Source organism: Gavia stellata, chromosome 2, assembly GCF_030936135.1.
Source record: "Gavia stellata isolate bGavSte3 chromosome 2, bGavSte3.hap2, whole genome shotgun sequence".
Taxonomy (NCBI): domain Eukaryota; kingdom Metazoa; phylum Chordata; class Aves; order Gaviiformes; family Gaviidae; genus Gavia; species Gavia stellata.
This window is the reverse complement of record NC_082595.1, coordinates 43503508-43757300: the sequence shown is the minus strand read 5'-3', so window position 1 is coordinate 43757300 and position 253793 is coordinate 43503508. Positions and strand designations below refer to the sequence as shown.

Sequence of the window (253793 nt, the reverse complement as noted above, 5' to 3'; positions counted from 1 at the left end):
TTCTGGTGTTCTGATTTTGCACTTCTTACAGCCTCCCACTGCGCACACATCCACATCCACATCACCTTTTGTGCCATAGCAATACTGTTCATATACACACTGTCCAACAAATTCCTTTTGCCCTACCAAACTATGCACCATTTAAATCTGCCATTTCTGCAGTGATGGTGGCTGTGCATCCATAAGCTAATATGTTCTGAGTGTTAATATGTTAAGGAGACTCCAGAAATTTTTGCACTCAGCAAATGGATCCCCTGAGACAGGCAACTGAAACTGTGGAAAAAAGTTTCAGGTGTCCTTTAAATGTCACATAGCTTCACAGGCACTGAAGAACAGGCTTTAAAAGATACAGAATCACAGACACAAGACAGAGTGACTGAGGTGGGAAAGCACCCCTGGAGATGACCTACTCCAAACCCCCTGATCAGAGCTGATTCTCTGAAGACAGGAGCAACATTTGCATTCTTCCAGTCCTCAGGAACTGCCTCCCATTGCCATGACCATTCAAAGGTAATGAAGAAAGCCCAGCTCCCTCAGCACTTTGTGGGTGCATCCCACCAGTTCCCATAGACGTGTTTAAAAGCTCCCTAACCTGATCCTCCTTCACTGAGGGTAAGTCTGAATTGCTTCAGATTTTCCCACTTGCCTCAGGAGCCTGGAATCTCTGAAGGTCAGCCTTACCTGTAAAGACTGAGGTGAAAAAGGTATTGAGTACCTCTATCTTCTCTACGGCGTTGGGCACCAAGTCCCCCACCCCATTCAGCAGCGGATCAACATTTTACTAGTCGTCCTTTTGCTATTCATGCATAGCAGCCCTTCTTCTTGCCCTTCAATTCTCTCACCAGATTGAATTCCCAATGGGCTTTGGGTTCCCTAATCCCATCCCTGCACACTCAGTGTCTCTATATTCCTCCCACACCACCTGTCCCTTCTTCCACCTCTTGTACGACTCCTTTTGTGCTTGAGTTTTGTCAGGAGGGATTTGTTCATACATGCCTACCACCTTTGCTTGACTTACTCCACAGTAAGAGGGATCATTTTTCAACTTGGAGGAGGCAATTCTTGAAAATCATCCAGTTCTCCTGGACCCCTCTTCCCTCTAGGACCATATTGCATGGGATCCTTCCAAGCATGGAATTCCTCCTACGTCCTCCCGATGCCACGTGTTAGTGTACACTTCAGAGAGGCATCCAGTCATGTGGGTTTTCCAGAAGAGGTGCTAGACTGGCTCGTCACAGACTGGACAGCCTTTATCCCACTTCAGTGGACCCCATCTCTCCCTAACAGTCCTCGATCCTCAGAGTGGGTCTCATGGTTGTAGAAGTCAGATCCCTGTTGTCAATACCAGCTGCACAACCAGTTCTTGACTTGCAGGATCCATGCCCACCAAGTTTTCCATCATACAAAAAAGCCTTTTGGTTGGTTGGTTGTTCAATAATCCCTGCCAGTGCGAGAGGAACTGTGTTTGCCTGCCATTTTGTCGTATGCCAAGCTGACAGCCTCAAAGAATGGTGTATGGGTGTAAAATGCACCCATACATGTATCACTGCTTAGCATTCTTAACAAAGCCTAATTCATATCTGTATTTCTTGTTTTTAAATCTGCCTTGTAACTGATCCAGCCTTTCCTCCTGGGTCACAGACTATGTTACTCAGACTATTTATCTGTTCTCTGCTATACTCACATAGCACTGAGAGGTAGGTACAAAACAGTAAGCCATCTTTTCAGCTCTGCAAACCTTCTCAGGCAGCTGCTGGGAGTCCTGAAATACAACTGAGGCCAGCTGCAGAGCTGCTGGAAACGCTGTTGTCCGACAACTGTGTTTCAAACAACCCATCGAGGGCCCATGGAGTGTTCCCTGGAGCCACATCTTCTGACATGCTGGGACTAACATAAAGCTATACATCCCATCTGTACAATCGCTGATGCTTTCTCCAAGGGAGGACTGTCTCCAGCTGGTTAGGTCAGCCAGCCTTGCAGCACCTTGTATATCAAAGCAATGAAACAATGGCCTTTATCCAACCCAAATCTTCCCTCATCTTCTCGTACCTCTCACTGGCACTAGAGCTGCCATAGCTATAGGTCCTATCCCCTAAAGCAGTCCTTCCCTCACAGCTTTGTATTGCACACCTTTGACGTCTGAGTATACCATTGCCATCTTCCTAGCCCTGATGCTGTCTTCCACCTTCAAGTATTATTTGTACTTATCTTTGTGACTTTAGCACTGTTAAGCACGTGGAGCACAGGATAATTCCAGAATGAGGGAGAAACAAAATAAAAAAACATGAGAATGTTCTAACACTCACATATGCTAGAAAAGTGAGAAAAATATTTCTCTATTCCCCAGCACAGAACATTAAAGAAAAACTATATTTGAGTTGGACTGAGGCATAACAGAGTTCACTAGGATCACGCAACGCATTTACCCAGCCACACAATAAAAATGGGAGGTAGAAAACATCCTGTGTATGTCAGCACTCGAGTAAGATAAATGACAACATTATATATGTATGCTTATACACACACACAAAAATGCCCACTAGAGGGGACATAACTGCATAGACAAAAGAAACAGAATAATAAAAATTATGTCAGAGAAGACTCCAATATTATTTTATACCTCTTCTATTAGGGGATACAGTATGTGTGAACTGAGATTGTTCTACAAGATACAGTTGTATTATTATTAAGTTTAGGGCAATGCATCTTTGTTTTAAAATTGTTCAAGTTTTTTTAAACGCCTGCCTATGTGAAATGATTAATGCGGTGCATACTGTGTAGCAGTAGAGTGAGTGGAGAATTAGAGCCTCTGCCTGTTCACCTAGAGGCATTTATCTTTTATTTTTTTCCCTGGTGCCCGTGCTGAGCCTCAGGGTAAGCTGACACATTTTTTAATATAAATTAAGCTTCTTTTTTTTATGTGTGTTGAAAATCTTGAAGGAAATGAGAAATGTGTGTAGGCACCAATACCAGCTGCCATTGCATGAAAGAAAGAGGTGACAATTTCCTGCAGATTCTGAGTGATTGTTTTAATGGGGTTGGATCGGAGGTAACAAGCACAAAGATAATGTGCTGCCAGAAAAACAGGATCTGTTCTCCCCCTAGCCTCCTGCAACAAGATGTAACATTTAGCTTCTGGCTCAACATGGCATCTCTTCACTGCTTTGATTTATTCCCACTTTTGCAAATCACTGTGGTATGCTACAGGAGATGCATTTAAAGCCCTTGTTATAGTTCATTGAGTAGCACTGCTGTTATCACCACCAGAGGAGAATTTCACTTGTATCAGGACTGAGTGACCTAGAATAAAGGAAAAATAATAATAATAAAAAAAAAAGAAGTGGGGAGGTTTGTTGGACTAGGATGAAACTGCATTTAGGTTGAATGAAAATCCCTTTATTACAAATACAATTTAAATCAAAATGGGAACTAGGAAGATTTGGCTTCCTGCCTTGTTTTGAATAATACTGAGCACACAGCAGCTATGATAATGTGAGTGCATATGTAATGACTCTATTATTATGTTTATATATGGAAACATCATTCACTGTCAGGGAAAATGAAAGATATCTTCATGGATTTGTCCATTCAGCTTCTTCAGCAGGAAGTGTTCAGCACTGTGTAGGAAAATATTAGTAAATAAAATATAGTCATAACAGCACAGACTCACCACATCCTGTGACAGAAAACTAATCATAGACAAGGATCATAAATATACGGGTTAATTACTTTGGCTCTTACAATAAAGAAAGTGGTATTATAACGATTGAAGTTCTGTTACGATAATTTAAGTTTATTCACTAGTAAGTGCACATTGAAATACACGGATTTATATGTACTGTGCTTCCTCCCTCTCCCCCTCCCCCCAAGTTATGCATGTAGTAGAAATCAGTTAAGTAAGTTTGCTCCTTAATTTACACTGAAAGATTAAAAAGGAACTACCACTCTTAACACAATGTCCATCATACAGTGCGTGTACCATATCACCATTATTATAAGGACTTTCCTGCTTCCTTCCTGGTTTTAGATATAATAAAATGGTTAAGAGGAAATACTGCAAAAAAGTGAGAAACTTTTCAAATGTTTGAGTACTCCTAATTAACAGCAGATTTTATAAGAACTGCCTTAAAGGCAGCTCAGCCACTATGGAAAAGTAATAAACTAAATGACACGGGAGGTTTATAATCTCAACTGGTCAACAATTTCAGTGATTTTTTTTTTTTTTTTTTTTTTTTTTTTTGAGGGAAAATCACCTGAATTTCTTCAGGAAGAGAGAAAAGGAAAAGAAAAATGTGACAATGCTTCCACCCAGCTTGCCCTATGAAAACCAAAAGCTAAAATGAAACATGAATAGTCAGTAAAGTAATGAGGAATGCAAACCCATGATGGTCAAAGCAGCATAGCAGGTGATGGACTGGAAGGTGCAGTACTGTGTGCAGCAGAGGAGAAGTGTCCCTAGGCCTTCATCTCTTCTCCTGACACTTCTCAGGCAATCAAACACCAGGCGTGAAGTCACCTTGGTGACCACTTACAAGGTGGACAGTGCTCTACCAAGGACTGGCTGACCTAAACCTTCTGAGTGCTGGAAAACAGCTGGGCTGAGGCTTTCTCACCTCAGTCAGGTGCAACAGCAACTCCAACTCCTCATGTGGGATCACTTAGTTGTCTGAGAAATTCTGCATTTCTGTGGAATAAAATCAGGTGTCCATTTCATTAAAACTGCAGCCACAAAAAGAATAATTTTCCAGGAATGTCTACTTGCATGTTACTGAACATGTCTGAACGAAAGTGGACTGATGATTTGCATTTGAAAACTCTAGCCAGTTAAGTCTATTCAACAGGAGTCTTCTTGACCTTCAACAAATCATGTCTTACAGTGAAAAAAAATCTCATTTACACAATGGTCTTAATATATGGACATGGAAACACACTTTTTTCCCTTTCAAAAGCAAAAAAAGATGAAAAGGCTTAAACTCTTTAAAAGATATATTAATATCCTTTCAGAATACATAGAAACAAACAAAAGTTGTATAGTATAAGGAACCACTCAAACCAGCATATTTCAAAGGCTATCTGCTTCAAATATTTGCAACTATTATTTCTAAACAATAATGACTTCTAACGTGTTAAGACATTTGTATTCATTGAGGATAAAAGCCCTGAGCCTGCCAATACTTACACATGTGCTTTACTAACTTCAAACAATCTTTTTACTGTCCTAGAGGACTAAATATGGTTTCCTTTGAAGCTTATGCACAGAAGACTGATGTCAGGCTCAAGGTTGGGTCCTGAAGGCTGATCTGTATTATTCAGCTATTAAACTACTGGACTGTCTTGATTCTTGTCTAGAGACCGTTTCTCTGGTACAGTAACTCTGAATATGAAAGAAAATTTACAGTCACGCTCGCCTTAAGGTACACAGATAAGATCGCACTTATGCACTTTAATAAAAGGCCTGGTTTTCAGTGGTCTTACAGCTACTGTTAAGCAAAAAATGTGGGTTTGGGAAGAGCTTTGCTCTTTTTTTATTTTTGCCAAATGTTGAATACGCAGATCTGAACATTTTATTCCATGGATATATGCAAATAAGCAGGAGAGAAGGCAGATATGAGCCTGTCCTCTGAGACAGAAGTCCTGGTCTCCAGCCTACTGCTGATCATTCCCCAGCATCGCTGCCTTAAACGTTAAATCTCCTGTCCCATGCAATAGCCTGTGCCCTTGCTTGAGAGAAGGGTTCTCTGCACAGAAGCAATATCGTTCATCCTGCTGCTGTCCAAGGCTGCAAAAACCCTCACAGAAATCATCACTGTCAAAAATCTGAACTAAGTGGGACTTTGTGAACAAAGACAAGGAAGCACGCACAAGCCCAAACTAACACACGGTAGTTGTGGCATGGATGCACACAGGAAATTTGCAGAAACCTATCTGCTTTAGATCTCACAGAAGCTGGTGTCCACAATTCCCTCTTACTGTAACAAGCACAATGCATTTATTCTCATGTTTCCAAGAATTGGTCAAGGTTAAAAAAATGAAAGACAAACTTTGAATTCAAAAGGTCACGGGCACCTAATCAACCTGCAACACATCACACTCATTAATCATACATTACTATACAATTACATTTAGATAAAAATATTTAGATTGAAGAATGCCCACCATTTGCTCATTAATATTAGTAGAATATCCATGTAGTTTTCTGAGTTTGCATGGTCCTAAGGAAATTCAGAGGGCTACGCAGAACGCATACCAACGCAGAGCTAGCCATTTAAGATCACTCTTTTTTAGATTCCTTACCATGCTGGCAAGAGGAAGATAGTTAAGAGGCACAGTTGGACAACTTTGAATGTAGTATCAAAGGTGCGAGGATGAAACAAACAAATGTATGCTGTGATACTGGTCAATACAGAAGTTACTTTAAATATAAATCGTTTGGAGAACAGCTAGATTTGACTGAACTGGACCTTGTGTAATACAAACATGCCCAACTACAATTTTTCTGACAGGAATGTACATCAACTATTTTATTATTTAATGGAAACTGTGGTCATCATTACAAAGAGGTATCTATATTACAAGACATCAAGCAGAATGCAAATGCTGGCCATCCTAAGTATATTACAGCAAGTACCTCATCCTTCTACAACATTGTGCATTCAAAAAGGAGCCTGAAACACTTTAAAAAAGGCCTGATGCTGGAAGGTGCTGAGTTGAAGGAGCTTTTAGTGAAACCAAAAGAAACTATCTGCTTGGCATTCTGCAGAACCAGACCTTTGGAGTCCAGACAACAGAATTAACTGGAGTTTTGCCAAAATGAGGACAGTAGAATTTGGCTCAGTTAGTCAATGTCAGTGCAGAATGATATATTGCAAATATCGAACACTGAACTTTAAAGGAAAAAAATTAATTCACTTCAGATTGTCTGACTTGTTTATAATGAAATAGCCAGTGCTTTACTACATGCTGATTGTCTTATTGCTGTATATGTAGATAGCCATCAATAATGAAGTCTGTAAGTGGGGAGACACCTTTTTGGGGATGGATGCAATTATATCCATATATATTATATACATATATTATATTATTAATGTTGCTACATCAGGCTCCAGTTCAGCAGAGCATTTGTGCTTATGCTTAGTTGAAAGCATATAAGATGGGGGTTTTGTTTCAACGGGGTTAGACACACGCTCAAGGTCAGTCCGTATCTTGAAAGCTTTGTTCAAGCGAGACACCAAATGCCTACACAAGGAATTTTTTCCTAAATTAGAAGAGACTTTTCTCACAGGGTTAGTGAAGAAACTGGGAATCTCCTTCGCTTTGCTCTCCAAATAAATCTTGTCTTACATAGGGATATCAAATTGGTTGTCCTTTTTTCTGGGGAGCCAAGTAAGACCAATCTCAATTCTTAGATTTGCATTTGCCATAATAACTGGTTGTAACGTGGTTTCCTAAAGAAATAAGACTTATGCAATTATGACATCTATCTGTCTGCTGGTTTCTCTTTTCTGCCCCTCTACTTCTCAGCAAATCTTGCTTAATTTGCCAACCAATTTTAACTAACATATGAGGTAGATAATCTTATTCTAAACTCTTATATAGCCCTTATCACCAAAAAAAGGTCTGAATACTTCAAAAGCTTTAACAAGTGGGCAATGTCACAGAGCAGTCACTCAAACAAAAACTGTCTGAACACACGCAGCTGAGAAGCTGCACATGCTCAGGGTATCGAAGGCATGCCAAACTCAGAGCATACTGCTGCACCTTGGAAATTAGTGACGCTGAAGAAGACACTGAGGCTTTACTAGACAAATATCTCATCACACGCACTCAGTAAAATAATGCAGGAAAAGAGATAATTGTTCCTTTGTACATGGGAGGGATGAGACTAATACAGGTATATTGCAAATTGTTCTGTTGTACATCTTAGGATGTTAAGAAATTAGAGTAGAGAAAAGAGCCACAAACGTATTCAAGAAAATACCTTGCAATTAAAGGGCTCAATCAGCTTAGCATATCAAAAATTAGATTAAAAGATGACTCTATAATAGCATACAAGTACCTTCATGCGGAGAAAATCTAGGTACTAGCAGGCTCTTTAATCTAGCATATTAAAAGATAACAAGAACAATTTCAAATAGGAAATAAGGCTCCCACTTTTAACAGAGGAGGTGATTAACTACTGGAAGGCCGCATCGGAAATGGTAAAACCTGTACCTCTTGCTGTCATCCAGTCAAGCCTGGGTGCTACTCTGGAAGATCCATGCTAGCCAGACACAAGTTTGGCCCAGTTCAGTGGAAGTTACTGGTGCAGCTGGGTAACTGGGTTCAAATTATTGGCTGCCGCCACTTAAACATTAAGGGTGGTCTCTTTGGGTTCAAAATGCTTTGAATGTATGTTTTCTCATAATATCCTTGTCAGGTGGAAAATTTATTACTTCCAGTTTTAGATGGGGAACTGAGACATATAAATGCTAAGTGGTTTGCCTCAAGCTCTCAAAGGAATGGCAGAACAAGGATTAAACCATAGCCTTTCAGGACCAAGACTACTGCTTGAACTGCTACAGCAATCTTCCTCTCTCATAAACTGTATTACGTATATTTGACATGGCCCTTAAAAATATCTGTGAGCTGTCTGAATGAACATAAAGCTGAACTGAATTATTTTCTGTTTAGTGGCAATAGTTAACATTGTTATTAGGCAGCATGGTTTGAAAGGCAAGTACTTTGATTCCCAGAACCAGCATGATACGTGTTTGCTCAGTCTTAGAATTATATGCATCATATAAAGCATTTACATGAAAAGTAGGTCCTCTGGCATACAATGAGTGATTTCTGTGATAAAATAGGAGGTTTAAAACAGAAAAATAATACGCATCAGAAAAGAAACAAGATTTGGGGTTTTCTACTAAGTGATATTATTCAAATATCTGAGTACAGATTTTGATGCTGGACTCAAGCCCGATCCTACTCTGAGCAAAGAGCACAGGAAAATGCTTGCTGCCTCACGTAGTAACAGGATCCAGCTAAACACCACATAACACAGCAATGTGCTGTCAGGAGAGCAAAGATTTCATTTTCATGTAGGACAGATCAGAAAATTTTCAAGTGTATTAAAGCTCCTCTTTAAATATTTCATGTAAAGAATATAGAATAACAAATAATAAATCTAGGTAAATAAATAACATTCTGCTTCAGTTTCCTGGGATGCACTTATCCCCTTTATGACCATTTGAGGCTACACTGCATTTGTTTGCTTTCTGATTTCTGACACCTTGCTTGTACTTAGAGAATTTTCTAAGATTGCAAAGGTGGACTCAGTTATTTCTTATGTCTAGCCTCCATTAACAGCTTAAAATAAATTCTAAGAGAACCAGATATGAAGTCTTCATCCCGACTCTTTATCACCTCTGTTATTGGCTCCATAGTAATCCAGACTAATGGTATTTGTTTATTGCCCTGCTTAAAGGTACATTAAAGCTGTGTCTGCAATACTATTTACAAGAGTAAATTCATTCCTTCTCATTCCATTCACTAATATTTTCTATTAAATAATGCTAGGGGAGGAAGGATTTAGTACACTTCACTTCCTGCAGAAGTAATCAGAAAACATTTATGAACATTGCAGTTGTGATGGGAGGAACAGAACAGAAGGCATTTTATTACGCTGATTTTGTCTTATTTCTTTTGACTGGTGTTAACTAGTGTACAAAAATCCAAAGCTCATTGGAGAAAATGGATCTATGAATTTTCAAAATTCCCTGTCAATAAAATAAATTTGAGGGGGGAAAAAGTAATTCATACCTTATTGTGTAAAAGTTCAACTCCACTAGCTGCCAACACCACAAAGCACTGGGACATACTGCTAAGCAGAGGAATGAAAACTACTCTAAAAGACAGTATCAATCTAGAAATTCAGTCATTGAGAGCCTGCTTCATGAACTGAAGCTAATTAATGGTCTCATGTAGGGTTGAACCCAAACCATCAGAATGATAGCAGCTCCACAGCTGAATTACTTTTGTAGCATGCTGCCACTTAAAATTCCACCCAGCCACTTTAAAAGGATGGAGCACACGATTAAATTGTGCTACGGGAAGGGAAAAGATGAACAATTAAAGTGAAAATCTCCTAAAAACCAAAGATGACCTAAGACATTTAAATACAGAACGACTTTATATTGCAAAAAAGCTTTCTGAAAAAAAGCGTCATTTAATTATCTGCACAGAGTTATTCCTTGCACAGCTCTGTTCGGAAGCTCTAGAAAAGTTACCTTTGTCAGCTCTGTCTTACATAGCTGCTTCAGTAAAGGAGTTGAATATCCTAGTATCAAAGCACAACAATGACGTTAACAGTGTGAACTATGCAATTTTCAACCAGAACAATTTGTCCATGGACATGTCTGGAAGAATATGAAAATAAAAACCAAGGGTAGATTGAGCAGATCCCTTTACCTTAGAAATGGGAAACAGCACAGAGCATTCATACAAAGATTATGAATCTGGAATATTTGCAAGTTACTTTCACATTTTGCAAAATGACTTTAACTCGGGACATTGTCCATGACGATGCTTTCAAGCGCTTCCAGTTTATTTGCATTCCTAGCTGCTCTTGTCTGGATGCTTTGCTTTCTGAAATAGGCAAGAATGAGATTTCAATGTGTGTTTAGGCTGGGAGAGAATGATCAGATGTATATGGCTATAAAACCACATCTGCTAATGTCTCTAAATGATGCTACAGCTGCTGAAAATCATAACATTTACTTGCCTAGGTTATCAACTAAATCAAAATTATTTACAACTGGATTCTTCATCAAATACATGAGATTATCAAAGGTAACATTTCAAAAGGAATTGAGTTAGGTGACTAAATCACATTGACTTTCAGTACAATGCAGGCATCTATGTGACATAAATATGTGACATATATAGATTAGCGTTTTCAATACTAACTCATGTCAAAGGTATGAGGCCTTTCGCTGAGTTGGGAAACAGCACATTGTAATTGGGAAGAAGCCAAAGGCCTTCAGGAAAGGGAGGGGCAGAGGAAGCGGAACAAGGAGCACAGCATTTGTAGTGACCGTTGTTCAGTGAAACACGGTTTTGCCCTCAACCAGGAATAGCTGGAAGGCGTGCTCATGCTGCTCTGAAGTAGCAGTAGTGTCATCTTCTGTCTGGTGTTTGGATTTGTTGTGATTTACGCAAACTAAGCCAGCTTGTGAGATTCAAACCAACATGGCTTTGGCAATCCCTTGTCATGCTCAGAAGATAAGAAGACCAGTCCTATAGTGGGGCAAACATGGACAATGAGGCCACGGTCAGTGGCAGAATGGATGGTAGGGCAGCAGGAGCTGCAGGAGGCCGTAAAGCTTGTGGAGGCCCAGCAACTACTCTTATTCTAGCTGTTGGACTGGGCTCAGATATGCCACACAAGGTAGTGTCACACAAGGAGAGGGAATGCTACTACGGCAGCGGCTCCTTTAAAGATGTTTCAGAGTGATCTGTGAGGCCCAAAAATGCCCCAAGCGTGTATGGGTTGTCTTTGTGTGACTGACATGGTACGTGGCGCAGGGCATAGAGCTGCCATCCCTGACTGTAGCAATGTGAGCGAAGATGTCTACTGATGATGATTTAGGCAGGAAATGTTCTTTTCAGACTCATATCCAGGACAGCATCACTGCAGCTCAGGAGTTTGTGCAGCTTACCCAGAAGCGTGTTCCCCTGTTGAATCATTGATTTTGCAATAGCTTTCTATCTGGCACCATACAAAGAAAAGTTTTGCTTCCAGCAATGTCTCTAGCCCTGAGGAAATTATATAACGTGCAGAAAACTGATAGGAATTTTGACTTGGACTTTAGACATCCAAAAAAGCCAAAAGCCTGAAGTCTCGCGTTCTTAAGTTTGTCAACTCCTCCCGAACTTCTACGCTGCCCCCTGTTCTGAGCTGGATCTAGTTTTCTCTGTCCACATATACTGGGAATCATGGTAGATAACAGAAGTGATTTAGAAGAGGTGAGCACCTTAGCAGAAAGGAGAGGTCCTTAATTTATTTCACTGTGAACAAGTCACACTCCTAATGTCTATGGTTCCCTCACGTTGAGTACCTGTAGCTGTATCTCAAAGTTTGCTGGAGAGCTTCTAGAACTACAATGGGAAGGACACAGCAGACAGCTCTGATCTCCCAAAGCTGAGTAACAGGCCCAAAGCATGTTTATGGGATGCAGCTGTGGACCCTACCATGTGGCCAAAGAGACACTGGTACTGAAGTCAGGTAAGGTGATGATGGCAAATGGCTGTGACCCTGCTGCATATATGTTTAGGCTTGAAACTGGGACCTGGGAGACTGATCTCTGCTATGGATCATAAATCAAGCTCTGTACATTTGTGTAACTGCCTAGAAGAAACCATACTTTCCTCGTATCACTTCAAACCAATGAAAATCATGTCCAGAATGGTGGATCATTGGAGGATAATAGTGTACCCCAGAAAAACAGCCCCTGCAGGTTGACTGGAAAAAACACCTGTGTTTCTGAGGCAGGCAAAATTCCAAGAGAGGTGACCAGGTTGTTCAGTTCACTCTACGGATGACTGGCAAGTGAGATGCCAATTTATCACATACAGGATTCCCAGTACCACAGGTAGATGTCCTAATAAGGATAGCACAGAATGAAGGGATCAGGGCTTCCCAGCCCTAGATCTTGATTCCCTGTAAGACAAGATCATTCAATAGCAACAGCATCCCAGGCTGCATTAGGAAGTGCAGTTCGAGGGAGGTGATCCTTCCCCTCTACTCAGTGCTGATGAGACACATTTGGAGTGCTGGGTCCAGTGCTGGGCTACCCAGTAAAAGAAAGATATGGACTTACTGGAGTGAGTCCAGCAAAGTGCCACAAAAATAATTATGCGACTGGAGCATCTTTCATGAGAGGAGCGGCTGAGAGAGCTGGGACTGTTCAGCTTGGAGAAAAGAAAGCTCAGGGGGATCTTATCAGCTTGTGTAAGAACCTGATGGGAGAAAATGAAGAAAAGACATCCCAAGTCTTAGTGGTTCCTAGTGACAGAACCAGAGGAAATGGGCACAAACTGAAACACAGGACTAGATTATCTTAAGAGCTCCCTTCCAACCTAAACAATTCTGTGATTCTTTAAAGACATTGCTGTATTCCTTGTTTGCAATTTAACAAGTCTTAGAGTAATCTATGGACTTTTCTCCCTTTCCATTATTATACATAACGTAGCACCAGGGAATATTGAACCTGCAGAAAAAAAACAGGGACCAGAAGTAAAAATGTGATCTGACATATCCTCAGTCTGAAGGAGAGGTTGCATGGAGTTGGATCCTTTGCCAAGAACATACATGCCACACAGTATTCTCAGCAGTAATGTAATTCAGTGTTGAGTGTTACTTACCAAAAAGCTGATCAGATTTTGCTTTCTGATGAAAAGCAACACCAAATTGTCACGTCTCATTTGAGATACCAAGGTGAGCTGGGAAGCAGAAAATATCATTTGTTTAGTGGGGAAACGTGGCCGTGACAGTCTACTGCAATTTTGGAAAACAGGGGAGATGTGTTAAATTCAAGGTTGCACTGTCCAAACCAACCTTAACAATTCAAATATGTGTCTTGGCAGAGGACCTAAAGGACTACTCAAAGAAAACCTATCACAGATCTCAAAGAGGAAGCTACATGACTGGTTAAGCAGTTGTCAGATGTGTTTACAACCAGGTCGGCTGAGCACCTTTTTAACTATATGGAATCACTGCCTAAGTGTAAGAAAACACTTTGTGAGGTGGTTATCAAAGACAATCAAGACATAGTTGCAGAAATCAAAGACAATCAAGACATAGTTGCAGAAAATAGTTCATTTAAGCATCTTTGAGAAGTCCCAATTGTTTTAGCTTGTAGTAGCTGCATTTTGTATTGATTTCTAGAAGTGTACTAAAAAATGAAGTGGCTGAATTTGGCCCAATCTGATGCTTTGAAATGATGAAATGCAAGAGACTTGGGGAACGGCCATTGAAAAAACAATCCTGAGTTAATGAACGGATATTGGCAAGCTCTGTTATGCCTGAAAACCAAAAGTTACATTAACTGCCTTTCTAGTCCCTATATCAGCTGTACCTGTTCCACATCCTGCTGCTAGGGTTAGATAGAATGGTTTGATAACTTGTGGATGAGGTACTTTGATACCATGGATATTCAGACATATGTTTTGATACACCACCTTGCGAACTGAGTCCTTGCATAGAAAGCTCCTCAAGTCTCTAAGGACTTTTTCTCTAACAGTGTCACATAACTGACTGCAGATTTTAGTAATATCTAATAAGGTATTTAGACCCTGTGCAGCCTAGTTACTGTGGGTTTAATCGAAGGAAGTCTCCATTTCTCTCACATCAAATATAAGCCACTTATCTTCACCCCAAAGTCCCCCAATGCCCTATTTCCACTCTTCTTATGATCTTTTGTTCAGTAGTGTGACTCTACAAGCCAGTGTGTTACTTATCCAGGTGAAGTCATACCTTGGATTCCTGCTTTAAGGACTTTTATTTAACACAGAAACAAAAGTTTCTGAGGTATTTAGAGCAACAAACCTTCAGAGTCTTGGTTAGGTCTCCTTCTCTAATGCTCAGCTGTCCTTCTGGATCAGAGCCAGATCCAAGCTTTCTTATCCTTCTCATTTACAGCTTCAGTCCTCGTAGACTCCTCCTATCCTTCAAATACTTTCCTAAATTCTTCCTGCTATCAAGTATATGGAGTTTGTCACAAGTGCTTTCTCATCTTGACCTTCTCACTTCACCCTTAGCATGTGCTAAGAGTAGGGGGCAAGAACTAAAGCTTCCAGTGTGTACCTGTGTGCCCAGAATGAGGCCTGGGATGGCACGGTCTGGACAAAAAAACACCATAAAATGTTCTTCCTGCACATTCCTAGCAATACTTTTTCTGATCACTGTCAACAATATTACCACTGTGCTCCCATCTACTCATATAATCAGACTATCATTATCACCTTGGACCTCTAACTGGGCCTCATTCCCAACCTTTGTCTTCCAGATCTTTCTGCACAACTTCTGTAAGATACTTTTCCACTCATGTAGTTAAAATTCTCATCCAATTCTCAACTTTTCATACCTTGCACACTGAAACCACCTCCCCTCTGGCCTTCATAAATGCTTCCTTGTCCCACTTGTCGTATCCAGCAAAAATCACACATCCTTCATCATGTATCTATCTACCTCTCAGTTTGACCAGATCCCTCCTCTCTTTACATCTTCCACTGCTTCCCCTTTTATATTGCAACACATGCCACAAACCCTCACATTCACTTGCCCCTATACAAAGATTTCTGAGTCTGCTTCCTGAAAACGTACCCATTGTTGAGAGGCCAGCTGGTTCATAAGAGCAGCCCATGTTTCAAAGAAGCACCTTGATGTTTTCCCTGTAAACATACACAAAGTTCCCTTATTGTGCCCTTCAGATCCTACTTTTGTGATGCTATAGGAAAAATGCTGCCTTGCTGAGAGCACAGCTTGTCATGCTGACCAGTACTAACTCAGTGCCTCCTTATTCTCTCCATCTGTCAGAGTCTACTTTTCCCTATTCTTTTAGACTCACGTGGCAAGGTTTTCCTGACAGAGGTCGTAACTTCTGCTGTGTTAGTACAATTTCTGGCATGCTGGAGTTCTATTGGGGGCCTCTGGGTGTAACTACAATTAAAAAAAAAAAAATCCATTCTAAGCTTTGAAAACAACATTGAACAGTGTCTATTTAATACACACGGCTAAACAGACACATTCATTACCTGTCTGAGCAGAGCTGTGGCTCCAAATTAACTTCAAACAAGAGTTTCACAAGTGAAGACCCTGAAATGAGTTTATCCCCCATCTACCTCCATTTTCAGATCACAGTATGACAGACTATATCTGGAAGTGAGCAAATCACTGTTGTATTTTCAAAGATGTTAGAATATTTTGGTTTAAAACCAAATCAAACTAACAAGACATAAAAGAATTAAAAAGCATTCCCACCTGTTAGAAATCAGCACAGTTACCACAACTTTAACAGAACTGTAGCAATTTATAGCAGGTAAAGCCTAAGCACAAAATATTAAGAAAAAACTCACACTGCTGATTAGGGGAGCAATTTCTTGCTGATGATTTTTAATTTCAGTTTAGCACTTCCCTTAGTCTGGACAGAGAAGTCATTCCAGTTAGCTTTACATTCCCATACTCATCACTACTGCAGTGGTGGTCGTTTGCCACCTCAGAAATGCATGGGCAGAATGCTGTGGTAGCTCAGCACCCTAACGATATAGATAAGCCAAGGTTCAAACAGAGGCACTACATTTTATTGTACCAGCTGCATTAGACGGAAGAGCTCACTTAAAATCTAACAGTTAATGAAATGCTTTCTTTTCAAAATAGATTTTTGAATCAGTCTTCTTACCCTTTTCTTAGCAAAACACAAATTCTGACCTAGCTCCCAAAAAGCAGAGCAACTATGATTAACAACCTACCCTTTCATGTGTTATATTCAGTAAACCTGAACCTCCAGGTTTTGCGGCTTGGATATTGCTTGCTAAATCTTCCCTTCTTGTTTACTGTAAGCGTCTATCATTGACCTTCTGCTTTTTACTTCTGCTGGGCGGAATATACAGCATTCGTATTCTGGCAGCCTGACTCGACATAAGGACATACAGTAAACTTTTTGTTCCTTGCTAAAGACTGTGCAGCTCACTCGCCGTGGAACAAGAGTGGCACCCAGTGGCCAGAGAGCTTGGTCCAACACTCATGCCCTGAAATTTCTGCCTTCTGCATTTTATAAACCCCCTTCCAGCAGTTTGAAGACAGAAATCCCTCTGTGCTCAAGCTCGCAGACTCCTCTCCCACCTCTGTACTTGAAAGACAGAAGCTAGAGAACTGAAGCTAAAAGGTTTCCTCTCTGCACTCTTTTTGAATATCACTTCTTCTGAGAGCATAAATAACCCACCACAGGTATTAGGCACTTACAACAGCGTGCCGCTTATTTCTGAAGGATCAGGCAGCGACTGTTTTGCCTGACGGAAGCACAGAAGAAGGAGGATTTCAAGGACCTCATCTAACTCTAACACATTGTCCAGTAAGTCCAGATGAGGTAAACATACGTCTTTCAAACTGCCCCGCAGAAAATGTGGCAGCAGGAAAGGAAAACCCAGGGACAGAGCCTGCTTTGTGATCTCCCCCCATGGGGAACACAAAGGCTCTGTGCTGCTCTCCTGTCCGTGGCTGCATTTTACAAGACCATAAATTAGATTGTTGCACAGGAGGCATAGATGGTGACACAGTGTGGTGATGAACACCGTTACCTGTGTGATAGTAAGTCTTTCATATGCTTCTCAGAAGTTCATGCAATTTTGTGTTCATTTTTCATGATACACAATCGAGTATGAAAGTCTGGGTTTCAGTTGATATGGTATGCTATACCTTTAATGAAATTCTTTGTGGGAGCTGTTGCAAGTAGTGAGAAAGCTTTTACTCTCAATTTCTAACTTAGGGATACTTAATGCTTAACACTGGAACATCAATTCTGAAAACACTCTGCCAGAGAGACTAATTAAGATGCAAACAACTGTTACACTCATGGGAACATTCTCCAAGGTGGAGACTTGGGTGTTGGGTGAACAAGACCAAGCTCACTAAAACACCAATGTGTCACAATGCTGTAAAATTCCCAATGATAAATGGGTGATAATGGTGCAGTGACTTGCAGTGCTGAGTCAGGGTTTGTGGTTTTGGGTCGCACTCGCAGCGTGAAAATCCCCGTTTCTACAAAGGCCAGCAGATAACTTAAGTGAGAGTAGTCTCTATTTTCCTAATTCCTGGCAGTCCTAAAATTTTACCCCGAACTTTGCATTAACTGATATTTCTTCTAAATGCCTTAGCACCTAGAATGGTATGATCAACTGGAAATCGAAATTGTCAACTAAAAATAAACTTTCTATTGTGGATGGCTATGACTAGAGCTTGACAATGTGACCCGAATAGATTAAATGGCTCACAAATCAAAAGGCACATCAGAAGAATGAAGCATTAAAAGAAATTCTAATGTTTTAAAATAAATGTAATAATTTTTAGACATCTGCTGTGGCAATACTGAAAGCCATGGATCTTTGTACTTCCTGAGTTATGTTAGTAAAGAACTCAGCAGTCTGGACAGAAATTTCTGCCAGATTTTCTGTTAATGGGAAGTCTTTGTTCCTTGAGTGTTTAGTTTTTGCTACACATTACTGAAGTGGTAACAAGGAAAATACTGTTCTTGATCATAATGTGGCCTGATGAATCCACAGTGGTAGACTGACAAAAGTAGGAAGATTTTCCCCATAACTGTATTGTTTTGCTCTAGGGGAAGAAATGGATGTAGTAATACTCTGTTTTATTTCACACTGAATGTAACCATTGCACTGAGCAGAACATTAGTTCAAAAAAGGTATTCTAAAATGCATTGCCTCCACCATCAAAGACCAAGAAAACATCCTACAGATCCTCTTACAGAGTTAATACTGAAGATGTTTCATGACAATTTTGCTCTTTTCTGCAGCCTGCGACTTCTAAAATTGCTGTGACTGTGTAAATGTACATCTCTCTGCTGTTATCTTACTTAAACTTTTTCCCATTTGCTAATTTATTTTCTTCAGCATTTTATTTGGTCACAGAAGTTTTCCTGAGGGAGGGCAGTCACTGTGTTGTTTGTGCGGTGCCTGGTGCAATGGGCTCCTACAATCTATTTAGGATCCTTATGAGGTAGTGCAATAGAAATAATAAACATTTTATTTTAACAAACAATAGAAAACAGTGTCTTTGAGAACAAGTGAAGAATAGAGGCCTTGTGGTATGAAAATACTTCCAGCAGGGTAGAAAATGAAAAATTTTCTGTATCTAACCTCTTTTGGGGGTTACATTTCCTTATCATTTTCCAAAGCAATCTGGCCATTTACAACTTGTCATCTTATTTACCTGAAGTTGGTGTAAAATAATTGTCACATAGATTTTTCTGTCTCAGAATTTGAGTGGCGTGTGGCATTTCAAAAGCATGGCGTGAACCCTGTTTTTTACAACACGATGCCATAACATAAAACTAGTAACAACAACCCCAAGCAACACAATCATTTTAGGTCAGTGGTATTATACTTCCTTTTAGAAGGGGTTATTTTTAAGATGTAACAACCTGAACATAGAACCAGTAAATAATTAGTATCTATGAATGAGCTCAGCAAGTCTGTAAAATTAAAAACTGAAATTCCCACTGAAATTCCACGATTACTGTAGAAACTTTCCACTGGTGCACATGCTTTTTCAAAATTATGTCCGCAACTTTGGTTTCAACCCTTGCAATGCTGGCAGCTGAACCTGAACCTAAGCTGCAGTCAAGAAAAGAACTCCAAGTGATCCCATAAGGGTGTTTCTGCACAACCGATCTCAGGACCTGAACCTGAGCTGCTTCAGATGCCCTGTTTATCTTTCCCTGGCATCTACCTGATCTGTGGAAAATGTGCTGAACATTTCATTGGTTTCAAAATTAGCAGGCTCTGTCCTTAAGGTCAAGACACAATTGAATGATGAAATAAGTCAGATGGTGGATTCCTGCCGTTCTCAAAATAAAGTACTTCACCAGCATTCCAAAATTCTGTGTTATTTTGTTTATTTTTTGTCAAGTGCTCTCACCCTGGAGGAAGGAAAGAAAATAGGTTAAAAACTTCTTTAATAGATTCCTGGGCCGAGCTCCAGCATCAAAATGTAGTTGCCCAAAATCTAACTTGAGGGGTCATTAAAGTTTTATTATTGCTCTTTATGGTAGTGCTCTCCATATTCCAGCAGCTTCCTACATACTTAAGGACTGTCCTGACCGTGGTGTTCATAACCCTTTGCTGTTACACAAATACCAGAAAGTCAGTCCTGTCACCAAAGACCTTACATTCAAAGCAGGTAAGACAGCTATAAGGCAGTGAATGTACAGAGGCATGCACAGTATCTTCCAACGATCACACAGCAGATCACTGGGACAGCTGGGAACAAAATCTTTATCTCCCCACTTACAGGTCACTGCCTTGTCTGTGGCACGACAATAAATCCTCAAGGTTCTCCTCTGGACACTGAACTCTGGAAACCAAACCTGCCACATATAGCATGTAGGCCATTAGAAGGCCACCTTCTTAACAATGGCAGTGCTTGAGAGATGTCATGATAGCTACAGTAATGCAAAAGATCTTCCAGTAGCTTATTCGTCTTCTTGCAGACCTTAAGTTACATAATCAGAAACATCTTCCAGTGACAATTCCAACATATCAACGGAGAAAACATTTTCCATTAAGAGGCTGGAGAGTCACAGAGTGGGTGTCAGGCATTCACTGGAACGGAAAAATTCCTTCCAGTTTCTTTTTCTCACATTTCTTCTGTGAACTTTGCTAGGACCTTAAGAAGGAAGTCCTCTTCCTGCAGGCCCTACATAACTTGCAGAGGAACAAAAGGGCTGGGATAGGCAGATGAAAGGTGGGAAGGCTCACTTTTCCTCTTGCGGAATATGTAAGACTTAGTTGGAAACACCTTCTAGTAATGACCAGATGATGTGATGAGTTAAGGCTTAACTCATCCATTTTCCCTTCATGAGTTTTAGGGGCCACCTTGACCCTCCAACCCATACACTACTACCCCTATAGCAACTTCAGGAGTCTGGAAAACGTTTCAACTATAAACTGAAATTATTATTTTACCAAGTGATTTTTCTACCAAAATTTTTCTACAAGTAGACCTATTAGCACAGATTGCTGCATTTCTTTCAAGTACTTAAGTATAAAACTATTATATCTTCTTCTTATTACAGTAAGAGTTATGGCCACATGAAATACCTGATAACTTCTGTATGTGCATCTAATCAAGAAAGAGCTTGTACTTTAACTATGACAGAACAATATTTGTATACAAAGACTGAGCAGACTTGAGGTTGCGAGATGAAAAAGCTCAGCCTTGGTGACAATCAAGTATGAAATGCATTATTAAAACAATGCTCTGACATAACATTTTTTTATGTGCTGAGAAAAACTTTTAAACTGGCATCTTTTTTAGCTTTACAGTTAAAATAGCCTGGATGCCTCAGCCGGTCATAAAGCTGATTCATTCGATGCCATTTTAACAATTGCTCCTCCTAAGACCCAGTCCACATTCCTCCAAATTTCTTCAGATTTTAAGTAGAAAAAGCATCATTATATAACTTTCTCATAAAGCCCTTTTGGAATTGGGTGAAGTAACAAAATATAATTTGAAATCCCGCATTTTCACCAACAGGTGGAGCTTGTATTTTATATTTCATTTATCATTACTTAAAATTCAAACTATATATATATTAAGACAATATATATATTAAGACCTCACAAACTCAAAACTCCGGTGTTTCAGATAAGACTAAGACCATGACATTTTATTCCAATATTCCACTGTATGTAAACAATAAACCCTAGGCCAGCTCCCTTTCTTACTGACACCAATTGCAAAGTTCCCTATGTTTTCAATGACTGCATAATTCGATCCATTTTCATTTTTCTTTAAATGTGGCCCCTTCGCATTATATTCTCTCTCCTGTTGACTCCACTAACATTCACACATGTATTATTTATCTCACATGCATAGGTTTCAAGTGTGATAAACTTGATTGATCTCAGAACACGACTGAACCCACATCTGTAAAGAGATATTAATGCAGATATTATGTATTAACCTTCTTCCACATAATTCTTCACAGGACAACACTACAATATATTACAGCATCTGCTGTTATTATTTAACTAGAACAGGCTACTGATAGCAGAAGCTACGTCTAATGCACAAAGCTATTTAGAATTACACCCGTTATTTATCCTGAGTGAGGAATTACTTTTTGCAAATCCTTTAATGTCTTCATTTTCTTTCATCTACTTCACAGTACCCTTGATTATCTGTGGCTTTTTAGCAACTGTTTAGCTTTCTGGAAACATCTTCTTAGCATTCACTTGCACTGTCAAAATAATCATCAAGCACAGAATTATAAAGGCAAAATGGAAAAAGAACCTTAAAATCCAACAGTAGTTCAAAAGTGCTGTGGAGAAGGGAACTTCCTTAATCCACTGTGACAAAAGATACTGCAGAAATACTCTGCCAAAATGGCTTCTGATGCTACCAGTGAATTTTAGGATGAGTAAAACTGGACAATGTTTTAAGAATATATACATAGATATAAATATACATGCACATATATATGAACACATGCACTTATACGTTGGTACAGTATATTGTGGCTAAAATTCTGTTGCAACATGCAATTGCTAAGTTTATATAATGTAATTACTCATAAGAACACTATCATTAAATCGGTTTCTTCAACACTAATTTCCCAGTCAGATCAAGACATATGTGTTGTATGACTCCAGTTGGAAAAGCTTAGATATACAGAAACATAAAAGCATTCATATTTCCAAAGGAAATGAAATACAGGTTCTGATCACACTCTAAAATTCACCTCTAGATACAAAAAAATGAGCAGAACCAGACATTTGTGCAGTATCCAGATTAGCTGAAATATGGCCTAGAAATTGGCTTACATTAAAAAAAAAAAAAACCACCAAACCACATCTCCATTGTAGTCTAATTCAATCCCAGACCGATGTGTGAATCTGTGAACCTGCATTCCCGTTCTACCCCACATGTTTTGAAAACATACCATCAACACCCCCATGCCTGTTCCTGGAGCCTGCAGGTAACAGTTCTACCTATCTGAAAGAGCATCAAACAAATCAGGTTACCACAGGAATAGGTAAACTACACTTTAACCCACAATGATGACTGCCAACAGGTTTTTTTTTTTTTTAATTGCCTATAATCATCTTTGCGTGGTAACACACACCCAGTCACTGCCGCTTCAGACCCGCAACTGCGGCCCATCCCCACCAGCAGCGCCTACAGCTCCACTGGGGCCTTGCTCTGGGGCCTCCCGCGTGGACGCCGCAGGGACCCTCCTTGGCAGCCACGGGAGCAGCAGGCAAGTGAAAACTTTCTGCAAGGTTTATACTGTGTGCGCGGAAAAGCCTCTGAAGCCGACCCGAGCTGGCAGCGCTGCTCCCTTAACCCCTGGAACTGCAAGGAGGCAGAGACCGCGTCAACACCACCCAGAACATCACCCCCACCCTCCGACCGCGCATGCGCACGCGGAACGGCGGTGGGAGCCCTACCCATCCCTTGGCGCATGCGTGGCCCTCCCTCCCTCGGACACTGAGCCAATGAAGGCGCTGAACAAACGCATGCTCCTTTTAGGGGACGCGCCAGGGCAGAGGAGAAGCACTTCCTTTTCCGGGTTAGCTCCCACTCTACACCGTAAGGAACGGCGCCGCTGCTGGGGTGTTACTCGGAGGTTTCCTTTTCGCAAAAGCAGAGGGAGTAGTGTGTGCGGCCGCATGGCGCCTCCGCCACGGCCCCTGCGGCAGCTCCGCGCGGCGCCCGGCTCAGCTCCTCCCCTCCCCTAGACCTTGCGCGTCCCCACTTCTCCAGCCACACTGACAGCTTCTGCGCCTGCGTAGCCGGTCGGCGTCACTGGGAGCATGCGCGCTACGGCGCCGGTCCGGGGGGGGAGGGGCCAATGGGTGGGGCATGGGGCGGGGCCTCCCCGAACCCCAGCCCGGGGCGGGCGAGGCGAGAGCGCTGGCGGGGTCGTGGGCCACCACGGCTGAGGCCGCCGGGCAGGGCGGTGGGGTTCGGCCCCCTGCGAGGGGGGGCGGCCCTCCTGCCGCCAGGGGGATGGCCGGGCCGCCCCTGCTGCCTGAGTGAGAGGCGGGGCTCCTGCTCCGTTCGGTGTGAGCGCCGCTGGTGACACTGCTCCCCGTAGCAGGGGGCCCTGCGCTGCCCCCGGCGCATCAGCCGCTGTCAAATGGCGTGTGCGATAAACGCTGACCCGCGCCTCCTGCCCGCTGGTCTCGCCACTCCACGGCTTTGCCCTCATCGGTCCCTGTCAGTGAGGGCACTAAGACCTAAAGTGCAGAAGGCGGCCTCTCCTCAGACAGTCCGCTGCGGGTCGGGCTGTAGCTCAGAAAGCAGCAGCGCCGTGTGGCGGGCCCCGCTCCCAAACGGTGAGCACGTGGTGCTGAAACGAGTTGGCCCCGAGGTCTGTAACGGTGGGGCTGGGGCTGGCGGGTGCGAGCAGAGAGAGGTGACGTGTGTTGTCCTGTTATGCTGAAAGTTGAAAGAATTGCTTGACCAACCTGATCCTGTATGAGCAGGTGACCCGCCTAGTGGGTGAGGGAGAGGCTGTCGATGTTGTCTGCCTGGACTTCAGCAAAGCCTTCGACACTGTCTCCCACAGTATTCTCCTGGAGGAGCTGGAGGCTCGTGGGTTAGACAGGTGCACTCTTCGCTGGGTAAAAAACTGGCTGGATGGCCAAGCCCAGAGAGTTGTGGTGAATGGAGTGAAATCCAGTTGGCGGCCAGTCACAAGCAGAGTCCCCCAGGGCTCAGTTTTGGGACCGGTCTTGTTTAATATCTTTATCGATGATCTGGATGAGGGGATTGAGTGCACCCTCAGCAAGTTTGCAGACGACACCAAGTTGGGCGGGAGTGTTGATCTGCTCGAGGGTAGGAAGGCTCTGCAGAGGGATCTGGACAGGCTGGATCGATGGGCCGAGGCTGACTGAGGTTCAACAAGGCCAAGTGCCGGGTCCTGTACTTGGGTCACAAGAACCCCATGCAACGCTACAGGCTTGGGGATGAGTGGCTGGAAAGCTGCCCTGCAGAAATGGACCTGGGGGTGTTGATCGACAGCCAGCTGACTATGAGCCAGCAGTGTGCCCAGGTGGCCAAGAAGGCCAACGGCATCCTGGCCTGTATCAGAAATAGTGTGGCCAGCAGGAGTAGGGAGGTGATCGTGCCCCTGTACTCGGCTCTGGTGAGGCCGCACCTCAAATCCTGTGTTCGGTTTTGGGCCCCTCACTACAAGAAGGACATTGAGGTGCTGGAGCGTGTCCAGAGAAGGGCGATGAAGGTGGTGAGGGGTCTGGAGCACAAGTCTTATGAGGAGTGGCTGAGGGAACTGGGGTTGTTCAGTGTGGAGAAGAGGAGGCTGAGGGGAGACCTCATTGCTCTCTACAATTACCTGAAAGGGGGTTGCAGAGAGGTGGGTGTTGGCCTCTTTTCCCAAGTGACGAGGGACAGGACAAGAGGAAATGGCCTCAAGTTGTGCCAGGGGAGGTTTAGACTCGATATTAGGAAAAATTTCTTTACTGAGAGAGTGGTGAGACACTGGAATAAGCTGCCCAGGGAAGTGGTAGAGTCACCATCACTGGAGGTGTTCAAGGAATGTGTGGACGAGGCATTGTGGGACATGGTTTAGTCAGCATGGTGGTGTTAGTTGATGGTTGGACTTGATGATCTTACAGGTCTTTTCCAATCTTAGTGATTCTGTGATTCTGTAATTTTATTTTCTTTTTTAATTAGTTAATGCCATTGTTTACACTTGGGATTCCTATCATTATCTCTGCTTAGAAAAGCAGGTGATGAGTAATAAAGAAATCTTTTAGTTCTTCTTCAGGGACACTTTAATTAGAATATATTCTGTCTTCATGTGATGCCATCAATTCAAGCAGATTATCCTTATTGATTCTTTTCTAAAGTAATTCAGGATTGACATTGAACAACCATTAGAGGGTTTTGTTTTACCTGATGTTTTGGCGAAGCTACAAAACAAGACTTGCCCAAATCCCACAAATACATGCTGAGCATAAGCACTGCATACAACAGTCAAAAAACTGATGTTTCGAATTTAGTACTTGTGTAATGATTTGTAACTCATGTCTTGGTTTGTACACTTAGTAGCATTTTTAATATTAAGTATATTAGAATTTATTGCATGCACTAGAATCATCTTTTCAATGTCTTTCTAGGAGAAAGGAACAAGAGTTTTGTCTTATGGCTGTTCCAGGAAAGGTGGCAGCTTTCCATCTGCCTCCCCTGCCAACTGTTGGAGAGATTATTAAACTCTTTCGCCTGAAAGCACAGAAACAACTTTCCCAGAACTTTCTACTGGATTTGCGATTGACAGGTTAAAGATTTTATTCTAATATTTTTAGCTACTATAAAACATGTATCCTGGTTTTCTTCAGAATCCAGATTCTAGCTAAGGAGATGATGTTTGCATGATGACATCTGTCAAAATAATGGCAGCTCAATGGTAAAAGTTTAAAGACTTCTTTTAAAAGTAGTTTTAGCTTAGACAAATTGGTTTGAATTGCAAATTCCTAGAAAATGTCTTCCTTTATAAATTATAGAGCAATGTTTAGGTAGAAACTATATTCCTATATAAAATATGGGTTATTGATTGAAATAGAAAAATCCAAGCCTTAGTAGTACTTTTACCATCCAAGTACTATTATAGTTTATAAGTTTGATTCAAAAATGAGTATTTTTTTCAGATTATTATCTATCGTAGAAAGTAGGGTAACTCATTGTGCAGTTTAATTTACTATATACTGTGGTTAGGAAGGTCATTTGTCTCAGTTTATCAGAAATGTTTTGGCTTATTTGGACCAGTTACATTGTTCTGAACAATTCTGTTTTCTCCAGCTTCATGTCAGCAATGGGTGACAAAGCTGGCACTCTTCAATCCGTATTGAGTTTCTTTACTGTCCTAGTGGTGTCTGGGTTTTGCAGTAATAAATGCAATGCCAGTTTCATGTAGGTGATGATTTGATTATATTTGAAGATTCAGGTTGATAAAGATTTAGGATGTGAACATGAAACTCAGTTCCGCTTCCTGAGTAACTAGACTCTTACCCTGGAATAAAAATGTCTGCATGCATTTAGTAAAACCTTACAAGTAGACAAGTCTTTAGATATTTCTTACTTTTATTGCCTACTTAAGAAGTTATGCAGTGCGCAGCATAATTTCTCTCAGCATCCTTCTCTCCATGCTTCCTAAGGATCTCTTGGTTTTATTAGCTACATTTTAAATTCTTTTTTCAATCCTTAATCTGTTTTCTTTCCTGGCTGTAATGCCTTCCAGTGTTGTATCCTTCCACTTGTGTACAGGTATTTTTCCTCATCTTTCAACTGCCCCACTTTCTATAACTACAAGTTGCCTGTATTCCAGCCCTTACTTTACTCCAGCTCCTCCCTCATAAAATTGCTCTATCCATATTGTAGTCTTGGTAGAGCTTCACTGTATCTTTTTTCCTTCTTAAATTTCCTTGAAACAGAGGTGCTATAGTGAAATACTTTTATAAGGATAAGTTGTCAGACTTTAGGATGTTGAATACGAGTGCTTACTTGCAGGAGGAGGATAGTACTGCTAGTTTACAGATGAGAAATAATATTGTCTCTTTATTTGATTCTGTAATGAGCAACAACGTATATTAAACTGAAAATAGTGTTTTTTAAACAATTGCTCGTATCTTGTATGAAACAAATCTGAATTCTGTGCAGTCTAGAAGGCGTGTGATCATTTAACTGAGATGTGTCACTGTTTGTGTCTGTTCTGAGATAAGCACACCTGTGCTTTGACAATAAACAATGAGTTTATCTTAGTGGGCTGAATCTTTTGGAGAATAAAGGCTTAGTATGTTCTTTGTGTCTTGCAGACAAGATAGTGAGACAAGCTGGCCAGCTGAAAAATGCCTATGTTTGCGAAGTGGGCCCTGGGCCAGGAGGAATTACCAGATCCATTCTCAGGGCTGGTGTTGAACAACTCCTTTTAGTTGAAAAAGATGCTCGATTTATTCCAGGATTGCAGGTACCATCTGGAGAATAGTTTGTATAAATGTATCCACAATATTGAATAAGAACATTTTAAGAACATAGAAAGGTTCCAAGTGTCTTGTTGAGATCTCAGCACTGAAAATAGGTTTGCTTCTTTGGCTTAAATCAGAGCTATCATTTACTTGAACATGAAAATACACAGTATAGCAATGAATTGGTCCTGCTTTCTCATATGCCTTTTCATTTAAACACCCATTGTCTCTTCAGGACCTGATCCTGCAACTGAATTAAGGATGAGGCCTGCCTGGTTTTTTCAGGTTGAGATGTTTCAGGCACTTTAAAGGTCTGTCCATGCAGGTGAAATAGTAGTTGGAAGGGTGAATGTAACGTCCTTTGGTCTTATTTTTGAATTTAATCCTAATATTTATGCTTTAAAGGTTACAAAATTGTGAACGTATATCTCCAGTTAATATATCTCAAGGTGGATTAACATCCAGATATAGAAGAATAAAGCAAGCATTTATTTTACATTTTAAAAAAAACACTCTTAAACTTTTGTTCCTTTCTTTTGAAGTTGGTATAAGTTCAAAAGTCATTGTGGCATTTTTCAGATATCATCTACTTGTGTTGCTAATAAGTTTCCATGTTTATGGAATTTGGCTGCATAAAACTAGCAAGAAAAACAATCCAAAATCTCTTTAGATTTGCCTGTTGCCTTGTGCCTCTACAACCTCAAATCATAGCAATTCAACGGGCTTTTGTTACATTGCACTGTGTCTTCTGTAGTAAATCAGCAATGAAAATAAATAGATAGTTCACTTGAGAACTAGTACCATCTCTTTGTAGGACAATAGTAATGTAAGATACGAATGAAACTGCGCATGTCCTTAAACTGCATGTAACTATGTCTTTGTAAGGTTAGCCATTGATAATTTACAGTATGCCATCTTTACCTTATGAAGTATGAAACTTAATGTTTTCATTTTTCTTGAGTGGTGGCAAATCTGCATTTTTGTTTTAGATTTTAAGAACTGTTTTGGGATTGGAGAGAATTCGAGATTAAATGATACTTACTTCAGTTAACAGAGTTTTTTAAGTACTTAGGCAATTCTTCTGGTCTTCTAAAACACAGCCACTACAACAGATTTCTCTGAATAAAAGTATACTTTTCAGGGTTTGTTATGAGCTTTTGATATGTAATTATATTTACTATTCAAGTGAATTAATGTTAGTCATTAGTTCTAATTAGCAACCTCCTCACAGTAGAAATAAATATGTCTGAATGAGGTTATTGAATATAAAGGTGCTATAACTCAGTTAACAGTGTATGTGGATGAACAAGAAATATGTTGCATCCATTACTGTTAAGTTTGCTATTGTTTTTTCCCTCCAAGTAAGATGATACATAACAGAATGAGTCTTTTGTGATAATATGGGTTGTAATATCTTTTTTATTTTGGTTTCCCATTAAAAGCTCTATCAAAACCAAATGCTTATAAAAGGGTTGAGATTTGAATAACAGAAAATGTCAGAGATTAAAATAACAATTGGGGACTATTACTTAAAAATGTCTTTTTGGATACTTACAAAATCACTGATGTAAAGTGTACATTTTTCATTAACTTTTTCACGCTGTGGTCTCTATCACAAAAATGAAGTTAGGATCCTCTTTACTGCAAAACTGGAATATAGTGAAGAACCTACATGTACAGAGTAACAGTTTACACAAGCTGAGAGTCTGTCAGTTCTGTCTTGTGCTTAAAGAATCACAGCCTCCTTATGCCATATGCCCTAATAGTTGTTAGGCTGGAAAGATTTATGAGGAGAGAAAGGGCGCTCTCAGCCAGAATGGATTGAATATAGAATTCTTCCAGGAACATAATTTCATTTTTTAAACTATGCCCTTTATGTTTTCTTCATGCCCTTTTCATTGTGTGTGAAGAACAAGAGGATCTGTATGATGGAGAATCGCTTGGCTTGTGTGCTTGGTGCACAAGAGCTCCTGTAGCTGTGTTAGCTGCACACATTGGCGTTAAAATGGAGAAAGTTTCAGTGGGTTTCTGAGTCTTTGTTTCAAATTGGAAATATACAGCTGATTTTCTGTTCACAAATTAAATGCAGTTCTCAATTATGTGAAGTGTGATACTCAAAAACCCCCAAACTCCTCTTGACATGAAAACTATTATTAAAAAACACTATAACATTTGTTAATAATCCATTATTGTGTAGGCAGCTGTCTGCTTCCTCTTAGGCTATTTTCTAACTTGATCATACATTATCTTTCATCCTCTTATAGCATTTGTAACAGCTTCAAAGAAAGATTTGACAAATCATGGCAGATTAGTGAATTTATATGCCATATAATTGCTAGTGTAATGCTGAAAAAGCCATTAAGTGGTTTGGAGTTGGGGTTAGATTTATTTTTTCTATTTGGAAATAATTATACTTAAAACATGTAGGAACACTTAGCTTTTAGTTAAGCTTTTTTTTTGTACTCTACACAAAATTTAGCTGTTTTAATGGTAAAAAAACCTTTTACTCAAAAAAATTTTGTGCAAATATTCTGTGAACAGTGTGAGAAAGCAGCACTTCCCTTTGGCTCAGAGACCTGTAAAAGCTGTTTGTGCCCCTGAGCATATAAACATGATTCAGATTGAAGATGGAACTAACAATGGCGAGCAGTTTATTTCAGCAGTGAAGCCACTAGCACTTAACTGTTTATGGATTTGGATTTCTGTGCAAAAGCAAAATTGTTCTTTAAGCCATTTTTCATTATTCCAACTTAGGAACAATAAATATACCTAAATGTCATCTTTGTAAAATTTGACTTTGCTTTTGAATTGTGCTGTTTGTGCATAGTTTCATACTGTAAGAGAAAAGATTAGTACAATGCTAAAAAGCTTAAGTAATTTTGATTGTGTAAACTGACACCAGAAATGAAAGAATTGGTCATCAAACTACAGCTAGTTCTGAGTTTGCATTTCAGCCTTTATTAAATACTAGATAAGCTGCAGAAGTGGGATAGAGAAGTTGGCAACAGAGTAGATTTTGTAATGTTTAAAAAGATAAAAATTTTTGAGATTTTCTCTACTACTGCTGGTACTCATTCCCTCATTTTGGGAACCCCTTGGTTTCTAATGGTGTGAGTTCAGACTACTACAGTGATTATTAAGAGAATCTTTTCCCCCTTTTTTATGTAAAATTAAAAACGACTGAATACTTCTGCAGCCTTGTATCACATATGGCTAAAATTGGATAATAGACCCTACAGCTGCAGGGGACACAGAATAAACAACATGAGCCTTGTTTCCATAGGTGATGGATCTAAAAACTTTTCAAAACCTGCTGCTTGCATTATTACTTAAATCAGGTGGGGTCCTGTTAGTGGGCCGGGTTGTGTTAATTGTGCTTGTTGAAGAGACTCTTAGCAGTCTTTTCAGGTTTAAATTCCCTATTAAGAATTCTACAGCTGTGAATAGTATGTGTTTACAGAATCACACATTAAACTTTTTTCATTAGTGTTTGCTTTTTGGAAGTAAATAGTCATAGCAGTGCTCAGTTTTAACTGCTATTGTGCTTTTTTGTGTATTGAAGATAAATATATAGCAATGGTTTCATTCCTGCTGTGGCTGAAACTGGAAATCAGTTTGGTTAATACTCACTGGGGATTCTGCTTGCTTGCTTACGAACAGATGTTATCCGAAGCAGCTCCAGGAAAAGTGCGCATTGTTCATGGAGATATTCTGACATATAAGATGGAGAAGGCTTTTCCAAAGCACTTAAAAAAGAACTGGGAGGACGGTTAGTATTTAGATTTGGTTTATTTCATTTTTAAGGCTTCTGAGTTAGTCTTAAGTGTGGTGATGATACAGTTGGAGTTTACTCAGTACAGGTGTTACTCTCTTCTGGTACATTTCGAAGGTAAGAAGAAAGAGACAAGCTAACTTCCTTTCTAGAAGGAAACAGAGAATCATCTTCCTCTTCTAAGACAAAACGGTGGAATTTATGTGACACTCACCTTAGTCAATATTGAGGAGCTTTACAGTTACTAACCTTAGGGTGTCTTGACTGTGCAATAATGACCCTTGGAAAGTATAAAAGCAAATCAAATGGTATACTTTCTTCCCAGCTTCTTCCTCTTTTTGAAGAAGCCAGAAACCACCACTGCTGTCATTCAAAGCAAGTTACAGAAATTTCTTTAGTAGAAACTTTTAGGAAATTTGTCCTCAAAAATTTAGTTTTCTCATTGCTTTGGTTTCAGCTGGATATCTTTGGCAAAAGTAGAATCTAATCAGAGTTTTGGGATTTTTTTCCATATCGGAGGTTCTCATAAGACTCAGATTTCACCTCCCTTTTAAAACATGCAATATTATTAGTTAAATCAGAGATGACCTCCCAGGCCCCTTTTCCAAATTTCTTAATTTAAGGTACAGTCACTGTCTGCAGTGCCTGAAGAACAGTAAACTGCTTTCTGACTTAGGACATAAAGGACTATGCCACATTATGTTCACCTTGAAAAATTCTATGCTGTATTTGCTTCATTGCTAAAGGTAGGGGCTTTACAAAACAAAACTAGAGCAAATGAATGTATGAAGATGTAGTGCAGTTTTTAAAAATTTACCTTTCTTGAACATACATATAAGTCATTGCTGTCTTTGGAGCTAACTCATTAGAGGTAAGATACACTTTTTCTGTATTATTGCTGTATGAAAATCTGAAAGGCTGGTGGGTTTCAGAAAGATACTTGGCCATCTCTGATATATGTGTAATATCACGAATATGCTAGAAATATCACAGCCTTGAAAGTGCATAGTAAGTAAAGTGTGCCAGAAAACCAGGTTGAATTTTTTATTATCATCTCTTATTCATGTTATTAAATGCTGTAGCATCTAAGAAACAACACACTTGTTTTTGTTTTGTCCACTTCTATTGCACTCCTGCTTAGACATAAGGAGCCTCTCTAGTGAAATGCCTGCTTTGTGTTGTACAACACATGTATGCTGATATGATACATAATTGAACAATACATATAACTTCTTACGGCTAAGTCTTGTACTTGCTCTAAGACCTTTTTATTTCAGAGGACTCTATACGAAAGGAGAGCTCTGTCCAGTTTGAGCTAGGTGATTGTTTTGGGGATTATGAAGACTCAGTAAAATGCTTCTGGGAGGAATGTGTTGGACAGAAGGATGAGTGTGGCTATTTACTCTGTACCTAATAGTTATGGTTTAAAGTCATGGAAACACTGTTGTAGTTTTGCTGTTGTTACAGTTTTGCTATTCTGGAGTAGCTCAGCTGAAGTCTACTGATCAGCTGAAAGCTACTGATTTATTCAAATGTAAATGAGAACCAAACCTAACCACTTTTTTTCCAACTAATTACTGAGAGTAGTAACACAGTTTTGTCAGTGTAAGACAAGTATAAATGGAAAGACATAATTTTCGCGTGGCATGATAAAAATTATTTTCATATTTGAAGTCTAAGTTGATACGCGTGTATCTTTCTTACTTACGTGTTCTTTCATGACAAAATCTTACCCAAAACTTTTTGACAGTTGTTTTTCTTCCATCAAATGTTAACAGAGCCACCAGATATACATATCATTGGGAATCTGCCCTTCAGTGTTTCAACTCCTCTAATCATCAAATGGCTTGAAAATGTTTCCAAAAAGGATGGACCTTTTATTTATGGCAGGACACAGATGACGTTGACTTTTCAGAAGGAAGTTGCGGAGGTAAGATGTTAGTGTTTTCCCAAAATTTTACGGATGCTGAGTTGAACAAAAATTTGTTTACATGCGACCTTTTGTTTAAAAGTACAATACCAACCTTAGTTGGCTTTAAAAAGGCAGGAAGGAGTTGGTTCAATTTTTAGTTTGTGTGTCTGTAAAATATGAATTTTAATGTTGAGTTAATCCTCTGCTCTGATCCTTTCACAGCACATACTTTTTTTTTTTTTTTTAATTTCTTATGGAAGGATGTATTTACTTGAGGTACATACCTGTTCTTTTCTAAAGTCTGATTTCTTCAACATGAATAGATTCCACAGAACTCTTCTGTTTTTTAAATATCTTTCTTCTCTCACAGTCATTCATGCAGCATTTCATCAGTCTGTTTTTCCTTACTTTTCAATCATCTCAAGAAATACACTCATAGTTATTTTCTTTGCTCTCTTAATTAAAAATAATTTTTTAAAAATGCACCTTCCTTGAAATAAGTTAAAATGGAAGGTTAGCATTATTTCCAGTTGTGATTAAACACAGGGAGTGTTTGTCAAGACCATGGAGACTGACTGGCTTTTTTGAATGAGACTTGATATCAGAATTATTAATGGACTGCTGCCAGTCTTGTGTGTGTAAAAAGGCATCATTTGAGATCTGTCACAGCAAGTGCAAGAGCAAATTGAGATTTTACTTTGTCTCAATAGTTAGATTCTCAAAGAAGGCCAAACTGATCTGCTATAGATCAGTTTATATTAGGTTGACTTACTGCACAAGGCTTTCAGACCAAACGGTTTATTTCTGTTGCCATTGCATGAAACGTATCATAACATAGAGACTGGAAGACTTTTTGCTTTGTATTTTTGAAAGCGGTATGGCTTCTTACCAACATCTCAGTATGGCTTCTTAGACGCATCGCACTTGCTTTAAAAAAAAAAAAGAAAAAGAAATTGCACATCAGTCTGAAAACTGGATTTCCATCTAATTACTCCAGTGTTTGTAAATATCTGGTTTTCTGTGTGCAACCTAAATGTGTTGCTTTAATTTTAATCTTTCAAAGTAAAAATTCTAATAGGAAAATTTTGCTGTGTTTTTTTTGGTACATAAATTAGTAATAATTATATATGCAAGTGGCATGTCTGCTGTCATTTTTTAGGGTCATAGAAACCCATGTTTTGCTGTCATTACTCCAGCCCTGCAATCGAGGCAAGACAAGTACTGAAGTATTTCCAGTAGGTGGCTCTAGAGAACACCAGGGACAAACACTTAGTATGAAATAAACTAGATTTCTTAATTCATTTCTGAGCTCATGTGGTTTCAGGCGTTAAAAAATCCAGGTCTGTTTTCCAGAAGGACTTCATGTCATTTGAGATTAGACCTTGTTGCAAAATATGGCTAATGGACTATGATGTAAAATGCAAAGTGACGATGGTTAAGATGCAAAGTTTTGTGACAGCAGTGAAAAAATTGGCCTAGCACTGAGTGAGAGCATAAATGCACTCTGTACTTTATATAGCTGTAACCAGCTGCATATGCCATTGGTGACATGCAGATTATAGTGCTTCTGCACCCAGCATAGCTCAATGAGATGCAAAATACCATGCACTCTTAAGTTCCTTGTACTTAGAATGCTGAGAAGTTAGAAACACTAGGATATTGAGTATGTCGTCCAAGGTCATGCAGTGAATCAGTGTTAACAGTTGTTGAGTTTACATTCTGGGATCTCTTGATTCTTGTTCTTACATTTGTTCAAACACAGATCTTCCACTGAAGACAAAATTGTTCATAGTTTGTGGTTTGCATTCCCATAATTGATTTGACATAATGAAAAAGTCGTTTGAGAGAGACTATTTTGTTTTATGATTAGGAGAAAGGATGATAATCAAAATCTGCATCTTTTTTCTGGCCCTCTGGAGTTGCTTAAGTTAACCATTGTAATTTGCATAGACAGGCATATTCAATACCAGGAAAGAGAGAGCAGTGCAATGCAGATAATAACTTGCTACTGATATTTTATGTATCTGTGGATTTATATTCTTGAAAGGAAAATGTCTTATACTCAAAAGTTTGATGACCTCACTGGATGTTTCTAAGCTAAGAGCCTAAACATCAAATAAAGTCTCTGTACATGCCATAAGCTCAGCAGAAGGGTAAGATGCTGTCATAGAATGGAGCCATGTGCTTTATTATCAATTAAGATAACTTGATGTTAACAGTAAGACAATAAAGCAACACACTGTTATTTGTGGTCAAGCTTGTTTTTGCTGGTGTAGAAACTACCTTTGCCTTTCTTGCGGGTGGTAGTTTCCTGCTTTTCTGTTTCCTTGTAGCACAGCTACGTTGGCATGAGTTATGTCAGTATAGACCTACTACTACAGACCACTCTGGTCTGATATGGTTTGATTCATTGATTAAAACTGCTGATAAGAACCAGTAGTTATATTATATACTGAATTCTGAGGCCTATTAAGGAGGATAAAGCCAGATATCCACAGCAGTAAAAATGACACTTTTAAGTGTCGAGCAGATCATTTTGTCTCTCTGTAGTTTAAATTTGTAAAATTGTTACTTACTTTGTGGATAAGAATTTTCAGCTTGCCCCAAATTCCTCAGTGCTTTACCTCAAATCTGCCATCTGGGCTGGGTACTTCCTGGCCCACTTCCATTAAAATGAGTCATATTTCAGTTTTAATAGAAGGCTCTTTGTCAGTCTCTAATTTTGAGAAAACTGGGCAGAGAGAGTAGTTCGCCTGAACTGCTCTGCCAACACGATCTGCAGGCTGGGAGACGAGGTGCTAAACTGTTAGATATCTAGAAGACAGGCATGTTAGAAGAGCAGAATACTTAATCATTTTGTATCTAACACGGCTGTCTATTTGGAACACTAGGCAAAAGGTGCTAATAAAGTGGAAAATAATTTGGATTTTTGAGCAGCGAACAGAAGAAAAATTACCATTATGTTCTCATAACTGATATAGATTAAATATAAATACTGACGTTCTAAAAAAAAAAAAAGTTGTTTTGCAGAAAGTGGCTTGTGTACTAAAATACATTTAATAGTCCTTTATATGGTCAGCTTTGCCAGTCTAATTCTTCATGTAGGTTAATTCCTGTGACAGATTCTGCAGATTCATTGGTAATGGGGTTTTAATACGAGTTTATGAAGAGCACAATTGTATGGTATAGCTTACTGAAGAACAAAACAAACAGTTGTTCCTGAGGTAGTCATTGACGGTGGTTGATAGTGAGCAGCATTAGAGGAGATGTCAAGTACCACCTTGATTGTATTCCAGGTTAGGCTTCAGAGTCTTTGTTTTGCTTCGTGGCTTGCTAAAATTTTAGTAGCGGATCCAAACATTTTACCTAGTTAGCTGAACTCCATCATGGTTTACTTAGTGCAGTTTCAGATACTATCCATACTTTAAAAGTAGGAACAAAGAAAATTTTGAGAACTGAGGGGGAAAAAACCCTACAAAAATAAGTCAGGTTACGGAGGTATGGGAACAAACTTTTTAGCTGGGGACAAACTTTTTAGCAGGGCCTGTTGCGATAAGACAAGGGGTAATGGTTTTAAACTAAAAGAGAGTACATTTAGACTAGATGTAAGGAAGACATTTTTTACAATGAGGGTGGTGAATCACTGGAACAGGTTGCCCAGAGAGGTGGTAGATGCCCCAACCCTGGAAACATTCAAGGTCAGGTTGAACGGGGCTCTGAGCAACCTGATCTAGTTGAAGATGTCCCTGCTCATTGCAGGGGGGTTGGACTAGATGACCTTTAAAGGTCCCTTCCAACCCAAACTATTCTATGATTCTATTCTGTAAGTATATTTTCAGCATTTTTGTGTTCCTTGAGCAGTGCCATACACAGGTATGTTCCTGCTGATGTGGTTGAAGGTGGTTTAAGATGTTACTGCCTAGAGGTGGATGTCGTTAAGTAATCCCTTCTGTAGCTGAGAAGCAGGAACTAACTGCCTGAGACTTGTTAGATTGTTTTTGTGGGAAGTAAAGACTGGCTTGTTTGAATTGGCATTGGAAGGACTACAAGTGTTGTCATTAGGTCTGTTTCATTTCCACTGCAGAGGTTAAGGAAGTGCATATCTGATTGCATTGTTAGACTTTGCAGCCTGGTTTTTTTCGCTGAATTATAATGATGGTGAATAGATTTTTTTTTTTCAATAGGTTTCCTCTGAAACAATAATGAAGGTAGTTTTAAATGCTGATGTAGGCAAAACGAATCACTGAGCTTTCTTTCTGAAAAGTCATTTAAAAGTATTTTATTTGCTCTATGCTGATACTTAAACTGCCTTTCAGGAGAGTTGTTTAAAAAAAGAAAATCAAAAAGTCAGCAATAGGTTTAATTTTATTTTTCTGGGATGGTTTTAATAAGCATGGCAGCATTTTATGAGTAGGCTTCTCATCTGAAGCTACATGATGTACACGTTACCAGATATGCAAATTGTTTTTCATCTTTTATTTTTTGTTAAGGTAGCGCTAAATAAGAACGGGAATCTTCAAAATTATATTTCTGCAGTTAGTGTCATACCTTTTACCATTTAGGACTTGTTTTGCTGGATGCTTTTTTTCGTTTAAATCTTGTTTGTGCTAGCAAAACACACAGAACGTGTTTCTTGCCAGGTCATGAAAGTGTAGAAAACCTCTGTCCAGGCTACTTTTTTTTTTATGATCTTTCTAAGAAATTCTTAGGAAAATCAGAGAATTACTAAATTGAGCTTTAAGTATTAAATGCTCTTACTGTGTGGTATTCTAAATTTATGTAAAGTAGATCCAGTTTCCTTGCATATATTGTAAGTGTAGACCAGTTAATAATGAAGAAATTTTGGTTTCTATCTGATTTTGAGTTTATGGAGCTTTGTTTCATCTTGAAGGAGAAAAAATAGTAATATTTGATACAGAAACAGTGGAAGGAAATTATGTCAGCTGTTGTTCTCTTTGTTTTGAATCCTGCAGTCAGAATAGATTTAGTTTTCTCTTTTGCTCATACAAAATTCTTTTGACGTTCATGAAGTTCTGCAGAAGTTCAAGGAGCTCCTTTTCATGTGCATTTGACTGCAGGATTGAGGTTGTAAATTAGCATGGTATGTTAGTGAAATGCTGCTACATTGGAGAAAAAAATTCTAGATGAACTGGGCATAAACTCTGATAAGAGTTCTTAACAATTGGTTTTTTTAATTTGTCTTTGCCCTTGTTTATACTGAAAATCAAGTTCGTAATGTAACTGACCCCTTGGTCAATTCAGTTTCACTGATGTACATGTTTTGATTCTTCGATAGAGGCTTACAGCTAATCCAGGAGGTAAGCAACGTAGCAGGCTGTCCATCATGTCTCAGCATCTCTGCAGTGTTGAAAACTGTTTCGTAATTCCAGGTCAAGCCTTTGTTCCAAAGCCAGAGGTAAGTTTTGATGTATTTATTTGGGGTTTTTGTTAATTTGTCAGTCAAGCAATATATCTGATTTTGAGTAAGGAACGCAGTTCAATGCTCTAGTTCAACATCTCCATACTACAAAGTGGAGTGATGTGATATTCCTGTAAACAAAGCATACTTGCTTCAAAAAGATGCTTTTCTTTTTGGTTCCTCAGAACTTGGCTTTGACCTTCAAGCCTATCTGCAAAATCAGCGTACTTCTTTGGGTGTTTCTGGAGAGGGAGATTAGGATTTAATGACAGGATAGTCTGCTAGGATTGTAGCATCTTTGGAAAGCCTGCTGCTTTACAGTTTGCATTTATAAACAGTTTGGGAATTGTGCCTAGAAAATTTGATGGGTCTTTTAAAAGACTCTGATAAATAAATGCTTTTCATTTGTCATCTTTGTCAAAGAATTTTACCATGTCCTTAATCTTTACGTTTCACCCTACTCATCTTTAGCATATTTAACTTCCTCCTATTCGCTATAGCACTTTGTCACCTACATCCCACTGCCTGTTTAAAAATAACAATCTTTTCTCCCTCCGATCTGCTCTTGAGTAAGTAGAGGAGAACAGTCTCTCTGCTGTCCTCTTATCTACTGCCTCTGGTTTTGATTAATAGCCATTATGATTACAGCAATCAAGCATTAATAAATTAAACTGCATTTTGGCCAAGAATGTATCTTTTTATAATTTTGTTTTGTTTTGTAAAAATATGTGCCTGACACTAAGTGGGGTCTGTTTCCCCTGAATGTACGTGGAAATCTACTGTTCCGTTTCAGAAATGAACTTGCAGCTTCTGAAAGTTCCTCTTAAACTAGCTGGTTCAGCTCATCAATACATGTCCCTTCCCCCTTATCACAGTCTATCTGTTGGTCTTTTTACTCTTGAGGCTTATTGCTTGAGAACCTTTGGAAGGTAATTCATTCTCTTTTATCACAATTAAGGCCTCTATCTGGGCATATTCTGATGAAGATTTAGAATTCTGTTACTATTTTTTGAGCAAGTAACTGTTCGAACATGTTAAATTATTAGTCGTGACAGCAGTCTGTTGTGAAGAAAAATGACCGCGCTTAAGACATCTTATTTTTTGCTTTGTGTTTTTGGGTGGTTGTTTCTTTTTCCTGTCTCCTAGCTGAATGAAAAATAATTTCAGGATATCATCTCGCTGTTAAATATGTGAAATAGTGTTCAGTAAGGCCAAAATTCCAATTCTGCAGTGGTGGTTTCTTAATGGTGGATACAATTTGAGGGCATAGTAGAGCTAGTATAGTCAAAAGCCTTGTGCAGACTGTTGTCTCAGAATTGGGAAGCTATAACTGATACTCCCATTTTCCTGTACTGAAAAGACCATAGTTGACTGAGAGAGAGGTAACTCAGAGTTGTGACAAATGTCTTAGTGTAAGCAAATCCTACAGTCAGTTGGTGCTCTGTTAAATAAAAAGGGCAGTATGGCTAAAGGCAAGCATATTTTTATTTAATATATTTCTTTGAGTTAAAACAAGTATTGCTTATATTGCAAAAGCAGAAAGTACAATTTTTTCAGACAGACCTGGCACCTGTTTTCACTATATTTTGTTTCCTTCAAACTCCTGTTGTAGACTGATCTTCTGTTTTGTCCCTGTTCTTTTAGCAGTAGACTGGCTTGCGGTTTTAGATACTACCATTTCTGATGATAGAAACTTTGTTTTCTTGGAGAGCTTTTGCAGCATATTGAGAATGAAGTGGCTCAGTGCTTGATTTTTGTTTCATAGGTATACAAAGAAGTTCAGGTACTTCTGTATAAAGTTCTAGGAAGAAAAATTTGCTGCTTATGTAACCGATGAATACTTCATTTTGCTCATAGTATGCAATTACTACCTTTTCCTTATGCCCTCCTGTAAAAATGCCTTTGGTTCTTATTTTACAAATGTTAGTTTTAATTTGCATACCTAGCAATGATCAGAGCTTAGTGTCATGTCAAACCCCTTACTAAAGGTGGAGATGCTGGTTTTGGGGAATGAGTTGTTTACCTCTTTTATTCGATGAATGAATATTATTTCAACAATACCTATGAATGTTGAGATGTAAAAGAACCTTGGTTTATGGGATGGAATGGTGCTGGACAGCATTGTGTCTAAGCAAAGAAAACTTGGCTTTTGGTCATAGTTAAGTCTCTGCGGTACTGAATAACTGCTGATACTAGCATTAGGAATAGTACAAAACAAGCTCCGTGATGAATACATAGGAAACTCAAAACGGCTACGTAACAGTAGTAGTACAAACAAGATGTAATTTCATTCTATGTATTAGAATAAAGACTCTTTACATATTAGACGCATAAATTCTCAAATGCTATAACAGAAGATCTTACTTTTTCCAACAAACTATACATAAAATGTTCAGGCCACTTCATACTGTTTTAGTGAATTTCGGGCTAATAATATGGGAAATGAAAGTTGTATATAAATATGCAAAATAAATAGCAGTTGGTTTTGTCAAAAGACTCATCCAGCATTATCATATTCCTAAATTTAAAGGCCTGTATCATATCCCCTTTTCATTCCCTTAGCTATGCTAGCAAATTAACATCAATTTGATTCTCGTTTAGGGAAGCATTTAGATAGAACATGCTCTGCCAATGACCAATACATAACAAAAACTGTGTGTTCAATGAAAAGGTTAAAGGATCTAAGATTATTAATCAAAATAAGGGGATTAAGAAAATAAATTTAAATGAAGAAGCTGTCTCTTTATCACCATTGTATATTACATTTTACAGTAATGGAATACATGGGATTGGGCCTGAAACAGACCCCACTGGAATAATTAAAAAGACTTATAAAGTTCTTTTAGAAGGTCAGAAGCATAGAAGACAATAAATGGTAGCTGTATTATTTGAGCTGTTAAAAGCTACCTTGAGCAAGTGTAAGCCATAACGCTTCCAGATTTTTCTGGAACATAGATACTTAGTTTGTATCCTGTGTGTTACAGTTTGCAGGTGTTTTCATAGTCATGGTTACATTTCTGTTGTTGCATTGCTCCTCAAATCTAGCATTCATTGTGTAGTGATAGATTAGAAGCAACTGGTGAATGCCCAGTAGACATTTCTTTAACAATAATAAATGAAACCCGCAGCAGGTGTCAGTTTGGGGCGGGAGAGCCATTTTTGGCAAGATCTGAATGGTACTGCTGATTCTTCAGCCTGATATGCAGAATATACAATGCAGCTAAGGTTTGGGGCTATGGGGTTTTGTTGTGGTTTTCTGTTTTGGTTTGTTTTTTGTGTATGTGTGTGGTTTTTGTTTGGCTTTGGGTTTTTTTAAAAAACAAATCTAGTTACCAAGGCAATTTAGAACTGAAAATGAATCACAGAATCACTAAGGTTGGAAAAGACCTGTAAGATCATCAAGTCCAACCATCAACCAACACCACCATGCCCACTAAACCATGTCCCACAATGCCACGTCCACACGTTCCTTGAACAAAGGAAAGGCAGATGTGTCTGTTACTTAAAAAACATTGAATTGGGCTTCCTGGACAGAGAGTGGTGAGGTTTTTTTCCTTGCAGCATAATTAAAATAAAGATAAAAATGTAAAATACACTATAAAACATTATATGTTATTGATAGCCTGATTTGCTAGATAGAAAGCAGTTAGTTTTTAAGCATCTTTGCTGTAACAAGCCATCAGTACATTAATTGTACTGTCAGTTATGTTTTAAAATAGTTCCTTTTTCTTTAATAAATGTTACTTGGTAAGTCAAAAAGAATGGTTTGAAAAATCAACAAAAAAAAAAGTACTCTTGTAGCAGATTTAAGCATTTCCTACTGCATTCTTTTTGTGGATGCTGCTATAAATGAAATACCTTGCTTAAACATAACTGCAACCCAGATGTAAGAAAAGTTAAGTGCTATGTTATACATTCTTTGAAATAATCAAACGACACTTAGCACAAAAAAAGCCTCAATGGATAGAAATAACTGTATTTACACATAGTCCTTCAGGTTGTAACCAGTGTTGCTCTCCCGCTCTGTGGATGGGAAATGGTGCTGCTTTGGAGGGTAAATCCATGCTCCTTGCTGCTTTTTAAAACAGGAAGTGCAGAAGATCAAACCTGCGATAAGCAGAAACCCTGCTGAAACGAATCCTGTATAAACCGCTCCTCCTGGTTCATGTTTACTGCTCTCTGGAATGGTCTGGTCCAGAAAATTTGAAATAATTTCTCTCGTGTACCAGGATGTTGGTACTAATCCAAAGGTTCCTGCAAGAATGAAGCAGACTCCTCCAGCAAAACAAGCATGACTTTTGCTGTCAGTGTCCCCTCCCAACTTTGTGCATTTCATTCCAACTGTAGTGATGCAGATCCCAAAGGCTGATAGGATGCAAGACAGTACCATAGTGGTCCGTGCAGCCTGGATGTAGACAGGGAGAGAGAGAACGGAGTATTTCAGGATACAGCTAAACATCCCAGTGCTGTACCATGTGCAGTCCATCCAAAGTCCTTGCATCTGTGTTATAGCTGTTATGATATTTGAACCAACATCTGCATTTACCTTCCAGTTTGGTAGCAAGGTGGCTGTGATATCTCCCAAAACACCAAACAAAGCCAGAATAAAAGCAAAGAACTGCAGACTTGCTGATGCCATGATGATTATCTGCTGTCACCTTTTGTCTGCCTGTTTCTCCCTCGTAAATGAGTGTAACTGGTTCGTAGCTTCGTAGCCAAGGCTGTAGCCCTCTGTGTAATAGGGAGGAAGGGGGGGGGGGCGAGGAGGAGAAGTGCGAGGACGAAAGAAAAAGAAATCAGCAAACAAAAAAAGCTTGCATTTAAAATTAGAGCTATCTGAATGAATGTCTGAACATGACCCTGCAGCAGATGAGAGCAGCTGAGCAGCTGTACACAAGGTACTTGAACATAGATGATGGCAAATGGACAGTGTTTTAGAATTGCTTGTAAGGAGCTGCTGCCCTTTCATACATGATTTGCAAGCCATCAGGCAAAACTTATTTTACTGAAGTTGGTTTTGGTAATAGTGTACAGATTGCAGGCTTACTAGACAAATATACATTGTAAGTGGAACATTAGAAACTTGCAGATTAGAAGTCATTGAGGAAAAACGCTGTGGTAGAAAATACATTGTATTCTTCAAGTACCTTCTTTAAGTGTGTTGATGGCTGTAGTCAGCTCCTGTTGACTATTTTATAACAACAAACATTAATATTATCTTTTGTTTAAAGTACGGTTAAAGGTTACCCTTTATTTCCATTATTTAAATATTGTCTGTTCTTTTGTTTAATAACTGTTACGAACTTTCATGTTTTTAAAGGAGAATAGGATTGAATTTATTTTTTTGCAGCACTTTCACAATTAAGTCATATGCGACTTTTATAAATAAATATTTTATTTTCAGTCAGTGATTCTCAGTCCTTAACTTGGAGCAGCAGTATTGAGCAAGTCAAAAGAGTGAATATGATCCGCTTTTGTCTGTAAAATAAAATATTGTTTTTAACAGTCATATGGAACAACTCAGTTGTGTAAGTGCATTTTTTTAATCAGTCACTTACCTGTCTGAAATCATTTGCAAATTTGCCACGAAGTGGCAATTTAAAAAATTCATTAGAAAACCTCCCTGCTATTCTTGCATAAAGACTCAAATATCATTTGACAGATGAGAACATTTTAGGCAGTATGATAACTGTGTGCCTGGGAAGACAGAACTGTTGCTGTTACATCAGCTGGACTGTTGGGATAGCAGATGAAGAAAAATCGTTTGAAACGTCTGTAACGAGGATTAGAAATGGTGGTCCTGCCTTTTGAGTGGGGCTGCATAATTGGCAGGTTTTGTCTTTTTATCAGAGTGATAGAGACAGGGCGGTTCTCAGTCTGCATTATGCTTTCTAAGACATTCTATGTCAATATGAACAATAAGATTAAAATAGGTCTTTACCATTAGCACTTTTTTGAAAAGCCATAATAATAGGGGATAACGTTGAAATAAGTGGAACACAAAAAACCTGTAGCATTGTACTCTTATTTCAATTCATTACACATAAGAGAACAAGGTTTTGATCAGTATGTATTTGATCAGTCTTTAGTGGCATTATATAACAAGTAATCCTCTAATTTATATATTGTAATTAGTTCAGGTATTTGTTCAAGGATGTGCTAACTCTGTCCAGCGTATATATATTAAAAATGCTTATAGTTAAGGTGAGACTATTAACAGCTACTAATTTTTAAAATTTTATTTCAAAGACCTGCCTATTTCCAAACCCCTTCAGTTTGTTCAGACTGTGAAGAGTTGCTTTGGCAAATACGTATCATTTGCTGTATCAGGCTCATGGGAAAAATGGCTTAACTTCCTTCTACAGAAGGAACTGACATGTCTGGATAAGCTCAAAACTCATTCAAAAGCGTATTGTGGAACAGCTAATTAGGATCTTGAGTTAGATTTTTTTCATTGTTTCCTTTTTAAAATTTCAGCATATACAAACATCCAAACATAAATCCAAACCACTGCAAATGGTAGTCATGCATTACATTTAATGGGATGAACCAAATTAAAGGCATGATAAATTCAAGTATAAGCACTGCAAGTGTAATAAAAAAATACAGTTCTGTTTCATTCCTGTTTACATAGCACTTACTGCTGGATGTGAGGTCTGAGATGTTTTCTTCACTGTAGATGTCCTGGAAAAATGCAGTTTCTCTTGAATGCAACTATCCCTTCTCATATAAAACTGCATTGGCATGTATTAACAAAATTTCTTGGAATGTTGGGGTGTTTTTCTCTTCTCTACAGCAAGTGTATTACTGCTGTTTGTTCCCTCTCTTAGTTCCATCTACCCGAGAATAAAGGAGTACTTTGTTTAATGAGTTTTGTTTGACAAACACTCAGTAAGGGAAAGCAAAGAGATTATGGAGAAAAACACATGGAGGCCCTTAGTCCTAAATACATAATGATACCCAGTTTCTGTGATGAAAACTGTGAACAGTGATTAAAAGGAGTAAAATCTTGAGAATCCAGAAACTCTGTAGACTTACAGATTGGGGGAGGGAGGGTGTGGGAGGGTAGGATTCATTTAAGTTGGACTGAGAGCCAGAGGATATTGTTGTTTGTGGGTTGTTGGTGGTTTTGTGTTCTTTTTTTTCCATCACAGATAATCTTATTAAGAGTTTAAATTTCCTAGGAAAGAACTATGCAATTTATTTTAATTCGTAACTGGAACAGCAGGACATTTCTATTCAACTACAGGCTTTGCTTCTCTCTTCTTGATAGCCTTAGCCTTCTGTGGGTCATCCTATAACTTGTTACCTTTGTATGAGTCTGTATAAAAGAATGAAGGAATAAAGCTACTAATAAAGCTTATATGGTAACTGCAGCACACAGGAGGAGTGGCCTTAATAATTTGGTGTGTGAAATCAAGAAATTAGGAGAAAAGTCTTGATGATTGCAGCAGTGATATACCCATAGGTTCTGTACCTGACGTTTGGTTTCCTGTGATCCTGTTTGTGAGCCTAGTGCGAATGGAGTTAAGTTATTACAAAGCTGTTCTTACACAGGAATTAGATTATTGCTATTAGTGCAGTGGCACAGTTATTTTCTGCTGTAAGTGAACCAAAACGAAACCCTTGTATCGTGACAAGATTGCTGTGAGATACACGTATCTGGTGTTAGACCTAACATTTGTCTGTAGTAGACAGATAAAATGCTGGTGCTGCACGCTTGGTTGGTGAAAGTGCTGGCTTAGAACTATCTTAGTAGGATCTCAAGCAGTCTGTTTTAATGAAGTTGTAGTATGTTCTGCTTAGGTTTCAGTTCCCTATGAGTAAACTGCAGCTTGAAAAAGGATATGTGGGTTTGCTTTTAGTACAGCCTTTTTGCAAGATACACGTATTGCACGTCATGAGACCTTTACTGTCAACAATTAGAAAAAGTTGTCTCATTTAAGCTTATTCTGATTTAGAGCGTTGATTTCATCAGCAAGGCAGCAGACTTCTCCGAATTAAATTGTATTTTGTCATGTGTTCCTCCTACCCTGCCAGAACATAAACCTTCATTGTACAGATACACTAAAACAGCAAGGGGTGAATAATTCTTGTACTGTTGACAGTTCAGGATGTATCAGTTGAATAATTTTCATATTCATTATTTTGTAAGAATTGAGTATTATTTTGTAAATATTTCTAACATACTTGGGGGGGGAAGAAGTGTTACTAATAAAATTATCACCAAATTAATTTGTGTACTTTAAGTGCTCTTGTGTACTCTATTGGCTTTCATAATTCTACTCTCTATTTTATGCATATTAAAAAGGTTAGGGAAAAATAGCATGTAAAATTTTCAAGGAGTGGCCAATTAAAAGTGAAAAGCTTTCCCCTGTATCTGTTGCTATAGTAACCAGGCAGCTTTCCTGGGGTCCAAAGAAAACAGCATTTATAATGGAACAAATGCTGAGAAGTGCTGTGTTTTGTTTCAGAAGCAGAAATTAATGCCCACTGGCCCTGAGATTGCAAATTGAGCTGTTTTTCTCTTAAACTGTACACTGCATCTAGATTGTGTTCTTTTTTCCTTTTCCCTCCAAAACTTTTCTTAAAGATGCAGCTTCAACTCCCCAAAAGACCTCATATCTCACTTAAAAGCAGTTCTGCAAAATTGAGTCTACTAGGAGATCTCTAATGCTCTCTGGTGGTTTTCTTATCCCTAATGTTGTGGGGGAAATACCTTGTTTTATTTGTTGACAAAAATGTAGGTAAACATATACATGTGTAAATAAGCCCTTAGTATTTCTGTACAAGAAGCTGGTTGGTCATGTGAAGTATGTATTTGCCCTGTTCAAAACCATAAACTTTTCTGATGCTCAGTGTGAACGCAAGTTTTCGCTGTGTTCCTGTGGTCTTCCTGACAGGGAGCAAGCAACCTGTGGCAAAAGCAGACTCTATCAATGTTTGAGAAATTCAGAAACTGCTTTGGAAAATACATTTATGTGCATTTCACTGCAGATTCTATATGTCAAATTTTCTTTGTCACCTCATTTTTAAATAAGTTCTTGTGTCTTTACATTTTAGTAATTTAAATTTTTTTTTTACTTGACTCTAGCTTCCAGAAAAGGTAGGAAAGTAGAGAAGAAACACTATCTGTAACATATACTTGAGATCACCAATGCTACTACTGGAAACTTGCTGCATTTTGGGTTTTTTTTTTTCATCAGCACCATTAATCAGTATTTTCTTTCCTTTGTCTAGCCAGTATTTTTGTTCAGCTTCGTAAGTTCTGTCTACATGAAAAACTTATGTTGTTTGAATTTCATCATTTCTGTTGAAAGCAAATACAGTACCTCTGCTGCTGAAGCAGTAGTACTATATAGATGTACTTGACAGCTGAGCTGTTCCCACTGAAAGTACAACATGGATGGATGGCACCTTTGTGCCAGAAGAATATGTCCGCATCCGAGGTTACTATGATTTAATTGATTTTTAAAGAAACCCACAAGCTTAGAGCAGTTTTGGTTAGAGCAGTAGAAAAAAATCCTCTCTTTTTTGAAGTTTTTTGGGTTTTCTCAAGCAATTGGTACACTGAGAATGTGTTTAGAACAGAAGCTGTCCTTTGGTCTGAGTGTATCTTTTATTTCAGTCAGAACTAGCACGTCTTCAATTTAATGTCACATAGAATCTCTTCTATGAATGCCAGTATTGACTTTCAGACCTTTTAAAAAGATGGGTGATTGTCCATCATATTAGCATATTACATTTATATGTATATATGTGTACATTGAAGGAATGGTGTTACATCATTCTGTTTTCAGACACAGGGAAAGTGACCGTTCTGTGAACGAAGCTGATTTTAGAACTATAAAATAAAAGAATAAAACAAGCTTGAAAGAGATCTTTGTAGAAGCATTCAAATACAACTTTGGATGAACTGTGATACACAGTGTAAATACAGAGTTGTATGGTCACTTAAACTGAATGCAAACTTATTTCTGCCTCCCATTCCTTTAAATAGACTAGAATTTTAAAATCTTAATATGTTGAAAAGTAATTCCTTGGCTTACATTTTAGAAAAGCCCTAGAGCAACAGAAAACATATAGGGAATGAGTCTGATTTCTAATTATAATACCAATTTTCTCCAGCTGCCCTTCAGCCTGTATATTGAATATTGTCTAATTTGTGTATCATGTCAGAATTGTCTTGTGGAAGGATCTGAAGAAAGAAGTGCTAATTACTTTACAGATTACATGGAAGTTGCTCTAGATGGAGGAAGTGCCATGGGGGAAAAAAGTACTAAGTGCTAATGGCATGTGAACTAATTGGAAATATGTAGATAACTAAGACAGACTAAAATTCTATAGGGCCTTGAAAGTTAAGCCAAATCTTTATATTCAAATACTATGACATTAGTCACTGCACAGCTACGTTATCAGTCACAATAATGTCTTCCTGTGTTCTGCCTGTTTCCTGATGTCTGACCAGTTGATTTAGAATTGATGTGTCTCAGAGGAACATATCTACTCAGATTTATCTTTCTTTTCCTTATAGGTGGATGTGGCTGTGGTGCATTTCACTCCATTGGTGCAACCAAAGATACAGCAGCCGTTCGAGCTAGTAGAAAAAGTAGTTCGGAGTGTTTTTCAGTTTAGAAGAAAATACTGCTTCCGCGGAATTGAGTAAGGATCTTTAACGAAAAATTCTCAGACACTGTTTTTGTAAATGCGTCAGCTACTAAATCAGTTGAGAAATGCTTGTAGCTATGAATTTGATTTTACTTCTCCCTTTTTAAATTTGTCATCATAGTTCATCAGATCTTTCCATTTCAGAATGGTTTCTGGAGACAAAACTGAGATGAATCTCTTTCTGCTGTAATTATATAATAATTACTGTGCATTTTTGTTAGAGCAGTTGAAGCTGTTAAAATTACTAGAATAAATCAGTGAGCTTTCCAATAGTTTGTCTGTCTCAGAAACAAAAAGAACCCACCACCAGTCACAAAAACTACAGCATTTGTTGGTTGAGTTAAAAAATGAAAGTCTCAAAATTCAGAACCAAAGATGGCGGGGAGAAGGAGGGAGAGCGTCATCTGTGGGAAATTTTACTTATTTGGGGATAATGTCAAAAGGTTAAATTCTTGTTTCTGTGTTTGCCCTTTTATGGAGTTCTTACTGACTTTAAAAATCCCCATGTCTTACTGAGGGAATTTATAAGGTTCTCTAACTGATGCAAGAAACCTGCAGTCTGTTTGCCAAGGATCCTGTTAAAACTCCAACATAGCCATGTGTCTGACTTGGTGTGGGGGAAACCCAGCATTCAGTATTGTAGAACATGTGACAGAGCTGCTGTTACGACTAGAGGCATGCTGCTGCAGCTTGGGCTAGCTGAATTTTGCTGGACACGGTTTTGGCCCTGATGCACTGTAGAATTAGAGTGGATGCCACCTTACTGAACTGCAAGCCTTGTATGTCACTATTTTAAAGGTGAACATAGAATTTTGCCTCTAGTTTTGTTGTTTTTTCCTTGAGGCAGTGAATGCCATTGATGCAGACATTGGATCTAAAACAAGTACTGATTTGCCTGTGTTAAGGTTTGAGTGTGCATTTGGAGGTGGTTAGAAAATGAGGTATCCAAACTCTAGATCGATTTGTATTTGATTTACAGGGTGGTGGGTGGTTTTTTTGTGAAAGAAGGGTTTCAGATGACAATGTAAGCAGAAGGCATGTGCAGTCAGCATATCTATATTATGTAGAATACTTTTGCCAAAGTTTAAAAAAAAAAAACCCCAAAATCTCAAATTGCTAACAACTGCTCTACGTTCTTTTGAGGCAAGGGGGGGAATCTGAACTTTTGGACGTCACATTTTCCCTAGCAGCTTATCATACTTTAGCCCTAGCGTGCAGCTAAGAAACAGAATCCTCTTATTCTTTAGCTGACCTGAAAAAAATAGCAAATTTTGGTGTATAATAAGGCTATTAAGTTCATTATAAGGTATCTATCTATCTGTCTATTGCATATACTGTATAAAAACAAGGTAATAGAATCAGTTTACATTTGTGTGTAAATTCTGGGATGTGAGAGAGACATGGCATATAAGATTAAGCTATTAAGTCCATGAAGAAAAATATTGTAGTTTGAGTTGCTGTTCATGGACGTTTATAAGATGGTTCATAGTCTGTATAAAAAAGGTGATTAAACATTTTTGGCTCCAGGTACGTCTTTTAACTACCAAATCAAAGGAGAGAATAATTTCAGGAGGGATATCAAAATAAGAATTGATCCATTTTAACCTTGCTGACATAGACGCTGAACTAATGGGGACGTTTTTGACCAAGGCCTGGAGTAGCACTTACTTTAAACCAGGTTGTTCCCAGAAGTTCCATCCTTCTCTTATTTTAAACCCTTTCTTAATTTTGTATTCTGTATGTCCAAGAGCCAACTATCACTTACTTATACAAAGCCTTCTCACTAGCTTGTCCAGCCAACCTGCAAAACACAGCTGGGGGTGTTACTGTATTAGATGCACAGCATTTTTTAGGTCTTACGTATGTGTGACAGAGGCAAATCATTTGAAAATGGAGACATGCGCATCAGCCATGTGCAAATTTTCTGCCTTCCTGACCCATTGTAGACTGAGAACTACTGCTAATAAGAGCTAGTCCTTTCAATAGTTTGCACTTTGTAGTATGCGTTTTTGTGAGACATTAAAAATCACTTGAACCAATACTATTCCTTAAAATGTGGGGAACTTGTGAGAGAGGGGTGCTAATGCATTTGGCCACAGAGTAAATGAACTGATACGACTATCTATAAACAATGATAGAGCTGAAAACAAAATCTAGGACTCCGGGCATATTCTCCATGTTTTAAATATTAAAAAGTGACAGATAATTAAATACTCCTTTCTTCCTTCTTGGCTTTTTTTCTGGCATTAGAATTAATGACAAGTGATAACAATATCTTTCCCATTGGAATGAAACAGCCTGAAAGTCATATGGTTTGGATCTCATCTGTTTTGCACAGTTTAATCTGTTGTTGCTCTCTAAATATGAGGCTAATTCTAAGAAGGCTCTGTGACTGTATCCATACCCAAAGCTCTTCTCACGTTAGCAAACATGAACATACATGTGTGTGTTTAATGTACAATGTATGTATATGCTTTTCTGTGTTGTCATAATTTGCATTTGCAGAAAAAGGGCCCTTATATATATGTTTCCGTTTGCTTAGATAATGAGCTATATTAAAAGGGCCAGAGCTAAAATAATGACATCCTTAATAGTAAACCTATATTAAGTAAATTCCTAAGAGGATCCTGTTACTCTTAAGGGAAATGGAATTGTCTGTCTGAATTTTTTGAATTTGTTTGTCTTCTCCCCACACCTTTTAGGACCTTGTTTCCTGAAAGTGGACGTTTGAAAAGAACAGAACAGCTGATGATGACAGCAAATGTTGATCCAACTCTGCGTCCTTTTCAACTCTCCATGTCACACTTTAGAAATCTCTGCAATACATACAGGAAAATGTGTGATGAAGACCCAAGCCTTTTTGTGTACAATTACAGAGAAGAACTAAGGCAAAAGAAGACGACGAGGAATTTACTTAAAAGTACCAGTCAACCTGAACAGACTGAAGAGGAAAATCAGCTGTAACAGCTGTAATTGCAGCAGACTGATTTTTCTGGTAGTTTTAACTCCTTGATCTAGAGGTGTTGATGCAGTAAAAGGAGGCTTATATATTCCTACATCTGTGCAGGTACAGCACAACTACTTTTGAGAAAGTAGTGGAGAGAGAAGGCTTTCCCATTTTATTTATTCATTCCATTCAGCTGCAGACAAAAGTAAAAAGACAGTTACAAGGTGCCTACAGGTTCTTTGTACTTCAGGGGAATGGCTAGAACACATACCAAGAATAGGGGATGTTGTGAAACATGTAATTAAGTTGGGAAACTTCTGAAGTAATTTGAGTTTTGTATGAATGAAAGTGCATTATTGAAACATAAGAAAAAAGACTTTTCATATTTCAGCATGTAAGATGGTGTTTGGGTTTTTGTGCTCTTTTTATCCTGAAACATATTACTGTGCAGAGTAATTTCAAAACCAAAAGGTAAAACTCTTTATAAATATACTCAAGTGACTGGCTTAAGGGAGGATAAAGTGCACAGATTGCCTCATGGTCTGCTAATATTCTCATTTATGCAAAAGCAAAGACTTTGGGATTTAAAGCTGCAACTAGAGAAAAGCAGCATGATAAAAAGGAGAAAACATGGCTAAGTACAATACTTATTTGTCTTTTACTGTACAGGCTGGTAGAGAAAATAAAAAATACAGTCAAATAAAAGATTACAGGCCAAGCTTTGTTTTTGTATTTACACATATGTATAAAGTATAAACAGCATCTTGAAACTTACAAAAATGAAATTTCTGCACTATTGTGCACTAAAACACAATAAAATAACTTAATTCTGCTTTAAATAAAGCAAAAATGAGAACCAAAGAAATAAAATGCCCAAGGTATTGAAAAATTCATTTTGCAATGCTGCTTTCCATTGTAATCCCCTCTGCCACTCACTAGCACCTTTTCCACATTACTTAACATACTAACAAAGCCATCCTTCCATTCCCTTCCCCTCCCCAAGAACACTACGTCATCTTAATAACTGCTTGAAAGGGATGAACTAATTTACAGACCTTGGCCAACTTAATCTATTTTTGATCCACAATAAATTAAAATAACTTAAGAATCCTTTACAGCTGTTTTTGTGGAAAAAATGTATTAGTGCACAAAATCAGATAGTAGTTTTCCTGCAGCTTCCATGAATTTACTAGTTTTAAAGCAAAATAAGTTTGCTGAATTTTATGTGGACTTCAAATGAATATTTTAAATATAGTGCTTAGAAAGCTAGGATTTTCCATGCCTCTCCACAGCTTCATAAAAACAGTCCTCATTAACTACAGATGTTAAACTCTGGACACTAAATTCTCTCTCTAAAATCGAGTTCAGATCCAGGTTTGCAGCATCAGAGTGACTGTCAAGGGACTGGTGATGTTCTTGCATTGCCATTAAAGTTCCCCTGTTACGCTTTGTGCTGTTTACTTTTCTCTTCACTGGGCAGAAATGGCCACGCACCAGCTTTGGATGCTCTCTTGTCTTGAAGCCATCCCCTTCGTCATTTTCAGCAGCCTGATCCCGTTCAGAGTCAGTACTCGGTTCCTCTGAAATCTTCAGCCGTTGGAACTGTATTTCAATGTCTTTCGTAGGGCTGCCCTTCTTTAGGCTCTGATAGTCATCGTCATCGTCATCATCACTGAGAATATCAGACTCTTTGACAAGAACATTAGAAAATTCAGATGCACAACTCTGTACGTGTTTATCGGGAGATGAATTTTTGGGCTCCTGTATGCTCTCAGCAGTGTGGCAGCTGCTGCTCTGAGTACTGCTGCTCAGGCTGCACTCATCAGAGTCCTGGAAGGTGCCTTTCCCTGGGTCACCATTCCACTCACTACTGGATGAATTCTTCAGTACCTTCAAGGACCTCGTGGAAGCTGTGCAGAGGAAAAAGGCAGTTTTATTTTGTCAGCAAAACATCAGCTGGTTATACTGTCTCAATAGCCCACTTGTAATTACACTGTATGGAGTCTCATTTGATAATCATCCCAGGTCAGATGTGTCAGCATTCTGATACCGACAGTGCAATCCTGTGTCAGAGTTGTCATTCCACCTACCGGATGGCTATATGCTTGCCTTAATGTGTAATATATACAAAACCCTCCAAGAATTGTAGTAATGATTTACACACATCCGCAGGAAAGCAAGACTTCTTATTCAGGCACCTCAAGCACTGGAGGGCCAGGTTGTAGGCAGGAGTTGAACTGTCCCAGTTCCTGTTGATGTTAAGGGGACTTTACAGACAACTGATCAGATGGAGAACTTGAAATAATAGTAGCTACTCATTTAACTAAAATGTCTGAAGCCTGTACTTGATTAGGGTATCTGCTGGGATGTGAACTTAGTGCACTGAAAGAAGCAAGACTCCTGCCTTTTGCAAGTTGTTTTCGCTTTAAATGTTATTAGGGCCGAGTTACTCAAGGGAACCCAGAGGAAAGAACACTAATACTGCAGGCCAAAGGGAGTCTGTTTCTTCCCAGCAAAATTAATTTGGGCCTTATTAAGTCTTCCCTGAAGAGAACTAATGACACATCACAGTGTGGGTGGGATGGCAAGCTTGCTTATCTCCTCTAGCCCTTGTCATGCACTGAGTTGTGGAGAAACTACCACCTCCCCAGCCCAAGAAAGAAATGCGATTTGTGGGTCTGGCACATGACACACCACAGTCATGGTAATAATTGTGAACCTTCTGCCAGCACGGGAGTCCGGGCTCCATTTTTCACTTTGACAGTGTGTTTCTTACCCAGTTTGGCTGTTGCAGGTACACGGTTCTTGAGTGGGACAAGGCGATCTTTACATGTTTTCTCCAGCGGTAGCTCACATTTTATGTGACGTCTGAAATTCTCCCGCAAAATAGAACGGATCACCTTCACGATGTTAGTCTTGTTCTCACAGTCACTGCAAGTTTAAGAAAACAGGTAACATAGTTTTCCCCTCTGAAGTAAGACACTATTGCCTGCCTCCTTTCTGCTGATGTGCTTTAATGCAGTGGGGTTTTTTCAGTAGCTTGCTTTAGGTAGTGGTTTTGCAGCTAACATCTTTATGTGTTGTTAGGCATTTCACACACTTTGTGTTTTGAGATCTTGGTTACTTTCCCTTAGAAAAATGGCCTGAAAGGTGACTTCTGTACCAAGGGATCACCCCTTAAGTAGTCTTTATCCAAAAGTAATTTCTGCTAACGAACTGAAAGTCTGATAAAATCAGTTACTTTGCCCATATCATACTGGAACTTATGAACATATATCTGTGCAGATTTCTAATACTGGATCACTGAGCCAAATTCACTCCGATTTCAAATTGTATACTTTATGCAGTTAAACACTGGCATAGTGCCTGGACTCAAACAATGAGAGCCACGTTAGAAGTGCTGATGCAAAGGTCATGCAGGGGAAAATTTTTTTTTAATTCCATTAATGTGATTTGTCAAATACAACCTCCACGTATAAAGCTTACCTGCTGCACAACTGAAAAATTGTTTCTGGCCTGCCTTCCAATTCTGACTTTGTGTGAATCAGTTCCCAGATACAGCTGTTCTCTGTTCCTGTGCATGGAAGGAAACGTTATTTTTGTATACACTTCACAAAACCTTCGGCATCAGAAAGACCAGTGTAGACCTCCTCCACTCCTGAAAGCAGTGTTAACACAACCACGGGTGGATCTACAGAAGATGTCACCTGAGATGGAACGCAAAGGAAAGTCCCCTGAACTCTCCTCTTGCAGCAGCCTAATGCTGCCTTTGATAACCTCTCTCTTGGAGAGTTGCTTTCCCCCATTCTTCTCACTTCTCGCTGCCTTCCAGCCTTAAAAGGCCTTCTCCCAGGTGTGCAAAGCATTTACTTGCTCTAAACACCTAGTGACACTTTACATTAGATATAGAACTGGATAGGATCATAAAGATCAACTCAAAGGGAAAATGAAAACACAGCCCTCTACTACCACAAATTACGCAGTCAACTTTCCCACATTTGGAAAAACACAAGGGTCAGCACACACACTGCCTAAGGGCGTCACCAGGATGTCAGCCATGGTAAATCACCTTCCTGTTCATAGTGTCTTTTCATTGGGGATTTCCATTCTGTCATTCCTTCACATCATGTTGCAACTTCCTGAACTTGCAGAAGCAGCCAACATACCAAATGAAGAAAGTCTCTTAATGTATCAAGCCTGTACCCCCTGAGTGTACAGACAACAGTAGATACTATATTCTCTACACCTGCCTGTTTCCAGAGGCTCCAGAAAGATGTGGGAGAAGCAGTATTACAGAATCCCAGAAAAGCATTCAATCCTAAAGTATTCAGTTCAAGGGAATTACCTGCTGTGTTCCCCAGTCGAACTTGAAGAGCAGATAAAGGAATCAGCCAACGAAATTTAAATGGATCCAAGTCACCATAATTATGTGCAGCACGAACATTAGTAGGCTGCAAAAAGAAAACCAACAAGGATATTTCTAAGAAGCAAAAGTAAAAAAAGTGGGGTTTTTTTGTGTTACTCTTAAAAGACCTGCCTCTGAAGAGAAACTAAATTCATTAGACTTTTTCCTTCGGTACCCTAATATGTGCTTGTAAATGTAGTTGAAATGGTGATAGACACAACCTTTAGAATTTGTAATTGCTTCAACTTTTAAAAGCACTTCTTTCTAATGGATAAAAATAATACTTTGTACATAAGTACTACTAGGAAACAAGTTTCCCATGAAGGAACCCCACAGACTGTTGATAAGCAGAATACATTAATCATGCAGCTGCTGCTGCTACTTTTAGAGCCCCTCCATCTGTTATGATAAACATGGTGCAGTACTTCACCACTGGTACTCAGGATTTACAACTTGCTACTTGGCTTCAGCATTCCAGTTTTGTAAATGGGGGCAGAGGAGGTTATGTTTATAATGCCCCTTCTCCTTTCCTTCCAGGGTGATCAAGGGCCTATAAACAGAGGTCTTTAACCTACACACTGTGTTAATGTAGGCCATTGTAAATGCCATCTGGAAGAATTAATGATTCCTACATGGCAATGTTTCATACTCTACCTGATGGAATAAACATGGGGCTCACACAGAGAAGATGCTGCTGTTTACTAAATAACAAAAAATATTTACTGCTACACAGATACTGAGCACTTGTTTTAGCTGTGACAGCTAGAATTCCAGCCTAGCGAGGGAAGGTGGCGTTTCACCTCAGTCACTCCCCCTTCAACACCAGTATGGTCCATCTCACACTGCAGTAGGATCCTGTGCATAAATACCCACCACCTCCACTGATACCAGACTTACCATTTTCTTTTTCAGTTTGTAGTTCTCCTTGTACACCAGTATTACAGCCCTCTTAAAAACTAAAAAAGAAAGAAAAAAGGAAAACTGTTAATTACAGGTGTAATATTCAATGAAAATATTATCCTGGAGAAGCTGATGATTGTAGTCACAGGAATGTGAAGATAGGCAAACTGATTGAAAAGCACCTGCCCTGTATTAAGATGACAACTGGGGTTTTTATGCTACACTTGTTCATGCAATGTCAGTATTTTTTCCTCCGATTTTGTTCCGAACGTTTAGGATGAAGCCATTCTGCACCTTTATTCTGAAACTACCAGCAGCCACATCGAACTCAAGGGCAGTACAGCTCTATCCCTGCTCATGCATCCACGTTTCCTTCCAGTGGAAGAGGAGAGAGGGGCAATGGTATGCAGTTGCGTCTCATCCCTACATGAAGCCAGGATAGCATAGCGAGCACAGCATTTACCCCAGAGCTTGGTAGTTTCCCTCAGTTCCACATATTAGGTGCATTTTCTAAGCTACCCACATAGCGTTTCAAGTGAGAATAAAAGTTGGTTTCCCAAGTGGCAAACGAGTAGTTTGCCATCCATTCATACATGTCCTGCTGGGAAGTGTCTGGCATATGTGGATCACTGCAGAGCTCATCCAAGGAACCTGGGAGGTAGCTCCTGTTTGTTCTTTTGTTAGAAGCATCCCTTCCCCTAACCTGTCCTGCTTCCCAGAGAAGGAGTGCATGACAGCCCTGAGAAAGAGAAACTTGTCTCTCGTCAACCTGAGTTGTTCTGTAGGTGTTTATCCAATGACATTTTAAAGAAATAGTTTTTAAAGAAATGGACAAGTGCATAAGATGTTTCACTGGAAGATTTAATTACTTAGGTAATTATTAAATGATTAATTGTATACATACTATTAAATAAAACTCTTGATTGTATTCTCTAATTTCCACATTCATTTCTCAGGTTAAAATAATCCAGATGGGGATTTCGATGCAGTAGCTGTAAAGCAGAGGTTAGCCTCCATTCCCAAGAGTGGAATAAATCACCATTTTCCTACCAGCCTCTTTTGAAAGCTTGGTTTAGCAGACTATTTTAAAGAGACTATTGTCTCTTGAAAATCACTCTTGAAATTCCATAGTTTACATATAGGCAGGAGAGCAGATGAGGTTGGCTCACAGAGCAAACAGCAACAGCAAACAAACGAATGGAAACTTTTCACTTCTCATATTATGAAATATAACTATGTATTTTTTCAGATGTAAGTCTACCCTAGATATCACATGGCTACAGGGAAAGGAGATGGTGGCTTTCACCTTGTGAGAAGATTTAATGTGGCAATCTTTAGATTTGAAAGAGCAGAGAGTCATTAAGGAAGGCACTTACCAAACACTGTAAGTTCAAGGTCTTTTCTTGCTTTGCCCAGTGATGGGAAAGGATTCAGCCAGGAAACTGTAGAGTACATCAGAAGTTCTCCCATTGAAAGCTCTGTCACCTGTATTAAATTATAACAGTAGATAATATAAATAAATAGTATAAATATATACATCAGTGCTGCGATCCACATATGTAAGTAAAACATTAATGAGTACACATCAATAACTTTAAGGATCTATGTATTCTGTATTTACTCTATGTACAGAGAGAAAGGCAGAGAGATGTGCACTACGGCAGGAAAAGCGTGAGTAATCCCCTTTTAAAAATAGGTAACAACTATAAAAAGCAATAGTCCCTAAGTTATGGAAGCTGGATAGAAGTTCTTACTATTAATAGCTTAGAAGAATATTAAGTTGGTCTGATGATCTGTCACTTACATATAGCCAGTTGTGAACTGACCGATTTATTAGCTGTAAGTATCTTTAATTTCTATAGAGTAATTAGTATTAACGACACTGCCAATAGCAGAGTTAATGGAGGTCTTGTACTCTGAGGCTGCTTTCTTCTGTGGGACACTGTGTAGAGTCTCCCAGGCTGTCAAGTTTTGTTTCCCCATAAATGATGGGAAACCAGGCAGCCAATGGGGGTGATTTGGCTTTTACTAGGAGGAAATAAAACAACCGAGCTGGCATTTCTCATATCTGATCTTCACCTTTACCGATTTGATCTGCTTAGTACTCGTTTGATGTAAATAGCTAAGTTGAGACCTTGCTGCCCCAGTTCTGGGAGATGCGTGCACACAGTCTGTTTAACTAATGGTTTTTGCTCTGACAAATACCCGTGGATGCCTCAGCGCTGGAAGTGTAGAGAATGAGAATAACAGACCTTAATGTGAAATCCCTCAAATTGCCATTTTCATTTATATGGGTGAAAAAATATCTTAAGAACTTAAGAACTCTATAGCATAAAATCTGAATGCCTTGGGGCATGGATAATCTCTGCAACATTTGAGAAAAGGAGAATTTTTCCTACTGAGAATTACATCTATTCCTGCTTGCAATTCCTGTCAGTGCAGGAGGCAGCTCTGGCAGCTGTCTGAAAATTTTACCGTAACCTACTGACAAAAAGAAACTTGACAAGCAGATATGAAATGGAAGTCAAAATATTAAAGGAGAATGGAGGAAGCCCAGCACAAATAAGTTCCCAAAAATATCTCAGGAAGACACAAAACACCCAGTGGCAAGCAGGATAATGCTTCAGGAGTGAATAAAACATGTTGTTCCTTCTCTTACCTCCTTCTCTATTCCACTTTGATCTGCAACCAGTTGGTCAAATACAGTGCCATAATCTTCATATATCTTCTGCATCTCATTGATGTGACTTGCTACTTTTTCCATTGCCTTCAGCGCTTCTGTAAGGTTTAAATGTTTCAGAGACAGCTATGTAATTCCACTGTATTTTCTAACCATGATGTTTTTTATTGAATTCCACTTGAGGCAGGAAAAATGACACAGTGTTCCCAAGGTTTGGTGAACAGAATTCTAGCTTTACATCAGTGCTTTCTCATAGCAACGGTAGAAGGCATGCATCCTGATTAGAGTAAGTGAGAAATGCTCATTTGGTGTCTTAAGTGCCTGAAAAGGCTGCAATAAGTACTCCAGTAATAAGCCCCTAGATGTATGAATATTCCTATCAACATGATCGTAGACACGGTTAGGTTTTGCCTCTAGGATCTCTAGAGTACTCTATACCCATACTAGGATAAGTCATCTGATGAGCTTTAACAGAAACAAATTGCATTTGGCTCACCACAGAACAGACAAAGAAATACAGTGCTAGGTTGTACAAGTTCCTCGTGGATTGTATCCATGAAATTAAATGCTGGTGGCCAGGTTTTGTTTACATTTTGTTTTCTAAGCAAGAATGACACTAGATTTCATTAGACTTTTGTGTTGATTCACAAAGGCGTTGGACAAGGGCACTTAGTTTCTCCAGTCCTGCCAGCTCTTAACGGTGCAGCCTTTTAGAAGCCTGGCATCCATCCTGACCTGCAAGTAAGTCACCCCCAGGCTTGGTTGCAAGGGCAAAGGAACAGTATTAGAAGCTCCCTTTGAAGTCAGTAACGGCCTCCTGACATTTTGCTGACAATATATTTTGCCTGAATCCATTTTGTTAAAATGACAATCATTCCATAAAATAAATCTCTAGACTTTCATCCACCAGGTGCTGACAGACCTGAACTGGAATTTGCCAGGGTGAAGTCCTAAGCATCTGAGCCTAGAAAAGCAATCAACTCTAATATATGTTAGACAAGTCTTTCTACGTGGGAAGACCGCTAAGCTTTGACACAGATCTCTTCCACGCAAGCAAGAGTCACAGCCAAACCTCACACAACTACAATTTCCTTCTATGGTGCTCTTACACTTTGACACATTTCAAGAACTGAATAATAACCACAAGATGGAGCTTTGGTCAGTGTTTCCCAAGTGGGGGGAAAAAAAAAGCAACGCTATGACCTGACATGCTCCTGTGCAAGAACTGAGGAGAAAGACCCCAGTCCTATTTGCCATGACAAATCCTGGGTATATCTACTTCTCAAAGGGACTTGGACATACCAAATAGGACTTTTTGCTAAAAGCACAAAAAAGCTACTTACTATTTTTAAGGAGAGGGAGGGAATTCTCTCTAGGTTTTGACAAGTTCTGTGCTATCTACCAGAATGGCTACCTGCATCTTCAGAAATAAAACTTAACCCATATTCATTCCTGAGGAAGAAAGGAAGAAGTTACCTGTCAAATGATAGTGCTCCTCACTCTCGTTGTCTGTCAGAGACACCAGCTCTTTTAAAAGCAGAGGATATTTCAGCACTCTCTGAACAGGCTTTATGAGATACGACTCCAGTGTAGAAGAGTGTTGCTTGGTGGGATTTCGAGCATCCAGAAAGGCCTTAAAGGCACTATCTGTTTTGGCTGGATGCAAATAAAAGAGTTGGTCAATTAAGCATGGAAGTCATAGAAGCTACAATAATTTGAAAGCACAGAATTGCAACTTGTAACCAGCGCCAAAAGCCTCACCCTTTTCAACAGATGGTTTACAAAGTAGTTTACACTATGCATTTCATAATCATTTCCTGCATTAAATAACATACCTAAGGGCTAAGAGAGAAATCCTATCAACGTGAGATTATTCTTTAATGTAATTTTTCCACTGCACTGCAGTGGATCGCAGAGGAAGTTATTCCTAACTTATTCTACCATTTGTTACTGCTTTTTGGAATATGAGCTGGATCTGCAGACAGCACAAACCTGTGGAAGATGCTTCTGTAGCTATTCAGACTACTGCGTGGATGTTACAAAAGGAATCTTATCCCTTCAGTTCTATATCATACTTCAGCAGAAGCACCGACCTTAGCTATTCCTATTGAAAGATATCCACTTAGTCCTTGCTTTGTACCCATATTCTCTGCAAGTCGACAAGATTTGTTACAGTAGTTCACGGCAGTTTAAATAAATGGAAATGAATTACAATAATGAAGACAATAAATTACCTCTCTCAAGAACTTTCTGAACTTTGATGTGGTTTGCACAGAAGCCACTGTACAGTTTAAAGTGGTCAGCATAATACAGAAAGGAGCCTCCAAGGGAAAACAGCAATTTCTGAAATCAACACAATCAAAATATTAATTCATTACTAGACTCCTAAATAAATGTTCAGGCACATAACAGAGGCTCAACAGTGTCATTATCTGCTGTCTTTCTATACATATCCTATATGCTATATACATATAAGAATATGTATATAAAAAACATGAATATACTACTAGTAGTAGCTCTGTGATGTTTCTGTATTTCTCTGGGTATAGAGTTCAGCCTGTTTAGGCAAAGCCTACAATTTTCTTCGTTCTCCCTGCACAGGTAACACCACTGCAGCCATTCTGTCTTACTGTATCTTTGAGGCAGCACAGGAACAAAACCCAACAGACATGTAACAGCGTATGTTGTGCTGGGAAAAAACATGAGCAATACGAAGCAAGGCATAAAAGTGCCAAAGCCAGAAGAGACAGTGTAAAACAAACAGAGAGGATTGCTTTCCAACTGTTTTCCTTCTTTCAGGCAGGTGGTAATTACAGGGCATCTCTGATGTTCTTGGATGAAGGGGCGCTTGGAAAGATGTGGGAGGGACTGAATCATGAGGGAGATGTTTTTAGAAAAATGCTTCCCAAAGCAAAGATAAGAAAGAGGAGTAGTGAGGGAGGAGTAGGGGGAGGAGGAGAGCAGCCCTCTCCTCTGTTTTTAATCAATGTTTGCTCCACAAAAGGCAGCAAGTGTCCGGGATACCTGCCAGCAGTCTTGTCCGGTCCTGTGACAGTGACTCCATTGCCAGGGAACCTACTTCCTCCAGTTAGGGCAGGTACTGCGTGGTGCCACCATGACACAGCCTACAGCCATTTACACTTCGTAGGTCCTCTTCTTGGACCTCGCAACATGAGCAACTCATGCGGCATTTAACAGGAAAAGCTCCCAGTCTGTAGCAGGTGAACTGGGCGCAGTGGGGAGGAGCACAAGGCAGGGCAGAATTCAGCACAGAGATAATAACCTTTCTACAAGAGAGCTCTGCATCATCAGCATTGCTAGTTTATAGTATAGTCAAAGTCTACTCTGCATCTTCCATGTTGCATCTTCTGCCATGGGAAAGAGGAAGATAAAACTATGAAAAATAGCACTTATCTTTCACTACTGAATAGACGTTTGTAATCCAAAGTCAAGCTTCAAACATATGAAACTTAGAGCTCTTAAAGCCAGATTTTCACAAACATTTGCAGGCACACTACAAAGTATTAAAAGACGAAATATTTACCCGGAACTGGGATGGCGTTTCCAGTGTATTAAAATCTGAGGAAGAAGATATTCCATCTTCAAGGGTCTCCAAAAACACCTTCTGGAAATCCAGCATTTCTGGCAGACTGCCGAACAAGGACTCCATCTGTGAAAAACGTCAGGCTATGAAGTACAGCACTCCATGCACCTAACAGTGGTCTTGCAAAAACAATCCATTAAGGAGATGTGACACACAAAGAGGTTGCAAAGGCCAATAGTGTCTTTGGGAATACTTTTCAAACGTGTTTTATTTTAAAAAACCCTTACAAAAAAAGCAAAGATTTCTTAGAGTTAAGTCAGAAGAACAATTACCCTTAAAAAAAAGAAGTGACGCACGCACCAGGCAGAAATCCACTGACTGGTGTAATTCCTATTGCTATGTTCCCTGTTTGCTTTTTTCTGTCGTGTTCTCAGCAATGAAAAACCCAAATGCCAAGGTCTTAACCCGTAAAAGAATGAAAAGCACATCTTTCAGTTATTCCCTCACCTCATCCTGGGTAAGGAAGGTTTCATTTTGAAGGGGCTCCAAGTATAGCTCAAAGAGGCAGCTCAAGTCCTGCAAGAAACAGAACTCATTCACTTTTTATGTAACAGTTTGCAATTGATCTTTATACGACAACTGCAGGATAGGGGTAATTTTCGGGAATGAACTAGAGATACAATTTCTTTTCTGTAACAAACTTACCTGCTAAATTAGATGCAAATTGATTTCAGTGTAATGTTTTTGTTTCACCTTTAAGGCTTTACAGCTTGATTATAACAAATTATATTTTAGTATAGCATGAGGAGAAAATGTTACAAATGACGGCTTTCTGAAGAGTCCATGTAATGAACAGCATCAAATGTTTTAATCATGCATGTTAGATAAACCATAAAAAATAGCCACTCATTTAAACATCAGTAGTAATATTCAGAAGGAAATGTAACATTTTAAAATCCTATTAGGTATTAACATGTCTAGTTATGGTGTTGGGGGGACATGATTAGGGGCTTTTTCAGTCACTTCTTCAAAGAATTGGTGCCACTTTTGAAGACTTACTGTTCCACACCAAAGCATGATGGCAGGGCTGGGGCCCACTGCAGGGCTCTCCGACCCTGAGAAGAGAAATGGCAGGAACTCTTATAGAGAAGGAATAACGAGCATCTCCCTGAGAACGCCGTAACGAGTATGTGCAACGTGCCAGGATTTTGCCTGGTGCATAACTTCGCACATGTCAGGGACCTCCATGGTCACGCCTTTGTTTAAGCGATTCCTCTATAAGAAACATCAGCTGGACATACATGGGGGTCCGTGTTCTGTAAAGCTTCCTCAAGCTTTACAATGTATGGCTGTATTAGTGTATTGATGGAGGTACTAACAACAGACTGAAAGTGTTTTCTCTTCTTTTCCATATACATTATTGCAGCAAGTACTGATATCTGTAAGCATGAGTTTTGAGATCCAGTAAAGTAGATGATTCCTCCTTGCTGAAGGTCAATGAAATCAATGTTTTCATGTTTCTTTTGGCATCCAGTCACATGAATTTGGGGTTTATAAAAAGAAGAGATGTACATCTAACAAATTATGAACTTAACAGTCAGAGAGGAAATAACATATGTGTGATGCTACAACCAACTGGAGCTGTGCCTTTTAGCTTTGCTGATTCAAAAATAATTACGCACTGTTTTCCACAATTAAAACTTTTTTTCTGATTTGTAGGAGACTCTATTCTGTTCTTCTACCAGATTTATTTTCATCTTGAAAACTATGGAAACATACCCTGGAAAACCCCTACGATAACATATTGTGGGTATCTACTCCCCTCAAATTACTTACTCTCCAATATAAATACAAATTGACTAGAACGAAAGCTACTAGGTCAAATCCTACAGCCTCTATTACAGGAGCAAGCCTACTGAAAACAACAGGAACAATTAGATAAGTGGACTTTGTAGGTTATGGCCCTTGTAGAGGGATGGTTATATAAAGGTAAGCATGAAATATGTTAAGACCATCCACAAATCATCGTCAGCCTCAAAAACAAGGCTGTAGCTAGCCAGATGATTTTTTTTTTTTACCTTGACGTAAGATTTCTCAGTGTCCATAAGTTCTTGGATGACTTTCCTCAATCTATCTGCATCAGAAAGGTGGCGAGCTAGTGGCCGTGGAGGTGGATCCTGGTTACCTTCCATACCGCTTGCCTGGACTTCTTGGAAATTTCGGCACAATGCACTGATCTGTTCTGCGCTCTGTTAAATGAGAAGAAAGAGACAAGCGCCGATGTTTTAGAATACAAGCTGTACTACAATTATTTTTAAATTCCTCAAATTTTGCTCTTGTTCCAAATTAGGGGGCCAGAGCATGCCATTGGTTTTTGTCAACAATGTATCCTGATAGCTTCGAACAGCTTCAATTTATAGCAGATCCAGATCACAGCAGTAAAATGAAATGAAAATTTTCTAGTGATTTTTCAGTGCAAATTATTTTTGGTCTTCAGATACAAGCTCATGGGATGCAAAAGATGAGACAGCACTCAGATGTATCATATAATTTGATTCTTATGACACTAGCATCACAATGTTTTCCATCTTTCTTATTTTGCAAGACTCACTGCATCAAAATAGACAGAATTAGTAGATAAAGATCTTTTAAGCATCCAGAATAACTGTTTTACTTGTCACCTTTACCTATACTGTGTTGTGTGGTTTTTTCAAACAATGAAATTAGGAGCTGAGGGTTCAGACAACTACGTATCAAGATTTTTTGCTCTCAGAAACGGTGAATGGAAACCTAAATCTTCAAGATTCTTTAGAAGAATGATAAACATGAAAAAAACCCAGAAAATTTTCAAGCAAGGAAGGAATTGGAGATGGAACAACAACAGTTAATCTTCTAAGGCAAAGATGGAAGAGAGAGATTTTTCTGACACTATGAAATGGTTGTGTAGTTCACTCTTGCATGACCAGCACTAATATCCAAGAACAACTTTCACAGGCAATAATCTTTAATGCTTAATTTGAAAATTATTCCACTGTTGTCTTTCTTATATGACATTTTCCTCTAAGCTACAATATCACTACCATTACCCAGTTCTACCTTAGCAGCTGTCGGTATCCACCTCTTTACACTACATGAAACAATTCTTCTGCAGTGCTTCTGTCTTTCAGACACTCTCTAAGATACTGGACGGTTGCATATGCTGTGCCATATATTATCTTCTATTCAGTGAATGCATTCAAATGAGGACTACATGAATGCTGCCTTATTTCAAGTGGAAGTCTTGTTTCAGTGAAGAAATCAGGACATGAGTGAAATCAGGACATGAGTGCATTTCAGAACTGTCTTAATCTGCACTAATTTATTCCACATGCTGTTTCAAGTGGTCCTTTTTGGATCTCCTGATTCACCACTGATTATCTGTGTAGCACCAGCACACTAGGTCATCAAATCAGCAAATGCAAAAGTTATTCTGAAACCTAACTGAGCTACACAAAGCCTAAGTGCACTAGCCCAAAAGCTAAATGCACTAGCAGTATTAAATCTCAACCATTCATGTGACAAAACAGGTAGATCCCTCACACCTATATGATGGAAATAAATGTTAAAATGTCAAATATTTGCCATGGAGTCTATATTATTCTGTAGCTTCCCAGCCCCCAGTTTTGAACAATGCCACCACTCTACAAAAAAATTGTTACTTTTGTCACTAATATGTGCAACCATCTTCCACAATCCTGTATAATGACAGCTTGCAGGACTACGAAATTTAAATACATTTTATATTTACAACATTTATTAGGACCCAACAAAATGCAATGTAAATTGAATGGTGTTTGTTGGAATTACAGCTGCACACTGATGGAATACATTTTAAAATCACAGTCACTCTGTGCCACTAAAATTAATTAGTGTTTTGGAAATAAATCACAACTTAATTTAGGAAATGGGGGGGAGGGTGTATTTTAAAGCAACTTCTAACTAGCTGAATGCCAAAGTACTTGAGTTTTGTTTTCTTTGTTTCTGATGTCAGAAAGTTTTGTATTTGTATCAGAATGACTCAGATTTTATGCTCTCTACAGCTCAAGGTGCGCGTGGGCAGCTTGATTTACATCAACCTGATGCCTGATCAAGGACACTGGATCAAGGGTATGAGACAGCCTATTGAAAGCGAGTCATAAGCATCATCATCAGGCACAGTTTTACAAGGACGAGTTTGAAGTCCTCTACTCCTCCTCAACCACCTTCACACTCAGGGCAGACAGATATTGGAGAACATGCTATGTTCTCCATACCCTTCAGTTTTGGGGCCAGAGCTGCATCTGCCACCAAGAACCACTGGGTAAGAAAGCATATGGAAATAGATGATACTCCTCAACATAAATACTATTTGAGCACCTAAGCAACATAATTTTGGTGTCAGAAATTGTTCCGCATAACTGGCCCAAGCACAGGGCACAGGATTATCGAAGGTACCTCTCAGCCATACTGCCAACAAATAGTGATTTTTATAAACTTTAGCATGTTCCTCAACATGTAAGCACTTTGCGTTCGCAAGTCTGGCATTAAAAATATTGCCCTTGTCCTGCAGTGCTGCTTGTAGGCTCTGGTCCTTTCCCACACCTTTGCTGCTCTCTGTCTTTCCCTTTATGGGAGACTTTCAGACTGTGCAATATTCAGACCTGATTCTCACTCTTTGTGTCCACTGTGGTATTTACATTTGGGTCAAAGCAAGCATGAAATGCTACTTGACCACAGGACAGAAGGATTTCATATTCACTCCTACACATTGCATGGACCATAGAAGATGTAGGAACACATTTTGCCAGTGAAACCACAAAGTGTACATTAGATTCTGGACCAAGAGCCCAGTATTCATGAGAAACTTCATAATGAATAAATAAAGAGGAATAAAAGCTATTCTTGCTTCATATTTCTTCCCAAAACTGCCTTACCACCTGGATTGGGATCTCCATCTTTTTTCCACACTGCTCTGGATGCTACTTTCTGCCTCCCACACTAAACAATATCCTGCTCTTTATTATTTTTGCTGCTTAAAATAGATCTTTTCTAGAAAGGCTCCAGTGACAACCGCTACGAACATCTCTTTTCTATCTTTTATGTGTGGGCAGGAGGGAGCCAGCCTCTGCCCTGTTACTGATTGCAGATGGGATTTCAAAGCCACCTGGGCACTCTGGATGTCAAAGTAGAGTTTGGCAGTCCAGTGCCCTTAAACCAAGAGGTCTCAAGAGCAGCCCCAAGTTGACACTACATACACGCACCATAACCTTGAATTAAGGTGGGAATTAACCCTCTATTTGCTCTGACAGCGACATTGCAACGACTAACACAGGCAGATTTGACTCTCAGATACATCTGATAAACTCCCTAAGCACACAGCTGCTTTTATTTGCACGAGGCCAAGACTGTCTGTACTTGGCAAATGGTAAAAAAATTATTTATGCCAACCTTTATAGTGTACAGCTCATCAGAATAAAAACATTTAAGTTGGTGAAAAGAAAAGCCCAGATGACTGGCTGTGGACAAGGCTGCAAGGTAGCTGGGTGCAGAGAAAAGCTGAGGAGAGCATACAGTGGAAGCAACAAACTTTCTCCAAAATCCATCACTTGAATTTATGTATGCCACTTTCAGCAACATTTATAGGAGACTGCAAGCAGCTTCAGCTTACCTTTGGCACTGAACAGCAGACAGATGAGGCTGAAAATCCAAAAATTTAGACTAACAGTGCTAGATTTGAATGGCACAGTTGGGAAAGACAACTGGTGCTTACGAAGGGTTTATAGAAAAAACAAATACTTGCATTCCAGGGAGAATGAAGTTAAGCAGCACTGTCCTGTTTTATTGGCCGCTTTCACAGATTTTCCAACAAAGCTGTATAAACCCTTCTACAGACCTAGCAATCAGGGGAAGCAGCCTCCTGCCTCATACTCTCTTGACCTCTAAGAAAACTGAAGGACATGTGGAAACAGCCTTGAGAAACTTTTTTTCATCCCTGTGTGTTTGCAACTCATAGTCAGGCATGGAGTACTCCCTGTGAATGTGGATTGCTCACAGTAACCATAGAAGGGAAAGTTCCGTTCCACGTAATTGTCAGCTTGACCCATAGCAGTCAACCACCACAGTGGTGCTCAGCTTGTCAGATGGAGATGAAGCACATCCCATTTTCAGTAATACTCCTGATAAGAAATAATGGAGATCATTCCTTTAAACTGAACAAAAGGATACTCTTACAAGGAACCTCTTACAGATTTTCTTTGCTCCTTGCAGACAAGCATGTCATCATTTGAGGCTGTGCTATCCCCGCTAGAGTTAAAAATCTCCATAAAATTAATCGATGAGAGAGCAGAAGACATTAATCAGCAGTGGTTAAGCATTAACACAACAATTTCATGGCTACCCTGTGACTTTCTGCTGAATGATACTGATTGAGCATAGATGCTGCTCAAGGTCAATTAGTGTTACGGTGTCTCTGCTCATCACTGTTTATTTTGTTCTCATTTATACACCTCATGTACTCCATCAGTCGGTCAGGGTTTGAAAAAGTGATGGAAAGGAGTATTTTGAGTAGGCTTAGAGAACTCTACAGCCTAAGAAAGACTCCCTGGGAGGGTTAAAACCATGCATGTCCTTTGATGAATTTTCAGATTCCTGTACCCTGGTGCAGGACACTGACCACATCTACGGAGTGATCACCAATCCTTTGAATTCCTTATCCGAAGAGGAAGCATGCTCAGAAAACATCCTGCAGAAACAGATTAGTCTTGTACCCTCTAAAAACAAACAGCTAACAGCTCAGCTCTGCCTGATGTATGCATTTCCAGGAAGACTGAATGCACCAGTCAGCAATAGAAATACAATTACATGGGATTTTGAGAAATGAACAACTGGCCAGAGACCTCTTTATGTCCCTCACTCTGTGAAAAAAGGAAAGCTTTTGGAGATGTCCATCACTTTTCCTTTGTGTTAGAAGATGCTTCTCTCCAGAACGAAGGCAGCCCTCATAGCCGTCGTTTTTTTGTGGGTCCATCAGTTGACAGACACCTCTGTCATCCGCAGGCTGGGAAGTACTTTCTAACCAAGCAATGTAAAATACTAGGAAGTTGCAGGCTTTAGCTTCCTTAAAGACCACTGAAAAAAGTTGCCTGAAGTTACACACCAATACAGTACGTGCACTCCTCTAAATTACGTATTAAGACTGAAAAATGTCAGCAGAATTTTACTGAAAAATACCTTGTGGGATTTTCAGCACAGGTATCTGGGCAAGACTGCCACTCAGCTTTGGGCAACAGAAGCTAAAACAAAGTAATATCCTCAGTCATCACTGATCTTCTGGTCCTTCTCCTTTTTTTCCCCAACTTCAAGGCTACTCAGAACATGAAACTGTTCCTGACTGTCGCTGCTGAAATTTTAGGGGTCTGTTTTGTTTCACTGTGTCTCTTGCATGTCTTTTAATTAAAATGTTTAAAACATTGCTAAAGGAAAGGTATTTTTTTAAAAGTGCCCACTGAGATCCCTCGTAGCAATAAGCCAAGTATAGTTAGAGTTACACTTTAAGAAGGGAGAAGCAACCCCTCTATGCTGCATTCTGAAAAGCTGCCCTACCAGACACTACCAGACCAGAAAACAGGGGAGGAGTTAAGGGTAAACTTCTGTCTCTGAGTCAGAATTTCACAATTTCAGGGACATTTACAATAGCAAAGTCAGCCTGTTCCGTAACACAAGTAGGTGTAACCAGCCTTATTTGGAAATCACAAGTACAGTAAGAAGAGGGGTTGATGACCTAGTAACTCCTTCCTGACAGCACAGGTCAAGACCTGAAAGAAGGCTGAACACACGGCTGTGTGAAACAGCTAAGATGCAACCCACCTGACATGGTGCCTGAGCTGTTAATATGAATTGCATGGTGGCAAATCTTCCACCTCAGCTGCCATGCAGGGAGAGATGCCCATCTTTCTCCCTGGGTGTAGAGGAAGAACTGGTGACGTAGGTACTTGACTGAAATGCCAGTTATAAAGCAAGTAACTGGGATCTGGGCCCAAGAGCCTATGTTGACCAGGTCCCGAGCACCAGCAGCTCCCACTGAGTTCATAGATGCTGTGCTCAGCTTCTCTAAAATCAGTCTCCAAAGTCATCTGACCCAACGCATACCAAAGCCTAAGGCAAAACAGAAGTAACTTCCATTGTGGAATGTTAAATCCCGACATGCAAAATGTAAAGATGAGAGCATCAGGAAACCAAAGAGAGAGGAACCCTGACAGCCCAGGTCACAAAAAGGAGACTCTTGTCAGGTAATACCAAAGCACACAATGCAAATTTTCCCAAACCCTGATCTTGTGAAAATATTGTCATTCTTTCCTTCCCCATGTCCTTATACTGATGTTATCAATTTCTAATGCAGAAGGCTCACGTATTTTTCTACCACCCGTGTAATGTATTTACAGCCTTCTTATATTCCCCCAGCAGTACCTTGACTGTAGCTCTTATTTTTTTCCTCCTTGTTTCCACAATCCTGGATTATTTGTCAAAAAACAGAGAAATAGTTGAAACATTCGTGCTGCAGTTATTTCCAAATTTCCCTGAAGAATCTTGTTTTAACATCCCACTTCTTGTCAAAAATCTGGATCATGACTTAGTCCTTTCTCTGACAGATGCAAGAAATAACTATTTGCTTGAGCTTGGCAGCAAACAGTGCGGGCAACCAACCCACCCTCACCTCCCCCCAAACTTCAAAAAGCCCAAACTTTTTCCCATGCAGCGTACTGGTATAAACTCACCCACTGACTACATGTTACCAGAATCCATTATTTGATTATTAATGCTGGGACAGTCGCTATTTATCAAGCACAGACAGCCTGGCACGCTCAGTCCCGTCACCTACCTTAGCCTAATTAAGCAGCACACCCCCCCAGCTTAACCCATGCCACTGCAGAACTCACCACAGAAAACATCCTGTGCAGGGAGCCGTACGCTGCTGCTGCATGCTGCTGGGTTTTGCGAGCCAACGCTAAACTCCTAGCTCTGGTTTTACTCCTCCTGAAGGCGGGCATTGTGGCTTGTGAATACAAACTTTGCCAAAGGAAAAGGCCCCACGGAAGGAAGCCACGGACGTTGCGATCCCCCACGAACACACCTTCTCTCGAGCTCAGCTGCACAAGTTTCTCTTTTGCGCCGATTAACGAAAATCGGAGACGCCGTCAATGTCCCAGTGCAAGGGGGCTACGCAGCATACGAGAGCACAAACTGACCTACCATGCTTCCCTTTATTACTACAAATGCAGGGAAAATGTGCCAGATGAGAAGACTTTTTTGTAAAGAGCTTGCTGTAGTGAACGCAGGACAAAGTGCAGTTATAGCAAGGGAAGATGTGTTTTATCTCCCCAGAAACGTACCTGCCTCTGTGCCCGTGAAATTTACTGCATAAGCAAAACATCAGGTGCTTTGAGAAAATTAGCCAAATACCTAAAAATATCTAGAGGGTGCTGACTGCCCTGAAGGTCAGCATGAATTATCAAAGGTACTGGTGCTCTGTCAAGGGTATATGTCGCTAAATGGTGTGGCATACAAATGCTCTTACAATGATAAAATGAAAACCAGCAGCTCTCTGGATGATTTCTTTACATAATTGTGCCTGTCCTTTGTTTGAACTTTTTAGTTGTAATTACATCAATAAAAAGAAATTTAAACTGCGCTCAGTAATAAATTCAGGCTTGAAAGTAGAAGTCCCCACGTTAATATATTTACACAAAAACAATCAGGTCTACAGCTAGGTTATTCTAAAAATAATGTAACTTTAAATAAAACATTATAGGACATGACACCACTAAGCGGAAGAGTTACAAAACTGACAAGCAATTCATTAATAAAAGGAGAACTATACCAGTGGCATAATAAAACACAGTAACCCCCATGTTCCCTCTGTCACAGCACTGTGAGCGCAATGATGTTGAGCTATAAGGCTTCATTCAACACTGCCCTTGCCACCATCTATCGCTCTCTAACAAACCCTTTTCTTGAACCCAAATGATACACCAAGCCTTGGTATCTATATCCTTGGTTATGAGTGTGCTGCTTCAGAGGTTTCAAGGATATTCACCTTCATACATGCAAGGGAATAACACAGCCCTCTCCTTTAATTACTGCAATTAAACTTACATCCATCTCTTTCCAAATCATTAGCGCAACTTGACAGCTCAGCATTTGCCAAACCGTGAAACTCAGTTGCCGAGCGGCCGCCTATCAGAGGAACAAGGATGCTGGATCCCTGAAACAACATGCTGCTGATAAGGTTCGCAGAATGCATCACAGCAGTAGGAACCTCTTGATAGCTAACGGACTATGCCCTTTCTTTTGGAGACAGATACCAGATTCACTGGGTGAGAAGACCATATAACAGAAAACAGAGGGAATAGTCTCGAAGGAGCAAGAGATGTTTTGCCTGCTCCCTAACATTTCATTTTTCAATGGGCGCACAGCCTGGTTTAAAAATCCAATTATATGGACTACTGTGTAGCATGTACAAGGCTACTTTTCTTATCCACCATTAGTGGTTGCCTCTGCAGTAGTCCACAGACCCTAGGGATCCACAGATCAAGTTTGAAGAGGAAAAAAAATAAAATTACTAGTCTGTGGAAATGAGATGTTTACAGTACTGCATATGGCATTGAAAAAATAACACAGCTCAGGATCCCCAGATCCACTTTCATTAAGTGTATAACTATACTTTCTGGCAAGGTACTGTTTCTCCATTTTCTATCAGCATGAATCGTGGCAATTTCAAGCTCTGTTTTTGTAATAGATATGTGTTAAACCACAGCTCATCCACTGGGACCAGGAAAAAAAAAAGGCTGCTAAATTTGAGGTCCAAGCAATATCATCCATCTTGATGAAAAACAATGACAAGCCTTTTTAATTCCATATTAGGAAGTTATTCTTCCCCAGATTTGCTAATTAAGCCTGAGTTATTAGCTAGCCATATGCCAGCTAAAAGATGTTACCAATTAACAGATTTTTCTTTAATGTGTATTCATTAGAAAAAAAACAACGATGTTTTAGTAATACTTCCAAATCCTATTGAGGGACTTGAGTAAATCAAAAAACTGAAAAGCACAACCTAAAATAAACCAAATGGATTAAAGCATTTTCTTTAGTCTTTCTTCTCTAGAAGCAGGCAATAGACACTCAAGCCCTCCTCAAGAATATGTCTCCTACGTAAAATTTACATATAAAATAATCAATCGCCTTGAAATACTTTTAAGACGACTGGAAAAATTACATAGCCTTGTTGTTTATTCCTGTGTGCTTTGAGTAACACACATTCCCTTTACAGACATCTGGTTTTCATCTTTCCATTTTAGTGCCACCAGGCTTGATAGTTACCATAACGATGACATCCTTCGTAATACAGGCTTCCCTCTATTGTCCCCATATGTCTAGGTGCGCTTATCTGCATCAAGTTTGTTTCCCATTCTGCTTTTGCCCTTAATGCATGAACATAAAAGGCTAATTTTGCTCTGTCTGTTTGTACTTTGAATGAAAGGAAACGGCGGCTTGCCTCTGGGACAATTCGGAGCACTTGCGGGCTACTTTAAGACATCAGTCTGGACCACCAGTGAAGCAGAAGCATAATTTGTATACATAACGTATTTTTTATATGTAAGTGTGTGTGTGTATATACATGTATGTATATACACACACACACATATATACATAAAAACATTGACTATGTACATACATACCCTGGACTAAAGAGGAGCTCTGTGACATCAGTGGCCTCTAAGCATTACAAGGTCATGCTTAATTCAGCTGGTCTCCAGATCTCTACCGTGATCTAGAAGGGACTCAGTTTTTACTTTTTATAAATGTGGGTGGATTATTTTTCTGACTATTTTTATATTGCGCTTATTATTCTAATAACATGTTTTTTAAATGCCTTCAAAATGTTTTCTCAAAGCATAAATGACCACAGTGAAGACATCTGCTTTAATTCCAGCGCTAAAAAATTTAGTTAACATTCCAAATGTTTAAAATTAATTCTTGTTTAATTTTTCATTTCAAGCATCTTAAATACTCTTTGTAACATTCTCATCCAAAATGTTTTGTGCTGAATGCAAAAACTTTTCTCAAGTGCTGAATTAGAAACTATGGCAACCACCAACAAGATATTATCTTTGCAGTTGCATTCATCTTTCACAATATATTTTTGCACTGTGCTTTCTTTAGAGGCAGAGAGGGTGACCCTTATCTTTTCTTGTTAGTAGCAGGCATACTCCATTTCAAATGTTAAAAGATGCAATAACCCCCTGTAAAGACCCCCTGAACGCCACATCAACTTCTCCCCTGGTTTCGGCAGGGTTTTGTTTAGGCACTACAGAAGGATTCTGCTGTCTCAGAAGGGAATAATCACCATGTGAGTGAAGGTCTATGTCTGCCCACAGTATGTTAACAAGTAGCGACAGAGGCACACAGTGCTATGGACAACAGGTAACAAAACATGAAAATCTGTTGGAACTTTCCTGTGCAACTGATTCAACTGACCCCCTACTTTTTTTAATTCTCCTCTCTCTCCCTTCCTTTCAGGTACCTTTTTGCTATCTTTGATGTTGCAGAATCTGCTGCAGGGAGCAGATTGTTTCAGTTTTGGCATTTCAGGTCTACCTTTGGCCTTACATGTTCCTGACAGGACAAAATAGGAATCAAAGCCTCATTGAAGTGTATGATGGTACCCAGGATGCAGTATTTGTCTGAAATCCTGTACTGCAACTTTGTGCGACTTTGAAGTGACTTTGTGTCCTGTGGGTAACTTCTGGGCACATGACATACCTCGGCATGCGTTAAAATTGTGCTTAAATGCTTCTGCATCACAAAGAAAAAACATGTATATTATTGCAGCACTGTAACTGAACAGTATCTCGGTCTTAAAAAAACCCACCAAATAATCTACTGCTGGCAGAGAGGTTACCCAGTTCCCTGAGTGTGTCAGAAGTGTGATTAGATACCTCTGCCTTTGATTTCAAAGTTAAATGCTGCTGTCATATCCTGCACTGCAGGTGACTCGGGTTGCCTTTGGAGGCCCAGGGTGGTGGACTCCAAGGCAGCTTCCTGCCCTTCAATGGTGAAGTCACAAGCGTCTCCAGAGACACTGCTAACCATATCCTGTTGCAATGAACCAGGACTGTTGTCATACGCTTCTCTTTTCACCTGCAGGTAAGCCTTGTGGACTTTTCTCAGAAGACTACAAAGAAAAGCTGTATTATAAGTCATCTCCCACCGGCTTCTTTCATTTGCAAGCATCAACACAATAAACACAATACAATTTCTTCTCCTGATCAAAACCATCTGCAAATTTAACACCGACAGCTGTCACAGTACTTTTGAGAGGATGCTTCCTTCAGTCAGAGGAAAGACAACAAATACCACCTCCCCCCCAAACCCCACCAACCCAATGTAGTAGCACGAAACAGAGCAACACAAGTTCGCACCTCTGCACGCAAGAACTGCAGTCTCCCTTTGCTCTGCTGTCTTGCCATTCTTGCGACTCCCAATCAGTAACTACGCACACAGGTCTCCATCCAGAGCTTGACCCAATGTCTGGTTGCAGGTTCACTCTAGATATAGCACCTTTCCCACTTTAAGCTTTATGGTTTCCAGGCTCCTCACTATGTTAGCCAAGACAGGCAACTGTTGTATTTGAATTTTGGGCCATCCATAGGGTGGCTCTGCTGCATTTAAAGAACTGCAGGATCAATGCAACAAAGTGAAATCCAGCACTGGGGTCAGTAGCAAGCACTCACTGGTAGGTTTACAGCAAGCCTTCCGTAACCTAGTCCATCAGTTTTGGTGCCTTCTCTGAGGGATGGAATAAAATACTGAAACCTAAATTAATTAGCAAAACTCTTACAGACTTCTAACAGGCTCCAATTTCACTTATATCACTGATACCCTTCTCAAAAGGCACATGATGACAGCAGGGGTCCGGCCGCGGCTCCACACTGCTGGAGCCAGCAACTCTGGTTGGGCTCACCACAGGCTGGGCTGTCTGCAAGGGAAGCACAATAATTAGCAGTGCTCCCCACGGGCTTCTGTCACGCTTTTGATGCAGAATTGTCCCCTCCAGGCACAACTGAATCAAGGAAAACCACTGCTGAGGAACATGCTATTTTCCCATGTTAGCTCTTAGACTCTCTAAATGCATCTCACATCTGGAAGGAAACGACAGTTGGATTGCAAAGGAGTATACATGATTTTGAGAGGACTACATTGTTAATCCCTTTCCTATGAAGAACAGAAAAAAAGGATGTTAATTGCAGACTACTCCCCAAGCTTTTGGATCTCATCAACTGCTAAAGAGAAGTTCTCACGATTAAAATAAAGGAAAGATCCTTAATGTCCTATGGATGCTGAGTAAACCTTCAGGCAGGCAGCTCTCCTGCAATTAATGACATGCTGTGCAAGTGGGAACTGCCTGGGCAATGCAAAATAGAGCTAATGAGAAGCTATCACCATGAACATCACTTAACTGGAATTGCCTCCATGCAAGAAATAGGTTTGGGGCCATATAGGCATACCAGTAGTTTTTTCTTCCTCTTATTTTATTTTTCCCAGAGGGACTTCTATTGAGCTTCTGGTCATTTCTGCTTGGCTTTCTTTCAATGTAGCTCAACAATTGGTGTTTATTTGATTAGTAATAACATTCACATTCCAAGATTTTTAATTTTTACAGTCTTTGCTGAACAAAATTACTCCACACACACCTTTTTTTTTTTTTTTTTTCCCACATTTCCCACAGTTTTATTTCAATGTTAATGTTTCTTCGGGGATGTTCTGGGGATAGGGATCACTGACTGACTAGCAAGAAAGGATGCCACTTATAACAAATGGAGAGAAATATGGCTCTGAAATCTATCAGACACATGTGAACATACATACATACACTGCCACACCATCCTAAATGTAATCAGAACATGATTTGTACTTGTCAGTTTTTATGTTTTATGCACCATATCATTGCAAATCTTCCTTCTAATTCAGTATATTTTGGTAAATCTTTAACTTTCTCACCAAAAAGTCATGCTAGGAAACTGTTTAACTTTGGTGGGGAAGAATGTATATTTCTTGACATTTACCCACTAAAAGACAATCATCCACTGCTTATATCCACACATTCAGACTGATGATCCCTATCTCCTCTCTGAGAATGAATGAGTGTCATCACCAGATCAAAATAAATAAATGAGGCACCACAACTGAATATACAGGATTACATTTACTGACAGTGCCAATAGATGGCTGTTGGGTGTGTTTTGAATAACGGTGCCCTGAACTATCCCACTGCACATATGCTACAGATCACATGCTTGTACAATGTCTTCTAGGCAACAAATAAGAGGAATACATCATTCCTAGCATCCACTTGCCTTCTTCTGGAAGATAAAATACCATTCAAATCATCCATAAACATGGAACAATTGTATTAATTTTCTGCTGGGATTGGACTATATGAGTAATGATTACTAACTGTTTTCACCTCTACTATTCCATGGCAACTGTCACAGTTGCCCCCTTCCTCTCCCCAAAATCAAACCACATGTTCTTCTTTAACAATTGAGCATTCAGACAGACTAGCAACGGAATATGCATTATTTCACTCAGGTTTGAACCCAGAGCTGAATGTATATTGTACCTCAGGATTTTTACCCTTAAAGTACTCTATCTGCATGAGAAGTTGATGGCTTTAGTGCTACTTCTAATGAAGGTGTTTCAAAATCAGTTTTAGACAGTTTGAAGACAAAAATATTAATTTCTTCAGCTTATGAAAACCATCCCTCCAGTACATGGCTATGCTGTATATACAAGAGGCCAAAACCACAAATGCAGCTAACTCTTTACAATACTTGCTGATTTTCGTTACAGAAATAGCCGTGTGAAATCAGCTAATAGGTAACACAAGGATTTCCTTTTTGAAATCATGACACATGTATTTTGCATCTGTTGAAAGTACTGTTTTGGGAAGCTTGTTGTGGTAGTTGGATGACGCAGAAGTGGGAAGATGGGTTTGCTTTCTGACCTAGTCTCAGTCTCTGCATTCACACCGCTCAGGCACCATCCGACATGCAAACCTGCTGCTCAATTGCACAGACGCTTTAGATGGGTTGGAAGCAAAACCTCAACAGTTATCCAAGTTAGGCATGTTTGCACGTTGGCTCCTTGAGCACGAGAAGTGGGACTGTATGCAGGGAGACCAAAAACCAGATTTCTCACCATGGTCCCAAACATGCAGAGTTCATGGAAACACCTACTTCTCACTGCACTTGCAAAAGCTCCTTTCTGGCAAATGGAGGACTCTCCACAATTGGCATCACAATAAACAGAATACGCAAGCTTCAAAAGCACTGGAAGGATGATTTGACATAACATAGGAAACTCGAGCATCCAAAAGCAGACTTCTGAAATGCACAAGTACATATTTTTTCTACTTTCTTTTTTCCCCTGTATCTATAAATACAGACGCTTCAAGCAGGGCCATTATACTGACCTGCACCTCATCCCTATAAAAAGCTGAAAGCATTTGATGACAATGCTCCATCCTACAGGAGATGCAGATTTGCGTTTGCCAAAGGTGCCATGCGCTCTGCTGACCAGACTTGTCGCAAGTTCTTCATTTCCTTACCAGATGGAGGGAAAGTGAACACGGTTGTCAAACAGGAGCGGAGAAGGAGTGAGTTGAGCTAATCTAAAGCAGCCCATGCTAGGGAAAGGTGTTCAGGGATTTTTAACCATAATTTCTGTTCACTGCATTAAGAATGGTATTCCCAAGACAAAAAGTTAGTTTTCTCTCTCTGCAGTGTGTAGTAATTCTTATTTATTTTTTATTAAGAGGTGATGGGGGTGGACTTGTCCTCATATACACATACTGATGTATGATCAATTACTTGTTCTGAAAGTAGATTGACTATTTTAAGAGTCAACAGCAAAGCAAAGGCAATTTCTCTAAGTCTCTATAGCCAGCTTATTCCCAGAATCAATTTTACTTCGTTGTTTGAAAGAAATACAGCACCACTTCAAAAGCATTACAAAATCAAGCCAGTTGGCCATTCTTTAGAAAGCAAATTCTTATTAACATTCAAAGTTACTCATCACAGTAGCTTCCGTTTCTGCATCTGCAATGTTAATTTTTGAAGATGCCAGCATAAAACCATTCTGCATTCGTTGACTATTTTTACTGCGATTACAGAGCATCACACTAGCTATTTTTACTGGGTTTCTTAAGTTTCTTAAAGAACTCTAAGACACAGCTGAGAATATAATGAAGTTATGGGAAATATTTACATGGAGTTTACTTTAAGGTTTTTTCTTATGATCTGTAAAATATTTGAAGTGAAAATACATCTTCCCCCTCTCACACATGCATTTATATGAAGTTCCTTCTTTCAGTCTGTTAAAATTTAGTATGATTTCAGAAATACTTATGTCTGATGATACTCAAAAGATTCAGAGCAACCAAAAGTCAGATCCAGCAGTCTTACAAGAAACCTTAGAATAGTAGCTACTTCTGTGGTAAGATTTCACCTTTTAGCTATGTTCGTCTTTCATAAAAGGGTATTTTTAGTACATTGAAAATACAAAGTAAAGATAACCAAGATAGTAACAGACTACTAAACTTCATCTTAAAAGAAACCATGGGCTAGAGAAAACATTTCGAACCAACACAGTTTGCAATTAGAAATCCCAACTAGCTACAGGAAAAGTTGCCTTTTTTTATTTATTCAGCTTTGTGCTACTTTGATGTACAGAGAGCTCGATTCTTGGCAACTGTCAACATACCAGGATTTAACTGAGCATCAGGAGCACAGACAATTAGTTCTCAAAATGATTAAGCACAACGAAACCTAATTGCACTGACAGGCATACTCAATCCCCATATTTTCTGAGGTCCTCTGTTCTTCTGTCAACGGTACGCCTACATACTCCAGAACCAACAATTGCAAGGACAACATGCCACTGCCACATAAACAGTATTTTAACACAGTTTGAAAACGTACTGCAGCAGAATATGTTAGAAGTATAACATCTATCCTTGTTAAATAAAATAGAAGATAAAGTTAAAGGTATTAAAGGTATAAATGGGGCATCCCAGAGAATACAGAGCTGACAAAAATAATGAGCATCTGGAATGGATGGTTCTTGATGTCCATGTGTTTTTAATAATGTTTTATAACTTAAGGAACAGCTTCCATTTCTGGAATGAAACAATCCTCTATCGCCCTTCTAATTAATTTGTTAGCTCTCAGATGAAAGACAAACATAAAACTATTCTAAATTCATTCATTTCTCAGACTATAAAATGAATGAATGAATGAATGAACGAACGCATGTTTGAATGTACTACACATGCAACAAAAGACTTATTCCTTTGAGATTACAAGGCACTTCTGAAATGCCTCACTGTACTTTCAGTTAAGATGATGCTTAACCTTAGCTTGGTATGAGACGAAGAATATCATGGTGAAAAACAAACAAAAATGCTCCAAACGAGAAACACAAAATCTAGAAATCAGACATGCAGCCATTAAATCCAAAGCTTTAAGACTGTTTCTTATTTACTTACATGTTACTGGACAAAAATCAACCAAACTTCAAAGGAGTCTGCTCCCTCAGAGCCAAGTAATTACATCTACAGTTGCTGTCAACTGGGAAGTGAGCATCTCTAGCTGTCTCTCCCTTGAAATAATCCCAAACTGCCTGTTGTTCCAGGCTGTGCTCAGAACATCTTAGCGCCACCAACGTCTTCTCCACAGAGCTGTGCTTACAGATCTCCTCTCCCCCACACTTCTGCGACATCACCTAATGCTGAGGTGTCTGCACTACTGCTCTCCCACAGGCGTGGGTCAAGTTAGCTCATGTAGGAAACAGAAGGCAAAAGGGAAAAAAACCCAAACCCAAATCCAGATGCTATGCTTTTTCATGCTGCACAATTTCCTCAAACTAGCTTTTATTAGCAATAGCTATTGTTCATCTGGAGAGCAGTCCCAAATCACAGCTATAAAAACAGAAATCATTTTAATTCCTTTTATACCCAATCACAAAAGGACATACAATATACGCTACCTAAATTTACTGTGAGGTTTGGGTTTTTTTAATTCTACATCTATTGGAGAAATCAAAAGGGTCAGACAAAAAGCTCTGACAGTAATAGGCACCCTCCAACAGAAAGACAGCAATCAATTACAAACCATTTGCAGAAATTGTAGAGCTGTCACAGACTCGTTTACAGCTGCAGTTCAAGTCAGACTGCCTCTGATTGCCAAGCCATTTTCCCCCTTGTACCTACAAAACCAGGACAGCTTCAGATAATTTTTAAAATGACACTAGTAGACCTGCACGCCAAACCAAGCAGTGAACTGCAATGTGGCATGGGCAGTTACTTCAGCAAATTGTGCACAAGCCATTAATACTGCTAGACGTGAGAGATTTGAGGCTGGAGAGAGGGCAGGGAGCAGACCTGTCTGTTTTCCCCTCTTTTTTGAGCTTTAATTGCAGCACATAATTTAGAGCATTGGAGCAAATTTAGTGTGTTCACAGCAACAACTAGCATACACGAATTGTTCTCTGTGTATTTAAATCCTCCTAAACGCTTCCTAATTTTCTGTCATCTGTCGCATTTCACACATACAATCAGGATTGGCTTTGGTTTTGTGCTAAAGCAAAGCTGATGCCCCAGAATCTCCTCCCCTCCAGCAGGACAGGAGCTCAGTCGTGTATGTCCACACAGTGCATGGGGGGCAGCGTGTACCCCGGGCGCACAGGGCACCCCGGGGCACGCGGGGAAACCTGGCCAAGCACCAGCCTGCTGGTGCAGGCAGCCACCGAGGCATCCTAAGTCTTGGGATCACGTCAGCTGTGCTCTCACAAAGATCCCTGCCCCTAAAACAGGGCAGTAGAGAAATCCACATTACCCCTTCCAAAGGAACAGTGTGGGGAGAAAAATCCAGTTTATTCTTGTCTGGTTGCAAAGACTTTTTGGGAGCTTACGCAATGTGTTACACACAGAATCACAGAATCAGTACGGTTGGAAAAGACCTGTAAGATCATCGAGTCCAACCTGGGGGGGGGGGGAACAAAAAAAAAAAAAAAAAACAAAAAAAAAACCACAACATCAAAAAACCCACCAAAAAAAAAAAAAAAAAAAAACCACCACAAAACCCACGCCACACAACAACAATAACAAGCCACAACCCACCCAACACCACACAGCACCATGTCCATCAAGCTACATCCCACAATGCCACATCCACACGCTCCTTGAATACCTCCAGGGAGGGTGACTCTACCACCTCCCTGGGCAGCCTATTCCAGTGTTTCACCACTCTCTCAGTGAAGAACTTTTTCCTAATGTCTAGCCTGAACCTCCCCTGTCGCAACTTGAGGCCATTTCCTCTAGTCCTGTCACTAGTCACTTGGGAGAAGAGACCAACACCCACCTCTCTGCAACCCCCTTTCAGGTAGTTGTAGAGAGCGATAAGGTCTCCCCTCAGCCTCCTCTTCTCCAGGCTAAACAACCCCAGCTCCCTCAGCCGCTCCTCATAAGACTTGTGTTCCAGACCCCTCACCAGCTTCGTCGCCCTTCTCTGGACACGCTCCAGCACCTCAATGTCCTTCTTGTAGTGAGGGGCCCAAAACTGAACACAGTATTCGAGGTGCGGCCTCACCAGAGCCGAGTACAGGGGCACGATCACCTCCCTGCTCCTGCTGGCCACACCATTTCTGATGCAAGCCAGGATGCCGTTGGCCTTCTTGGCCACCTGGGCACACTGCTGGCTCATATTCAGCCGGGTGTCGATCAACACCCCCAGGTCCTTTTCTGCAGGGGAACTTTCCAGCCACTCATCCCCAAGCCTGTAGTTTTGCCTGGGGTTGTTGTGGCCGAAGTGTAGAACCCGGCACTTGGCCTTATTGAACTTCATCCGGTTGGCCTCAGCCCATCGATCCAGCCTGTCCAGATCCCTCTGCAGAGCCTTCCTACCCTCAAGCAGATCAACACTCCCTCCCAACTTGGAGAATATAGATTATCTCTGTGGGAATCCCCTGTGCAGCAGGAGATGGGCTAAAGACCCACAATCACTGGGCTTCTCCTTACTCTCTAGGGAAACTGCATAAAGTCACCTATATTAGACTGAAGTAGATTGCAAAGTAATTCCAAAAGTCAGAGGGGATGAGCTCCTCTTGGTAGGTATGGCTACAGGCAGAATGTATCTTCCCTGTTCTGGTCTTCTGAGTTTTTACTTTCTGCCTTATCTCTACTGATTTTTCATACAACCTAGTACAAGACAGTAATATATTCCAGAACCATAAAAACTCTTAACTTCATTTCTGTTATGCAAGAGTATAACGCAAGTGTTGTCACAAATTTGCTTGGAGATGCAACCAACTCACAAACAGAAGTAGCAAAAACACTTCTGTTGTCAGAATGGCAATGCCTAGTAAAATCATGGCCACCAACACGAAAACACTACCCGTGCTAGCAGCTGGGGGATTCCAAATAATATGCACTTGAGTTGGACACAGGTTGCAATTTGACTGACTCAGACCAAAATGGACGAAAAATTGCTCTTCGAAGACCAATGCATTCGAAGGTGCACAGTAATTCTGGGGGTCCCCGCCTCAGCCTCCAAAGTCCTGACTGAGAGATGGTCTGAGCATCCATTATTCCAGCTGAAGTCAAACAGTAACTGCAGACACATAAAGGTTGTCCACATTAGAAAGTCGGAATCACTGGCTCTCAAACACTGCACCTCTCCAAGTCTGCGGTCCAGTCTATAACTATTGACGTTAAGTGAGTGTTGCTATGGTCACTGCCATCTTAACAACAAGCCCTAGAAGTATCAGCAAAAAGAAAACATGAACCAAACTGAATCAGTTAGAAAGCTGTAGCAGCTTTACTGTTCTCTGCAGAACTGGGTTCAAGCAACACAGAAAGATGAATTTGGCAAGTCTCCACCTGTTTGCCATTTGCCCCCATCACACTGCTTTTGGAGATGCAGCAGCTGTGCCACAGATGCTGACCTGTCAGGGTGATCTCAAGATAATAAAACACTAAGTACAGCTAATATGCATAAAGAATTTTCAAATTAGTGCCATACGTTAAATTCTATCCCACAAAATGCAGAGCGTTAGCACTACAACACTGCCCTTTTGTTCATAAGGATTGTTATGTCACGCATGTTCTTACCCTGAAAGGTGGATCAGTCTTCTCCCTGTATGGCACTTGGTCCAGACTGCCATCAGTACTGCTCCTTTTCAAGCTGGATGTGACATCAGGCACATTACTAAAATCTGCATTCAAAAGAAAACAAATACACACATTAGAGGATTATAGGACAGGAACAGGAAAAGTATTTGCTTTTATCTGCAAATACTTTCAGTGTCTAGTAGAAGTAATACAGGGGGAGAGAAGGAATACAAAATTTGCAATCCTCCCCACCCCCAGAGAATTACACAAGAGGTCAAAGAAAGAAGCAACTATGCCTGGAAACTCTGCTTTCAAAACAGCAGCTGGACATCTAAGACCATCTGAAGCAACGTGTATATTTGATCTACCAAAATAAAACTAATGCTCTTGCTAACAGCGTGCTTCCGAAGGTAGCATTATCTATAATCAGCACACTCTGTGCTGAGACAACCAGTGAGGATAATTAAATGCACTCAGTAGTTCTTGTCAGATGAGCACACTGTTGTTCGACATGACTTAGTCCTGAATCCCTTCAAGATTTAAGGGGAAAAAGAGAATTTTGCCTTGGAACAACCACCACCATTGTAATTTGCACAAAATCCCTTCTTATTACTAATAGTTTACTGCTTTTACTAAGCTTGGAGTCCATGTACATAGTAGCTGGCACAGTGTAAAAACCAGAGGAGGCACTGCCCTGCTCTACTTACTGACAGACTGTAGCTTTCAATAACATTTATGTGTAACCTCAAGATCTATCCAACAATGTGAACATTCATATGAAAATGATAGTTTTTCTCTTTACATTTCCTCAATTGGCTGCTTAAAATCTCCAGAGATGTTTACAGGGATATTCTAATTAAAACTCTTAGAAGTGAAGAGGTGATTTTTGATCTGCAGTATTATCAATCCAAGTAGCTGAAAATCATAAAGCAGCCACCAAAAAAAAAAAAATTAGGATTTTTAGCAACCTCAGATGATAAAATAGTAAGAAAATGTAATAAATAGTAATAAAATTTAATTTGCTGCTTTGTTTCCTAGCCTTTAAGCCTCTAGGGTATAATTCACACCACATAACCACATTTTCAAACTCTTTCTCAACACCTACAAATGCTGGAGATTTATTTTTAAGTGAAAGCTGAGATTCTCATTTAATCACTGACTCCAGCAACTGAGGTGGTAATTAAAACAAATGTCTCATCTTGCAGTAAAATCATGAGAGCTAGCAATAATGCAATTGTGAAGGACAACAGTATCTCTCCACCCGGGTGTTGCTGTTGTCCTGTCCCTGCAGAGCAGGACCAGCTCCTCTCAGCAAGGATTGACAAACATGGACTGAAGCAGTGAGGGAAATAGGAATTTTAGGCCCAAAAGAGCACCTTATAGCCCATGACAAAACATGGCAGACAGACTCCATAGGAAAGCCAGAGAGAAAGATGCAAGTAACTCAGCATGATGTCATCCGGATACTTTATTTTTCCCTATGTTATTAAGGTGCCTATGCCCAAGCTTAGCATTGAGGCTGACACTTTCCACCCAGATGCCAAAGACATGACTACTCTGTCATTTCCCTATGCTTGCAGAACCAAGGTCCCATCGCTTTTCTCCCCTCAAGCTTTTTTACCTTTTCCTCCTGGAGACAGGTGTGGCTCATGATATCTCAGAACCTACATAAATGCAATACCCCAAGAGTTACCATCTTTGCAGAAAAATTATATTTTACACAACTCCACCAAACAGCCACCCATCTTCTTTAAGAACTTAACAAGGAGTCTGCCTTGTCTATTTATTTTATTATGCTTTTACCCCTCTTCCTCCACTGAGCCTGAATAATTTTCTCCTGCCCTCTGGACTTTTAAAGTAATTCTGAGTCTCTCTTCTGTATATGGGTACACATGAATGCCTATTGACTTCCACCATTGTCAATTCCTGGGTATCCAAAAGGTAAGCCAACCCCTAAAACTTGAACTGACTTTTAAATAACATTTTCTTGGGGGTGAGGATATTATTTTCTGTTGCTTCCCAGGTGTGCTCTTTTTACTTGCCTTCTGGTTTTAACGCACTTCTCCCCCATACCTCCAAACAACATGCACCTGAGATAGATGTTGCAGTGGCATAAAGGGTCTAGAGTTTGATCTCAGGTAGCTAGCTAATGAGAAAAAAACCTACATCCTTTCCCTGATTTTACAAAGTGACCATTAAACATATTTATCCTTTACAAAACAGGAAGTAAAACTAACCTACGCAAGCAATGAAGAGAAAGCATAAATGCAGGAAGAGGAAAATAAGGTAAAACAATCAGCAGACAACAGGAACAGAAGAAAGCAGGATAACAACCCCCAAAGTAGGCAAACAGAAAATCGTATCATGTTGTCCATACGACCTATCTTTTCCTCCCTTCACCCTCACCTTTGTTTTTCCTTTGTAGTCCATAGGACTGTAGGAGGTAGGTCTGTATAGTCTTGCCCATTTTTATAGCATTTGCTATTGGCAGAATGTATTGCTGATGGCAGTTACGGTAAGCAACTGTAAGTGTTATTTTCAATAGTAAAAACTAAAAAAAGTTACATGGAAAGGATCCAAGGTGAAAAAGGACATCCTACTGCACGTTGTATGCCAAACTAACAGGGGGAGGGAGGGAAGGAAGGAAGGACGTATGGCTTGTTGATCAGTTTAGCACCCATATCCTGTCTCCCTTTCCTTCTTTTACTGTGGAAGCAGACTTCCTTTGGATCTGCTCCTACAAACCATCAAACTACTCCCAAAGAACATAGAAGCTGCATAGCTAAAAAAAAAAACAAATCAAGGGGCAAAGAAAATGAGTGCTACCTTAGCGAACGGGTAGTTTCAAGTGCAAAGCCTAAGGACATAAACACAGCAGCAAAGTTTAATATTGAAATTCTCCCTACTTCTAAATGGAAGGGGAGTAACAAGCCAAACCATACAAAATGTATTTTCTTTAAACATCCAAATTTGGATTTAGCTCTACAATGGGATTCATATTAACAAAGATGTTCAAAAGTAGTAATGTAAAACTGTTATCTTACAGGCTGGGTAACCACTATCCTTTCAGGCAAAACTAGCAATAAAACTTTAGAGAGCATGCACAGAATTAAGAGAAATGTTACAGCTGTGTGAGCACAAAATCATTCCAGTATATAACGTTCTGGATCTTTGCTGGGAATGAGTACAGAAAAGTATGCAAGGAGATTTACATCCCTAAAAATCATCCAAATGCGAGGTCAAATCAGCACTTCCTGGCAATTTTTTTTTTATTAGTATTGTTACTAATAAACTACCTCTAATGTTACTTACCTTACTACAATTACATTACTGACTAGTTAAAGAAAACATGGACTACTTTGCCGGAAACATCGCTTGAGAGGCTTTCCAGCATAGTAATGGTGAGTATACCATGACTAAGTCTGCCTACACAGTTCCATTACAGTAGTAGCTTTGATTTATTCTATTGACAAACTTGTGATAAACCTGCCTGGGAGAAAAAAGGGACTGATAATATTGGGTTAAACAAAACTTGGTTTAAATCTTTTAACATAATTTTTCTCTACTGCAGCACACCTCTCTGTCCTGTTTACACACACACCCCCCCCCACCCACACATGGTGAGTTGAAATGTGTATCACTTCCATCTGGGAAGGACAGGAACCTCTTAAGCAGATCTCTTCTGATCTAGCTAACAGGAGTGTCTCCAGACACTAAAATACAAAGTTAGTGTGGTGGGATGATCCTGGCTGGATACCAGGTGCCCACCAAAGCCGCTCAGCTGGACTGGGGAAAGAAAATATAATGAAGGTCTCATGGGTCAAGATAAGGACAGGGAGAGATCATTCACAAATTACCATCATGGTCAAAACAGACTCGACTTGGGGAAATTAATTTAATTTATTATCAATCAAATCAGAGTAGGATAATGAGAAATAAAACTAAATCTTAAAAACACCTGCCCCCACCCCTCCCTTCTTCCCAGGCTTAACTTTATTCCTGAATTCTCTACCTCCTCCCCTCCAGCAGCACAGGGGGACAGGGAATGGGGGTTGCGGTCAGTTCATCACACATTTCTGCCGCTCTTTCCTCCTCAGGGGGAGGACTCCTCACACTCTTCCCCTGCTCCAGCGTGGGGTCCCTCCCATGGAAGACAGTCCTCCATGAACTTCTCTAATGTCAGTCCTTCCCACAGGCAACAGTTCTTCACAAACTGCTCCACCATGGGTCCCCCATGGGGTCACAAGTCCTGCCAGTCAGCCTGCTCCAGCGTGGGCTCCTCCCTCCACAGGTCCTGCCAGGAGCCTGCTCCAGCACGGGCTTCCCATGGGGTCACAGGCTCCTTCAGGCATCCACCTGCTCTGGCCTGGGGTCCTCCACAGGCTGCAGGTGGATATCTGCTCCACCGTGGACCTCCATGGGCCTCAGGAGGACAGCCTGCCTCACCATGGTCTTCACCAGGGGCTGTGGGGGAATCTCTGCTCCGGCGCCTGGAGCACCTCCTCCCCCTCCTTCTTCACTGCCCTTGGTGTCTGCAGAGCTGTTTCTCTCAAATATTCTCATTCCTCTCTCCAGCTGCAGTTGTGCAGGTTTTTTTCCCCCTTCTTAAATACGTTATCACAGAGGCACTACCACCGTTGCTGATGGGCTCAGCCTTGGCCAGCAGCGAGTCCATCTTGGAGCCGGCTGGCATTGGCCCTGTTGGACACAGGGGAAGCTTCTAGCAGCTTCTCACAGAAGCCACCCCTGTAGCCCCCCCGATAGCAAAACCCTGCCATGCAAACCCAATACAGTCAGCTTGTTGCAAACAAGAAGGGTAACAACCTCAGATAAATGCTAAAATTCTCAGAAAAGCACAGGGGAAAAATGCCATTATATGAAAAGCTTAACTACATCATATGAAATGCATAACAAACTTTTTGCTTGGTTTCTAGGAATGAATGACCAAGTACTAAGAACCTGCTCAGCACCTTCAGCTACCAACAGCATCACCAAAGAAGAAGGACATTACTCCTGCAATGTTGTGCCTTGCTGGCAGGCAGACACCTGACTCACAGGCATTCTAGAGAAATTATAATGTAACCACTAAAAACTGAAAGAAAGGATACTTCCTAGGTCATGCTCCTCGCTACTCATCATTCAATTAAAAGTAGGCACAGAGCACACAGATGGGACAGTCGGTGAGAAAACCAAACACATACAGCATATCCAAGAGCTCTGTACGCCTACAGGAATGTCTCTTCCCACGTCGATGAGGTGATACACATACAAGTGGTCAATATGGAAGTTATTCACATGTTTGTGAGCGGCGAGGTACAATGGAAACACATCCTCTAGCAGATGTGTGAGACAATAATAATCTGTGCTACAATCCCAGCCAAGAAACCAAAGGAAATCAACTGGAAAACATCAACATCGACCATCCGGCAATTCATTTACCATAAAGAAGCCATCCACAAATGCAAATGTCACTTATCTCTTTCCTTCTGTTTAATTAATGAAGAAGCCTTAATTACTTTCTAGTCAGCGCTGCTCTTACCACTTTAGCTGCTCACTGCAAAGGCAAAATTACCATGAGGAGAAAGTAGGAACTGAGGATCCTGTTTCTTTTAAAATTCTTTTTTTCACAATACTTCAGAATTTGTTCTGTTTTAGAGTTTTCTCACCCATTTCAAAAAATGCCAAATAATCATCACAAGTATGTTAAGTGTTATCAAATGTCAAGCACTACGTAGGTGGTGTAACCACCCCCTTTTTCAAACTACAGCAAGAGGGTGTGTTTCCACCCGCCACTCTACTGACAATGTTAAATTGAACAAAAAACTCCTTCTAGCTCTACACAAGAAGACAACACTGCAAAATCAAATGTACTCAGTCTCTCACTCCAAGACAAATGGAGACCACTGCAGGGCATCCTTTTCAGATCTAGCGGGAGCAGCAGATGTGTGCATCACTTGATAACTATCCTCAGCAAGTAAAGAAGCACTCTAACAGGCACAGGCAGTCCTGACCTCAGTAAAAATGCAGTGACTACACCAATAGGGAAAATCGGCTTTCCATTCTGCAACATTTCTGAGATTGCAAAAATGGTTTGCTTTGTATCAGAATGAAACCATATCCTTTTACACGATGACTTTTTTTTTTTTTTTTTTTTTGCCAAAACTCTGAGAAAGAGACACCACAGAGCACACAGAAGTACCTTGGCACCAGGATATTTCATCCATGGTGTAGGAGAGAGATGAAGTCTCCTGCTCTGTCAGATTCAGGCTAGGAAACTGAACCTGGGTCTGTCTCGGCTAAGGCAAGATGCTTTATTAACAGCCAGTAGCTGTAAGTCTTTCCTCATATACCCAATTCCACCTGATCCACTTACCGTATCACCAAACATTCACTATAGCAAATCCATTCAGACTCTAAAGCTCATGGTAAAGCTAGTCCCGTAGGACATGACTGATCCAGGCTGAAATCTGTCTGTCCTCAGCAGGGAAGAGTGAGGCAGGATAGCAATTAATGACTAGAAAATGACCATGTCTGAGGTAGGTACAAACCAAGTTGCACTCATGCAACTCAGCAGAGGATTAAACTTTCTTTAGCTCTCAACATTTAAAACCTGGCATATGAAATGGAAACTCAAGAGCAAGGGGTTTAATAAATGGTTCAACTGATGATGGGGAAGAGGATGATGCTATGCAGCTGGTGAATAACAGGCAACAGCTACGTTTAAAGAAGGAATGAGAATATTGGGGAAATCTAATGTAGGAAACGACAGGTCTGTGACCTACGTAGTAACCCAAGGCTCTCACAATAAATTCAAGGAAAGAAAAATTAAAAATGTGGAGATAAATGGAAAATTATATACATACAGTATGGGTAAACAGACTGTGTCAAACTAACTTGATATCTGCCTTTGATAAAAGATGTTTTTAAAGACAAGGAACACAGAATAAATCCAATCTTCTGGAAACTTATTTAAAAAACAAAAAAAAGAGAAAAAAAAGAAACCTTTATAATATCCCAAGGGTAATTATTAACTAAAATGAAAAGGATAGGAATTAAAACAAGGCAGAACTGGCTTGCAGGTAAGATAACAATAGATTGGTCTGAATGAACTTCTAGGCCTGGGAAAGGCTAATGGTAGATTTTGTCCAAGGTGCATTTGGGGACCAATTTTACTGCATATTTGCATTATTTGTTTCAGCAAAGAAAGTACAATAGGAAGTACTCTGATTAAATTCTTTGATCATTCCAAGTTAATACACAGCATTAATTAAAAGCATGACTGGAGATGCATAAAGGAGATGCAGGATGACCTTGAAGATGGAGCCACAGTCCCAGAATGAAATCACATAGAACAAAGTTTCAGGGACCAGTAAGAACAATTCCTTCTGTAAGCTGTGGCTCATCAGTTGGAAACATAAAAGGAAAAGTGTGGAAGTGTGGAGAAGGGGTTAACAACATGTAGTTGTGAGCTAGAGCTACTTAAGCAATGGTCAAGGCCAGCAGATACTGATCAGTTGTAACATTGGCCAGGAATACGTCTACGCTGGCAATTAGAAGACTCGCTTTCAACCATCACAGGAACAAATTTCTGGAACAGGCTTACCTGGGAGCAAAGAATGCAAACAGTCTCTCCTGTTTTAAAATGGAATATGATAAATGTGTCAATAGGGTTGTGGAAAGCCTCAACTAGCTCAGGACTGGACTCACTGAGTCCAGAAATTTCTTCCCATCCTAGGTTCCTCCGTCACCAACGTAGCACGGATATTACACAGATGCCTAAATACAGCTGCACAGGCAAACAGATGGCCAGAAGCCTCTGTCTGTTCAGTAGAGCACAAGACTTCAAGTTTCATTAGTGCTGGTGTGTAAAGATCCTGGCAAAGAGTGTTTATGACTAAGAGAATGCTTATATCACAAGTGCACATTGGTGAAGAAGCCCCAGCAGTTGTCCTACACCCCAGTCGCTTGCTGGTTCCAGCTCAGGTGTTCAGTAACTCCAGTGGTTACTCTGCTACAAACTGATCTTTCTCTTGTTTGTAGTTCTCTGGCGTTTGAGAGGGAAAATGGGGCTCTCATTTCTCATCCTCTCCACTGCAGTTTTTAATCTGCAATAGTTAGATGCTTCAGATATGGCAACAGACACACAGAGAACTTCAAGCAATTACGATGAGCTTGGTCTAGTCTGTATAAGACAGATACCCTGATCTCAGATCAGAGCAATTGACAGCATTTTTAAACACAGGTATTGTCCAGTGATTTCTGATAGATGTTGCAAAACAACAATAAAGTGGGCAAACTTACTTCTGAGAATACTAACATGAATTTTAGCTTGAAAAAAATCAGGATCCATAATTATAAGGAATTATAGGAGGTCCAATCTATCCACTAGGAAAGAATGTATTCAATATTTTCACTAATTCCCAAATGCTCTATAAATACACCAATAAAACACAAAGCAGACAATCTTCAGCATGTAGGATATTCTTCCTCTTCCCATTACAGAGAGTCTCCATAACACGGCTGCATGGTTTAGATGGAAATGAGATATTACATCTGGGTAATAAAGTTAAGCCAGGTGTATGGAAAGCTGCATTTTTCATTGTTGTGTGAATTCTCCAGACTGATCAGTTAATTATGATAAGCTTGCAGTTCCCATATTCTTCTAGCCAATGTTACTATCAAGAGGAAAGTAAGCTTCCAAGAGAAGATAACAAATATTTCCAAAATCCCTGGTGCAAATAATACTAATGTCTGAGCCAACTCTCAGAAAGGTACAAAGCCTTGGTGGTCTTAATGCCTTCAGACTTACTGAAAAACAGGGAGTGGTAGGTGAAGCATTCCAGCATTGCCTGGAGAAGAGAAATATCAGTGTGGTGAACTCTAAAAATGCTCCCTTAGAGACCAGTAGTCATAACTTCAGTTTAACGGTTTAGCCTGCCAGGTAGCAGGCATGTGCTTACTTCTTTTGGTTTGATACAACTAAATCTATTTCATGTTTTCAACAATATATTTACTCTTTTGTAATGAAGTTAAAAAATAGGTATGTAAGCATTTCCTTCTGTATCCTTTTCCTTTCTGAAAGACTTCAAGAAATAACTTTCAAAAAGTAACAGTTGATCCAAAGCAATTTACTGAATGGCTTTCAAGAGACATTCTCACAATCTCTGTTAAAGAAGGAATCCAAGTTTCACCAGAGAGATATGAAGGGTTCTGGGTTCACTAGTTCAGTTATGAATAACTTGTATGTGTTGCTTATGTGAGGATCAGACCTTTCAAGTTCTTTGGCTTATGTTCTCCCCAGGGATCAGCACAGAAGGGGCACCCAGAAGCTGGCATCCAGGACAGAGCCCATGCAAACTCTGCAGCCCTTTAAATTTCTGTCTAGGTTGCAAAGAGCACATTAACTGTGGTCAGGAAGGAGAAAAGCAAGAGAGTTCTGGGAGGAGAAGACAAGCTCCCATGGAAGATTCATTAACTGTCCCACAATGGCCATTTGCACAGGAGAAATTGCTAGTAAAAGCAAGGAGGGTCTAGAAGATGAGGTGTGGGGATAAAGCTAGGTAGGCTTAGTAAAGCTGTGATACAAGAGGACACTGGAGTTGCTCCAGGGTTTCCATCATGAAGGCCCAGGTCTGGAAACATCAGGAGGTGTTTGGAGACATACAGTTCTTTAAGGCCTTCATACAAAAGCAGTTTTTTTTCCTCTAAACCCTCTTTGGCCAAAGAAGGATTGGCCAAAGAATTATAAATACGGTGGTAAGTCAGCTGAAAAAAAAATCAGAGCCCGTAACACAAGAATGGTCCAGCTCAAGTGACATGTGGAGAGCTGACTTCCACCTAGGAAAAGTGCACTGAAAGGTTCTACTTTACCTCAAGCTGTTGATATATTTCCTCTGCAAGTCACAGCAGCAAATAAACAAACAAACAAACAAACAAACAAATAAATTTTTGTACTCTTATGTCCTACCAGTACAAGCCTCGACATATGAAAAATGGCTACTACAGACTGAGCTTATTCATGAGGAGCTTTTACAGCCACATTTGATTTCTAGACTAAAAGTTGTCTCCAGGTAGCTTTTGCACTAAGGAAACAGATCTAAGAGAAGGCAGGTAGGTTGCAGCCACAGATGAGAAATATCCATTGTCACACATCATATCCTCCACCACTTCACGCTGAAAGCCAAAGCAGTTCGAGTCACTCTACATCTTCATTGGGGTTCTCTATGAATCTGGGCAAACAACTGAGGTACCATGGACCCTAAGTGCAGATTCTTATTAATCTCCAATTAAGTCTCCCAGAATTACGGGACTGTTCATGTTAGCTCAATTCAGTAATTTTAACTGGAATTTATGTAAGTTTTTAGCTATTGCACAGTGCCAGTTCAGTTGTTTCCCCACAGCTGGTACTCACAGGCAAGTATTACTTCTTAAGCGTTCACACTCCAATGCTGGAGTAAATTCAAAACAATCTGCAGGCAGTAACTGTGGTTATTAACTGTACAGTGGTTTACAGCTTTCATGCTGCTTTAACCAACAGTTAAAAAGACAGTGAAACACTAAATTTATTACCAATTCAAAAACCCCTTCCTCTTTTTGCCTAGGAAATTTTCAAGTCCTTCTGAAAGCCTCTGACCTAACTTCAGATACCAACTAGCTCAAATTCTCATTGCTAAATTAACATGACTTGAGTCTACTAATACAAGTAACTTCAGTTTCTAGAAAACTAAAACTAAACATGTTAAAGAAACACCAATAAAATGCACTGGATTTTAATAATTCAGAAACTTTTTAATCTCTGCAAGCTATTTTGGCTTTTATCGCTTCTTGTTGTCCTAGGCAAATGTAACCTATTTTACGACTGGCTGGAAGGTATGTTCTCAGCTTAGCTTCAAAGCTGTAACAACTGACTCTTTGGCGTAGCTAGAAACTTCATTCAGGAATTCATTCAAGATGTTAAATCTGGAAGGAAAATTAGCATACAGCTGTCATAACATCAGTCGTCCTAGATAGGGTTCTTAAACACAGAATTAATAGATGCCTGTCACTGACAAGACTAATCGTTACCAAATAGGACATGCAATTATGGGCCAGACAAGAAGGTTCCCTTCATGGCCCCTCTCATCCATATGTTTTGGCTTCGGGGAGCAAACTATGAAACATCAGAAGGTGCTCTACATGCTTCCTGAAGGACAATGCAACCAGGCTACTTCTTTTTTCAGGTCTGATACTGCCTAGACAAAGAGAAACTCTCATTTCTAGCCAGGGTCTGAAACGCTTAAGCAGGACAAGTCTCTCTACTTTGTTCTCATCCTTCAGTGAGGAAAGTAACGCTTCTCCTTTAAACACTCCACATTTTAACGTTTAGAAAAAGCTAGTATGTTCATGCAAATATTCTTGTATCGTACAGCTTGCTTCAGACATGTTGGGCCACATGCTGAACAGTGGCTTAGCTCCAGTCAGCCACCTACTTCTGCAAGTATGACTTTCTGTAGGCTGCTTTATGCTTTCCTTTCTTTTTTTCTAAATATCTGCAGAAACATCCATTTTGAAGCTGGAGCAGAGTCCTTTAGATCCCTTGGGAGTTCCTTTGTCAGTTAACTGTTCATCATGAAGCAAAGTAATTTGACTCATTTGCTAATTCAGTAATCAATACGAGATACAAATTAGCAACATAATAGGAAATAGCTGCCTGCACTTCTGTAGCAATGCCGGATTACTCCCTGCACATCAATGGTATGTTTTTATAGGGTTATTTAACTTTCTAAACTTTCTCTGTCCAAGTACCTGCCAGTCAGACAACTGTTCAGGCTTTCCAGTTTTAAGCTTAACACTTCACACTGGCTTCTCAAATTGTTACCTAAATACATTTGTTTCCTAAGTGCATAACAAATGCCTTCTTAGACACAGTCTCGTTGAAGGCTAGTGTTAGTCGTAGCTAGTGCATCACCCTTCTATTCCAGTTCAACAACCAGAGATGTGCGGCTGCGGTATGGAGGAGGAAGACACAGCAGAGCCCATGCTGGGTGGCCACCATCAAGTGGCCACAGGTGTCAGCAAAGGCTGCAGCCCACTGCTGCCATTAGGTCTTCCAGGCTAGGGTGGCTGGACATGCAGGGCTACTGTCAGTGGCTCCTCTCCTGGTTTCTGTTGCTACTGCGGGATTGCTCACATGGGACATCTTTGGCCATTCTCAGAGGTCATTTGCACCGAGGAGAGCTGGAAAGGAAATGGACCTGGCCCTGCCCAAGTACCAAGTGTACCACCTTAGTGGTATATTTTCTTCTCCATCTCAGATTTATAGGCACAAAAGTAACAAAAACAGAAAGGAAAAAGGGGGAAAAAAGAAGTTACTTAATAGTTTAGCAAGAATTTGTGGCTAGCTTAGACAACTAGTTTTTGTAATTACTCAAACAACCTTACCTCTGTGAAACACAGAACATCTGCTGTTTGATGTGTTTTAAATTATGCCTAAGGCACTGGTCTATAAATGGATGTCTCTAACTTTATCATCATTAATCAATCTCCTTGCTGTCCGTATTGTCACTCTACAGAATTCAGTAGGACGGGCAATGTCATGATTTATGCCTACATATTGTCACTGAGCCAGAAGGTGCAGGTCCACAGAGTTTAATGGAGTTTACACCAGGAAAAAACAATTTGGCCCACTGACTTCACAGGGATTCAATCATAGCAGCATTTAGCAAAGCAGAACAGAACGCTCTTTCAGTAGAAAAGCACAATGAAGAGCATTTAAGTCTGTCCCATTTTATAGCATAAACAGCCTTTTAATTTGCAGCATACACACCTAGCAGGAAGCCAATAGGACAGTTTGTCAAGTGCCAGCAAGAGCTCATTAAACCACCAATCTTGGGAAACACTCTGTATTGCAAAACATGCAGTAGGCAATGAGTGCTCCTATGGATCCAGCTTCTGAAGAGGCAAACGCTTTCTTTGATTTAACCTCTACACTGCTACAGTCCCAAATACTGTCACAGGCCAGACCTAGTCTTTTCCCAATGATTCACAATAGTGAAGGACAAAGACACTTGCATTAACGGCACACAAATGGCTGGAACGGAGGAGCCAGCCTTCCACAGTTGTCCAAGACTACTGGAAACACACACCTCACCTCTGAGCTTGCTTTGATGACCAGCCACTGCATGTCCTATCACATCTACGTCGCTTCCTGCTGAAGTAAATTGGGTAATGAGTAAAAAAAAGAAAACCCAGCAGACATCGATCTCCAGGCAGATAAGCAGTCATGCTGCATAGACAGCTACATGTCTACGTTAAAAAGAGGCACTGCTTTTCTAGTGTGTTGCCTCACACCATGCAAAACCACCGGATATCTGGTATTAGATCCACCAGGCAAGAGGGAGCGATGTGTGCAGACCTGCACAACTAACACAGATCAGGGCCCACATCTAACAGGACTGTGGGCGTCCTTGGGACTCAGGAAGCTAAGAAGGAATATTCACCTCTTCTGAGCTCAAAAGAGTTTCCTGTGAAAGAATAAAAATAAGTATCTTTGATTCCTCACACATGCAGTGCAATGAAGGCCATACCCTACAGCACGATGAAAGAGAATTTAAATGTCGAAACAGCAGCTAAGCAAACAAACAGGACCTGATCTGGGAAGAACTAGAAGTTATTTTAGAAGTGTTTTTCAGTTAAGTTTTACTTCTGTTTACAAAATGCTTTGAACATTACATTAAAAGACACTTATGAAATGCTTTAAAACCTATGGGCAAACAGCAACAAGCAGAGCGGTCTGAGCCAGTGCTCCAGGCACAGCCCCCAGCTGCTGGAGGCTACAGACCACCTTAGTTTCACGGCCTCCCTCTTTTCTTAAGAGGGACACATAGGTCTTTCTGATATTCAGGCTGGGCTGAGGCTGGAAAAAGATGCAGGGAGCGCTACCTGGAGAGGCACGCGCAGCGACATGAATACAACCAGCTCACTACAGAGCCAGCCTCTGTCTCTCTTTTCCTCCCTCGGCTGGGTGGCACCTGATGAAGCTGAATGGAGCAAAGTTTTCTGGAGAAGCTGTGAGTTGCAATTACGCTTTACAGAGGCATCTAAACAACCTAGCGAGCGAAGCATATTTGAAACAGGAAGTACCTTGGAATTGAATCCAAACTAATTATTATTTATTACGACCACATTTCTAAAAAGAATTTAGTCACATCAAAATTAAACTTGTTGCGAACTGATGTGCTTTGCTTCTGTGCGTGCTTACTAAGATTAAAATCAGAAGTGGCTTGTGTCTTGGGAAACAGAAGAGCCACTTCCCACGTGAGGGTTCAAACCACTAATCCTCCTTCTGAAGCCGTTACATTTTGCAAAAATATCTCAATGTTTAGCAGATCAGGAGCTGAAATGTCATTGCTCCTCTCCAGCACACATCCCAGCTACTTGTCAAACAGCACAAACCCTGACTGTCTGACTCCAGCCATGCTTTATACAATGTGAAATAGCTTCATCAGGAGCGACTCAAACCTGCATGTCCCAGACTACACTGCTGCCAGGGACCAGCGCGAGAGGTGGGAAAGCAGAGGGCAAAACCCATGCTCCAAAATGGCTAGAGAGGTGCTCTGTGGGAAGGTCGGCTGAAAGGGAGCTTGCTGCCTCTGACAGTAGGTCTCCTTGCAACCAGCTCTCCCCCGGCACCTGCCTGCTCCCCGCTCCTCCTCCTCCTGCTTACCTGGCTCTGGCCCTTGTCAGACCTCTGCACCGGCCGGTTCAACTCACTGAGTTTGCAGGGGAGCGGGGGAAAGAAAGTTTTCTCCTTAATTAGCTTCATCAAGGGCTCCAGCAAGTGCCGCTGCCAGCATAGGGGCGGGACGAGTGCTATGGGGCTTGAAGGGAGGGCTAGGTGGTGCAGAGGAGGAGGAGCAAGCCTCCCCCTTGTCAGCAGCACCCAAGCCTTCTTCATGGTTCCTGGGACCACACCTCTAGAAAGATGGGCCAGACAGGAACCCAGATCCCGCACAGAAGGTAAGTGCCCTAACCCAAAGATGAGGAGTACAATGGGGAGTGAAGGAACAGTATGTCCATCTTTATTTTTTTTTATTTTTTTTTTTTAATGCTTTCTTTCCCATTTAGCTCTCTAACCCTCCCAGATGAAAGTGTTTCTTCATCGAAACTTGTAAAAGCATATCCAAACTGCCATCCCCCACTTTCTTCTTTCTTTCTTCTTTTTTTCTTTTAATCACAGATATCTATTTACAAATCAGGGTTGATTTCAACAGTGTCAGCTAACCAGAAATGACAGGTTTTTTGGCAAAAACCCACTTGCTGGGGAAAAAAGAAATTGCCCAACTCTGACAGCAACTCACATTCTGCAATGGGGTTTCACACCTACTAACGCTTCTACCTCCCGCCTCAGCACTCTATAGATATACCATTAACCCACATGGGGTTGCCCTAAATATACAGTTTTCAATCCTCACACCCTCTCTGCTGTTCATTCCTCAAATATCCATGCCATGTTAAAATGAGGCATTTTTTTCCTCCACGGTTGTAAGAATTCCAGTCCAATTCCCTCATTTTTTAATTCTACACAAACATTTGTTCAATTTCCTTAGCACTGGAGCTTGGAGCAAATTTAGCTGCTCTGTTATTTGGTTTTCCACATTTATGAGTGCATTTATTAAAAGTATTTAATCTCATTTCTTTTCCAGGATAAGCTTATTACTAGCCAAGCAGCTAAGCAGCAAGCACATAGCATTGCCATGTGGGAGATTAAATGATATGACCACAGCAGGTCCAAAATACAGCTAGAAGGGTACAGCAACCTCTTGGAGAAAATGAATCACTCTCACAGAAAATTCACTGGGAAAGATTTTTAGGAGTGGCAGAGTTAGTGGCTTTGGAGAAAGTCAGTCACTTCCCTTCTGTACAGTAAAGGCTGCCAAAGTTTGCCACGAGGTATAATTGGGTATCCTCAACATAGCAGAATACATAGGAAAAAGCATTGATGAGAGTTATGCTGAGCAGTTACAAAACTGTAAACAAACGTGGACAAACTATTACCACCCAGGTTATACGAAGCCAGTGATTTAAAGTGATTTCTGTTTTGCTTTCGCCTCGTGGTTGTCACCAAGCACCAGGCAGGGTATTACCGCGTGACTCAGTGCTGAAAACCTCTATTTTCCAAGCACTTTGTTAATTTTAGCTCATTAATCCTCATAGTACTCTAGAAAGATAAATAGAGTTAGTTAATTTTTAAAACAGGGAGGCAACAGCAGAAACATTAAAGTTTTTAACTCCAAGTATATAACTTGAGCCAAATTGTGCTTGATTTTTGAAAGAGGTCCCCCTCCACTGGCACTAACTGACTTTCAAAGGTGCTGCCTTGGAAGAACAGGCTCAACATGGACAAGCAAATGTCAGAAATTATTCTTGAAAACTGTGGTCTTAAGAGTGACTCACTCAACTCTATGAAAGGAGACAGTATTACACACTGGATGTGAATTTAAGAGTCTCTGGCCTCCAAATCCCTGCTCGGATCATTAAATACCCCCTCTTCTTATCTAAAATCTTACTCAATTCCTGAGTAACAGGACATAGGACAGTTAAACCCTTTACGATTATCTATTAATTCAAAATAATGCCGTTTTCTTCTGTTTCTATTTGAACCCGATCAGGTGATCAGACACTAAGCACTGAATTCAATAAACATGGAAGTCCTTCTCATGAAGCTTAATTTAGAACTATTTGTTCCCTTTCAGAATAAAATAAATCTTCCTTAGCTGCTTTTAAGCAGAAAAGCAAATATATTACGTCCCTTCATCCACTAGTGCTTAGAGTATAATACATACTTCAGTAATTTGCTATTATAATGGAATATTTGCACAGGTTGCAAATTTATCCTGGAGGCATGAGGTATATAGTGAATGGACACATGCATTTATTATACTGAATACTCCAGGTAACGCTGGCCTATGATATCAAGCCAACAAGCTGAATGATAGCCCTGATATAATTATGTAATTAATTAGCTCTATCATAATTTTTGTTTTACGACACTAACTTTTATGTGCCACTCGTCAATTTAATGGCATTTTAAATTGAAATAAGGCCCCTGAGAGAGATGCTACTTACTGTATCACAAGTCTTGTATTCAGATTTCTTTTAATTTCAAAAGATGACCTAATAAAATTGCTTTATAATTAAATCCATTCTAACAACTTCTCCTATGTGTTTCTTTTTCTTCTCCCATTTTTAATTATGAAAAAAATTCCAATCAGAAAACACTTGCCACCGTAATTATATACAAAAATCAGCGATCCCTTTTTGTACCTCTTGCTGCTCTCCTTGTACAGCAGTACGCCCTGGCTAGCTTTCCTCAGAATTTTACTAGCATCCCCCAGAGGTGCTGCAAGGAAACTGCAACTTTTACACTGAAGAAACTAGAGTTAAATTTGCTTCTGTCTTGTCTGAAAAATAGTCAAGGCGTGGGAAGGAAGGGGAGCAAATCCCCACGTACCTTCTATTTCAGACAGGCGTTTACAAGCATTCTGGTATCACAAGATGTATTTCTCACGTGAAGTAGGATCAGCTAAAGAAAGGGAAGGGTGACCACAGCTGTCCTTCACCCCCCATGGCAGTGCCCCTCTACATGCCACCTCCTGTTTCCAGCTGAAAAGCCAACCCAGCAGTGAGCATTGGCACCTTCCTTGGGGCTGGGAGGCCGTGGTGTCATCCAAGAGCAGTCCTTACCACATAGGCTTTTGGCACCTTCCCTGCCTGGTGCTTCTCATATGGAAATCCATCAGGATCTCACCCTGACACAGCACTGTTAGGATATGTCCTCCATTCGATGCTTAATACAGTGGTATTACATTGAGTAAGAAATATGAGCAGGTAGTAGCAAAACAATCCCTATGAAAGCTGATTTCATAGGCTTTCTTGTACACAGTGAGCAGCTATATCCAATGGGAACACAATAATGTCATTGGGTGGGAGCAGAGCTAAATGACTTCTTTCTGAGGTAATGATGATTATTCCATTTAAGGTACCCTTAATGTATGCGGTACTTTACCATATGTAAAGCATGGTAAACACAGAACAATACTTCTGCCTCTGAAAGCCATCACATCATTTCAACGACCGATGCCTGGGAAATGGATGTATTGGAGGTATCCGAGATGACACAGAACAGTTAAGAGAGCACTTGATAATTCTGGATGGTGCAGCCAAACAGATTAAAAGAACATAATTTCCCTGCAGAAATGATCATATTCTGTTCCATTTCTACTTTCTAGAAAGTAACAAAATAACAGACAGATATGGAGCATAAATGGAACTTAAACAATTCGTACTTGGGTTTCTCACTGAGGCAAGCACAGAACTGTAAACATAATTGAGTTTTTAAAAAACAGCGATATTGGAAGTCAGATGAAAGTAATGGAATTATTGTCAAGCTCTTACCATTTGCTGTGTTCTTTTTGAAGTTATCTAGAAACTCTTCCAGGAGCTGTGACTGGTTTGGAGGGGGCAACAAACTCTTTGGGTCCCTGGAAATGTCACCATCTGACCAGGACGCACATAAGGGTTGCTGGGTCCCGTAATGGTTCATTCTCAGAGTAAGCATTACGCTTCTCTCTGAAAACAGTAACTCCATCTGCCTGAGGTTAAGGTCAGACACAGCCTCTCCATTTATGCTCAGGATTTCATTGCCCACTCGGAGCCCTGGGAGCATGTGAAAGGAAAGAAGAAGAAAAAAAAAAAGAGAAAAAAAAAGAGGGAAAGAGGGAATATAAAACGTAAAGGGTCACAAACCAAACCTTATGCTGATTCACCTTTTATTTTTCTGCTTTTAATTCAAATAGCCTAATCCTACCACAAGTCCATTAGAATCGATGGGAGCTTTATTTGTGCTACAATTACACAGACAGACCTCATGCTTACTTTGATAGGTGTTACACATAGTACAGCAATTGAGTTGTTTCTTTCTAAAGATGCTACAGAATTTGGTGGGTGGGTGGGCAGCACAACTTTCAAGAATATTAGAATAGAGGCACCTCTCATGATTCAGATACCACCAGTGTACAGCACCATAACACATATTTCATTATCTGGGAAGAACAAGGCACTAGTCACGCAGATCAAATCATTCATGCAAAACTGGAACAGCAGCGGAGGGAGTCTTTATCAGCTTTTGTATAAATCTAAACAGTGGCAACCGCTGCCTTTCAAGGTCAGCAACAACCAAGTGATCATTACCCTCAGGTAGCAAATGAAACTCTCTGCCTCCATTTTTCTGGGTTTGTCTCTCTGTTTTTCAGAGAGCAGATCTCATGTGATCCTTCTGTGGCGATGAAGAGAAGCACTGTTTCTGAGCAGCGCAGTAGAGAAGGCGCTCACAGAAACATATGCAGAAAACTATTTTGGGGAGGGAGGCTATTTTTCATTGCCAGCAAAAGTGGAAGTGATGGGTCTTGGAGACTGACCAAGCCCATGAGGTTCCCCCAGTGTGAGATGAACTCTTTCTCCAGCCTGGTCCTCTGTGCAAAAGCACTTTGTCAGATGGCTGAACGCAGACTTTGTCTCCAACGGTGAACAAGAACTCTCCCCACTATATTGAAAGGGTAATTCAGTTACTCTGTGCACCTTATCTTTCCTAATATCACATACTTTCCATGGTCTTCAGGAAAGAAAACTATGAATAGTCAAAGCCAAGAACCATTTCAGACAGCAGTACTAAAGCTCCTTCATGTTTTGAGACTTTAAAAAGACAATGAAGTACAGTATTAAACCTAAATATGATACAATACCTTCCTTGTATGCCAGTCCATCAGGGAGAACATCACTTACAAAGATACGGGTGAGATGCTGATTTTCATCAACTTGTGCTGTGACAGCAAAGCCTGAAGTAAAAGAGGTTTAAATCAAATAAACTTTCTCAGAAACATTTCGCTTTTATTTTGTGTATTTAGTAGACTCTAGACAACCAGAGGGAGGATACTTGTGAGAACACACCCACGGAATACAGAGAAATTATCACATTGTTTCTCAGTCATTGTAAGGCCTGTTAAAGTTAATAGGACTTTTCAACTTGCAGGAAATGTCATGCTGTGCTGTAAAAAAATTACATTTCAAAAAAAGTATTTTCTACCTCAGCGCCACATAACATTTCAGTAACACAGCTCATCGTTATGGTGAGAGTTCTGCAGCGTGTCCATCAGACACAGAGGTGTCTTAAACAGATCCAAAACTGGAAACCCAAACTATAAAGCAGCAAATCCATACAGACCAGTGAGTGAGACAGCCCAGAAAGGAATAATTTATACCAACAGACTTGCAGCTAAAGAACAGCACAGAGATGCCTTACAAAGGTATCTTTGCAAGGTATATAATTATTCCTAGGCATAACCGCCTCCCACAGATAAAAAGCCTGTCAGAATTTGTACCAAAGGACACTCTGTTGATGATAGTCTGCCAACAGAGGATCCCACTACCAAAAAAGAAAAGGGCAGACCTTGACCATGGCCTGACTGAGACCAATGGTATTAATCCTGGCAAAGGGCGTTTGTCTTCTGACAATTCCACGCTTGAATTATTCGGCCAGCACAACAGAATTAGAACATGGACCCTTTCCAAACATAAGAAACACGCTTGCCAGTGTAAAACAACCAGTTTGGGTCTTTGTTATAATGCCTCTAGTCCTTTGCAGACTCGGACTTTGAGCTATCAAAGATGGCTCTACCTGCTCTCAGAGACAGAAAAGTCCTGAAGAGAGAAAGTAAGCAATGAAAAGAATAAAAAGAAAAATTCCTGAGAGCTTACCAAAATCACTTATGTTTTCAGTCTTTGTAAGATGAACGTGATAAACATTTAATGGACAAATTTCTATTTCATCATACACCTGTTGGACAGAAACAGTAACAGAAGTCATCAAATTATGAAACTGCAAGTATCAAAACCCAGAGGTACAGCACAAGAAATAAGCACAATATTCTTTGCATCAACGAAGAGCCAAAACTTGCTGTCTTTACACAGAGAACTGTGTTACTGTGCAAGCGTCACTGCTGTCACTGGGACTAAATGCAGAGTAAGCTAAAGATAGAAAACCCAGTCTGCAGTAGAGACTGACACTTTGCTTTTGTACCAGAAGCCCCCTTAAATCTTCAAATGGTTCTTGAAAGGAGTGTTTGCAGTGCCTAGCCACCCAAACGGCTGCATAGGCACGGACTGTGTGAATGAGGATGGCAGAATGTAATCGAGAAACAGCTTTAAAACCTTATTTTAGATCTAAATCACACATATTCATAGGTGATAATTCAACTGTAGCTACAGACATCATGGATCTTTATCTAAAAGGAGTCACACTTTCCTGGTCTACTATGTATTCATATGGTTCGGGAGCACAATACTCAGTATTTTCATCAACCAGTCTTCTGAGTTGTAGGCCGTAGTGTCTTGGCTCCAGCTGTTTCATCTAAGGAATAAAGAGAAAAGGGTTTGCAATTTGTTATTTATTTCCAGAATCCCAGAAGACGAAGAAATGACACACACACACAAAAAGCTCTTTAGAAATCACGCAAAAGCAATCCTCAACAAGTCATTTTCTAACTATTTTAGTGGTATAAACAAAACTAGCTGCATTGCTTGGAAGATAAGGTTCAACTGCAATTTCCATTTTCCCTTACAATCCTCCCAAATCCTTTCATAAACACTATGTCTTGGCTATTGGATTAACTGAGCACTGCTATATGTTTCCAAAGATATCACAACTGTTTTCTGTCCTTTTGAACTTACACTTACAACCATCTTTTTCTGTGACTATTTTTAATGATTCAGTTCTGCTCAGCAACTTTTTCTTCCAATGTAGAAAATGTATATGCATATATGGGCTGTTAGGAGAGGGGATGGGATGGGAAGCAGGTTCCCTAAGGGTTTGCCTTTATTGGATTTCATTTTTATTGCTGGGTTTCATCTACAATCAGAGAGTTTCACCTATTTTTTTTTCACCATGTGAGGTCAAAGCAAAAATCCTGTCTCAACAGGAAGTCAAAGGGAAATAGGAATATTCCCAAAGGATGTTAGCCCGAAAGTGTCGAGCCCCTGATGGGAGTCTCTCTGAAAATCAGGATGCTGGTGACACCACCGCACAAAACATTTCATTTTAGCATCTTAACAGAGCAACATTTCTAAAACAGGAGGAAGCAACATTTCTAAAAGAGGAGGAATGACTGCATCCCTGAGGGTTATTTAACCTCTTTAACGCATCTCTGCAGCTTACAAAATCTAAATCTACTGAGTAACTAGTAATTACCTTAACATTTTATTATGTGTAAGGGTTTACAAGTTGCATGTGTTCTGTATCCTGAACAATTGTATTCAAATGCACATTTTTTTCTATACATGCTATCCAAAAGCCTCAAATGGAAAACAGAAATGAGAAAAGTATAAAAACCCATAAAGCATGAACAAAGGGGAAAAAAACAACCACCCCTTTGAACTTTATCCTTAAACACATAACATTCAAACATGTTCTGTTAAGAAGAAAGATTCCTTACACTCACCAGAGCAGAATGAAAATGAAACAAGGAAAAGAACCAGGATAGATGAGCAGAAAGTATTCAGCATTAGAGAATGCTTATGAAAAGCTTTACGCACAGAATAGAAAGAAAAAAATAAAACAGAAAAATGTTTAAGAAAAAAATCAAATAATTTAAAACCAAATTTTCATGCGATACAGACAATGAAAATTAAAAGTCAGCTTTACAATTACAAACATTTTGGAATGATGGAGTAAGAGAGGTAAGGAATTTCCTTTTCAACTTAATTTTACGTTTATAAATTTTATTTCCTCTTTCAGGGGTCTTGCATGTCACTGTAACTACTTCCAAATGTTTCAGCTCTACCGTGCCATCTGGTGGTCACATAATGTCTCAGACAATCCCTTTAGCCTAACTAGGTACACCGTGATTTTTTAAAAAGTAAAGCCAGGCGTTAAACTGTTTCTCCAGGATTCAGTCTCCACCAGTAAAAGCAATGAGAAAACAATTTCTTCTCAGTGATGCCATGGAGACACGTTGTGACTTGGCTAAATCAGTGTGCTTATTTTGATTTTAAAACTATAGTTCACCCTGGACTTTTAAAAACTTGTATAATTTAATGATTTTTTTTTGTTTACAACATTACCCGGTGCAAAAAGCCATTAAATTGGGTCCTTTCCTCCACTAGAAGCCTCAAAATTCATTAAATTCAAGCCAGTTGAATGAGCTCACCTGAAAGTTCACAGTAACTTATGCCAAAAGCTACAGCTGGATTTTGTACAGAGCAGGGCTCCTTTTTTTCCTATTTTTCCCTTTTCCTTGTGAAATAAACAGACTATATTTACCAGTTGTCAGAAAACAGAACTTGGGAGTAAAAAGTTAGTTTTTCCAAAAAGCTTGTTTGCATAATTTAAATGACTTGAATCATGAAGTTACAGCTAAATTCAAGCACTGACACATGTGGAGACAAAGGTGCTAGGTACGTTGCAATGTTCTAGAGGTGCTGGTCTTTTGTCTGTAGTCAAAATTGGTATTTCTACTTCACCTTCAACCTGTGACTCAGTTTTCTGTCCCAAGATCTATAGCAATCCCTCTCAAATTGCTGGCACTGACTTTCAGAAGGGAATGCACTCTTTGAAATTCACAAGTAGAGCTGGTATTTAATTAAAAGCTTTAAAGGGTCCTTTAAGAACCAAACATATATGATAGCTTTTGTCACAGCAGCCTTAAATGTCTTAATCTCCTGACAATAACTCAACCAGTCCCTATTACTCCTATGTGATTAATTTGCACAGAACAACTGTGTTCGCTGCAAGTGACAATGTAGAGTGGACACGTGCTGAAATTTCTCAGGGGCTGACTACCCAGCAAACTGTCACCACTCTTTAAGTATTCACTATGCGCTGTCTCAAGCAATGCTTCTTGAAAACCTTTCCACAACCCTGCTACCTTGGCTACAATACATAAATAACACAACTAAAGGAAACAGAGCAACGTGCCTTAATACAGTGACAGGGAGATGCTGGTATTATGCTCTCACTATTTAGGCATCCTCTGACATATTACGTTCCTTCTCAAGCCCACAGCTATTAACAAGGTGCAATCATACACGAAAAATTAGTACCTTGCATGCCAAAGACAAAACATCTTCCACCCTGTGCTCTGGCTTGAGACTCAGTGCCACTCCTTGGCCGTCACAGAAGTGAACATATGTTTGTGTTTCCCATGCACCTTCCTTCTGGATGCTCTCTGGCACTGAGCAGTAGACATTCAAAAAGTCATCAACTTGCTGCTGGAAACAAGGGAGAAACGTACAACATATGTGGATGTTGCAAAAAAATCCCCAAAGTACAATTATATTGGCAGTTTGCAATCTATATGTATTTAGACACAGTACTGTGTATTTCCCCATGGCACAACAAGGACAAAGTTCTGTTACCTGCTCTCATTCACTATCAAAGACTTGTTTTTCTTGAGAACGGATGGCACTTCTGCTGCATTCCCATTATGGGCTTTTATGCCTTTATCTCATATTAATTGTTGATTTAACTCGAAGTGAAAATACGTAGCTACCTGATACTTTATTGTAGTGGGAATAAACTCTTAAGAAGAACTGACTACTACAATTTTACCTAATTAACAAATGCAAAAAAACCCCAGAATTACTGCAATTTTGACAAAAAATTATAATACAGCAAAATTCCAGCAGAGAGCACTGTGGAGCAAGGCTTGCCATAACATAATAAAGGACTAACGCAGGAATAAAGTGTTCCTGTTCTCTTTACACTTTAAGAACATACTGTTTCATAGGTAGCACGGGGTATTTGCCTGTTTACCATTTTGGTTCAAATTCACCCTAGTTCCAAAGCCACTCCACTCGATCAAATAACAACATTCACCCTGAATAAATTCCCTGTCTCTTTCTCACCATTCATTCTCACACTTTGTTCTGTGCTGCACTTCAAGCTACGTGTTTCAAAGGAAGCCACACAAGGAGAAGAAAAACACTGAGAGCTGCTCAGAATTTGGAGTTTACCTATATATTTGGGTCCGCCTATTCAGGACATCACTTAAATACCCACATCAAGGCATTTAAGTTTACACAGATAGGGTCCCTCAATTCCTCTTCCAGTCAACAGAAAGGGACAATAACCCCCTGAAGAGGCAGAACTGCCACCCAAGACAGAGCTTAAGATACCCTGAGCTGTTCTCAGGAGTGCCTACCTCCCTAATGCTTTTTCTTTGTATTTTTGTTTGATTGTTTGTTTGGGTTGTGGGGTTTTGTTGTCTACATAAAGCCCCTTGATGATGCAATTCTTCCTCCTGGCTCTGCAGGGACACAAGCCCACGGGTGCACTGCAATTAAAAGCTGCAGTAAAATCACTGCACAGGGACTGCTTCCCTCGCTGCAGGCCGCAAAGTTATTGACAACAATCAACCAGTAGCAACAGAGAGACCAATATTATTTTGTTTTTCCAAATAACAACTGTGGCTGTGAAAATGATGTAGTAAGCAATCCTATTCAGGTAATTACCAAACAATGCAGAAATTCAGGTTGTAGCCGACCCAGAGTACGGCACAGTAATAATTTGATGCCAGAGTAACACTGGTTTGGGCGGAATAATATTAATGAACTAATGGCGTTTATGAATCTTATGTCTCTTGCTCAACTGTCCCTTTTAATTAGTTGAAAATGGAATTTCAATTAACACAGGTCCATGGAAATCCTACTAAAAACCAGCAACTACTATACCTAACAGGAATCCTGTTATGCTACTGCAATTAATGGAGCGATGAAATCTACAGCAGGTGAAGTTTCATCTTGGTGGCTGTGGTTCCAGACTGTTCATAACACTGGTGGTGTTGAAGAAGATAATTCCTGTAGAAGCACAGTCCTCTCCAAAAGCACTATATCAAGTGCCGAGGAATAAATGCTGACCTCCTCCCATGGTGTAAATAACAGAATGGAGAAAGGGCAAGGCAGGCAGGCTGCAAGAGTTGAGCAGGAATGAATCAGACTGAACTCTCCAGCGGCTTCCTCCATGGAAAACCGAAGCTACACTGCCTCAGCTAGGGAGATGCTCCCAGCAGCTCAGAGGTTTGTAACTACCACAATGGTTTATTGCACTGCAACAGTAGTTCTTCAAATCTGTCCAACAGAAATAAATCTCACTATTGCCAGAGATAAAAACAAATCCAACCCAAAACAGAGGATGAAGGTGACGAGAAATAGGTTTAAGGCCACCTTCTTCCAGAAGCTTTTAAGTCAGGACATAAAGTTCTGCAGCCAGTGTAAGATGCTTTCCTTTCCTTGCCACGTACACTGGTGCTCAAGCATATGCCTTGAGATAAACTCGCCTCTGTTATTAAACACAACTATGTTCCTTAACAGCAGTCAAGGTACTGTTGCTTCATCCACATTTTCCATCTCAGAAAATCTGACATGAAAAGAGATTTTTTTTTCCTGTTATGCCTGCAGTGACTAATTCTACAATAGTTCATTCATTCATTGCCACATAAAGTTATAACAACCCATCCAATTTTCCAGCAATAGGCGCCAGGATTTGCAGACTGTCACACGTTGTGCCACAGGGCTGCTGCAGGACCAATAGGTTACTTCATAATTTCCCCCCACTATTTGCCTCCGGTTTTATCATCCTTTTCAGAGAAAATACAGCCTCCCTGGCAGACTTCACTATTTGTCATTCGCTGCACTAGTCAGGTAGCATGTTATAAAATTTTTGATGCTGTTTTTGTTTTTCATTTGAAATCAGCCCACAAAATTGGGCTGATGCCAAAGTAACGGTTTTCAGAGTTACAATGAATCATTTCTGAGTTGTCGCATGATTCATCAAATGTCAGGCTCTTAAAAATGCCCACGCTACACTTAATTCCCATTAAAAAAAAAGTTTGAGAAATAAGGTTGAAATAGTAATAATAATAATAATAATAATGCTTTTCTAGAAATAAGGTTGCGCTCCAGAGCTCTGCTTCAGCATCGAAATTGGGGTGTATTTTTCAGTCTTCAAACAAAACTCTGCTAAACTTTGTAAAAGCTTGGCCCAAAATCTGCAGTGACATTGCCCCCATGCTGGTCCCCTCTGCCTGGGGAGTGGGGCTGCGAGCCCCTGCCTGAGTTTGGAGCAGGCTGCTTTTATCCAGCAGCTACTGAGAACGCATAAACCCTCTTGCGAGAGCTGGGTCAGGAAGGCAGACCTTGTCCTGTCCCTTACAGAGCACCAAAGGGAGAGGACTTCGTTCTGCCTGCTCCCTGGCACCTTCAAAACCTTTCTCTGTCTCCTCAGAAGGGTTCAGGAAAAGCAAATGCACTTACTACGCCAGAGGACAGGAGACCCACAGAAGACCCCACTGCACAAGGCAGCACCATCGACCTCCCAACTCGGAGTGGGTCGGCGCTAAACTGAGGGACTGGCGTCACAGCCCTTCGGGAGAAACCTTCGGGGGGTGCACCCAAGAGATTTCGCCTCTTCTCAGGTTTGGGAGGGACCAAACCTTTCCACGTTTTAACAGGACCGGACAGGAATGAATTGTGTATGCTGCCTCTGAGGCGGGAAATGGATGCCATATCACACCACACCCATTGTACATTCTGGAGGAATTTATAAGTGTTCTCTACAAGAGATCATTTCACCCAGACATCCCTCGTTACTGCAATTTATTTTTAAAAAAGAGGAGTGATTTGTAAAAACACTTTTCCACCCCAGGAAATAACAGGCAAGTGGTCAAGTAACTAGGGGAATTCAGGTGTTTCATTCAATACACTGCTTCAAAGAACAGTCAAAATGTAAAGATACTTTCAGGAGGCAAAACAGCATTACAGGATTAGCTGCTGTCAGTGGGAGATGCTTCTCTCAGTGGTATAACTTCTGCATAATTATATATTTCTTTATTACCTAGCCATTAAATGAATGCACTTGATGAGAAAATAAACCATGTAGCACATAATGATACAAAAAAACAACATAAAAACCTATGAGAAATGATGAACTTTGTCCAAACCTTCCTCATGAGATTCATTACAGCTCTTCATTATAGTTAATCATTTTCAAGAGCAATATTTCGTTTTAAATGCAGATTTTGACTTTTTGTTTCATACCTGGTACACAAACTCGGCTAAAAGGGAATAGTACTGTGGTATGATTTTTTAAAGTCTTCTTTCAAGTTTTAAACTGCATCGGGGGAATATCTGGTTCAGGGAACAAAGGAGGAAAAGGGACAGAGGGTAGGTGGGAAGACAAATACCCTTTTTAGTCTGGCACATGTTGCCATTAAAGAAATCCAGCTATAGCATACAGAAAACAAAGTCCAGAAACCCTGTGCCTAAGACTTAATTTGAATCTTTTATTTGGAGCCTATGGGCACAAGCCTACCGAGGGAGAAGGACTCTGTCTGTGTAAGCCCTGCAGGACACAGACAACACTCAGTGGTCCTACATTTATGCAGTTATGGATTTTGGAGCGTCCTGCTTTGCTTCCAGACCGGCTGACGGCGACGTTATCCCCAGGGAGGCTGCGGGAGCTGAGAGGGACCGTGACTCATGCCAGGCAGGGGCGAGCAGCAGCTCTCCTCCTCCTGGGCACTGGAGAACATCAGCCGCAGCTATTTACTGGGTAATGCCATTGGGGGGATGCCGCTTCCTCTTCCTTTACTTGGGCAATCTCCAGCTATATATTAACTCACACTTCTCTGCTGGTATGCTCCACAGACTTTAATTAGACTTTATTTGCTTTTATACTCAAAATATACAGGTTCTGTTGAAGTAGGCAAAGGGGAAAAATACACCTTGGGTTTTGCCACACTGTGAAGGATGCTTTCACACAAGCTCGGTTCCAAATCTCTCTCAGACACAAACTTACAGACAATGTATACACTGTAAGGATTAGCGATGCGAAGAAGCTTCTAGGGATTTTTATTAATTTTTTTTTAAAAAAAAGGCTACCATGCATGTTCAGAAACTTATGTTAAAATGGTTTCATTAGCAGAGTTACCGTTCAGCCATCTAACACTAACTGCACTTTTATGAACATCTGTAGGGTTTCTGAACGAGCCTCATCGTACACTTAGTGAAATATATTCAGGAATTTAAAAAGAAGATGGTGCAGAATGAGGACAGGCATATCCTACCTCAGCAGAGTTGGCTGAATTCTGGACACCAGCAAATCCATTTCCTCCCGCTGAATCAAAAATCTATTAAAAATGTTACAGATAAACAAACAGTTAAACAAATAAAACCCTTTATTTCTTATCTGTGTTAGGTAAATTCTTTTAAAAAAAAAAGAAAACTAAATGAATAAATATATCTCAACTTGCTAAACCCCAAGGATCTTTTTGTACTTTTTATTGCTTTCTTCTGACTAGAAGAAGTATTAAAGACATACAAATCTCCCTCTATAAAGAAAATTTAAGCAAGTTTTCTCTTTCAGGCTACATCCACACTCACAGTCAAATATTTATAAAGGCATTCATGTCCTTGTTTTTTCCTATCTTCTGTTTAGCAATAAGATTAAAGTCATTTACCTTCAAACCATGCACTACGCTAGAAGTTATAGTTTCACCCTTGGGATACTGCTACAAATCTCATGACTTAAAGAAACTATTTCAAATAATTGTTGCTGTTTCCTAAAACTTCTTACCCTATAGTTTTTCATCTCTTCTAACCAAGCAGTTAGCTTGACAATATTGATGGAAACTTTTAGCTTAGCTTTAAAGGCATACGTGACCCAAAACCCCCACTATTAAGTAATGAAAATAGCTGACTACTGTGTCTGCTTTGGAAGTGATAAAAGCAGAAACTGAGACTGAGGTTCCCCATCTGTTTTGAAAGCTTAGCTACTAGTATCTCACCAAGGTGTTAGGCTTACTAATGAAATTTTTAAATATCCAATAAATGGCTATGGATACAATCAGATATTTTGGTGCTAAGAGTTGTATGAACACATGGATAGATCTATACAGTTTATACATGATATTAAGATTTGCAGGTAACAACATTACCCCCCTGAACTTCAAATATAAATAGCGTTTTTTTAACTCCTTGTGCAGTCAACAAATCAGGACAATATGAAACTTACATCTGAGCTTTTTTTGTTCAGGTTTTTCTTTTCTTTTTGAATTTTTTTTTGTACTAGCAAAAGCCTTTTGGATAATCCAAGATAACAACAATCTCTCTCTTAAAATTTCATATGAAATCCAGTTTCTGCCAATGCAAATAAAGGGCACCACTTCTGAACTTCCTCTTCCTTGTCTCACCCACAGATGTAATCAAAGTATTTTATTGTTTATGATTTCTCAAAACAGTTTATCATTTAGACACAAGAAAGCAGATAAGCATTTAAGAAACTAAGGATAATGTGAGCCTAGACATCCCCCATCTGCTACAGTGCAGTTTTATTAACTGATTTGTAAAAGACTGAGCCACTTCATTAATGTTTACGAAAGCCTCCCAGCATAGAAACTCTGAACCTTTTTTTTATTAATACCATAAAATTAAACTTAAGATAAAATTAAAAACTTCTCTAACACAACAATGTTCAAGAATATACCATCTAATTTTGAAGCTAGGGTAGGGCAGATTAAAACATACCAGCTCCAGTTAAAGGAACTTTAATTAAATCCAAGCAAGCAAGACATTTTTAACCTATTGTTTGACACAGACATAGCAGCACAATGAGCAGAGAAGTGAGCTCCACTTCTCTGCTTACCCCAGTTTCCCAGTGGGCTGAAAGAGATGACAAGAAAGGCAGCCTCAGGCCTATTATGATTTTGATATACAATTATGTGCATACACACAAGACTGAGCAAGGATGTGGCTCCCTTTTCAGCCACCTTCTAGGTTCATGGGTCAGTTTTCAAGCCATGCCCTTAAAAATTTCTCACTTTTATGGGTATGAGTCATAGCCCGGTGTTATTTATATGCAACACTCAGCATTTACATTTCCTTAATTTTATTGTAGGATGTTTAATTAAAAAAAAAAAAATCAAGAACCTCAGCTGGTGGATGAAAATGAACACTTTTTTAGGCCAGCTGGTTGTGAGGTTTGGAGTAAGAAGGGTGAGGACACGCCGGGGGCACCTCCGCCTGCGCCAGGGCTCCCTCCTCCGTGCTCAGAAAAGCGCTGGGAAAGCAGCAGGAGCCTCCCCTCCTTGCCACGGAAATAAGATACCCTGTCCCCAAGCCCCGCAGAATCCCCTTCATGCACTATAAAGCATACAGGAGGACTTACTACCCAGTTAAGACAGTGCGAGGTATCAGCTCCATTGGGAACGGAGCTAAGGAGCATAACATCCCTTCCCTCAGAGCTCTTATTAATAAAGAAATAGAGGTGCAGGACTTGCAGACCGTCCTCACCTGCTGGGGAACACAGGGAACATTATGTGAAAAGGACAACCTGGAGAAAATTTCTTCTTCGGTTCCCTCTCTCGTAAGACAGACTTGAGTTTTATTCTTATTCAAATTTCACGATGTAAACACATCTCGATCAATATGCTAAAATGCGTAACAGTCACCCAAAGAAGCTTAATCCCAGTGTAACACATAGATAAATATTTACCTATTAAAAATACAAACCACTAGACCCAGAAAATCCTGACGTATTATTTTGCCACATTAAATCTGTTGCATCAGCTCTGGGACTATTGCAGTATGCGTACAGACAGGCTTGTTTAAATACTCCACAAACAGATTACCAGACATGCAAGAACAGCCGATTTTCAAGTGCTGATCATAGACTTTTGACTAATAAAATCAAAATATAAGGGCCAGAGAACAGCAGGAGCAAAGTCACCTAATGAACAATGCACAAAACACTGCCTTGCAGGAGAAACAGCAGATGTGGCAAAGGCTAGTGAAAACAGTAATGTTCTGAGCGTGGATGCACCTCTACCCCTTCTGCCTCACCATCAAGGAAGTGTCTCTGCTGTTATTTACCTTTTTGTCAGGAAGAAGGCAGCGAACTTTTGTTTCATGTTTAATTGTGTTTTTATTGAGAAAATACAGACTCCTGAAGTGTGGAGTTTACGCTAAATGCGTGCATGGAACATTAGTTTCACAAAGAGAAATGACCCTGTAGCTTCATTAGCAGTAACGCAGCCCTTCAGCGGGGGCATGCACAAGCACAGCCCCTCTCCCTGGGGCCAGCCTGCCCCAGCACATCAAACCTGCGCCAAGCCTTCAGCTGGTGTAAACTGGGACGGCTTTATTAGTCAGCTGTCTGCACCTGCAGCTGGCCTCCTGCGTAACAGCAGTCTTCTCCTGTTGGCTAAAATGTACTTCCAAGCAGGGTGTGTTGCTTTGAGAGACCACGCCAAAGATGGCTGTTTTTGCAGCAATCTCTCCTCCTTTTCCCTTGAAGACTCACCTGTGTTACTCTACAATAAATTGCAGTAGTACTTCCCAGTCCCAGTCATAAGCCAGCACAACACTGTGTTAAGGACAGCGCATACAGGCTATCTCCAAAGAAACCCTACTTCCAAACAGTTTGCAATGTGCCAGAAGGCAAGTTTTGTTACAAATTCAAACCTGATGGTCTCGTGCTGCTGATAACAAACTAACCCACTGGATCAAAACCTCTCATTCACCAATCTTATTTATCGCAAAGAAACCCAAAATTAGATACATACTCTTCACAAGTCATGCTCCCATTGCAAGTCTGCCGTGACTTGCAAGTCATGCAAGAAACAAGCCCTTCTATGCCATCCCCAGCAAATAAGATCTACCTGAGTTATGGAAGGTCGCTTTTCTTTTCCTTTTCTTGCCAATGTGTCCAGTCCTTTTAGTGAAGAAAATAAACCCTTCTTATTTCGGACTCTTTGTGACAGAGATAGGGTACGTTTCCTGAGAGCAGCTTCATCCCTGGAGCAGATCTGTTTAAACACAGAGACAGGTCTTCCTATATCACTTTCATAAAAGCAAAATATTGACAGTTATTTCAACCTCAGGCATCAAATGAGAGTTACTTCAGTTCACCTCAATGCCAAGGTGCAAGGACAGTGTTTTAAACATTCAGCAGTGATGCTTGTTTTGGTATTCCAGTGGCGTGATAGTGTAATTCTTTTGTCGTGGGGCAAAATTAGAAGGTCATAGGAAGGAAGGAACTGAGAAAATAATTCTCTGTACAACAAAAGAGGTTAATGAAAAGACTCCAAAGAAATGATAACCTATCATTCAGATATGAAATTGCTAGAGGAAGAAAGACTCTCAAAATTGCCAAACATAGGAGATAAACATGCTATGGCATTGAGTTATTAACAAGCAATGACATAAACCACACAGATAAAAACAGTGGCAGAGAGAAACACATTCCCTGACAGGACTTTCAGGACTACTATTCAGACTGACTTCTCATGCAGCAAATGTGGTCCACGCCTCTCTGCCAAGATCAGACTCGCAGCCCTGCCAAGGTTAAAGAGCAGAGGCGAACCTGCTACTGCCATACTTCATTTAAAGCCGACAGGGTGACAACAGCTTACAGCAGCTGAGGTTCTTCCTCATTCTTCTTCGCAGATACAGCTCACAGTTCTTAAAAAGTGAGTTATAATTTTGGATTGTCTCTAGTTTTAGCCTATTCTAAAAGTACTTCCTCTTCAGTAGGGTATCAAACTGTTTCTGAAAAATGGAGCCATCTGGGACCTCCAAAAAAGATCAGCTCAGCCCAGAGGGACCTGAACCACTTTTGGAAATTTCAGTGTTAGGCTCTTTTCATTCTAAGTGACTTAGCTCCTATACACTTTAAACTCTTAACTCAGTGGAGGTGAAATCGCAGTGACAAAATTTCAACACAGTGACTCATTTACATCTGGAGAATATTTTGGTTTCTTTCTTTTTTTAGGTATAGGTCAGAAGTATGTAATTCTGGAGTCCTCGGGGGCCAAAAACCAGCATGGCCATATCCTCATGTTTTCAAAGTCTGTCTCTGTAGAGAAAATTTATTTGCCATCAAGGAACAGGCAGAAAGGGTGAAAAAGGAACAGGGCTGCCTGAGCAATGCATGTGGGTGCAGCCATGTATTATCCCAGCACAATTCCACATCTAAGTACAATATTAATGATGGCTTTGCGTAACGCACCCATGAAAAGTGCATTCGGACTTACCAGTGCATGGAAGGATGAGACAGAGAAAATGCCGAGCCGCCCCAGCGCCAATTTTGAAGGACGACTGGCAGCAGCCAAAAGGCTCTTTGGGTTTGGGAGCTCCCCACCTTGCAAACTGGCTAGGTAACATCGCATTCGGAAAAGGTCCATGTTAAATTTTTCCAGGTTCTGTTCCCATTGCTGGATCTGTTTAGATATAAAAAGGGACAATTAAAAGGGGAAAAATGTCTTTGTGGTCTGCACTGAAAATTCGAGCTCTTCCCCAAACCCATAGTAAATTACTTTCATCTGGTAGTATATGGATTAGATTAGTTATTCCCTGCCAAAACACATTCAGTCATATTGTGTTACATCAACCCAAAAGATGGCTTGAAATAAAACAAAGCTGGTGGTCTTAAATGCATACTGACAAGAGGAACATAACATGAACTTCGAGTAGTTTGATAGCCACAAAAGCAGTTACATAAAAACACAACCCTGTGGTTCACGAAGGCTTTTTTTTTCCCTCCTTCTCTCTCTCCTTTTTGGAGATTAGTTTTGTTTCCTTCATTTTTACGAGCTTAGATTGTATAGCTGGCTGGCTGAAAGCAAAGCGGCATAGCTACGCTAATGCACTGCACAAAGCAAAGTAGCTACACTGATAGGTACTGCTCATTCTTTTCTATCATCCTATGGCCTCTATCTGTAAACAGAAGACAATATTGGCAAGACAAGTGTGTGCGGTTCTTTGCCTGACTAATAGGTTAAGACATGCTTAGCTCAGACAAACTGCAAAAATGAGCTATCTATGCCCAATACAAACCACTGGACCAAAAGCAAGAATACACATACCCTTCATGCAATTTTTAAACATATCTAACACAGGTACATGCAGTTGTAACAGAAAGCTTAATCCAGTTTCAATGTAAAATTAGGAAAGTGAAGAGACTTAAACATTTGGTAGACTAATAAAGCTCTGAATTAAGGCTCAGATGACAGATTTCAAGTATTTGTGTAGATACAAACTCATCTACACAAACACATATTCTTATGCACTGCACAGAAAAAAGTCAAATTTTGCTTTTCATTTTCCCAACTTACAGATTGGTAGTTGCAGCTAAAATCTGCCCCACAGTGTACAATATACATTAATACCAATAAATAGCACAAATAAAAAGGCAGCTGTGTTTAATAGAGTAGGCACATTCACACATGGGAAGGCAGAAAAGGCACATCCATTGGGTTAATGTACACCAAGTTTGTGGACTGAAGACTGTTAAAACCCCCTGACAATGCTGATCTTCCAATGTCAGCTCCAATCACGGCATGTTGGTTGTTCAACAGGTGGTTTAGGGCTGCGGAGAAAGTTCATCACATTTTCTCTAACGTGCATTGACTTCATACCTTTCACTGGCATGCCCTGTCTGTCCCTGCGCGCACAGGACATTATCACCTTACACTGAGATTAGCCAAGGTTGGGACAAGCACCTTTGTGACTTAGAAAACAAGCTGATAAATATAATAAAAATCTCAGGTGAACTATGACCTGCAGGCTCGTCTAGAAGCAAAATCAGTTCAGTTTCCTTATAATGCTGCCAAGTATCACAAGAACTAAACAAGTATCTTGCCTCTTACTTTCAAAAATGAAGAAGTGAGCAATGAAAGGGCAAAAAAGGCCCTGTTAACAAAACGGCGCTAAGGCTTGTACTACAACTGACAGAGACCTTACCTAGTCTTCCTTACCCACGTGCTCACAAATTGTGGCATCAGTTATGTCTATACTTTTGGCAGTAAGAGGTAATCTTATTTGGCAGGTAGGGTGAAGAAAGGGAAAACAATACACTATTATGTACATCTGCGAATGCAAAATTATCATTTACAGTACACTAAAAAAAAAATCTTTCAAGGAACGACTATTAAAAGCAAAAGATAGAATTTACAAAAGCTTATCATGAGAGCAATTTCCAAATGTCCAGAGAAAAAGGACAGAGACGTGCACATAATGAAGACGCCTCATCTAATCTCTCACCACAGACATTCAAAATATGTATCCTTTGTGCCCCAGAAAGAATAATCATTTCTTCTTGGGTTTATTTGATCATTGCCCTTTATTTTGCTTTCTTTGTGCTCTCAGACACTCCTCAGAGAGCATTTTTCTGCTTGCCAGTACTTTACGCATGGGACGACTCCAATAGAAGGTTTTGTGTTGAGCTCTTTCTCCATGTCGACACCCAAATAGAATGAAAACATGGTTGTCAGCTTTTCACAAAGCCAAAAGCTACAAGCTCAGGTGAAAACTTTCTCTTTGGGATGACACCTCCTTGGGTACAGAGCCAAGCCAACTTTGAATAGCTCGGGAACAGAGCAAGACTTGTTCTGGGCACTGCTGGAGTGGAGCATCCTGTCCCCATTGAGCACAAGCTGACCACAGGCATCCCTGTGTTTCTGAGGCCTTCTTCAAAATCCCCATTAAACATTTCTACTAAGTTGTATTTTAGAATAATGAGAATCTAAGAAGGGGGAGTGGGGTACAAGATGAGGACATTCCGAAGAAATAATTAAATTACGGTGTTTATCAGTCACGCAGGATGCTAGCTAATCAGCTCCAAACGCATCGGTAATCATGATGTTACATTTAATGGCATTAGCAAAAGCTGTAGGCAGGGAATTTCTGGGATCGTCTTGTAGTCTTATCAAAACCAGGGATGTCTGGAACCAATTGGAGACCACGAACCAATACCAGCTGCTATTTGTCTAAGCCTTTTAAACTATGATAATTCTTCCTAAAGATTTATATTCTTGAAGACTAAACGGGGGAAGCACACAAATAAAAAAGAAACAACTTCAAAGCGCAGTGTGACCTGGTCCATGAAGTTAATTTACAGCCTGCAGACTAGCTGCTGCAATCCTTATTCTGCTATTGTGTGAGGCAAATCTTTGCTCCACGTGGGAGGACTGCCCAAAAGACAGCTCAAGGACTTAACTTCATCACGCACAGACAAAACGTCCCTTTTGAAATCTGCTCAAAAGCAAACGGGGAAAAAGTGAGAGCAAGAATGGGTGACAAAGGCTAACAGCAGCACAGCACGAAGCGAGTCTGCAAAGAGATAAGAGATAATGGCCCGAAGTGAGGCACGCCAAAACAAGCAAGCACACGTGAAACGCTCCCCGAGCGTTGTGCTTGCCTGCACCGCCAGCTACAGTGCCCAGGGCATCCAAAACCATCCTCTCTCAGTCACTGTTTCAAAACCTCCATGTGAATTTTTAGGGAAAGCATTAAAGGCTTTTCCTAGAGGAAAGGGAAGTTGTCATTCTCAGCACAGGCAAATGTTAGGCAAGGATTTCTGGGTTTAGTGGCAGCATGAGAGAGCCTGGAAGAAAGGCAAGGAGGGGCCGCCCAAATAAGTGTATTCAGCCTAATAGGAACCCTGTAAGGTAGAGAGAAAAAGGAGGCTGTGGCAGACACATAGAAAGGAGTAAAATGTGGTAAACCTTAAGGATCAGGGCCATGAATTATTTAGCCTGGGCCACCAGGAGAACTCATGCAAGGACACCTGGTGCAGGGACAAGACAGTAATTACATGGGGAGTGCTAAGTGAAGGGAGGAGCTTTTGCATCAGAGACTTAGCTCAGGAATTAGTTTTTAAGAGTTAACATACAAAGGAACATCAGCATGGTACTTTTGGCAGTGCTTCAACAGTAATGATCATTTTCAGAACATAAATAGTCAATTCTCTTCCAGGTTAGTGAAAAATCTATTCAGACACTAAGAAACAATGGGAAATTAATTACATTTTAAATCACATAAACAGATGACCTAAAGGAAGATGCTTGAAAGCAGGTCTCTGTTAATTCAGTAACCCTGCTAGGTTTTCTATAGGTAAACTCTAAAGTGGGAGCTTGGCAAAGGCAAGGGGTAAATACATTCAGACCAAACAATACAGACCAGTGGTTTCCAGCAGGTGACATGGGGATCCATAGCTCCTACGTGCTATGCAGTTCTCTCTGCAGGTGACATTTCCAGCAGCACCCCCACCTCCACTCGAACATGCTCAGGGTTTGCAGACTGTAAAAGGGAGGGCCCTGACAGTCCCAGCAAAGGCAGTGCCGACAGTGTGGCTCAGGGATGGTCCCTGGCTCCTCGCCCTCCGTATACTACAGTGCAAACAGCGTCTTTTGGAGGGCTGAGGAAGGACTGTCTCATTTTCAGATACCTGTTCTGTACAAAGTAAGAAGAGCTCAGTGTAATAAAACTCAAACCAGTATGTGAATGAATGGTGGAAAGCAGTGCCAGATGACAACGTATCAACTCGAGGCAGCAATACTTCAAGGACCTAGAGGAAGGATGGAAGAAACTTTCTGGACAGCTCACCTGATAACAAAATCCCAGTTTTCCACTTGGCATTTATTTAAGGCAGCACAAAAGAAAAGATGCACAGGGAGGAGGACCTTCTCTCAGTGCTTAAGCCTTTAAAACCGATTGGATTTAGTAATAGCTCTTATACCATATAAGAAACATGAGCTCCACGCTGACACAATTCACTATCTATAGCAGTAAAAAATTCAGAATTTTCCCCTACGCAACATCTTCTTCCCAGATGGAAAGTGTCTCTGCAAGCTGATGTAGGGAACTCTATGGATTTAAAATAAACTTCTGCTGCTGTTTTATATGAACAGCTTTTCAACCACATTACAAACAACACCAAACTCTTTGCATTCCAGTCCCTGGTTCTCAGACACAATTCATATTGTACCCATCTGGATAAATGAGTCACTTGGTTTCTGGGGACAAGGAAAAGATTTTTATTGTCATTACTTCCTAAAGAGAACTTGAAGAAGCAAAAACATCACTCTCCCAGAAATTCCATTACTTTAAAGGACACTACAGAGATAGCATCATAACTTTTAGCTCAAAGAAATAAAAAAGGGAACATAATAGAATACAACAACAATGATGTGCAATTAGCAATACCCTTTATTCTTCATTCTGCCTAGTGACTTAAAAAACGGTTAAAAAAACTTTCTGAAATAACAAGACAACAGCTTTTTTTACAATAAATGCCATCTTTCTGCTTGTTTTGGAAGGACAGAATTTTCATCATTTCTAACCAAAACAGACAGAGGAAATCTTATTCCCCATATCTCTGATAGTGCAGAAGTGCGCCTACATGTACCCAATTTACATTCTTGTCAATAATCTGATTGAAATTGGCAGTACCACATGCAGGGATAGCTAGGGTTGTAATTAAGAAAGCCACTGAATCTTGTAACCCAGCTGCCCCTCCCCAAAATCCAGAAGACCAGCCCTTCCTGCACAGGCTCCCCCACCAGCTTCATCGTATGAGATAACACTATGCAACTCCACATTCAGTAATAGTGTATTAATTTTTCATTATTTTATACTAAATTTTTGCAAAACAAAGATGGAAATTCACCCATCTGCAAAACAGTAATTGCAGTGGTGAGGAGAATGGAGATGACCCTCCCTAACTTTCTGGCTGCTTACTCACTTTGTTCCTTACTGATGGTCTACTACCAAAGGAGAAGGATTTTGCTAATGATGTAGGGAGGGCCTATCCTACACTGAAGAGTGACACCTGAAAAGAAATAGTACTGAACCTCTCAGAAAGCAGAGCTCTGCTCTAGCCAGTTCAGAGACCACCCACACTGAAGATATGTTCTAACAAGTTTAGATAATGTTTTTTAGTTTAGGAGGGTACGGAAGAAAGAAAAGTAACTGTGTATTGCGATTAAAGTTGAATTTGTATGTGGCAAAACTGGCAAGTGCTAGCAAAGTTCCCTGAAAAGATTCTCTTTGAGTGTTGTTATTGTCAGTTTTCATCTGAATGTCAGACAATATTTCATCAAATGCTTTCTAGAAAATTACAACATGAAATTTGGGCTTTGAGGAGCCTGAGTAATAAAATTCCAAAAACTATTCCAATTATCTTCCTATAAATGTGAGAGAAAAGAGAAAGAGTCAGGTACATTTTAAACAAACAAAAAAAGAATATGTAATGAAGTTATGCTCTGTGTAAAAAGCCAAAGACCACTACAGGGAAGGGAAGAAAAGTACTAATGGATTTAATAACTACCCTGAGTAAACAGACCACCATCTTACTGATCCCCTTATTTTTTTATGGCAACAGATAAACTACTTTTAGTTGGAGGACACATACGAAAACTTCCATAAAAATATCTCCAAGCATGTGCCTGTTCTTCTCATTAATGCCTCGTCATTTCAATGCCTGCAAGTAAATACCTATGTTCATAACCCATCTGATAAATAAGTTAAGTATCATGTGCACAGAAAATATGAATCACACCAGAAAGCTCTGAACAGCCTGGAAAACATGATTATACCAACATATTAAAATTTGAAGAGAAAACCCCTGAATGCTTTCAAGCAACTATTATTCATATTATTGTTCTGAAGTGAGACAACAGAATAGATTTGTGTACCAAGTACATAAAGAAGTACACCCAGAGCTGTGGTGCCCTCACTGTGAGGTAGACTTTCCATCCCATTAAAACCAGTTCTACAGGCACAGACAGCCCCACTTTTGACTTGATGTGCAAAATGTTGTTAAAAGAGCTCCGAATAAATGCTAGTAATCCCTTTCTCTAACTTCAGCAGCAGTTAGACAGGGCTCCATATTCACAGCAAACACTGGGATTTCTCTAGCAGGCTGAACAGGTAGGAAAACTAGAATTTTTTTAAAGATGGGCTTTGAAATTCGTCTTGGTGCCAGGGGATTTTCAAACTTGCTACCTTCTGTCCTAATTTTCAGTTTAGGGGAGAAGTTACACCCTGGGGGAATACCACCACCCACAACATATTTATTGCATATAGTAATATAAATGCATGTGGCTGTAGGTAGTATGTGCAGACTTGGGATTTCCAGCCATGCCACCAGTGGCTTACTGGGACTGGCTGCTGTATGTACACTGCCCTCGCAGATGCTTCATTGATCTCTTCTAAACTGCCCAACAATACCAAAAGCTATGTGAGGGGCTGCCATTTTCTCTTAAACAGTTACTAAGACTATTATTATTATTGGACCAGTAAACCCAGATAGAGAGAATCCCTGATCTAGGCGGCAAGGCTGAAGACATTTCTCAACCAGTTCGATAGCATCAAGTCTCTAAAACAATCATTTCTCTAGAAAACCAACACTTCCCTTGCCATTTTTTTGTCTGCACTTCTGTTTAGCGCTAGCTTTATCAATTTCTAGCCTTCAAATCCACTAAATCTAAAAGATAGTGTCACATGAGCTTCTCCAGTCCATTTGCTGGACACCAGAAAGAAACATGTATGTACATTAAAATACCTTTAGCAATTTTAGAAGCCCAGGTTTCCTTACTGCAACTGCCTTTCAGAAAAGGTTTTGCTCACTTTTAAAGCCCTGTGAATTACTAAGTCTTCAGCAGAGTATTGGTTTTAAATCAATACAGATATGAAAGAAAATAGAAAGCTGAGGTTGGGTGGTTGTTTTTCTGAGGAAGAGGAAGGAAAAGGAGAAAGGATTTAGAAATCACAGTTTCCAAGATAATTCCCCAGTGGAAAGAAATTAAGACTGTGCTTCGTCCTTCTACATAAAAATCCACCGTGATCCCTCTGAAGTCAATCGCACTGTTCCCAATGACTTCCCAAAATATATCAGCAGTGAAGTTTTTCAGCACAGGATGTAAAGCATGCTTGTAAACTACAGTATTGGCAATACAATATACTTCAGCATGGAGGAATCATAACTGCCACATGATTGAAAACACCACCAAATTTACACAAAACCAAACCCAGAATTTATATTCCTCTTGTTACTCAAAGTGCGCAAAAGACAACTGAACAACTACAGTTACTCAACAACTGAGCTACATACATGCAAACTTCTCCCTCAGGAGTAATGTTTTTTCAAAATTCTCAGTTTACTAAACATATTAAGAATTCTTGGTTACTAATTACATCAAGACTTTTTTTTCCTTTGCAAAAGCCCATCTCCGAGACATTAAATCAAAAGATTAGGAAACCCAATTATCTATTGACTTTCCTCTGAAGTGACTTTGCCAATAAACCTTCAGCAGTTGTAAGGAGAGATTTTATAGAGATCAAAGAGATCAAGACTGGAGAAAAGGCTCATTATAAATTTATTGTTTGCTAACTAGCGGATGTTTGCACATGATCCATCTCACTATTTGTCTCACTGTTTTGCCCTCATTCAATGTTTTGAGATATTCACAGACAGAAGATTAACAGGAATAAATCTTCTGCAGCCCTAGTGACGGATTTCAGTTCTAGCAGAACCCAGCCAACTTCTTCCAGAGACTTGAGCTGGAAAACAACGGCAGTTGTTCAAGGACAGAACATCTAATTAGCAGATATTAAGACAGGATCATTAATACTCTTCAGTTGACTCTAGATAAACTACTAGCATCAGTATCTAATGGGGGGAGGGGTAAATTAAGTTAATATACATCAGGATTTTTCCTCAGTGCATCACATGTTACAAGCACTAGACATCTCTAGAAATCTGTATATTCTTCTAGGTCTCAAAATCTACTGCAGTAAAAGGATGCTTAACGTTTTTCCTTCTCCATTCACCTCACTAGGCTCTGGACCATGAAATAAAGTGACCTGGAAATAAATTATGAACATCTGAGCACTCAAAGGGCTTATGAACATCTGCACCACAAAACCCTACGCAAACCTGCATACTTATTGAACTCTACTTCTATAGCTTCAGACTGAAGTGTGCTACAGGAGCTTAACAATGAAGTCAGTACCAGTCAGTCCGACCCTCATCAAGCTGAAACCAGTATAGTAAGAATTTTAATATTATAAACATCAAATTAATGAAACTGAAAGTGTTCCACTAATCAAAGAAAGATAATTATGCTGTATTGGATCAAAGGAAATAAACTTTGGTTGCTGCTCAAGAGGCCATAATGTGCAGCGTAAAGTAATGACAGAGAAATAGCTACTCTGACTGGAAAGGCAGGTAGGGACGGGCTTTCAAATACCAGTCTGTGAATTCAAATTATCAGATGTCTTCTGTTAATGGCCTAATAAAATAAAAGATACAGCAACCTCCGTCCACAGACCTATTAGGCTAAAGTACTAGACAAGTTTAGTACACAAGAGGCCCTGGGTAGTGAGGTCTTTGCCTGAACACTAAGCATGTCTAATTAAAGCATCTTTTGCCAGTTGCTGTCTGCAAAACTGGGGATATGGGGAACATGTCAACACCTCAAGATGCCCTTCCATAAGGTATCACTGGAGTGATTCCTGGTTCACGTGCTGAAAGTGAGAGCAGAGTAAGGCTTGATGTCTATGCATCACCGTACAGACAATAAGGTGACCATTTTCACTGAGGAACAGTTCTAGCTGCTCATCAATCTGTCCTGACCTTTTGTCTTAGGCATGGCTTGGCTAAAATCCCAAGGTACATACACACCATGAACACTACATTTTGAGGGGGTCATTCCAGTTTTTGTTTTAAAAACAAATCTTAGTGGTGAATCTTCCTCAGCACTGAGCTGCTGCTTCAGCCAAGATTCAGGCACTCCTACCACCATAATTTGAAAACGTGATCAGAGCAACACATGAGGCATTCAGAAGCCATACTCAGATTTGCAGGGCAAGGCAACTGATGACTCAGCTCATTTCTTGCTGCAACGAAACAAAATTAGCCTAGATGCAAGTTTGGATGCAAACATTTTGTCTGCTCCAGCCATGAGCAAAGATTTTGCCTGTAAGTATGTCAGCTCTCCCAAGCTAAGCAGTGATGAGCCTGGGCTTATACTGAGATAAAAAATTCCAGGTATACAACCAGAGAGTGTTACAGGAAGTGCTGTTAGTGACTAAGTGTCCCCCTTTTCTTTGAACTGATACTGGTATAATGCTCCAGGGCTGCCAGCGGTACTCATGGCAGTGCTTTTCCACCTGGGATGGAAAACTCTGATGTTTACTTCTTGTTTTCATTTAGACTCCTACAGGACTTCTTATGAAGCCTAATGGATCCTGGCCTTCTAGTCATGGCTAAATTTCAACTGAAGGACATGGTTTTGTCTGCCTTAGTCCTTCCTCCAATTTTGTTTGTTAAAGTACTCTTCATGTCCTGTCTTAAGGTGCAGAACAGTATTGGTAACTACCTATTCTTAAATCTCTACTGCAATTCACTAATAAATTAACTTAATTCACAGAACGTACTGTATATTCTGTGGTATGCTACGTAACAGATAGATACTATTAACAGCTAAGTATATCATAAACCAGTGAAAATTAATTACATTCTTCCAAAAGAGAAAAGAAAAAGCTTTGTGCTCATAAAACAGATTGGTCTGATCCTCAGCTTTGAGGAGCCTACCTCCTGCGCTGCTCTGGATTGCTGTAGAAACCTGGCAATAATTATGACTACCGTGCCAGCTATCCCCGAGACAATTACTCTCAGGCCTAGAAAGCACTGACAGTTAGAGCCCAAAGCAAGACATAATGATAAATATGCTCCTGTAAAAATATTGTTTCCAGTACCTGATTCTCTATGGCCTTCCTGTTTTTTGGATCACTAACAATTGAGAGCTGCAACTCTGCCATCTTTTTCATCTTGCTATCCATGTCAATCTTCTGGAAGAGACTCTTGGTTTGATTTTTCAGCAGCCTAACAGTGTCCTCTTTCCCAAGCTTCTTCGCAAAGAGGGAAGCACAGGCTGAATGTATGGCAGTAACCCAGTTTTCCAGATCCGTCTGGCTTGTCGCCTGTGAAACAAATCAACAACGCAACATTATGAGCAGAAAAGAGGAAAAAAAAATCAGCAGCTCTAGGACATGAAGTGCTTGATGGGTTCACTGTGATCTTAGGCACTTTATCTTAAAATGAATGAAGTAAGGCTTTATCTTTAAAACTGTGCAAATAAAGGAAGCGTGAGCTTTTCCTGCACTCCGTCATGAGTTGCCTCCAACCTTCAGCTTCTACTTCTGGCTTCTACTTCTTAGATCTGCAAGGTCTGAAAGCACCAGGAGCACAACAGAGTCATATGAGCTGTGGGAAAGATGTGACTTGCATCCTTCATCCCTCCAATTAACTAAGGTAAAACCCACCAGGTTTCAAAGATAAACCTCCTCTTCTGCAGGTAACATGGCAACAGAGAAGATTTTACATGTAAGGTCTGAGGAGAGGTGTTTGCTTATTTAAAAAATGCCAAGTTAGTGGAGAGAGGACAAGCCAGGTAAAGAGAATACATCTGCACAAAGCGTCACTGGAGATATTTATAAGTGTGCGTATGAATCAACATGTTTCTATGCAGGCAGTTCCACATAATACTGTTCTTTAATAACATTTCCAGTGGTGCAGTTAAGCAGCCAAGATCTTTAAATTATTTTTAGCCTTCTTTTTTGAACATCTTGCTCAAGCAAACTCTCTTCAAGGCCAGCAGATTCAGGGTTCAGCACAGCATTCTGTAAGGGTGGAATGCTAATAGATGCGAAAAAAATTGAAAATAAAGCTGATTTTCTACAAGCTTGTAACAACCAGGTACCAAAAGTGTCTTGCAGATTTGTGACCTTTGTTCTTTCTATTTCTGAACCATAATTGACTGAGCCAACTGGGGTAATATCACATACCTGAAGTAATATCATACACTGAAATCAATATGATAATAGTATAGTGTAATAGTGTAATTATGCTATTATTTTTAAGTCAAAGGCACAAGCATGATGTGTGTGTGTGCATGTGTATATACAATCATATACATGCATGTGCATACTCACAAACACATCCTAAAATGGAAACAACCACAAAGTTACATATGCATACTCTTACCTGAAATAGATAGACATCTCCAAAAGAATTGCTGAGACAGAACACATTTTCTTTCTTGGGATGTTCTGGAACAGACTGAACTATACTGTCTTCTGCAAACAGGGCATATCGAGGCAAACTGCTCTGCTCCATCGAGTTCTTTCCATAGGTCTCGTAAAACAGCAGAGTGCAACCTTTGTAGTTCAGAGGGACAAAAAAATGTAAGGAGAATGTAAGTTCTGGATCTCCCATTTGAGTTATCTTACATTAATGCTTTTGTGAATTAAGACACCGTTCAGTGACAGGAACATCACTTCTGCCCCTCTTCTGAAACAGAGAAAAAAGGAAAATCTAAACTGGAAAACAGACAAAGTTAATGATGAATTTGCCAATGAAAAGTTGGAACAGACATCTAATAGAGACACAACAAACACCCATGGACTTAAAAAACAGAACAGGATACCTCAATATGGAAGCGTTCAAGGTCAGGTTGGATGGGTTTTGAGTAACCTGATCTAGTGAAAGATGTCCCTGCCCATGGCAGGGGTGTTGGACTAGATATCTTTAAAGGTCCCTTCCGACCCAAACCATTCTGTGATTCTATGAATAAACTCAGCCTATTAAAACGTTAAAGCATGTAGAAAAGATTAATTCCTGCTTAGTTAAATCAGCTTTTGTGTTTCTTTATTAAATTGAACCAACTCATAACAGCCACCTAAGAAATCTGTATTTGTTGAAAAGATTTGCAGAAACTTTTGTCTTCAAACAACATGCTTAGTGAATAAACTTCTCAAATTTAAAATGGATTTCCTTGGCTCTATCTGCAAATTGGAGACTAAGACAATTCCGAATAATTTAAAACAGTTTAAAGGGGCTGAGTTTGAGCATGTTCAGTCTCGTAGATAGTATAACATCTAAGGTATGAAACGTGCACCCAGAAAACAAACTTCATCCTTGACGATGGCAATCCTGAGTGTAACAAGAGGAATTACTTCTGGAGGACAGCAGAGGAGACTCGATCCCAGTCCTCAGAAGTATGACTACATTGCCAGTGAAGCTGGCTCAGGAATGGCCTGTCCCTTTCATCCCTGCCAGTCTTCCATTCCTGCCCCACGTTACAATCCACCATCCTCTGAGATGCACCGATTTGCCTGTTCCAGGGGACACAGATTGAACTGCATTACTAAAATAATTTAGTTATAAACTAGAGTTCTCAAGAATGTCTTAAGCTAGTTGTGCATCCAGAGAAAATAAGTACATAAACCTCACATTCACCCCTGCGAAATGGCAGTTTAATAACAGAGGGTTTGGTGCTTTTTTTTTAATTTGAAAGATAAATTAATACTAATCTATGGCCGAATGTTTAACCTGGAAGAACTAAGACCAGATACTATAAATATATTTTGAAAACTGAGGATAACCTAAGAAGTTAGAAAAATCTGAGGGTGATGTTTGATTCTCCAGCAAGGCAAGCCTTCTCCAAAAGATATGCTCAAATTCATTCAGGAATTAATTTAGAGAAGACCTACGGCTGCATTACATAGCAAGTCAGACTAAATGATCACAGTGGTCCCTTAGGACCTAGTAATTCATTCATATATTACTGCTATAAGCCCTATACATATTCAGTAGAGGACTTAAGTTCAGCCAATACAAGGACTGAGCTTGCTAGGGCTACAGCACTGTCATCTCTCTAGCCTGCTTTTTATTGTTGTTTTTCCTTCAAATCAAAGAGGCATCACAACACAGGGTAGCACCAAAACTGAGATTTTGGGTTGACTTGCTGATTTTCAAGCTGTTGGTGTTTCTCTGTGTGACATACTGTGTGTACATATGCACATGCAAATACGCTCGGAAGTGGATATCAAGGGGACATAGCGAAACCTGCAGACCAGAAATGTTTCCTCTGTGGATGCTTTTAAGATAGTTAGGTAAAAACAGAGTTCAACCTTTATTTTAGTAATTCTCTAATGTTTACACTTAACGCTGTATTAAAAATCCTAGACACATCATCCAAAGCCATGCAAATTCAAGGAGAGCTTCCTCAAATGTCAAATCTGAAATCAGAACCAAAAATCAAGGTTTTTTGGATTCTTCTGTCTGATAAAGGGGACAGCTGGGCATACTAGAGTTTATGGGACACATCTGCTGTGAAAAGTTTTGAGGTGGAATACACTGGTCCTCATACAGTGCAAATCTAAAGTGTATGAAAAGTGAGGTCCATCAGATGGATTTTATCACATTTTCCAGTGCCAATGAATGTACAACAGTTACAAGAAAAAGCGAAATATATATCAGAGGTTACTGACCAAATCATCTGATGACCGAAAAGTGTTCAAAGGAAGGAATACAATAAATAGAAATGCCTCTATACTACTTAAGTGCACCTTCTCCTGTTACTGTCCAGAATGTCTGGCAGAATATTTAGGGTAAGAACAAATCCTATAGACTTGGTCCTATCCTTTCCTCTTAGCAGCCCTCACTTGATCTTCTTTATGACACAGAAACACTTGGAGATCTCTGCAGTTGGAAAAGAAGGATATGGTTTATTACACTCTGCATATCAGGCATGGCACTTCTGTCATCATTCCAACATAACAGGGTAAACTAAACCAACAAAACCAAGTCCCCTCTAGTGTTCAGCAGCAGCAGCAGGACTGTACAACCACTTCCACTTCTGCATTTTAGGAAAGTGCAAATTAAGTTATTTCAAACTCCCATATTTCCCCTATGTGTTATCAAAAAGGTAACTAAAGATACGTTGTTTTTCATCCTGACAGTTTATATGTACATAAATAAAAATTTCTGAAGGGCATGCATGTGTGTTCAGGTGTATGGCAGCCCAGGTATATCATGGGGTTAAACCAAGTGATCCCTGGAAGCAGCTAGGTTCATAAACTGACAGACCCACTTGGACTGATTATCATCAAAGTATTTTAATCAAAACTTGAATTGAAGGGGGGAAGGCAATGGGAAAGCAATTTCCCTCGTTAAAATAAACTAATTAGACACGACAGATGGAAAAGAGAGTTCCTCTTGTTAAAGGGTTACTGTTCAAGCTCAGGTCTTGGTGGTCCTGAAAGTAGAGCAGAGGCCTCAGGACATGTATACTTTGAAGTCTGGCAGGTAACCAGATGGTTATAAGCCTTCTGCGTATTTATAATTAAACACATCTCAACAGAGTGCAAAGAAACATGCTGTTCTCCATTTGCATATGTGGCTATTTTAAGTCATATTTTAAAATATCTTGGCTATTTAAACTTCAAGAACAAATTAAAACCAGATTTATTCAAAGCCCTGTATAAGGAGAACCAAAGCAAGAGCCTTGATCTTGATATAGCATATTATGAAAACAGAATTATGCCTTGATATCCAGACAGGCAAGTTTATTTTGGCATCAGAAGTCTCCACAGGACAATAAAGGTATGAGATCAAGGAAATGAGGAATGTATATTTAAAACAGCTAACAAAGTGGAAGATATTCTGCACCATGAATGCAGCCATACCATCCATCCGAAGTAAAAAATGTTGTATCTAATACTTCTTATAATGTTAGACGTTAATAAAGCTTTTTACAAAGAATTTTATTGCTCCTTTTTTATAGCTGGTGAAATTCAGGTAGCAAGAAGGGACGTGACTTGTTCAAGGTTACCAATAAGCCAATTTTATAGCAAAGAACCGAACACGAAGTACCTAAATTCCTTCCCAGAGCTTCATTATTCCAGAAATGCATGAACTACTAGTATATAATGTACTTCAGTTTAGAGTTTTGATAGGAATGTTTAGAAACTGCTTGAATTTTAGAAGAGGCAGATCAAACTCATATTCACACTCTATAATGCAAACACATACAATAAGAGGGTGGCACATTCAGATATTGTTTTTCCCTTCGTATACACTGCTTGTAAGCATGAATCATGCTATATGATGATCAGGATAAGTGATTTAAACTGTTAAGACTGCCTACATTTTGATCCCTTGATAACAGGTCTCTGAATTATTAGGCAGAATTGCTACATTCTTGTGAGTTTGCTTCTTTTAAATCAGCACTGTCAAGGACAACATTCCCAGCACTTGCTATTTGTTGTTCATTTTTCTCCAGGTCTACTACACCCATGCAGAATTTTGAAAAGGGCAACCTGTGGGAAAGTTGTTATTTTCTCTCCTCGAGTCCCAGATATGCTAGGAAATTATTAAGTTTGATCATTTCCTTACTCATTAACCTAGCATTGTATTTACTGAAAGGCAAATCCTTTGGATGCAATTGAAAAAAAAAAAAGCCTGTGAACTCACCCATTAAATTCCTCTTCCTCCGCACAATGGAAGTTATTTTCCTTCTCACACTTCCTGACACCCGTACACTTCTTGCGGCACACCTACCTGCTCCATTACCCCGAGCCATCGATGTGCACTGCGAGCACAGCGCTGAGCACAGCAATCACACCACAGCCCACTAGCAGCAGCCCCTTTTAAGTGGATTGCCTTCCCACGGGGCTGTTTCACAGCAGGAGCAGCCAGGGGAGATGGGAAGGTGGGCATGCCGAAAGCCAGAAGGGGTTGGTATTGCAGGTAGCAGGCAAGGTGAAAGACCATCCAGGGAAAGGAGGGAGACTGGTGATCCCTGGGAGTGGTCCATGACAGCTAAGCCTCGGGCACTGCAGGGCTTTCCCTGCTGCTGCTGCTGCTTCAGCCTCTTCTATCCTGAATCGCACACTTTTCTGTGTAAATGCTCTAGCATGCGGAGTTCACCTCTTCGTTATGTTGCCACCTGAAGCACTGGAAATGAACTGAACATTTTTACATTAACTTACCCCAACTTCAAGTAAACCTCATAGCAGAGCCCAAGAAACCATGTGCCTGTGACAGGGACCAGGGACTCCTCCTGATCCTTAAATTTTGACTCCCCTCGAGACAGAGATGTAACTTCTGTATTTTTCTCAGTTTGGGTTCAATTTGGTCTTTGACCTCCAAACATCCAAAAGCATCTTCTAAACCCCCAATTCTGCATGCGTACAGAACTGGGAAGTCAGACAAAACAACTCCCGCTACAATATGAAACGCAAGGCTACACGTGCAATACCAAAGACATGAGCACCACCTCGATTCAGTGGGCTGCTTAGGCACATGCTCCACTTTAAGCATGTGAAGTGAGACATGAATTTCTAATCCCCCTAAACCTGCTAACAGAAACCAGCATGCATGAAAAGTTGCTGAGACACAATGGAAACACTGCTGCTGCCAAGCCGAAGGAGCAATGAAGTGGTTTACCTTTGAGTGTGACCCAGTACTGCTTCCACTTCCGCCGTGTGACCAGCTCCAGCTTCTTCTCCTTCTGCAGGGTCACCAGGGGTTTGAAGAACAGCCACCCTGCCTTGCGTACCACTCCTTGCTCTTTCTCATACAACAAATCCAGCTGCTCCAAGGAGCTGAGGGACTCGCCACTGGAGTCCTCCGTTTCCGATGAGGTCTCAGTGTTCTCCAGGTTCGTCTTGCTCATCTCCAGCTCCCGCATGAAGTTTTCGTAAATGTTCTGCCTCAGAGCATCACTGCTGACTGCGTTGGTGGACTCGCTTCTCTGGGACAGGACGTGGCTGGAGCCGGGTGACCACAGCAGAGCGGAGAGCTGTGACGGTGCCAGCGTGTCCGTGGTGAAGTTGTCCATTCTGCTGTCAAAGTATTCGCTCCCATCTTTACACTTTGGCTCCTGTGCAAAAAAGGAATTTGTCAGCGATCAGTCACCACAGCTACAATGAAAAGACACACCTCATTTGGCATTTAAATTTGTTTCATGTTTAGCCACAGCCAGTTCCTTCATCAAGGGCCACCTCTTTCACCGTTACATCATAGGCTTTGCCTTGGCAGCCACTGACACCATCAGCGTCACCACTCACGGTTTTCTCAGCAGAAACCCACTAAACCCTAACTCCTAAGTCTGCGAGCTTCGGTAACTCAGACACCTGCGAGTAATCTCCAAACTCACTAGGAACTACGGGGGCTTCTACTGGCTGAAATCTGATGGACTCCAAGAGACAACCACATCCTCCAGCTGAAACCCAGGCACCACCACTTACACGCCTGTTTGAGTACAAGCAGGAACAGTGTCACAACAAGTTTCCTTATTATTACAGGGTTTTCAGTACTTTGGTGACACCCCGTTTGTGCGAGGCAGCTACATTTAGCTTCAGCACAGCTAGGCTGATTTTACCTCCTCTTTCTATTTGTCATATAAACTGTGCTTAACCAACACAAAAAAGGTCAAAAGTTGAGAATATTTTAAGCTTGTTAGTATTGACCAATTGACAAAAATTTAATCTAACAGAAGATGTGATTTAAAAAAAAGAAAGACGTGCTTGCCGACTGGCAGGAATCCAGTCTCCAGACTGCAGAGGTGTGTATTTTCTGACTTGCTGGAACCCCCCTGGGAGCTTGACTATCTCATCAAGCACCGATGGGCCTTTCTCCTAATTGCATTGTGCAACTTCATCCCTTGTATTGAGAGAGCTGGCCAATTTTATTTGAAATACTCAGGCCTGATGGTCTGACTTCAACTTTGCCTTGTGATATGAATGCTAATGTAGGCCCATTTCTTGCCACTGCTTGTCGATGTGGGACCCTGTTGGCAGATTGGGGCTTTTCTTTCTTAAGCCTTTCGCAGTAATGTGCTGACTGCTCCCAACTCCCCCAGGCTCCAGTGATGGACAGGGATTTTCGTACTACCCAAGACAGACCTCCTTGGACTAACTTCACTGTAGAGAACCACACATTCATCCTAAGAAGCCATTTATTGTCTTCCCAACTCAAGGGTTGCTGATGCTATTTAATAGCAACCAAGATTTAAGAACATACAACACAAAAAACCTGCTGCCTTTTTCAGTAAAAGTGTGAGGGAAGAGAAAAGAAGAGATGGCTATAAACAATTCAAGAAGTGAAGCTATTACCCTCAGTAATAATAAAGCTATCGTACTTTCAAGTTTAGATTGCCTCTCTAAAAGCATTTATTTGCTCATAGACTTCTGCACGCGAGTACAGTAAATAAACCTTGGTCTCCCCTGAGCTGCTCTCACCAGCAGCTTTGAAAGCAACTACTTTTTTGTTCCTTTGCTTCCTACTTGATGCTCTTCAAAACTGCAGCGGAAAAGCTGTGCCGTGTTTTGATAGCATCAGGACCTCCAGCATGCAGCCAAGAACAACAGTGGGACCACACGCCCTCCCAAGCGTCACCAGACAAGCCACTTCTAAAGCAGCAGGACACTGCCGGTTGCGGCCTCGCAAAAGCCAACCTGAACTGAAACCCACGTTCTCTTAGGTACACTGAAGTTTGAGTCTGGCTTTTCAGATCGCTGTGTCTGGCAACAAGGATCCAACTCTCCTGGTAATGGAGCACCTTCCTCAAATCTTACTGCAGAGTGTTAATCAGCGTTCTCCGAGAGTAACTCCCTAAACATCAACAGTTTTGCTTTTTATACAGTAAAGGGAGGGAAATCGTTTTATGTAGTACCGGGAGGGAAGTTGGGGGGGCCAGGAATAATCATGGATGTAATGTGTTTATGCTCACAATGACCGTATGACATGGATCGTAGAACTGTGCCAGCATCTGCAGTTCGGTGGGAAACTGGAAGCTTTCTCCACCCTCTTTTTAATTACTGTCACTGTACGTGCGTGCCAAAATCCTGTATTTTAATTGTTTGACTATTCTCCACGAACTGCCAGTCTCCTCTAGAAAAAATTAGCACACAGTTTATTAAGAATAGGTATTTCTTTCCGTTCCAAAGCATTAGTAAGAAAAACAACACAGGACACATACATAAGAAGGTGTCTGCTGTGAAGGGCCACTACTGGAACAACAAGCATTAATGAAAAGGGTGGGATACAACCTGTCCATGAACAGCCACTAACCACATCATATGTTTTCTCCACGCACACAGAAAGGGTAGAAATGAGGAAGTACCAGAGTAGAATATATACAGTTCACCATGACAACATCACTTGTATTTTGGTTTTTTTAAAGAACAGAATTGGCAGAGTCACGCAGTCTCTGCCGGTCCTCACAGAGGCTGTCACTGTAGCAGCATCTGGTCACCGCTGAAAAGGTCTGACCCACATTGCTGCTGGTGATGGTTTCCCTGCCAGGAGACTTTCTGCTCATTTTCTTTCCATTGCATCTAGCGATGATAGAAAAGTACCCCTGTTTCTGCTCAGCTGCATTCTAGCAGATCTCTCAATGTCTGAGATATACCATGGAATAGTTATAGGTAATGCAAAAGATAAAGTGGCTAACTAAGATACCAATTAGACAAAGTGACGCATGCAATAATTAGCTGTAAAGAACAGTGCAGGAAACAATGCAGCCTGCTAAATTCATTAGGATGCAAGCTGGAAGTAGAATCTAATACCAGTTTTCAAGCCAAATAAAGAGGTTGTCTCAAGGTACTTTTCTTTTAAATTCTCTTTACACCACACTTCAGAGCTCTGGCTTATAAAGATAGGAAATTTCAGAAATTATTCCTGTAAAGAGGCTATTTACTTCATTGAAGAACCCATCTGCACCAACTGTTTCTGGTGGTTGGATTTTCATTTTACACAGTGTTTGCTCATTTTCTCCATGTTACACAGTTGCACACCGAGTTTACACCACCACATTCAGCAGTGGCTGACTGTGCAACAAGTCTGCCTAAATTCTGTCCACAGGTCTCACATGCATCACATATACCTTGCTGCTCACACATAGTGTATTGAGATACAGCACCTCCCCCAATGACGTTTCAGCAAGGATTAAACTAAATGAGGACATGCCATGCAGTAGAGTACCAGTGGTGCATCGAGGGAACGCAGCAGAATATCCTCGTGCAATAAAAGCTGGGTCATGGCACAGAATGACTGCAAGTCTTGACACGAGACCATTATAAGAAAGGCAAACTCAATTCCAGGATATATCAAATCAAGTATCAGATCAAGTCAGACATAAGGAAACATCCAAGTCACTGGACAGGGCACAGCTGAGGGCTCCTCTGGAATATCCTATATCCAAATCTGTTTATGGATGATTTAAAACAGGTACAGAGGAAGGGTGCCAGAATGAAAAGGAAACAGACTTCCTATCTTAGGACAGGAGACCAAAAAGAGTCTGCATAGCCCCACAAATGCAGGCCGAGAAAAGACACCATTTCTCCCTTTAAATAAACCGTTAACAGATTAAATAATAGGGAAGGATAACTAACGTATCGGACAATACTGGCATCAGAACAAACTGGCCGGGACTACACTTACTCTGCAAATTAGCAAGCATCAGAGTAAGAGGGTTTGGAAACAGTCTTCAAGCTGGGGAAAAGCCCACCCGATTTTAAGCTGCAATTTGTTCATTAATGGGATTAAACTCCGTTGCCTTTCTAGTGGCAAGGGACTGGCCTCCGTATCCCAAGACTGTGCCTCTTGGTCTTGCGCCCCCGTGAAGCAGGAGGCTTGGCTGACTGGTTTCCACTGGGCAGCCAGCAGGACCTATCCAGCCAGCCAGCACCGGTGCTTAGGCCTACTTATAGGGGAACATTCCAGCTTTCACCTACGTTCAGCCCAAGTGACTCACAGTCAGTTATTAGTAATGTACTGAGGAAGGGACACGTTGTTCAGAGGAAAGCACAGAGGCTACAATCACCATGATGAACAGTCCTACAAACAGGGACTAACCATCTGACAGATCATAACCACACATGCTACTTCTGCATTTTTAAGCCAAAGGACCCTGTGAGAGTATAATCGTTACCAAACAACAACACGGCAACCCCCAGAAGAGACGGCAGGTTCCTCAAAGTGTGCAAGGCGGAAGGGAGCTGACCAAGCCTCACAAGGAAGGCAGAATCATAAAGCATTCGCTACCTCTCTTATCCTTCCTGTTGCTGGATACTTGTCTGATAAAAATCAGTGACTAACTATTTCCTATGCCTTTTTCTAAGAAATCACCATTTTTGGAGCTAGGGCCAATTTCCTTCTACCAGAATCAGATTCAAGCTTGATGCAATCTCACCAGCCAAATTTCCTTGCTGTGTCTGAAGTCAGCTCACTGCACAGTGAACTCAAAACAGCTATGAACCGTGCACCACAAATACCATTCTGAAAATGTCATAACTAAGTAATACATGGCAAAGGCATGGGATGCTGAGATTGTATGTAAAGCCCGGCTGTAAAATCCAGAACAGCTACGGATGTTGAAACCGGTGAAGAATCCTGCCACAAGGCACTGAGGCTCTTCACTGATTCCGTTTTTTCAGCCTTCTCTTTCACAGCTGGGTAAGAAGGTGAAAAGACAGCATCTGATAAAATACATGAGCACAAACTCACAAAAGAAATGATCCAAATAAGTGGCTTTCATTTTCATTTTCCCAGTTCTGTAGCCCTTACCTAGGATTTATGCTGGCAAACCTTACGCTGACCTCATTTCTGAGCCTAAGGGTCCGTCAGAGTTTTACATTGCAATGACAGATGCCTGCTAAGCACGATACCTATCTGAATTTCCAAAATAGGAAACAGCATTTGCTCTACATGCCACAGACAGCGTGTGTTATGGGGTTCCCTTCACTCTCCCCTCACTTCTGAAGTGGCCAGCAGCACCCCAATGTTGCTGAAAGGGAGCAGATCCTTCATTTAGAGAAGCACAGTGACTTCTCCTGTATGAGAAACACTAGGGAAGATTTAATTAAAAAAAAATCCAAAGCAAAACCAGTCTCTGCCCTCCATCTCAGCTTGCGAACTCATGCACAGAAGTCCAGGCACAGTCTGTGATTTAAAGAGCCGATTCTGGGGCCTACAGCTAAAGACAAGAATTTCATTCCTGACCACAGGCATCCTAAATTCCTATTAACAGGATTAGCCTTAAATTCTTCTAAAGAAACATCCTTTCCCTCCCTCCCTCTTGCCCTCCTCCCATCTCCTTCTTCACACCACCATCTCCAGGCGAGCCAGATGGCAACTCAAGCTTTTCCATCTGGTGAACTACACTGACACGCAGGAAGGAGGAGGGCACTCCCTGTAATGCCTTCATAGCAGGTGGAGGCAGAACCAGCAGCTCTGGTCGATACTCTACAGTTCTACTCGCCTTGCTAGAGATGGACCCACAGTGAAACCAAAGCGAGTGATGAAGCCAATAATACAGATAGGGAATACCTGCAAAGATATTTATAACATCCGTCTTCCACTGCTCCTTCCACACTCTTTAGATAATGTACGCTGATTCATAGCATGTATATGATATCTAGGTCATATTTTCATGGTTGAAATAAAGAGAAGGCTTAAAAACTCCAAGTCACTTTATAAGTAATGCAAGGATTTCAAAAGCTAACTCACTGAGAGATTAGGCTGCAGAGATTGGAGTTAGTTAAGAAGGTGACAAAACAGGAAGGGAAAATTTGCACACACAAACGTGTATCTTTTTTTGCTGTTGACATTTCAGACAGCTCCAGGGATGCAATACTTCTCTGAATTCCACAAATTACCAAATGAGATTAGCAAGTAGTTATCCTGTGAGAAAGACAAACATAATGCAACCACTACATTTATAAGAGGAATCTACAAACCAACTTTCAGGCCCTTAGGCTGGGGTTTGTACATACCTGCAGCTTCCTTTTCTTCCTTGAGAGACTTCCCGTCCAGTCACTGATGCGTCGCATTCGGTTTTTTAATGTATCCTTCTTGGATGCATCCTCACTGAGGGGCTTGGACTTTCTGCATGGGAGTGTGTAGGAGGAGTAATGTGCAGGACTTCCCTGCTCTACCCTGGAGGGAACATCAATGTCTGAGGCAAATGAGACACGGTTGCTTAGGCTACCATGAGTGTCAATATACTCATCAGACAGCCTGATCCTAGGTGGAGGGGTGCTTTCCAAATTTGTATCCTTATAGAGATCTCGGAGTGAGGAAAGAGATGAACTTTGGTTGAAGGACTTCTTGTTGTCACTTGCTGGGAAACTGGCATGAATGCTTGTATCTGGAGTGCTCCTGGTCAAATATGGACCATCCAACTCATTGATATCCCCAGCATTTCCCCAGAGAGAGTCATACCATGAAGACTCAGAGCTGAGGGAGCTTCCTTTACTAGATCGAAGCCTTGAATCAGTAGGTGACAGACGATGGCTTGAAGAACAGTCTGCGCTGGAGTTCCTCCTGACATCAAGTAGGTTATTCGGCTTAGATTCCAAGGCAGGCGAATACCTCAGCAACTGGACCGGTCCACTGGACTCCTCGGTTGGTAGCTTGCTGTTGCTGCTGTTGTGGAACTCGACCCTCAAGCAACCGTCCAGCTTCCCTAGTGTTTTAATGAGAACTTTTGGACTTCTCCTGTCGTCTGATGGGGAGGTTGATGCAAGACTCTCATTCTTTCCATAGCAATTTAAAATGTGTCCATTGCATTCTTGAGAGGCAGCATGATTACTTCCAGCTTGAAGGCCAATATAGTGGAAACCGTTCTCGGGCAAAAACACTGCATTATTTCCTTGGCAGTAGTCCCCTGAGGCATTTGTCCTGTGTTTGGCATGGGCATTGCTTTTAGAGACCTTCACCACAGTGTCACCGAGTCTAGATGAATAAGGCTGACTACTCTTGAAGTGCGAAAGGCAGCTTCTGGCAAGGGACCTTGATTTGTAGTTTGAGCTGCTACTAGTATGTCCCCATCCATGCATAGAGCAAGACTTTTCGTCTTTAGCATGAATGCTGCGAATTTTCAGAGAGCAAGGCTTCTGCTTGGCACCAGCAGTAACAGCAGCATGATTTTTTGATCCCTGAAGACTGTATTGGCTTTCTGAATTCCCCATTTTCCACTAAATTAAGAAGAGTTTCATTAGAAACAATGGCTAGAAGACAGAGCAAAAAGACCATTTTTACCCTCTACGCAGGGAAGTGCCTTTTTAAAAAAATTATATGAAACAATTGTTTCAAAAAAAGCCATTAAATAGCCATTTACAACATTAAATTCATAACTGAACTTATTTTAGGGGCAGGCTAGGAAAGCCTATTCTCTGTATGGTTCATTACCCCTCTGGTATAAAGCTGGAATCTAGCTCCATTGAAATCATGTCAACACCTTTCTCCACCCACACCCTTGGCAACATCCTTTTCTTATAACTTACAAAATCTCTGGCTCCCAAGAACAATGGCATAATGAAAGAGAGACAGCAAGATAATCACAAGTTAGATGTAAAGTGAACTGTACTTTCAGAGAAATCCCTTCTGCCAGGAGACAAGTCCACTGCAGTTTCAGCTTGACTGGTTTCTGGGCAACCAAGTGTTGCCTCAATAAACTGTTTAGCAAACCCCAACTTTGTGTTTAAATGGAGTCAAACCAGGAGAATGGAAAAAAAAACCCCACACCAAAAAACAAACGAAAAATAACGTGGTTAGCGAATAGCCTCATCTTCCATTACAGCACAAAACTGCATTATGTTCATTCAGCATGGCGCAGTTTGATAGTTCACTTAGTAAAATGCTCTTCAGCTTTTTACTGAATTCACAGCGAATAGCACACACTGGAGCAGTCGAATTGCCCCAGTGAGATGACTGAAGATTTTGGACCTACATAAAGTGTACCCCAAAGTAAAAAAGATCGGTCTGTTCTTTTTGTCGCTTGGAGCAAATCTCCACTGTTTGCAATTTACAGAAACAACATCAAAGCACTTCTTCCATCAGCACTGCGCTTCTTTGCATGTCGGATCTCAGACTATCACTCTTAGGAGAATATACTGCAGCCTCATTAAAATTTTGTCAAAATAAGCCATTGTGAAAACAGAATCTTATCTTCTAGAGTTTGTATATAATTTAACATCTCCACTTCCAGCCCTTAGCACTTTTAGATGAAAAGCATAGTATAAAACAAAGAGCATACCTGTAGGATCACTCTTAAACACGGGTACGGTTAGCAGTTAGCACGCTCAGCATTGTCTTCGCGGCCAGCCGTTACACCTGCCAAAAACAGGATGGAGTTGCACGCAGCCTTCCTAGAAAACACCAAAAAGACAAAAAGGGGCTCTCAGTCAAATAGAACTTACACTTTACTCCAATTGTAAGCAAAATGAATACCAAAAAAAAAATCAGACAGAAGTTACAAATGGAGAAGAGAGGTCTGGTTAAGTGGATTCCTGGACTTTAGACATACATTTTTATAAACACACTTTAACAAGTGACATTGAATTAATACTGTCACTGTTTGGGTAAGCGGCTTATTTTCTAATTCTGTCCTTCTCCCTTCTCATTGACAAGTTAGGGCAAACTTTGAGCCCCCTCCAGTTAGCTTTCTGGAAGACCAATTACAGATGGCAGGATTGTGCAGCAATCCATTACAATTTGGACCAAACCCATCAGAGCAATGTGCCGCAGCATGTTTATCCTTCCCCGTGCCTGGACACCAACTATGACCCTTGCAGTGAAAGGCCACCGCGCAATTCACTTCACCAACCACACAGCAACCTCCCTCTTTAGGTTTGTTCTGATTTTAAGTTAATCTGCCAGTAAAACAAGAACAAGGCAGCACCAAGCACTGCACACACCCAAAGGTAACAAGACCCAAGTTCTTCTGGACCATCTAAACGTATTGGGTCTTCACTTGACACACAAAGGCTGCAACTCAAAACAAAAGGACAGAAGCTGCATCTCACAAAATACACCAGCAGTTTAGGGACTGAAACACTCAGTAGAAGCAGCTGTACAAGATCTTAGGCTCCGTTTTAGAACAAACGTTTTAACTAGAAACCATTCTTAATACACTACCCACAAAAAAATATTCTTTTCTGCATAAATTCAGTGGCTACTGTTCATCATTTTCAATGGAATAACTACCTGATTTGAACACGCAGAGTTTTGCTCTTTTTGACTCATTTTACTGTATAAGAACCTTGAATATATTTAAAGGAATTCACTGGTAACCTAGGTATTTTGCTAACCTTACCAAAAAACAAAGCTAAAGGTTGCAAACTAGAACTAAAAACGGTCTCAACAGCAAGCCTAGAAAAAGGTTAGCAAATAAATGACTTGGAAGAGATATATCCTTTTGGATCACGCTAGAGATCCTACAGACCTACAAACGCAAATTCATGACTGTTACCACAAAGATATTTGATAAAACAGATAAGCCACAGAAATTTCACCTTGTCCTCCAACAAAAAAAAGAAAAAAAAAAACTGTTTAACTTGCTTATTCTCTCTAACAATTTGGAAGGCTGCTATTTAGGACGCCTTTGCCTTGCAGGTTTGATTTGCCTGTGCTGCTAAGTGCACCCATTTGTGTAAACAGTTTTAAAAACGTCATATGCAACATGGGTTGAACAAAAGACTTTCGATTCAAGGTAAACAGAAGACAACACACAAACTTCCTAAGCTCCAAGCTGCTGAACAAATTGCGAACCCCCAGCCAAACTGCCTTCCCCAAACCAGGAGGCGCAGACCACAAACAAGCAATGAGTTTACATTCAGAATTCTTCATCTGGGAGCAGAAACTACATTCAACAAGGGAGCTTTGAAGGGCTTATATCTATTCATAAGGGAACACTGAACGCAATTTGTCTAAAGAAACAGGCAAAAAGACCATCTGGTCTCCATAGTGATTGTGCAATGGTTAGGTAACTCTTTTAACAGAGTGGGTAGCAAGCTGCTGTCATGAACCTCAGAAGACAGACACTCAATTCGTCAAGGCTCGAGCTGCTGCTACCAGGGTCCATTGTACGTGTCTGATCCAATACACAGGTCACATAATGGGTGAACGAATAAATTTATCTCGGGGTACAATGTCTACAAAACAGTGTCTCAGTCTGCGCAGGAATCAGTCAGCAATATAAGAGAACAGTCAATAAATCCCATAGAAATAGTCCCAAGGGATTTTTCTCAGCACCCCGGCCGTCCAGAAAGCCAGGGCAGGCTAAACATTCGCGCACGCTGCGATAACCAATGGGGGCATCGGCGAGCCTGCACAAAGATCGTCACCCTGAAAATCAGCTGTGATGCCTTTCTCTTGCCTCACACTTGTGTGGAGCGATTTTCTTTCTGCTAACTACAACGGAGGGGCGAGCGGAGAGAGTCGGCTTGTACCCAAAGGCAGGGTGACACCGGGGCAGGGGGGCGATTGCTCTGGCTGCACTCGCTCCAGAACACTCACGCATTTTACACTATATGAACTATGGAAGCACTGGAAAATCCAGTGCAGGGGACAGAGTTCAGCTTCCCCTATATTTCTCACAGGAACCTACCACTGCAGAAGACAACGTGCTTTTCTCTCTTCGTATGCAGAGGGATGAATACTTCTTGTGAGCAAAACCAGTTTCTATGAATATTTTCTGCAATTATAATCAGTATATTTAGAAAGCAGCTCACTGCACCTGAAGATGACTATTAAGAGTTTATTTGCTTTCAATTATACCCACATTCCCTAAAAAAGAAGTTTTTAATCTTCACCCCGGTTCCCCTTGACACATTCAAAAAACACAGCTACGCAAACATACTAATCTGGGAACCCCACCATCCCCACCACACCCAATAATTAACGCAAATCATAACCCCAGAGCTAAAAACGTATTTCCCCACCTTGAGGCTTCTCCACATAAAGTTCCCCTAGACTTTTTTGGCTCCAAAAAACAAACACACGAGCTCAGGAGCCGTTTTGGATAAGCGCCTGCCACCTATATTCCCTCATTAATACCACTGCAGCTAGACCGCTTTATAAATGCTAGAGGGGAAAATGCCTTTCTTAAGATTAAGGTGAGTGCACGTACAAGCAGTGCTCTGCAATTGCATGGGTGCTTTCCTCCCCAGTCTTAATCTCTTAAAATAAAGGTTTACAAAGCTTGGCTTACTAACCATTTTGCAAGCAAAACTGAACCATAACAATAATATCCCAATACTAGGGTTTGCTTATGAAACCCAACAAGGAATTATTATATGATGAATTAGAGGGAGATCTGAGTCAAGGAAGACAGGCTCCTGCACTGGTCTCATCTGCCACAGCGGGCAAACATGATTTCGCCTCTGCCAGCCATCTGCTTCCAGTACAGTCACACTAACTAGGCTGATACCCTCTAAAAACTACAGGTCAGAAAACAGCAGGCTCCAGACTGATGGGAGGCAAGCGCAGTAGTAGACTGAATGCTCCACAACCACAGTCAGCATCGGACGGTGGCCATATACCAGTTACAAAAAGGTAAGAGATTGTGGTAGCATCTTCCTAGGGAGGTTCAGCAGGTTTCCCTGACTGGGACTGACATCTTGCCACCCAGGATGTTTTAAGAGCTCAACTAATGTTAGCCCTAGCAACGTTAAGCTTTAGTCTGGATCGAGAAGTTACCCTCACGAGACATGAACACATGCACCAAAGCTATCTCTCTGATGTATTTTAATGCATTTATTCCTCTGGATGGCTGGTGACAACAAACCTTCACTGGTAGATGTCTAATAAGTGACCTACAAACCATTTAATCCCTGCTGAAGCTTCCCTGAAAATCTACTGATGAGGTGCAGGGAAGTTGATTCTCACTTCACTAAACATGGCATCAGTGCAAAAATGGCAAAAACAACGACAAAAAAACAGAACAGTATGGATTGGTCCAGATGAGGATAACATCATCCCATCAAATTAGCACCACTGAGTGAGAACTCATTATGAACACACGAGAGTCTTCAGCGTTACCAGGAACAACAACTCTTTATGCACAGCAGAAGAGCTTAAATTTAAAACCTCCTGCCTCTAACAAGAAAAAGGCTTTTAAAAGAAGAGCTAGATTAAGAGCTAGAAAATAGGTAAGAGCTAGAGCTAGCTGCCTCACCCCTAAAACATAAGAGCCTACAACTTTTCAGTTCTTTACAACAACATACCAGGACACAGTTTAAACTTTTGAAGAAGGCCTCTCCTTGAGGAAAGAACAGAAAATTATTCAAGAAAGAAATAAGCTAACCAAGTATTTTATTCCTACGTGTAGCTTAAGCAGCAACCATGTGTCACAACCTCTTCAGACTTTCTTCATCAACAGGAGGATTGTCACCTGCACCAGTGTGGTACCTTTCAAGAGGGCACAGGACCAATTCTCGAGTCCCTGCCACCGGGCACAGTCCCTCACAGCCATCCACATGGGTAGAAACGTCTGCCAAAGAAAATCAGAGCTTCAACTCACCTTCCGCTGATATATATACCTATACAAAGGGCCTTTATATCCAAACAGAAGAGTATAGCCCATCAACTACTCTCAAGTAATGAAGCAAGAGGAGAGAGTCATGTATGCTTTCTGCTGTGTTTGAAAACCGTATTTCCACAAGGGCAGGTAAGGACTCCCAGCTGCAGAGCGGGATTGCGATGGCCACCTCCGGACTGTGCACGGTGGAGGGGGGAGGCGTGGAGAGGGGAAAAGGCAGGGCCAGGGTCTTCGCACAGGCGGCTGCTCTGAGTGCGTGGTTCGTAAGGGCGTCACAGGGGATTGTCATCAGGACTAGTGGAGCTGGGATAACGGAGAATCTGAAGTATTTTGGAGCAACAAAAAAGGACGCAGAAAGCCCCCTCATTTATATGAAATGACCAATTTTTTTCTTTTAATGGCAGATCTAGTTAGAAATGTTGCAGGCTTTGATCTACAGCAACTATGTTAGTGGGTTTTTACATCAGGAAAAGCTTTTTTGTTTTTTTTAATTGACCGAGCAACTCCTATTTTTTCTTTCAAACTACTTTTACTTTCTCTTTCACCTAATGGTTAAAACACCTTCCATTTTAAATGGCTTATAAACTCTTAGAAATTGTATATAACTATCTTTCAGATAGTAACATGTTCATAATTTTTGCAAAGAATCAATGTGCTTTGTGAATTCTTATAGGGATACAGAATTACAGGTTTGAAGTTTTAATTAACTTTTAATCTACTTTGGTTTTAAATACGAAAGTAATACAGAATGCTAGAATGTGAACCTGCCCTCCCCTTCCTGCATGGCTGTGTATGGACGGATACACGAAATTAATGAGGGAGGCAGGTTAGCACAACACTGTAGCTGGATTAATTGTGGAGTTTCTTACTGGAAACAATTTACTGTATTTTTTAGAACTACGCACTGTGGTCACATGCTTCCACAAATCAGAAGCAGATTTCTTATTCCTGCAATCTCAATCACATTCCTATTACAAAAATATACCATAATAATTATACCGTGATATTCTTGGCAGGATACTTTGCATTATATACCACTTTATTCAAAGAATGAATAACCAAAACACCACAAGTATGTCTTTCTTTAAAAAAAAAAAAAAAAGGACTATTTTGCCTTAAAAATCCAATTTGAAGCCAGAATTCCTCACTCACTCATTAGTCTCTTTAGCGTTATAGCCTCCTGTATTAGGAACTGTTTGGTAGCTCACAGATCAAATTAAAACCAATCATTTTTCTCACTGAACATAAGTAGTCATTATGACCCCAGACACTTCTTTTCGTGCTGTGAATCATACCTACATCGCATATAGACTTCGACTTTCACAGTGTAAGCAAGAATGGGACAATCTCCTTTTCTGGTTCCTTCTCTTAAAATAACATTAATCCCAACAGGTCTACACTGAATCACAGATATATCGCATCAGAATTACACATCCCGTACCTGGGACATGATTCCTTCTTTTACTCAGCCCATTCTTCTGGGTCCAAGACATTGGCAGCTTAATTAAATCATGCTTTATAGCTTTCAGGTTAGTGCAATATGGAAAGTTGAGTCAAGCCTGAAGATCCTTATCATATTACACCAGTGCTGATACAATCTAAATCTCTAGGGACTTATTTTTCTTCAGCAGGAAAAACAAATTTCACCATTTGTAAATGTTATTGAATTTATACACAGTGGCTAAAGTGCACATCCATTTAAATAAAAGCCATTAAGCTTGTTAAAAAAAAAAAAAAACAGGAATGCCAGCTAACTTCTTGGCTTAATGCAGTAGCTGCAGTAGTTAAAGAGTTGATATGTCAAAGGGTCTATTTCCTGCCCTTGAAGGGGAAATGAACTCAGTGATCTGAAGGGTCTTTTCTTCTCCACCTACTCTGGTTGTAAGCACACTGGCAGGTCCTGATGCAGATTAATGCAGTGCTTTCAGGGGATTTCAAGGCCTGGGGCCTCGGGCAGGGAGGATGGCGCACCTGAAAGGAGTCAAGATGCGGCAAGCAGGGGAGCCTTGGCTCCAGCCTCACTGCCCGCCTTGGGCTGTGGAGTAACAACAGTTCAGAGACCGAGCTCAGGTCTGCAGGTTTCCTGCCTGAGCTTAGACAAACTCCTGAAGAGGTCTCTGCCGCATCCCTCCTTACTCATGATAATAACAGGAAGTGAAACTGGGGCTTTCTTGTCAAACTGGGATTCCCAAATCCTCACCAGGAACATCTGCCCTTCTCTTCTCTTGTCTGCTTCAGTAGCAACCAGCTCATGCTATCAAATACAGCTGTAGTCAGCAGGCAGCTACAGGGATATTCTCTCACACGTACCCACCTGGAACTGTAGGTGCCAAAACATCAGCTTTGCGGAGCGCAGGAGAAAGGTTATTTTTGGACAAGGACACAGTTTACAACACTGTACCCCAAGCAGGCCCGTAGACCCAACCAAAAGGAGAAGCAAACGGCAGCAAGGAAGCAAGGATGAGCAATCCCAGGCAGGAGCAATCCCAGGCAGGAACGTTAACCCATTCTGCCCCCAAAGACCCTTTTTGGTGTAACACCTTCCAAGTCTACTGGACCAACTCTTAACCCTCGGCACCAGAGAAAAACTTCCAGTAGCAACTGGTAGGACAGCATGCTTCAGGATGAGGGACAGGGGCTAGGACGGCTGCGGGACTCCCTGCCTGCCACCTATTACACAGCCCGCTCCACAGGTGGGAGGGGGAAACCACGCTGCATTTGGCAGTCTTTACTACTTCTCAGTTTACACATTCATAAACACTTGAGGGTGTCAATTCCAAAGTAAACGCTTTCCCAACTTTGGCCCTGGGACTTCCTGAAGAAGACAGAGAATCTGGGAGTCATACACCAGAAGTAAACTTGAAACACAGTCTCTTTGGAAAATTAAAAGCAGATCTTGATATTTGTATGCCAAGAGCCCTACAGCAGAAACACAGCTTAGGGCTTTCCTGTACCCCTGTAGTACCAGCATGTTACTCACACATTAAAAGAATAAAAAAGTACACTGAAGATTAGGTTTCTCCACTAAAACACTTGCTTTGTAGATTCACAGCTACAGAGTGCCCTATTCAGAGAGTCCTCTCTTCCATGGTATGTGGACACTCCTTTCCTGTTGAAGGTGAGCAGACAAAAAAAAATTGCATCCCTTGCCTCTAACTAGTAATTTGCTAGATTGTATAACGTTATCAAACCATCCACCCTAAAGGGAAAGAAATGCATGATTTTCTGAATGAAGTCTTCAGTGTACAACATTAACTCCCTGACCACATCAGCAGCAAGCATAAACAAAGTAGCAAACTGGGTTGCCTTGAACAAGCAATTAATTACCCCCTCTTAAAAAAAAAAAAAAGGGGGTGGGGAAGGCACTTCTCCATTTCTTGGGCATTTCCCTCTTTTTTATTTTTTCTGTGCCATGGAACATAGCATTTTCACAATTTGTGCACAGTTACGTATTAAAAATCTACGTAGTATTAAAAATCTATGTAGAAAGACCAAAACCTGTGCAGGACCTACTCTGCCAGATGCAGAAGCTCTGGTTTTCCGTACCATCCCAGTTCAGCAGTAGTAGTGTTGACTGAAACTTTTTCCTCTAACACTGCACAAACATATAACCCTTGCTTGGGTACACTGTCTATTTATTGCAAGTTACTTTCAGTATTAGCGAGAAGAGACAGAATAATAAACCAGAAAATATTAGGAGGGATTATCAATCATACTGTATCAGGAGAGTCACTTTAATGTTGCAGAAACTAGTGGTCGCAAACAGACTTTTTCGTACTTCACCTTAAAAAAAAATCCAGCCCCGTCATAGCAGAGCTGTAAAATGATCCTAGCGGTGGTTTATTTAGCAATTCAGGCAATTGAGTTTGAGAGATGACCACCAAGAACTGTTTTCTGGAGGAAAACCATTCATCTTGGGCGCAGCTGGCAATAGCAGAGGCAGCACAGGGGCTGCAAGTCCTGGCACTGCAGAAGCCCGCTCTGCCCTCTGCTTTCAAAGGCCTCCCAAGTCTTTCCCTACTTTTCCTTCAGTTCTCCAGGTCTGGCTGGCAGCCGGCAAGTGGAGGACCACGGTCGCCCAGCAGCTCCCTCCCCAGCTCAAGCCCCCCCTCTCCACCCTGGCTTACCTTCCCCAAGGAGCTGGCTTCGGCCGCTCAGCCCCACAGCCGACCCAGCTCTGCCGCAGGGGTACGGACACGCAGACACAGGGACTCTCCCTGCGCTGGGCACGCCAGGAAACTGTGCCTAACACTTCAAAACGCTCAGCCGTTAGGAACTAAAAACAGACCCTGCGCGAGGCTGGATGTATTTTTGTCTGCAGGCTACACACCCTCCTCCCATTCAATTTTTTCCATTGGTGGAACGGCATGATGCAGATTTAACCAGAGGGTGGTTTTCCACGGGCTGCCTGAAACGATTACGCGGGCCGGCCTGCCACGATGCCGGACAGCCGCCGGGGAATACACCGTGACTGGGCTCTTGTCTGACCCCACATTCCTCAGCCGCCAGGCTGCTTCCACAGGAAAGCTGCTAGGAAGACTGCCGAACGGAGAGGGGTTTGCTTGCCTGAAGGTAGCTCCAGGGTCTCCTCCTCTTTTTTTTCCTTTTTTCTTTTTTTTTTTTTTTTTTTTTTAAAAACTTGCTAGGAGGGAGTAGGTATTCCTAACATCCTTGTGTGGGACGCCCTGGCAAAAACGTAACTCCCCAAACCACAGCGGGAATGTTGTAGTCACAAAAACCCACACTCAAGAGCAGCTCCCAGCAGCGTTGAACGATTCTGCACAACGGCATCGCGTATACAATCACAAACTGACGCTCTCTTCCTTTTGTGATACTTTATGTACTATCCTACGGCAAGAAGTAGTTGATTTTTAGTAACTGATAAAACGGGTCTCTTAAGATGCAAATGACATCTCCAAGTTCCAATATACAGAGCTAGGCTGTTAAATCTGTAGTTAGGCGCATGAACAATTGCTTTATTATCAGAAAAGCTCAACACTTCATTGATCGCAGCAACAGTTGGTGAAGAAACTCCGCCAAAAAACAAGGCATTTATTCAAATATTCTAATAAAATTGCAGGGTCACATTCAAGTGCCAAGCGTGAAAATACAGCCAAGTTACACTGCAGATGACGTATTCAATTGAAAAGAAACACACGAACACTATAATAGAAATCATTAGTAACCCGCAAAAGCCCCAAATCGGTATTTATGTCCACAAAAACAAAATAATGATTTGCATAGTAACATAGGAATTGCCATCTAAAAAGCGGGACCTCTTTTTCACTGTGTCCACTATCCTGTCTCACTACAGAGGAAACTCCAAAACCCAGCAGCTTTGGAATAATTTGGAACAAAATCCTATTTAATCTCCAAAGTGTAGTTACAGTTAACTCCTCCACTGGAAAACAACGACTTGGATCTCTTCTCAAACTTCACAGATTAACCATATTAGCACTGAATATGCTCTCCTCATCATGGCAAAGGTCAAATCCTTCTTTTAATTCCACTGACCTCAATTAAGTTGTCTATAAGTGAGTTCCATAGGTCAGTTTTTGTAAAATGTAATGGAGCAGTACATGACTTATGTCTGTATTCCTATATACATCTGGGGACTTCACATCTGCTTCTTTTGGTGACAACTTTGCTCTCTGTGAAAAGCAGACTATTTTCTTTTTCCTGTTCCCAGTGCAGTTATATTCTCTTCACTTATCGTTGCTGTGGTCCAACTGTTTCACTAACAGGCCAGATCCAAGTCCTGAGACTAACGTGGAAGCAATGACAGCTCATGAGTCAAAGCATCAGGTCTCTCTCAGGAGCAATAGCTGGCCTCTGGTCCCATCCCCCTTCTCACACAGAGTACTGCATTTCCCCTGTAAGTCCACCTCTTAGCTGATTAAATAAACCATGTTCAAATGATTCCTTAGATAAGGTTAGCCTCCAACCAGCCCAGAAGCCTTTCAGCAGCAGCTATTTTGTTGAATTTATCTTTCTTAAAGATGAATGTTCAGAAGTATAAATACTATTCTCAAAGACACCTCCCCAGCACCCTGTTCAATAATAGTAATTTTTCCCTAACTCAATGAAAAATTCCTGGACTGACATAACCTAGGACCCAGCTGAATCGCGTTAATGCCTCACAATCTTCCAGCAACGCATAATAAAGCTGTCCATTCCCTTCCTCTTTCATTTTCAGAGGGTGACTCCCAAATGTCAACAGGCATTCTTGCTATTAGTGCAAAGCACTCAATCCTGTACTTTTTCCTTCAAGTTCACTGCATTTTATCATTCCAGTCCTAGGGATCATTCAGTTATTTACTACATTATTTCTAATGTACCTGTGTACCTACTACATCTCCCACTTTTTATCAGCCAGTTTCATCAATGCATTCCCACTTTTTGTGCCAAGCCAACCAACACTCTAAGTTTGGTCTCAAGACTCCAGTTGATACCCCCCCAGGGTTCTTTTATTTTTGCTTCCACTTCTAACATACTTAACTGATTGCTTTTGGGACACTGACATTACACATTGAAGGAATACTTTTCTGACTTCTGCTTGACTTACATGGAGCTTTAACATCCTCCCTCTCAGGGCTGCTACGAGTGCCTCCCCCTGACCATGAAGGCCTCCTCCTGCCTTGCTCCTTGAGGAGCTCCTTGGGGAGCAGGCAGAACAGGCTGCCAGGGCTTTGGTACAGTTTAGCTCATGGGTTACAGCATGAAGATCCTTCTTTACTACACCCCCCAAAACTGAGTCTCCACATCCACCTCGTCCCCCTTCTCTCACCCGCTGCCTTGCTGTTATCAACTTGGGGTAACCTGATAATGAAATATTCTCTGGAGATCAGCAAGGAGTAGGCAAGCTCCATGCTGACACAATAGATTAATCTCTTATTACTATCTGAAGTACTTATATGCCTCACAATCTTCCAGAAATGTATCATCACAACATTGCTGGGAAGGAGAAGGGTGCCATTATCCTCATTTTCTAGACAACTGCTAGGTCACATAGGAAATTAAAGGGTATTTCAATACAGCAAGAGGAAGCTCCATAGCTTGTGTTAATGCATGTCTCTGCTAGCTTAATGGCTCTTAACACCTCTGTTTTGCAGTAAAAACAAACTGTAGTTTGCACAGAGAAGTCCGTAATGGAATTAAAAATAAAAGTTGCGCCTTGGCTAGCAGGTTGGCTATATAAACACTCTAGATTAAAAAGATGTTACGAAGGTTGTATGTTAAACAACATGTTCTATAGAACGTTTTAAAGCCAAGAACTTATTTTTATAGATGGAGATAAGCAAATCATCAAAATTAAACAGATAGCTCTTTTAACTTACATTTTACACTAACTTTACACTACAAAACGGTTAGCTTTTACTTTGAAAGTGCCAAAACATCCCATTGTCACCACTGTTCTGTTTTCTAAGCAATGGAAATCCACTAAGAAAAACACAGAAACCGCACATATCCCCAACATTCATGCTAAGATGACACACCTCCTTCCCTGAAGTCAGTCCACTTTTATAAATATATGCACCCCTATAAAATACCCTTTCCTAGGCACAGTCCAGTCTGTTTCTGAAAGGCCAGTTCTCTGCTCTGCCTCTTGCCCCCTCCTGCCTGGCTCACCTGACAGCGACACAGCTGAGCTGTGTGAAAATCCCTGGTCCATAAGGTCCCTCGCCCAATACTCAACAGACGGGCGATGGACAGGCACATGTGGAGAGATTTCGGTATCTTGCCGATCGTGGCTTAACCACAGACTGGCAGATGTGTACAGAGACTTCCCATGAAATCCAAAACGTGTTCCCATGTTCTCCAAAACAGAATACGTGTAGCAATGAAATAAGTCTGAAGTAGGAAATCGGGTTTCTCAAATTAGAAACCTCTAATGGAGCTCCCAAGAAGCTGGGAAGTTGTGCTACACTAAGCGTAACTAAGCTGCTAAAAATAGTTACACACTATTGTCAACAAAATAATAACCAGAGATGAGTTTCGAAGCCTTGTTGATTTCATGACTAAAACATTGGAATCACGCAACATCTGCGAGAGAAATATTCTCATTAAACTGTACTCAAGGTCCATCCTTGGTGTCTTCAGCCTTGGAGGGGACCTTGCACCACATGAAATTCCTCTAGAAGACGTCAATTCAATTTCTGAGAACTTCTCACCTTTCTGCAAACCAGTGCTCACCCACTTGGCTTCCTGGTCTCATCTCCAAACGTTTGTCAGATGGAAAAGGACAAAAATAATCCATGTCATTTGTTACTTAATTCTGATTCACAGGAGTTTGGGAAAAGAGTAAACAGGAGCCTATGTGTTAGCACATTCCTTCTCACCACAGCTCACAGATCCCAGCAGGCCATTTCACTTACTGAATGACAGCATCAGCGTAAGTCTAACATAAGTCTAACAGCTCTGGCTATAGGTCAGAATAGATGTTAAGCAATGAAAAATGCTGCAGATCAGCGCAATTTTATACCCTCAGCTATCACAGAGACTTACAATGTCCTCAATGGCTACTACCCTCCTGTCAGAGGCTCCTGTTGTCCCTGTAATACAGGAGATCAAAGGGATGCTCCCCATCCCTACCTCCCTGTGGAGCCAGGATGCCCTTGCCCAGCTCAGCAGAGGAGAGGTGCTGCTGTCCAGGCACTCTCCACACGCACCTCGTGCTCCTCTCAAGTGGCTTTTCCCAGCGTCCAAAACACTGACGTTTAAGGCCTGCAATAAACCACACCTGATGTTTAAAGCAAGATGAAATTTTCCCTTTATTTTTGTATTGAATGGTTCTTTAGCATTGCTGTAGACATGGGCTTACTATTTGTGGTTGTGATCTATTTTCAAGTGAATTACAGAGACTAGTTGGGGAATCAAAGTGCCTCTGGTCCCTGTCTTATTAATTTCAGTATAACTAAATGAAGAAAGATAAAGCATGATCATGTGATGGTGGGCATGTGGCAGAAGCATTACCGAAAAATGGCAAATCAATTAGGAGAGAAAAAGAGATGAACTATGCAGCAATCCCATCTCCTCAATTTAGACGACTGAGCATAGTGGATGCGAGCAGCCTGGCCTGCAATGATCAGAACTGGGTCTGGCTGGGATGGAGTTAATTTTCTGCATAAGATCCCCTATGGTGCTGTGTTTTGGATTTGAGGCCAAAACAGTGTTGATAGCACACCAATGTTTTCGCTATTGCTGAAAAGTGCTGGCACAGCATCAAGGCTTTCTCCATTTCTCACTCTGCCCCGCCAGCGAGCAGGCTGGGGTGGGCAAGAGGCTGGGATGGGACACAGCTCAGACAGCTGACCCGAACGGACCAAAGGGATATCCCACACCATGTAATGTCATGCTCAGCAATAAAAACGGGAGGTTGTTTTGCCAGGGCTGCTGTTGCAACATCTGACACCAACAAGGCCCTCGGAAGAGTTAACCTCTGAGACCAAGGTGGCCCTCAGAAGCTGTGGTAGCTACCGCTACAGGGAGGCTCACCCTGCATGGCCTCAGAGGCTCGCACTTTTCAATTTTCTTTTTTCTTCAGAACTAACAGGAAAAGCTTCACTTTTGAAAAACAAAGTGAGAGAGAAATACTGATGCATCCGATCAAGATGGGAACCCCTTCTGAGCAGTATTTGCTACTTTCTATATCACTAGAGCAGAACTGATGCATCTTTTTTGACAAGCACCCTACTTCAGCAATAGACTTTTTCAATACACAATGGGCAGTAACAAATTTTAGTAGACTAGGTAGCTGTATCTTCCGAGCTATAATTAAAAGTTCTTTTACCGCAACAGATAGGTATAAAAATGCTCTCCATTTAGGACTGTTACTCTGCAGGAACAAAAATCCAAAACTTGGACAAATCTCACAAAAATAGGAGTGGAAAGGTTTTTTGAATGCATTACGTTAAAAAATAAGAACTGAAGCCTTTACACATGCTGCTAAAAAAAAAAAGCACGTCTATTAAACATGTAAAAATATTTGAAGGTGGAGTCCTTTGTCACAAGAATATACTAGGAGATCTTACAACATAAATATTTATAAAGCACAGATGTTATTTCACATTGCATTACTACCATAGCTTGTTCCATTAACTGATCCAACAGACCAGCTAATTGCTTGTGCAAGACTGACTATTTGCTATCACGCATTTAAGACAGAAGCGCAAACAGTTGCTGGGGGATGGGGAAGCTTTAAGGGGTTGTTTTCTAACCAAACATATTGAATGATTTTTCATTATAATACTGATCATTGTTTCATCAATTAAGTTAGAAGACTGCAGACATAAATAAACATTACAGAAGGATATGTATGTAAAATTTCTATGAAAATTATGTCAAATCAGTGTTTGCTTCAACAGCATGCACCAAAAGGCGTATAAAACAGATCTTGTTGCATAATGAATTTTAACTAAAGTAGTCCTGCATATGCATATGATTTTATAGGAAGTTTCAAGACATGAATGTTTCCCCTGCAGTTTCAGATTCTAGGGTTATATGAGTTACAGCAAATTCTGCTAGACAATACCTTTAACCCTTCTGTTTGTAGAGAAACACTTCAAAATGCAAAATAAGGAATTATCACAACAGAATTAATATTAAAGAAGTCATATTTGTGGGGTGGGGTGGAGGGGTGTTTGGGTTTTTTTCCCCAAGCCTTGATTGTGGTTTCTCATTATAGCTGGCTGGCAAACCTACTAAAAGTGGTAAACGGCAATATTAGGAGCTTATTACAGTATCATTCAATTAACTAAAAGAAATACTGGGGTATAAAAGCTAGAAGTAGTCTGGCTCACATGTGTTGATTATACCCGCACGCACCACTTGAATGGAGCGACGCACAAATCCTGTAAGTGGCTGCAAAGCTATTTGCCTGAAGCAGAGCGAACAATGAGAACAAGTTCAACATCTGCCGGGGTGTCCAACTGCTCACAACCCTTTTTCTGGTCAGAGGGGGCATTGTTTAAGTTGACAGGTTCCTAATGGTCTGAATTATTTAGCAATTCTCAGAAGACTCTTTCTACTCATTAGAGGGGAAAATGTGAACCACGGCAGCCAGGGTTCCCTTGCTCCCCAGGAGCCGATCATGCTAATTGAGGACAACATCGCAATGTGTCCCTTTTTAATCACATGAGTTAAGTAGGCAAGAGGCTTCTATTATTCCCACCGTACAATGAAAGACGGAAGGCACTGGCTTCCGCAAGGATACACACCACAGTATAGCATCTCAACATTTTTTAAAAACCTCACTTTAAACAAAGAGGACATATGTTGCTGACAAGCACTGCACCTACCGAACAAAGTAAACAGGTAAATTAGATTAAAGAGAAATTTGAAACACGCTGTTTCAAGCCTGAATGCTAAGTGAGCAACAGTAAGCATCTCAACAGATTGGAAGTTATGGGGAGGGGAGGCAAAATAGCTGTTTAGTGATTTTTCTTCTCATCTGCCATATGACAAACAAACTAATGTAGCAGCACCAGAGGTTACAGACAAATGACACTCAGACTTAAAGAGCCAGATCTTTCAAAGATACTCCCACATCTAATATCTATAGAAATTAAGGGGAACGCTGCTAGTGAGGATGCAGAATAACAGCAGCTTTACTTATGATGGGTTATTTCTCGGTCACTTACCTTAAGAGTAATCAAACATGCTCTGCATCAGGAATTTTCTCATGTAATCTTAGCCTTTCTGAACATGGAAAAAAACGCAACAGTCTTACAATCAACAGGACTGTCTTATTTTCTTCACAGCATCAGGAGACCTCCAAAATTTGGAATCCCTTCAAAATTTTAACACCTGAACAGGGTTCCTCACATAAACTTTATAAGGCATGTTAGTGTAGTCATTATGAATGCCTGCAATAGACCTCTATTACCAAAACACAGACCACGTGTGAGAAGAAAGATTTACAAATGCATTCAAAGGCTATAAAGGAAGACATGTAAATATTTAGTAGATTACCATATGGAACACCACAGATATAGGGAATTGCCAGTTTGATGGAAGGACAAATGGAAGGAGAAGACTTCAAAATTAATATTATTACTTCTGTTCCTAAGCAACCACAATGTGGACAAGAAATAGCAAAAATAAATTACCTTAATGCATATAATAGGAGTTTGGGAAATTCCTTTCCCATTCTTTAAGACGATGCTACAGAGATAAGCCTTTCAATTAACATGAACAAAAAGTAAGCCACCAGTTTACATAGAAAATCTATATTTTGTCATCTGCATATAAACATTTCCAGAAGCAGAAGATTAAGTCAGTGAGCTAAATGGAAACACACAAAATATTTTGCCGGCATGACATTGTGAATAAATAACTAAAAGCCCAAAAAAGCAAAGAGACAACATGATACCAGCCTATTCAGCCATAAAGTTCATTTCCAATAACCACATTTCAGCATGCAGCTTAGATCATACATAGCATTTTCCTGTTTGAGAGCATGCAAGATTGATTATTACGGGCTCAATTGTCCCATACACAGGCAAACAACATGCAAGGAATAATTAAATCAGCAAGATTCCCCCCACTGAGCCTCCTACACATGCTTACACTCAGGCAAGGGAGAGGTGGGGTCCCTCCCAAGAAACAAAAGCATAGGATTATGCGAGAAGCCTAAGACCATCTGCACAAAGTCACGTGGCCAGGGATTTCCTCTTCCCCTTGCTGTGTACAGGGCATCCTTTCCCACTTCCAGTCTGAGCCGAAGGAAGGGCAGCAGAGCTGGGCTTTAGTTCCCAGCTCAGGGACAGAAGGGAATCAGGGACCAGGGGTTTCCGAGGTCCTCTTTGCCCATACTTATGGCCTTCAAAGCTAAGCCACTTAAGGATGTAAACCTTAATACCCCAATGTGCAGAAGTTCATAATGTCTGGGTCATTGTGAAATTCTGCACACCCTGGTCGCAGCCCAGCCCCATTTGCAACCCCTCCCGCGTGCTGCACTCCCCCCGGAGCAGAGCCAGCTAGGTGCGGTCACCCTGCCTCCATCCATCTCCCAGGGACAGAGGCAAGGGGCTCTTCCCTGCAACCGTGAAGACTGCAGGAAAGACACAAGCCTTTCCCCACACGTATCCCAGAGTTTAATGTGAATCAGCAAGCGGAGCACCAGCATTTTCTGTTTCCTATTTTCTCTCAACTAATTTGAGTTTTTTTCTCCTTGCCTGAGGTAGAAAGCTCAGAACAGGGAAGAAAAAAAAATGTTCTTGACCTCAGCAGGGTATCTTGTTAGGGTATGGCAGCCTCAAGGACTCTTTCCTCTTTCCTGGCATCTGAGAAAGGGGTTACAATTAATGTTCCTGTTGGTTCACTTTTGCCGTGGGACCCAGAGGGGAATTCCATACCATTTTTCCATATATAATGAAACATTAACTCTCTTTGCAGTACAGGCAACCCACAAAGCAATGTTTGGATGCTCCTTGACTTCAGTATCCCTAAGCAATTTGCAGAAGCAGATCTGTTTTTCCAAAGTGCTCTAATCTTTCTAAACAATGCTCAAGCCCACGTGAACAGTCTACGCTGAAGCAGTGATTTCTGAGTCCTGCCTGTTCTCTCCCACCTTATCAAGCTGCCTTTCAGCTTCCTGAAATATTATTGCTGACATAATGCCATTACTAAGATAGAGCCCAATCCAAGCCAACCACAGATAGTAGAAAGGCTCCAACTGACTTCTGTGGGCTTTGGATCAGGTCGAAAGCCCTGAAAGTACCCCGAGGATGAAGTCACACAGATCTGCTTTTCATTTCAGTATGGTCCTTAAAAATATGCCTTCCTTTAGATATTGTATTGTATTCGTGACTTTATGCTGGGCTGGCAAGGTACACTGAGCCAACATATTAAAACATATCCCTTGTCTCAGCTTAAATTCAGATTATTACGTCTTTATTTTTCCACAAATTTGAGATAATAAAGTAAAATAAATAAATAAATAAATAAATGGTTACCTTTACATAAAGCAAACTATCATCTTGTTTAACTGTGCTAAATAGAAAAAAGGAACACTCTACTCACCTAACACACTCGCTACATCCTGAGTTTATCAACGCTGACATTAGTTTTGCAACGTATTAGACAGTCTGCAACCTCTTCTTGCAGGCTGTATTTGTGAAAGGCAAGATGACCTCAGGGCCATCCGCAGGAAATCCTTAACTCCTCTCTATTCATCAGAAATGTTAGGCAGTCATTACCTTTCAGGTCCAATCAAACCTTGTTAAATATCCCCCAGTGATACATAAATTGGTCAACCTTCCAATGCAAGATTCATGTCTGGACCTAGATTTTGAACAATATTCAAAAACTGGGAATGTCTGAATCTCAAAGCTTCACTTAATTGTGTCTGGAATAAATCAAACCCACAGTCTAGCTTGCATTTCAGCTCTATGTTTTCAAAGTGGTTCCAATCTAGTATTTTAATTTGGACAGATTGCTACTTTTAGTAATTAGAGGTGCTTGAAACTTTTCAAAAATCATGTGTTTAATACAATGCTTTTCTTGTAATGAGAAATTGTGGAAAAAACCAAGTCCATGTAAAAATCTGCAACATGTTCTGGCAACTTACCATTTTTCAACAACAAACTACTAAGGTTGGTAACTATAAAATTGATAAATGAACACATACGCACACAGATGCACATGCAGAGAACTTCATTTTCAGTGCGGTGGTCTGTATTTGCAATTTTTGGATCAGGCCGAAAGATAAACTGTCAATGCTCAACGTCCCTGACAGGCAGCAAGTCCTCTCTACTGAGGACAGCTGTTAGGCCCACCAGCATCTGAAGAACTGAGTGAAACTACACCGATAGTGTGGCCACAGTACATTGCTTTTTATAAACCAGATTAACCTCAGTTACACGGTTTGTAGCTGTTACAGCAACCAAACTAACACCTCAACATGAACCAAAGTGAAAACTCAGCAGTGATCCTTGCAGACATTGCAAATACTTTTGAGTTTGTTCCTTGTTACTTTGTCAAGCTACACAGAAATAAGCGATTTAAACCATAAGCAATTCCATTACTAGTAAATGAGAATGGTCGACTAACCAAGGGTCATGCCAGATTTCAAAGAAACACAGAATGGTTGAGGTTGGAAGGGACCTCTGGATGCCATCTGCTCCAAGCCCCCTGCTCATGCAGAGCCACCTAGAGCCAGTTGCCCAGGACTGTATCCAGATGAGTTTTGAGTATCTCCAAGGATGGAGATGCTACAAACCTTTTTCGGCAACCTGTGCCAATGCTCGGTCACCCTCACAGTAAAAAAGGGTTTCCTGACGTTCAGAGGGAACCTCTTGTGTTTCAGTTTGTGCCCATTGCCTCTGGTCCTGACCTTGGGGACCACTGGGAAGAGCCTGGCTCTGTCTTCTTTGCACCCTCCCTTCAGGTATTTACGCACATTGATGAGATTCCCCCTGAGCCTTCTCTTTTCCAGTTCCAGCTCCCTCAGTCTTTCCTCACAGGAGAGGTGATCCAGTCCCTTCATCATTATCCTTGTGACCCTTCATCAGACCCTGTCCAGTACGTCTATTTCTCTTTTGTTTTGTACTGGGGAACCCAGAACTGGACATAGTACTCCAGCTGTGGCCTCACCACTGTTTAGGGACAGAAGAGCAGGAGGACTGCTTCTTTGGTGTGTTTTGGGGTTGGGTTTTTTTGTTTGGTGTTTTTTTTTTTTTTTGCTACTATTGCTTAAGAAAACTATTACTGCAGCAGATGTAGGATTCAGAAGTACTGACAGAAAAACATGCAAGAAAAGGAAGAGGACAAGAAATTTGTCAAAGCTCCACACCTATGGCTGCCAGAGTTTCTGGGATGTTTAGTCAAGAGCAGGAACAGAAACACATCTTCACACTTTCTGGCAGCAGAAGCTAAGAAGCTCTTAAGCCAAATGCCTATCACCGTTTGCAAGCCACAGGCTGATGGGAAAATGCAGATGCTGGCCAGCCCCTTGGCAGGAGTCTGACTAGAGCTTTCTGGCCCACAGCTGGGCTGCCAAGCTCCCCGGAAAGCCAAAGCCTCTCTGCCTTGGCATTGCGAGAAGTCCAGCATCATTACAAACCAAAACTAGTAAAAGTAGCTCGCTGATACTTGGTGCCCTTTTTCATGTCTGCTTTCTACAGGTTTCTGTGGTGGACACCTGGTCATTACGGATGGTGAAAGAAAGCAGTTGCTGCATTTGCACATTATTTGGCAGTAACAGGCAAAATGTCTTCCTCTCCTTGACTCATTTTTAAAAACAAGAAGTTATGAATAAACACAAACGCATATGCGTTTCCTAAAGACAGGATTACAACTCAAACTTCATTCCTCTGAAGAACATCCAGCTCCCTTCAAAGTAGTCCCTACAGAAGACTGTCTCTTATTCTGCAAGTGCAGACTGGGCATCAAATTTGACCCATCACAGGACGTAGCACTTTCCTCCTGCTTTGAACCAGCATAAATGAATGCACATGCCAGAAGGTTTTTGAGAGATGTTCCCTGTTTAAATCACTTTCTTGTTCAAGAACAGAGTGGAAACAGCAGATCTGGTCTTGCCTCCTCTCATTTATTTTTATTGGTTAATAAAATAAGAAACAGTTATAATCAAGCTTGTCTCGAGTATGATCGGGTTGGGAGACCACTCTTCAAAATACTGGAAGCTGGGTTAAATAAATACCAGAGTTCAGAGAACAGACTTGGAGGATGACACTTCTGGCAAGTGTACAACATGGACTAAGAAAATCATATCATGTTGTTAATCTGGGAAACAGAATTTCTGGTGACCCCAAAAGTACCATTTACTAACCAGGAAATGCAACTTCTCTGGAGAAAAGCATTATGTGGCTCTTCTGCTATGCACAAATTTATATTTAGAACTATCATCTTCCCCTTTCTTTCTGTATTATTGCATTTATCATACTATGCTGAGCTTTATGTGGGTACTCCTAGGCAGCCCATAAACAGCAACCTTCTTCCTGTGCTTGGCTTGTACTGCTCTGCCATTGTACTGCTTTTTCCTCTCTCCTCCCTGTGGACTAGAAGCACCAGTTCCTTTCACTTTCCCTTATAATACAAGTCTTGCTTGGTATTATTTTTTCTGTTTCCTATTATTATTTTGTACTCTACAAGGTGATGTAGCCATATGGGATCCCAATGAAGTGACAGATGAAACAGTAACTTTATCCTGCAGGCTGCAGGCTCCAGGTTGATAGCAGAACTGGGGGCTAAGGGAGAGAGAAGATGAACCCCTTCTCAGCAAAACTAAGTGAATGAACTCATGAATTCACATTTGGCTGACTCTAAACCATGAGGCCATATGTAAGATTTGTATTTTAAATGGATATTGTTTTTTCTTTAGAAAGAAAAGAAAAAATAATCACACTTTTGTGCTATTTTAAAGCAATTTGGTTGGTAACACCTACAAGACCGCTTACATGACAGACGAAGACCACCAAAACAATGCCCGACCAGCATCTTTACATCATTAATCACGCCAATGAAATCAGTGCAATTATTCTGAAGCAAAGAAAGAAATGCTGAAAAAAAGGACAACCAGGCTGTTTCACCCTGTTTAATTCATCTATTTCACATAGTTTCATCTGCTTCTCTGCTTCCTCTGTATCATCAGCTGAAGGCTAAACTTGTGAGGACTCTGGAAAGTAAGGGAACCAAGAAACCGGCATTTCAAGAGTATGTGGAAGACTTGCGTGACTTAAGTCAGTTAGGGAACAGCAGGTGGGGGGGTGGCTTTTTCCTTCTAAAAAAATGGTCATGCCAGATTTTTCTGAAGACAATGAAAGCTATGTGAAATGATGGACTCTAAGGTTTTTTTTTTTTTTTGCTAGAGCATTCAGTTTTCAAGCTGTCTCTGTCCCTTTAGAAAACACAGTGTAAAGCCGACAAATGAGAAAACAAAACCAAAACATTTCACTTACAGAATATTAATGCAGCAGGAACTTCATGAACTGAACAAATTGAAACTGTGACAACTCCTGCCTCGCCCCAAAAAAACCTCACAACAGATGACTAAAGTATCAAAATTGTCTCATTTTCCCACTAAAAATGCCTGAAACCAGATGGGGTTCCCTAAAGACATATGGTCTGGGCTCCTACTTGTATTAAAGTAAAATACAGACCTGATCATTTTAATCCACCATAGCTAATCCTATTTGCCTAACCAAGAGTTAAAACAACTAGTACAGCTCTCCTTCCTCTGACGGTTCAATAGCTGGCATCTACTCTGCCTTTCCCTGCTTTAAGAATTCAAGATAAGTAGTTCTTAAAAGCCACAAGTCATTACTCTATAGGGTATATAACATATATACTCTTCCTTCTTCAGCTTTTGGGAGTGAAGTCCTCCATTTTGCTTTCTCATCTGAAGCTGTGCCTTAAGAGACCGCATACCTGAGTTTTAGGGTTGGGCTTTTTTTTTTCTTTGCAAGAGCCACATCTGTGGAAGTTTTAGTTACACCACCAGCAGACAGAAGAGGAAACCCACACCTACAGTAACACAGGTCATTAATCAGTCCATAAAACTGTTGTCAAGACCTGGACTGAGTTCACAGAGTGCTCAGTGTTCATAGAATTTTCACTGAACATCTGTAGAGTTTGTGGGGGACTCTAGAGCACATAAGACAATTGATTTTGCCAAGATTAGGTTGGGGGGAAAAAAAAAAAAAAACCAAAACACCGGTGTTCAGACCATGTATCTCAGTATGCCTCCTTTTAACTTACTTTAAAAAACATCTTCCACCTGGCAAATTTTAATATTTTTCCTCAGCTCTGTCCTCAAATACTCATCATTGTCCTACTTGCTCCTTTTGTTTCGCAATAAATTCCATTTTGGCCAACATCACACCGCTTCCAGGTATCATTTAGTTGTCTCTGTACTTATCATCATTCACTCTTTTCATAAGGAGCTGAAGACCAGGACATGTCCAGTGCCTATGGATAAGGGTACAGGAATGTTAGGGGTCTGCTGATTTCTAGCTTCTCTCCCCACTGGCAGCAGCCTGCCCAGCTGGCATGGAAGGGGCTGGGAAGGAGGGCAGCATACCCACACTTCCATGGGTCTTTTGAACTAACTTTTGTTAGTTCAGTTAAATAACTGCATAGTTTGATCAACTTTCTCCATTCTCCTCTTGCTGCCACCACATTTAAGATGTTCTGGTAAACAAACTAAAATAAATATGTTGTTTATCCATTTTAAATACAACTCAAATGTCAAAAAAATAGAACTTGACACAACTAACAGATTAACAAGCCATGAAAATGTCAGGTGTAAATGTACACATAAAAGTGCCAAATTAAGAATTTGATAAAATTAGGTACAATCATACAAATATTTAAATAAAAATGATTCGGTATAACGTGACTTACTGATATGCAAAAAGGCAAGTATGATGACAGCTTCTCAGCTGCAAAACAAAATTTTTAATGGTAAATAACCAAGTAGAATCAACCCAGCTCTAGGAAGACAACTAGTGCCCAGTGCAAAATAAATTTAAGAACTTGGGATTATCTGCTCAATAACTGAAATAGCCACTCAAACCATCAAGTCCTCTCTGATTTTGCCAATTGATTCTATACTAAAAGTCACATTTTTCTTCTTCTACAGAACTTTATATGGACAATTACAGCAATAAATAACTAAAAGAGAAGAAAATGTGATAAAACTGTTATTTCTGAATTAGAATCAAAAAGCAAAAGTCAGAAGAAAATGCTGGTCATCACTGTGTCTCTAACAGCTGAGCAAACACACTCACTACTACCATACATAGGTGACCCTTAGCATGGCAGCACATGCCACTCCAAACCCTCCCATGCCAACGAAGCCCAGTTTCCACACACATACAGGATTTGAACACGGCAAAAGCCTGCAGTCAGAGTCGCCAGACGCTGGTCTGGTTTTCTCCTCCCCCAAATCAGTTCACATTTAAAACTCTGGTTTACCACCAGGGAGGTAAGTGGCTTGGTTCTCTCTGCCCTCCCTTCCCACTTCCCTCCCCAGGCCACACATGAAGGTAATACGATTGCATAATAAGAATCAGATGAAATGCCATTTACTGCTTCATGCTCATACAATAGTTGCACTCAGTCAGGGGCCTCTTCTTACAGGCACTGCATGAGGTGGGAACCCCAAAAACCTCTTTTTCCAAGGCTGTTCCCCTCAGACGGCAGTTAGATGCAACAGCACTTAACTCTGAGGCATCTTATATCAACCTGAAAAGAAGATTAACGCTTGTTGTTGTCATTTTTCCCGAACAGAATAAACCCAATTTTGAAAAGAGGAAGAAAGGTAGCACACAACCCCCCAAGGGCAGGGTACAGTCTCTTTACGTCCATTCATACAGACAGGGAAATGATGAATTCGTGGCACTGCTACTTTCAATTTAACTGCACGAGTCACTTTCCACATGAAAACAAACATGTTCAGTATGCAGCTAAATACTCAACTATACATGAGATACCTCAGCAGCAGAGAAAAGATTATTAAAGGGCTCCATCTTGATACCCTGGGCACCAATTTCACTTAGAGTGAAGCATGTACACCAGCATTTACATGACAGTGATGTCGCCAGAGTCTAAGAAAATTAAATATTGTTATTCCAAGTAAAAATTAACCAAAATTGCTGAACAGAATAGCTGTCCTTCATCCATGTACAGCTTTTGGAGCAAAGGGTCTGAGCAGCAAGGGCTGCAAATAGAGACTGTAAGCAAGGCCAGTCAGTGACCGGGCTCTGCGTTTGCCAGGAAGACAGGCACATCCAGCCCGAAACATCAAACCAGCAGATGGAAGAGGCTGCAGAAATTCAAGGTCATTGGTCCTGGCCCTGAGATAAATCAAGGCAGCGCTGTCTCAGTGAAGTGATAGTTGAAAAGAGGACCGGGACGTTAAGAAAAAGCAGAAGATCAATCCTACTGCCTCGCACTGCTTGAATCCAGCTGCTTGCTGAAGGGGAGGCTTTATATATTCACCGTAAAGGAACAATGCTTCCTCAAAGAAATGCTTAATTCTTTAAGGTTACTCTGCTTCCTAATGTAAACAACCCGGAGAGCAAACCAGCACCAAAAGGCATACCAGTATTTTACACAGGAAATGTTACAGAGATCAACTGCTGACTTTCATTTTAAAAAAAATAGCTTAAGGACTGATACATGTTTGTTGGTCTGGCCTCTTGGGTCCTTGAATCCACTCGATAATGTCCAAAGAAAAGTCTTTTAAGGACACTTTAAAATATGCTGGCACATACTTAATGATGGAAAGCTATTCTTTTGCTCTTCGTCCCTATGACAGACAATCCCTGGAAGCTGCAACTCTTGAGATCTCTTAATCACCATCTCCTTTAATCACAGTCAAGCAGCGAGGTCAAAAAGGAAACAGTAGCTATAAACCAATTTTTAATGATACTTCTAATTTTTAATTTTTTTTTTTGTTGTTATCAAGAGTTACATTGTACGGAAAATGTGTATAGTTTCTCTCAAAAGGGAAGCATTTATCCACTTAGATTTCAAAGTCTGTCCTTTCTTTTTTGCTTTAATGCCTTTTTTCCTTCCAGAGAGCAAGGAGAAGAGACCAAAAAAAAAAAAAAAGTAATAGAAGTGATGTATCGTGATCCCAGCCAGCTTCCTGTCCTGGTTTGCATCAACAGTGTCATGAAATGAAGAATGACATAATATGCAATAGTTCCCCCGGCTTTGAAAAACATATGTTAGGGTGGCGCATACACTCCAGAACCCTGCAGCCAGAGTACACAACTGGAGCACTCAGAGTTTCCATTTGTGAAAAACCTCAGAAAAGCATTTTAAGCACAAGTCTAACTTTTAACACATTTTTATCCTACTGAGGTCCTGTATCCTGAACTAGTGCTTAAGGCTTAACTGATGCTTACTCCCTTTAAAAAACACTCCTTTTCTGATGAATTTTCATTCACATTCTTAAAGGTGAAATCCCAGCTAAACCAAAATTAGCATGAGGTTGCTTACTGCAGAGCCAGGATTTCACTCCCAGCTATGAATTTTCTTCAGATTAGCTTGGGACAAACTGTCTCCCTAGAGTCGTGAGAGTATTAAATAAATGGTACAAAATTGTGCCCTCGCTGCGCACCTCTGTCTGCAGTCCCCACGAGAGGGTTGGGCTGTGCAGGGAGAGCAAAGGCAGCGAGAACTCCAAGGGACATTAGCTAAAGCCTGGAGTTACACAAATGAATGACAAGCATGTTTTTGCCCACTGTCCTTCTAAGCTCCCTCCCCCTTTCTTTTTCCCATAATCAAAAATCATGAGGGAAGTTACAGGCAGGTCCTTGAAGAGAAGAGCGCAGACACTCCCAATATATGAGCTGGTGCCTCTCCTTCCTCCTCCCCAGGTGCTGTCCCAAGAACTTGTTTGGGGACCCAAGTTATGCAGAAATCAGTATGAATCAACAAATTTCACTTTTGACAATTTTTTTTTTTTTTAAATTCTTTTTAACTATTCCAGCTAGCTGGTGCTGCAGCAGCCAGCACACGTGGGTTCTTCTCTTGTTTTCATCCGTGGCAATCTTGATGTGTTTTTCCTTACTGATGTCTGAGGAGGCACAAGAGACAGCAAAGGTGGTCAGATTATCACTTAGCAGTCCTGAACTGCAGAGTCCCTTATTTTGATATGGTTAAAATTATTTTACACGTTATTTCCTGCATTATGCAGCCATAACTGGAACTTGGAGGAGCTGCAGACTGGGCAGGAATCAGGGAGAAGGAAGATGATAAGAGTGCTCCAGATGATGACTTTCACATGGCTGCAAAAGTATCATGAAACTCAGCGCACGTGCACTGTATAGTGAGGGGGTGACTGCGAGACGGCAATAGCTTTAAGTCGCTCTCCATCCTGCCCAATAAATCTGTGTCTGAGAGATCCCCACAGGCGTGTATATCATTTTCCCTTTTTGTAATTAGGAGACCAGCTGCAACTCCTTGGCCAGAGCCCAGCCAAGTTTCCCAGGCTCCTATAAGCTTCTCCAACAAATAGCACTAAGAAGCAAAGAAACTGAACACAAAATTTAGCATGTGACAAACTCTTCCATGTGTGACCTCTGTACCAGGCAACCTGTGAATCTACATCAGACGGACTTTCTCCATAAGGTCATGACAAGAAAAAAAAAATGGATCTGGACAGTTTATGAACTTTGTTTCCCACTCAGCCTTTCCCCTTTTCCCGTCTCTCCACACATCATCTACCGTTTCTGCTCAATTTGAATGAACAAGAAGCACAAATGCCAAAATAAGTATGTGCCACCTATAGCAGGGTAGTTCCTTGTTTAACTCCGATGAAGATGCAGCCAGTTAAATATTTACTGTAGGGAAGCATATTGCCCCAGAAAACATTTTCACAGAGCCTGAGAACTTAATCCTAGAAGCAGGGAGAGGCCGGTGTCAGAACTCACTTCCGTTCTGTATATCCAAGATAATAAAATATAGCTCCCCACAATGCTTCCCTTTCCTCTTTCCTCTGAGAAAAAAGTTACTCTTTCTGGAATTTGCTGGTATCTTGAGACTTGCCAGTGGAAGTAGCAATTGCTTGCCAGAGGCTGGAAATGAAGAGTAAATCTAAACTGTGCATGCCAATCTGCCACCAGTGAGCTTAGGAATAGAGACACTTTAACTGCTGTCCTGTGTATCTTCCATCCGCTGTTCCTCCTATCTCCCCCGGAACAGTCCATTTAAAATAAAAACATAAAAATTAAAAAAAAAAAAATCAGATCAAAACGATTCCACAGCAAGCACTGAATTTCTGTGCTATAGGGGCACCTGAGGTGCTGATTTCATTAAAGTCTGTGAGCTCAAGTTATCCTCGAAGCTTGGCACCCTTTGAATTTTCTTCTTTCAGAGAAAAGGTAAGGAACAAGTGCACTGCCTGGAAACCTCCCCAGCCTTACCACTGCCACTTCCAGTGCTGCTCTGCTGCAGTAGCACAGGAACCAAGACTTACCAAGTCCATGCTCTTTGGAAAGCGACAGCAGGGATGCTCCTAAATCCATTTCAAAGCTTATTTCACAGTAAGTCTGTATCGTTTCCATGAGAAGCAGCATATATCATCATCAACCTAGCTCTGAAAATACCAGACAGTGCTGAAGTAGTTTCTTATCAGCACAGCAAGCCGGCAGTGCAAACACGAGCAGCTGAAACCATCACTCCCTCCTGCTCTCATCCAGAGTCCCACATCCCATTTCCTCACTCTATCTTCAATCATGTCCCCAACATGTTCACCAGGGAGCAGCACTCAATATTAAATCCAGGGCCTCTTCAAACTTAACCAGATGGGTAACAATGGGTCTATTTTAAATAAATCTTGAGAGGACCACTCAAAGGAGATGAAATGACAGTGGAAGAAAAAAAAAAAGTATGTGTAATAAACAATCTTTGATTCACCTTAGCCTTTCAAGATAGGGATCAGACAGCATGTTAGTTTTGTGCAGGATACAATGAGGGAGGATCATCCTCCACACTCCTACAGACTGGCTTGGTGCTCTGCTGTTCTGATGACAGCTTCAGTAGCCAAAATTGAAGAAAAAAATAAAAGAAAGGACTGCTGGGAATGACAAGTCTCTCAAGATGGTAGGGAGCACATTAGGCTGCTACCAAATCAAGTGCACTTAAAACCAGTCCATCCCATGGTGCTTTCTTCTCTCCTGTAACGAGATATGGCAGATCACAGGTTTGCGGTAGACAGAAAATATTGGTAAAGGGTCTTTCTGGGCTTCTTGCCAGATGCTTTAACCTCTCCCCAAATCAGGGCAGGACATTGAAATCGTGTTGCTGTGTTCCTCTGGTAGGTGCAAGCTCTGCACTGGGGCACAGGCAGGCTGGACCCCTGCAGCTCCGGGACCCTGCGAGCACCCGTACGGGTGACAGCCGTGTGGCAAAGCCCATGCCCGTCGGAGCTGCCTCGGAGGTGCTGAGGGGGAAGGCCACCATGGCCAACCAGCAGCGGGGTTGGCTGCCTGGCAGGGGCACGCTGGCGGGGAAGCAGAGGGTGAAGAGGCAGACGGCCGGTGACAGGCGGCTGCCCGGAGCACCGCAGCAACGGCCTGTCACCACCACCCCGGACACACCAGGGGTCCTTGAGAACGACTGTGCTAAGACTCCAGCTCCTGGCCTTTCTTACAAACCCTTAATTCTTCACAGTTTTAGCCCTCTAAAGCTGTGCCCAGGCACGGCAGATAACACAGCAGAAAACATTAACAAGAGCAGGCCCCTGGGGTGAGATGAGGCTCCACCTATGCCTCAGAGGATACCGGGCCCATCCAAAATTGCCCTAAAGAAGTTAGCTGAGGACTTCGCTAATCAATTTGGTTCGCTGCTCGGAGTGTCCTTTGCCCCCAGTTATTCATCACTGCCCTGCCTAATTCACCATAAAGGAATTCCTCAGGAACTGCCCTGCCATCAGGAAGGCTCTGTTTACCCAAAGGAAAGACCAAAAAGCACCAATAACTGAATGATTCCACTTGGCACAAACTGCTTAATTTAAGAAGATTTCTTTAGCAGAGCAACAGCTTTGGGGAGGGAAAAAAAAAAAAAAAGAGACCAAAAAAAGACAAAAAATAAAAGAGAGCACAATTAAGATTTTTTAATTAGCCACCAGAAAACAGGCTCCGAAGCTGAGAGACCACGCGCAGTAGGTGCAGTGTTTTGCTGCGGACCGTCAGCGTTCCTGCAGAAAGCGCACGCTGCAGCAAGAGGAGCCGCCGCGAGTTTGATGCTGCTAGTCCCCTTCGGCTTTACATTTTATAGCATGTTTCTGGAGAGCTGGGGCTAACCGGTGGAGAAACTGGTTCCTGTCCATGTCTTTTCATTAAACTTAAGCTATTTTTTCTTACTTTCAAATTTTAAGGTCCCTCCTGTCACAAAATGTCTGAAATATATTGGCTGATACTGGCAGAATACAATTATTAAAACAGCACATGCATTGGCACTCATGTTGTCTTTTTAATGTATTATAGCAGTATAGTGATACTTCCCTTCCTCAACATTTTCTACCCCATTTTATCTCCACTGCAAGCAACCACTCTGTGCATCAAAAATACCAGCTGCTGCAAGGCAATCAAACTGTTTATGCTTGCAAATGGTGTCGGGATTCAGTATTTGCAGAGCTGTGGTATATAAGATGTTAAATAGAGCTTTCATCGCTCTATTTGGGTAATTTCTGTCCAACCTTTTTATTCCCCCCTCTGAAATTCAGAAAAGGAGAGTGATAGGCCAAATCTATAGCAGAGCCTCAGAAAGTAAGGTGCACATTTAAAGTATTTCAACTCTAACCCAGTGATTACAGTAAAAACCTAGCATTATATTTCCCAAAACATAAAGCAGGACAATATGAGACTAAAACTAAGTAAGAGGACATTTGATAGAAAGCCAGGGAAAAATTGGAAGCATAGCCCACAAGTTTTGCAACATAATGATCTCTCTCTGATAATATCTTCCTCTTTCTTGCAAAGTCACATTAAAACATAGGTTGCATAGACACAAATAGGTATTTCTCTACCACAGCCACTTGGCTTTATTATAGCATCAAGTTTAGCATTTGTCACTAGTCACATCTCTAAAAAAGCATCACTGTAGGAGTCCTTTTCAAGAAAACCTTCCGCAACATGTTGTTCCTGGCCTGTACCATGTACTTAATGTCAGAGACGCAAAATAATCTCTTCCAAATTATTTGTATGAAAGCTTCACACTCTATCAATTAAAGCAGGAAATGGGATGTTATAGAAAAAGCCCACACTCAGATTTTCCATAAAACCTTTGCTATTAATACACCCAGATTCACTCCACGCTGTGTTTGTGATTAGAAGCCTTTGAGGAAACATCAGCTGGTTAATAATCATCTACATCTGTCACAATATCCCATTTATGCCTCAGCCTACATCCTTCCATTGTTTTATTAGCTACCACCAATAAATGATTGTCAGAATTATTTCCTCTTCGTTTGCAGGAATAATCTGAGTATGAAAGAGAAGAAAATAAAAACCTTGTACTACAATAGGGATGACAAATAAAGAAGACTTTTAAAGGTCTTGCATGTTGTTCTGCCAATAAAACAGAGTGTTTATTAACTAGATTTTACAGCCCAGCCCGCCCCCTGAGTTTTTAAGGGTCTGACCTGACTGGCCCTGGGTGGTTTGCCCTTTCTCAGGGTTCATGCCAGGAGCGAAGCCCCGCAACCACAGCGGCGGAGGGCACGGCTGCTTCACCCAGGGACCCGCCAGCGCTGCCAGCCGCTGCCCCGGCAGCTGGCAGGGGCCCAAGGCAGCAGCTCTCGGGCGGCCCCCTAATCAAACCTCCGTCCTGGGAGTATTTATATATAATTCATGATGACACAGCTACCTAGCCTGCAACAGGGACCGAGGCCAGAAACCTCTGTAGATGTTTATCAGGTAAAGGCACAGCTTGGTGCAGTATTTTCACAACCAGTGTCACCAAAATCCCTGTTCTGCTAAATTCTTTAACTGGGCAAAAAAAGCTAGAGATCTCCATTTTTCCACAGATTGCAATGAATTGGTAGGACAAAAATGCAGTCTGTGACTTTGACAAGAAAAAAAGGGAGAGAAAAGAACAACATACATTTTGCAGGCAACAGAGACCTAGGACCACACTTTAGAGCCAGGACAATTTCCAGATTGATTTGCTCCATTGCAATCCTCGTTTTGTTATTTTAAACCATGCACATTACCATTTTCCTACCAGAGGTAACACATCCTCCTCTGATCACCCAGGAGCCTGGGGGCTGTCCTGGTGGGCTGAGGAAAGCCCAGAAGCCTGAAGGGGAGCACGCAGGCACAAGGCTACAAGGCATTTGCTTTGAAGCCCTATCACAGTCTTTGCAAGGACAAAAACCCCTCATGCCTACCCTACAGGGACCCCTGCCCCCTGCCTCAGCGGGCGGGTTTGGTTCCCCTCCTGTCGATGCCCTCGGGAGGGAAGCAACTGGGATGCCCTGCTCTAAGGCAGTTTGGGCTGACGGGTAATGTTACCCATCACAAAATGCTATAAGAGAACAACTACCGCTATTGAAAGTTAATGAATAGCGATGATAACGGAGGTAATGTTACCAGTCTCAGATGTCCTCTTTCAAAAAGCCAGATTGTAGAGTTAACCAGAGGGAAAACACGTTTCCAGGTGAGAAGCAGAGGAAAGGTGGTTCTTACATACACACAACAGGTGTCTAAGGGTGATCCACAATCTGCTGGAAACTTGCTGCTGAAATTACTCAATTGATCTACTAAAAAGTCATTAAGAATGAGCAAACGTTGCTGAAAGCAGCATTTCAGGCTGCTTGTCAGGCTAACTTTTGATGACGCCTGCTGCATATTAAGGCATTTGATGTGCCAAAAAAACACTAGAAGGAAAGAAAGCAATAACAACGTGCAGAGTATTATCCGAGCCTTCATTTGTGAGCAAGATAAACACTGGTTCCACTCAAACTGCCTCATGTTTTGTTTAGCCATTGAAAAAGGCAGGCTCTACTTGAGCTAATTTTCCCGAGTGCTTTAACTAATCAAGTCTTAAACACAAACATTTGACCAAGAGAAAAGAAAGCATGAAAACAAAACAACATTGTTTTGCACGGTGTGGAGCAGGAGACATATTTGTGAAGTGCAAATAATACACGCAAGAAAACAGAACATTCTGTGCTGGGGGGGGAAATCGCTGTTTTCCCCAGCTGGTGTGGGATGCAGCCCACCCATCTAGCCTCATGCTGAGCAGTGAAGGTATTGCCATTTTGTAATCGAAGAGTATTAAGAACAGATAGTTCAACATGACTCAGAGTTTTGCCCCATAGGTTGGGGGTAGAAGAACACACTGCCTGGAGCTGACTTTTGGGTAGGTATGCAGACAGAGCAACAGTACCTTGCTTTTTGCCTGCAAACAAAAGCACTCGCCAAAACAAAAACCTTTGCCGACATACTTGAGAAAGAGAAGAAGGACCAAGGAGTAGCCAGAGGAGACAGAGTAAAAGAAGAGAGAAGAACATGACGTTCTGACCCCAGGACCCAGCAGGGAACGGCAGAAGCAGACAGCCGGCTGCACCTCGAGACCTTAGTGGCACAGACCCTGGCGACTCGCAAAGCGCTCGCCTGCTGCCCGCTCCCGCAGGGACCACATGGTTGCTGTCCTCCTGTTATGTGTTTGCTTCTGGCGACGTATGAGACCACAACGGCATCATCACAAGCTACACCAGTAATAAAAAAAACTGTACTTTTTTCCCTCCCCTTCATCAAGTGCATACAAATGTTCAACTCCAATTTTCATCAAAACTTAGTTGTCTCTAAAACAAGTATGTTTCATGTCGTTCCCCATGCCTCCTGCTCTCTGTTCCTCCGCAGTTTAACTCTGAACAGCCTCACAGCAGAAGCACGGTTCCCAATGTACAGGAGCCAGCCCAGGCCAATCCCAGGCACAGGCAACTGCATAAGCAAGCCACGTGCAGGCAGCAACCTCAGAGCCAAGGCCGGCCACCAGCTGAACACCAGGTACGGCCACGTCCACTTCTCTACAAACGCCCAAACCCAAGAGCCGGCTTTCAGAAAGGAAAGCAGAAGCTGTCGCTGCAGTGCAGACCTTCCCAGGCTGGACCTAAAAGCAACACGGCCACAGCAGCAGATGTTCAATTCCTGACTGTGGCAGAACACAAGGGAGAAGTCTGTAAGACCACTCTGTGGCCAGGACTGCTCCTCTGCACCCCACCACCCTCCCAGCACTTCTGCACCCTGGGGGAGACCCAGTAGCCCACCTTGGCCTCCCTCCAAGCTGCACAAAAATGCCCTGGGAGTTGCCCTGGAAACAAGCTAGTCCATGAAAAACAAGAGCTGGAGTCTCACTGCCCATACCAACCAAATACTGTGCCTCTGAGCACCATAACCACATCATTTAATCCTTCTCTAGGATCTTACCTGCCTCTCTCTCTCCTTACCTTGTATGTCCTATAACACTTAAAGCTATTGCTTTGATCAGTATTTCACAGAAGAAAACTATAAAGCAACAGCGTCTATTCAGACTCATGATGTCCTTCTCAAAGATTCAAAATAATTCAGTAGAAACATCCAGTTCCTGCACACCCGCTCAAGTACACAGCCACAACAGGCAGCTGAGACTGCCTTCCAACACAACCACTTCTGTACAAGCAAATGAGAAAACATTAGGCCTTACAGTGTCCTACAACAACTACCTAAATTCTGGTTTTAGATTAATTTCACTTTAATGAATCATGATTTGAGAAACCACAGTTACAAAAATGGAAAACACACACGAAACGATAATAAAGACTTGCTCAGAAGACTGCCTATGCAGGAAGCAGCTCCCAGCTTCAAATCCCCATTCAATACCACTGGTTTGCACCTTTGATTACATTTAGCTTCTCCAATAGCAAATTGAAAAGAATATTACTTAATCTATCTGGGAGGGGTTGTTAAGACTCTTTGATTAACAAGCAGGTCTAAGAAGGCCAGCCATATAATTGGACAAGACTATTTCCTTGTAAATACAGCAGGCAACCCCATCTCTATGAGCAGCATTAGCTCAATAGAGATAACACATTCTGCAAATGAAAGATAATTCATATTATAATTCACAGCGTGTTCACATTCATATTATAATTCATCACAAATATCTCTAACTACCATTGTTCATGCAGTCTGTCACAAGGCATCTCCACAGAACTGTGATTCACAACTTCACAGGAATGCTGGTGGAAGGTTTTTGCTATCACTGTGAATGCTGATAATTGTATTACTACTGAGAATAACTTGCAGGAAGGCAGCGCGTAGGAATACTAGATGAGTTTTCAGAATCTGAAAAAAGGAGAGATTTCCTCTTCTGAATCCACTGCAAATGTATGAACCTCTCAGATCAGTTCCTAATCATTGGGTTCTCGCCACTCTGTGCAGGCTTATGTTTGCTGCTAACATGCCAACAAGCTTCTGTGGTCTGTAAAAACAACTCACTGGAAAACAACACCTTGGAAATTTTCAAACTTTTCTTACATAAAAAAAAAGAAAAATATATCTGTGTAAACCAAAGGTTTGCATTAAACTCTACTGGTTAAGCCCTGCAAGAAGTACAGAGTGATAGATCACAAAGCAAAAATGTCATAAGAAAATTAAAGTCTGTCTTCTTTTCTTTTTTAAAAAAGTAGTATGTCTTAGCACAAATGTTTGTGTGCCAGCCTTGTGTCAGACAAATGCTCTGCAGCCCTTCACACACCAGAACAATGGCTCCCAAAGTGATGGAAATGGCACCATCCAAGAATCCCAGCAACATTAATACTGCCGCGTTTCCTGAAACCGCTACAAGCCATAAACAACTGCGGAGAAGTCGGCATGAAATGCCATTTTGCCTCCATCTGTGCAGCAACCGAACGGTGCACGAGAGCCGGTATTTGCTCCTACTCAGAGACGACACACGGCTCTGCCACGCAGCCCAAACCTTGCCAAAGCCCTGCCCGGACACCCGCTGACCAGCTCTTCTGCATCGGGCATCTCCAGCAGCGAGGAAAGAGGGGGGCAGGATTCACCTCCTCTGATCTTAGCTAACTTGGTGCATTAACCAGTAATCCAAGTTCCTGCTACAATTAGTGGAATGACACGGGCATTTCAGAGACTAATTCATCCCCTTTTAAATAAATGCCAGAGATAGCTGGGTGCTCGTACTAGCTGTTCTCTTCCGAGTAATCTTGCAGCCCGAACATATGCATGCCTCCTCTCTTGCTATGAAACTACAAGATACAAGCTACTCTGAGGTTGTTTCAGGGTTTTTTTCCCCAATAACATACTCATTGACAATTTCAACTGCTACTTTTCCTGGAAATAAGCCTTTCCTCTTTTGTGACAAGTTGCACATCTTGCAGTAATTGAAAAAAAGGAAAGCACCAGATAAGGGTTTCCTGTCTGCCTTGAAATAACTCTCCTACTTCCTTTTCCAAGAAGATAAGAAACATCTGTACATACGGGCATTACTACACGAAAGCTACCTCTCTTTAAGGAAAAGCCTAATCGAAAATTCAAATAATTTCTACAGCTAGGAGAATCCTCATGGATGTAGCCTGGTGTAGCAATTCAGGTAAGTTACAACCTGAGTAAGGAGGGGGTGCCGTCGAGCTGTCCAAATTACGTGCAAGCTTTGTCTCTCATTCAAAGACTAATCTCATAGTCACCTTTTTGCTCACCAAGTAATTATAAAACACAAACTACACTGTGTATTGATTTTCTTTCCTGTGCTTCCCAGATTCTTTTTCTAGCTATTCTTCTCCATCGCCTCCTCTTCCCATCTTCCCTTACTCCCACATCAGTGCCACAAATTTCATCCGCTGAACAACTATTCTCCATCCCCACTCCCCCTCCTGCAGAAGTCCCCCTTCTTCAACACACGGCTACTCCCTCCGGCCCCTGCCAGCCACCCCACCCACTCCTCTCCTTGCTTCCCGCTTCGACCGCAGCCTGAGAACAAGCCTCCAAACCCCAACCAGTTATTCATGCCAGGCGACGTGGCAGGTCAGGTCGTGCCCGCTTGGTTCACCTCGAGCAGCTTTCCGCTGCGGGCACTGGTTTGAAGCCGGCTGCCTGGGAACGTGGGCAGCGAGGTGGGCCAAGCTCCTGGTGGAGGGGAGCTCCTCTGCTGCATGGCCCCGTCCATCGCAACTGCCTGGCTCTCCCCACGTGTTTATCTCACTGCATCACTTGGCTTTTGCGACCTGGCCTTTAGGATATAGGTAACACTTTCTGCTACAGCTGCGTGCTACAAATCTCTCGTACGAGGAGACTGAGGACGTCTGAGCCAATGCCTGTGAGACGGCCAGATGGCCATGCTGTCATCCTGTGGGTTTATGTGGGCTTCTCCCACTCACATCCTTGGACTTCAAGTTCCTCTGCGCACCCCGACTAGCAGGAGCATCAACTTCTGTTATATTTCTTTATTCAGTCTGTGCCGTGGCATCAAAACTAGCTTTGAACAATCTTTGGACAGCTATCTTTTCTTCCAGTATAACAGCTTATTAAACAAAATGAAGCAGTGAACATGAACTATTTATTACACAGAGAGAGCAGTGATGCTCTGAAAGCAGACAATAAACCAAGACCAGTTTTCCCCTGCAACACAAAGTTACATGTAGCTAGCTGCCTCCCTCCCTCCAGAAAGCCTGCCAGGCTAAATGCACTGTGACACCTGAGTTGATGGTTTTGTGTTGCTCTGAAGATAGAGAGGACAAGCACAAATGTGTCGTAACCACCAGCTGAAAGAAGCAGAAGGACTCCAGAGGTGATGCAAACCATCATGCAATCGCAGCATACAGGTGAGCGGAGCGAGGTGCTGCCTGCCCAGCCCTGCCCACCTCCCTGCCTGCACCCCTCACACCAGCCCTTTCCCAACCGCTTCAAAGTCTTGAACCTGGGAGAGAGCCACCATCAGCCCCTTTTCCAAGAACATTAAGAATGGCTCACCCAAAAGACAACTCTTCATGTATCTTGGCACCCTGCCTTCCGGGGGGGGGTTATCTTCCCACCAGCACAGCCCCTCCAACGGGCTCTCCAGGGGGTGCCAGCATCACATGGGGGGACCCCGGGAGGGCCCCCCTTTCCTGCAAATGCTCTAACGGCTCCTGGCCACTATCTGGTGACCCAGGCAGACCCCAGCACCAGCTGCGGCTGCCAATAGGAACCCCACCCCGGACCACTGCTGCTCCCTGACGTGCCCGATACTGCACAGCCCATCTGCAAATGCTCCGTTATCTCACAGAAAACGTTTGAACGCATTTTCACACAGGAACCCTACAGCAGCACAAGATCTGAGAGCCCAGCTCTCCTTGTCTAAGGTGCAAAGAGGGAGATTTGATTTGTAGAAGTCAGGTATAGAAACGCAAGCCCCATCATCAAATTAAACAGATAAATGCATCATAAAATTTTGCAATTACATCCATCTACCATCTTCTTTTCTTTGGCTAGCAATATCCCAACTATGTATTTGCACATTGCATTGCTGAATTTAGGTGATAAACTCCACTGAACGTGTGACACGTTCTTGATCTTTACCAGCAACACGACTCCATCCTGCATCTTTCACACTGGTGCAACTCAGAACCAAAATGAAGTCTGCATTTTTCCATTTGTGTGAAAAGCATGCCCTACAAAAAAGTCAGAATAAAACATCATGACGACAACAGATAGGAAAAAAAGTGATGAGCTTTGAGAGTAGCTCAAATAATTTCCTTAAATAAATGGAAATTAATTTACATTTCTTCTCCTCATGCAAATCATCAATCTATTTTTTTTTTCTTTTAGCACATTTTTTTTTTCAGGTGTGCCTGAAGGAAATAGGAATGACAGTACGACTAAAAAGATATAGGCACAAAATGAGTCACAAATTTTTTGGGCAAAAATAAAATGTTATTTGATTTATTAAAATGATCAAAGATAACAATTCTATCTTTCATCAATATTGTTGGAACTTTTAGAAAACTACTTTGTTCAGTTATCTGAAAAGAAAGACACAGGCAATTTGAAGAAATGAAAATGGAAGGACAAACCTCTTTAGAAAAAAGAACAAAAAATGGAAAGCAGAATATTCTTTCAGTATATAAAAGGCTGTTATAAAGAGATTTGGAATCAGCTGTTGGCCAGCCTCATCAAGAATAGATGAGAAATAAATCAGCTTGATTTCCAGTGACGAAACCTTTGTACAGATGTCAGGGAAAGCTTTCTAAGTATAAGGACATCTAAGACCAAGGTACTTTAGGAAGGTTACATATACAGACAAATTAGGAAAAAATGGCAACATGGGAGGGAAATTATGTATTATCCCTTAGAACGGTGCTAAAAGCCGCCAGTAACTGACTGTGCCAAAATAAAACAAAAAATGGTTGTTGCAAGTGTCAGCAGGTTGGATCCATTTTTACAGGAAATCAGCAAAAACAATTATTTCCAAATAAATAACACACAGCTTACAACTAATGGCTTTGAAACTTTTAAATACGGTATTTGCTTTAAAATAGCTCTTTCAGATTTAGACTACATTTTGGGAAAAATCATGGTATAAATTTTCCATACACTCCTTCCAGAAATGTCTGGAAAACAACATCCACTAGCTGACAGTACAGTTCTGCACTTATTTTTTTTTCCTAATGAAAATCGATCTTCATGACAAAGGCAGTTTTCTGTACGACATTCTGAATATTTTGTTACTTTTTAGCCAAAAACTAAGCTACCACTTCGCAGTGTAACACTTACTCTTTTCTTCCCACAGTCTAGATAGAAGCAGTGACTCTGTAACTAAGGTTCCCGAATCCTTTCAGTTATAAAACCTCGGGTTTAATATTTCACAACATTTTAACTAATAACATGCTTCTGGCCAGGCCTGTCAATAACCATAACTGTTTGTTGCAGGAGGCAACGCTCAGCACTACCATCAGAATGCCATCTCTGTCCCAGTAGGGCAAATCTTCCTCAGAGTTGCCAAGGGCAGGGGGGAGAAAGAAAAAAACAGCAGTGGATGAATGCTGACCCAGATCTCATTGATGGTAAAATCCCTGCAGTGTTCAATGATGCCAAGACTTTGTCTAGGGAAATTATTACAATTTTCTGCTATCGTAACTAGTTCAAAAATCAGGCTGTTTACTGCTGAATGCCACCTGCCACTGCCTGGCAAAGCATGTTCAAACAATTACACAAGGCATATTATCATAATGAACAGGGCTTTTCATTTACAAATCCAGAAGTGCTGTGCTGAAGTGGTATCCTTATCCCCAGTGGAGGGCAAGGGGAAGAGGGGGAAAGACAGGGAGAAGAGAGATGGGCACACAGACAAGAGGGCTTCTCCAGGCAGCATGGTGGCCAAGGGATGGATGGGGCTCAGCCACCCCAAGCTCTGTGGCTGCATCTCTTCCTACAGGCTGCACACTTAACGCAGCAGGAAAGGATTTCACGTTGTACATTGTCTGTCAAAACACTTGCAGAAAGGCAGCAGCTAGTAAAGCAACATATATTGCTTATTTCATCACATTCTGCAAGAACCTGGAAGGGGACGTGGTGGGTCAGGCTCACAGGTCCACTTAGGAGAACTAGTCGCCAGCAGCAACCAGCACCAGCAGAGGCAAAGCAAGGTTTGGGGGGCATTACAGAAATACAGTAATAATGAAGCAGTCTATCAAGGATTGCAGCCTATTTTCTTTTTTTAAAACAAAAATATGTGAACCAATTTTTTTTTAGAAAGAATAAAAATTCGGTCACACAATCTGTTATTCAGGAAATCAAACGAGATGATCACAGCGATCACTTCTGGCCTTGCAATACATTAATTTTAAGAAACTGTCAAACATCAACTTCATTCTCTGTGTTTTTCCCCATGAAGTCCAAAGAACTTAGGAAACCCACCCTTCATCTCCTGGATTTCACTATAAATCTTCCTCCACTGATTCTACAAAAGCCTTGGAAATCAAATATCTTTTCATTTCCAACTTCTGTGAATAATCACAACTTTGTTCAACACTATGGCTTTTATTCCAACACACATAAATAGCTTCTTGACTTGCACAAAACCTGAAACCACTTTAATCAATTGGCTATATATAGTCTGGATAAATACTGATTTTGAGATTTTGGGTATACAGCCAATCCTGTGCTATTTGCTAATACTTTGATCTAAATTCATATTATTTTAAGAAACAAAATATTCTGGGGAGAACAAAGCCAACAGTAAAGAAATTACAGTCTGCAAAAGCTAGAAGATACGTACATTAGCTAAAAACTCAGCTTGTTCCAAAAGCATTTCAGAAGACAGAAATACATTTAGACTTATCAAAAAATGGTACACAAATTTGTTATTTTGTTACTCTCACAGGAATTCACTCTTGATTTTCCAGAAATCTACCACTATATTAAGTATATTTAATAGCATTAGTAGACAGCACTACAGTCTCGTTGCATGTGTGCACATGTAACATACTGCTCCATTTTCTATGGCAGCATTATAGCGCAGGTGATTTATGTCTGTGTAACAGAAAGGGCTATTTTGTAGAAATATCACAGGAAATGACACACAGGAAATAAACCAACACGGACATCTTACAATCATTTCCTAAGCTCCAATGCAGCAATCTGCTGAGCTCCTGAAACAACCCAGATGCTGCTGACGCAAGGAATGAGCAAGCACCAAAAAGGTTTCCCTCTCCCAGCATGGTTTCTGGGTCCTGAGAGGAGAAAAGGATGAACAAGGCAACAAGCTATGGAATAGTTAGTTATTTGCCACCTGGAAATACGCTTTATTGGGTATTAACTGTTCAGTATCATGTTCAGATGAACTGTTCAGATGAACATCGTTGTTCATCTACAGTGGCTATGAACAGGTGGGGGGAACGTGCAGCAGCTGTGAAAACAAGAAAGCTGAAGATTAATGTGTGGTGAATGCTCAAGTAATGGCTGGGGAAAAGAAGGCCACATGGAGAAAAGTCACAGTAAGCCTCATGCCAGAGCTTTCTTGTCTTCTCTTTGTCTGTCTCCCTCATGATAAGGGGCTTATAAGAAAGATGGGAATAGTCTTTTTAGTAGGACAAGGGGTAATTGTTTTAATCTAAATGGTTTTAAACTAAAGGATGGTAGATTCAGACTAGATAGAAGGAAGAAATTTCTTATGATGAGGGTGGTGAAATACTGGAACAGGTTGCCCAGAGAGACTGTAGAGGCCCCATCCCTGGAAACATTCAAGGTCCGGTTGGACGAGGCTTTGAGCAACCTGATCTAGTTGAAGACGTCCTTGCTCATTGCAGGCGGGTTGGACTAGATGACCTTTAAAGGTCCCTTCCAACCCAAACCATTCTATGATTTTATGAACTACCCCCAGTTCCATTCAGATACCATCCCATTAGCACGTTATTCTGCTCTAACGCTCAAAAGCATCCATTCCCTTCCCACAAGCTCCTACTGCGTCAGGTAGCTGACAGAGTAAAAATTCCGTCCCTGCCCTCAAGATCACTTAATTCCGGTTGCAGCAAGATATCAAGAGATGCGAAGAAATAATCGTGTCTCAGTCGGGTTTGCCAATGTGCAACAGAAGACCATGTCCTGGAAGCCAGATGAACTCAATGACATTTTTAACATGGATTTTATTAAGGAATGCTAGGACATAGCTCATGAGGGTTTAACCAAATGCATAGTATAGAGAACTGCTTTTCATGTAAGTAAATTTTGCCAGTTAAAAATAGCCAGAAAATGAAGAAGTATCTCAGCCTACGATCTTAATATTGCTCAATATTCTACTATTCCCACTCACCCTTCATACAGCCTTTTAATGGAAATTAAAATATATGAAAGCCATATATGTATATAATACATTAAAAACCATGCATCTGACATCAGCATCCTAGGTTAAAAATCAATATAAGACATCTTTATACTATTACTTTCTAGGAAAAAAGAGCAGAAGTATTCTATATAAATTTGAATACACAGAGGTCTACACAAGCAGACTACACTGACACACACTTTAAATGTAATTATTTCTTACAATCTTTTTCCTTACCCACTAGAGCAATTAGCAGTTTCAAGAAAGCAATCAGGAGAACATCCGTGTCGTTCCATGACACTTTTCTTTTTTTGAGACAGAAGTCCTTTCCTCAAAAGATTTCAAGTGCAACTTTACCATTGCACATTGTACACTGAGGTCACATAGCTGGTAAAATACCTAAAGCATGTCAGCTACGCAGCAAAGAAGTATCAGACTAGTTTTACTACTCTACAACTTAAAAGTCAAAAGATATTGTCAATTTCTGTCTTAGTCTGACAGTAAAAACGCCTTTTCCTGTAGACAAAAAAAAAGGAAGTTATGAGAAAATCAGTATAAAATTTGCTGTAACTAAGTGAAACTTCCCACTGTAAAAATAAGTGTAATTTTCTTCAGGTAACTGAAAAAGATACCTAACACCTTCACTATTACATACAAACCCAGGAATCATAAACCACACACATGCTGTATAAACACTCAAACCATCTTAAAACACCGTGGGTGAAATCTCGGTCCCATTAAAGCTGATGGCAAACTTCCCACTAACTTCAATAGCTACAGAATTTCATCCCTTGTGCCAACTCATAAAGCAGAAAAGGGTAAAGAAAAAGCTTTGAAATACAAAACTAAAACAACAAATAAGATTTCTTTAATGACCACTTCTGATGCCTTCGATCTTCCATGCAATTTCTGCCCCTCCCTCTGATATGCCAAGAAGCCGAAGCTTCAGTGCTTAGGTAGTTGATTTATCGGTTCCTGCGATACAGATTTGGACCATGCCCTGCCCCTTCCACTGTTTCGTGCCCAGCAAAACAACACGGCAGCTCTTACACCAGTCGCATTTTAATAGTGTGGGAAAAGATCCGCCACATTAAAACTCAGTTTTGCACAGTGACTCAATCCAGAGCACTGCACTTCCTAAAACGGGGAGGGGTGGGGGGTGGGGGGGTGAGGGGGGGTGGTTTTGGTTTTTCTAAGGTTAGAGGGAAGTTCCTCAGAGATCAGTGTGCAAGATGCCTTATCAGCAGCGCAGGAAAGTGGGTGGCACCATTTGGTTTCCACTCAAATCCCGCTCTGGTCCCAAATGAAAGGGAGTTTTGCAATTATATTGTCACCTCCTCAGATATACTGCAGAGACTTCAAAGGAAGAACATTTCTGGAAATCAAATGGCTTGGTAGGTCCAAAGGGAAAAATATTCCTAAAGGCCAAATGTCTTTCATAACATACTGGACTCTAACAACAGCTGTTACTCATATACAAACTACCCACTTATGGGCAACCTAAACAGCAACTGTATCAGTATATGAAAAGCAGAGCTTTCACACAAGACCTTAATGAATGAGCTGAGGCTACATTTACTGGCTCAGCCACCTGAAAACTAAATTCTGCAGCATCGTAGAAACTTCTACCAGATTAGTGTTGCTACAGGTAAGTGCACTGAACTCCAGACTATTGAATTATTATATACTATGTTTTCTTTTTTTAAAAATTATGTTTATAAAAATCCTGAATTTAGCACACCTGTTTTGTTCAGATCTATCAGTAATTATTTTTTAAATGCCAACAACAGGCCAGACAGAAAAGTAAGAAAAAATTCAAGTCATGCAAATGTATGCAACATTAGGACTGGACTAAGCAAGCACTAAGTTTGCTTGTAACAGCACATATGGAAAGGCACCATTTTCTTAAATGTTGTCTTTTAGGCAGAAAAAAAACCCCACAAATTTCTTTTAAATATTGTTCACAATGCTTTTAAGATATCAAAGGTTGTGCAAGGCATGAGCATGTGAACAAGAAAAACTGATTTTGTTTTGAAGTGAGGATACTCAGTATCCACTATCCATCATTTTCTTTTCTGGATCTTCTATTTCCAAGATCATTTTGCTACCCCATTTAACATTATCCTGTTTTATACAGTCAATGATTTTGAAATATGTCATTCTCCAATATGAAAGTGGAATATGGTTTTTAAGAGATTAGGTCCGTATGCAAATTCAGCTGAAGACTGTAGGGAACATTTCATGTACATAATTTCAAGAAGGAAAAAAAAAAGACCTCTCTGACATATCAGGATAAAAGACTATTTCAGTAGGGAAGGAAGGTTACACTGTAAGGTTTCACAGGACACTGGAAAAAGGGAGCAGAAATGAGAACTCATGCGCAGCAGGACAGTACATCTCCGAGCAGACAAAAAGTAGCAGCTGTCAGAACCTCAAGCAGGGATGCCCGTAGCCTGTTCATCACAGTGGTAAGGCTCAGGTGGGAGAACAATGATCCACCTTGACTGACCGAGCTCAGTTAAAATGCCTCTCGGAGAAATATAAACATAAATACTCCTGCTCCCGTGCTCACGCACAGAGCACCACCATTTGTGCTCAAGGTCTGGCCATACAGACCGGGAAAAACCGGGTGTGATGCCTACCGGGTATCAGCCGGGCTACCTACACACACCAACCCCCTGCCACCTCGCATTACAGCAAAGGAGGATGAGCTCTCTGGCATGAAGGATGAGCTACATCTTGCTGGCCACAGAGCTAGAGCAGGCACACAGGCAGTTATCCTGGTGGGGCCGCAGGTCAGCACCCTGCGCTCCCCCTGGGAAGTTGTATTCCCCTTGCCATGGCACACCCCAACAGCTCCACGGGGGAAAGGTGACACCTTCTCCTTTCATCTCAGTATCTTGCCAGCAGTGCCAGCTTGTAAAAGTGTCAAACTGGTTATACGTAACAGGGAGAGCTGCCCTATGGCTGGAGGGTAGCATCATTAAGCTTTGTCAGGCATGCCTAACTTTTCGGTGTCGTCTTTAGTAAGGCTGATGATCCTTGTCAACAGTGCAGTTGAGCTGTCGGGCAGTGGAGGACGAGGCTGTGACAGAGAACACCGAAGCAACAGGGAAATTCATGTACAGCTAGAAAATAAGGATAGGCAGTAATGACAGCTAGCCAGCTTTGGATATACAAACATTATCTCAACTTGAAGTCTTTGTGGCCTTACATATTCCTTCTAGGGTTACACTGCAAAAAATGCATACACTAGATCAATTATTTAGGAAATCAGTAACTGACTTTACTGAGTTTATCTGCTGTTGCCTGTCAATAAGAAATTGTTTCCTGAATACAGAGCTTAACCAGCAGGCCACAAGGCTTCACTCAGTTTTCTTCCACCTCCTCAACCTATTTTGAACTTTTCCTCCTCTAGACTACACCCGAACATCAGTCACAGGGGTCGCCCAAACAGCCACAAAGCTTCTTTCTGCCATGTCCCTACCTTGTTTCACATTCAGTTCGAATGTACACTGTTGGTACCAACATTATATGTTATTGAAAGTGTTTTTAAGATTGCTCTCTTCCACGGTTTATGTGAAGGCACTGGTGCGTGTCCTTCTCCCCACGTTTGCTTAGTTTCCTGGTCATTCCATCACAAATTTGGTGGGTTTTTTTCGCCTGGGTCTACAGACTTCTGTTTGGCATCTTCTCATCCAATCAACAACATTAGTAAGACTTTCACTTGGAAAGGAGATAAAAGAACCAAGCCTTGTTTTTAATTACTTTAACCTAGGAACAATTTGTTGCAAGAATCTACAGATGGTGTTATGATCATATCTTAATAGAACACCTGAGTCCACAGTCTTACTGTATATGCCAGCAATGCTGGGTCATAATTAAACAGCTATTAAAGTAAGCACACAGTGACCTACTTATCTCAATTATACATCAGCTTTGCTTCAAAAGAGGCTCTTCTGAAAAATCAGGTGTCTTCCTCAGGCTACACCACCACTGAAGATCCAGCGTGAACACATATCAAGAGGTACTTCACTCTCACTACCTTCAGTACATCCATATCTCATGCTAAACAGCTCTCTTCCTAACTCGCGTTTTCTACACCGCGGGCATGCACAACAAATCATTCTCCAGAACAACTTGAGAGTCAATGTGTAGTATGGGCATATGTGCTTGCTCTTCTGAGCGGTGCCCAAAGGCAGAACAACACTTTGAAGCCTACATGCAACGCGCAGCAAGTGGGTTCTTCAGCCCCATGAACCAAGAGCCCTCGGATCTGGGGAGCCAGAGCCCACCACCCTGCAAAGGAAACAATGCACATGCCTCCTTCCATCAAGAACTCCAGCCAGCCAGGAAGGGCTTGATCCTGCAGAGCCCAAGGAAGCGCACCTTGCCAGGTACCTTCTTAGTGTCCAGCATGTGCTGCCCCTTCCAAGCACACTCTAAGCTGGTAAATCAGCACAGGGCCTGCAGGGTATCAATGCCTTCCTCATGAGATTAAGTTTTAAACCACCTCTATCTTCAGAAAATACTTTGCTGGAATACTTAATGAAGTCCAAGCAGTTATTAACACTAACAGAGTCTGCACAACTCTGCTTGTACAGGCCGGCTGCTGTAACAAAATTCAGCTGCACCACAAGTGCAGGAACAATCCAACTTGTTACTGCAATTCGCCGAGTAATTTCAGTTTGTAAAACTGAACAGATGGCACTTATGAGCTTTATTCAAAATCTTGGACTTTTTAATTAGATTCCTGTTCGAGTCAGTCTGCTGGTCTACAGCGGGAGACCCCAGGTTTCAAAGTAACCTTAGGAGTCCCATTGCTCTGTCTGATAGAAACCACTACGTCAGGGAACTGCTGCAGGCACAGCTCCTGCTGCTTCCACCCCAGGAACCGGTCAGCAGGTAATTAACAGAGCAGAATTAAAGGGATAGTCCAAAAATGCAGCTACGCCTTAGCTAAAATGCAAATTAATGCTTTAATGCACCACACTGCTTTATAATTTTAGGATGCTCTTGGTATGTTTATCATTAGGAATCTGTATGCTGTAATTTTCTCTTCCATGACTTCACATGGTTCTCAAATTCACCTTCTGCCACTGACAAACTCACTCTGGGTTTTCACTGCTTTTTGGAAAGCTGCAGGTGATGACAATCAAAAAGAAACAAAATGTACTGATTGTTAAAAAGCTGAAGAACTTGCAAGGCAATAAATAGTGCAACTACCCCACAGCACTGAAACATGTCAAAAACAAGCAGCAGGCTCTGATGGTTGTGGGACCCAATCCCCCAACAGACATTAGTTTTATTAAATATTAGAATCAGGTCCAATACTTCCTTTTACCAATACAGATCACAAAAAAAAAAACACCCAAGCCCCCAACACGTTGACTAAAATGACAAATTAAGACTTTTTATAAGTGTTGCAGTGTATAAAATCTCAGTGACACTTTTAACCTGAGGCAATAGAGCATGGCACAACACACCGGAACAGTAAGTCTAGTTGTATCGATAATAATGGCACAGGATCACGGCTGTCCTTTTATCAAAATCAGTTACAAGCTGACTATTTTGGGGTTGCTTGTTTGTACTACTTTACCTTTTTGAGGAGGAAAAACTCCAAAATTCAAAAGAGCCTCTAGACTGTTGTAATCATGTTCAACATAACACTGATCACTCCTGCAAATCCATTTTCATTTTACAATATAACCTGAACGCATGCATAAGCTAGTATTAAAAATAACCTGTCTGTTTTAGAAAAAAATGGGTCAAATACTCTACTAACCAAAAAACAGCAAATGTAGAGCTCGTGCATATTTACCTCTATGGCATTGGTGCCCTAAGTTCCTTTCAAATGGCAGAACTCTAAAGTCATTACAAAATGTAGCAATGCTCCATTATATACTGATTTTAAAAGAGATGAGTGGGTTACAAAATAAACTGAATATATATATATTTTAATTTTTTTTAACTGTTTGAATATCATATAACAATCAGCTCTAAGAGTCACCTGCCTGGTGTGTGTGAGTGAGAGAAAAATCTGCAACTTGGAGAGTTCCCTTGTTTATTGAGCACAATTTTGCCCTGAAGTTTTTTTTCAGCAAAGAAGAGCAATCCTGTCCTAGCATGGGATGAGACCGAATCCCTCTGAAACTGCAGCCCTGGCCAGCGGATGTGTTTAAGATCGCGTCAGACAAACTCCCGGAGAATGAGGATGAACTGGATGCATTCAGGTCCAACCCTGCTCCCTAGGACTTTGTGATGTGCAGAACTGCCCATAGCCCTGAACTTCCTAAAAAGTGGCTTTGTCAGGGTTGAGCAGTGGATTCCTGCTACAAAGCCCAAACACATCTGGATTTTGTGTTAACTAGTAGCATACATGCTATAGTAGATAGCACAGTATTGACAACAATGTGGGGCTTTTTCAATTAATAACGGCAAACAATGCTGAAGCAATTAAAAATAATGAAAAGTTGAATAAACATCCTCTCATCACCCTTTTATAAAACATCATGATTAAGTCTTTTAAAAATCTCCAAAACAAACCCTTTATTTCACATGACAAAACTAAAGTGGGTGGAGGAAACCTGCCGTCCTGTAAGCTCAGTTGCACCAGGTCTTTCAAACCCTCAACAGAAGCGTGTCTCTCTCTCCCTCATATGCCATGCATAAGATTTGTGACTACAGCAGAAAGACACCTGATGATCACCAGAACTAAACTTTAATGCTGCTCTGTCCTTTGGGCACAGTGAGACATCAGGAGTAGGGCATCTGTTTGCTGGTAATTTTCTGTCTAATTCTGGAACGATGCACCAGAAACTGCTCATCCATTCCTCTCCTTTGATAGACAGACATCTACCACATCATAATACTCTTAATAGCTGGGCAGGAAAAAGCCTAAACCCCTCCCTCTCCCTCCTTAAGTTAAGTATAGAAAACTGCATCTGTGCTATTTACAGATTTGGAGGCTTGTCTGGACTGAAGTTTTGTAAATACAACCTATTTTGAAGTCAGAGGCATTAAGTGTTGGATGAATGCCTCGAGAGAAACAATTCAGATAGCCTACATTCCCCGAGTGCTGGTGTTCACTACTGGTTGACTCTAAAACCTCAAAGGCACCCAGCCAACATGAAACGTTAAGACCCAGGGACTAATGCGAATTTTAAGCTGGTTGTATCTGGACCTTAGCCTATAATTGTTTCATAATCCAATTTATACATTCAGAAATAAACAAACCAACAAAACAAAACCAAACAAACCTTGCATCATTTATTTGCTCTCCGCATGCCTTGTTTCCCTCTGCATCCTGGGGTGAAAGCAGGAAGGGTGGGTGGGGTGTATTCTCAACACTGCCCTTGTCACTTCATGAGCTGAAGACTTTGTTGCTGGAAATCTCTATTTTCGTAGCACTGGCAATCTGAAAAACAAAAACTGTTTTTGTTAACACGTGTATCCCTAGACAGATTAGAAATAAGTTTCGTTCTGAACCACTGCCAACTGAATCATTAACCTCTCCCATGCAAAGACAAAAACTTGCATGCAAAAAAAGCAGCTAGAAACCTCTCTGCTCAATTCATACCTCTCTTACGCATTCTGCGTAGATCGCTCATGCGCAGCAGCTAAAAACATCTCTCTGTATACAAAGGGAAGTTAGAAACCGGTAATGCAACACATTACAAACACGTACTTTAAGAGGAGTTTTTGTTAAGCTGTCCAGGTTTCCATCCAGGAAACACACAACCAGGAGAGGCACCTTGAAATGGGCCAGCACCATCATGGTCCCTTCTCTACAGTGGTGGCACCGACCATGAACAGTGCCTGCACCACAGGACTGTGATCCACGCAAGAGCACCTTCAGGTCTGTTCCCTTATGTTCTTATTTAAAGCTTCTTGCATCCCAGGCCTGGACAGGCTATCAAATTCCAGCCAGGACTTCTGCAGAATAGCCATGCATCAGCTACAAAGATCTCCCATGGAACTTCTCTTGCACCAGATAAGCCAGACTCTGAAAAGCCGGCCAGTGCTTTTGAGCAGACAGATACGGAGTAACCAGCTGCTCTTTTGCCCACACCACCTGAAAATGGTAAGACAGAAGACATAGCCACTCTTCTTGTTCAATGCAAATACACTGAAGATGGTGTCTAACCGAGCTCCCAAAAGCTGGCAAGGAAAACTTCATGCTCTACAAAGTCTGTCATTTTCATGCTGCAAAGTGTCAGACTGTATTACAATATTTTCTGTGATGTTTAAATTGGCACGGCTGATTTTCAACAGCTTCTTCACGGCACACAGCACCTTGTCATAAAAACACCCTTGTTTCTACAACAGTTAAGCTGACATACCACAGAATTAAAACTAACATAAGAATTTTATCGTACTCATGCTTCAAAAGGCAGATCTTACTGAAAAGCCTGGTGATGGAGTCAGTATACAACAGAACAGATTCTCAAATAAAGTGTTACATGTAAATGTGTAAAATAGAAACTAGGGGTTACTCCTCCATCTAAAGCTGTCAAGCATACAAATAGGGCAACATAGTACTATAAGTTTTCTTTTTATAAGACTACTCAGTGGAATTAGAGCAAAGTCCCAAACTGACTTCACTGAAAACAAAGGCTGTCCCATTAAAATAAAATGCAGACAAAATAGCAAATAATACAAGTTGCAAAACCACCATACAAAAGGGACAAATTAACAATGGGCCAGCAAGTAAAGAGCAGTATCAGACTGCAAGTTACACCCAAAAGGAAACATGAGTAATAAGGTGTAAGTAATATTTTTCTTAGTTGTTACCATAAAACCACTTGTAAAGTTCCAAATACAAAATACAAACTTGCTTTGCTGGTGGTGTGTATCTACACAAAACATTTAGAGCACAGACCACCAAAACCCTCCTCATCGTCACTGTAAGAGACAGACAGAGCCAATCGCTGCAGCACAGGGCTGCAAATGCCACGATGATGGTGTTCCGATAACACCGCTGTGACCCACGTGTCACAGATCCCTTCTGTTGCAAAGTTCATAGCGATGCTACTGTGCCTGACGTGTATTTTTTGTTGTACTTACTTTTCCTACACAACGGCACAGCATGGGTCCACCCCTCAAAGAGACACAGTGCTTCCTTCACCATGGTACCCAGTTCCCGAACACCAGCAACTAAGACCCCAAAGACTTGGACAGTAGCTTCCTCTCACCCGCATGACTGCAAAATCCCTGAACTGAAGAAGATCTTCCCATGTTCCAGCTCACTGCAGAGAGCTGCTCAGGCATTTTCTGTTCCCTGCTGGAACCACATTTCCATCTCTTCACAGGCGGGGCTTCTTTACTGATGCTTTGATGGACACAGAGTGAGACCTAGCATGATGCTAAATGCAAGACCTATGTCAGTATATACATGTAATTTCAACAATGTAGGGTTAAACTCTGCCCTCATGGGCAAAACCTGACTCCCCTGGATTTTTGCTGGCCCATAACTATAGGGGAAATGCAGTTGGCTGTTAGCTAATTACAGCCGTGGTGACCTCACGGTACTAACACTCAGTCATCCCAGATTTGTAAATTTATAGCTAAAACATTTCAATCTGGGCAAGAACGGGCAGAAATGAGAACATTTATAGCAGGCGGATGGTGTATTACTTTTGATATAAAAGAACCAATTTATGGCAAAGTAATACAAGAGCTCCCTACCAGTCAGGTCTTACTCGGAGACTTTATTAAGGGCAATATCCTGCTCTGTTTGAAGAAAACTTCCTGGCCAGCGAAGAAGGCCAGATTTTCTGAAGTGCTTCCAGCACTCCCAGCAAGCTACCTCTCAGGGAGGTCACAATGCTCCCCCGCAAACAGTCCATCAAATGTTGGAGGAAGTTTGCCATGGTGAATACAAACTTCCCAGCAATGCTTTGCCAGCTCTGTAATACCAGTTGCCCCATATCTGCACAGTCCTGAATAATAAGGCTTAACGTAAGGAAAATCTATAGGCCTCCAAATAAAGGGTAGGATATTGCTGCATACATACAGAGCTTTACCCATTCAAGTATCTTTTTATAGCAGGCTAGGAGGAAACAGGCATCTTACACTGGTGATCTTACAACATACCTCTTTCCCCTTTCCTAAAACAAGTCTTTTAATACCAAGGATTCTCATCAAACTTCTACCGAGGGCAAAGCACTTCTGAAGGAATCAATCTGAAAACATCTTTCCTGTGTCAAAAAAAGAGAGAAGGGTAGTAGTAGAAGAGAAAGTAGTAATTAAAAGACAAAGAACTGCTATACTAAAGTAAGTCACACAAACCTCACACATCCCAGACTGAGATTCTAGCCTCCTCTATACTAACAATGACAAAATCCAAAGCACTAAACATGGCAAACACAACACCATAGGCTCTGCCATTTAGTTAAGGACAGACAGGTAGGCATAGCTGTGAATGTCTTAACAGAATAGATTAGACAGTAAGTGCAATGGTACCAGAACTTCAGTTTGTCATTGATCTTGTACTCACACTTTCATTTTCTTGCTGAATACAGGGGTACACAAAAATAAACACCAACAAATGGCTAGCTGGTATGGCAGTGAAGTAAAGACATTAATACAAAGATACCGTGGGCCCTTCCAGCTCTATTGTAAAGTAAGAGTCAATTACATTATACACTCAATGGAAACATTCAAGTCACAGATGTAGGTCTTCAGTTGGTATCTGGCAAGGGCTGTACAAACTCAGGGTAGGTGCCACCTGCATGAGCAGGGAGCAAACACCAACTGTTGGGGGTTTTTTTGCTGGGTTGCCAGTACAAACTATAGCCCCTGGCAAAAGCCAGCGTACAACCACCAGGTGCTGAGCAATTCAGGAACACAACTCTACAAACACTTCCATTTGTTTCAGCTGTAGTACATCTCCTATGTCGAAAGGGAGGTATGAGATGCTACCAAACCTTAACAGGTCTGGCAAGAAGGAAGCAGAGAAGTGACACTTGTTCATGTGGTTCCCCTGGAGGGTTAGCTGCTTGTAGCCAAACTAAGGACAGCACAGTGCCCTCCTAGAAAGTGTGCTGCAAACAGCTCTCCAGGATAGTTACGCACAGAATATACATCCAGACCTTGACCCCTCAATCATCAGACGGGAGAGAGGTTTTAACTTCTTCTGTGCTGTCTATGTTCAACCAACAACCAGTGAACAGCTTTTGGCAGCTGTTTTAACTTTCTCCAACAGTCTATCAGTTTGCTGCAGGGGATTTTCTTGGATTTCCGCCCCTCCCCTTTCCCCTGGAGAAACTTGGGAATAGTTTGCAGATCAGATGTAATACCATGCAAAGCTGCTCCTGCTTACAGAAAAAAAAAAAAATCCCACAACTTTTTCAGCCCCAAACAACTCTAAACGTGCCAACGTACTAGACACACACGTTCAGCATATATTCAGTATAAGCAGCAGCACAGCTCCTGGGAGTCCCAGCTGCCCAGTGACACACTGAACATCAGCTCCGTTCATGGGCAGTAAACCCTCAGGTCCGCAGGAAGGGACCATTTACCAAGTGCATCCATTCGGCCTGCCCGCAAAGGCAGGGCTGTGCCACAGTGTGCAGCTCGGCCCAGAAGGCAGAAGCCGTCTGCACAAGGAAAGCAGGACTTCACTTCCCTGTGCCTGGGTGTTTGTTTCAGGAAACTTGACATTCCAGAGCAGAGTTTTGGGATCTACCCTAACTGCTCTCTCAGATGCAGAACTGAGCCAAGCAGGTTTGTATGTCTGGGATGATCCAAGGCATTTCTTTCCCCGCCTTTCTTGCTATTTTCAGAATATATTTCTGGAAGCACTAGAAAGTATTTTATTATTTTTGTTGATGATTTACATTTCAGAGGCAGCACATGAACAAAAGTGCTGACCTTTTTCCTAACCTTTGACCCTACAAGAAAAAGGAACTTCTTGTTAACATTACTTACCTTTAATTCACTGATTCTACACAAAACTAATGATGATCACCTAAAGCCTCTAACTCTCTACTCAGCAGTTTAATTAGAAAGATGATCATTGATTAATCCACTTGAGCTACTCTGGAGAAGGTGTGACTGAACAGAGATCACGCCACCCTAGAGAAATGTGCATTAATTAGTTCTGCATTAAACTCCTTTCCTCTTTATTCAACTTCAAAAAAAAGAGCAAAAACCCACAACACAACAAAAAAGCAAACTTTCAGTCTTAAATTTCTGAAGTATTTTTTATTTTACTTTAGTCTTTAGAAAGTCTGACATTTTCTTGCCTTGGATTTCACAGCCATCTATTTAATTTTTTTGAATTATTGTGTTCTTACAAAATAAACAAACCCAGGCTGGCGGTTCAATATGCATTTGCAAAGCCCTGCCAAAGAACTGCAGTCATGAATTAATTGGCTCGGGCAAGCAATGAAGGATGACACTGATACTTGACAGGAATGTACACAGCGTTACGTACATACCGCAACTGAAAACAGGTATACTCCCATCCAGCGAGTGGTTTCAGTGTCCCACCTAGGAAGACAATCAAAGAGTAAACCTTATTTAAAGGTTTCCTCACTCCTTTTTAAGCTCTCATCAAAATTTCTCCAGCCACAGGCTGGCCTACAGCCTGATCATGAGTCTTTTACCCCTGAAAAATGGTAAGCCTTCCTTGACCGTATCTGTGCACCACAGCTCACGCTGCCCTTAGTATGGTAAAGCTCATGCTTCACCTGCCCTCAGGGTCACAATTCTGTCTGCTGACGCTCTGAACAGCAAGAAGGACTGACTAACTTTTCTCTTTCCATGAAAATCCCTTCCTTGTCTCTACACAGGAATAGACAGCATCCCCACAGCATGACCACCTTCTTGCCCACTGCCCTGTGACCAAGGGGGAGGCCATCTCCTTCCCACAGGTCTAGGGACAGAATGGCTGATCCCCAGGTGATTTCAAGCAAATAACCCTCCTGCTCCATCTCCCTTTGTCCAGGAAGGTCTCCTCGAAGGTGGCAGGTAGAGTTGGTGACTCAGCTCTGTGTACAGGAACAGCCCAATCGTTCTCCTGGTCACCAGAAAGTGACATTAGGAAAGCAGACATGAGGCAGACCGGACAGCCAGGCTAGGCAGGGCAGGGAGGGAGGAGCAGAGCTTTCTCTTCCACATCCTAAATTACATGATTCATATCATCGTCTCCTGTGTATGCGTCTTCCTGTACTTGGCATTATTTATTCACTTTCAAAGCACAAGCCACCATGCAGGACACACCACAGCCCTGCAGAACTCCTGGTACGTGGTTAGAAAGGATTTTTCCATTGGTCTCTGTCAGCTTAATACGTAATCAATATGTGGCATCAGCAGAAGTCAAGCGAGAAAATTGATCCTATATCAGCATGCCATTTTAAGAGTATCCAGAATCAATCCATTGTGAATCCCTTCTCTGTTGCCATTGTGTCTGCTGGTCAAAAGGTTTTTTCTAAAATTGTTTATTTCAGGGTTATTTCATCATCCACAAGAAAACAAGCCTATGTTATTGCAAAGGACTGGGACCGATAACTAAATCTTACCGAGGCTTCTGATAGCCTTGCTAACACCCATAGATCAGTTCAATGACGCAGACTTAAAAGAACATGACCGATGGGGAAGGGACACAGAAATACCAGAACTGGGCCTGATCTGCGTGAGGTCCATCACAAAACCACAGCTTTCTAGTGGTGAAGGGATTAGATTTGCAGAGAGCACAAGCGAGGCCCCATCATCAGCTTGGGACTCTCAATTTCAAAACATTTTTGCAGTGAAGCAACTTAAGAAAATAAACATTCCTAGCCAGGCAGAGATCAGTCATAAACCTTTTCTGAAATGGAGATGAACTCTCTTATTGTGTATTTAAAGCAACACTATAAACCAGGCCATATCTATATAAAGCAACACTGTGGGCTTACAGCAACAGCAGCGTTATTCTCTGTCAGAGCTCAGGCTGAATACCCCAGGAAAGACCCACAAACGGCACTACTGTTCAGGACCGAAAAAAAAGCTCTTCATTTCCTAAGCAAAACTTCAAAAAGAAATGAAAACCTTTTGCAGAAAAAAAGTTAGAGATTATTTCTGTGAAATTCTCCATGAAGCTAACAAAGAAAGCCAAAAAAAGTTGCATGGAGAAAGGTGAGCCTCAGATTTCCATAAAGCTAGCAACATTATCAACAGGTCATTGCTCACATTTGGTGGTAGATACCAAATTTAACACTTAGATATCTACATTTTACAGATAGCGTGCTGTAAGAAATGCTTCAGAATATACTGCATTATCTTATATTTTTTCAAGTACTTTATTTTCTCTTTTCTAGCACATTAATCTTGTATAATTTTTTAGTACCTTATGTCATGCACAAGAAAATAGGCTGGTATTTAAATTCTGTGTTTTCACCAGGACATTCATAATTGATTAAAACAACAGGAATGGTGGGAAAAACTGACCTCAAAATATTAACCTGAAATATAGGCCAAAATTCTGTCTTTTTGCTTAAATACATTTGTGAAAAAATCAGCTCATCAAGATAAACGTCTAAGGGAAACAATGGAGTCCCTCCTTCTTACCTCAGCACCCAAACTCCCTGGGAAGTCACCCACCATTAACTCCAGTTGCCAGGCAGACAAACCTATAATTCGCCACACTGATTAAGTCTTATCTAAGATTTTATAACACAGGGTCTTGAACTGCTTAATTGTTTTAGTTTGCTCTACCATTTTTATGTTTTTTTTCCAAATTAAGAGCATGAAGTTGACACTGATGATAACATTTCCACTCACACAAGTTTTAATTAGTGGCATTTTTACTGGTGGGAGCATGCTCTGAGACAGGCAGTCTTAATGCTAAGGAACAATCCTTACAGAATACCCTAATAGCCTGAATAGGTTGAAAATGCTAAATGGTGTATCACGACTGCTGCAGGTTGCTAGGATATCCATGGTAACATTCACCTTTGGGTGTGAAATGTGAATGCAAATCTGAAGGGCGACAAAACATCAGTCTTCATCATGGTTAGCATGACAGATTAGCAGAAAGATTGTAAAAACAACCTAGTCAGTTATACTCAGCAAGCAATTACCTATTTGTTGCAATCCTGAGCTATTTCTTACCCCACTGACTTGGCCAAGACTAGAGGCTGGCCAAGTACTTCCCTCTCCCTTTCCACCTCACCTGCCCAAATATAAACTCTCCCTTCCAGAAAAGTTCCTGGTGCCTTTCAGGGATCACGACTGAGAAAGCAAAGATGTAAAGCACTTCTCACTAGGAGGAGTATTTTGTGCCTCAGAAGGCAAGCTGAATATTTTAAAAGGGCTTAAGATAGGGAGAAGCAAGAGTTATGGATGCCATTATAAATGTGAAAGAACAAGAGGAACGTGGGAGGAGGGAACCCAAACTACATGAAGCCTTTAGATCCTGACTGCAGCAATGCTGACACAGCAGTAGCAACTTCATTCCCACCCTGCAGAATGACTCAGGCCTGACCTTGCTCTTGCCATCAGCCTCAAGTCATCAACCAGTGTTACCCTGATTTCTTCGATAGCTTAAAGATATCATGCATTAGCTTCTTGTTTTTGTTGTTTTATTTCAACCTTCATAAAACATCCCAGTAGTATTTTCACGCTTAGCTATTTTTAAATAAAATAGATAGATCCATCCCCTCTATGGAAGTCACGATTCCAAGAATTGTGACCTTAAAATAACAAAGAAATATTGGTAAAATCCTAAAACCTGACAGTACTAGAGCCTCCCTGCAATTTGGGAGAAAGAAAGGTAGAAGACAGAAAGTTATTTTTCAAACCTTGCTCCCAAACTTCAGGCATCACACATCTCATCCTAGGCACTCCTGAGAGTGGTAGTATATGGACCAGAGTATAAATTCTACTCCCAGCTTCATCAGAAATTAACTGCATGAATGACGACTAGTAAAACACTAGTGATTTCAACTGCTTTTCAATTACAGTCTCAAGCATGCCTTGGCATAAAGCTTTACTGAATTTGGAAGACCATTAAACGCCCAGATACATTCTTCTCCGACAAAGCAGAGGCAGCGGGAACCATGGAGCTTGGTACCACCCATCATATTCATCAGCCCAGGCACAGACAGAGACTGGTGGGGTTGAAGCATGTTTTATAAAGTGGGAGTATTCAAAGATTTTATCAGCAAGCCTCTAACCTGCTCTTGCGAGCACGTGCAGATAACAATTTTCACCACCCCTGGTAGGTTGGTGAATCTGGGTTAATTTCCACGAGGCTGCAAAAAGCACCCTGACTACCCCCTCTACTCCCTGAAGGTATAACAACTCTTTGAAGGAACGGCTGGCTAAATAAAGTTGACAAACCTCTCCAATTTTCTGCAATGCATTCTTTTAAAAACAGTTGGAGTTCTTCTGTTGAAAATCTTTCCAAGAGGTTTCAGCCTGAAGCAGAAAAAACACTGTGGTAATTTTTTGTATGAATGACTGAAGGCTGGCAAGAACTAAACATAGGCGAAAATATGTTAGAATATGGGAGGCATGCTTAAAGGTGCTCCACCACCTCTATCTACCATATTTTATATATAATATTGTACAATGCAGTTGGAAATGTAAAGGCATATTAAAACAGCTTTAAAACACTAATGGCCTACCCTTTCTGTTGTTGTTGCTTCGATATATTAAACAGGGGAAAGGAAGGATTACTGCAGTTTTAGCAATATAAAATATGAAACATCCAGATTTCTGTGCTGAAAATCCCTCTCTTGGGATCTGAGGCCAGGAAGGGACCACCTGGTTCAGCCAGTCCTGCCACAGGCAGCCAGGCACTGCAGACGTCGGGTCTGAAGGGTCTGTGGATCATATAATCCATCCTTCCACATCATGACTCACAAAACACTTCATGAGATCCAACATGAAACCTGCAGCCTGTGGGAAGGAACCAAAGCCAGAGACACAAAGCGTATGAGAGAGCAAGAGAGACTGGAGACCTCGCAATGGTCCCACCGCAACACGGGATTTTCTGCACTGAAGGACAGAACTCTATCGCCAATCCCCATCATCCATGAACAAAAGAAAGAAAGAAAAAAAATCAACCCCCTAACTCCTAAGAAGGAATTTTGAAACAAATTATGTACACTTATATCACAAATCACAGCAGGTCCTTTGCCTACCATCCACATCCCTCTGTGTTCCTAAATCAGTGCACCCTACACCGCTAATGGGGTGGGTGGGTGGGGGAGTCACAGCCAGAAGAGGACACTGAGCAAAATCCCCTCTGGATATGACCCTCTCCACTGTGCACACTGAGAGGCTGGAAGACCAAGCTCCTAATTTAGGCACCTCAGTAGATTGCTTGCCTGAGGTAAAACAAATCTGAGCCACAGAATATCTTTCCTACCTCTTTTTGAGCAACAACAAAAAAGAAAAAAAAACAAAAGAGGAAGAAAATTTTTTTCCAATGGAAATGTAGTTTAAGAGGCCAATACCCTGGTAAAAACTTAAAGTTATAATGAATTCCAGGATTCGAGCACTCCGTTCTTAAAAAACACAATAATGAAAGGCTTACATATGAAATTTAGTAGTAATAACTTTGGGGTCAAATCCATAGTGATTTCTTTGGCAAAGGTTTCACTGACGACACTTAAATGTGATTTCAGTGGGTGTTCTGCCTGAGAAAGGACTTTGGGATTGGCCTACAAGCTGTATATTTAAGTCACCCCAGTCCCAGTATTATACAGCGCCAACCAGTCACAAAACCTAGCATTATTTAAACCATTTGCATCCCAAAATCTCCAATTGCAGGGTGCAAAAGCCAGCAGGAAGCATTGATCATTCCCTTAGTAGCAAACAAAAATGCAATCTTTTTTACTTGGCTTTCTTATGATATCATTTACCGTCTATAATAGCAATTGCTTTTTTTAAAACGTGGATTTGCACAGTATTCAATTTGCCTGTTTCCCCATATAGACGTAAATTTACTGAAATAGCTGTTCACAAAATCCAAAGCCCAAGGGTGGAGTCCTAAAAATAAATATATGCAGTTTAAGATCTTTTATATCCATACACGATAAGAAATCTGGTTCTTTTCTGGTGAGCCATAAAAGGGGACGACTGGGAAAACCACAAACAAGCAAACAGAAAATAAAAATCCAGATCTTTTGCCCTACCCCCTCAAAATTGCATGGATAATTCAATGCAACCAGTTGGCTAAATGTTTCAAATGTTGGTTTTTCAAAGTATTTAGCCATATAAACTACCCTTTTGTTTCTGTTGGCTTCAAATGTTCCTAGGCTCATGAATTCTTCCTTACTTCTTATTATTCAAAAAAATACAGCCAACATTGCCTTTATGGAGCAAGAAAAACCTGAGTATCATTTTCCAGTTAACTCTTCTGGATCTGCATGAAAGTGAAATCAGCAACTGCAATTTCAGGCCAGGTTTTCTAATCATTGCACCTAATCACTACCATTTTAAAGCACTTTATTTCCCAAGTAGTACATAGAAAAATCTCTACAATCACAATGCAAACTCAAGTCACAAGAGTGGTAGAGCACACGCTCTAAAAATTTATAGTGGTCTACGTACCCCAAAAACAAGACAAGGCAGTAGGAGAGACTTACTGCCCTACTGAATGCCACAATCCCAGAAATATTTCAGACAGAAAGCATTTCTTTTTTTAATTTGAAAGACTTAACTAAGTCAGACCCGATACTGATCTCTCACCTTCCAAATTCAAGTATTTCCATGAAAGTAGCCTTCATTAGCACTTCTATGCTGTACTTTTACACCATCACAAAAGGAAATTTTATAATCGTCACCTTCTTAATCTTTCAAGTATTTTTTCAGTCTTTTGTCCAGCTTCTCTAATCTGAGATATCAGTGACTAAACAAGCAATTAATCTCCACTTCCATGTTTTCCACTTATTTAACCTCACACTCAGATGATGAATTCGTGATGTAGCTATTTCCACAGTAGGTTGATGACTTCACAGCCAACAGCTGTCAGTCACTGTCTAAACAAGTCCATGAAAAGGCTCCTTCAAACACCAGCCACCCTAGCAGGAATAAAGACAATACAAAGCAGTGAGGTCTCCCCTCTTGAATAGCACGGGTACATAATTTGCAGGTCTCTCCCTTTGTTCCCCAAGACGTTCCTTCCTGTTGCGTTCTTCAGGACCAGAAGAGCCAACCAGAAGGAACTCCAGATGACTCCAAACGGAAACATATTTTCCCTTGCAAGCATCTAAGATTCTCCACCCGAGCTGAGAAATGAACTCCGCAACACAACAGTGAAAATTTGCACGAAGCTATTTTTCTGAAGAAGCGCTGCCCATCCCAACAATTCCTGGATGAAAGAACAGTAGTCAAGCTACAAAACCATAAGCTTACGAGTTGACTCTCTAGTCAGAGAAACGTGATTTCTTCCAACTTTAAGGAATGTGACAGTAACAGCAAATCTGACCCTGCTTGATAAGTGGCAGGCAATTCTCCATATAAGGTGAAAAATGTGCTAGGGCAGCTCATGCAACACTGCTAATTCCTTGCCTGTTCTCAATATTCAAGAACATAAATGAACATATAAATCAATTTTATAAGTAAACCTTTTGCACGCTTACGGCTATAAACCACGTAGATCATGCTCAGCGCCCAAGGAATTTCGAACTTAACCATTTAATCCCTTTTAAACACAGTGCATCTACGCTTGGTATGTATCTCGCAGTAGCGCATAAATTAATGCAAATCTGAGAGGTCCCAGCCCCCTTCAGTTCCTAAATTCCCTTTATACTTTACCATTCCCCGGTCATCCTGCGCATTCCAGCCCCTGACTAACAGGCTGGCAGCGCAGCCGGCACGCCAGGAGAGCAGCCGGGAGGAGGACGAGGAGGGGGCTGAGGGCTGGGTGAAGCCCGGCGGCCCGACACGACCACCCGTCACTCCTTCTGCACATCTGCCGGGGCCGATCCCTGGTGGAAGCACCAGGGTGTCAGCACAGGACTGCTGCTACTGCTGTTCAGCATTTTCATCTTAGCTCTGGTCGTCCGACAATCTCTATGTAATAGCAACAGAAAAATAAGCAGCATTTACCTAGTTGTGCGTTACAAGAAGATTGCAGGCATCGCTCACTAAGAGACTGAGGGAAAGACTTCTGTTGATTTTAATGAGCTCTACACCAGGCTGTAACAGCAGAGGAAAACTACTTTCCCACTTCCCTTCCCCACAGAGCAAGTTATAGCAGCTGCAAAAGATGTATCAGACCCGGTAAGGAAATCCACTTTGTTTTGAAGTTAGACCCAAGCTACAGTCTCCCCCATTTCACTGGTTTTTACACAATGCTGTCAACACCATTATGAGTTATCTTAATGGTCTGACAAATTGCCCAATGAACCAGCTGGCACACCCATGGACTTTTTTTTTTTTTTTTTCTTTTCTTTCTTTTTGTTTTAAGGAATGAAGTATCAATGGCCCATAGGGCGTGAAAGAGAGGAGAATCAGAAAAAGTCCGCAGGGGTCTTTTGGAAACCACTCAAAACTGACAGGATTATCAGGGACAGAACACCTCCTAAAATCTCACTGGCAATGGGGAGAAAACCACCGAAAGAATTAATATAATTAATTTAATTAAAAAAAAAAATCCTGAAGTCCATGAACTACTCTGCAGAAGTACTCCAGAAGTCGTTGACTTGTATGAGAGGCACAGAGGGGAATTTTCCACACACACTGCACATACACATATAAAACGTGGGTGGGAACAGTAGGAAAAAAAGTTTGTCATTTTCTCAAACCTTTATGAGAAGACATGGAAGATTTTGATTTGATTAATTTAGCCACAGAAATTTCCTTACATCAAAAAAAGATCAGATGATGGCTTCAGATTGCCAGCCTTCCTAGTTTTATCTACATTCAGCCAGCTTGTAACACTCCCAAGGCAAGAAAATGTGACGTGATGTGCTGAGAAGACATCACAGCTGCTTCATTGCTAGCATAAATGTAGGCTTCTGTTGCATCAAATGCTTAATAGCCAAAAAGTGAACATGGCCAGGAAAGGAGAAACAGAACACATTAAATATCTCAAACAACAGGGATGAAAAGTGCGATCGGCACGTGAGTTACAGTAGTCTTTCACAGCTTTGCTCTCTGAAGGTCCCATGAAGTTCAGGTTACTGGTCTGCAGACAGAGCACAACATGCTGCAATGTCACAGCTATTAAGAAACTCAACAACCAGGGATGATTGGCTACAGTGACTTCTTCAGAGAGGTTTCTCTCCATCTACTAAACAACAACAAACACCTTGCCAAAACTCTTCCACTTTTCCTTCAGAACATTTTTTGTCTTATGCGAAGGACCAGCTTCATGCACCAGGCAGGTCTTCAGCCTCTCCCCATGACAGTGCCCCGACACACACAACTCTAGAACTGAGGGAGTTGAAAATGAAGAAAATAATCAATGTGCATTTACCAGATAATTATCCTGCATTTGGCTAATCACAGTAGTATTAAATCATTTATGTTTGCTGACAGTGCCATGACTAGCTTGTATTTAGCTTTCTGCGTCTCAGCTTGCACATCAGTAAAATGACAGCACTGCCTGGTCTGCAGAGCTCGAGTGAACTGCCACAATCGGTGACCCACCCAGTACTGCTGCTGGGCTACTTCACTTCTGACTTCCCAGAAACATCTTGAAATTTTTGCATCCTGTTACTGACCCTTTATTCCTAGGATGATTTCAACTTTTAATCAATTCTAATTACTAACACACTCATTCTAGTATACCTTGACTGGCAAGCTACTTTTGAAGGGATTACTTTGTTACTTGACAAGTTTAGACTAATTTCGGAAACGTAACTTGTAGTATTCCACTTGAGGAACCGCTAATGAATCCACCAAAACCCCTGAAAAAAACAAAAAAGTCCAACCCCATCGATGTGATCATGCCACGTACACTTCACAACCTGTCTTTATTGACATTTATGAAGCATTAAGAGCATATTTCATAATTCAGAAATTTGCCCCCTCTATGGTTTACCATTTCAGAAAAAGGTAAATATACAGTATAACATAAGCCTGTTAAAAACCTGAAAAAATAATGAGGAGGTTTGTACCAGATCCCATTCCAACCATTTGCAAAATGGACTTTAATACGAAGAGAGCCACTATCTTGGTGGTTTCAAAGAACCATAAAACTGCATGCAGCTTTAACAACAAATATCAAAAAATACATCCACTATCAAGAAAAGAAAGGATGCATCAGAAAAGCTTGATGGAACAGATTAACAGCTTTGGGAGATTAATATGTTTAACACACTTCTGGGGAACAGAAAGCAAAGAAGGGGTCTACTCTAACTACAATACTTACTTGCCTGCAAAAGTAAAAACAAACCCATCAACAACCACAAGAACAACACCACATTCCAGCTGAAATGTGTTTCTTTTTGCAAAGTAAGTATAAAACCAAATGGGACTGATAAACTGGATAACAAGCTGATATTCTTCTGTCACATGAGCTTTAAACCAGAGAAGCTAGTGAACACGGACATAATCCCAGGCACAAGTCTGCTACCATCTAAATCACTGGAAATAGTTGCATACTTCACGCTGGGTACATACTAGGCTCACCGGAACAACCAATAGTTTCATTCAGCTAAAGCCGCTATTATAATTAAAAATATAAAAGAACGCATCAGAAAGAGCAGTGTTACCATGTGGACAGACAGAGAGCGTCAGCATTCACTTGCTGAAGGATGACTGACTAACAGGCTTTACCACAGCAAGAACACCAGAGAACTGGCACCCTGCCTCCAGAGCAGCGACCTAGAGTCGAAGGCATCACTTCCTATTCCAAATCAGCTAGGACACAAAATCCTCACCCACTAAAAAACTTCTCCAGAGGTTTCTGGCTATTGGAGATTCTGGTTTGTTGACTTTTTTTTGCATAGCACCTATTGCCTTGCTATAGCATAGCCCATGGATTACTACAAGGCAGCAAAGCATTGCAATGATACTCATCTGGATTTTAGGACTCAAATTACACTGTTTGCTGTGTTCTATAAAAGGAAAAAAAAAAAATCAGGAGAATTAACTCTAAACATTATTTAATTCTTACAGAATGACTCTTTAAGCATGTTTACAGTCATTCACATCTAAGGCTCGTTCCCATTTCCTGGAACCTTATCTAATCTAAATTCCATATGGAAGTTTTTAGTGGTATATGAAGATGCATACAAATTAACCACACAGATGAAATAAAACAGTAAATTTAACAGGGATGAAACTAGAGCTGTCAAATTATATCTTAACTAACAAAAAAAAATTCTGACCTTTTTGTACAAATTTACTCTTAAAGGACCTATTATATAGCCTTAATTCAGAGGATAACTCTGATGTGGCTTAGTACAAACATGCTTCCAGTTGACTCGCTTTTTATGCGGGGAATGCAAAAAGGAATGTCTATTATCCATGTGATAGCAATGAGCTCACATGGCTAAACCATGAACTTGGAGCTTTTCAGGGTTTAGCGCTTAAAGCTTCAGAGATTACGGCTCCTACTCCAAAACCAGTCCAGAAAGCATAGCAGGAACCAGGATAAGATACACTAGTAAGAACTTTTGCTGTACCTTTACTGACATAGCTCCCCAATAAACTACCCATGAACTTTTCATTCCTGTATTTTCTCTGCAAGATTTTATATATAACTTTAATTATTATAAATGTGTGTATATCGATAACACCTACAGTAATAAGTACTATAATATATATACACTTATAATAAAATGCCAATAATGAATAGAAAAAACTTTACTCAAAACAATGATGAATAAATTATCAATAATACTTCATACTGTAATACTAAGTGCAACATGGTAAACAATATATTACGAATTCAGCTTCTACTAACAAGCAACCTCAACTACAGCAATTCTACAAAAAAATCTATACAGAGTAATGGAAAAAGCCATCAGCAACACATAAAGGTCCCCATAAAAAGGTCTTTGGCTGAGGAAGATAACTGCACAATAAGAACCTCCTATCTCAAGAGGATACAGAGAATACAAGTGAACAAAAAGTTAACGTCAAGCTCCAATCCTGAGATCCAAAACCAGTTAGCTCCACATAGCTGCTTGAAGTCTTCCCTGTAACACAGAAGTCCCAGTGAAACATGAAATACTGCAAGAAATAAAAACAATGTCAGCATGTGGATCAGAGGAAATAAAGAACTGTTTCAAATGAAAGTAAATTGTTTTAAAAGAAACAAAATGTTTAAATGGGCTTATTTGTCGAGCACACCTCAGAAACTGGAAAAATCTTTTATTATGACCTTGTGAGGGGGAAAAAGAAGTGGTAAAATGTAAGTATTTTAAATAACCCAGACACTTTTTGTGATGATTCAGCCCTACTTGTTACTCTTCGTAGCTGGCAGGTTGAGTGTCTTACTTGTATAAAACTGGTGTAGAAATTAAGAAGTAGCCACTGATTAAGAATTGTCTCAGTCTGAATTCAGTGAATGGCAATTAATATCTCTCCTCCTGCACGACTGGACTTCAACATTTATAAAGTGCTAGAGGACAAATGTAATTGACTAAAGGCAAATTTGAAAGCAGTGATAAAAGCCACCCTTTACACTTGTTCTTAGCCCTCAATACACACTGCCATTTACAATACAAGGTTTAGTGAATGATCTATCAGTATTGGCCTTGGGTGACACCCTCTCCACACAGATAACTGTGCACATGGAGATCTTGCAGGACACATTCTCTAATAAAAATGTTGGCTCAGAGATTTAACAGTGACAATCCATCACTGATATTTTCACCCCAAGCATTATACCAACAGAACCCCAAATGTTTTATGGTGCTAAACCCCCAGTGTATCATTCCAGGAAACAATTCATCACAACAGCATCACTGATGGCCAAATACTGCAGCCAATCCTCCAGCGAAGGGCTGCCTCCCAGCGATGCATATTCTGATGTCCTGTGTAGCCTAACTTTAAACATCTCTAAGGACAGGGCTCCCATCCTTTCCTCAAAGAAATGTTCTACTATTTACAAGATCTGACTGTGAAGATGCTCTTCCTTTTATTCAGATTAAACTTGCTAGTAAGCATACTACTTCCATTTTTTACCATTCGTAATCACTCGCAGCATCGTAAGTAATAGCCCCTTCTGCACAGGGGTTATAGCTTTCAGGTTTGCCAATCAGTATTAGCCCTCTCCCCATCACCACTAAGCTAAGCTATCCCATCTTCACATCTTAGTTTACTCCACTTGAATCAGCCTTCAGTATGCAACCATTTGTTAATCTCTTACCATCTCTGTCCAAATTACACATAATGTCCTAAACACCGTAAATTTTTAGACTGCTATGAACTGCCTGATAGTTTTTCTATATATTCCTTCCTACTGCTGCAGTGCCCAGGCCTGAAGGCAATAATCCAGATGTAGCCCTAGAACAACTGCAACAGACCAGCAGTGTTATCCCCTCCGGAATTTCTAGAACTCAACTTCTGGTGGTCAGTCTATGTTTCCATAAAACACTAATTTTGCCATGCAAGAATATTCCCTATCTCTACAACCACTACCACCACCCCCTGTGCCTGGTCCCATCTCCTCCTTCCTCCAGTTATTCTCAACTTCAGCAGCACGCCTCAAATTCAGCTCCGTCTCTTCAACACTTAGATCATCCTGAAGGATTTGCAGAGCATCTTGAACTGTTTACAAGTACCAATCTTTTCCCTCATCCCTCTCCAGAGCGATTTCACGCCACTTTTGAAGAACACACTGGAGACCGTCAGACCCGCCCCTCCTTCGCCAACACGGAGGGCAACAGCACTGAGCACTGGGGTTACGCACAAAGGCTCTCTCGAAGACTTGTCTGAAACGCTTACTGACGCCGCAAAATTAATAAAATCTTTTCCATTACCAGCAGTAACAGGCAAAATCCAAGGCAGCAAAAAGGATCTGTGGCTTTATAATATGCTACTCAAAATATCTGCTGATGGTCATAAGACAGAAAGAATAAGCCAAAAAAACTGTATGATGTAGTCAGTTGGCAACTGGGGAAAATCACACACAAAATGAAATGTGTTCCGCGCTGTAAAAGCAGGGCTGTGGGAAATTGTTGGTTCTCCATATAAGGATCCAATATTTTTTCAATTTGCTAGCATAGCATAAAGCACGTAAAATCTTAAAATAAAATTTTAAATGTTAACCATGAAGAACACTTTTTACAATATTTCTTAAGAATGTTAATTCTGTACACCCATGAGTCCTGATTTTACAATTTCCAGCCAGCCTAAATGAAAAATAAGAATTTTTAAATTCTCCATATAAAACGTCAACCACCTTTTTAATTGAGAGTTAGAAAAGTATAATTGAAAATTATTAACCTCAACGCATTCATTAGTGACAAATCCTAACCCCAGTTAAACACAGCCCTAATAGGATTAAAGCAGCATGCAAGATGATGTATGCAGCCCTGGTATGTAACAAAAGCCAAAGAAAAATCTGGATCCATCCACAGAGCAGGGATCAGACAGAAAGCTCTGGGAGCAGCAGCAGCTCGGTGCCCAAGGTGCACGTGCACCCTTCCCAGTACCTCCCTTCATTGCTGGAGCTACAGATGCTACCCACCAGCACCCTCAGGACCGCGGGAGCTGGGAGCGTGCCCCACTGCCGCCTGGAGATACCACTGCTGGGCCCAGAAGCTGCAACATCACCCACGCTCCCACGGGAAGGAAGCGGGCAACAGCATGCCGCGCACCTCACAACAAGGCATTTTGCAGAGCACAGCCGCTCTTTTCACATTTTTAACAGTCCTTCAGCACTCCCCCACTGCACAAAGCTCTTCAACAAGTGGGCAGTTTGGTCCACCACAGCCACAAAAATTGCACGTACAGGTAAGAAGGTCCCAGGCTGAGTTTCATGGTCCCAAGGTCCTTCCGTGAGCATCAAAATCATTGAGCATGAGATTTTCTATTGTTCACATGCCACTGGCTGCACATCTAAGGAGGCTCAGGAGGGTAAATAATTTTTTCCCAAGTCAATTGTAAATTGGCTTCCTAAATTGTCTCCAGATCCCTTCCAGACAGCAGAATGGAAATAATTAGAGGTGGTTGGAAAATGGAATTTTTGTCCTGCGGGAAAAGTCTGATAGTCCTGTACTTATTTTTATCCTGACACAGGCCAAAGTGTAAAAGCCTTAAAATATTTAGTAAAGCAGAATACTGCAAGGTATTCCGATATATACTGAAACAGCATCCTGAACACACTTCGACCTATTTTGCTTATAGAGAAGTCATCGAACAGAAAGCACCTTGAGCTCGATTACTCTCATGCCAGCTGGGGGCTGAGGGGTAGGAGACCTGACAGGCACTGCCACAGATGAGCGGACCCGGGCTGGGAGGCAGGGAGGCCACGGGAGGAGGGAGCCGGCCAGGCAAGCACTCAGTAGTTGAGGGTGACCTGCTGCACCGGGGAAGGGCGACCAACCCTGCTGCCTCAGGGCTAGACAGGGGTCTGGGCCGGCAGCCACCCCAGCAGCACCGAAGAGCACGAGGGGTTACACGAAGGGCACTTTCCAGATTTGGCAGCGTACCCCCAAAGTGGCATAGTGCTGGGCTGCCCCCCAGCCCCATCACACAAAGTCACTTCCAAAGCCTGGGAAGAAACCAGGCCACTACTGCAGCCCGCTGGGGAGGAGCCCAAGCCTCACACCTGTATGGGGAGGACCGGGGGAAGGTGGCATTGCCTGGGCAAGGCTGATGGGGTCAGGCAGCGGGGCACAGGAGCCACCACCTACACCCCTACAGCACCTCACCAACCCAACGCAACCAGCGCAAGGATGACCCGTTCCTCACGTGGACATGCGACCAGCCAACGTAAATTACTTACTTTCTTCCCCGAGATCCTTTCTGCCCCCCAAGACCCTGTGGTAGTCACTAGCACTGTTGACACAAGCTCTCTGCACACCACCTCCTCCTCCTCTCACTCTGGGTGGGAGACAGGAGGACAGTGGGAACCACATTTAATCACCGCTCCTTTCTTAATTTCTGAAGACAAATTCATGTAACGTTCTGGATTCTGGAGGTTTGGGCGAGGTGGTTCCCCCCTGTTTTAAAACAAACCTTTGTTTCAGTCAGCAGTGGTTCATCCTAAGATTTCCTGCTGCTTACTGTGCAGGGAACACTTGCCTGCCACCCGCATGCACACCAGCTTCTCCACGGAGAGGAGTCCCAGACGTCGGAGCTGACATGCCATGGGGAAATCTGCAGAGATTTGATCTGTAAAAGTTGTACAAAAACCATGAACAAGAGTAGAGGGGGGACTCACCCTCAACACCTCTTAGGGAGAGGAAGAGCACATCTTCCCTCCTGCTCTCCACGTACAGCACAATGCCTTCTGCTGCCTAACCAGAGATACGCTGTTGAATGGAGGACCTAGGTAACTCTAAGTGAAGGAACACTCTTTCTTCCTGACACTGTGGAGATGGCTGCTTCAAGCAAGTTATCCAAGTAGGATGCCTCATGGGAAAACCTTCAATGCCATTACTCTGTTAGGGGACTTCACTGCAGATGTTTACCTGACAGAGCCATGGAAATCCTGAGCAGATGTGAATTCTGCATCATCTGATTCTTGGCTTCAACAAAATGCTCTTGACTAGTACTCCTGATGAGGATGACACCTCTGCCTGTAACTTGCGCTAAGCCACCATTCCCTCAATGCAACTTTCCATTGTACAGCTAAGGAGGTCTCCTTGGCACCTCTTCCTCTTCAGGTCATCTGGCAACCGTTCCCAGAGGAACCTGCAGCATGCCGTCCAAGCACAGCTGAAGCAGACAGGGCGTGAAGCACAAAATGGCTAGACACAGACACCTGAAAATGTTTATACCATTGTATCTTTCTCCAAAAGCTCTCTCCAAGCCAGACAAAGGTAACAGGGGAGACAAAGGAGCCCTCAGTTGCAGATGGGAAAGGGAGTGATTGCACTGGGTTCAAAAACTTCACCTCTCCTACTTTCACATGTGGAAATGCTGCTTCCTAGCAGCTTCGTACCAAAGACTGCAGAGTCTACGAGTAGAGGGCTCAAAAAAAAAGGTTTGATGAAGAAGGTGAAACGCTGTCCAGAAAAGATCTCTTTTTAGTGTTTTGGACTTACATGGCCACCAAAACAGACAACTAACTGCTTCTTCCTGTTTTAATATTTCTACACAGTGAGGCAAGCTTTGCAAGGTTAAAAAAAAAAATAAAAATCAATTAACAAACACAAAGGCAGTCAAAGAGAAGCAAGACACCAAACGATGCTAGTTTCCTTTCATCAAAGAAGCAGATTCACAGGATATTCTATAGGTTATGATGTCAACAGGTTCAAACTTGTTCTGAACAGACACAAGCAATCCCTGCCCACACTCGGAGATAACCAAAAGCCTTCTGAACACTTAGCGTGGCTCTGGGCCAAACTAATAAACTCTGCTGAGCCGCAGGGACATCACCTTTAGCTCCGTGCCATTACCTTGGGCTCGGCACATGCTGGCAAATGTTCAGTGCTTCGTGCTGGCTCAAAACACGGGCACAGTTCATTGCCGGCTGCCTTCCCTGCAACACGACGAGGGAGCTGCCATCATGCTCACAGGTCTGTCTTCAAGCCTTGACTTCAGTCTTGGGGCCTTTCATACCCATTATCTGCATTATCAATCTAACAAAAAACATTTCAGGCCAGTTTTTGACTCAAGTGTCAATGTTTTGACAAGGAAAAAAAGTTTTTCACCTGAAGTTGATGAAAGGTGTTGAAATGAGAGTCTAACTAAACTAATACACTTGACTTTAGCTTTGAATTACATGGTTTTACAACAGCTTTCCTATTGAAAATTAGGAATTTTCACATTTGTGTGAGACTTCTTAAACAGAACAGTGTTTTTATTCAAGTGTTTCTTCCTCAATCCTCCCAACAGCGCGCCTGTTTAGTGGGTTGGGTGGGGGAACAGAAGAGGGAACGATGAGACTTACACCGTGTTTACAGTGGGTAGAGCTGCCAGGCTTCTATCCAGCTTTAAGACTTACAGCCTTTGAAAGCCCTTGTGTCTGGTCTTTGACTCAAAAATTACATCTCTACAGGCAGACAGAGGGGTATGGGACTGTAAAACCAAAGCATATTTTCTTAACACTGCTCCAGAAATATCCTCTGCTAAACGTGTAACAGATGCATGTTCCTCATTAAAAAAGTGTTGCTATACATTATGTCTTGGCTGTAGACAGATTCTGGCAAAGCCTGATACACTGCGGACATATAATTCATGTGTATAGTATGTGAACTCTGTACCCTGCTTCTCAACCTGCTGAGGTCCTGCTGTGGATCTCGGGCCATGGAAATGGGAGTGAAGGGAGAAAGCAGACAGACATGGAGGACCAGTGTGAGACTGATGCTGTAACTGAGAAAACAACAAAGCTTTTGGACATAGTTTTCCCAACATCATCCCCAGGCACCCAGCTTTTATTCCCACATGTGTCGTGAACTGGAAAAGCAACACCAATTCCAGATACCTTTCTTTGAGAGGAAAAAGAAATCATCACTTCGTAGTGACCATCTTGTTCCTTGAGTCATCTCTCACCTTATGTTGAAATTTAACTTTTGGGTTCTTGGAAAGGTACGTCCTAATGATTAGTTACAATATTTTTTGGCTGATTGGTGCTCAAAACCAGCTCATGCTAAGCATAACTTCGTAATCCACAGGGAGACCCTCAGTTTTATTGCTTGCCTGGTATTCAGACTTCCATTTAATTACTGGTTACTTAGATTTATAGGCAGATTTGCTAAAAACAGTGACTCTCTGTGTGCAGACAATAACCTTTTGATGGGTATGGTAGTAAAACTACAACTCCTATGTAAACAGGACCAAATTTTAAAAGTAGCTGGTGTAGCTCTCTAATGAAATTGGCAGCACTGTGTGGGTACTTTGTCTTGGAGAATGCTAAATGGTGCATAGCCAGCATTTGCTCCATAAACTGTCAAACAAGAGAACCGCAACTGTTCAGTGATTTGTTTTTCTAATGTAGTTCTCCACTATGGGAAATGTCTTTTCCATGACCAAATGCAGAAGCTGTCAAGATCCAAAAGAAATACAGGGGAGAGAGATGATGTCTAGAAGGTGTCTCCCAACAGAGAAAAAAGGTAAAAGGAAAACGTTTCTCAAAGACCCAGGTTTGATAGCGTTATGAAAGAGCACAATGCTTAGGAAAGAATTACTTTAAGGATGCTATCATTAATTGTCAAGCATCAATTATGCTACCGTAACACCAAAATCCTTCTTTTCCTTCATCAGGCAGTACTGATGGTAATATTGTTGCGTACTTCAACAGAAAGAGCAAACAACAATACATGCATCTTGTAACTCTTCTGAGTGCCTTCTACTACTTTACAAAATGAAGCAGACTTCATCACCTTAGAAAGGTAGAAAATATTAACATTTCATTATTGAATAAACAAACACTCTGCAAGTTAGTGGTATCTGAGCTACACCTCAGTAAATAAAGCAGTACAGGAGCACTGGTCCCAAGTTTCCTATTTTGTTCTATATTCCTTTCATCATTTCATTGCAGTTTTAGGCTCATGTCAGTACCACAGAAAACAAACAAACAAACAATGTAGTTTTGCTCATAATAATAGAGGGTAGGTAAAAATCAATCTGTATGACTGATGAAAGAATGCCCCGATTCAGATTTTAAAAGCAACTGATATGGACTAACTTTATTTCAAATAGATGCTCTGGTGAAGTCTCTTGCTCAATAATGGGAAAAGCAGCACAGCTCTCCTTTTTCCTACTTCTGTTTAGACCAGACAGAAAGAAAGAAAAAAATAAAACACAGATTTCATCAACTGAATTCAAACCTCATCTGACTTGGTCCTTAGGAAGATGCATTGTGTTTAAGTATTTGTGATGGCTATTAAGGGGTTGATGCTGGAGAAGTAATCAGATACACAGTATTTTTACTGGGGTTCAAGCATCCACAATATCCAGTGAAATAATCAAGGCAACACTGAGCAGACTGCAAGACTCCTCCTGTATGTGTAGATACTTCCCAATGGTGCCATTGTAGCTGTTAATTAGGCCTTGCTGCTATCCATTGCACACTTTCACGTGGCTGACATAACAGTTAGTTGTCCACTACCCTACCATTTCCCTGCCTGCTGCCAGCCTAGGAACTGGTTGCTCATAACAAGACCAAAGGTAGGACAGGACTACTGCGAGGAATTTGAGAGCTATTAGCGATAATACGCCAACTGCAACAAATCTGCTCGCCAAGAAAGGAGCGTCAACACACATCAGTAGCCTACATTCCTATTGCTGAGAATCAAAGTTCACATCATTTTATGTTCCTGAAATGTCAACTCAATTGCAAATTTAAAAATAATAGTTTTATCACTTTGCCAGTTATAAGCCAAATCTTAATAATCAATCTTAGTAATGTCATGTTGACCCTGACCTGGCTTGAGACAAGTAAGTCACAGATGCAGAGAAAAACAAAAGCCTACAGAGTAATTACAAAAAATAAAAATCACAGCCAGGATATGACATGCTAAAACCCTGTTCAATCCCTATTACCAATTGCAATCTATATTATCCTAGGGGATCCTTTATCTAATGTCCAACGCATTACTGGCGTTATATAATTAGACAAACCTTACAGAGGGGAGAGTATTGTGAGTGTTGTGCAGATATTTCTCTTTATTGCTGTTAACTACTGGATTGTGATACAACTTAAAAATTGTCCCCTAATTCAGAACTCCATGAGCCCAATGCACTTAGTTAAGGCAAAGTTTTTTCTTTCATCAAAAATGAAACTCTCACCAAATAAAAAATACCAAGGGAGGGGAAAGATTCATAGCAAGACCATGAACATGAAGTCATGAAAACCCAGACAAAGGAGGAGTTTAAAAAAAAATAGTCAGCATGAGTAAGTATACTATTTAAAAGAACAAAACCCTTATTATTTACAATAACTTTGCTTTTCAGGTGCTATTTGTGCTTTGTGATAATGAAAGAGCATAATAGCACTTAGCACCATTTAACATTTTTCCATATACGAAGGATTTTATAGGTACAGTATGCCAAATGAGGACCACAGTGATGTGGATAAATAGCTACACTGAAATCACTGTTGTCAAGTGACACTGATTTATTTTGTCAGTGAAAATGAATCTCAAACAAGCAGCACGATATCTGTTCCACCATCGGTTTCTGGCTTTAGCACCAGTACTATCACAACTAGAACTTCAAAGCTTGCATGCAAAAAGCGTGATGCAGTTAAATGAGCAAATGTATTTCTCCTACAGAACTAACTAACTGCTTTCGTTTTTGAGAATCAAAGGGTTAGAAAAACTCACTGGGCTTCCAGTGACAATATGCCCTCTTGCTTGCACGAATACAGCAGGCTAGGAATTTCCTTCCCTTTTTTGGCACTTCCCTCAAAAGCTGATGCTGAGTTGAAGATAACATGGAGAATAAAACGCAGGGGCAGGCATCTCCCATACTATACTCTATTCTTCCACCAGCCAGCTGAGTATGATAGACAACTAGAGGGGACTCAGAGTCAGCCGATACATTTGCTTGGTAACAGGAAACAAAAGCTCATGGAAGGGGAATCCCTTCCAATTGGATCCAATTATGCCTCCTGGTGAGCATCAGCCTGCACGCATCTTGAATGGAAGAAGCGTGAGGATCAAATTAATAAGATCCCTTGTACCACAATGAGAACGATTTTAGAAAGCTCACATTCAGACCAAGTCAAACCCAACAGAGGCATGTAGTCATTGATGATTCCAACTTAATTAGTTTAGACTGAAATGCCTGAAACTAAGCAATGTTACTTATCTGAAAACTTGAACATCTTTGGGCAAATATTTTCTCCCTTGAGATCTGATAAAGGGGAATATATACAAAATATTTCAGTTCAAATAAAACATTCTTGTTGGTTTAAAACCACAGAAAAAAAGTAAATTATTTTAACAGTTTCCTTTTTCAAACAAGATGCCTTGCAGTCAGTTGGTAAAGCTTGAAAGCTTATAATTACTTAACAAGCTTTGTATTCCAAACAATGGTATCTTAATGGTTCAAGTTTCTCTTCTTTCTGCTGTCATATATACAATGATCACACAAGTTAATTATAGGGAGTTAACACTGCCAAATATCACACACTAAAATTGCGATATAGTTCTATTAGAAATCATGACAATTATACACTAATTACTGGTACTACTACCACGTTAAAGCAGATTCTCTGCATCTATGGGCAGGTCACATCTATGGGCAGTCAAGATAAGATTTGCACCAAATGGCCTAAAGGAACGCTCTGCAGCGGGAGCACAGCTACACCAACTTCAGCTCCAGATCCAGGACTCGGTCTTTCCACAGTAGACTGGTTTCTTGAACTAGAATGAGAGGTGAAGGTCCTATTTTTATAGGGCTGCATTCAGTGTTTCCTTTTAAAACCTATTTTATTAATACTGTGGTGCTTCATAAAGGAAACTAATTCCACATATGGTTAATGCACATAAACATGTCTCCTATACATAGAGATACAGTTTTTAAGTGAGTTTTCAAGTGACTAATATCAAAACAAATCAGCAATTTAAACTTTACAGCATCAACTGAGGAAGAAATTTTGGCACGTAAGTATCCAAACTCTTCACAGTGTCCCTGCAGAACATGTCTGTAACTCTCATTTTTATACTCAGAGAAGATGCACACAGCCTTTCAAATGATGATGATGCAATCTAAATGATTTAATTAGAATAATATGCTCCAGTCCTTGGCCACTCTCGCTATAAAGTAGGAATTTCCTCTGGGCAGGCACTGCACACCAGCCAAGCCGCGACTGCTTTTCCCAGCTCCAAAAAATGTAGTCTTACTTCCCATTCCTGCAAGACACCATAAGGGTCTGCTAACTTCTTTGACGTGTTTCCTTTCTTCTCTAAGTCTAAATCCATCCTAACAGTACAAGGAAAACAGAAGCAGTTGTTACCATGATACAGAGTTTAAAACACTAACAAGAGCTACTGAAAAGCATACACGTTTGTACTACCTTCTGACTTACTTTTCGAATCAAAACTAGAAGTTCATTTCTTCTCCCAAGATGTTTTTTCTTTTTTAATTAGGAGACTTTAAAATCTGAATCTCTCTTTGTCTGGGGAAGGCATGGAAGAAAAAAAGACAAGATAGACCCTATTGCCACCCCAAATTTATCTCAAACCCTATACTTTGTAAAGGTTGGTTTCTTTAAAACCCGATACCAATAAAAAAATGTATTTTTTTTAATTACAGGAGAAAACGATTTTATACAACATTTCCTCTACAGTGCTTAAACGTTGAAAGTGACAAAGTTAAATTCAACTTATTTCACTTCCAAAAAACAGTAAGGAAGAAAAATAAGCAGCAATAACAGTTTTCCTGCTTTTAATTTTTATTAATGATTCAGAGAAATTAATTTCTTTACACATATGCAAAAATGTTGCTGACTTGAAGTGAGCAACAAACTTCTGCAACTGCCTTCAGTGGAGCCCCAATTAATATCCTCAAAGGGAACATCTGTCTTCTCCTTCCTAACTGGAGATAAGCTCACTTCTAAACTGCATCCTAGAGACATTTGACTAAAATTATTTTCCTCCAGGCAAAAAGTAAACATCTATAAACATTTTATACTAACACTGCAAAGCAAAAAAACAGACTAAGCACTATTAACATGCACTTTTTTTTTCGTTCATCACATTTATAAGAAACAGGCAGCGATGCACACCACAAGGCTGGGATCTAATCAGACACAGTAAGGCCCTGTCTAGACAGGCAAAAGTTATCACAATCAGTTAGCGTGGTTGAAGAACTCCATTAAGATGCAGGCCGGCAAGTAGGAAACCACATTAGCAAACCACGCAGCACAACCAGGCAACAGGACAGCCAAGGGGCCTTCTGGTACCTTCAAAAATCAAGGCTCTCCTCAGACCATTGGCACGCTGGCATGTCGCAGCAGGGCTCCTTCATCACCGCTGGGTTTGACAGGCTACAGACACGTGAGCAGCGGGCGACTGCGTAACCCCACGGCTCTCTGACCCAGCCAGAGTCACAGCGTCACACAGGGAAAGGGAGCTCTCAAGTGAGCAAAGAGGAGCCGGACTGCTACTCCATGGCCCAGGCACAAGCTGACCCAGTCCCAACAGCAAGGTACTGAGTGCCCACAACAGAGAAGACACTGTTTGCTCAGCAGGCGAGCACCTGGTGAGGGTTTCATTCTCACCCTTCATCCCTTGGAATGATACCACTTTTGTTTGCAGAGAAACACGCTTCCGTGATGTTTGGGATATAAGCACACATATCCTAGAAATAAGAAACCCTATACTAAAGAAGAAAGAAAAAACGAACTAGACAAACTATGAAAGGAATGAAAAATTAAAGATGAGTGATAAGGGTTACATCTAAAGCAAAGCAAACTTGCTTCCTTTGCTGTGATCTTCCCCATGACCTCAAAACTTTTAAGGCTTCTCAGTATCACCTATTCGCTTTGCAAACTGCATATCACAGCATGTTTGATTCAGTGGCAAATGTGATAAAACAAAAACACACATAATCTATTTATTATTCTTACTTTATTACTCTTTTTCAAATAATTGATTTTAGAATTGTCTATTTCTTTGTTTACTTTCAAGAGAGAAAGGAGGCAATGAGATCACCTAGGAAATCGTTATCTCAATGTCTATAGACAAGACTTCTATATCCAGACACTCCAACATTTAATCATGGTCCAGAAGAAATAGCCAACAAAGCTCAGAAAAGTGCTCATATTTTAATTGCCACCAACAGTAAAACCTGTTTTCAGCTATGCTATCCCAAGCAACAAACTACAAGCTTTACAACTGCTATTAAAGGTCTCACAAACCATTTGCTGAAGAGGAGTAAGCATACACTTCTGTGGTTACACAACACGATACATGAGCTTTAGGGAGGGGAGGGGAGAGGAAGCTATAAACTATCCACAATCCACCAGGGAAAATCTTTAGTCTTTGAATCAAGAACAGGCTTCATAATAAATTCCTTCATTATTATATTATATAATCTCATTGGTAGCATTTGTCCAAACTTTTCCAGGGCATTACTTCGTGTCACTGCAAGTTAACTTATCGGGGCGGGGGGGGATCCCCCAGAGAATTTGACAGTATATGCAGAAACAGTTGCAAATTTTCTAGTCCATTATATTACTGTTATTATTATTCCATTTTCAGAAGCAATGCACTTCACTTTGGCACCATCAGAATCTCACCTTTGGCTCTAAATGGTATGGCAACCCTGCCCATCTGTAAGGGTGTTTCACAGCAGCATGAAGGGTCCTTATTGATGTGCCTATGCACTATCAAACGCAAGGTCTGAGTTGAATTTGTCACTGCAAACGCGAGCAGACAGCACAGGGAGCTCACTAGCACACAGCCTGTGGGCAAGGCACCCACATCACCCTCTACAGGCATCTCGCTGAAGGCAATTCAGCGAGGTCCTCAGCAGTGCTTGGTGGTATCGCCATCAGCTGAGCATGGAAGAGCTCAGATCTGGCTAACAAATGCAGGTTTTGGAAGCACATCTGCTGTTAAAAAAAAAAGCAAAAAAACAGTCCTTCAACCAACTCACAGACAGCTTCATGAAGAGCTGCACCATGACACATGGGGAAGAGTGCCCAAACGCCATGAATCAATACGGTCAAGCTCTGCATGCAAACATATGGCCTACCTCCCTTTTGTAGGCAACAAGTAATAAGAACTAATTATCATTAGCACTTGCAGCAACAGTTATTACTTCCAGATAGTCAGAATACTTACAGTAGGCATCTAACATGAGACAGTGAGTGCTCCCCAGGACCTGAGCACTAAATGCATACCTTTTGCCAGCTTTTCAAGGACTGCAATACGGGGAATGGAAGGAGCATCTGCACTATCAACATCATCAAAAACTGTACTGCCACTGAAGGGTGGTCCCACTGCACCCTCCATCTCTGGCCGTGGATTTCCAGCTCCTGTCTTGAGGCCACACCATTACAAGTGTTGAAACAGGAGCAGTTCAGTCAGTATACTGATGGGGTTTTTCACTTCTGAGAACTAACTTTCAGCCTGATCAGTGACCTGATCTGACTCACACCCACTACAGCCAGCACAAGTGACATGTTGGGATGGTGTAAATCAGGAGGGGAAAGACCAGTTACCCCATCTTTGGCTGGAGCAACGACTTTGCTACCTTACGCTGGGAACCAGTTTCTACTTTTCAACCAGCTCTAGGATTGAGAAACACACACAGGTTATTTCACCCGGCAGATCAGCACCCATTGCTGTCAGAAGCCCATGTGATAATTACTTATTACTACAAGTGTCATGACAGCCTGTAAAACTTCCAGCTTACCCTGTGCATTAAGTGTTAGACAGACACACTGCAAAGAACAGCAAAAACCCATAACGGCCTACAAGCTCCCACACTTTTTCCAAAACCCTGCACGTTGTTCTGTGCTATCTACAGTGTTTACTGTTGTCCAAAGCAACAATTATGCAAACACTTGGGCACTTGCTTAATTTTTCTGTTACAAACTACTCCATTACGCTTAATGGATTAATTTGCAAAGGCTCATTTTTACCCAGGGAGGGAAGGCTCCTGAGGCTACATGCAGAATCACTGGACAGGCTCCCAGGGGAGGCAGGGAGGGGGAGAGGCAGCTGGGAGCACCTACAGTCACACTGCAGCTCCACAAGCAGTTTTGGCAGCGATATCAAGTTTTGCCAGCTTAAAAAAAGCAGCCCTACCTTCCCCACACCCTCTTTCCTCTTCTCTTACCCCCCAGTGAACCAAATGATGGAACTGATCCAGGTTAAAATTAAATCTGTGTTTTGCTTGGTGCCTAGATCCAGTTCACCGCAGGGCAGCATAAGCATTTGTGCTGGTATGAACGGGGAAAAGAGGCAGAGGTAGGCAGGGCTGCCAGGACAACACCAGGTTATGCCAGTTTAAACCACCCAAAGCACAACTGTACCCCGACACTGTGGTTTCAGCCCTGCTACACTCATCTGACCATCACTGAGAGTGGAGCAGTAAGGGTGGTCCTCCCCTTCCTCCCCACATCTCCCTGCCCTCTCCCCATGGCACTGGGGCTCAGCAGCTCTCCCAGACCCTGCTTTGGGAAGCCAAAGCAGCAAAAAAACTCCTGCAAAAAAATGCTCGGGCCAGGTTAGGTTTTTGCTACATTGGCTCCCGGAGCTGGCTTGCCACAGGGTCAGATGAACTGGTGCAAGGGAGAGGGTGTGATGGGACCTTAGCAGCTCATCCTAGTGCCAAAGCATCCAGAGCAAGATGTCTGTATTTCCCCCAACTACAGAGAGCAAGCTTCTCCGGGACCAGACAATGCCTCCCACAGGGACCAATCACAGAAGTGAGCCCAAATACACAGAGAAATATTTGTAGGATTTTATGTTTTTGGCATGAGTGAAACTTAAAAGGACATTACTGTAAGTTAAGTTAGATAAAAAAAGGTCATACAAAGTACTAGTTTCCTTTCACATTCTTTGCATATACAAAGATCCCAACGGTTCCAGTGGGATTTTCTTGTATAGCTTTACTGAAAGCTGATTAAAGAAAATGACCATTAATCCTGCTGTTAACTTAAAACGTTAAATTAATTTCAGTGGGAGTTCTGGATGTGTAGGGAACCCAGCATGGCACCCTTGGATTCACATGCGCAGCTCTCTTGGGAAATGAGAAGAGCCCTGCAGACATACGAAAAGGCAAAATTACTCCACATCATTAAAACTCAGTACAAGAATTAGCTTCAGCAAGCCATCTTCACCAGACTTAAAACTATTTCCACAAGCCCGACCTTTTAAAATTGTCACTTTTAACTACATCGTTTCCCTTTTTACCTCTTACTTCAAAAGCGCACCTTCCAGTCATCTTTAAACCAAGATCTGCAACAGCAAACCTTCTCATTTTGCTAAAATTTTGACCTGTGTTTCCTCAGACTGCCGAGCCCTACGTTGCAACGACTACCTCTGACGGAGTAAGGTTTCCCAGTAAATACTCATTGAAGAGCCGGGCACACGCGTGTGGCAGCTGCCAGACTCGCTGCAGGGGCTCTGGAGGAGCCCAGGTGCCCCGCGTGCGGCCGATGGGCGCCGGCCGCAGCAGCTGGGGCGGGGAGAGCGGCCGCAGCCGGGGACCCCGGCGGCTGCCGCGGCTCGGCGGCCGGCAGCCCGCCGCGGCCCCGCTCGCTGCCGGGCTCCGCCGGGCCGCCCCAGCTGCGCCTCCTTCGGCGGCTCGGGCAGGCTCCCCCGCCGAGCCCGGCGCGGGGCGCGGACCTGTGCGCGGCCGCGGCTCTTTGTTCGGCGGCGCCAGAGGCCGGAGCGGCCGCGCCCCGCGGAGCCGGGTAGGACGCGGCTCAGCCCCGGGGGCGCCGGCGGCGGAGCCCGCCGGACGGGACGCCAGGAGCCCGCGGAGCCGGGCGGCGGCCAGACCCCGTCCCGCGGCCGCGGAGCCGCCCGCAGAGATGCACGGCAGAGGACAGGTTTCACCGCATAAAGGCAGACAGACCGACACGCAGTAGCTCCTGCCGGGGGCTGGCAGCCGGCGGCCGCCCCCCGCCTTACCTGTCCGCGGGTGCGGAGCGCCGCAGCCCCGAGGACTTTGTCCCGCGCCCTCCGCGGCGCGCCCGGCTCCCGGCGGCGAAGTTTCTGCCGCTGCTTCGCCCCTCGCACCGGCGGCGGCGCTTCCCCCGCCCGCCCCCTCCGTCCCTCCCTCCCTCCCGCCGGGGGCGGGGGCGGCGGCGGCGGCGGACCGGAGCGCGGCCTGACCCCGCCCCGCGGCTCCTCCAGGCTGCGGCCAGGCCGGGCCGCGCGGGCGCCGCGGAGCGCCCGCACGTCGGGGCCCAGCGGCGGTGGCTGCAGGTACGGCCCGGCAAGCAGCGAGGTTGCCGGGCTGGCAGATGCGCCCGCCCTGGTAGAGCCCTGGGAAGCGCTGGGGGTGCTCACCGGTACCCACCGGGTCCCTGCAAGGGCAGGCGGAGGGTGCAGCATCCCGGCGTTGCCGCCCCATCCTCCTCCGTTTGCCTGAGCAAGGCCTTCTGTGTCTCAGTCTTCGATTATTTACAAAGTTACTGCAGGTTACCTGCCCGGTTAATACAGCAGCAGGAGAAAGTAAACCCAAGAGGAACCTCACACCGCTTGGGTTTTTCCCTACGCAGGTTTTTAATGGAAGAGAAACCAGCCGGGAGAGCTCTTCCAAGAGGGGCTCCACAGCAGAGCGAGCTGCAAAGGGAACGGCTCCGGCAGCACAGATGCAATTCTCGCGGCTAGTTGGGAAAGCTGGGGCAGGCCACTGCCCCTGCGCAGCCGAGTCGTAAGAGCACAGAGCAGCGGGCACGCCGCCCGCAATTACCTCCTGCGTTCAGTTCTTCTGATGCATTTATTACTATTACTGCACTGTGCAAGCACAGTTCACTTGCGTGTTGTATTACGTAATTAGCTTTCGTTGTGTTGGTAGACCTGTCATTCTCGTCCCGGAGGAGATGCGAGCTTGGGGAGAAGGCCTTTATTTTGGGATAGTCAGTTGTTTTATTTTTTTTTTTCATGACAATTTTTGTTTGTTTTGATTTGGGTTTTTTTACTGATCTTTGGTTTAAAATATACCTACTAGAAGTCCTATTTATCTGCTGTACTGTGCATCTGTGAGTTCTAATCCTACAATGAGACCTGACTGCTATTGCCCCTGCTCCAGATTGCTCACCCAGCATACGTAACAGGAGAAATACAAGAATGTAACGGAACAATGCATTTCTCATCGAAAGACTAGATTAAAAAATGTTCTTTGCAACAACATTGTGGTGGTCCTTTGTTCCTCAGCTAGTTCGTGCCACAGCTGGCCCTTCAAGTTTTGTCTCCTCCCCAGGCAGGCTGTACCCTATCTGCAGAGAGGTCCATTGAGTCAGAGTAGCAAAACTGAGTGGAAGTGAATCTCTACGGGAGGCTGGAGTGAGAAGTAGAAGACATATGTTCATGGTAGACTCAGCTTCTTAGATAATATACTATGTTAGTTGAAGTTTTCTGCTGGCTTCATGCCTGCAATTTCATTTCTGCAATCTAGTGAGAGGTGGAGTCATCAGAATCACAATCTGTCAGGAGAGAAGAGAGTTTTCTGGCCAAGGAGTGCTTTCTGTCAGAAAAAACTACCTGTGCATAGTAGGATGCCTGAGTGTGTTGTCAGTGAGGGATACTGACAGCACTCCTGCCCTAGAAACTAGCTTAGCCAATTGTGATTATGACATTTCCATGGAGAAATCTGTACAGTGACTATGAACTCTTTAAATATAAATCACTAAATAGTTTTAAAACTAAAATGAGTGGCATCTCCCACTGGTATGGTTTCTCCTTCGATTCTTGCAGAGGGCATTTAAGCAAGATGTACTGTCTAGAGAACTAGGAATATACCTGGTCATCATTACTGATGGAAGGAAGCAGAAGAACATTGTAAGACTATTACAGCATAAGCATTTTTCATTATGTGAAAAAAATAAAAGAAGTATCAGGCAAAAATCAGGTTCTTTAGTTGTGTTTAAGGTAATCATTCAGAAAAAAAGGAGTAGACTTTCCAACACGGGATGGAAAGGGTCTGCTGAAGGTTATGCAGAGGAGCCACCTGCACCATGCTCTGGTTTAACCAACGTCTCCATGGACAGGGATCTCTCTAACATAACTAGGATGTCTAATTTGGGATGGGGGTGTTCATCCTGTTCCAGATCACATTTTTCTCCCTGGAGGCAGTTTTTCTCCCTTATATGCCTGTAATTAGAGTATCACTTTGCTTACGTGCAACACCCCTCAATAAAGACTCTAGGGACAGGCTTTCAGCTGGTGTCCATGATGTTGGGTCTACACACCGAGCAGGAGATGGAGCAGAACAGACCCATGGAGAGCAGATGGAAACAACCAGTAGCAATACTGCTAATATGACATATGAAGAGGTCATATAAAAAGTCATATGGAAGCCCTTAAAAACTATTTTTAATTCAACAGCTAGCTCTTGAACTTTCAGGATCATGCCAGGGTTGTTTTTCCAATTTATTTTTCACAGGCCTGAGAGCTACTACTTACTTTTAAAAAGAAATGAAAGCTTGAAATTGTCTCATATTCAAATGACCTCTGGAACCAGGAATTTAAAAACAAACTATCATAAAAACAAATTCTATCATTAAAAAATACTAATACCTGTGGCATTGATAGTACTACAAAGTTGGTGATGGAGGCATTAATGCCCCACTGAGCCCTACACGTTCGTTCCACTGTAATAGATTATGTTTATAGTAAACTTATACTAGTAGTAAATCCAGTTTGTAGTGTATTCCAGGGAGGAAAATCTTTACATTTGCAAAGTGCTGAACCTGTTGCCTATCAGAAAAGATACAAGAAAGAGTCATACCAGAAACTTACATCTGCTGTCACGAATATTTAAAGCTAGTGTCACCATCAAATGCTACATACTGTAAATGTACTCTTAAGACCACCATTAAAATTCTTGAAAACATCACGAACTAGTATGTCCCTTGCAGACTCACATATTACGATGTTTTGCAGTCTCAGGCCCAGTCCTTACCTCATGACTCACTCAAGCAAAACACCTATTGAAGTAAATAGAAGATCAAGATGGGCCAAAATCAAAATAGGGGTAGAAACACTCTGGTGTTTTAAGGCAGTTTGGTTCCTTATGTGGACCAAAAGTTTGCTGTTCAGAGCTTAATTCTCATGTGAGATTACCAAAGGACTTCCGATGGGCCTTCACCGGCGGTGTCCTGGCTAAGTAGGCTTTAGCAAACACCATCTGCGGCTGTTCCTCATGCACACCAGGTCTCCAAGGTACACAATAAAGTGCTATTTTTGTAAGAATATTCAGTTCCCCCTTTGCCCCCTGTATTCCTTGGTTTTCCTTCTCAAGGAACCGTTGTGTTAGATGTTTCTTCAACCTTAACCGCTTTAATCCTCCTCCCCTTTGGTTTGCTGTGGAGCAGCGTGTCTGACTGAGTCAGTGCTTGTGTGGATTTTCTCCCGGTGGTTGGTGTTCTTGCTTGTCCACCAAGCCTCTCTCTCTCCCTTTTAAGTAGTGAAATCCTTTATCTGTCCCCTCCTGACCTCCCTGCATGTCTGGCTTCTGGGCATCTGCTTTACTTTTGTTCTCTGCTCCCCAGCAGCCGTCCTTGTCCCATCCGGCCGCGGCGGCTGGTCATCATTTGGTCTGTTCCCTGTTCCCTCTGCCTGTTCCCATGGGCACTTCTGGGACTCCCAGATCCCCAGCACAAGAGGTGCAGACTGTGGAGCTGGCCATTCCCTGAATTTCAACTCATAAACTCATGGTATTCTGCCAGTCAGGAGCCTGCGACTCCTTAAATATTTGGGATCCCTTCTATCCCACCTACTTTTCTAGTCAATACAGTACGGAAGCATACAGACAATTTCTAGCTCTGTTATTGGAAAATTATATACATGATGCAAATTGTCAGATGGCCAATGCTCTACATCCTCTGCAAATACACTTTCTTTCAACATATTTAATGAAACACGGTCTCCAAGAGTATTTGTCTGTAATTAAGACAGAGCACATTTTCACTGAGGGTAAATTAGTAAAGGTAAATTAAGGAATATGAAAATGTTTCTCTTCTACACTTTGCATGCACACACATGCACACATACACACAAACACACTTAGGGAAAAATGCCTATCTCCGATACATAACCAAATCAATGTTTTGGCTTCTGGGCCCCCTCTACTGGCCTTTATGCATCTGTATTAATAAATGTACTTTAAAAAGTTGTATTGGAATTATTGATGATGCTGGCACATAAACAAAATTAGCCACACTAATAAAACTACTACAAAGGATAAGTAACTTTACCAACCCCTCAGAACTGTAATTTCAGAATTATTTGCTCGAAACATATATTCAGACTCAAAATACTTCTTAAATGTTAAGATAAGCGATGTCCAAAGCTGACAGAGCACTGTAAAAATTCCTAAGAAAAGGAGCATCTTCAAAACACAGATGTGTGTGGATGGGATGTTGTATTAATTCCTTTGTAATTTCCCATTTGTTGATGTAAAAACTTCCTCCTTTTTGTATTTTTCCCCATCAAAACCAAATTATGGAAAACCTATTTATTTATCCCTCTCTGTATACTATATAGATACAAATATACACATATGTCAATATTTTGAGGTTATGCATGGAAACTTTTAAGGAAAAATGCTATTTCAAAAATAAATTATGAAAAAATCCAGAAAGATAAAATGAAATATTTGATACAAGCGTAAGTATATACAGAGGAAAACAGATGAAGACATAAAACTTAGGTAGCAGTTCCATTAGAGCCATGCTCAGCATCTGGAAGACCTATACTGAAACCTGCACTGGTCTCATTGACGTCAGTGGGACCGGGCTTTACCAGCCAGAAGCTTTCAGCAGGAAAGCAAAGCCATTCAAAGCACGTCCAAACCCCAGAGGACCCAGCAGTTCCAGTGCAGGTGTGGAAAGGGACTGGAGCTGACCTAGCTATGGGGTTGAGAGGCCTGGTGAGCAACATCTGCAGATCTTCTAAACTATAAGAAGTTGAGCTGCGACAGTTTGAGAGAAAAAAAGCAAAGATTGTCCCACTTATCAGGCAGTTTTTATTAATTACTAAAAGAGAAGTTATGTATTGTTCAAATAGCTGAAGTATAGTTTAATTCAAGATGTTACATGTAAAGAACTAAAGGTATTTGTCTTAAAAAAGATATTAAAATAGGGAGCTGTTCTGCAGCCTTATCACTTTAAAAAGAACAGAAAAAGCTGGAATGGAAAGAGGAAGCTGATGGGTTCAAAGAGAAAATCAGCAGCAAAGATCCAAGCTCCCTAAACCCCTCTTATTCGTGCCCCTGTGCAAGACTGATCTCAGACAAGGCTCATGGCTGTGGCATTATTCTCGTTGAATATTTTCCAGATGACTAGGTATCTGGGGCTATATCACTGCAAGACAAAGCCACTTCTTTGCATTGACAGTGCAAATGAAAACAATGACGTTGTGCTCTTTAAAGTAATCAATACACAGGCTAATTTCTACTGAACTTCATCTAAAATCTCTTGTGGTTCCTGCAAGCACGACCCCTCCTCCCCTGCAGTCACCCTGCTGTGTGCGTGGCTTAGCTTGCCACCAGTCTGGTATTATTTCAGAGCCCCCGGCTGTTAATGCGTGCAAACAATACACGAACAAAAACTTTTTCTCTGCCCTTTAGCCGTTGCACCGGCCAGGACAGTCAGGGAGTGGTGCACAGCGAAGCACGCGTGAACCCTCCTGCACGACGCCCCTGAGCCGGCGTGCCCTCCCTCACGCGGGAGAGGCTCACCAAGCCTGTCAGGTCCTCCCTCTCCTCAAATCCCCGTTGCCCGCACAGAAAACGCCATGGCCAAAGTCTTCAACAAACTGGCGCTCCAAGGCCAATCTGGGATGCCAGCGTTTTTCTGGCATGTCAGATTACCCCCAGAAGCCCTTGTCTGAAGCCTGTAAAGCCAATGCAGTTTTATATTGACTTAAATCAGATTCATCTTAAGCCCAAAGAGGAGCATTTTCATTTTCAAAAATGACCGTTACATGAGTGCATCCTCTGGTGAAGGTTGTTTGCCCTGTTAGGCACCAACAGAGGGGGAAGATAAGGAAATGGCAGCCTTTGGAAAACACAAGTCACGCCTAATTTCACAGTTCCCAAAAGCTCGACTTAAAAGCTCCCTGTGTGCGAGCAAAAGCTGGGCCCCTCGGCTCTTTCAAGGGCCTCCTTCTAATTTCACTTCGAGATACCAATTTCACTTCAAGATACCAAAACTTTGGGTTTTAGCACATACTTACATTCTCAAAACATTGATGGGGAGATGACTGGTGGGACTCCATATCAAAGTCTTTCTCAAGCTTTTATCACGTTTCGACATTATCACTTTTCAAGTCAGAAGTGGCAGAACTCCCAGGACTGCTGACACAACCCCTCTCTCCTAACCAAAATGAGACCAATGCTTCTGCTGGCACTGATACCATCACTGGTACGAAAGATACTGCAGTCACAACATATCTTATCTTCCACGGCAGGGTGTTTACAGACTCTCCACTTGCCTTGTTATATTAGCACATGCCAACCTGCAAGACAGCTCCTAAAAGAGGCAGCGCTCTCCACCGCTTCATTTAGGTGTCAGCATTTAGTTTCTGTGCTCATTCTGGTCTTTTCTTCTTCTCCTTCTATTGATTCCTGTTACAGTGGGCAGTATATAAATCCAGTTCTCCTGTGAATTCATTAGCCCCTTACTGCTAGGAAAAACAAAAGGGTAATCTACCCCTTTCTCCCTTGGTGGCAGTGGACATGACTCCAAATAGAATGAAGGGCCAGCCAGATTTATTATACATTAAGAGGATTTTTCTTTTATATATACATTAACTTTATAAAACAAGCATGCTGTTTAAAGGAACTTTCACATTTGTACTTTCTTCCTTGCAATTTCAGAGCTCTATTTGTTATCTGTAGAGAAAGCATATAAGTAAGGTCACATGACTAATGTGGCAGATTAGTTTTCCTTTGAGTCCTCAATAGGTGCCAAAGTATGTTTAACGTATTAGTTTAAAATGCATAATCAATGCTTTCTTACAAATATCTTTCTTCATATAGACATGGCTTTGTAAACTGACTAGAACAAGGTCTCACGTCTTCATACAATCAATACTATGTGGCCCAGATTTTTGGCATGAACTTTGAGGCACTATAAAAATGTATAATATCATCACTCATTTCCATGGTTTTCACCCCCGACCCCCCTTCCTGTCTATCCCAGCATTCACAGTCATGTGAGAGCCAGGCAGTTGTGACTTGGTTTTTACATTGATTCACTTCTCATTCAAAAAAAGGGGGGTGTTCTAATTAGGTTCCAGGTTTTCATAGACCAAAGCATGTGCCTACATGCTGTCCTGAACCAAGATGTCATCCAGAGTCCAGCCCTAAACTGCCAACAAGAGCTTTGGTGCAGACACAAGAGTTTCTTTGGAGGCCTCTTACCCAAGCAGTAACTGTCTCTGAACCTTGATAGCGTGTGAAATGCAAAGAAGTAGGAAAAGTATCGTGCAAACTCTGACCACTTGTACATGCAAAGTAGAAGGCTGTGTGCATCTCGAAAGCTAATGGTTACTGAGAAAAGTCTAAAATAAAATCACCCTGACCGGGTGCGGGTTGAGAGACCTAAGACTGCATATATCAAAGGACTTCTAGATGTGCTGGGTGTCCTAGCTTAACCTAGTATACGTGCCTGAACTTCTTCCTGGAACAGGAAAATTATGCTATTGCTCTTTCCTATGTACTGTAGCATTTGGACTCATGGAGCTGCCCAGCAGTGACTTACTTCTTCTGTTTGCCAGCAGTTGCTCCAGAAGAGTGCTTGAGCAGAGAAAAGGGTCAGCATTACGTGTCTGAGAGGCAGGCTGGTATCCTTTTATATAATAAGCCTGCACCACTGAATCCCAGACCACGAGTTTCTGCAGCAGGCAGATTTTTCATAATTAAATCCTGATGAGGAACGGAGACTTTAAAAGGGTTGTGCTAGTCTGTGCTGTTGCTTTGCAGGACAAGCAGACAATCGTGAAGCAGAAATACAGGGGTCTAGTTGTGTGTGATCCACAAATCTGACTTACGCTGATTTATACCAGGCGATCCAGAATTAAGGCAGAGACCCAATTTTCCTGGTCCTTCATTTCAGGTTCACGCTGTAGATGTCATTTTAGGCCTTTTGAGGGCTGGCAAAAGACACACCGTCTGGTTTAGTTGTTTCCCTTCCTTCTTAGGGGTTTTATAGGGGTTTTCATCACCGTGAAATCTGAGTACCTATTTCCTTTTTGATTTTCAGAGGAAGAGGGGAGCATGTGGATAATTCTGGTGGAAAGTTTGATGGAGTCCTTGCCAGCCAAGGACTTCCTAGAGGAAGGAGCTGGTGGGAGACGAGAGTTGACAATGAGTTCAAAGAGGAGTGTTTGGTAGGAAACTAGGGGCAAGCTGGAAGCCGCAGCCAATGCTGTAATTAGAGCACATCCTGAGCAGCATCAGTGGATCACGCTGAGGACCACAAATGAAGGCCCTGTGAACATGGCAGAGATGACACTTCATGGCACTGAGCACTTGCGTTAGGTGACATTGTGATCCTTTTTTGCACACCAGTCTCCACACAAAGGGGGTAGTTTTACATGGAGTGACTTAGAACCCACACTTGCCAGCTAATTGCGCCTTCAGTGTCTGAGTCAGGAGGAGGAGTCGGTATGAGAGCAGTCCCCAAGAGTTTAGGAGGGAAGGTACTGCTAGGTTGTTAGACACAGACCTTTGGTAGGCAACTGCGTTTTATCTTCCTCTTAAGTTCACTGAGCTTAATTTACCAGGTTTTTGTATCCTTTGCTGTTCTAATCATTCATTACCTCATTCCTCTGTCAGTTAGAAACCTTTGAATAACCAGGTTACAGGCATTCATTATCAGTTCATATTTATTTCTTCTTGGCTAGCTATGGTATTCTAGATTAAATTTATCTTCTGGTGTTTTGCCTTTCACATATTCATAGGCAGCAAACATATTCGTCCTCAGAGAGAAGGATTTGAAGGAATTTCCTTTGGGAGAAGTTAGTTTTTCTCCCCCTTCTGAAAAGACCAACGTTGCCATGAAGGCGCAGCTTGCTTGTCCTCCCGATGTGGTAGAAATGAGCATTGCTTCTACGTCTTTGACATTCCAGCAGAGCTAGGCCAAGGCTGAGCGAGCATTTCAGGCCACTTTGAGGGCTTGCCAGTGAGAAGGCAGGTCTCTGCTGCTGTGCTCCACCCAGGGCTTGGTGAGCACCAAGCACACCCAGAGGGACATTAGATAAGTACAACGTCTGACCACAGAGAGGGAGGGCTGAAGCCAAGCATACACAGCTTTTGGAGACAGAAGACAAAGCAAGGACAAGTCTACGCTGGGGTGTGTTTTACTTATGAGTCTGGACTGTGTGAATGAGAGGAGAACTTGGCCTCCTTTTTCCTCCTTTTTGGGAGCAGGGAGGAAGAGCAGGGTGTGGTAAGATAATGCTGAGTAAAAAAATTTCTGGATTTAGCAGGACTGGATCCTGCTGGTGGTTCTCACGGGCCAGGACTGACCAGCACACATTCTTTGTCTTTCTCTTAACCACAAGTCGGTTGAGCATGTTAATTTGAGATTGAGACATTTGAAGTCAGTATTAATTAGAGCAGAGCACCATATCCCTTGGACTGCATGGAAGTTGATATGACAACAGACCTACATCTTATCTCTTGGCACTAACCCTCTTTGGTACTATTATATTATGAAGTACACAATAACAACGAACCCATAGCAACAACAGCATAAAACCCAGATCTGTTAACCACAAAGCACAAGTGAGAAGGCTGGGTTTTTTTAACATTTCTAATTTGCTTTCATTCTGGTTCCTAAGGAAACACGACTTGTGTGAACTGCTATCTGCCTGTCCATCAGTTTTCCTTGTTGTATCAATCCTGCTACCTGCAATACCTTTTGAACTTTAATCAGTTTCAAACATACGTAGTGAAAGAGATCTCAAAGCTGCCCACATTTCGTGTAAATCTGTTAAGGAGGCAGAGAAGTGGCCACATTAATGCTGTTAGTGATCGAAAGGCAGTCATCACCATTTGGCTGGTGTGCTCTGAAGGGGTTTAGGAAAAACAGTTGGCCAATTAGCACTAATGTAGGTGGCTGCCTAAACAGCAATTCCTGCATGGCTTCTGAAAAAGACACAAAACACACTGCTTTCTGCTCAGCTGCTGGGGTAAGTAAAGGTAGAAGACCTGGGAAGGAGCTGAAGATAGTGGAGAACTGGCCTGAGGGAGCTGTTAGTGATACAGTGATGTGGAGGTGATGGGAACACAAAAAGGAGCTGCTCATACTGTTACGGGAAGTGGGAATGATGTAGAAAAAATACAACACAAGTTTGTAAGGGAGGGTACAGCAGAGACCCAGAAAACAACCCACTAGGACAGGCGATTTCTCTCCTCCAGCTCCTTCAGATTCATTCCCTTGCAGAATTCCAGCAAAATCCTCCTTGCTGTGGACCACAGCCCCATCACTGCAGTTAGTAACTGCATTTGTTAAATAAACCTGTCAAGATTTGACTGCATATTTCATTTTCCATCTTGTATGCACTTTGGAAGGTCTTGAAAAGCACCAGCCTTCAATGTTATACATTGGCTTGAGTTCAAAACCCAGGAGCAGTTTAGGCCCCTTGGGGTTTTTGCTTCCCCCCCCCCCCCCCCCCCCCCGACTCACATAGTGAAAATAAACTATCTGTCACATGAGTGTATGTTACTCACTTAATTATAAAAGTTAGGCTTTCCTTCTGTTCAGTTCTCAAGAGGATTGTTAATAATTACATATATATATATATAAATACAGAAATATTAAGATATATAAATACTAAGATACATATATAAATATTAAGATATGTTTGGTGGTGTTTTTTTTTCAAGAACGCCCCTCCACATGGCTCTGAATGGTTTCAGGAGGAGGTAACTGGTTTGAACACATATTCCACACACGAGCGAAGTTTGGTTTGACAGGGGGCAGCCTGAAGCTACGGCTGAAACGCCGAGTATGTCAGCGCCGGCCTCCTCCAGGGTACAGTTTCTGAACTGAGAACAGCAAAGGCTGGTGAGTTTTGCCTCCAGAAGACCCCAGCCACAGCCGCTGAGTACTTCTGGAGGTAAAACACAAATGGTAGGAGATGCCAAAGAGTAGGAAACAAATATACAACACGTCTACCTATTTCTGCCTACTGAGAGCCTTTGCTTTTTCTCACTGGCGGGGGGACCACGTACTTTCAAGGCAGTTATAAAAAACACAGAGTCTAATTGTGCTTCTGGGCATACATCTTACAGGTGTGCATTACATCTAGGGGGAACAGCCCCTGGAGATAGGCAGCCTTTTAATTCTGTGTTAAGATAATCTAACGCTTTATGCACAGGACACAAGCAGCCTGGAGCATATTTCATTATCAGATCCTTTTGCAAACATTGAATAACCAGTTGTCACGACACTCTTGAAGCTACCAGGTGAATAGAATCAACCTTTCTTTACAAATGCAGTTACTGAGACTAAGTGATTGGGATTTTTCCAAGCCTCAAGAAGATGGTGTTGCAAAGTGTTATCTAAGCTCCAGACTACCTACAAATAAAGACCTCCAAGATTTGTGTGCAATTTGTGATCACACAGTAGATTTCTGAGAAAGGGATTTGCCACATCAATAACAGGGAAGGTCCTTCCCAAATGTATAATTTACTCCCATAACTGGTATAAAAAAATTCATGCCAGTATGCGATTGGACAGAGATGGAGCTAATTCAGAAATGGTGTGAGGAGAAACTGGTATCTAGCATTACTGACCTTGGTGGGGTTGGAATCAGTTCCTTTCTTTGTTCAAGCAATACACTGTATAGCCCAATAGAAGGATGTAGAAAAACTGACTTTAATGAAAATCTAATTAAAAAAATTTCTTTGCTTAACTAGGATTTTTTCTGTTGCCCTGGTATGTGCATGCTAGTTCAGTAACAGCATTATTTTTGGTCATTTCTTATTACTCATAGACCCTATGAGGGTACCAACAAGAAAAAAAAGTAATCTGGTTTTCCAATGAATTATTGCATGGTGGTAGAGAAATGTGTGTGTGTGATTGTGTGTGTGACAGATACCTTGCTTATTCTCTCACCTGTAAAACTGCATAAGGACTGTCCAAAGTCCAAAGTCTTTTTTTTTTTTTTTTCATAATTCTGACTTGAAATGGCTGCTGGAAGTTCAAAGTCTCCCTTGCCTACTGAGGTTCCCCTGTGTCGACTTGCAATATTGCTGCCCTTCCCTCAGCTCAGTGCATGCTAAATATATACTCTTTCTTCAGTACAAGGAAATCGCATGCACAAATGCCTTTAGCACAAAAGGGTGGGGTGTAAGTGCGTGAAATACGTACATGTGAGGATGCAACTCTGCCTTTCAGAGCTTTGCTGAAGGTACTGATTTAATGCACTCTTTATTGTTTTTCTGCAACCGGTTAATGGAGCATACAAAACTGTCCTGCCTGCTAGGAAGCCCTCTTCACAATTGTTTTGCTATTCAAAATTAAGTGGAAAATAAGCAGTATTGTACACAGATAAGGACCCTTTGACTAGCCAACTTCCTCTGCAATCAAAATATTTCCCTAGTTTTGTTTCCTTCTGTCCCTTCTTCCTCTTTTCCATATGTTTTCTTGTCTCTCCTGAAATGTCATGACAGCAAACAGCCCATGAAAAGTCCTTGCATCCTCTGCAAGCACTCAGAAAACTTCTCTTGCCATGGTAATTAGGTTGAATTGGATGATTAATCATAGGAAGTACTGCCTAGAGCAGTAGCACTGTGAAAGGGCTATATAGAAATGCGAGTTGAAGTGAAATGTGACTCACAGTCACACTTAGACTTTTCCTGCAAATGTGCTAACACAATGCCCTTTTTATGTGTTAGTGACGGTGAACATATAGCTGCTTAAGTACAAGAATAATCTAACTTATAGCTAAAGCCACATACATACATCTTGTTAGGTTATGTGGCACCGTAGTTTGGCTCACTGTCTTTTCTTAAGATCCGTTTCTTTGGCTCTGAGTAGACACCAAGATCTGCAGTGTACAGCAAAGATGTCCTAAAATCTATGTTGGCCCTGAAGTCTCAAGCCATGGAAAGAAGAACTGGGATTCAGGAGCTGTATTCTGTGTCGTGGCACAAGCTCTCTCCAGCTGTATCTATATGGCTAAGTTAAATGCTGGCAGGGAACACTCAACTGCGATTGATTGCTGGGACTTGAGCTTGACTTTGTTAAATCGTTTGAGCCAAACCCAGCACAGTTTTGCCTCCCAAACTATCTCTCAGAACAGTTGGGGTAGGCCAAGTACCACTCCCCATAGGCAGTTTGGGTGCAGCCATCCTGTTTTGGAGGGCAGGAGAGTTTAAAAACAGGGGTACAGTTGGCTTCAGTCCAGAGAGTGGTCCTGGGCATTAATATACTAGTATAGATGTAGCTTATGCCTCCCTGAGTCAATGAGCACACAGCAGATGAAGAGTAAAAAGGTGGTGAGATTCACATATCTACCTTACAGTAGATTTGAGAACATAGTCTATTTCAGTGCTCTGAAATTTTATATCTGGAACTAAATTGCAACAATTTGTCCTCAAATCTATTTCATATACATATATTATAGAATATAATATCCATTCCTAAGGAAAAGCCTTAAAGGGACTGACACATGCTGCTGATTAACTAAGGTTTCTGAGAATGCTTATTTTGCCGATAAAAATCAAGCCATTTCCAAGCAGCCGTGCTCAGTTACTCTCTTATCTTACATTTGGGTGAGTTCTATCTTTTTTTTTTTCTACCATGCAAGAACTCTGCACAACAAAGCCAACAGGTAATTTATAAAATCAAAGGGGATCACACTAAGTTACACATACCAGCAGTCTCCAGCTCCCAGCAAAGAAAAAAGCAGGGGTTTTGGAAGCACTGAATAGTAACTGAAGTGAATTCTGCAGGGCGCTATTATCTAGGGAGATAGGAAATGGAGAGGAAGGAGGATGTTCTTGTATCACATGTTACGCTGCACCCAGGAAACTGCAGATAATAGTAGTGCTTCTGATGTTTGTAAGGGCTCTGCAGCCCTAAGGTAGGGCCAGGACAAAGCGGAGAAAGCAAGAGAAAAACTATTAAACAGAGTAAACAGCTATTACAGGGGTGAGTACTGAAGAAAGTCCTACTAAAAACTACCTAAAAGCACTCTGGTTTCTTTTCAGTGTATTTTTTAAACAGCTGAGATAATTTTAGTAATTTATATTTTGTCTTTGCTTAACATGGCATCTGCCATTCCCCCCCTCTGCCTGTGTTGCTCAGTTACCCCTGTTGTCAAACTGTCACAGAAGACTTTATGGGCAATCTGGGGCTCACTGCAGGTGTTGAAAGGCTTAGAGCTCACTTGCATTTGTACTTAAAAATAATTCAGTTAAAAGCTGAAATATAAACACAAACTTTTTTTCCCAGAGAGAGGCAAAGGGAACATACATAATTTGTCTGATTTATTTGGATTCATGTATGGCTTCACTCCCTTCCCCCCCCCATTTCAATTTGATTTTATATCTAAATCAACCTGGATGGGGAGACAGCACACTGGAAGGAGATGAACAAAGAAACTACATAAGCCAGGTGGGTGGGGAATGGTCCGACCATTTCCTCCTCCTTCTTCAAGCTCACTGGCTGCACAGGGCCACCCTGGAGTAACTTAGGAAACCAGGACAAACTTCTGGACCAGCTTTGCAAATCCACACATTCCTCACCCTCAGGTGCTTCTGAGGACCCTAATAAAAAAACAACTGGTAGCAGTTTGCAAGAGTCTTTGCTCTTGCAAAGCACCACATGGCATCTGCTTTGCATTCTGTTGCTTCCTCTCCCCCTCACTCTGAGCAGCTCTTTCTTTACAAGGAAACCACAGAACAGATACTGCAGAAATACCTTCTTCCAAACACTTTGTGAAATGCTTTTATCCAAGACTGAGAGGTAAACGGACGCAGAGCTAAGAGGGGGGACATTGCTCTAAATTGCCGTCAGCCCGGTACAGCAGTGGAAACCAGTCATTGGTTCCTCTTGGAACGTGCACCACCCAAGGCGATGCCATAGAAGCCTGAAAGATCCAAACCAGGACCTGCTATAACACAACTACTGCACAAGTACCATGATCACGTCTTTCTGTTCCTTGTCGTAGAAATGACCTATCTTCAAAATGCAGTATCTGGCTCTACTTTTCATCAAGGCTGTACTTAGAAGCACTGCTCTGAATGCAGCAGGGCCTTGGAGCTTTATCTTCCATCCTCTGGAAGATGAAGGCCCTGCATCTTCATGCTGTCATGCTGGCTTTAGTCTGGTGGAGCTCATCGGTGCATAGTGGAATTGCACCAGTGTAAAACTGGCATAATGGAGCAGAGAATCAGGCCCGCAGGCTGCAATTTGTTCTGACATAATAGGAAAACACTATTTGCATTATATGTATTATCAAGTGATAGTGCTGATGAAATGTGTCAGAATAAAGCCCTGGAAAGTGAAGTCCTTTTTCTGTCCATTAATCAGGCACAGAATGGATGGAAAAGCAAAAGCTTCACCAGCAAGGCTGCGTGCTGCTCTCCCAATATGCCTGCGACGAGACCCGGGTGTGCCCTCTCCCATGTGACAGGATAGTTTTGTTTCCTTGTCCATTTATTTCACAGCATCTCTGTGGAGATTGCCAGGGGGGACACCGGTCAATGTCAATGTCTGTTGTGATGCTATTTTGTTGTGCTCTGGAAACGAACCCAAGACGTGGATCGGCACCCCTCACCCCACATAACAATTGGATAACCTACTTCCACTCCTTACTGACCTACTTATATGCACGCTGGTGACCTAGATATGAAAGGCCCTGTATCCCGCTTAGGTCTCTGGGTCCTACCACCATGAATGAGCTCAGGATGTTATGTGTATGTACATTTTACCAGCGTAAATTTAGTTCTACAGAACCACCCACTGGGAGAGAAAAATCACATTCAGAAGAGGAGCGATCCAATGAAGGAAAACATTAACGTTGTCTCTTGTATTTTTAGATGCGGATCACTTGCAGCAACAGAAAGGACTAGGTTGTCAAGAGTGGTGATGTAGTAGCAAATAGTAGAGAAGAGTCAAGAGAATGTAAGAGAGAGAAATTGTTATGATTCTGCAATTTAGTAGCCCTTCACTGGTGCATAGTCTTTATCAAATGCTATCATGTAAAGCCTGAAGACCATTTGTTATTATTGACAACTCAAGTTTTCTACACATGTAAATTATGAGGACAAGTCTATACGGTGCAGTAACAGATCAGGCATACAACTGTTTTAGCCCATAGTTACAGGAAACAATTATCTGTTTCTGCTATATATTGGTTTGACAAAAATTCTGCAGTTACTGACGTTCCTATTGTTTGGTGGGCTGCGTCCTCAGGAAATTAATGCTCCTCCATCGAGCTGAATCATGATATAGGATATGTAAGAAAATGAACACATTGACAGATACTGGCCTTGTAGTATTTGATGTGAGAATAATGATCAATTCTGTACTCATTTTATCAGGAGCAGATCCACATTGGGGTTCACTATATCAGAAGCGCATATGCAAACTGGGGTCTCCACACCTCCCGAAGTCTCATGGCCAGAGAACAAATAGAGGCTGTAATCTTTACGCAGACACATTTTACACACTGTAAGTAACAGATGTCCACCCTCACCTATCTCCTTTCCAGGCCCTTGTGGTCAAGGAACAGTTTTTGTAGCTCATGACACATAAGAAACTGGTACTGCCAAAGCATCATATCTGACTACCCCTGGTGGCCCAGATACCCATATCGGGGCTTGCTGGGGGAAACCTTTCACACTTGGCTAGCAAGGCTCAAGTGGCTAGCTTTGGTTTTGTGGACTCACTGGACTTCACACCTTGCACTTGCAAAATGCAATTTTGTTACTGCTCATCCCCCTTGGTTTTGGAACACACTTTAAATCCATGATCTCAGTAACATCATTTAAAATGAGAGCTGGAAGCAAGCAAACATCAAGCTGGCCAGAATGACCTCAGGTCCTTCTTGGAATTGTCTATTCTCATGGATTTCACTGGTGTGATGTTCATAGGCTGTTCCTCTGCCTTGGCTGTTTATGACTGCTGAACAGGAGCTAATGAGATCCCCTCGGGTTGGCTGCCCTGGGACATACACAGTTATCTGTGTTCCTCACCGTCCTTTTGGGTTGAAGGTAGAAGAAGGCAAAAATGAACACTGCCTTTTCTCTCCCCATAAGGCTCTAGAGCCCGACACAAAGCCGAATCCTATCTTTTCTCCCTAACAGTAACATTTGCTGTTCACAAAATTCTGCTCTGACTGACTTGCTTTTCCTGACAAGTACAGTTGTATTCTTTTGAAAAAATTTTAGAAGCAACCAGGTTGTTATAGCTTTTTAGCATGCCACATCATTGTAACGGCGAACGGGAGAGGAAGAGATTGGGGAGAGGTGTTTGCCTACCTGCTGCACTATAAAACATCACCCTGAATATGCCGTGCAGTACTTTTTCCAATTTTACACTACTTCACCCTATTTTCTTTATTTTTTATCCACCGTGATCCATTCACAGAATCTGAATATGTAGCCAGGGGAAATGAGTTTTTCTAAAGCCGTTTTTCCAGAGGCACTCATGTGTGCCTGTAATTTGATGTATGACTTTGTGAAAGCTGCCACACAGGTATCCCACATGCTCCAGCACTGATACATCAGCATACTGGCATGATGACACAAATACAATCTTTCACCATTGGCAGCAACTTTTGACTCTGCATTTTAAACCTTGACAATTAAAAGCTCTGTTTTTTCATTAGCATCTCACGTACCCTCTGCCTGTGCTAGAACAGACTGAGAGATATGATGAATGAGTCCAGAATGAAAAGTCCAGAATTTTGCAAGGTTCACAAAGTGAGTAACGGGGTGGCTCTGCATCACATAGTGACACACTTTAGGATCACATGCAAGGGAAGTACTCCTGCTTCTATATCAGTCTACAGTAAGGACATAAGATTTTCTAAAATACTTTTGCCTGAGAAGCAGTGAGCTGTTGTGACAACTCGTCAGCCTATGGTGAAAGAAAAGCCCAATGAGGTTTCTTCTGCAAGACAGAAAGCTGATCACTGTGATCTCCTATCTGGACTTTAACTCTGGTCACCACATATCACCCTGCTGTAGTTACTCGGATGTCTGGTGTGAAATGAGCTTGTGTCCTTTGACAAAAAGGTGACCTTCTTTTTACCAAGGTGATGCACAGCCCAGAGAAATCTCACAAATGCACCACTGCAACAGCATTCCGTTTGACCTGCTACCTGGCAGTCCTGGTCACTGCAAAGAAATTAATGTTCATGGAAAAAGAAGTGTTCCCTGAGCACCTGGGGTGATCGTCCAGTGCGATAGGGAGACATGCTGTGGGCATTATCAACTCCAGCTGCAGGTCCATGGGGAGAGAAGCTTCCTGCAGGAGACAAGTGGTGTATTTTTAAATCAGAAACAGGACAGAGTACTGTCACAGCAGCTGGTTGCAGATATCAGACACCAGACTGCTTTCAGGAAAAAAAGAAACCCCTGTTGCCAGAAAGTCTGTAGGCTGATAGCTCAAATTTGCACACAAGGCTTCTCGATATCAAATGCTATTGCGTCTTTCCAGCAGAACTGGCGCAGCAGTAAGAGGTTCCTTTTGTCTCAGACAGGCTTTGCCACCTCACTGAACCAACCGCAGCTTCTCCCCTCTTTTCTTGACACATGCTTCTGCCTTTTTTTCTCAATTTGTTTCAAAGAGTGCAGTAGGTGGGGGCAGCTTATGGAAAATAAAAACCACCAGTCAAGATGTCAAGTAAAGCCGGGGCACGGATACACGAATAAATTTGCTTTCCCAAAAGACATTTGCACAAAATAAACAAGAAGCAAAAATCTGCTGGAACTTTTTACCAGGGGTAAACAGATATTAGCATGGACTAAACCTATCCCTATTCAATATCTGCAGTATGCCAGGGCCTGCATCCAGCCCACAGCTCCCCAGCTGGCTCCCGAAGGACTAAGCGCTTAAGAGCTCCTCGAAAATGCAACACTGCCTGCACTGTTTCTAAATCAACACGTCTTCCCCTTCAATTAAGTTCAGCAGGTTGACATCGCTGTTACAGAGCTTGATCCCAGCAGGCCCTGCAGCCACCGCCAGCCCTCCCGTGCCTGCCGCAGGAGTCGGTGGCGTTGCAAGGCATGGCACCGGGCGGCTGCCAGCAAGAGCCAGGGTAATGTCGAAATCCCGACGAATGCCAAATAGCACGAATGTTACCTCTTGTGGGGAAACAGAATAATCCCAAATTGGCGTTCGATAATTGCACTGCCTTGTAGGCGAAAAATACTAAAATACACCTGGCATTTATAACACTGCCTAGCAGCCAATTTATGACAGATGCAGTTGCAACACCAGTGTACAGACTGTTTCTGGGAAAGGAAGGGCAATGCTCTAGTGCTACTCCATGGAGCAACAATTATAACAGCATGATGAATAAAAAGTTAAAGGAACAGGTTTTTTGCAATGTTACCAAGGAGAGTTTAGTGCTAAGACAGCGCTGTGGGCTGGCACAGGGTCTGTGTTCATAGCACACTTGTTTTCAGAAGAGGATGGGCTCAGTGTTTCCTTTGCTACATGCATTTGGCCTTAGTTCTTGTTTAAAGGCAGACAGATCCACAGGCAAAAGTTTTAAACTGACTCAAGTAATAGTGGCTGGCAAATCCTTCCGCTAATGGGTTAATGCCGACCATCTAAAGGGGTTATCATTGGCTGAGAAGGGACTTCTGCATGCCATGGACATAGTACTGCAGACTTGACAGAGACCCTCATTCCTTTCTTTTGGGTCTAAAGACAGCGGTGGGATCATTGAAAATGCTTTCTGGCCCTATTGTCCTGGGGCAGACTGGTTGAAAGTTTCTTTTTCTTTTTCTGTTATGTCATTTCTCTTTTAGGTGCAGAATTAGGTACTGGAGTCACTGTCTGGCACCACTACTGGGACTGCTTTAAATTCAGCGCAGTACTGGGGTGACAGTATATTTGACCTGAGAGAGAGTGTGAAGGTATTTTTGGTTCTCCTGGCTCCTTCATGCTGTGACAACTCTGCTCAGTACTAACAGCAGAAGGATGAGACAAAGATAATGTTACCTATGTCAACTGAGATGGGCTTGAACCCAGAGCTCAAAATTAATTTCTGGTCCATTCTGCACACACACCTCATTACAGTGCAGTGCCAAAGCAATGTGATGGGTGTTCAAACATCACGATAATGCCTGTGAAAAACACAGCAGGAAAGGAAAGGAAGTAAGTCAAGAGAATATACAGCAGAGAGCTGAAAAAGAGATGTGTATAAAAAGAGTATTAAATAGTAGAGATAAACACTTAGTCAAAGAATAAGAAAATTCAATAGCAATGTGTTTCAGCCTGCTACCAGTTGTAAATGGAAATATTCACAAAGTTTCTCTAAGTTTAACATGAGCAATTTTTAGTATGAATTCTCACAATGGAAATCCACAGTTAGGGTGGATTGAAATTATTTAATACTAATTTTCATGGTTACATTAATTAAATATGCAACTAATTATTTTGTTTAAATGATTAAAAACTTCAGTTTCACTTTTATCTGAAATTAAAAAAAAGTTCACCTCTTTTTCTAAAGAATTTTTTATTACTTTTCATCCATTAGAAAGGAAAACCAGTAGGAATAGAGATAATATGCTAATTGGGGAAAAATAAAAAAACCTTCATCAAAAAATATATTTCACTTATTTCTTACAAACTGTTGGTTAAAAAGAATGACGAATATAAGGAGTTTTCTCTACGTTTTTTCTTGCTATTGCAAGCCCAGTTTGTCATTAAAAAAAACCCGGTTAATGAAAAAGTTTCAAGAAGTTTGGTTCATGAGCATCCTTTTCAAATGGAGGGTAGAGCCAATACCAGAGGGTTTGGGCCCTCAGTCCCACAAAACTAACGCTGAATAGTCAGAGAGCACAACTCTTAATAAGGGATGCATTGCCTGCAGCATTCGTATGGGTTACTTAGTAACTACCTGTGAATAATAAAGGTATCCAGAGAGAATAAAGGTATCCAGAGAGAATAAAGGTCACTTCGCAAAGGCTATTAACAAAAGGAGGCTGAAATTTCTCGTGAACACATTTGGGAATGACAGGTCAGAGAAGGGAAGCTCCCAGCAAGCAACAAAATTTGTATTAATTAGATAGTGTGCAGGCTTTGCAAATGAACTGAAATAAAATACAATGAGATGGTTAATGGTAGATGAGTGGGATGTTTAAACAAAGACTTACTGTAGGGCACTTTTAAAATGCAGTCCTAAAACATACAGAGCATTAAGGGATTTTTTTAGATCTATAAAACAGCAGCTGATTCTGTATAGATGAAAGTTAATGAACCAGTATACTCTGAAGTGTCTTCTTTTCTAGATATGGCTCTGTAACTTCCATTAGCATCCGCAGACTCTTAAATACACAAACGCATTAATCATGCATCAAATCACACCATACATTTTGCTAAGTATCCAAAGACTGAAGTGACTCATACGGTCAAAATTTCTTTTCCCGTGTGAATCAGATGCAATGCTTGACAAATTTCCACTGGAAAAAGAAGGATGTCGTCTTTTGAGTAATATCTTTTATGCACCTAACGGCTTTAGGACTCTGTCTGTAAATTAGTCACACTGATTTCGAAAATAGGTTTTCAAAACTGCACGAAAAAACACATCAAAATATCAGAAAACATTTGTCAGTGACAGAAATAAGGTCCAGCTCAGCACTGTCCAACCCGCATGTAGCCAATTTGTGCCACTAAACACGAGCGCCCGACATTACCAAATGGGGACGGCCGTGTTTTGCAGTCACGTTGCGGCGCATTAATGAATCAGACCTCAAAGGCTAGAATTAAAACTGTCCTCACTCTTTTGCAAGGAGCCTGCTTTATCTGACGTTTTTCCCTTCAGAACCTCCCTTTGGTCTCCATGTTGGGAATGAGTCATGTCACGACTCCCGAGGAGTTAAACAAATCGACGCGTTCTGCTGTGATTCACTGACAGCGGTTTTGCCGTCTTCTGCATATGTTGTAACCCCAAGCAGCGACAATTATCAGAGGGTTTGTGTTTGGCTTTTGTAATTCCTAATTGCGGTTTCTTTTTTATTTCCCCCTCCCCAGCTTCTCAATCTGCTTTTAATTAAATTCAGACTCAGGCAAATGTTGAATAGTATGAAAAAATTCACCGTCCACATACCATGTAAGAGCTGCAGAACCTGGCAGCCTTCAAGTGTGTCACCCTGTTTTAAAAAAGGCAACTGTCCTCACCGTGCGCATACATCACGTTCTTCGAAGAGTTTTGGTTTTTTCTGTGTAAGCACGGCCTGTTAGTGACGCATGTAACCCTTTCCTTCTGCCTGGAAGGGGGCTGTGGGCACCTTCTGGCAACACAAAGCCTCCAAGAAAGTCCACGTGGGGCTCAGTAAAGCACAGCCGTGCTGGGGCCACCAGCTGCAGACCAGGAGTGGGCTGCAAAAGTGGACGTGGACCAGGTGAAAGGAAACCCCTACCCCGAGGGTGCTCCTGCATTGCCAGGCTGAGCTCTGGGGAGCTCAAGGGGTTTCACCCATGTGAAGAGAACTTGCTCTGTGGCTGTACTCAACCTTCCTGGGCCGGGGGGACACCGCTGATAGATTTTCACAGCTGAAAATCCATTGAACCTGCCTTCAGGCCTATCTGCTTGCAGCCATCCCTCCGCTATGACACACAATAAAAGCCACAGAGCTGGCCTGGCAGGCACAGGGGCTGTGTTTTCACTGACGGAAGAGATGGGTTTTTACACTGAGCACAATACACATGTATACTGAGAGCTATCTTGTTGTACAAGAGCCACAGAGAGCAACCAAAGAGTTCATACTCATGAGTCCTCCTTGGAGCTGACCCACAGGCCTGCAAGGGAGGGCACTGCGGAGAGCTGTTTCTGGAGAGAGGGGAAGGCCAATTTAAATTCAAAATGCTTTAAACGTGGGCATAAGCTATAAAGATGCAGGAGCAGGAGCATGGCAGAAGCAGCACAGTACAATAGGCTGGGAAGAGAAAGAGAAGTGTGTTGAAGAGGGCAGAGGGGAAGACAAGGCAGGGCAAGGTCTTGCTCTTGCTAAGGTATGAAGGAGACCACTGTATTTGTTGCTCCTCGGCCTGTCCTGGCTGCCCGCTGTGGAAAGGGAGTGCTACAGCTGCCGAGCAACATAAAGCGAACCAGACAGAGCCACTGATTAAGTGGAAGAAAAGACAAATCTGTCCAAGCGAATGAGTATTACTACCCTGGCTGCCACCTCTGCTCTAACTAGGCATTTCTGCTAGCTGTTTAACCTAGGCTTAGCTGCTTTGGCTTCAGCACCTTGATGTTTCCAGGTCTTTCAGGTTTAATGCCAAAGGTAGAGGCTTTCTATCAGGGACAAGAAGCACCTTGCCTGATGGAGGACGTCTCAGTATTCCCTTCTAGTCTGACTGAGTTATCATAGATGTCCTCGTCTGCTTTTCCGTGTCTCTCTCATCTCCTGCTACAATCAAATTGGATAGTCTGTTATTTCAATCCATTTTTGGATTGAATCTTGCCTGAAAACACAGACAGTTGCTAACCAGTATGCCAGGGACCTACATTCCTGTCTCTGCCTGACTGCAGTGCTTTCTTTCACTGCTCACGTTACAGTCTGCCTGGTTTGAATATTCACACTGACTTCTACTTCTCCAAGCATGAAGTTCCTCAGGCCGTGTGAAGATGAGATGCGGTCTCTCTTTTGGGCAAGCTGCTTTTCCCTTTTCCAGTGCGAGCAGCTGTACACGGTAACTCCCCTCCCAGTGTCTCAACCTCCGACTCTTCACACAGACAGTAAGGAGACAATAAAAGCTCTCTACACACATCCACAGCCCTCACTTCAGGGAGCATCTTTGCTTCTTCTCAAATGCTCCATGAGTGTTTGTGTGCTCTGCAACCACAACTTTGTGGCATGTCAGAGAGCTGATGGGTTCACATCTCTTCTTCGTCTTTCTTTAGAAACCGCCCCAAAGGTCATTTAAACTCTTTATTGGTCAGCTACATTTCAGTTCCTGGCCATATGAAGATTTGGTCAAAATAGGATCTTCTGTCAAGCTACACCTGCACAGCACAATGCCAAGTCAGTTCTGACCATCATGCTCAGAGGCAATGGAAATGGTAGCAGGCGTGTTCGTCCACAGCTCTGCTCGGGCCAAGCTGTCCTGCTAGGAAGCACCTTCGTTGCTCTGCTCACACCAGCAAGCTCCCACATCGGGTTTGACTGCTGCAGCGGAGACAGAGCTTGAAGCCAGCTGACAGGGCTCTCAGGTGCACCCTAGGCATGGCTACGGAAAGCTGGGGGCTAGTTTACTTACTTTTTGGCTTGGCCTCAGCATTGAGCCATTCCCCCCTGCCCAACCATGCCAGCTGGTTCAAGTAGCAAGTGCTGTGAACGAACCAGTGCCTGGACATAAAAGTTAATCCTT

General features: G+C 41.4%; 3 protein-coding genes across 3 annotated transcripts; 1 reads left to right on the top strand and 2 right to left on the bottom strand.

Moving 5' to 3' along the window:
- Positions 1-23347: 23347 nt before the first annotated feature.
- TFB1M (transcription factor B1, mitochondrial) lies at positions 23348-52508 on the top strand. Its single transcript, XM_059828660.1, has 8 exons — positions 23348-23365; positions 25921-26078; positions 27613-27764; positions 31423-31531; positions 33313-33464; positions 38743-38862; positions 49400-49527; positions 52236-52508. The coding sequence occupies exons 2-8, from the start codon at positions 25946-25948 to the stop codon at positions 52495-52497; spliced, it is 1056 nt and encodes a 351-aa protein (XP_059684643.1). The 5' UTR covers positions 23348-23365; positions 25921-25945; the 3' UTR covers positions 52498-52508.
- On the bottom strand, positions 42845-43504 carry CLDN20 (claudin 20). Its single transcript, XM_009820743.2, has one exon. It carries the CDS (start codon positions 43502-43504, stop codon positions 42845-42847), a length of 660 nt encoding a protein of 219 aa, XP_009819045.2.
- A 1234-nt stretch (positions 52509-53742) lies between the features above and the next one.
- On the bottom strand, positions 53743-146065 carry TIAM2 (TIAM Rac1 associated GEF 2). The gene is made up of 26 exons (XM_059828650.1): positions 146009-146065; positions 143745-144947; positions 137413-137848; positions 132166-132338; positions 130878-131102; positions 120371-120556; positions 118997-119143; positions 115406-115468; positions 110385-110552; positions 107587-107697; positions 107046-107124; positions 106034-106126; positions 104688-104948; positions 86253-86356; positions 66088-66258; positions 64517-64585; positions 64010-64135; positions 62700-62808; positions 61942-62121; positions 60445-60563; positions 59162-59270; positions 57783-57841; positions 56826-56931; positions 55967-56054; positions 55257-55411; positions 53743-54390 (listed from the first exon to the last, which is right to left on the bottom strand). The coding sequence occupies exons 2-26, from the start codon at positions 144939-144941 to the stop codon at positions 53747-53749; spliced, it is 5178 nt and encodes a 1725-aa protein (XP_059684633.1). The 5' UTR covers positions 144942-144947; positions 146009-146065; the 3' UTR covers positions 53743-53746.
- Between the last annotated feature and the right edge of the window lie 107728 nt (positions 146066-253793).

Coding starts and splice junctions, on each gene's coding strand:
- TFB1M (XM_059828660.1), top strand. CDS start 25,946: ATGGCTGTTCCAGGAAAGGTGGCAGCTTTCCATCTGCCTCCCCTGCCA. Junction 31,532..33,312: donor AAAAAAGAACTGGGAGGACG/GTTAGTATTTAG, acceptor AAATGTTAACAG/AGCCACCAGATATACATATC. Junction 49,528..52,235: donor TACTGCTTCCGCGGAATTGA/GTAAGGATCTTT, acceptor CACACCTTTTAG/GACCTTGTTTCCTGAAAGTG.
- CLDN20 (XM_009820743.2), bottom strand. CDS start 43,504: ATGGCATCAGCAAGTCTGCAGTTCTTTGCTTTTATTCTGGCTTTGTTT.
- TIAM2 (XM_059828650.1), bottom strand. CDS start 144,941: ATGGGGAATTCAGAAAGCCAATACAGTCTTCAGGGATCAAAAAATCAT. Junction 107,698..110,384: donor TTTTGTCTTTGGCATGCAAG/GTACTAATTTTT, acceptor TTTATTCCTTAG/ATGAAACAGCTGGAGCCAAG. Junction 57,842..59,161: donor CCTTGAACTTACAGTGTTTG/GTAAGTGCCTTC, acceptor TTTCTTTTTTAG/TTTTTAAGAGGGCTGTAATA.